Source organism: Triturus cristatus, chromosome 1_1 (assembly GCF_964204655.1).
Source record: "Triturus cristatus chromosome 1_1, aTriCri1.1, whole genome shotgun sequence".
NCBI classification, from domain to species: domain Eukaryota; kingdom Metazoa; phylum Chordata; class Amphibia; order Caudata; family Salamandridae; genus Triturus; species Triturus cristatus.
The window spans coordinates 314,763,201-315,051,558 of NC_140579.1; the positions used below are offsets into that span (position 1 = coordinate 314,763,201).

General features: G+C 45.8%; 1 protein-coding gene across 1 annotated transcript; it reads left to right on the forward strand.

Annotated features, from left to right (window-relative positions):
• Positions 1-18,395: 18,395 nt before the first annotated feature.
• LOC146870169 (uncharacterized) lies at positions 18,396-183,900 on the forward strand. The gene is made up of 12 exons (XM_085641584.1): positions 18,396-18,592; positions 21,566-21,768; positions 29,244-29,315; positions 51,199-51,829; positions 51,903-52,021; positions 52,993-53,118; positions 54,079-54,144; positions 72,239-72,327; positions 74,351-74,456; positions 76,390-76,495; positions 160,540-161,421; positions 183,773-183,900. Exons 1-12 carry the CDS (start codon positions 18,472-18,474, stop codon positions 183,898-183,900), a joined length of 2,649 nt encoding a protein of 882 aa, XP_085497710.1. The 5' UTR covers positions 18,396-18,471.
• The last annotated feature ends 104,458 nt before the right edge of the window (positions 183,901-288,358 follow it).

The following is a 288,358-nucleotide window of genomic DNA, read 5'->3' on the forward strand; positions in this document are numbered from 1 at the left end:
GGGCACGACCTCTATGAATGTGAAAGCGCTGCATGGGAGCTAGTAAACTAACTAAATAAATAAATAAACACGCCCACTAAATGCGGAACGCGCTGCTAAATTAAATAAATTTTAAAAACGCCGCCGCTATAGTTAGAGCGGACTGCCATTAGTAAAAATTTAAATAAAAGGTGGCGACGTGTTGTGAGGTAGTGGGTGGAATAGGAGAAGAGCATTCAATAAAATAGTGCTCACCAACTTATAAAACAGACCATGTAACAACACCAGTAAACCTGCAAGATGTGCATACGGCCAATGGCAGCCTTGCCATGCAGACTCAATGCAACCAATGTCACATCACTAGCCATGCAGACTCAATGTAGTCTATAATATATCCCCAGAACTGCAGGGTTAGAGAGACACCAACCTCCCCATACGGACTCAATGCAGTCTATAATATATCCCCAGAACTGCAGGGTTAGAGAGACACCAACCTCCCCATGCGGACTCAATGCTACCAATAACAAATTCCCAGAACTGAAGGGTTGTAAATAACTCATGCCAACCTCCCCATGCCAATTCAATGCAACCAATGCCACATGACTCCACCCATAGGTTGTATCAGCCACTTATGCCAACCTCATCATATTGACTCAATTCAACCAATCACACTTGACCCAACCTGTAGAGTGCATCGAAAACTTATGCCAACCTCAATATGTCGACTCAGTGCAACCAATGACACATGACCTAGCCAGTAGGTTGTATCGACAACTTATGCCAACCTCATCATGTTGACTCAATGCAATCAATGCCACATGACCAAGCTCATAGGGTGTATGGAGATCTTATGCCAACCACGCCATGTCGACTCAATGCAAGCTACGTCACATTACCATACCTGTTACCTGTAGGGTGTATCTATAACTGAAATCCACCTCGCCACGCTGACTCAATGCAACCTACGTCATATCACTATATCTGTAGGGAGTATTAATAACTGATGTCAGCTGCATTATGCAACCTCAATGCAATTTATGCCATAGGACGCAACACATAGGATGTATAGAGGACTTATACTAACCTCACTAAACCAACTCTATCCAACCTAGGTCACATCACAATACCTGTAAGGTGTATATATAACTGAAGCCAACCTAACCAGCAGACTCACTTTGGACACCTGTAAGACATATGTACGAAATGCCAGCCTAACCACGTCAGTAGATGACAGGCAGCAGCAGGTCACTTTGCCTAGTGCATCTACATGCTGTGCATCGGCGCTGTCTATCTTGTGGAACCAAAGGGGACCCTGAGCAGAGACTGCATCAGTCCGTGGCTTTAGCGCCTTGAGACCCTCGCGGGTGTGTAGCGCGCCCTATAAATACTGTGAATGATTGATCGTGGCTTGTGATTTTGTTCCGCATTTGTAAAGTGCTTTACACCACTGCATTGTCACCTACAACTTGCTAATTTCTTTAGTCTTTACACTACTACAGTGTGACCTACAACCTACTTATCTCTACAGTGCTTTACACCACTGTGGTGACACCTACAACTTGTTTATTTGTTTAGTCTTTACACTACTGCAGTGTGGCCTACAAACTACTTATTTGTACAGGGCTTTACACCACTGTAGTGCCACCTACAACTTGCATAATGTTATAGCCTTTACTCTACTGTAGTGTCACTTACATCTTGCTTACTTGTATAGTACTTTACACCACTGCAGTGTCACCTGCAACTTATTTGTATAGTCTTTACACCACTTTAGTGTCACTTACAACTTGCCTATTTGTATAGTGCTTTACATCGGCATAGTGTCACCTAAATGGTGTGATAACCACTGCATGTGTTTTCAAGTTAGACATACCATTAAATACTGCGGAATCCATTAAAACTTCTATTATCTTTTTAAAGAATGTAAATAATTCGTATTTGCACTAATATGTTTGTTTCACTGCGTGTTTTGTTTCACTCTGTGTGCAGTTAGAAGAAGGTGGTGGTGTTGAAGAGCAGGGTGTTGCCTGTGTAACCAACACCCCTGCTGGATAGAACGTGGTACAACCGAAATGATACCAAAGGAATTGGAAGCTGGGCAAGGTGGCAATATTAAAAATACACATAAACACCATGTATGTTTAGAAGCCAAAACAAGCACATTCCAGATTATTCACCGTTCATGAGTACGCAGCTTCACTTTACACTGCACTGTACTGTGAACTACACAACACCACAATAGTAGGTAACAAAATTAGCATTTTTCAAATGGCATTCCGACAGGTACAGTGCAGTCCTCACTCAGTGTAGAAACTAACCCAGACCAAAGACAGACAAAACACTTCGAGGCCCTTGGCGCTGTGATTGTAATATTTGATCTAAACATTTTAATCTAAAGCATTTCTGTTCCTCTCGCATCAGACGGTTCTTCTCAGCCACATGTCCTGTGGGCTGGGGATGGAACCAGCATAGACAAGAAATGCTAAACTCCTTTACAAAGGTTCTCTATTGCTGATACTCACAATTAAAAGGTGTTCGAGACATTTGGACAGATCTGCCTGAGCTTCCGATCTCTTTTTCAGACCGAAGGTCGGGACACTTATAACAAGTATTATTAACGAGGCATCGGCAATGCAAATAGGACTCGCCTTGATGACACACTGGCTTTGTAAATGCATTTTGCGGACGCTGCACAACAAAAGTTGTTCCCTTCTCAACGCGGACAGATTAAAAACAAGGGTGTGGCAGAAAGAAATGGAAGAGGTGGAGGGACGTTGTCAACATCAGAGCTCCGACTGGATTTAAAGTGACAAGTTGAAAAAATGGCAAAGCAGAGTTCCGAGCGGAGCACTGGAAAGGCAGACCATCTGTGTTGTGAAGAGCTCGTGGGAAAAATGCTACCGCCGGTGTTGTGTAATATCAGATATCCCCTTCCGATCGGGTATCCCCTGCTCTTCGGCTTCTTTCGGGACTCCTCCCACCTCGCACACAGTGGCTGCGTGCTCCTGTTACGTCATGCACGCTCTTCTAGTCCCTGCCCATCAGAGCCTCTCTTGCAGGTGCAGACAAAAGAGCAACACGCTGAGCTGGGGATTGATTTAACCCCTTCTGTGCCACGCCCTTTCCCCTTCCTGTGCCGGTCGTTACATTAGTGGGTGGGGTTCATGACGAGATAGTCTCGTCATGGGCACAGCGCGACCGTGCTCCATGACAAGACTATCTCGTCATGGGCACTGAAGAGGTTAAGGTGCGTATTTGTATTTTCATTCAAGCGCTTAGTTTCAAAGCATCTGGTGAAAATGATACAGACTAGCGAAATTTACAAATCTGCACTGTATCCATACCTAATCGATTAAGGCCATTAAACTGAGCTGGGTGTTGATGTAAAATGCGTCATTTATTATAGAAATGGTGGGCAAAAACAAAATCCGGTGATAATTTTACAGACTGCAGCGAATTTTACAAATCGTACTGTATCTATTAAGGCCTATAACGTTTGTGTTGTCCCAGTCTTGCTAACATAAGCTTATTCCAGAACGTCAGTAACAAAGTGAGAGGATGTGGTCCGTCGGCTGCGCTGCAGACTTTGGTGCTGGAAACCAGAGTTCGAGCCTCGGGGTCGCGTCCACATTCTGTGATTCTGGGCAAATCACTTAATCTCTTCGTGCCTGAATGTGTAATGTAAATGTGGTGCTCGTGTACAGCGCTCCAATACCTTCGGGTCGAGTTTGCGCTATAGAAATATGCAAAAAAAAAAAAAAAATTACGACCGCTCCAACTAGTGGCTTTGAGCATATGGTAACTCTCTGGATATAGCCTATTATGTGATATAATGCACGCCCGGCCAAATCAGCGAATCCTATCCAGTGCCCTCCTCGTTGCTCATTAATTAAGTTTACCGTAGATAGTCTCTGAGTACCTTAAGTTTGACATGCTTAGGAGAGGGTTTATGCTCCTACGCACAAGGGTGTAGATTCAAAAGGTGAGGGAGTGTCATTGTGATACTATGCCACCCAATATAAATGTATTTTTTTTGTAAGTAGTTCGGTTCAGGGGCCTATGGTGAGGTGTTTCCCAGAACTTTTCTGATACAAAGAGACTATTCACATTCATTCACTGCTCTCTCTGTTTTGAAAGTCTTCCAAAAAAATTTAATTTCTAAATTATTGTGTTTTTTCCTCACTTCGTACCCCTACCAATCTACATTCGTTTCCTATTCCACTGCCCATTCAGTCCCTCTAATGTTCCAGCGTGATTGTTGAACATCTGAAGATCATCCCCAACCCCACCTCCTATTTACCGATCATGCTACGCCCCTGCATACGGAGGGCAAAGTTAGTAGAGGCCCTGCTAGACAATTAGGGCACATTGATGCTTTATCTATACAGGTGTGTAAGGGGCACAGGTCCCAACGGGTTTCAGAACAGGTGTTGTGTAATATCTGGTATCCCCATCACATCCTGTATCAACATCCCCAATATGTGTTGTGTTATATTTGATATCCTTATCGTATTATATATCCCCTGCTCTTCAGCTCCTTTCAGCACTCCTCCCACCTTGCACACAGTGGCTGCGCGCTTCTATCAACCCTCTTAACGTCATGCACACTATTTTCTACTCTGTGCCCATCAGAGCCACTCTTGCAGGAGCACACAAAAGAGCAGCACGCCAAGTTGCTGATTTATTTATGGTTCATGTATCATCACTCCAGTGCTTATTTTATTTTTACAGTAATTTATTTTAGCAGTAGACAAAAAAAACTGGCATAATGTTACAGACTGCAGCAAATTTTACAAACCAGTACTGTCATGTAGGAAGCTGGTCTGTATATACTATACCAAGTAAGGAATGGGGTGTGCAGAGTCCAATGGATCCCAAGAGGTATGTCAGAGGATAAAGTAGATAATACTTTACTCTCTTTTGTGTTATTGTGTTTGAGCAGTCAGGCTTATCAGAGGATAATGTTAAGCATTTGTTGTACACTCTCATACCAGGAATTATGTCACACGCTCAACAGACTGAATCTCAAACAATTGTTTTTTAAAAAAGGGGTTACTTTATTTTTTTTATTAGAACCAAATTTTACTCAGTAGCAGGTAAGTGATACTTTTCATGCAATACTTTTCAAGGTACAGTGTGCACTGGTTTTGTAGAAACAAACAAATTATTTTTCAGTCGAGAAAATGGGTTGTAAGCCCTTAAGAGTACTTGTAATTAATTCTAGATTACTTTCTAGTTACTTTGTAATTACTTTTATGGTTTGGGGTTCGACAAACTAATACAGTTTAAACAACACAGGGCATCAGTAAGCAGGTTTTGAAAATACTAAGTAACTTTTGTTGCAGTACCAGACAGGGTCAATACTTGACAATATTTTTCAGAGAAAAAGCCACCATACAATCCTATGGAGAAAAACAAAGGGTTAAGTTTGCAGGTAATTAAACTGTTTTGTTAACTTTGCTTTGGATCGTATAACCAAGCTTCCCCAAGGTTCAGGTTTGCATTCCAGGTGAAACACCAACGGCACTAGGACGGCCGGGAGCAGAGTGCAGGTTGCAATGGTAGCCAATGTGGCACCTCGATTTGGGGCTGCTCACGGGCAGGCCACTGTGTCTTGGGAGGCAAGCTCTTGGGGTTAAGGTGAGGGCAAAGGGGGTCCCAGGTCAGCACCACAACTGCCTCACCAGCGGTGCATGGGCGGCCGGGTGCAGGGTGCTTAGGCGGTGTTGGGAGCCCAATGCATTCCTATGGGGATTGCCGGTCAAGGAAAAAAGACTGCAGACTGGAGCCAGTGAGCTAATGGTTGGAGGGCGAAGTTGGAGAGTTGCTGGACACCAGGACACCATAGGTCGGGCACTTCATGACTCAGGGGCTGCAGGTGCAGGGGTGTCTTTTCGTGTCGGGTTCTCCTCACCGGTTCTGGTTGCGCTTGGGGGGACCCATCAGGGTGAGGCTGCAGGCGTTGAAGAGAAGGTCCGATGAGGGTCGTCCAAAGCTGGATCCCAGGTCAGGATCACCGTGGGGACCTCACTGGGGTGTTGGGTCACTCGGGCCATGGGCTTCGGGTGCAGAGTGTTGAGGATTCACAGTGGCAGCTGTGGTCCTGGTTTGGGTTGCTTTTGGACAAATACGGTGACTACAGGAGATCTGAGTCTTTTTGGAGGGCAGGACAGGACAGGACCCTGGGGTTTTTGGAGGCTGCTGGCTGCAGGACCCATTGGTTTTATCTTGTAGGGGTTCCAAAGCAGGAGACAGGCAGGTAGGGCTGTGGCCAAGGCAGTTGTCGTCATCCTCTTTTCTGCATCAAGGCTCTTTGGTCCTTCTTCTTGCCGAGTTGAATCTGAAGAGGCAAGGTTCAAGAGTCCCCCTAAACACTAGATTTAGGGGCGTTACAGGGGTGTTCAGGTCGGGACCAATGGTTCCCTTCCCTGGGGTGTCTACATCCCCTAGTGTGCCACCATCTAGGGGGAGGGGGGCATAGGACTCTTCCTGATTGGAGAAGTCCCCTCATCTTCAAGATGGAGGGGACTGAGATGTGTACTTCACTTCGCCTCCCCCACCTGAGGTTGGCGAAGGTGGGCACAACATCCTTCCGGGCTAGGTTTTCCATCTGATTTTCCTACCCAAAGTAGGGGTCGGAACCGGTGGGCACCAGTTGCTTATAGCAGCTAAAGGCTAGGGGTAGCTAACAAAGGTGGCAGGCCTTTGAAGCCTCCCCTTTGTGGACCCTACTCATCCAGGGGGAGGAGGCATGACACCTCTGCCCAAGATAGTCTTTCTTGCAGAATCCAGAGAGCGGAGGCTCTCTACCCAGGGGTCCGAAAACAGTTCTGGTGGTGACAGATGGCTGACAGCCAGTCAGAAACCACACCTGGGCAGTCATTTTTAAGGGGTCATGTCTAAGATGCCCTCTGAGCGCATTTTACATTAAATCCCACCACACTGGCATCAGTGTCTGTTAAATGTGCCGAGAAGCTTTGTACCAAACTTCCAAGTTTTCAGTGGAGCCATTTTGGGGCTGTGGAGTTCATGACAAACTCCCAGCCCCTACACTCAAGATGGCTTCACTGCACTTACAATGCCTGTGGATATCACAGACACTGTAGGGGTAGGATGGTGCATCCTGCCTTCAAGGCTGTACAGCCTGCTAGAAGGGTGTCTTGCCCATGCCACAAGCAGTGTTGGGAGGCATAGCACCCAGGGATGGGTGCCATGTCGACTCTTCAGGTTAGGCTGCACCAGAACGCTCAGCCTGCAGTGGCAGTGTGTGGGTGTTCAGGTGAGGGGTCTCTAAGGGTGGCATATTACATGCGGCAGCCCTTAGAGGCCCTCTCTAGTCAAAAAGCCCTTGTTTACAGGGGTATCTTTTACAAGGGACTTACAGGTGGCCCAGAGATGTGCCAATTCTGGATATAAAGGTACAGTTTTGGGGAACAAACACAGGCACTGGGAACCTGATTGTCAGGGACCCAGGGCACACTCAGTCAAGTTGGCATCAGGTATCTGGCAAAAAGTTAGGGGTAACCATGCAAAAGGGGCACTTTCATGAATATCAATACTGTATCGATTAAGGCCATTAAAGTAAAAAACTGTTTGGGAAATTTAACAGAGATTTGATCAGCGTAACACTGTTAGTGACAGATTATTTTTCAGAAGCATATTTTTTGTGTGCAATTAATTGAAGGATTATGGCTAAAAAATGATACTTTTTGGAATGGCACTTACTGCAAAAGGGTGATGCATTTCCTGCTAAGATGTGCTCCCTTGCAAAAACGGTCCTTTATTTTACATCCCAAACGTGGACTTCTAAGACTGGGAGACACCCATGCAACTAAAACAATCAATCAATTAGGGGAAATACTAGCATGCTACTTACCTGTGAGGGTCTCAAGGTGCTGGGGGGAGGGGGCAGGTCCAGTCAGTCGAAGACCCAGGTTCTGTGGATCTTCCTGAAGATGTACAGGGTGGGGGCTTGCCTGGTGTTGATGGGTAGCTTGTTCCAGGTCTTGGCCACAATGTAGGAAAAGGTTATTCTGCCTGTTCTTGCTCTGCGGATACGTGGGGGTTCGGCGAGGTGAACGGATCAGAGTTTCCTCTTGGGTGTGTGGGAGGAGATTCGGTCATTGAGGTATTGGCGTCCGGTGTTGTAAGCATGGGTGAGTATCTTGAAGGTTACTCGTTTCTCAACGGGGAGTCAGCGAAGGTTGCTCAGGTGCTGGGTGATATGTTCGTGTCGAGGGATGCCAAGGATGAGTCTGGCTGCAGTGTTCTGTACGCTCTGGTGTTTGCGGAGTAGAGACTTATTGATCCTGGCATAGAGGGCGTTTCCATAGTCCAGTCTGCTGTTTGAGTGCGTGGTTGATGGTCTTCCTTGATTCGGGGGTGGGGGGGTATCCATTTGAAGGTCTATCGGAGGATGCGGAGGGTGTTGAAGCAGGTGGAGGCAACGGCATTGACCTCTTAGGTCATGGAGAGGGAGGAGTCGAGTATGATGCAGAGGTTTCTGGCGTGGTCCATGTAGGTGCAAGGGGTTGTCAAGTGCGGTGGACCACCAGGATTTGTCCCATGCATAGGGGGTGGGTTCAAGGAAGAGGACCTCCGTCTTGTCCGATTTGAGCTTCAGGCAGCTGTTACTCATCCCGGATGCAACATCTTTCATTCCTTCATGGAATTCGAGTCTGGTTGTGATGGGGTCCTTGGTGAGGGAGAGGATGAGTTGTGTGTCATTGGCGTAGGATACTATGCTGAGTCTGTGCTGTCTGACGATGGCAGCAAGGGTTTCCATGTAGATGTTGAAGAGCATGGGGCTGAGCGATGATCCTTGGGGTACTCCGCAGTTGATTTCCGTGGGTTCGTAGAGAAAAGGTGGAATTCTGATTCTTTGGGTTCTCCCGGCGAGGAAGGAGCAGAGCCATTCGAGGGCGTTTCCCAGAATTCTGGCTTCATGGAGTCTGGCGGTGAGTGTGCGGTGGGAGACGGTGTTGAAGGCTGCAGAGAGGTCTAGTAGGATTAGTGCACCAGTGTGTCCTTGGTCGAGGAGGGTGCGGATGTCGTCTGTGGTGGCGAGTGAGAGGAGTGAGATGGGTCGGTAGATTGAGGTCCGTGGGGCCTGCTCAAGGCTTCTTGAGTATGTGTCTGACTTCTGCGCTTTTCCAGTCGTCGGGAAAGATGCCGTTTTGAAGGTGGCTTTGATGGTGCATCGGAGTTCTGGAGCGATGGCGGCGGTTGCTCTGTGGAAGATGTGCGGGGGGCAGGGGTTTGTATGGGCTCCTGAGTGGATGCCTTTCATGGACTATGCGCTGTCTTTGGTGGTGACCAGGTGGTCGGTTGACTGGTGTTGCTGGAGGATGGAGTGGTTTCGGAGTCAGGTCTCTGTTTGTTGAAGTTGGGACTTTCTCTTCTGATGGAAGTAGGAGCCGAGCTTGTTGCAGAATTCCTGGGAGGGGGTGATGACAGTTGTTTCGCTGGGGGGGGGGGGGATTGGTGAATTCCTGGATAAACAGAGGCATACTCTGTTGTGTGCTCAGTAGGACTTTACAATTTTAAAACGCACTTTTATACGTGTCCATATCAGTATTGAAAATAATGTTTTAAACCATACTGGCAAAAATGCAGATCGATTTCTACACAATGACTATGAAAATTGATAAGTAATGCCATTGATGCGGTTTGCTGTTTATATTTCGGATTTTTCCTCACTTTTCTTTCTCCAAGAGTATTTCCTTTTTCCTGATTTTTTTTATTTGTATATTCAGGGTCCCTGGTACTATGCAGCCGGAGAGCGTTAAAATATTTTGCAGTGTTGGCTAAATTATCATGTGGCAAAAACCAAAATATGCAGAATAATGCAGCGATGTTTTTGATACTATCATTATTTTATTTTTACATGTAACACATGTTAATACTGTTTGGGGAACGATTTCACATCACTAGTACCAGTTTAACAAACACATACAGAAATAGGCAACTGAAAGATGACCAGTTAACCTGTGTGGAGGACAATTCAAAGGACCTGCATTCATGTTTTTAGTTACTTTTTGTCTGTTTGAGCTCCAATGTATTTATTAATATCTGTAGATTGTGCAGCTGATAATGTATTATGTGGCAAATCTTTTATTATGTCAAAAGAGCTGCAGCTGTCTAATCGCATAATTCCATGGTCATCTAATTTTTCCACAGTGACTTTCAGTGGTTCATAAATGTTCAGGCTCCATGTCCCTGACAGCTTTTGATTTTGAGCCTGTCGTGCCTCTCAATGCTCCAGTGCGGCCAGCAGAGCTGACCTTTAGCATGGGCGAGGTGTGCCCAGGCCCAGCGGACCAATATTCTGAGGGGTGCACATAGCTGTGTGTATTACAGTAATGCTAACAGTAGCAGCTGTGTCATCTTTCTCGAGCCTTGTCTGTGTCCCTGAGTACTCATTTCTGTTGGATGTGCCAGTAAGTGGTTTTAATCTTTTATTTTCATAACTTGTGCAATGTTTTAACACCCAACTGACCCTTTCTTGCTGTCCCTCACTGTCTCACCCCTTCTGACACACACCAACAAAACCATCATCAGCGTCACACATCTATGCTATCGTTTTTTAGATGAGCTGGGGGAGGTCTGGAGAGTCACTGCTCAGCCAGGGACGCAACAGTGAATGTATAAGGGGCCCCTGCTTTATCATTTAATTTCTTAGCATCAGCAAGGGTGCCAAATGTCTTTCCACTCAGGGCTCTATATAAACAAATTCCAGCTTTGTCTGCTGCACCCTTGCAGCTGTTGGCATGGTTTGGGCAGCACTACCACTGCAAGATGTTTCCAGAGGGTAAGGACTGCAACGATGGCAGAGCGTAGCGCCTCTAGACTATTTGAAGACAGCAGGCACCCGGCCGCTCTGCCATCTTAGGCCCCCACATTGAATGTTTCAAGAAGATCCATGATTCCACACAGTTATGAGATTTGACCTTTTAAATGGTGCTTATGGTGTCAGAAACAGCTAATGCTTGCTTTTGCCTGACCAGGGCATTCAGGAACAGAGGATGCTACGCTTCTTTTGTAAAGAAATTCTAGTTACGCTTCTTTGGCTCTGTCCTTATTAGAGGCCCACAGCCACACTTTTTTAGCCCACTTAAAGCATTGGTGCTTAGCCAATAAAGCACGCCTGGGCAAAGGCAATTAGTCTTGCCTTTGTGATCTATTGGCTTTGTGCAGTATGGCTAATGAGGAAACCAAAATAAAATTGCTTTCATGTGGCACTGTGGCTGTGTCATTTCATCAGTGCTTGCACCATGCATGCATGCATCAACAAAATGTGAAGGGTTTCTTTTTTGCCTTTTTATTATGGTTCTAAGTTGGATTGGTAAATGAAAGATAGCGTGAAAGCATTTTATTTAGGAAAGTGAGTGGAGGATATAACAAGGAGAGTGTGTATGAGCTTCTATATAAATTTGGAGCTATGATGAATGAAAGAGTGGTGGTGGTCGTAATGGCAGGGGTGGTCATGTTAGGATGTTGGTGGCGAGGTTGGTGGTCAGAGGGTGGTATTGTGGTAGGGGTGTGGGGATGATTAGTGTGGTGGTGGTTACCGTGGGGTTTTAGTGGTGTTTACCTTGGAGGTGCCATTAGCGTTATGATGGTTCGGTTATGCCACTGTGGTTAAGTTATAGTGGTTGCGGTTATCTTATGTTGGTGGTGGTAAAGCTGGTGGTGTTTTATTTTTCTAGGGTGGTGGTTTGTGTGGTAGTGGTAGTTATGGTGATGTTGGTGGTTGTGGCTGGTAGTAGTGTTAATAGAGGTGCTGGTGGTTAGGGTTATGGTGGCTGGGTGCAGTTAGGGTAGGGTGCTGGTGGTTAGGGTATGGTGGTGGTGGTTATGGTGATTATGGTCGTACTGCTGATTAGGATGGTGTTGGTCAGGGTGATGTTAGAGTGTTTCTTGGTTAGGGTGGTAGTTTTGTTGGTGGTAGGGTGTTTTTTTATAGAATAGTGGTGGTAGGGTGGTGGTGGCAGTGGCAGTGGCAGGGTTGTGTGGTGGTAGGGTGGTGGTGGTAGTAGGGTGATGGTAGAATGGTGGTTTTGATAGGGATAGGGTGCTTGTGGTATGGTGGTGGATGTAGGTGGGTTTTGCATTTTGTTTGCCTTCATGTGTCTGAGTGCTTCTGAGATAGTTCATTTAGATGCGCAAGGGGCAAGCAACAATGAACAGTGGAGAAGGTATGCAAACACTTTCACTCTTACAGAGTGCTGCAACTAGAATTTTAAACAGTTCTACGAAATCGTGTGAGCAGTGGAAGAACCAGTGAAGAACATTCGGTGCCTCAAGGAAGCTAAACTTTGCCCACACTCAGGGGAGTGACAAACACACTTGAAGTGAAGCAAGCACGTCTAACTCAAACTACTACTCAGCATGCACATATCTAAGCACCTTAATAGACTCTACTGTCTCCCTAAGCACAAACACACCTTTTTCAAGCTTCTCACACACACTTGCAAGTCACTACACAATCGAAGCCCAGAATACCACAGCTGCAACATCCATTTCCACACACCAGCCATACTCCTTCCCTCTGCTAGCCTTCTCGCCCATGTTGCCTAGCCAGAGGCCACAGCCTTTTCTGCTTGTGCCACAAAGTTTGCAATAACCTCCCCTACTACATCAGATATGTTATGTATACTATAACTCCAGAAATTGAAAACTTAGGGGCATATGTACAAGAAATTGGCAGAGTGCTGTGGTATGCCAAAATTGATAACGCCGTGCCCCTTTCAGTTTCAAAATGCAGGGATGTGCTGTATTTACCAAAAATAAGGCGCACCCCTGCGTTCCTAAAGAAGCTGCCTAGCACCAGTGTAGGCGCCCCAGCACCATTTTGCTAGTGTGCCTGCACTGCACGGGGTATTTATTATGGGCAGGAATGGACAACTTCCTGCACATAAACAATCTTAACAGGCAATTTGCTTTATTGAAAATAGCAATATACATGGAGAAATAAAACATTTCACCTCATTTCGCCTGCTTAAGACCATGTATTCCCTGGCGATATTTTTGGCGCTGCCCCATACTTTGCAAATATGGGGCAGCGTCAAATAGAATTGGTGTTATGGTGGAACACCCACTGCAACACCAACTGCCTGCCACTTTCATGCCAAGTGCTGCCTGAATAGGGGCATTATTTACAAGGCAGCGTTCAGCCATGATAAGTGGCTTAACTCCGCCTTGTAAATAAGGCGATGGACTTAATCCCACCAGCACATTGCAAAAAGTGATGTTCTGGTGGCGTTAACTCCTGGTAATTATGCCCCATAGTTTTTTCATAGGTTGCAGATAGGACAGCAACTCCCCTTTTTTGTGAAATGTGCATCATACAAACAAGTATGACATAACACAACATGTTGTAACGTGGTATTATTTAGTGCTTGTATCATATTTATCCTGAAGAGCAAAGAATAAACATTACTAGTTTTACAATAGGCATTATTGCAATCAAAACATATATCGAGCAATAACAACATAGATTAAAACTCAACATAATACCTACCAAACAACATTCCTTTTCTAAAATGTGGTGAGTTTGTGAAGAGGTTGCTCATCAACTTCTTTTTAAAAAAAAATAGTTCTCTCATGACTATCCAAAGTGTTTGTCCACACCTGCAATCCGGTGTTTATGTAAGTTCTTGTTTTCTTTAATGAGTACTATAGTTCTTTTATATATTATTTTTGTAAATATTTTACATGTAAAGCAAACCTTTGAGGGCTTATTGTTGAGCATAAAATGGATTATGATTAACAAGGGGCCCATGTTGCAAAATAAACAACTTTTATTCAATGCACACGTGATGTGTTGTGTTTTACAAAAATCTCAATTTGCCACTTACCTTTTATCTTTAAGTATCAATGTTAAGTCTTTTTTTTATTCTTGTTTTTTTTCTAGACTTACAGAAATCAATATCTCCAAACAAAGCAAGTATTAAATGTGTTTATGTAGCACCAAATGCAAGGGAGCCACACGTTTTTGCAATGCTCTAGATATTGCTACACTAGTTGTGTGAAGTCCTGGGTCGATGAGGGGTTACTGGGTTCAAATTACATGGTGAAACTCTTTTGCCACTGGTGCCCTGAGGCTTTACTTTTCTTTTGGACCAAAAACTAAGAACCAAGCAAACCCGATTCATATGTGACCCTCTGGGTAGAAAAATTAAGTAGTTCAAGGGTTAGCTGAGGAGTGGTTGTGGGTTTACAGACTCAACACAATAGACCATCCAACCTCCATAATTAAATCAGTGTTCAGTCAGTTCTTTCAATTAGACAAAGTATTTTAATTCAAAGCCACAACATAATACCATAAACAGTTACTAAAGGCCACTTTAATTGGAAAAACAAAATATTGTGTAATAATCAGGATAAGTTACTGGATAGTCATTATGATTCAGGCCTATAGCCTTTCTGGGATGATGGTGTGTCAAATGTTCACAGGTAGCGCCTGTGGGCATGTATTATCTCTGCCAAGAAACGTAAGCACTGATTATGACTTTGGAGGTCTGGAAGCAGGTTGCCACACCAGCGCCCGGTGCAAATCCGCAAATGTCGTCTGCCGCCCGCTCACCAGATTGCCAGGTTCCTTGTTGTCGGGGGGGTGGGGGGGTGGATGGGCGAAGCAGCAGTCCTATTGCTGTGCCTATTGAATAGACACCACAATGGGAGTGCCTAAGGCCGTTCCTGTCAGTCATGGATTGTGCAGTCCATTCCATGCAGGAAAGGGTTGCATGCATAAAGGGGGGCTCAACATGTGCTCCCCTGCATGCATCCCTGTGCACAGTAGCAACAGGAGCTATGCAGGGTTCCCTTTGTTTCCCCATGGCTTCCCTTTTCATGGTGGACTGTTGCAGCACCACCAAGCATAATACGAGTTTCCCTAACCCCAGCCTTTACATGGCAGTTCCCTTTGTTTCCCCATGGCTACCCTTTTCATGGTGGACTAACTGCCATGTAAAGGCTGGGGTTAGGGAAACTCGTATTATGCTTGGTGGTGCTGCAACAGCACAGCCAAGCATATAGCTTCCCCAGAATGCCTCAAGACTGCCAGGGATCGCGGATCCCTGGCGGTTGCGGTGGTTCCTTGGAGGTCCGACTGACATATTTGTAATACAGCAGTCGGAAGGCTGGTGCGGTCCGACGGACTGCTAAATTCATAATCAGGCCCTAAGTTCCCGAGCAATCTTTCCTCCTTCCTGCTGTTCCAGGTGCACAGTGCCTTTCTGTCCTTTTGGTGGCCGTGTGCCCAGCTAAGCCAGCTGGTTACATGGGCATCATTATTATGTGTAGTTTTCTTCCTTACATGGCCCATCAAGTTGAAATTATTATATTAATCCTACACCAGCCCAGCTGATGTTGGTTTTTAATTTCGAAGTTGTACACTACCGACTGTAATTCCCTGTAGTATCCAGCTCTTGGTCAGTTTTATGGCTCATCTTGTCTTTTGGTTATTCCTGACTGGTCTAGCCATAGTCTTTGTCTTTATGTGTAGGCAGTACAGTAAGGCAGAGTTGGGAGTCTCCTGTCAGGGGAAACCTAATACAAGGGATCAACAGAGTGAAGGCTACTCCACGTTACTACCTATTGACCTGCTGGTCTTAGCTCATCTTGGTTTAGTAAGGAAGGTCAGGGAATCGTTTTTAATCTAATAAATGTTGTGTCTTTTATCCTTCATACTTTGGAGTCTGGTCTACTACAAAGGACAGCAATGCTCTGGAGGAGTCTTTCATTTTACATTCTTGTTTGTGACCCTCCATTTTAGAAACCACTTGGGTTCAGTAAATTAAAATGGATTTATGTTTGGCCAAGATCCTCATGTAACATATACACTCTATGCACAATCTTTATACTTTGAAGTTACAAACTGAATCTACACATGCAAATGCTGCATTCCTGTCCTATGAGGATGGTGTGAGCAAACCACTTCCAGAGGGCTGGTAAAGTATTTCAAAAACCCATGAGTGGCTTTTAGGTCACTCCTTGGTAGCGGACGAACATAAATACATTTTCTATCACTGTAATCTGTTACTGCACTGCTGTTGATCCTCAGCAGCCTAGTGAGCTGACCGTACTCCTGCTCAGGTCAATGAGGGTGCACGTGATGTGCCCTTCCAAACCACAGAGCATAACTTGTGATCCCTTTCCTTGTCAATGGAAGGCCCCAGTGCAAACATGGTTATTGTGTGTACTTTTTAGAGCCACAGGGGGCCTTTTCTTTCACAACAGAAACGTATAGAGGTTTCAGGTAATACAGTATGCAAGTGCTGCACGTTTTTTTAGAGCTATTGTTAGGGTATAAGTGTGTTAAGCATTGTGGTTTAGAGTTTGGTACAAAAGTGTGGTGGTTAAGCGATTGAATAACATTAGACTAAGTGGTTGGATGTAGTAAGATATAGGCCTATAGCACCAAACAGCAAGGCTGAGTCCCTTTCATATATATAAAAAGTATAACTTGAGAGAGGGTAAAAAAAATGGCACAATTGGCTTTCAAATTAATTGCCACATGCATAGACCCCATTACATTTTTAAGTTTCATTTTCACAGTGTAAGATTTGAACCTTCAACGTTAATGAAACCTACCTTAGACACTCATCTGAGAACAGCATGGCTAGACTAGGCACTCACTCCCATTAAGAAACAGTGAAAACAGGGAGACGGGTAGAGGGAGGCCCATTGCATATCCTCCTAGTTTGATTTTGTAGGCTATCTATCTTTATATTGTTTTATAAGCGGCCTGCATTCATGAATTGGATTTTCTAAAAACTAGTCAAAGTTATAATTAAGGCTCCCTGTTTTCCGTTTGTCTGGAATTTTACAGATAAATACAGACAAAAAAAGCTTTTTTGTGTGTATTTATTTTCAACAGTGGATAAAAACGGAAAATGGGTTGCTATTTGAGTGATTCTAAATACCCTCTGCCATGAGTGCCAGGCCAATAGCTGAGTGGATTGATAGGTTAGGGGATTAAAAACAAAACACATTTCATTAAAGAGGTTTAAACAACAGTAGATATGCACAAGGTTGATAATGGCATTTGCATATATTTTCATATAAGTGCATTGATTTGTCTTCTGCAGGTGTTCATATCACTGAAACCCGTAAGGCATTCAAGCATGAGTGCATATTTATTTAGATACAAATTTTGTGAAATATGCCAGTTTCACCTTCATTTTCTTAAATAACATCTAAGATAAATATGGATAAATACAGATAAAATGGGCAAAAATAAATTTGGATAAATACAGGCAGAAATGTTAAAAAAATAAATACCATAAAACCGGGACCCCTAATTGTAATTGACATTTACAAATTGAAAACCCAGTAATTACGTTTCAATTAATATAAAACCACCACTGATTCTGAACTTGCTAATATATGTTAAGCAATCACGATTTGCATTGGGTGCTTCTGATCTTTGGAAATGCCCATAGCGTACCCCGGCTTCTTCATTATAGAAGGTCACAGAGGCTTTTTGGGCATATGAGAGGAGTAAAGTATCGACATCAACTAGTAGTGGTAGCTTATCGAAGATCTTGTTGTACCACAAATGTGAACCGAGGTTCGAAACCTGGATGTGATCAATCCACCATTCACCAGATTCTTTTAAATAAAATTCAGGCTGGGTACTTTGCAACTTGCATCTTTTACTTGTAAATGGAGATTATACCCAGAGAATACTGCAGCGTGTCCAGCCTGTGGAGCAGACCAGGAGACAGTTGCCCAGCTGCTTTTTTTCTGCCCACCATTCACCATACAATTAAGATGCTGGATTGTAGCCTTTTGTATATACATTGGAATACAGTTCCATAACCAAGACTTGCGTATTTGTAAGTTAGACACTGGGTCTTATGTGATCTTCTTTTTTATAGCTAAATTCCTAAAGCAATCTAGCCTATCTGTGCCAGCATACTCGCGCAAATGTCAAATGCTAAACATTGAGTAAAGGAATTGACTACAGTCACGATAGTTAAATGTTTATTTTTGTCCAGCTGACTACTAATTACAGTCTCCTAAGACATTTTGAACTTTTCAGCATAACAATTTTTTGACATTGCTTGTGTTTTAAAATTGTGTTTTATTCCAAAACTTTGTGCCTGCTCACAGATTTCATTTTACATTTACAATATTGTGGTTGTTTTACCTTAAAACATTAGCTTTATTTTACTTGATTAATATCACAATGTTTTTTATTCTGTGTTGCTTTTATGGTATGCAGGTATCATATTCACACCAAATAAGGAAATCAATTTAAATAATGTCAAGATAGGTCTAAAATCATTAAGGTGCAAGTCCATTAAAGAGTAGCCTGATAGTGTGCCTCACATTTCGACTTTATGTAATGGTAAATACAAGGACACCTGACCCTTTTTTCCACAACCAATAACATTAATTTCATTTTCTATATAATATCATTACTGTGTTGTCTTCCAACTGCTATATAAGGATGTGTGAATGTTTTCAAAACTTTTGTAGAAAATGGATCCAAGCAAAATTCAAGAAATTCTCGACTATAAGATAAAAAAGCTCTATCCTCCAGGCACTACAAAGCAGGAAAAGTCAGTAATTCGTAGAAGAGCCAGCAAATTCCAAGTGTCAGGTATGTTTTAATTTATGTTTTAGCGTATAAACGAAATTTGTTTATTAAAATAATGAACATGTGATGAACCTTTTAAAAAATATGGCACTGTAATGTTAGATATTTTGAGACAGTTTAATTACAGTAACCACAATCCATTTAACATGCATGCATGTATAATGTGATGTCCAGTATAAACTTTACCTAATCATGGGCTTCAGTGGATAGGAGAAATGTCACATTAATTTGTTTGAATTGTTCTTGTTTTTCATATTAATGTATAATTCAATAGTGGTGCTAATATTACATGCAATGTATATTATACTTCACTCATGTAAGCAGAGTGGTAAAATGTAAACTAACATTTTACAGCTTTAGTAAGGCAAAATGTGTTTGGGTGCAGGCACTTTAAACAAGAGAAAGGCTGCTTTTATGAAAATGGGGCATAGTTTTATGCTACATCTTTAACAATAAACTTTCAGTTTATGGAGGAAGAAGTAACATTCAGTATAGAGTGGCGGAGGATATTCAAACTATGTATTGTCCTATATGTATAGTATCTCATCCCAAGATTTATAATTTTTCATTCAGTCACAGAATTATTTGTTCATATGTCTGGTAGAGATGTCACTTTTTAGATGATGTCTAGTTAATACTGCCCTCTTCTCACTTAGGCACAAATGTTATCTTTCATAGCGGCCGATTCCGATCTCGGTCGGAAGGGCACCGAATTGGGTTCGGCAGTAGCGGATCAGATCCGGAGGCTTATTTTCCGACTGAGTCGTACACCGGTCCGGACGTCCAAATACGATGCGAACAAACACGAAATCTCCGTCTGAATCGTTTCTGGCTCCGAACCGCTCCGTACGACTCGGTCGCAAGCAAACTGTGCTGCGCAATGGAGACGTTTTACGACCGAGCTAGTACGATACTCGATTCGGACAGCCAGATCGAGTCGAAGCATCCGGCTCACAAAAGCTCCCGGAGACGGACCTCGGGGGTCTGCGTCGGACCCCCTCGTCACCCGCAGCCTTACGACTCGGACACAGGGGGAGATCCATGGGACTCCCCAACACAGGCATATACGGTGCGGATGCCACCAACGTGTACCCACTGTAGGGGTCACACTTGTGCGCGACGTACAAATTCAGTCAATGGGAGCCCACGTACGCGTCGTACGACCGACTCCCATTGACTTCTATGGGAGTCTGACCGAACCTAGTTCGACAGCATACGGCCGCATCGTACTCGCTCGGTCGGACGGCAGGAGTCCGGCTCGGTCAGAAAATACTCCAGGTCCGGCTCGGTTGGAGAGCTTTCCGAGCCAGATCGGAATCGGCCCCATAATGTTGATATGTTATATCTTTTATCAAGAGCTCTGTTACAATTGGGGCCAGGACTGTGTTGTATAAGAAATTTCAGTTTGATTGATAACACGAAGATACCGTACTTTTCAGTACTTATTCCTCAGTATAAAGTTGAGTCTTCGTATGTAGCACCTTACATTTTTTCCTATCTTCTGACGCTCTGTGTGCACTGATAGACAAATCAGTGGATTGGGGCCCTCATCCCTGGCAATCATCAAAAACTGTTACAGCCACATGATTTATTAGACATTCATAAATTGAACTGGAATTACCACGAATGGTTTTAGGCTGCCAAAGAAGTAATAGGAATTGAAAGTCCTGTTGACAATTAATGGGACCATAGAGGCACTAATGATTGGTACTGCACACCATCCAAAAGTCTATGTTTATGCAATTCCTAACGTTCTGCAGTTGCCACTTTGATCTGCTAGGTTCAGTGGATGTCACAGGGCTATAGGTTGCACTAGTTAACATAAATTGTTATCCCTGGCAAGTCCTTCTCTATTTATTGACCCTAAATAGTTGTTAGTCATCTGAGTGCATTGAATGTTTGGGAATTTAAAAAATCTAGATAAGACAGAGTTTCTGTGATGTGAAGATTTCCAAATATTACCTTAAACACCTGAGTGGTGAAAATTCCTTCCATGGCCGAGACAATCAATGTTCTACAGATGACCTCTAATAGAACATACAGTCAGAGACTTTCAGTCAGTTGGTAGATATTGTTTATCACCCCACACAGAAGAGTTCTGTTACTGAGATCACATATATAATATGAGGCAGTATGTCCATTGGCAGGAGACAGATGTTTAGTACGAAGAGCTACAAATTGTAATGCAGATAATGCCATCTCTGGGGAAGCCAGGGTTCTATGTCTGATGTCCTTTGGTGTGTTCCTTATTTCCCATGCCCAAAATCGCTTGCAACAAATGCTTGAGTTCGTACAGCATTGGCACGTGTAACAATAAAGACTATTACAATCAGGGTTGTGATTGCCTCTCTTTTGGACAAATATGGCACAATTATTGCTAGGTGACTTCCAGACCTCGTTTTCCATAAAAAAATCATGATTATGAATATATCCTCTGAGACTGGGGCGTTTCCATTCTGATTCTAGTCACTATGGGTTGCGTGTGTGTCCTTGGAACTTATTATGGAAGTTAATTGTCGGGGCATTTCTTTTTTGGGAATTTTTTATAGCACACACTTGACCCGAACGTATCAGAGTGTTTTACATGAGCATCAGTTGTATTACAGACGGACACAATCCTTTTGTGCGGCATGGGGAGATTAAGTGAGTTGCCCAGAATCACGGTACAATTGAGCGTCCCTTGCCGAGACTCAAACCTGGTTCCCCAGCATTGAGGAAGCAGGAAAAACAATTGTGATTTTTAAATACTTCCCCCCATATCAACAAAGATATAGACACAATGATTCTGTATCTTACGTCTGCTTTTCAAAATATTTTATATTATTTTCGATGTTTGTGAATGTTGGGGAGGATGCCAATAGAATTACTGCTATTTAAATATAACTTTTCCTTTTGTGTTAAATGTTCGCTTTCCTAAGTCAAAATTTCATCCAAAACAAGTTTACATAATAGTTTATATTTTTGATCTTGATACAGGAGCTGAAATGTATCGCCAAATCATTGAAAAAGATGGTCGAAAAAGAAAGGCAAAGGTTGTTTCTAGCACAGAAGAAGCAAATGAGATTTTTATAAAATTTCATGCCAGCGCTCTAGGTGCACACTGTGGTATTGTTAAAACCCGTGACTCTATTTCCCAACGTTACTACTGGCCAAGTATGAATGTGGATATTTACAAATGGGTAATCATTTATTTTATTATTTATGTGACATAGCAATAGTAATGTTACCTGTCAATCCAAATATTTTCAAGTACTGAAGAGTCACTTGTCCATCTGTTTTTTCACCAGTGGTCATACCCTGTCATACAAGAGTGGGTATCGGGTGAAGTGTTTCTTGTTTACATAATTATTTACCCAGATTCCATTAATCGAAATGCTGCATATCAATCCTGTATCAGTTAGTTCATAATTTATAACCTCTATATTTTGAAGGTCATTTTTAGGTCTCGCCTAGCTATTGCGTTTACGCAATCGCAATGCGAGACTCTAGTAAGAGGGGCATTTCAAAGTGCTCCCAAAAGTGGATTGCATGGTGAGCATGCGCACAATCACGTGCATTGTGCAGCCATGCAATCCGTTTGGGAAAGCGCTTCAGCCCACTGGCGCGTGCACGTGTAGCCACAGCCTCGGCATCATACTTCAAAGGGTCCGCTCCCCCGCCTGGAATGCGCTCCCCTGCCCCGACACAGCATGCCGAGAGATTGTTTCCTCATGGCGCCTCTCACAACTGTCCCTCCCCCACCACAGGGCTAGTCTCACGGACGCATTGCCATCCATCGATTTCACTTTCATGCCCGTGTTCTCTTTGCCTTTCAGCACACAGCCCGCCCTCCCCCCCCTCCGTGTTTTCTTGCAGCTTTGCCCAGATCTGAGTCTCAAACAACCAAAATAATAAGTTTGCCCTGCACGCTTTCTGCGCTTACAAAGTTAACATATGCCGCGCTCATTCCTTTTTCATCCTTCTAAGGTCGATAACATTAGCTCCATTAATTCTGCGTCTAAGGATTTAAATAACCATATGTTTTCTTGCAACTTTAGGCACTTCACACACACAGCCCCACTGCTCACACACACAGGCATCAAGGCAGCAACAGAATGCTCTGAGCCCCACCAGTGTTTGCCACACACACATGCCTCTCGCGTCTCGTGTTTTCTTCCAGCTTTGGCCCGTGTTCTCTTTGCCTTTCAGCACTCAGCTTCCCCGTAACACCATTTAACTAACATCCTGCCACACTCATTCCATTTTCATCCTCGCTTTCCCTTTCATGCCCGTGTTCTCTTTGCCTTTCAGCACACAGCTTCTCCGTAGCCACCATTTAACGACCATCCTGCCACACTCATTGCATTTTCATCCTCGCTTTCACTTTCATGCCTGTGTTCTCTTTGCCTTTCAGCACACAGCTTCTCCGTAGCCACCATTTAACGACCATCCTGCCGTAAACACCATTTAACTACCATCCTTTTAGTTAAAATAAAAGATTTGCCTCTAAGGTTTTAAGGAACCATATAAATACAAGGCAAGGCAACATGCACTCCGAATGCCACTCAGAGCCACATAACTACAATGCACTCAATGCACTCAATACAACAGACACTCCAAAAACCAATCAGTGCCACATAGTTACACACCACATAATTACACAGCGCTCAATGCCACATACACTTCAAATACCACTCAGCGCCACATAATTACACACCACATAATTACACTACACTCAATGCCACATGCACTCCAAATAACACTCAGTGCCAATTAATTACAATGCAAACAATGCAAGATACACTCAAAATAACACTCAATGCCACATAATTACACGCCACTAAAATCAACATACACTCCACACAAAACCACTCAGTGCCACATAATTATATTCTACATAATTGCACTCTATCTATCTATCGCCCTCACTCTCTATCTATCTTATCTATCTATCGGACTATTGCACTCTATCTATCTATCTATCTATCGCATCACCACAGTATCACTTAGCACCACCACAGCATCACTCAAGGGCACAACTACATCACTATGCGCTATCACAGCATCAATTAACGCCACAGCATCACTCGACACCACCACAACATCACTCACCGCCACCACAGTATCAATCTGTACAACCATTCAACAACAACTAGCTCTAATATGTTCTCTCAATATTTAGGCTTTATTACAAATGGCACAAAAAAAAAGATACTATTTAACTTCTGTTCTTGGATTTTAGGCGCAATTAAATACACTAAACATAATCTTCACAAGAGTTATTAACAAAAGTTTACACGATTGCCATTATAATTTACATTAACTTTTATTTAAGTATTAATCATTTGCAAAAATTAAAAGCCATTGTTATTTGTAATATCAATACATCTATGTCACGTAAATACCACACATATTGCATTACAAATGCTATAGGTGTCACATTTGCAACAGTTAAAACTATTGACATTGTACATGAGAAAGCTAGTAATTTCAATATTTTCAATACCAACACAAATAAAAAATTAGTCAATTTACAATACAAAAAGCTCAATCTTTCCTAATGCGAGACCTATTGCATTGCAAATGCTTGTTCTTTCTGTAATTAACAATACAGTGCTACAAAGATTACCATTGCCATCTGTGTTCTCTGTATTTGAGATAGTTGTAGTTTTGTGTAGTTGTGTTTCAAAAGTGAAACCATGTTCATTTCATGAAAATTGCACACTTTGTCTCAAAACATACTATTGTAAATCTTTAACTTTCTTGCCTTCTTCAGAAATTATATGATAGTTTTGCTGCTATTATTTTTTGCTTTTTGGTTCTGGTTTGTTAGTGTTACTATATGTTTTTCTACAGTTACTAATTTATACACTACAGTTGGACAGATTTTGAAGCGTTGAGAAGGGCTACAATGTCTGGTGTCAAACTAGGAGCGGAGTTATACATCAACAATGGAAAGTTGCTGGGCACTTACTGAATACTATGTGCAGACTCAAATACTGTCACTGTATGGATTGATCCAGAAATATATTTCTTTAAATGCAAGAGGTTACATATACCATTTGAGTTGATGGCCTTAGTTTCCATTGCCCAGTTCTCTATAACTTCCGTTGCACCCACAATTCCAAGTGCCAGTGTGTTTTGGAATTGTGGTCCATCCTGTCTACTCACTCGTGCCTTCTGTATCCTTCCTCTAAGGCATGTGCAATTCCACTCTGTGATTTAGTTTGACATATAGGGCCTGGTTATGATGGCGGTGGGACCGCCACCATCAGGATGTCAGTGGCTGTCTAACCGCCATCCAGCCCATTGATCCGTTCACCACATTAGGATGCAGACGGTCGGAGCTCGTCTGTCGGGGGAAAGACTGCCTGTCCGACAGAATCAAGGATCCCGTCAGGGTGGTGGTCGGACTCCTGCTCAGGCCCCGCTTCAGGGATTAGGATGTCCCTTTCATGGCTGTTCACCTGCCATGAAAAGGCAGGCGGAAAGTTACTATAGGGGGCCCTAGCATGGCCCTCTTCTCTCCTGGCACTCTCTATAGGCCCTGCACGGATGTTTTAAATGTGTTGCAGTGTGTGTTGCAGCACACGCCGCAATACAATATATACACTGTGACCGCCATGTAGGCGGTCACATTGTAATGCGGGCAGCGGGACGCCGACTTCTAGTTGGACAGTCCATCTTTCGCCACGGTGCTGATCAGACTTGTGATCAGGCCCATAGTTATTATTATAACCCTTCTATTTTTCCTGTTGCCTCTGGGGTGGGCATTCTTGGGTCATAACATTTATACTACATCATTTCAGGCTGTGAGACACTAGACCACAGTACTTTCTTGGAGCTACAAGGGCTGTTGGAAACTACTCCACCCAGCTTCCACTTAAACAGATTCTTTATTATAGGCAGAACAGAACTGTCAAGAATTCCTGTCATACGAGGGGAGGAAAACGGCAACCAGCGAAAACGGACTACATCTCCCAGGATGCTTAGCGGTTGAGAGGTTATGTAAACAGGAGAGCTGTTACATAACTCAAGGGAAACACGCCCTTATGTAAACAGGAGAGCTGTTACATAACTCAAGGGAAACACGCCCTTATGTAAACAGGAGAGCTGTTACATAACTCAAGGGAAACACGCCCTTATGTAAACAGGAGAGCTGTTACATAACTCAAGGGAAACACGCCCTTATGTAAACAGGAGAGCTGTTACATAACTCAAGGAAAACACGCCCTATAAAGGGAGGAACCGGGAGGTACAAGGCTGTCGGATATTGTGTTTACACCGACGTACCTGCTTCGTGAAGAGCAGTGTTCCGGAGTGGTGCTCCAGTAAGGCAAGAACGGAGGTAGGTCGAGTCGTTACTCCCTGGGCCGTGTCTTGCCCCATCGTCACCTGTGAAGGACCCGGAAGCTCTACCGGTCAACCATTGAGCTTCGCTTTTTGACTCGGCTGAGTCCAAGCGCAGTGGCGCTTTTGCTGGTTGGAGTCGTAACTCCCAGCCCGACCAGAGACACAGGGACTGCCAGCTGTAACGCACACCAGGAGGTGTTTGCCGCGTTAAAGACTCGGAAGTCCACAGGATCGATCGAGCGGCTGCTCTCGGTTCAGTCTTCTTGCTTGTGATTGGGGTATCGGTGACGCATCACCAGGAGGTGACTCCGCGTCCCGGTGCAGTCTGAGGAAGAGGTTGAGCGGCTGCTCCCTTCAGGTAGAGACCCCGGCTGGGTGTTTCCCTGACTCCTCGATTCTCCCCAACACTCTTCGTGCCCCTCACAGCCTACCGATTGGCATTGTCGGCCATTTCATTTCTGCCCTCTGTTGGCATACGCCGGGATCGGCGTATATGCAGAGGACGGTTAGGACCATCCGTGCTGTGGGCTGGTAACGTACTTAGCCTGGAGGATTCCAGTGACTATAACTTTTGTTTGTTCTTTGTATTTTATTTGCCTTCATTAAAAGAACTAACCCTTCACAAGTGGTTGCGTCCTCATTGTCGTGTCTGTTAAACGATCCTGAGACGTTCAGGGCGTTACAAGAACAAGCTCTACCACCACCATCCTCCAGATGAAGGGAAAAAATATCTGTTCTCCCTCTACCCTCGACTGTGCCTCCATGTTAAAGATATAAAAAGCTCTTCACACAATTACTTCCTCAAAGAATATGTTAAACTTTCATTTTTTAAGCCAGATTTTCCCTTCAAAGGGAAATAAAACATCCTGATATGGATTTACTTTTCATAGATCTGTGAGTTATTCCACATCGTGGCAGCAACAACGTACAATTCTTGTAAAATCATTAGGGTTGATGGTGACCAGAATCATTATCTCTGGGGCTGTCATCTCCCAGCGGAGTTAATGCAATATGTTAATAAAGCCTATTGTAGTCTTTTGCTCTGCTGAAGGGAGTAGTTGACTCACATCTTGCATTTGTCCATTTTGGTGTATCCTTCTGCTTCCCATCAAGTGTTTGCATTTCATATTGTTATGACTTGTTATACATCTTAAAATTACACTGAATCATAGGTGTTCAAGTTTTCTCAATGATGTATCATATAGAGAAAACAATCTGGTTTGTTTTTCATTACAGCGCATTTTTTTATACAGACGCAAAACAGAAACAATAAATAATTTCTTTGACATTGATTATTTAAGTGTGTTGTGGATAGAGATCTTAGGCATCTCATAGGTGTGACACTAGCAGTTTTATACTGGAACCGCAGCTTTGTAATTTAGCCCATAACGAAGGTGTTCCTTTAGGGGATTATGTCAGTTGACATTCTTGTTCACTCTCCTTTATGCTAATTCACACACCTTGTTGTTAGTGGTGCAGTTTTCTTTTTGAATCATAGATCGCATGTGTTTGTGTCCATTTCTTTCATGTGTTGTTGAGGTAGCTTGGTTGGTTGTGAGATTCTTCCGTATTCACTCTATCCCCTAATGTCCATTACGTCTTCAGTTTAGCATCGCGTTCATACTCTGACAGCACTGGTGTCCTTTACTTCCTGCAAATCTATTCAGTTAAGTATTTGGATATTAGTGATGCATGTTGGTTGGCCTGTGGGTTGCCACTGGAATGTGGTGTTTTTGTCTGCATTTTCAGTTTACTTCATGATATGCTATAATTGCAGCCTTCTGAGCAATGTATGTTCAGAGAGCATATTTAAGTGTAATAGATATTTGTGGAGGTTGAGTGTATTGGTGACTGAAACTATGCGATGGTGATTTATACTACAACTGATGGAAAGATTGCTATGCATACAACCAGATGTGAGATGTTGCAACTCCTCACATGATTATCAAAGTTGGTGCTGGTAGTAACATTATCTCTGCTAAATAGTAGCATGGTGTACATAGGCATTTTGGTGTACCAGTAACTTTCCTGATGTATGGCTGCACATTCATTGCCTTCAAATCATGTTGCCATTCTGAGTGAGAATGGTAGGGTGCTGTGGCATTGTCATTGCAGCAAATCTGTGGGACGCAATAATACCAACAAAGATGGTAGACAAAGTTAAAGTTCTAACTGTGGCTATGTTGCTTGTGATGCAAAAGTAGATTTGTCTTCAGACTGTGTCCACTGTTAAAAGAAAAGTAGATGAAAGTAATGCTAGAAACTGATATGCAGCCAAATAAAACATATTTAAAATACCAAATTGTAAATTTACAAGTATTGATAAAACTAGTCAAAACACAAAAGGAAGACAGTGGAGCCAGGGCCTTCAAGAATACAAGGAACTAAAAAGTTATGCAATCAAAAACTTAATATTTGAAGCCTTGAGTGCTGTTAGTTGTTTAGGCTGGAGTCTCGCACTATCAGCTCTAGCATTGAAAACACCAAGAACACAATACCAAGAAAACAAACCATAAACATTGATTGTGGGGTGGTGGCATGAGCTAACCTGAGGTGATCTGCACAGGTACATAGGGGAAAGGGGCAAAATTGATTTGGCCTGGAGGGGCCAGTGTTTCAATTAAAAAAAAAGAAAAACTGGGAAAAATATAAAGAAATCCATTGGTCATGGGCATTTAAAAAATCACTACTTAATTAATTTTCACTTTAATCCAATTATATAGCTTTCATATAGTGTCCTGCCTCAGATTCTTGTATGTTTACAATAGTGTTAGTAAGGCTAGGTCAGTCGATTTATGTTGCCTGAGGTAATTGTTCCAATGGTATTTAACTTTAAAGAAGCATCAAGAACTTTGAATATTTCATTCTCTATTTGGAGTGTTAACTGACTGGTTAATGACAGGATCGCTGGGGTAAAAGTGTGAGCTTACTTATTTATAAAATTACAGTTAAGCTTCACCCCATTATCAATCTACCTGTACTGCTTTAATTTTTGTTTAGTTAAGCAAGAGATGTGTAGTTCTAATACAGCATGTAGTATTACAGAACCAACATTTGTAAGAACCCTCCACATAGTAGTTTCGTGCCCCTGCTAACATACTATTACAGTCTGTAAAAACGTTTTTATTTTTATAGGTATATGATATTGCTTCTTTCACAAAACACTTGACCGTCAAAAAAATGTCATGGATGTCCAATATTTGGCTCCTGTAAGTAATTCTAAGATTACTAAAAAGATTAGAAATGCATGATATTGTGCTTTGTTATTTAATTTCTTCAAATTTAAAATTCCAACACATTTTTCTTGTGCTGTTTACCTTAGGAGTCACAATGCCCAGAATGCCAAACTGCAAAAATAGATTTAAAAGTACCTTCTATATACTGTCCTATAGTGGTAAGTTTTCTTTATCATTACACTGTTTTTTTGTAATCCCAGTTCTTCATTCATATCTTGGCTTTGTTGAAAATTTGAAAATCATTGACCTCAGTCCCGGCTCATTAAACTTTACAGAACATATTTAAACAAATAAAATGTTTCCACTATCTGCCTTGTTAACTAATTTCACACTAATTTAACATGTATTGTTATTGTAGGAATCATTTAACAGGAATTTTAGACATACACGGAATTTCAAATGGCACAGGATGTTTTTGATTAAAAAAAAAATACATGTGGAGTAGTAAAGAAAAGTAATCTAATCTAAATATTCTTATGAAATAGGAGCTTTGCCAGTTAATGACAAAGAAATTCATCAATTACAGCTTTATCTGGTTGTAGTTACAGTAGATATTTAGTTATGCTAGAGAAATGTGTGGCTTTTCTTTTTGTAAGGGTTCAGTACATTATTTCTACTGAGTGGATTATTACTTTTAATATTAAAAAGCACTGATATTTTTTTGTTTAGGAGATTTGTAACAGCTCTATCTATCAATCCAAGCTGTATAATGAATTTGTTTTGGACTAAGAAATGTCATAACTATCTTATCAGCAAAGCTTTAAACTATTTTTCTGCAAGGGATAGAAAGGTAAAATGCTGGAAAGTTGAAAGTGAATTTGGTAAGTGTCATACAAATTGTCCCGACCTTATAAATGAGTGATTGAATTAAACAAGGTATGACTAAGAATAGTGCTGCATGTGTTGTCCACAAGGCTTTCTAACATGCTACAAACAGAAAATACAGTGAAAATGCAGTTTTCCTAAGGTTTTTTTATTTTATTCATTGTAATATAATTAATGTTTGTTAGTGGTGTCTATTAGAAATCAATATAGGGTCAAAAGTCTCATAAAGGAATTATCTAAGTATATGTGTGTCCTACATCTGTAAAACGTTTTATTCCTTTGACCTTCAGGCTAACATTCACATTTTCAGATCTCTGTAACCCAGTTTCCAACATTCATCATCAGATGACTATGGCTTTACTGTTTGTCCCATGTGTAAAGAAAAAATGTGAATATTATTCTGCACTGGACAACCTGTAATCGACACTGAATGTGTTGCATGCTATTTGTCAATACTTGCTATAGAATGCATTCTATGCAAAGACTCTGATTACGGGTTTGCCGGATGGGATGCTCCATCGCAAACGTGAGAGATATCCTGTTGACCATATTACAAGTTCCGTTATATCCTATGAAGATTGTAATACGGCGAAGGGGATATCTGTCATGTTTGTGAAGTAGTATCTCACCCACCAAACTAGTAATCAGGCCCTTAAAGTGATGAATAACGGTGAGAGATGTTTCATTAAACCTAAGTTTGAGTTGGTGGTCACCATGTAGTAAATGACGATATATAAACCCATGTGCACTACTCACAAAATATTGGCTTCAAATGAAAATTAACTGCCAAGCACAGCAAAATCAAATTAATGTACTGTTAAGCTACAGTACATCTCATCAAATTTGCATGTGTTACAATGAGTGGTCTTTGAGTGACATCATATACAACCATAACCACCTTAATCTCAAAATCTCTCCTAATCACATCACCATGTAATTTTCTGACCTACCCCCCTTTTAGCTGTTTTGAAAACAAGAAAAGTAAAATATTCAAATATTGCAACTGTTTTAAAACACAAGGCCCAGCTTAAGAAGGTAATGTTTATGCTTTGTAATATAAATAATCCAGTACTATCGTAGGAATTCTGGATTTCTTTGTAAGTTACTGGTTATTACTATTATCATTTTTCATCCAGGTCAATGAACCATGGGAGCTTGTAGGTATGGACCTCATTGGGAAACTCACCAAAACGGCAAGAGGTAATGAATATATATGTACAATAATGGATTACTTCACAAAATGGACAGAAGCTTTTCCATTAAAAAACAAGTCCGCTGAAGAGGTAGCAGACTGTATAGTGAGGTTATATTACCATTTCGGAGCACCAAAACGGTTATTGACAGACCAAGGGAGAGAATTCTGCAATGAGGTAATACATGTCTTACTTATTGTTTTCTTCTTTCCCTTTGACTAATCATGTACTGACTTCCCACTACTTCTACCTTTTATCACCATATATAAATTTACAGTAGTATATCTAAATACATTTGTTTTATATTATTGGTGATTGTTGACTGGTGGTAAGAGACCTCAGCAAATAATGAATAGCGCCCGTATTCAAACTCTGTTTGAAAACCGTAATAAAGTTCAGGCCTTATGTAAAGGAGGTTGGCAGAAGAAGACCCAACTAGCATTTCTAGAAGTCCAGTTCTCCCTATGCTCAATTCTCCTAAATACATCAGAGGTGACACAAAATCTGTGTATCGAACAGCAGAGATTCAACCTGTGTCTCTATAAAAAAAAATACCTCCTTGCTTCCCTCCCCTGGGACAGCAAGAATAATGTCAGGCGGTTCTCCCTAATTCGGTTTTCCTTTTGTCAGCCATATAATTTTTTTAACATTGGTCCCTCATGCTCACCATGGTACCTATGGGCAGAAACATCCATGGGGTCCGTGATATTGCTCTGTTGCTTAAAAATTGCAGAGCTATCTGGCTACAATTTTGCTTTTTTCAGTGTTTTGCTATGCCTTCCAGGGAAATTGTATAAGGAAATTAGGGGCCAGATGTACGACGCTTTTTAGCATGCGACACACGGGTCTTCGACCCGTTTGCGCATGCTAAAAAGCATGGGCCCATGTACAAACAGTATTTTGCAAGTTGCAAATAAATTTTGACTCGCAAATTACTATTTTACGATTCACTATTAGGAAAGGGCGTTCTTTCTAATAGCGACCGCAAAGCTATATACCAATGTCTTGTGACCGCAATTGCGGTCGCAAAACTCTAGCAAATTACCACCTACTTCAAGTAGGTGGTAATGCATTCACAAATGGGAAGGGGTCCCAAGGAGACCCCTTCCCCTTTGCCAATGCATGCAATATTGTTTTTTAAGGGCAGGCAGTGGTCCCAGGGACGACTACCTGCCCTTAAAAAATGGAACAAAAAAGTTTCATTTATTTTTTAAAAGCATCCCGTTTTCCTTTAAGGAAAATGGGCTGCATTTAAAAAAAATAATTGCTTTATTTAAAAGCAGTCCCAGACATGGTGGTCTACTGAGCCCAGCAGGCCACCATCCCTTTGAGGGCCTGTCACTGCCAATGGGCTTGCAAATTGTGAGAGGCTCATTAATATTCATGAGCCTCGCAATTTGCGACCGCATTGGGAATTGCAAACAGTGTTAAACACACTGATGTACATGCCAAATAGCGCCTTGCAGATTGTGAGTCGCAATTGCAATGCAATTTGCAAGGCGCTATTTGGCAGGTCGTACATCGGGGTCGAGGTGCTTAAATATTGCCATTTGTCCTCTTGAATGCCTGCCACGAGTTTGCCATATACTTGGCGGCAGGAACTCTGTTTCTATAGAAAACGCTAATTTGAACCCAAAGTCGTCTCATCGCCATACACACGCCTCACCAATGTTTCTGTCCCCTTAATAAACCTCCAGCTTTTCCATTCATGTATAAATTAGAGAGCATTTGTTTGGCCTCCCTTTAAGAAAGACTTTCAAAACTTGTGTTTTTTGGATAGAAATGTGCACTACAGTCCCTATTCTGTCCTGTTATTTTGACACAAAGGGAAAGGGAAAAGATGATGAACTAATGACAATAATAAAACAGTTTGCAAGGAAACAGGATTTGGGGAGGGCTTGTGGTTCTGTTTTCAAACTGGAAGTACAGTACTTATTGAATGTTGTACAATAGATTCGTAATAGTGGTGAGGGACTCATTATTAACAATAAAACCCCAAGTAAGGTGACAGCATCTATCACCTTATGTGATTACAAAGATGATAATATTGAAGAGATGGTGATATGTTCTTTACATATTTGGCCATATTTGTATGCAATTTAACCTATTATCTTTACCTACATGTCATATTCTCCATGTTAGTCCCTAGCAATGTATTTCACACAGCAGAGTCCTATTTAAACTGAGATAACTGGACACTGTCATGCAAAAGATTAAGGACCTTATTGAGAGATCGGGGGAAGAGATACACCATAACATATAAGGCGGCTGTCCTGTCTGCTGTGTTACAAGTGCACTATAGTTTATGGATTTTGTAATATGGCGGAATTTATATCTGCCTTTATTTTAGGTAGTACTGTATCCCCTAACTCAAAATAAGGCATTCTTTCTTATTCATAGCCTAGCATAGGTGAAGGGACGATGTTCTTATGAAAGTATTGTTATGTAATACTTTATTCTTTTGTAGCACAACAAAGCTCTGTGCAGTTTGCTTTGCATTAAAATAAGTCTCTCATCACCGTACCAACCACAAACAAATGGACTAGTTGAAAAAATGAATGGTACTATTCAAAAGTAAGTTAAGCTATGACAGTTGTGTAAAGTAGAAGTCACGTTAATTGTACACTGAGAAACTCACACAGTATGTAGTGTATCTAAGATGTCTGTAAAACCCTGTAAATGTTTCCTTGAGAATATTTAGAAAAATAGATTAAGGGGATGTATGAGGTTGGGATGGTGATGTAAGGACACAGCGGTATAGGTAAAACTGAATCTTTGTACTAATGATGTAGGCAGACAGAATAGCAACGATGTCAGAAAAGTCAGATTGGCTTCCTCTTTTGCGCAAATCTCTATATCAAAAATTTTTTAAACACTTAGAACAAAGTCATCCCGAATAATGAAAACCTTTCAAATATCGCCTTTTTTCAATCTGTTTTTAGAAGTCCTTATTTACATCAAACTTCTGCCTCTCCCTCACATGGAGAATGTGATGTTCAGGTTGGTCACCATCTTGCTTACAAGAAACAGTGGACTATGCTCGGTGAGGTAGCTTGAATACCAGTCATTGGCTTATCATTTTTAACTATAATTTCTGAGCGTGCTTTGCTGGATTAATTCCAATATAGCTGCGACGCACCACAGCTTTTGTTACTGTCTCTGGCCTTCAGCCCGCTGCTCCTGTCAAAGCTTCATCGCCTCTCCGATCACTGACATCCTGTCCACCGAGCTGCGCTGCAAGTGGAGGAACCTGGTGTGATGATAATGCTGTCATCTATGCCCCAGGTGTCAATCAGTTAATAAAACATTAGGTCCTGTAGGCCATGACTTTTCAACCCAGGGTGGTCTACAGGCACTGGTGTTATGGGAGCCTCGGTCGGATGGCCGCAACAGTCAAAGAGCTAGGTCTTGAGCTTCTTCCAGAAAGTTTTCCAGTCAAGGTGAGGTCTGTAGGTGGAGGTCGTTCCTGGACTTGGTGGCGAGGTAGGAGAAGGATCGACCGGAGGTGGTAGATGTCTGAGGGTTGGGGGTTGAAGTTGCTGTAGATGTCAGTGATCTTGTATTGAAAGTAGCCTGCCAGAGTGTCGCTGAGGGCTTGGAAGGGGTGGATCGTGTTTTCGATAGCGATGGGGCAGGAGAATTCTCCGATGATGATGAAGAAGAGTTCCTTGATGTAATTGGCGGTCTTCTCAATGCGACTGGTGAGGGCTTCCTTCTTGGCCGTCATGACACGAAGGCGGTAGTTGTTCATGGCGGATCTCAAGAAGACCAGGTTTGCGGGGGTCTTGCTGGGGCAACTTCTAGCTTCTAACAGTGATGTTTGAGGGTCAGCATCTCTGGGGTAAATTAACTAGTGTGCTAAACGAGTCTGTTGCTGGTGGTGTTCTTTGCAGGGCGATGGTGTTGGCGGCGGAGGAGATCCAGTTGGGGAAGTTGTGAACGCTGATTTTGAGGGTATCAGAGGGGAGAGGTCTTGCGAGGGTGGAGCTCCAGAGGGCTTCTCCGATACTTCTCCAGTTTTGGCATGGGTGGGTGGGAAGTCTTGTCGGGGCCTCTCTCAGGGCGTCAAGGTAAAGTGGACGATGTTGTGTTCTGTCCAGGTCAGCACGTTAATGTGGGAGAACTTGACTGTCGCAGCTGGAGAATATGGGGTCTAGAGTGTGTCCTACGCTGTGCGTGGGGGTGGTAACCAGCTGAAAGAGGCAGATGTTGCTCATGTTCGTAAGGAGGCTGGTGGAGTTGGCGTTTTTGGGGTCTTCTAGGTGGAAGGCTAGGTCTCCCAGGAGGATGTAGTGGTTGGAGCAAAATTGCCAAGGGGCGATGAAGTCTCGGGTGGAGTTGCAAAAGCTGGGACTAGGGCAATGGGGTCTGTAGATTTGGGTACCTCTGATGGTGGTTTTGGCGTCTAGTTGGAACTGAAAGTTGAGGCATTCCATGATTGGTGTTGTGTGGTCGTTTGAGGATGCACATTTGTGGGAGTACTTGTGGATGATGGTGATGCCTTCGCTGTGTCTTCTGAGGTAGTCTCAGTAAATCATCTTGTATCTGGGGCGGAGTTGTGGTGGCGATGTCGGGTGTCAATGAGGGGGTGAACCAGGTTTCTATTAAGAACATCGCATTGAGGTGAGGGTGGTTTTGGTGTTCCAGTATTTTGTGTCATGCTTGTACAGGGATCGGGCATTGGGCAGCGTGCAGTGGAGCTGCAATCACAGGTCTGGTGTCAGCTGGGTATTGGTTGCAGGGGATACCTGTACTGCAGTTGAAGCGGCAATGGTGGCTAGTAAAGGGTAATTCTGAAGAGTGAGGTGAAGCAATGCCGCTGCTGATGTCCAGGCTCTTATGGCCGAGGAGTCATTTCTAGTCAAGTTGTAGTGGTGGCATGCAGGAGATCTAGGGTGCATGCTGCTTGGTTTGATCCGGGCGCAGATGGCTCGCAGAACGGCTTGCCTTTGGCACACCAATGGCACGCCCAGTGTGCATATCTGCAACAGTCTCCTTTAAGTAGCCCTGGCAGCTGGTAGGGGCAGTTTGGAAAGTGGGAAGGCAGGGGCTGGGAACTGCAGGAATAGCGCAACAAGGGAAAGAATAGTGCCTGAGGGTGTGGCAGAAAGAAGAGGGAGGGGAGCAAGGTGGGGGGAGGGAAAGATTCAACGGTGAGGGAATATAGGCCCAGGAGCGGTCCCGCTGTGCCACAGCAGCAGTGTGGGGAATGGTGACCTTGGGCAATGAGAGGTCTATGGCTGGAGGTGAGTGTTTGGTCTGGGCCTGAGCTGTAGCAGTATTTTGCAAGCCTTTCATCATCAAAAGTATCTTTATTCGGATATTAAAACATCCAGGAAAAGAACAACATATTTACACAAATCATATACAATAATATGAGCAATTCATCATAAATGCATTAAGATAAAACATGTCTAATGGGCCTTTCCATGATCACAATGGCAGTATTGGGCCTGAACTTCGGCCTAGGTTACAAATTCATCATTTTTTATAAAGTGCGGGGTGCTAACAACTATACAAATATGGGATACCAACACATTAACATTAATTAAAATGCGAGATCGTAGTTTACATAAAAACAGTCCATTTTAAAATAAGCCAAGGCCTAAATAAAAAAGAACTTCTTATAACATCCCAAGTACTCTAAGGGCCTCATGTAGGTAGCATACCAGTTACCACTTCTAAAATACCGAACGATACCGAATCGGTATTTTAGAAGTGGTAACTCGTATGTAGGTAATGAGTCGGTATTTTTTACCGATTCGTTACAAGTCGGTAATTACCGAATCGGTATTTACCGATTCGGTAATGAGGCATACCTTCCCATTGACGGGAAGGTATGCCTCATTACCGAATCGGTAAATACCGATTCGGTAATGGGGGGAACACATGAAAGGGTGGCAGGGTGTCACATTGACACCCTGGTGCACCCCTGATTCGGCCATGTGTGCACATGTGGCACACATACATGCCCTAAGGGCATGTATGTATGCCACATTGCACACTGCTACGCGCGTAAAAATGCTTAAACACACACATTAATTATTTACCACCAACTATAAGTTGGTGGTAAATACCGACTCTAAAACACACCCACACACTCCCCCTACATCTCGATTTTGGCTTCGGAATTTACCGAATTGGTAAAATTACCGATTCGGAATAGTTACCGATTCAGTAACATTACCGATTCGGTATTATTACCGAATCGGTAATTTTACCGATTCGGTAAATTCCGAAGCCAAAACTTGTCCCCCTACATACCAATAGCCAAAATACCGGTCGGTAACGGTATAATTACCGAAAATCGGCCGTTACCGACCGGTATTCGGCTACCTACATGAGGCCCTAAATGTTGCAGTACGACAATTACAAAAAATCCACGTATTATCTCCTATTCTGTATACAATGTATAACAATCTTGCGGAGTAGCTTTAATCCAGATGCCTCGTCTGTAGTATCCGGCAAACAGAGTAACTTACACCTCCCTTCTAGATTTCCTCAATTTAGCTGCTAATCTTAAAAAATTTACAGTGCAGAACAATGTAAGGGGTTCCGCGGAAAGTTTTAAGTATAAGAGTGCTACTCTGACTTGGGTGAATTTATTCGCTCTTAGGATGGTTTTTAAGAAAAGAGCCCGCGGGTATTCATATAATGGACAAAAGAATACAAAATGGAGGGTATCCTGTGGAGATCCCAGATCGCAGCCACAGGGACCCTTTGAGCCAATATCTTTCGTAAACCCTGCAGGAACAGCTAAAATGTGATGTAAAAGATCCAGTCTGAATCTGGTCATTAAAAATCTATCGTTTTTGTTATAAATCTGTGCCAAGTATGGTTCTAAACCTACAACAGATTTTGTTAATATATGTGATCGCACTGACCCTTTCAGTATTTCGCTATCTTCCCGGGCGCAGGCTAACCGCCTCGTATACTCTGCTTTTATCGTGACTTTTAGCTGCGGCGTTAGGGACGTAGGTTCCTTAAAGTATCTTGCAAAACCCAGCCACTCCAATTTATCCTTTACATATTTAAGCCATGGTATCTTGTGATCTTTGTCCCTGTTGATACAGTCTATTAATATTTCTCTGCTTAGACTAGCTTCAGGGTTGGTCCAGATTTTAATCCAACACAATAATGGCTTAAGGCTTAATCTGTCGGAGATATAGGGGAGCCCTAGCTCCTCGTGGATAATATAGGCCGGGGTACTTTGAGAAACTTGCAAAATCCTCCTAAGAAACTTATTTTCCTCCCGTTGTATAGTGGAAATGTTTATAAATCCCCAGACCTCACTCCCATACATGATTTTGGAACAACAGATTGAATTGTATAAGTTCAATATTTCCGTCAATGACCAACGACCTAATCTCGTGGCTCGGTACATAATTGAGCCCATTATGCTCACATGCTGCTTGCATTTTTCTGCAAGCCTTTCATGAGAGGGGAGGGATGCCCTATATGACACTGGGCATTGTGTTATGAGGACCCGTGAATATTTTGCAGGCATGGTAAAGATGTGTTTTGATTTTTGCAATATCATAACCAACAGTGATAGGTTAGCACCCACTAGCCTAATCTATCAATTGTGGAAATTGTGAGCAAGATATGCCCTGCTCTGATTATTTTTAATTGTGATATTTTAAAATTCAATATCCAATCAAAAGGCCCTCACTTCCTACTGTTCCACTCTTAGTAAAATAACTGATTATTGAGTCACTTCTTTATATGTCTCTTCACTTTGCAGCACCAGCATGGAGAAGTCAGACCAGAAAACTCAGGTTTGCTATTTAACTCAAAAGGCTGACATCAAGCCTAGGTCACTGACAAAGCCTTGATGCTACACTCTATATGCATGATTTAATACTGTGAAGAGACAAGCTGCCTTGACCAGACGGACAAGAGCAGGATCCATGTTTCTATGTGTTCATGAAGGACATGAAGGACGTCTGAATCAATGAGCCTGCCTTGAAGCTTACTGAGGCGGCATAGCTAGCCATGACCAAACCTCATGTTACGCGCTTTGAATTGATGGTCAATGTTGGACTTGGACTATGAAAGACTATCACTGGTGATGACTGTGTGACTCTACAACCCAAAGGACTATCCCTGTGATAACTCTATGACCCTATTACCACTCGATTTTTCCTTTAACCTGTCTTCCCAAACCAACCTACACATATATCCCCTATGCATCTGTTCTACTACCATTCTAGCTCACCCCTCCTCTTTAAAGCACCAGGACATCAAGATGAAAGAAACACAACAACATAATGCTTGTTCTTCAGTGGAAGATCAATGAGCAAAACAAATGTTTCAATATTTTGATCTACTCCCAGAAATAACTCTTGACCTGACTTTAACTACAGAAAGAGGACTGAAGGAAGACCTAAATATACATAGGACCTCAAATACGACCTTATACAAATGGGTCTCCTCTGCATTGGACGGACTGATACAAATAAAGTCCACATTCAGGATTAACCACATAAAGAACACCACATGTATTAAAGCAACATCAACAAAATCAAAGCACAATTCAACCTACGACAATGCAAGATGACAAAATCAAGAGACGAAAAATCACAGTAATACAGAGTCAAGAGTCATAAAAACCACAAATTGACAACACCACTTCAAGCACAACAGAAGCAGACTGCATTTTTAAGGAAATCCACAAAATAATAGCAGATTTCCTCAATCTAGGGTGCAAAACAACAAACAATGCTTTTCCAAGACTTCTGTCCAAAAATCTCTATAGAGCAGATCTAAAGAATTGAAAAGATAAATAAGTTACTGTGGAAAAGTGGATTCCTATGTGGTAAGGCCTCACCATGTAATACTAAGTTGATACCCCAAAGATGGTCCCAGGATTCACAATAATAAATATTTAGCTCAGTCCTGATAGTGTGGTTTAGAGCAGTTTTACAAGAGGAATATGTGTTAAGCATTTTACAGTAACAACTTGGACGGTAAGTAATTGGCACACCTCAAAGTAAATCAGGCACCAATGTATAAAACAAAGGCATATTTTTGAATAAATTTAAAAGACCAAAATGAACAAAATTATATTTTTTAACCGTAGTTATAGATTTTATTTTTTTTAAAAAGTACTAGTGGCAATCTGTCACTTGCAGTTCGAATTACGTGAAACTGAAGGATGGTTAAGGTGATGCGGGTCCGAAGACCAAGCCACAATACTCCGTTCAGTTTAATCTGGCCCGAGAGGCCTGGGGGCATAGTCGTCCTGGCCATCCTTGGTGCTAAATTGGGTGCCACAGCAGATCTAGGCGTACCGCTTAGACGGTGATGTGGAGTAAAACGATGCAAAAAGGTCAACAACAGGTCCGTTGTCGTTGTCGGTTGATGGTGCTGCATGGTTCTCTTTTATTGTTGCTTGAGTAAAGGGGAAGGTAACCAGATTGGTCACCAACAAGTCTTGGTAGCGGTAAGGTCAGCAAGATAATACTTTGACGTCCAGAGTTCCAGGGGTAAACAGTAGTCACCCGAAACTTGCTGGAGGTCAGAACCAGGTTTCCCACAATGCACTGGATCACCTAATTTTGGACGATTCATTGGATAGCTAAATGGGCAGCAATTTGTTGGTTCCAGTATGTTGTTTTTACCTGCAGTTGAAGAGATCTAGTGCCACTAGCCCAAAGGTGTCAGGAGTTGTCCTTTGCTCTGAAAGGGGGGCCTATGTCTAAGGGAGTCAGTCTTTGGTTCAGGATGAGTTGCAGTTGCAGGAGCGTTGTCATCAGTGCAGAGTATGTGACCTGTGGTATGTGCAGCTCCTGTTGTTGGAGACTTGGGTCTCTATTTTAGGTCTCGCCTGATCCAGCGCATGCGCTGGTCTGGCGAGACTTTTTGTGAGGGTTCAAAAAAGTGTAACGACTGTAGCCTAGAGCTACAGTGCATGTACGCGGGCGCGCGCGCCTCACTTTCGCGGTCGCATGGCCGCTTTGATGTTTGATCGCGATCACTTTTGCGGCTGCACGGCCGCTTTGATGTTCTCCGTGAGCCCGTTTTTTTTCTTCCTGTTTATTACTTCTATGTAGTAATGGTGGCAACCGTGCGCCGCCATTACTACAGAGCAGTAATAAACAGAAACAAGCATTGGCATAGCCAATAGGTTTAGCTATTGGGACCTTATAAGTATTTAGTTATGCAACAGTTGCATGGCTAAACACTTATAAGGTCCCATAAGCGAGACCTATTGGCTATGCAAGTGCTTGTTGTACTTCTAAGCAGTCTTCAAAGATCTCAGGTTCTGGTGTCAGGGGCATCCCTGAAGTCCTATATTTAGGGGTGTTAGTGGCATGTATGCAGTCGGGCAACGGGCTGCTTGCTCCAGCGGTGACCACCGGGATGTGTGCACCTTTGCTACCCAGAATCCTCTTCTGCCACTTCTAAAAATGGCAGAGACCTTCATTGGCTCTACAGGGCATTTGGCCTATCCTAGGGGTGTGGCTAGCCTTCTGGGGCTGTATGCCCTCTGACTAACTCATTTTTCTGCCTGCCCCAGTGCAGATTTGGCAGGGGCAGAGGGAGAATGGCTTCATCTTTTGAGTGTCAGCATGCAGGCATATCAAAGGCGCTGAATACTTGAAAGCTCACTGCCTTGATATGCCACTTCACTAGCCATGCTGTCAGGGAGAGGGGTGTCATCTCCTTTCCAGCTTGACCTTTGTTTCTGGCTCCTGTGACTGTTCACACTGCCTGGCAGGAGTTCAGATTCCTGTCTTGGCGGTGGCAGCTGCAGGCTGCTAGACAGACAAAAGGAAAGGCTGTGATAACCAGGTGGGCAGTCTCTAAGGAAGACACCTGGGTGCATGCCACATCAAATCCGACATTAGAATCATGTCAGGGGTTGAGGTGGCATGTCCATATTTGGAGGTACTGTAAGGAAGCTGGTGCCCTCGAGTGTGCCTGGGTGCCAGCCTATGTTATCCTAAGGATTGCTGACCACTTATAGTTGTCCTTAATGGAAAGGGCTGCTATATGCACATATGAACTTGCATTTCTATGTCCACACCTTTAGTATACTGCACCTTGCCTCCTAAACTCACCCCTAAAGTAGAATGCCTACCTTAAGGGTTAACTGACATATGTCAAAGATGGTGCTTTGACTTTGCCACTCATGGAGATGGCAATTTTGCGTTGGTGCAGTCAGTATTGTCACACCTGCTGTCATCAGTTTACTTGGGTCACTCAGCGTGGCACAAATTGTTCTTCAGGCCCTAGTGACCCCTTTAACTCCAATGCCCTGGGTACCCCCGATACCACTGTATTAGGAACTTATAAGTGTGTTAAAGTCCTTGCCAATTGTGAGTACAAATTTTCAGCATCTTTTCTAGGGAGAGGGCACTTTCGCCTGGGCAGCATGCGTCAGTGCACCTTTAGAGTCATAACATTGGGGCAAAGGGTATGGGGTGACCATACAAAAAAGGCACCTTCATGCAATTACCCTAAGGACAGCACCACCCAAATAAGTGACTCAAATACCATAGAGAGAGATAAAATCGGTTTTCCACCACTACATACTTTCAGGACTGTCGCAGAAAAGGATTTCCTTAACATTAATTGAGCCAACAACTTAGCATAGAGAGCTGAGCAAAGGGGTAGTTCTGGCTCTAACAGCTCATTTACAAGCCCGCCTTGAAGATCTTTGACATGCAAATCATGCAACAAAGATTAAGGGTCTTATTATGACTATGGCGATCCATTGCCATATTCTGACCGTGGTGATCGGACTGCCACTCGACCACTGCTTTAGCCGGGAATCCGCGATCCCTCAGTGGTGATGCGGCAGTCTGAAGCCACCATATGCTGGTGGTGCCGCTATGGCTTCACCATCCATATTGCAAGTTTCCTCACTGCCACAGATTTCATGGCGGTGAGCCTCCAGGGTCCCCTGTTGCCTCTGTGCCAGGGGATGCATTCACACTGATGTTCCAGAACAGCATGGACTTTACAGTTCATGCCGAGCAGGTACGTGCAATGGCGTTATAATTGCAGTGCCTTGCTAAGGCTCTCATATGAGCCTTAGCATGGCACCGTCGTGACACAGCCTCCGCAGGACTGCCTGACCTGGATTCCAGTTGGAATCCAATGGGGCCTTTCATTATGGCTTTGGCAGTTTTGGAGTAGGGCATTGGCGTAGTGTGGCGGTCCGCTCCAAGACTGCCAAACTCTCAATAAGGCCATAACTGAAATATGATAGTCTATTCAAAATTTAAAAAGTGTATGTATTTAAATGCGTAAGCAAGTCATTTTAGTACATTAGGTTCTATCTCTGCTTTAAGCAGCATTTATTTTACTGCAGAGTTTTTAAACATGCACTGTGAAACATTCCAGCCTGCGCCCTGACAACAATGCCATTAGTAAGCTATAAGGCAAGTCAGTTGTCATATGCAGACTGTATCTTGCCTAGATTTGTATTATATTGCGAACAGCGTTATAGGCTATTGAATCCAGCACCTAAGTGCTTTTGTATAGCTCACACATTTGAAGGTGCTTTCATTTGTTAAAATGAACAAAAAATGGTCTAGTTTGAGTCAAGAATTCGTCTAGGCTTAGACAGTTTGGTGAAGCTGTTACGCAGGGATGATCACAAATTTTCAAATTTCTTACTTTGCAGGACAGAAACTGAAGGAGTAACTTTTTATGATGTCAAAGGCTAGTACTTTGACCTTAATGCTTCGAGATGTGGGTAAAAGGAAGACTCCACGTTTAATTTTTAGCAGTTTTTCACAGCACAAACCTTGCCCATGGACAAAATAATGCTTCAGAATATACAGCCTGGCTTTCACTTTTTTTTGGTTTTGGGACGGCAGTTTACAAGATGCTGAATAGAGGCAAGGATTTGAACTTGGCTCACTTTTGTGCATGATCAGTAGCTGTAGGGACAGGGCTGTTTAGTCTTCTGTTTGACTCTCTTTGGGCTCAAGTTACCCAGCCAACCATAAGTATCACCTTCAAACCCGGTATTTCAAATTTTCTTTAAAAATATCCTTTGCACAACCTGTGCATTGGAGGTAGTTAAACTCCACATGTCTCTGAAACTAGGTTCCTTTCCAAAACGAGAGCAAAACCTCCTACTTTAGACAATTCTCCAACATGAAAACAAATTAACTCACCCGACCCAAACAACTACAGATTTTTATCAAATGAAACTTGCTAAGCAGAAATATTTGAAAGATTACTGTTTATTCAACTGGTAGAATTTACAGAACAAACTTATTTTACGTCAGAGCAACACTATGCCTTCACAACAGGCAGAGGCACAGAATCACTCATTATATCCATTTTGAATGACCTAAAACTCAAAGTGGGAACTGAGTGCCCGACATGTTTCTTCTGGACCAATTATCTGCATTTTAAACTGTACACCACCACACGCTACTAATAAGACTCCACCAACCCAGAATACTTGAAAATGTACTAAAACGGATTGCTTTTTACCATGGAGACAAAATATGTGGTATACCTAACACATTTCACATCAGCTCATCAAATCGGTGTTCCTCTTTAAGCATCTGCGAATCCCCTTGCCAGAAATGAAAAATGTATTCAACATCACTTGAGTAATTCCTTTATGCATGAATGCGTAACCACCTAAACCTGAAACACCACAAAGATAGTGATCTTGGCCTTTAGAGCAATTGAAAAAAGTTCCAGCGTACTCCCATATCGTCCAAGGAAAGCGAGACCCCGACAACAATATGAAGAGAAGTCAGAAGCCTAGTGGTAATGACGTATCAAAATCTATAATTTCTTCCACATGTCAACAAAATCACAAAGATCGTCTTGAAGCACAAAGAACTCGCTGTGGCACATCTGCCCAGACCTGGATACTAAGGAAAGTGCTAAGCTATCTTTCTACTTGCAATCTCTAAGTTTGACTTTCCCAACAGCCTAAACTGCTGCAAAAAAAGTTTTATCAACCACAATATACAACCAAACAAATGTGCTACAACAAGCCTCCTTCTTTACCATCATTGAAGAGAATCCATGTCTCCAGTCCTCCATTCACTCCACTGCATATCTGTAACTGGAAGAGCAAGGTTTAAGGAACTCTGCAGTGTTCACAGTGCCTCCAAAGGAAAGGACAATCATAACAACAAGTTAAAATTAACCAATATAAACAAAGCAGGACACTGCGCTCCAATCTTGCCCTACAGAGGAATATATTGTATTGCAATAAGAATCCATGGGAGTCACTTGTTTCTCAGTACAAGCTGCCACGCTCTGGAGCTCAGTACCAGCCAAAATTGTAAGTATTCAGTAGCATTTGCACGTAAAAAAACATTTGAAAACATTACTATTTCCAAGGTAAATACATCATCCGACAACCCTGGGACAAAAGTCAGAATGATTACAGCACCTCCAGTTATAATCTACAACTTAAAGCCTATTGACATGGAACAACCCAACCAACAGACTACATTATATACCCAGGTAAGTTAAGAAGAGCTAACCTATGGCTAGCCTGGTTTTTATAAAAACTTCATTAATTCATAAGACATCTGGTACACACCAACATTAATACCATAAAAGACGGCGCTGGGAGGGCAACTATAGCTCATACAGGCTGCCCTATAAGTCTATTATACAGCTTAGTCCTCCTACACTCACATAGGACATATCTACTACTGGTCTTGTCCATCACCTGGTACTCTACCAGCCAATTAACCAGACACCACCAAAACAGGATGCATGGAATAACTGAATAGATATGACACACACTCCTGGCTGTTTGAGGGACTATAATCTAATCCACCCTGCAGGTCTCAACTAGCTACATACTAAAACTTTACTTTTGCCAATGGCATTCATGTATGGGGTGACAATAGGTCCAGCTCAACATATCTCTCCACCACTTCACGGTCCAACCTGTACCGATCTATTAACTTTGAAAAAAATATCAGGATGAACAACCCAGGACAGTAACTATCCAAGCAGAATGTGATTCTAAGAAATACCATATAGGGACCCGAAGAACTGCTTGAAGCCACCAGATTACTGAAAACTATATACTGTGTCTCTTTCTTGTACTTATTCATTCACCATATTGTTAAATGATGCATTCCATAACCAGATAACCTCGCGTCGGTGGTCATCATGGCTGACATGGAGGCACTTTTCCTGTAAGATGAGAAACAGCATCCTTTCAACCACACAACTTACACAGTGTAGTTTGCCGCCCATGTAGGTAAGTGCTTCTGTGCCATGCATAGAGGTATTGCACACTGTATAGACACTACAATACAATTAAATACAATACAAAAGAACGCTTTGCCCCTATAGTCTTGCATGTAGTTTGGGGTTGCTCAATATCATTCTTGAACTATCTAAACACAAATATATGATGTACAATTCCAAACACATAGTATTTGTAAGGTGCAGAAAGACCAAAACGATAAGCACTACTGTCCTCTGTAGTCAGGGCAGTACAATTGCACTCCCCCCTAATTACAATATCCATAGGAAGAACAGGTCAGAAGGGAGAGGAGGGGGATTGGCCATTATCATCCGTGACTCCCTACCCTGCTCCACTATAAACATAGACTGCCTTAAAGGCGCTGAAAGCCTAGGCTTCCGTATTTCTCTGGATGCCTCACTGTCCTTTGCAGGGGTCCTCATTTACCGGCCACCTGGACATAGCATTACTTTTACTGACTCGCTAGGTGATGCCCTAAGCCAGCCGCTTCTCAAATACGCCAATTTTACTATGCTAGGGGATTTTAACCTCCATTTGGAATCCAAAGGATCTCCTGGGACGGACAACTTTCTCCAAATAACTGAGCTCCTTACTCTAAAACAACTCGTACAACACCCCACTCACCAGGCGGGCCACACTTTAGATGGGATCTGCTCCAATTTCTCCGCTCTTACGGTGACTCCTCCCATCCCACTTATATGGACAGATCATTACATGATCCCACTCATCTTAGATTACCCATCCACTGACAGCCCGGACCCCTCCCTCAATTCCAAACCCCGTCGTAATTGGTCCAAACTAATAAACAACCCCAAGCTTCAGTCCCATGCCCAAACGTACACTCCTACCCTCACAGGCAACCCGAACAAAGATTCGGGCTACTTTCATACCTGGATCTACAACATTTGTGATGATCTGGCGCCCCTGGAGTTTCAGAACAGGAAAGGAATAAGAAATCCTAAAACTCAGAGACCACCATGGTTTACCCCTGAGCTAGCCAAAGAACAACACCAGTGCTAACAGCTAGAACGTAAATGGAGAAAGTCCTACACTACTGAGGAGAGGCGTGCCTATAAAGCTGGTAGAAGACGCTACCATGCTCATATTAAAACCAACAAAAAATAATATTACTCAAAAGCTATACTAGAGTCTAAACTAGACCAAAAATCTATTTTTAAAATAGTCAACTCCTTTACGCATCCGAAGGGACTAAAGAAAGACCTTCCCCCTTCACAATCTCTGTGTGACAACATCTCTAATTATTTTGAAGAGAAGATCTCTAAAATACAAAAAAACTTCTCCCTTACCCCTCCTAGCATCAAGACGGAAGTTTCCACCCCAGCTCCAACTCTTGCAAATTTCTCTACCTTTTCACCAGTTTCACTGGATTCCACACTCAAGGCCATAATGACCTGCAACTCAGGATCCCCATTGGATGCCTGCCCCCCCAGGATTCTGCATAAACTCATTGACACCATCAACCCAGTCATCAACCAAATAGTTAATTCCTCGCTAAATACAGGCATTGTCCCAGAGGATTGGAAACTTGCCCTGGTTAAACCCCTTAAAAAAAAATAAAACGTAGACACATCAGTCCTCTCTAACTTACGACCTATCTCGTTGCTCCCCGTGCTGGGCAAAATAACGGAGAGGTTCGTGCTTAAAGAGCTTTCAAATTTTATCGAATCGAACAATATCCTCCACCCTCAGCAATCCGGTTTCCGTCCTAGTCACTCAACGGAGTCGGTCCTCCTGGAGATCACGGAGGTGTTAAAAACCCTTGCTGACTCGGGTAAGAAAGCCGTTCTGATCCTTCTGGACCTTTCCGCCGCGTTCGATACCATCTCCCATGACATCCTTCTGGCTAAACTCGAACGCGGCGGTATTACGGGTACCGCCTTGACATGGGTCAGATCGTTTCTTACCAATCGCAGACAAACCGTTGCGCTAGGTCCCTTCCTTTCTACAGAGAAGACCATAACCACAGGTGTCCCGCAGGGCTCTTCCTTAAGCCCCTTGTTATTTAACGTTTACATGGCACCCCTCATCTTCCTTATAAAATCCTTTGGAATTGAAGTCACCTCATACGCTGACGACACCCAAATGATCGTCTCCCTGGACAAAAACAATAATGAAGCTGAAAGCAATTTTCAAACTTGTCTCTCTCAAGTCATACAGTGGATGAAAAATAATCACTTACAATGTAGCACTGACAAAACGGAAAACCTACCCATTGGCACTCATTCCTGGTGGTTGGTGGCCGGAAGGTACCCCACCTCCACCGGAAACGGTCAAGGTGGCCAGAAACTTGGGGGTCAAGTTTGATTCTTCCTTATCTTTCCTCCCCCACGCTCTGGTAACGGCGGGCACCTGCTTTAGTATAATAAGATCTTTGAAGAAATTCTTTGATCTGATTCGTCTGGCTGCCAAGAAATCAGTAACAGTGGCTCTTGTCCTCTCACGCTTGGACTATTGCAACAGCCTGTTGGCAGGTGCTAATAAAGCCACAATAAAAAGACTGCAGATAGTACAGAACGCGGCAGCCCGTCTTGTCCTTAAGCTCCCACGTAGATCCTCGGCATCTTTGGCACTAGACACCCTACATTGGCTCCCCATCCACAAAAGAATCCTCTTTAAAATTCTTCTGATCACCCATAAAGCCACTCGCCGGGCAGGCCCTAGATACCTCACAGCTCGTTTCTCACCCTACACCACCACCAGAATGCTTAGATCCTCCTCGGCTAATTTGTTAAAGACACCCCACTTTAAACTCACCACCAAAGGAGGGAAAACGGTCGCCTACCTTGGTTCCAAAGCTTGGAATGTACTCCCGATCGGCCTACGTATGCAAGATTCGGAAGCGCTCTTCAGGAAAGCATTAAAAACCTGGATCTACAAGTGCCCAGATGACCGCTGCTTTGCACTAATCTAACTCTTCCTCCACCTTCTTTTTCTTCCCTGGTTTCTCCTACCTCGTTCTCTCAGCGCCAGGAGGCTCCTCGCGGAGTGACAGTTCGCGCTTTACAAATGCACTTTTACATTACATTACATTTACATTACATTACATTACAATGTGACCCATTGGGACACAACAGCTGAGATGTTCCTCAACCACCATGGACAGAGTTCAGCTACAAACAGCTCTCCATATGATATGATCCACTAAACTTTAGTGTCTCTGAAAAGCTTACCATGGCTATAGTGTCCATTCCCAGCACCAGTATCTCCCTTGTTAAAACATGATCTTTGATGACTATTTATAGCTGGTACTGGTCTCCACATTTCGTGAATTTAGGTTGACATATTTTATAGCTTTGATTTTTGAACATTAATTGGCAACAGTAAAACCACTACTTCGGTGTGGGTGTGTCAAATACTTTACATTAAGTGCGGTGTTTTTCTTGATATCTTTCTCATTCTCAGCCAACTGGGTTCCAGATTCCAAACTAGAACTACTGAGCAAGTAGGACAAAGGGCAACCTATGATTGCACATTTACTTTTACCCCAAGAGTCATTTATCATTATTGTCTGTAATAACAAGATTCATAATTTTACAGACATTGTGATCCATGTGGCAGTATTGACACATCCGCTAATGATTTCCTCAATATGACTATATTCTGGCAGGTCTGTGTAATAGGGGATGTATCCATGGCCACTGGAATAATGCGATTGTGTGGTTATGGGAAAAAATAATTATGGATTTGTTGCATCTGACCCAAAACCACAATTTGATGCATAATCTTTAGAGTTTTGTGAAACAAAATAATTTGTATCTTAAACAAATCATACATTGCTAAAAACACAGCAGTATGTATTGCTGCGAAAAGCCCATTGCACACTCTGACTGGTCACCTTTTTGTTCCTTATTTCTACATTTGGGTTCAAAGTGTTACTAACGAGGTGAAACCTTCATCCAAAATATGTTCCTCTGCGTAAGTTTTAAAAATGTAGAGGTAATACTAACACAATGTGTGAAGCATTACACCACCAAATGTGCCTGTTGTATACTATTATATTTAGCCAACCCTGACAACCAATTTGGTTTTCCCGTGCTGCATAATTCCAGTGGCCGTGCATACACCTCTGTCTGTGAATGTGCTCATTACATTCTGAGTTTTGTTGCTACTCTCAATAGCCATTTTAATAGGACAAATTAATGAGGGATGTTTTGCTGATGCATTTGTAAAATACTTTTGACTGCTCATACTTAATCTCAAGAGGAGTACCATATAAGAAAAACACCTTGTCACCAGAATCCAATATACAGAAAAATTCCAAAACGCCTTATCCAGTTAATATTTTCTCGTCCGATATTGTCAAACATTTTATAGCATCAGCACTTAGCTAAACATTTTTATAATTTGTGAAGCTAATATAAGTTATGTTTTATGCACAAATCAAACAATCATTTCTTTTACAGATCACTAAGCAAGCTGGTAGATGATAAACCAGAAACTTGGGATTTGTACTTAGATGCAGTTATGTTTGAGCTCAGGACCAAAAAACAAATGACAACAAAATACAGTCCCTATTTCCTTATGTTTGGACGAGAGGCAAGATACCCGTCAGAAGTTCCAGAAGCAATTGAGGTTATTTTATTTCATTTATTTGGTTTATTTTTTTATTTTATTAGATTACATGGGTTTTCAATTAAAATGTTGAAATTATTTTTGCTGCAAACATTTCAAGGTTTTCACTGAATACAATTAGACAAACTCTGCAATGTATATACAATCAGTTATTTCAAGGAACTTTCCTGGTGTATGGTTTAATATCTGCTATTAACTTTACACTTTCAGGTCAATCAACAAGACATTGAGAATGTGACAGCAAGTGAAACTATTGCGGAATGCATACAATCACACGATAAAATATTAAATGTTGTAAGAAAGAATATTAAAAAGGCCGCTGAGAAAGTTAAGGCACAAAAAGAAAAAAATCAACAAGATCTGCAGACTACTATAAAAATTGGAGATAAGGTCATGAGGAGAAATAAACGGGCTGAGCAGAGAAAGGGAGGGAAATTAGATCCTTCGCTTCTTGGACCTTTCATACTTGAAAACATTTCAGGGAAATTGGCTGATATTCAAGACAAATATGGAAACATTATTCCAAAAGTCAACATTGACCACCTACAGCCAATGAAAGATTTTGAAGAGTGTATTCCATCAAATGTATTAAAGTCTGAGATTGGAGGGATATCTAATCAACCTGATTCAAGTTCAGCTTTTAAGAAATACAATAGAACACTTCAGATCCATCTAAAAGAGATTTATGCCACTGAACATGCACCAGAAGGCAGCCAAAAAACACCTACCTCTTCAAATGTTACATTCAGTGACAGCAAGCGAGAGGACAGCCAAAAAGAGCGCAGAGTGTTTACTAGATTGTCAACATCAGTATCAAAGAAAGCAATTCAACGTTATGAGTGTAAGTTTATAACCATTTTGACTATTTTTTGTTATTTTATTTTCAATACTACTACTCTCCATCTATTTTTCAGGGATTAATGATGCATGGAATAATATCACAGGCCACATATTAATTTCAAAAATTGAAGATTACAACATCTTTGATTCCGACTTAGTTTGTCTTCAACCAGGCCAGGACCTGGAAAGCCAGGTACTTTCTTAATAGAAAAACCATTAAATAAGATTCTGGTTGTACATTGTTTAACATGGATTAGTATATAATATATGTTGAACTGGATGACATGTAAATTGTTTCTAAACATTGCTTTATGTCTGTAGGCGAATACGTTATGTATGCTGATGGAAAGGTTCGCAGGGTCTCTGTATAAAAGAGGATAGTTACACTGATGGGTAGAAAAGTAGTAGTCTTGATTGCAGCCATAATGCACTGTTCACAATACCCAAACAATCTTGTCCTTAAAAAGCATAATGAGTTTTTTTTGTGAGCTTTACCTGGCTTAACCTTGATTGCTTACCAGAAGAACCAAGGTTTTAATTTGACTGTTAGTATAAAGTTGCAAGTGTACGTAGGTTGACCTTACACATCTGGGTGAAAGAAACGGGGTAAACCCTTGTGTAAGGTGGTAAAGGTGGAAATGTGCAGGGCCATATGTACAAGGCAGTGTATTATAAGTTAAATCATTACTTTGCCAGACAGACAGAGGAGAAATCTTAACCCTGGGGCACTGTGATCAAAGCCCTTTAAATGAATGATGAAATGGTAGTAAAGCATTGCAAAATTTCCAATATATTTAAGGTTTAGGCCCACATAGAATCTGTTACAATAGTTAATGTGTGTGAAGACCACACTGTTTGGATAGAAATATGATCTCAAGTTTGTAGGAAGGGAAGCCGTCAGAGGTGAAAAAGTTATTGTTGGAAAATGGAGGGGTTGATCATTGACATAACACACTATGAGGTGGACATCGTATTTAAATGAAATGGGAGGGTGGGAGAGAGAATGTGCCCAGGTAAAGATCAGAAACTCTGTGTATTATAATCACAAGAGAACAATATATAGTTAAACCTTTTGAGATTGTGAACACATCCTCAGTGCACAGATTGTGGTGAGACTTATATAAGTATTACACAATGTTATATTAATAATATTGAATATTGCAGGTAATCAACGCATTCCTGAAAGCTCACATCAAAAAACACAATTGTGCTGCAGTTCAAAAGGCATTTCTTATCGACAGCTACGCTATGACCCAAATTTGGATGGGAAAACCACCTTTATTAAAAAAGGTTAAAACATCGAAGTGCTGTTACTAAGAGTGTAGCTAAATCGTGCACATTCCATTTGTGTATAATTAAAAGCTAGATTGATGGCTGTGTATCGGTCTGCAGACTAAAAATTGTATGGAACCTGGAGGATGCAGTGCGGAGAAGTGTGGGGCTGTTAAAATGTTCTTGCTTTGAATAACAGACATGACAAAGTGTCTATTGAGTTATTTTTTCCTAATGATTTTTTCTAGAGTGTGCCGTACTATGTGATTTCAAGAAAACATAACTGGTGGTGGATGTGAAATAACTTAAAATCTTTCTATTCATGGAAACATACCATACTTTCTGAATATCTGCTGACACAACTCTGTCCACTTATACAAGGTGAAAAACATTTATGTCGCACCTACAGATATTCTTTTTTTAAGCCTTAACCAATCAAAACTTTGGGTACTGAAATCACAATTATTATTTTTTTATGAATTCAGTATTATTTGTTGGTTTGACATTGAAAACTTTATCTCATGAACAGTTATAAATTATTAAATACAGATTCTTGCATCCCTTAACTCCTCGTGACACAATTCTAGCATTAAGTTGTCATGTTGTCGAAAAGTGATAAAGGGTTATTTTAGGCATCATCTTAGTCATCTCTGAAAAAGAATAGCTGTGGGGAAGGACAGTGAAACACGTCAATGGGTAAATCTTTAAATGTTTCTACAATTAGTATCAGATCAGCAATTCTATGATAAAGTATCTTATATCATTACTCATAATTGTCACCACCATCCAAAACACTCACTTACCGAGTTGTTGCTTCCAAACATGAATGCCTCTGTCAACTATTTTTATTATATCTTCAGGAATATTGCATTCAACACAAATACTGTACTTTGCTAATTAGTTTATTGTGTTTTCTGTATGTTAATGCCATTAAAGTTTTCTATTGCTTAAAGGCACCTCTCTACTTTCTTCTCATAGATTGATCCACTAGACTTCAAATTGCTTTTGGGAGCTGTAAATGAGGCTAATCATTGGACATTGGTGGTATGTTTTTATAACTACTGTTGTAAAATATCATTCTTTTATTCATAGATAGTTTACATTGTGCTATAGTACTACAGTTATAGTTCATTATAAATATGCATGCACATATCCAGACTGAAAAAATACCGTAAAAGAGTTAGTTGTGGTTACAGACTATAACTGGAAGAGCCATTAATTCGTCCATACCAAATCACCCACCACCCCCAAAGAAAATCAAAATTCGCTGCCCATAAGCATTGCTAATGACCTCATTCTGGATGTGAATAATACAATCAGAGATGACAAAAATAGTCACATAATTAAGATTACTTAACACATTACTATTAACATTATCAGCAATGCACCTATGGCTGTAGTAGGTTTTTCTTTGGATTTTGTGTTGTATATACTATTATGTCGTTATGGTAATTATTGGACTACATTATGATTGCATATATTCATGCATTTTGTCTGCAATTAATAGTTTGCATGGCCATAGTGCACTTTATTTTATGATGGCTCAACCATAAATGTTTTGGGGGACAGCATTGGTTTTGAGGTTTTTCTTTGAACCATATCTAAACCTTTTAACAATGAACCATTACCTAAATTTATTTTTGTTGGTCTCAGTAATAAAATATTTGTTTTTAAGTATAACTTTGTTGCACTTAATTTGCCAACCTCCATTACACATGTCCTTCATCCAAGCGTGGTAGACCCTTTGTTGTAGAACCTCTTCTGAGACCAGGCCCTGTACCAAACACACCTATTCCCTCCTGCACAAGGCATTCTGGTATGAGGAGTGTTAAGTGTGGAGCTTTTATTTCATTGTTTCTTTTTATTTTGGCTTTCACATTTCGTATGCCAAAGCACTGAAATCTGTCTTTTTAATATCAGTTACAGTGAGGTGGCGTACTGTGGGATGTCACTTCATGGTTCTAGCTGTCAAGGCATGTTGGCTTGCCTTCCCGACGCTTGTGGCACTGTCTGATATTGGCAGCCATGCCCCAAAAAAATTTGTGATGCACAGCTAATTGGGGCATTTACATTTGAACTCAGATATTCAAATAAACAATGGATCATAGACTTAAAGGTGTATTGCACATTCTCTGTGTATCAACAACTTAAAATCATAATACCTCTAAGTTTTACCATTCCAAGACAACCCTAAACATTTTTGTACAGTCAATATAATTTACAAACTAAACCAATTACATCCAACCAAGCAAACGCATGCTTTTTAGTACAGTTGTAGTTTCATAACAAGTTTGGGTAATTCTATTCACTTTTTTTTTGGCTGTAACAAACACAGCTATGGAAGTTAAAAGGTGAAACCCATCTTTTTTGACCTCCCACTTTTGTCCTCACCAAGATTGTTTTTCTCGTTATTGATTGGAACATTTACGTGCCGATCACGATCCGGTAAAAAAATAGCCCGTACGACTCGTATCCGGTCTTTTTACCGTACGAATCGTACAAGTGCCGTACAAACTGGCAATTACGATTCGCATGGGAAAAAGACCATACGAATCGCATTGGGAACAATTCCCCACACGTCCTCGGGTCGGAAATTGTGTCCGACATGTCCCGGACGATTTACCGGACAAATGTGAAAAGTCAAGTCCGACCGCGGAATCACGATCCATCCCATGCGTCCGATGTTACAACCGTATGCAAAAAACACCGTCCGCACCGAACACCCATAGCAACCATGGAGACATGTGCCCGCATACGTGCCGAACACCCCCCCAGCCCCCGTACGTTCGAGTCGTACCCCCCGTGTATGTACACCCGTGTACGTTCGAGTCGTACCCCCACCCGTGAATGTACACCCGTGTACGTGCGAGTCGTACCCCCACCCGTGTATGTACACCCGTGTACGAGTCGTACCCCCCGTGCATGTACACCCGTGTACGTTCGCGTCATACCCCCACCCGTGTATGTACACCCGTGTGCGTTCGAGTCGTACCCCCACCCGTGTATGTACACCCATGTACGTTCGAGTCGTACCCCCCCATGCATGTACACCCGTGTATGTTTGAGTCATACCCCCACCCGTGTATGTACACCCGTGTATGAGTCGCACCCCCGTGTATGTACACCCGTGTACGTTCGAGTCGTACCCCCACCCGTGTATGTACACCCGTGTACGTTCGAGTCGTACCCCCCGTGCATGTACACCCGTGTACGTTCGAGTCGTACCCCCACCCATGTATGTACACCCGTGTACGAGTCGCACCCCCGTGTATGTACACCCGTGTACGTTCGAGTCGTACCCCCACCCGTGTATGTACACCCGTGTACGTGGCGTACCCACCTGTGTATGTACACACGTGTACGTTCGAGTCGTACCCCCACCCGTGTATGTACACCCATGTACATGGCGTACCCCCCCTGTATGTACACCCGTGTACATGTCGCACCCCCGTGTATGTACACTCGTGTACGTGGCGTACCCCCGTGTATGTACACCCATGTACGTTCGAGTCGTACCCCCACCCGTGTATGTACACCCGTGTACGTGGCATACCCCCCGTGTATGTACACCCGTGTACGTTCGAGTCGTACCCCCACCCGTGTATGTACACCCGTGTACGTGGCGTACCCCCCCTGTATGTACACCCGTGTACGTGTCGCACCCCCGTGTATGTACACCCGTGTACGTGGCATACCCCCCGTGTATGTACACCCGTGTACGTTCGAGTCGTACCCCCACCCATGTATGTACGACCCGTACCCTCACCCGCGTACGTATGGAGCGTACCCCAGGCCCCAATATCACCACCTTCACACAACATCGCGCATGTACGAGTCGTACCAAGCCAGACACAAGGACAGCACTGTACAACAAAATGGCCCATGTACACACCGTACACACGCTAAAAACGCACGTACACAACCAGGACAAAGCAAAACAACACAAGAATACACCATTCGAATGGCACAAAGCCACAAAACATGTCCAACAACCACAAAAACAACACTTTCACTGACCTGCAACTGCCAAAATCCAAAACAGAGGCCCAAAACACAACCACTCCTTATAACACACCCACCCAAACTTCAAACACAGCCACACCCACCAATGGACGAATAAAAAGGGCCCACACACACAAACCATGAGCCTTTGCAACAGACTCACTGCTGCCAGACCCCACAGACAACCTACAGCACCATACTAGAACCTTTACCACACCTTATACTTGCACACCTTCACACACACACCTTCACAAAAACCCCCACATCACATTCACACCCACACCTGCACAACCACACCCACACACCATCAACCATCCACACCCCCCCCACCATCCACACCCACACCCCTCACCATGCCCACTAACAAGAATCCAAAGTTCACTAGCCGAGAGTTGGAGGTCCTTGTCGATGAAATCCTCAGAGTTGAGCCACACCTCTTTGGAACATTGGTCAGACAGACCAGCATTTCAGAAAAAACATCCATGTGGCAGACCATCGTCGATGCTGTGAATGCTGTTGCGGACACCAGAAGGACCAGGCATGAATGCCAAGCCAGGTGGTACGATCTGCAGAGGAGGGTCCGAGCCAAAATGACGGACGAACACAACCAGGCCAACGTCACTGGAGGAGGGCCGCCCCGCAGACGCGTAGAATACCATCCCTGGGAGGAGAGGGTGATGGCCATACTGCCGGTGGTGGCAGTGGACGGATTAGACGGCCTCCGAGACCCGGGTGAGTACACAAACAACTCACCTCACATGGGGGGAACGTCATCCACAACCAAACTCACAAACAGGCACGCAACCACCCCAAGCTATCGCATGACTCAACCACACTCCATGAACACGCACATGCCACTAGCGCCACCATGCCCCATGCACCCAGCTGGACAATGTCAAGTCACAGGCCACAGAAAACACCAACACATGACATGGTAAGCCAGATGGCGGGAGTGTGGGCCCCAAAAATCACATAGTGCAAATCAGAAGCAGACAACAATGCCCCCTGCCCATATGGCCTAGGTCACAGCCAGACAAACAGTGTGTCCCCACACAGGAAAGACTCGCAAGCAAATGGCGGACGCCTTGCAACAACACATGGGGGTGACGGCACGTTCTTGCACATGACAGCAGCTAATGAACAGCCAACACTGTGAAAGAGTGGCAGCACACACCACCACAGCAGCAGTGCAGACACACACACTACACCCAATGGGTGCCTGGAGATCAGAAACAAACTCACATCAACAATCCAAGGGCCATTCAAAGATCTGCTAACAGTGTGTGCCCAGGAAGCTGGGCTGAGGTGACAGAGGGTGACACACAGAGGGAGGGAGAGGGGGCCAGAGAGGGAGGGAGGGAGACACAGGGAGACGGACAGAGGGAGGAGGCTCACACATAGAGGGAGGGAGAGGGGGACAGAGAGGGAGGGAGACACAGGGAGACGGACAGAGGGAGGAGGCTCACACACAGAGGGAGGGAGAGGGGGACAGAGAGGGAGGGAGACACAGGGAGACGGACAGAGGGAGGAGGCTGACACACAGAGGGAGGGAGAGGGGGACAGAGAGGGAGCGAGAAAGGGACACACGGGGAGAGCAAATCAGCCTTGTGGGGTGTGGGAATGTCTGCTCGTCAGCAGGTGGACTGCGTGCATGTAGACAAGGGTGGCCAGTGCCAGAACCCCCCCTCTTCTCCATGGCAAAACACAGAGCCATGTCACAACCTGTGCACGAGCACAACGACAGCTACCTGCATTATATAAGTGTGTGGATCCACTCCATGTGCACACGTACAGTGCTACACGGAAGGCGCCAATGCATGGCTCGCCACACCTGCCCACTCCACTGCTGACTGCAGTCACAATTGACGCAGCAAGTAAGACTGTGCCACACATAGGTAAAGTCGCAAAAGCTGTGGCCAAGGGACATACCCATGCACAAGTGCACTGTGAGTGGAATGCAAGACATATCCTAATTCCCAGAGGAAATGTGCCAACTTTGAAAACAATGAAACATGGATGTTGCATGGAACAAAATTAACATTGTCTCTCTCACACACAGGTCAACATCGTGGATCACCCCCCAACACTCGGGGGGAAGACTCACAGGACCCGGCTCGGCAGGATGACGGAGCCACCGGCAGCGACGACTCTCACCACTCTGTGGACGAACCCGACCCCGACCAACCTGGCCCCTCTGGTGTCCAACAACCTGCAGCACCTGCGTCAGGTACAACTGGGCCAACCACCACCCCCACTCCTGCCACATCTCAGGAGACACCCAGGATCCCTGCCCCACCACCACAATGCAGCCAGGCTGGCCAGGAGGGACACGGTGTCCCGGGCACCCAGGAGGATGCAGGCGACAACGCAAATGCCACCCCTCAGGGGTCCCGGAGACCCGACGTGCCCACAAGGGCAGGCCAGGTGCAAGTGGGCAGGGGTGGTGGGAGTGGAAGACGGCGGAGGCGCCAGCCTGACCAGTTGGCTGGGGAACCGGTATATTCCCATGTCCGAAACATCCTGGACACATACCGGCAGGACACCACGGGCATGGCCCAGGTTGTGTCCATCCTCGAGGGGATCAAGACCCAGCAGGCCCAGCAACATGCGGAGCAACATGCCTGTCTACTGCAACACCAACGGCGGATGGAGGACAGACAGGCTGAGCTCGTGACGGTGTTCACGGGAATTCACAGTACACTCCGTCGGATGGCCAACAACGTGGGCAACCCTCCCTGTGCCACCAGGCGTAGAACATCACCACCCACAGGGAGGGATGAGGAGGAGGAGGAGGAGACATCCGACGGAGCATCCCAAACATCGTCACGGCCTGCTTTTGAGGGTCCCCGCAGGAGGGCGGGTCATCCACGGAAAAGACCGTGAGGGTCGGCGCAACAGCACCATCTCCCAGGACACCTGGCCTGGCACCTGGCCCACTGGAGCAACAGCAGCACAGCATCAAAAGACATTCCCTGCCACATGGACTTGCTGGTCACTGTCTGACCAATGTTGCCAAAGACTGTGGCATGGACTCTGAGGATTTCAAATGGCAAGGACACCAACTCCCCTAGTGAACTTTGGATTCCACACACCCAGAAAGCCCCTCAAGTCAACCCCCCCCCTACCCCAACCAAAATAAAAAGTCACACCATAAAGAGAAGATGCCTACTGATTGCATTATTAGCTTACATGTGTCTTGTAAAGTCTAACTATGCCTGAGTTCTCATTTGACTTCAACCATCCACACCCTGGGGCCTCTGGCACAGGACACACATGGGTCACATTGTAGTAGGCAAGACAGACATGGAGCACCATACACACCCGTGATGGGCCCAACCAGCTGAGGGGGTGGCCGCACAACCGTGCCGACAGACATATTGAGTACAGCGACAGCCATGTGCAGAGGTCAGGGATCATGTGGAGTGTCCTGGGGGGCACCCAGGTATGTGTGGACAGGTGGCAGAACCATGTCCTGCAAGCTTGAGTCAGGTGGATGCAGAGAATGGTGGCCTGGCCAACGTTGGATGCATGGGGATGGCATATGTCACAATACCCACACAGTCATGGACTACATGCACAATACACAGTCTAATCCCACACAAACAGCTTGCATCTTGCTACTCTACACATAGACACATAGCCACTATCACGGAAAACCATGCCAGACATGCCGGATGCACCGTGGCAACACACCAGCATTGACTGAGAAGAGGCACCTTGCAGGCATAGGGACACCTTTATTAGTCATGTATTCGGGATTGCAGAGGCAACTCGGAGTACACATGAACGGGTCATGTGGAGTAACATGTGGGTCCAACACTGGCACCCCCCTTCTGCAGCACATATGCGTGATAGCCATGGAACTGGCACACAAGTGTCGGATAACAGCTTAACACCCCCTGCTGCTCACGGAGAGACTGCTATACACCATTGATCCGCTGATGTGGAAGTCCCACACCATGTCAAGCCAATGCAAACCGTATGTGTCCGAGGGCAGTGTAACACACATTGATGCCATCATCACATTCCACAATCCCATCACTGATGACTGTCAACAAGTCTGACCATCTATTCAGGTGTACCCAGCTGCATGTAATGTGTACCATGGTGATGCGACATGTCTGCAGAGGAACCAAACAGCGACAGGGGCAGTGTGCATACATCGTAAACAACTGCCACACCCAATATACCCCTGATGCATCCCTTACCCGAAGGAGACTTCCAAACTTGTCCGTGCGGGTAACGCTGAGTCAGCACACGATGACGTGTCCATGAGGAATAGCAGTGCCACAACAATGCAACCAGCAGACGGCATGCACAAGTACCTGGGGATGAGAGACACACAAGAAGTCAGCCACAAAAAGCACAGCCACTTGCATGTGCATGTACTCGACACATGTAAGGATGACAACATGCCAGGTCGCAAGTATGACAGGGGAAATACACTCATCACTGGCACCATCACTCGAGTGACACATCCACACACACCTCTGACTCACGTGCCATACATGCAGATGGACACACACATCACAACACATACCACACGGGGACCAATGCGTGCACACACAGACACTGGTACTCACCACTAAGCAAAGAAGTCATGTATGAGCCGAGTCCGGATGTCCTCTTGCGGAACCACGTCCTCCACATCACTAGCCCCATTGCCAAGCCCTTCGTCCTCCACGGGTGGATGGTCCTGATCATCTTGATCCAGGATGAGTGGCACAGCTTTCTCAACTGCCATGTTGTGCAGCATGCAGCAGACCATGAAGATTTTGCAGACCTTCGCCGGGGCATATGGGAGGGCGCCGCCGGTCTTGTGGAGGCATCGGAATCGGCTCTTCAGGAGGCCAAATGTCCTCTCTATCACTCGCCTTGTCCGGCCATGGGCGGTGTTGTAGCGGAGCTGGGCCGGCGTGATGGGGTTGCGGAGAGGTGTGATCAGCCATGGCATGTTGGGATAGCCAGCGTCCCCTACATGGAAAGCACATGGACATAAGTAGGACAGGAGAAGCGGTCGTGCTGGAAGTCTACGCAAAATACAGGACAGACAGACTGTACCCACCAACAACACATGCTCGTTCGTTGCGCAGCTGCGTCATCATTTCAGGCACCCTGCTACGCCTCATGATGTAGGCATTGTGTGCTGATCCTGGAAAACGAGCACAGACATGTGAAATCACCATGTTGGACAGACACACCACAAGGGCATTGATGGAGTGATAGTGCTTGCGATTCCTGTACGCTACCTCCTGTGCCTGTGGTGGTACCAAAGCCACATGTGTCCCATCTATGGACCCAATTACATGGGGCATCCCTCCCAGGGCATAGAATCCACGCTTGACCCCAGTCAACATTTCAGGGGTTGGGAAGTTGATGAACTCATCCAGGTGAAGCAACATGGCCTCTAAGAAATCATGCAGCACACGGCAGAACATGCTCTGGGACATGCCACCAACATGAGCTATGGTATTTTGAAAGGTACCCGTGGCCAGAAAATGTAGGGCTGCCATTACCTTCAGCTTGGGTGTCAGTGCCGTAGGATACCTGTGCAGCGGTTGCAGGTGTGGTGCCAGTCTCGCCGTCAACTCCAGAACCAACGGTTGGGGGAAGCGGTAGCACCGGATACAGTCATTCTCCCGCATGGCAGCCAAGTCCGGAATTGGTCGGGGAAGAGGCGGCGCTCTGCAGTAATTTGGAAGTGACAAGGAAGAGTGAGTGCACTACAACAACAATTTATATGTACTGAGCACATGTCAATCTGTCAATACACATATGCGACATACGGAGTCAGGTATGTGCCACATGCCCTGGACACGTATGGCTGCCAGGTGACACTCCTACCAAGACCCAGCTACACACGGAGATTGTGAACCTCCACATGGCATGGGATTAGCTGTGTCCCAGTGTAAGTGAACAGCCAGACTCAAGACAGGAGTGACATACATCCACACATCAGCAGAAGTAGGATGTCGATTGCAGAGACTGGTAGTGGAACACTAGAGCCACAGGTCACATGACATTACACTAGGACAGCCCACACACCTTGCCATGAAGGTGTACATGTGATGACTCACCACACATTCATAGAGAGGATGCAGACAAGTCCTTGTTACGCTACTCTCTGTCCCATGCATACATACGCACCTCACATCCGATACCACATGTGGCCTGGTGTGCGGAACAGTGTGCCATGTCAATCTACACACAGACACATGTTGGTTGCTGCAACAGCTGATGCTTTTGAGGGAGCACCAACATCAACCCAATGTGAACCCCCCACACATACATGACATAGTCACATGGTGCACCGTGGGTAGTGACCTGTCTGGTGTGGTAACCCCTGTAGCGGGCATCAGGGGACACTTGCGTGTGTTGTTGATCGTGCCATGCCAGTGACGCTCATCCCAAGTGTGCAGTACAACATGCACACATGTAAAAGGAGTCAAGGGCATGCCTGGCACACATTGCACCGTCACACATAACATCTGTACACATCTCATCATACATCTGGTGCCTTCTCCACTCAGGAGTAATGTGCCACATCACAGCCTTTCACACCTGTGCCCCACACATGTAGTACTGCCCAGACAATGCCTTGATGTCCATCCATGGACAAGTATGTCAGCCCTATTCCTTCCTGTGTGCTGCCTGTCACCACTGTGATGTGTGAAAGGCACCGTACTTTCGCTAAGAGGGCCTGTGTACGTTCCCTATCACTATGGGAGTGCTGCCGTATGTGTACCCATAGTGATAGTGAGCGTACACACGCGTGTACGGTCCGTCTCACTATGGGTGTTCTCGCGTATGCGTACTCATAGTGATAGTGAGCGTACAGGCGTGTGTACGCTCCGTACCACTATGGGTGTTCTCGCGTATGCGTACTCATAGTGATAGTGAGCGTACAGGCGTGTGTACGCTCCGTACCACTATGGGTGTTCTCGCGTATGCATACTCATAGTGATAGTGAGCGTACAGGCGTGTGTATGCTCCGTACCACTATGGGTGTTCTCGTGTATGCGTACTCATAGTGATAGTGAGCGTACAGGCGTGTGTACGGTCCGTACCACTATGGGTGTTCTCGCGTATGCGTACTCATAGTGATAGTGAGCGTACAGGCGTGTGTACGGTCCGTACCACTATGGGTGTTCTCGCGTATGCGTACTCATAGTGATAGTGAGCCTACAGGCGTGTGTACGGTCCGTACCACTATGGGTGTTCTTGCGTATGCGTACTCATAGTGATAGTGAGCGTACAGGCATGTGTACGCTCCGTACCACTATGAGTATGCATACGCGAGAACACCCATAGTGGTACGGAGCGTACACACGCCTGTACGCTCACTATCACTGTGAGTACGCATACGCGAGAACACCCATAGTGGTATGGACCGTACACACGCCTGTACGCTCACTATCACTATGAGTACGTATACGCGAGAACACCCATAGTGGTACGGAGCGTACACACGCCTGTACGCTCACTATCACTATGAGTACGCATACGCGAGCACACCCATAGTGATACGGAGCGTACACACGCCTGTACGGGCCGTTGCTATGCATTTGGGGTGCCCTAGGGCCCCGGAACGCACCGTACCTGTGTGTGAAGCTCCAAATTACATAGGGGACACATGAGGGACAAGTATAAAGGCCTACATGCATGCTGGTTGTCATGGAGACCAAGTTTAAAGTTTGAATATTTTGAAGCAGGTGCACAGCAGTAGTCAGTTGAATCTACTTTGTTGCAATGTGCTTCAGGAGTTGACATCATGCTGAAGAAAAAAACCACAATGAGAACCCACTGACTGTGCTAGGTTTGAAGGGATTGGAGGAAACATAGGATGCAAATGTGAGTGACCAATCACTCTGTACTCCTGTGCATGAAACAGGCCAGCAAGGCAGATAGAAGGCAGCCAGGTCCCATGAGGGAGCACTTGCCTGCACATCTTTGTATTCCACGACCTAGCTGCTGCTACTGATTCCCTGGAACCATGTCAAGGTCTGTGGAGAGGTCACAGCCCTTCACCATGGAGGAGAACCTGGCTTTGCTGGATGTGATCCTCCCACAGTACCCCATGCTGTATGTGCGACCAGGGTATCAGGTGAGTGCAGAGTCCACCAGCACAGACTGTGTCCCTTTTTTGTGAGTGTGACTTCTGGCATTGTGTCCAGGTGTGGCACACATGCTATGTACTGTAGGGGGGCTCCCGGGGGGGAATGCCTGATGTCTCCCAGCCAGTGCATGCTGTGGTGCATGTCTGCTGTCCTCACTTGCATTGTGTTTACTGTGACAATCACTGCATGGTGCATGCCACATTCTGCCTGTCTTGTCCTCCTGGGAATGTAGCCTCTGCAGTCCTCATGTGATTATGTGGTCAGCCCAGCGTGACAGGTGACCGTACCCACAGATGTGTGTTAGTTCTGTGTACCTGTGCTGAGAGTGTCCACATGATGTGTTCATACCCTGGACATGGGTGTGTGTGTAAGTCCCCTGTCATGTGGGTGGGTGCATTTGTGGAGTGTAGCACCCCAGCTGCATGAGGGATGGATATACCCTGCCCATGTGATGTGAGCAGGGAGCAGTGCTGTGTGTCTGACGTGCAGAGCCAGCCCCACACCTGTGAGCCCCCCCCCCGGCTAGTGGCACATGTGCAGAGTGAGGTTTGTCGCAGCATTTGGCAATGGCAGGTGAATGTCCTGTGCCTGTGTGTGTCCGTGTACTCTGCTGCGGTAGCGTCAGTGGCCTGTGGCATGTGACTGCTTAGAGGTGCTGCACATTATCCTGGTGTAGCTTGTGATGCACAGTGTGAGCCTGGATCATTGATTGTGTCGTTGCCCTCATTCCACCTGTGTACTTTCAATGGCACGTACTGCTTTTGCCCTTCCTCAGAGGATCATGTCCCTATGACAAAGGTGCAATGCGTTGGATGCATACTATGCCTTGTTGTAAATAGCACATCTGTTCTAATATGTCTCTCTGTGACATGTGCCTGGTGTATTGATGTAGTGTCACTTGTTCATCCTCACAGGTAGGCGCCTCTGCCAAGAAGCAGATATGGCTGACCCCCGGCAGTGCCGTGAGGGGTGCGGATGGTCGCAAGCGGCGTCTGGCCCAGGTGAGGAAACGCTGGCAGGATATCCGGTGCTGGACGCGGAGGATCGCACGGGTCCTGCTGGGGGACTCACCTGAGACCCATAAGAACCGGGAGCGCCGCCGTCTGACCCACATCCACAAGCGTGTGCTGGCGGTGGTATTTCCAGACTTGGAGAGGCGCTTACAGGAGAAGCAGCAGCAGGAAGGGGGTAGGTACATGTGTGTTTGTTGTGTGTCAGCAGCATTTGTAAGTGCACAGTTGCATGGATACACTGCCAGGGTTTAAAGGTGCTGTGCAGATCCAGTTACCCACAGTATAGCTGTGCTCTCCTGCCTCCCTTCCCCTCCTTGCAATGTGTTCCCTGGTCTGTGTGTAGTCACTCCTTCACAAGGTAATGTAGGCTGGTGCTTTCTCCACGTGAACTATGCCTGTAGCATCATGTGTGGGGGTGGTGTCTAACAGGTTTGGGGACCTTGCCTGTGCCCTGTCCAGTTCAGTACATGTGGGTTCCATGTCAGTTGGCACTGATGCTGAGTCCAGACATGGGCGTTAGTCTCTCAAGTGTTAGGCCTTACAGCGCGCATGTCCTATGTTGTGACCTGTGACATGATGTGCATGAGTGTGCGATACGCATAGTGCATGGATGGTGGCGTGTGTTGCAGTCATTCCCATTCAGGACCATGGAGTTGTGTGGCCACTGCTGTCCCCTGGGGCATATGTTCATAGGTGTCATGTGTGTCATCACAAAACGTGGACACTCTCAGTGTCTACAGCATAGGTTGTGCTCTGTGCCATTGTCCCCTGGCACCATGTATATTGACGTGAAATGTAGTACAAGTGTCCACTGTACAGCCTGACCTGATTTTCCTTGTTCATAGTCACAGTGGCCAGTGCCTGTGTGTCTTGTTACAATCATCTGATGATGACCATTTGTACAGGATATTTGGACAGGCGCACCTTGGGAATTTGGCGTCCAATCTTGCATTTATGCAGCCCCTGTGTATTTCACCCAGACTAAGATATGTAAGTGCCACCTGTGTCGCAACAAATTGTCTCATGTAGGGGGTGGTTGGTGCAGGCCAAGCCTACATGTCAAAACCAGAATTCTCCTTGCTAGGTCTGGCCAGTGTGTGATGTTTGTCTGGACATACACTCAAGGGGCAGTGAGCCAGTCATGGTGGGCATGTTTTCAGTATTACCTATGCAGCATGTGCCTCAAGTTAATGGATATGGTCCCTCCTCATCCCTATTTTCGCCAACGCTGTGTGGTACAGATGCAGTGCTGGATTGTCCCCAGGGCCTGGCTCCTATGTCAAACTCCATTTCATGTCATTTGCTATTGAGTCATGCTCTCCATGGATTTTCATTGGCATGGTGGGTCAACCAACTGTGTTTTGCATGCCCTACATCTGTGCCTTGTTTTGTAGATGTTACTGATCTTTCTTTGCAGGCTATGCACTGTAACCTATGTAGATTGGACTCATGTGACATATGTATACAGGTGTGTGATTAATTGCTGTCTCTTCACCTTGCCCACAGCATCGTCGGGGGACACGGAGGGAGACATGAGCATAGACGGAGCGGAGGGACCGAGCACCAGTGCCAGAGTTGACATCGTGGCTGGCACATTGAGTGGTACTGAGGCGGAGGAGAGTGAGGCCGAGGACCTGTCCACTGGCACGACAGAATATGAAGCTGACGGGTCCGAGGATGATCTCTCCGAGTGGGCGGAGGCTGCACCACCAGCTGACAGCAGCACAACATCGCACCCCGCCCCCTCCATTGCCATCAGCCGCCTCCCACTTGCTCGTGTCCCTTCCCAGCGTGCCCGGTCACCACATGTCTCCTTCCTGCCAGGCACCGCACCCCTTGCCCCTGTCTCCACTGCTGCCGCCAATGCCGAGTCTGTGGACATCCAGCGGCAGTTGCAGGTTGGTCAGGCTGCGATCCTTAATGTCCTCCATGGCCACAGCCAAGTGCTGCACAACATGGAGGCATACTTGGAGGGCATTTTTTCATCGCAGGCTGACCAACACCAGTTGCTGAGGTCCATAGACTCGACACTGACTGCAGCAGTGGGTCTCCTGCAGCGCTACGTCCCACCCCCTACCCCTGCCCCATCCACACTTCCCACTCCCATGCCTGTCCCACGTACACCCAGACATCAGCATGCACCCACCACAACAGACACAGGCACCACACCAGCAGGGAAGGTCATACGCACTCCTCCTGGCATGCACACACAGGGTGAAGTAGGCACACCCACTGGGTCGGGGGGCAAACGTAAGTCATGCAGCCAGAGTGGGAGTCCGCATTCCACCCAATCCACTCCCTCCAAATCCCCTCCCCTCAGCTCTCCTGGCCACATATCTGGCAAGGACTCCTTCATGGCCGCTCTGTCCCTGAGCCCCACTGTGACACCACCCCGCAAGCGGTCAAGGGAGTCCCCGGTCAGGGTGGTTGAGTCCCCCCCCTGTCCGCACCCTCCCCCAGTGGCGCTGCAACCCATCCCTCCGCCCCCCCCGTCCTTGGGGCCTGTGGTTCCTTCGGGTGCAGGGGAGACACTGGAGGACCTTGCTAAGGTGTGCAGCGAGATCCTTGCCTCCGCCTTTGGCCCTGCCCCACCCCCTGTGGTGGAGTCCTCCATCCCTGCACCCACGACGCCTACCCTTCGCCCTCATGTCCCTGCAGTGCCTGGTCCTTCCCCCCCACATGATGCCCTCCCCGCTGTGGAAGGCGAAGGAGTCTGAATGTGCAGGCAAGCTAGGGGACCCGCGTCCCACTGTGTCCCCCATCCAGCTGTGACTCATGGACTGCCCTATGGGCTTTGTAAATATTGAACTTTCTCCGCGAAAACTTTTTTTGATCATGCTGATTAAAGCCATTTTTTGTTTCCTTACAACACTACTGCTTTTCTGATATTGCTGTTGGTGGGGCTGCTACATGATTTTGGGTGGTGATCATGTGTTGGGTGTGTGGGAAATGTAGTAGTGTGCTGGTCATAGGGGGGACCCTGGTATCTGTGTGCCATCACAAGGTGTTAGGTAGGTTTCTCTGTTCATGTAAGCAGTTACTGCATGGTGAAATTGTCCCAAGGTGTATTCCTTCCTCTGTGTACCCTGCCATCTTCCCTGCAGGGTGTTCCCAATATTTTGCGCTGAGCTGTGTGTACATTAGCTGGGTGTGTGACGGACTCCTTCAACTTTGCACATGCATGCTGAGCGATGTCTCCACCTGCATCATTCGTGGCATCCTTGGTAGTCACTGTACTTGTGTATGTAGACTACTGACATGACTTCATGTGGACATGTTTTCTTTTCGGCGCCATGCATGTGTATACTCCCAGCCTCGCACACATGTGGTACATGTACTGCAGGGTCTTTGTGCACCTGACTGACATTTGTGGGCATTGTATCTGTGGCTACTCCACCCTTTGCGTTCCATGGGCACTGCTGGGAGGACTCTGCACCCACCCCTCCTGTCTCTGGGCACTGCTGGGAGGACTCTGCACCCACCCCTCCTGTCTCTGGGCACTGCTGGGAGGACTCTGCACCCACCCCTCCTGTGTCTGGGCACTGCTGGGAGGACTCTGCACCCACCCCTCCTGTGTCTGGGCACTGCTGGGAGGACTCTGCACCCACCCCTCCTGTGTCTGGGCACTGCTGGGAGGACTCTGCACCCACCCCTCCTGTCTCTGGGCACTGCTGGGAGGACTCTGCACCCACCCCTCCTGTCTCTGGGCACTGCTGGGAGGACTCTGCACCCACCCCACCTGTGTCTGGGCACTGCTGGGAGTGTTAGGCACCCACCCCTCCTGTGTCTGGGTACTGCTGGGAGGACTCTGCACCCACCCCTCTTCTGACTGGGCACTGCTGGGAGGACTCTGCACCCACCCCTCCTGTCTCTGGGCACTGCTGGGAGGACTCTGCACCCAACCCTCTTCTGACTGGGCACCGCTGGGAGGACTCTGCACCCACCCCTCCTGTCTCTGGGCACTGCTGGGAGGACTCTGCACCCACCCCTCCTGTCTCTGGGCACTGCTGGGAGGACTCTGCACCCCCCCTCCTGTGTCTGGGCACTGCTGGGAGTGTTAGGCACCCACCCCTCCTGTGTCTGGGCACTGCTGGGAGGACTCTGCACCCACCCCTCTTCTGACTGGGCACTGCTGGGAGGACTCTGCACACACCCCTCCTGTGTCTGGGCACTGCTGGGAGGACTCTGCACCCACCCCTCCTGTCTCTGGGCACTGCTGGGAGGACTCTGTACCCACCCCTCCTGCGTCTGGGCACTGCTGGGAGGACTCTGCACCCACCCCTCCTGTCTCTGGGCGCTGCTCGGAGGACTCGGCACCCACCCCTCCTGTCTCTGGGCACTGCTGGGTGGACTCTGCACCCACCCCTCCTGTGTCTGGGCACTGCTGGGAGTGTTAGGCACCCACCCCTCCTGTGTCTGGGCACTGCTGGGAGGACTCTGCACCCACCCCTCTTCTGACTGGGCACTGCTGGGAGGACTCTGCACCCACCCCTCCTGTCAGGCTACGTGCGTCCCGACGTCACGTCGGCGCTTTCCCGGATCGCATTTGTATGTTTATGTTCGTCGGTCGGGGTTTTGTACGATTCGTACGGAAATGGAGTTTCCGTGCGAATCGTAATTCCATGTTTGTTTATTTTGACGACCGGGTACGCGTCGGACGGAGAATATGCTCCGTCCGACGGTTCGTACACGGTTTTTACCGGATCATAATCGGCACCTTTGTGTAGACTTGTCAAAATTCTACCTAACCTTCAAGCTAATACAAAATTAGCTTCTCAATCTAAAGTTAGCATTTAACATAACTGGAGTGTTCACATGATACTTTGCAACTAGGCAGAGTGTAATATAACATTTTTTGCCTTTATTTATGTGTGTAAGAGCCTTGTCTCCTGAGATGTAAAACTGCCCATAATCTCCCTCTGCAATGCTCTTGTTTAGCATATAGTACTCTGCATATCTACGTGTACGGTTTATGTTATACACACCTTTCATTTCCATTTGTTATAAACACAAGTAGAAAAGTATTAAAGTTTTTAACCACATTGCCTAGACCGTTTAGATATAAATGAAGAAGTGAATGTAAAGATTCAATAAGCTGTATGGTGGTAAAAACTGTGGGCCCAATTCACAAAGCTAAAGTTAGTCCAAAAGTCTGTCTTTAGACCTGTAGTCGAACTTAGACCTAAAGTCTAAGTTTACACCTGGACTCCGACTTTACACCTGAAGCCTACATTTAGACCTAAAGTCTAAGTTTACACCTAATGTCTAACTTAGTCCAAAAATCTAACATTACTACTTTTCAGTATTCCCAATGTAAAGTTACTACTAGTGAAGTTCGACTTTTGTTTTTAAGTTAGACTTTAAGTCTAAATTTAGACTTCAGGTCTAAACTTAGGTTTGTGGTCTAAACTTGGGTTTCTGGTGTAAAGTTGGACTTCAGGTCTAAACTTGGACTTTAAGTCCAAACTTAGACTTCAGGTCTAAACTTAGGTTTCTGGTGCAAAGTTACATTCCAGTTACAAAGTTAGACTTCAGGTCTAAACTTACATACTTTAAGTCTAAACTTAGACTTCAGGTCTAAACGTAGGATTGTGGTGTAAAGTTAACCTTCGGGTATAAATTTAGGCTTAAGGGATAAACTCAGACTTCAGGGTCTAAGCTTAGCTGTTTGGTCTAACTTTACCTTTATGAATTGGGCCCGGTGTGGGTGTGTGTGTGTGTGTGTGTGTGTGTGTGTGTGTGTGTGTTCTCAAGATAAGAAGGGCTAATCTAAAAACACTAGAATCTAATACTAATTCTCTTAAAAGTAATGCTTCGAGCACACATATGAAATTAAAAATGTGAGCTGCTAAGTTTTGGGTTCTAGACGGATTACTTTAATGAAACTCACCATTCATCCTTTTCACAGTAAGTTTGGAACTTTTAAAAGCCTTTTTCTAACAGTGATTTGTTGATGTCTATAATCATTTGGATTTACATTTTATTTTATTATACATTTATGTTTAGGCTATGTATCCCTCAGAGAAGAGGTGTGAATACTTCAATTCTTTAGGAGAAATCGATACACAGATCCAACACTGCAGAGATGTTACAAGGTAGTGTTTGATGAAAGTGCATTATAACTATTACAAAGCGATGCATACTTGTGGTTGAATAGTGTATTTATTTTTTAATGTTAATTTTTTTATTCTATTTGTAAATTAAATGTAGTCTATTACAAAATAAAGTAAATGATCAGATCACATACTACCTGTTCTGTGTGCTGAATAGCAATCCTCATATATATTGCATGTGCTTATTATTTAAAATGCTGACAAACATAACATTGTACTTTTTTTATTGAGTCAATAGAATTGTGCGAAGTTGAATAAGTAAGAAGTTCAACATTTAAAATGTACTTAATATATAACACTGGGCTGTGCACTCTAATTTCTTTTAGTATCAACAATATTTGTGTGATGCTTTCATGTTTTCTAGCAACATGCTAACAAAATATAAGTACATTTTATGCTGAACTTGGTTGTCTGCCAGTGAAAAAACATAGTGCCTGAATTTGTGTGTGGAGTCAGGTTGGTGGTGGAAATTAACTCCACCACCCGGGCCACACTATTGACTGCCATATTTATGGAATTTCTCTGCCCCTATTTAGATCTTAGCGCCTTCACAAGAGCCACTGTTATGACTGCTTCTTTAAAGGCACGTAGGTTTCTGCATGGCCACCATATATCTGATAGCCACTCAGCACACATTTTTGTTTTTTATAAAAACATCAAAAAGCAGTAGATTGTTTAAAAAAAAAAATCACCAGGTCTACCCTACATTTTTCTATTCGTATGTGTTGATTGTTATTTTTTTCTGTTTGGGAAGACTAGAGTTTCCACTTCCTGTAAATAGGGCAAACCATCTGATGCACTTACACTGACATCCCCAGAATCAGAAATAGACCCCAAATAGAGTAAGTGGACAGTCATTTTGGATTACAGGATACACTGCTACATTTGTGGTAGAGTACATTTTAGGTGAAACTCCTAATCTAAACCATAATCTGTCCTTCAAAATTAACCATACAAGAAATACAATACAAATATTTAAAGAAATATAAGTCACTGCATATGACATGTATGTGGCATACACATTTATATTCTAAATGTGGCAATCTTACACTTGCTTTAATGTTACTTTTTTGTGGAATTTACAGAAAGTTTATAACATAGTCTAAAATGTTCTGCTGTTTCCACATAGATGTTTTTTAATCAATGATTGAAATGATTACATCTTGAAATGGCAGGGCCCACTTTCATTTGTACGAAATATGCATGTCCTCACAAGTGATAACTTGATTGGTGCAACAGTTGCTGCCTGAATTTATTTTTTTACATTTGATTATTAGGTTTAGAAGAGTGCACATTTATGAATTCGGAAGTTTTATCAATTATTTTTATTTTTATTTGCTCTTTGTATATTGGAAACATATCTGTGAATAGTCTAGCTATCAAATTTGTTCCAAAATATGAACATTGTTTGAAGAAGGAGAGCAAAGAAAACTTTGCTGTGAAAGTGTCTTCTTCTTTATCAGCCCTTTGCTGCACAACTGCCTTATCTAGAAGTCGTCTGCTTATTGAAAAGCCATATCAGCGCCCAATTTTTTTATAAAACATTTTTAAAATTAGCTCCGCCAAAATGGTAGAAGATCAACTGACTAGTAGTGTGATTTTAGCCGATTAATACTGTCAATTAAAGTGTTTCTGCTTAACAACACATTGTGTATTTTTACACTGCATATTTGTGCATCAGTGTGTGTTTCCATGCATGTACCACCGTGAATATTCCTTGTATTGGTCTGTTTTACAACTGCCCCACATGTCTTATCAGGCAGGATGTGGAAATTAAAAGTGCTGGCATAACTTAAAATGCAGGGTTTAATCTCATTAAAAAAATTGTGATGGTGACCTTTGTGGAAGATTTAAACACATTATTATACCCTGGTACAAAAATGATTAAAAAATGAAACAAAAGGAAAGGTTTTTATAAAAGGCTTCTCACTGCATTGTGAATATAAAGAAAAGCATGGTAAGAAATATATTGTTTTTGCTTAAACTTTTGTTTATTGTTTGAAAGGGCATTCTTGAGAAGAAAAGGTTTAAATATCTCCAGGTGGACTTGTTCCACTATTGATCATCCAAAGCAGGCTGACAGCATTTCCTGTGGTGTTTTCGTGTGCAAGGTAATAAATGATTATCGACTCATTATAACTGCAATGACAAACATTAATTGTGAACCAGTCAGTAATTAGTTCACATATATAGTTGCGCCCGATTCTAATCCTTTAGATGCTTGAAACATTATGACGCATACATTTTAATGTGTTCTCATTAGCTGAGAGCTCCAATGAAACCTTTTTAAAATCATTGTGACATTTTATGTTATTTGTACAGATTAACATTGAAATAGATATTCTTTTTCTACTGCATAATGAACTTTCAAACGACAAGGAAGAGGATGCATAATGCATCACTGGCGAAAATAATGTATAATTTAGTTAATAGCTTTTTTAAAACGAATGATGAGTCACAAAGCGATCTAAAATCTGTCATTTTAAAGAAGAGTAAGACAAAAGTAAATAGGCGCATGCATTTGCAATGGTCCTCAGCAGTATATAAGATTCATGGATACAGTAGAAGATTACAGGGTTATAAATCACTGGCTTTCAGTTCCTTTATGTTGTTATGTTTGTGTAGTACTTCCCATTATGTAAGCAATCCGTGAATGTCTCTGTCCCTCCTGGCATTTAAGCAGAGCAATAAGGGAAGACAAGTTTTGTATGCAAAAAGTTACACTTACATTTGCTAGTGCTGCACCTGATTATTATCCCTCAAGTATACATTTATTTGCATTTATACCAATTTACATCTTACTGCCAAAAAAGCAAGGTACCTGGAAGAGTTGAACAGAAATGTAATCAAATAACTTCAACTTATTATAGCTTTTTAGCATGATTGTAAATTCTCAAACATTCTGTTGATACGAAAACAGACAACACACACCATTTAAATGTGATGAATATTGAGGGTTCTACAGTTGTCCCACTGTAGACCATCAATCACCTCATATTTCCAGCCGAGATTTTAAATGAGGACAAATACTGGGAAATGAAGATGGCCTGTTATTTAAAGTTCATAACTACTGTTTTCATAACCTTTGAGTCCACCGTATGACTGGGTATGACGTACACCCACTGAGTAGTCTGTTTAGCATTCATGCTTTTGAGAGATTCTGCAAGGTTTCGTAGGCAGACTGTTAAAATATATCCTAGTGTTAAATATATTTGCTCGAATAGTTAATTTTGGTAAAAACATAAGTACAAATTTGTTATTATGATCTATCCTGATTTGTGTCTTGTTTATTTCCACATTAAATTAATAGTGATATTTTTTCTAGCATGACATGGTCTTTCCCCTAACAATCTCATTATGTACAGGTTGTTGTGGCTGTGCAAGACACCATACCATTGATATCAATGCCCAATATCTGACATTACACCCCCATGATTGGTATTAGGAGAATAATGTAGTAGTAGCACAAACTAAGAAATGTATCTGCAATTAAGATTTGGTTTATATGGCTTCTTATAAAAACAGATAATCTCATTATGCGAAGTAAAATAATCTTGACATGGAATTTCTATGTTACTATGCGTCTCCGATTGCTACAGCTTCAGAAGTCCCCTGATAAATAGGTAATACCTCAAGTACAGTAACGAATACAGTGATACACACACCTAGCACTTTTGGTACCATTATTGTTAGTATTTTGTCTGTTTACAGTATTTCCTTCTTTGCTGAATCTGCATAAATCTGTTGTTTATTACAAATACATAGGAAGGCAAACAAATAACTTACATTTTCCCCATTCTTTCTGTCTGGAGAAGATGACGTAGAATGTAAGGACACTTATGAGAAATAGGAAGCAGTTCACTTCACTTGCTCTTTCACTTCATCCCTGTAACTTGTCTACAGCCATTTTATTATGTAGCTTTTATGTTCCGTTTCTGTGCTGCTTGTTATTTTGTTCAATATTTGTAAATTGAAATGCTAACATATTATTAAAGTAGTTCATATATGCAAAATGTCTTGAAAGTTATTTTATCATTATTTTAGTTCGCAGAATGCATTTTAAAAAAGGACCAACTTGTTTTCGAGACTAGCAGCAATGCAATCAATGTTTTTCGAAGGGAGATAGCAGAGACTTTAATTAATGAATCAGGTATTTGAGACCTTATTAAATTTTTAAATACAGGATTAATTTATGTAAATACAAACTGATAACTTAAGGGGGAGAAATATGAAATAGGCTAAGATTTGTATTTTGCACTTCAGCAATTTGGCATAGTGCATTTGGTGTACATTTCTATTTTGTATACACAGTCAAGTGAACTCTCGGCGCAACCATCTCATAAAACAGGTGCAGCATGCACTCATTGACTGGTATTTATTGATGCTTATCTGTTCTGATCATGAAGAGTTGGATTACAGAATATATCCATACTTTACTTGTCAGAGTAGAAAAATGTGTTTCTTTATCTGTGACTGCTTTTATTAAATGTGATTTAGAAGGGCAATTGAAATATCTTTTGATTAAAGCACTTAGAAATGGTTTATGTGTTGAATAACATGTTATATACTAGGTAATCATTATTATTGTGAATAAGACAGCTGTACAATACAAAAATGTTGAATTTTGATTTGCTTCTATATAGTTGACATATACCTATGAGATTTAAAGCTAGTATCTAACACAACACTCATTACAATATGGAGACACATTTAACTACACTATCTTCCTGTAAACGGCCCCTGTATTCATTTCAATTTTTATTGTTTGATTAATTATAATCTTACAATATATCGTGACAATAATTCCTATTTTAATGAATATATTATTGATAAAAGTCTGGTTTAAAAATTGATAAAAACAGACATTTAATAATTTAATCAAAATCTTCCTTGTAGTTAAATATAGCAACACTTAATAGTTCAGACTTCATAAAACAAATTTATATGTTATATACATCCTATATTACATCTCAAAATAATCGGAAATTAATCTTGCTTGTCTGATTCCCTTCTTACTGTTAATAAAACTTTACAAAAGCTGAGTTCAATGCTATGTCATCTGAATGTAGACATCCTATCAGTGCCTGTCTACAGGTCCATATTCATTGGGAATTAAAATGCAACTGATGTATAGATTTTCTTTCATCTTTAAGTTTGGGATAAATACACAGAAAATGAATAATGTTCTCTTCTCCCGTTTTGCATAAGTGACAGGGCATCAATTCCATTGATTGAAGCCAAGGTATTACGGGACATAAGCATGTGAAGATGCCAAAACAAGCTTTTATAAAAATATTTTTTTGCTTCAAAGACCAAGGAGTTTCTAAATATGTTTGGACTCTTGCTTTTGTATAACCATTCATTAATGACCATGCATGCATTTTTTTTGCAAGAGAATCTTTATCAATATACGGGAAACAACCTTAACAACATGGTCAAAACAGTGCAATACATTCACATCGCTGCTTTTACAAGGCAAGGAATAGTGTGATTTACTATTCCAACACCTTCCATACTGTACGTAGGCTGGAGTTGGAATAGTAAATCATACTATTTCTAAGTCCAGCACCATACAGCGCAAGTCGTTGTAACGACTTGCATTGTAAACACAGCGATGTAATGTACCGCGATCAAAATGATCGCGTGGTAACATCATACATCCTCAATATATAGTGATCGATGTTTTGCTATTTCATTATTCGATTTTTTTAATGAATCTGTAGTTATTGGCATATCCCAGATCATGTATGTTGAACATTCATCTAAAGCAGCTTTTAAATATTTCCAGAATTGAAAATTCTGATTTGTTTTTATTTCCTGTCATAACCGATTGGACATTTGATTTAAATTATCCATTTTAATTCTTTTCCATACTTTTATGAATTGGCCTTTTCGTGCAATTAGCTGTTTAATTAGCATGAATTCCAATCTAATCTGTGCACACAATTCATTATGTGAAAGACGAAAAAGTGATTTGCAGATTTTTGTCACAGCATTATTGATGATTATAGAGTCTTTTCCACACAGTGCTTCGCTTCTATACGTTAACGTTGACACTTGTTTTGCTGATATTACTTTTAATAGCGGTTGGTAAGTCAGCCCTCCTAGTGACTTCTCCAAGGTTCAAAATGCTGTCAGTAGGGTGTTAACTCTCCTTTGCATATCAACAATGTGGATAAAATGATCCTTTATCGTTGAATATTACTCCCAGATATTGGTATGAACTTCCTAATGGCAAGTTTTGAAGGAACCATTTATGCTTATACTTTGACCATAGGTTTTTGTTAACCTCCATAATTTTTGTCTTGGTGTGGTTTATAACCATATCATTCACTTGGGAGTACCTTGATATTCTATTTATCAGGTGCTGTAGCCCAACCTTTGTTTGGCTAAATAGGAAAGCATAATCTGCATATAACAGATTTGATATCTGAGTACTAGCTAATTTTGGTGTGTGGGCATTCACTTCATCCATTGCTTGTGTTAGGTCAGCTAGAAACAGATTAAAAAGCAATGGGGCCAAAACACACCCTTGGTTTAGGCCCATGGAAGTTGGAAATTTCTTCGATACATATGAGCCATCACCCATCCGAACTGTAGCCCAGGTCTTTGAATAGAGTAGTTGGATCGATATTAAGAGGGAAGATTGAATTCCTTGCTCTTTCATATTTTGCCAAAGTAGTTGCCTTTCTACACTATCGAAATCCGAATTTAAAGTCCACAAAACACAAATACAGTAGTTGTTTTTTTGCAATATTTTTATCAATTATTACTGATAGCACTAATATATTTGCTGTGGTTCATAATTCTTTGTATTAACCCTGTTTGCTTTTGGTGGAATTATCTGTTTCTCCTTTGACCATGCAGATAATTTTGAAAGTAGGACTCCTGCAAATAATTTAGCATGAGAGTCTTGTGCATTACATAAACAGACTGTGGACATGGTGTACAACATAATGACGACAACATAACCAAAAGAGGGGTAGGGTAGTCGCCTGAGACCTGTTGCCACGTGTGTTGGAAAGGGGCAGCCCTGTCAGAGCCTAAGGGCAGTAGCTCCATGAAGTAGGCTTATATGTTAATGTGAATGGGGCCTAATCTATGCATGTGTACTTACAAGCGCTAAGCGCTGGGTACTAATCTTGTTCGCCGTCTTGAGGTTCCCCAGTGGTAGTGGCCATGCCCTTCAGGTTCGACACCATAGCGTCGCAATGAGTCGCCAGAGGAAACGTACGCATGCCAAGTAGGTCCTTACGGTGCAGTGCCAACCCCTCTGCCCTACTACAAAAGACTGCTGTGTAGAAAGGTGAAAAGGTTTGGCCACCACAATAATTCTGATTAATTGGACCCCCTTAAAACAGAGGCCTAAAACAATTTTGGTTATTTCCTTTGCTTTTTCCAAAAATCATAATTATCGCATGCTTCCAGAAGCCCACAAATTGGGGATATTGCCATATACATGCAAAGTGGGGAACATTCCTCACCTTCTAGAAATCCAGTCCTGCAAGCCTTAATGGAAAGCCTTAAAAGGGTTATCCCACCCAGAGTTCTATTTTTTCACCTCCCATTCGAGCCACTACATTCCTGTGCTTTGAAGTTTCTCGCATGGAGAGTAGCTTCCCCACAGCTATAACCTCACTAAGGCATATAAGGGACCTCTAGGTTCTCACTACTAAGCATTACTGTGTGGGTACTCTCGCTGATCAACAGGCTAAAGTTGGTCAAAGAGTATTGAGAACATTGAGACATTATATCATACAGTAACTAGCCAGTGGTTTGGTCAGTACTGCTTTGTCTATAAAGAGCATATATATCTATAATATCACATGCTATAAATATAAAATGTTACTGGCCCTGACGCATCTGTTCATAGTTTGTATTGCTGTAGATGCACATGCACCCACCCTCCTCCTCAGTGTCAGTGTCTAGTACCACATCTCTGTAATACTCACATTTACTACTTTTATACACTATTTTCAGGGTCACCGAATTCTACAAAACCACCACTCTGTACTTACACTCACCAACCATGCCAAAAACAATCTAACATATCAGTGGTGCCCATGCACATTTCCAGCTAAAGGAGAAGTCAAAGGGTACCTTTTTACTCAAATCAACTTCTTATAATAAACAGTCGTGCTTTGTTAGAGGATAACATAATTGGGTGGAGTTTGCAGAGCATGTGAATCCACATCTCAAAATGTATTTGACAGCATGATTAAATTATTGATAGTGGAAGTAATGTATGCTCATTTTTGTGAAAACTAGACATTTATTAGAATGCATTTCAGTAGTGCAAAATGTCAAAGCCCTGTCAACCCCAGAAAACACACATATGCTTCAAAATTCATCTAACCTTCATCCAGGGAAGTGCCATGAACAATAAACCATCTATTTAGAAATGTTATCAATTTCACCCTTAATTTTAAGGATGTGATTTAGAACAGCAACATGTTATAATAAGCAGAGCACACCCAGGTAGCTTTGCCGTATGAACTCTGACTACACCCTGGGCAATAGCTATCTGAAGTTCCCTCCCCCATGGATAATATTGCATAACTAGAACTTCTAGAGAGTGCTCTAGTGGTGGAGTTAATCTTGCGGCAGAGAATATTAATCAACTTCATTTGGCAATATGTAATGAGCGGCAACTCCTTCTGTATATTACTAAACCTACTGTTGGAACTGGGGTTGCCAATTCACAAGGGTAGCCTGGCTCGTGGCAGGAAGGCTCCCAAAGGCATCCTGTGTAAAGTAGCTGTGCAGCACACACATTCACCTAGGCAGAGTAACGCACGCAATGATCTGACACCACACCACTTGTGTTTAAAACCAAGACTTTTTATGTCCTGTTTTGTAGCAAGGAGGAAATTAGCATAAATCCATTACTGACTGTGAATAACATATGCAATAGTTAAGCCTGGATTCGTTAATACCTGGGAATAACATTTGCAGTGCATCAGAATGTAGTCATTATAAACTGAACAACATAGGCAGTGTTTTAGCATGGATTCATCAACGACTGTATGACATGAGCAATTTCATAGCATGTACTCCTCAAACTGTATAACATAAGCAGTATTTTAGCCTGTACTCCTTGAACTGTATAACATAAGCATTATATTAGCATGTACTCCTTGAACTGTATAACATAAGCAGTATATTAGCATGTACTCCTTGAACTGTATAACATAAGCATTATATTAGCATGTACTCCTCAATCTACCAGTACTCCCACCCGCTCTAATGGTGTCTCGGGATCTAGGGATCTTTACCCCTGGTAGTGAGAGCAAGTTCGTATGGTTCCCAGCCCCTACGATCAAAGGGGATTCCTTACAGGGCTTTGACGCTAGTCTTAGGGTTCTCCCCCCCACCTCACACGCTCGATGTATAAGGCTCGGTCTGTTCCCCTCCTCCCGGCGTCTCTTCAGGCACATGCGGCCCAGTCCCAGTCTTAGACTTTCCCGGGGAGGGGCGGATGCGGGGGCTGCCTCCGGTGAGACTGGAGACTTCACGGCAGCCCTCCCGCGCTGTTGGGATCTCCGCCCCCCTCCCCGGGGATATTACCTGTTCTCTTCAGCCCTCCGGGGCCCTTGCGCCGGTCTCGGCGATATCTGGGAAGTTCCGAAGCCGCCTTACTCCCGCTGGAGCAGCACAGCTCGCGAGGAGCGGCGACGTGACGACGGGCTCAGGAGAATGGACGAGGGCGGGGGCGAGGCCTATGACACGGCCGGCGCCCCCGTCACGTGATGAGGGGGGTGTTTCCTGAAATCGGCTGTGACCGCCGGGGCCTCCGCGTAGAGGGCTCTCCTCAGCTGATGCGGGAGTCGCGTCAGAGACGGCTGGTTCCCCAGTCAGTTACAGCGTCTTTGGCCAGCGGCGGTGAGTTAGGGGCCAATCATTACTCTTCCGCTACTATGCTGACAGGAACTCGGGGTGGTGGCGATGAAGATAGACAGATTTGGCCTCCCCAATATCGCTCTGACCAGAACTCAGGCAGCGGTAGAGATTGGGGATAACTTGCTAGCGCTTCTAGCCCAGCGCTTCTGACTCAGCGCTGCAGGGCTCGGTGCTTCAGGGCTCAGCGCCAAAGTCAATGCGGGGGCTCTAGGGAGGCTACTCAATCAAGTCCCCAGAAGTCCTTCGTTCTTGTTGCGCTGAGGGGTCGTTGCCCTTTTGCCCAGTTGAGGGGGTTAGTTAGGCAGTGAGGGGGGGGGGGGGTTGAATTGGAGGTAACAGCCAGTCATGCCTTTCTGGATGGTCCCCTGGGGTTTCCCTCGCACTGGGCCAGGTCAGTGGGTTTGGTCAGGATTCCTCACACAGCTTAGTGGGCAAGGCCTAGACCTAGTCACCCCTAGTGGTATAGGTGCCCCCTCCCCCTTCCGCCTAAAACTCCGGCACAGGGTCCCCCCAGGTCAATGGTACCTCAACAACTGACTAGAAAGTTTCCCGCCCTTTCTATTTATACTCCCAGGTCAGGTGACCTCTCTCTATTCCGGAAGGTTCCAGGGCCTTCTACATTCTAGGGATGGTCAGGGGAACCAGGCTAGTGATGTCACAATACCTAAGGGTTCTAGACAGCTCCTGGCAACTAGGGCGCTACTTGAAAGACCGCTCTGCAGTAGCAGGGGTCTGTGGCAGCCATCTTAGTGGTAGAGAGCACCTGCACCTTAGCATTGACCAGCAATGGTAAGGTGCCCGAAGACCTAGGGCCAACCAAAAAGAGGGTGGAAAAAAAATGAGGCAAGGGTGAAAAAAAACAGGGAAGATCACCCTAGGGCGGACAGGTCTAACACCTACCATGCAATATTAGCATATCTCCAAATGCTTAATTAATTCAAGCAGTAAATTAGCTGACCTAGATAACTGTATTGCTTGGTGTTACTATCACAGACTGCTTTTTCCATTTGAAAGGGTGATTACAAATATGCCAGCCTCTGGGAATGCCTTATGTAGCGCTGGTGGTGCAAGTGAGGCTCTGGAGGTATAAGTTTGCAAGCAGCACTGGTTAAAAGAAAGTGGATTAAACGGGGCTGAAAACTAAAATGAACCTATAATTGTTGTGAAATCACTCTTTGAAAGTTATTCTGTGAATAGGAACCTATCTGAGATTTCACTCCTGAACAAGCCTTCCCACTGGATTTGTATAATAAAGTGTGCAGTAGAACGTAGAAACCTTACAGAATGGGGTTTGTCCAGGGTGTGCAATCTGTTAGCCACTGGAAAGTAGATAAAGCAGCAGGTTGTTTATTATATAAAAAAAAAGGTTGTTCATGTAGCCCGACAGGACATTCCTGAAAATCATTAATAGTACTGTTTAACAGACGTTCTTATAAATGCTAAATAACGTTTTAAAAAAATAGAATTATGTTGCATTTACTACAGAACATTATGTTACATAACTTCTAGATAAAACATTTAAATGTTGGGATATCTATTGTACGTACATCATGTATACTGTATGTTTGTTACGAAAGTGCACTGTTTAAGTGCTCAAAGTGAGTGATTTTTGCAATGTCCAGAATTTAAATATTTCATTGTTTCAATATTTTTCTTTTTACAGAAGACTTAAGTGCTCTGTGTCATGTTTGTGCGGAAAAGAGTTCGAAAAAGGAAAAAAAAGATGCTGTTGAAAAATGGGTAATAGATTTTGTAGTTCAACCCATTAATCCTTAATAGAATTTCTAACATAAGTTCTCTTTCGGTTTTAACAACTTGTTTAGTTTTACTTTATTAATATAGAAAGGGTACACAACATTATAAAACATTAAAAATATGACTGATGGATATATTAAGCTCTTTGACTTCATAAATACATGCAATATCCTCAAACGAATGTCCCTAAACTAATACAATTGATAGTGGACATTATATCAATGCATTCAATTAACCAGTTCATCACAAATCAGATCACTTGATATTATTGCAATAAAACTCACCCCAGATTGCTTAAAATGATCTTACTGCATAAATTATCCTTTACATACAAATTCTAAAATAGCAGTTTTCTTCATTTCATCAAGCATTTTGGGAATCGAGACTTCCGTTTGGCTATACTTGAAGAATGTGCTGTAATTCCTCTAAAAATATATTTCTCTAACTCTTCAGAAGCTCTACATGGCAAATCCAATGTCCCTACTAATTACATTTTGTAGTTTAATTTAAGGGGTAACACACTCTTTTGACTAATGAATGATTATACATTGCCACTAAAATTCGAAGAGGTGGAAGCTTGCCCTTCTTTGGTCTAGTCATTTGCTTGTGAGACAATTTCCCTTCATTTCTGAAGGTAATAATTGATCATCTGTGGTGCTAAAAATAAGAGATTAGGGTCTATACTTAGGTTTTTGTTGGTCAAACAGTCGTGAGACCTTGGCCAAATAGTCATACTTTGCTGGGTCAGTACATGGTTTATGTGCCATAGCAAATGAATGAGCTATACAAGAGGTTTCTTAGCAAAGAATAAAGATTTGCAAAAGTGGTTTTATGTTGTCGCTGGTCAAATTTTTAGTTTTCATCAATATTCATGGATTGTGTCATAGAGGTAAGTCCAAAGTAAATGCTGGGAGATCAACTACTTTAATCAATCACTATATTCAATTAGTACTCAAGGGCGCTGTGAGGTTCCTATGGTCTCACTTCAAATTCAGAAAATGACCAGTGAATGATTATGTTGAATCACTGGAGATGTTTCGTTTTCTAAATTGAAATGTATCTGTAGTGGCATATTAGTACATTTATCGAAAAGGCACTGTTGGCAACATCTCTTTCCAAATTTTACTTTGATGAAAGTTTTGGTGTGTGAGGCATACTTTAGGAGGAGAATCAACCAGGATGAGTCCATGCCACATGCCATCAAGTATTGTTCTTGTTGGAGAAAAATCCCTCACTTAATACAGGCCAACACAGCCACTACTCCCTTTGAAATACCTTGGGACTGGTATGAGTCTTTACCATATAGGTGTTCCAAGAAGAAAATAAGCCTTACTGAACAACAAAACGATGTAATTTTAGGAAAATTGTGAAAACTGTATAACATAAGGTACACCTAGCACCATCTATTATTTGCAAAAAAACACAGCAAATGGCACAGAATACATAGCGGGCCCCAGGGGGGACCAAACCATATACTAAGAAAGTGGTATAAGAACCACGACTCAAGTCAGGACCATGTCAAGAGGACATACAAGGGCTGGGGACTCAAGGGACCACCCAAGGTGAGAGATTAGGAGCCCCATGGAGGTCGTGTACAGTATGGAAACATGACTGTGTTCTCCGTACAAGTCTACGTGTAAGTCACAATTGGATTTTTAAAGATTAAGGACCCATCCCAGTGAACCCTGAAGAAACCCTGTGGAAGACAGAAGTTTGAAGAGCCACTGCACCGGTGGATACCCTAGTACCCACGTTACCTACACCAGGGAAGCCGGGTGCATACGTGTGAAGTGGTGTCAGAAACAGCAGTCGAAACCCAATGGAGGACTTCAGGAAAGTGCCACTGCTGAAGGAAGAGAAAGTGTCCGGTGGAATCCAAAATTGGATTCTAGTTGAGAGGTACCTGCAAGCAGAGGGGACAGAGTCTATGTCACTCAGGAGTGACCAGGAGACTTGGAAGACGAATGCCCTCCCATGTCGGATGTTACAGGAAAATTTCCGATGACCTTGGCTCTGCAGCTGTGAGGACCATGCGATACTGAGGAAGACCAGGAGCTGTGCATGAGCTGTCTCATAAAGGATGTCGAGTGCTGAGGGGTCGGTGTCCAGCAGGTAAGAGGGCAGTACAGGCCTCGGGAGCTTTGGAAAACCACCACCTGTGTTGCAGAACCTTTCAGAGTCCGGAGGAGCTCAGGTTCAGCAGACCGGTCAACTTAGTTGTGGGGCCTGTGATTGCAGGGATGTGACTCCTTCACTTCAAGGTAGATTCCCTCAGATGTCTTTGATTCCCACAGGCCTTGGAAGGTTCCTGTATGGTGCACAGGCACAGACAATGCGGCAGACTAGAAGGGCTTGGCTCAGCAGCAAGAGAGCAGAAATGTGTCTCTGGTTGGCAGCAACCATTGTGCTGCCTGGGTCTAGAAGGTTGGCACCTGGAGGGCTCTTCCAGTGCTTCGTAATGATACCTCCAGGTGTGGTGGTATGATTCAAACATGTTTGATACAAAACATGATCGTATTAGTTGCAGCCAGTTTTGAGATGGTCATTGCGTAATTACACAGTGCCTCTCTATATGGTATATGTCTGCATCCCTGACAACCTGGGAGATTGGACTCTGAAGGCTGTGACCCTATGTATTGGAAACCTATAGCTAAAGTAAGTGGTGCTAACACCAACTTACACAGGCTGCGATGGCAGGCCAATAGTTCCATTTTGAATGGTCTCCCATGGTTGGCTTGAGCTCATGGGGGTCCTCTGGGGTACCTTAGTACCATGTACTAGGGACTTATAAGGGTACCCCAGTATCCAATCTGGGATGTACCTAATAACTGAACATAACCATTTAGGGAAAAAGTTGATAGACTGGGGTCCTGAGTAGCCGGATTCCAGTCAGACTAGTCAATAATACAGGCATAACATGGGGGTAACCATAGAAGCAGATTCTACTTTTCTACGGAAAGTCTCCTACTGACTTCAGTGGGAGCCTATGTTCCGACCAACAACACTGACTCCCATTGAGAAAAGGGGTGTCTGTGGAAAAGCTTGCACCCTGTCGCAAGCAACCCATTCTGCCTGCCACACTGTGCATGGTTGTAAAGGAGGGTCCCTTGGGTACCCCCACGGGCCCCAACCAGAGGCCTCAGGATGAAGGGGGGCCTTCTACGGGCCCCCAAAGTCAGATTCCAACAGCCGTTTTGTGTCATACAACCCGATTCTGAAAGGCTGTCCGAATCCGACATGGTAATACGTCAGTCTGAAACGCAGTCCATGGAGCTGTACGATTCGGCTTCGACTGACTCGGAGTCTCCGAATGCCATCCAGAACCGAGTTGAACTAACCTAACTGTTACCTTTCCATCATAATCAGTCAGTCGGAGATGTTTCCGAGTCGGTCAGAAACATAGGTTCTGAAACGCTTTTGGAGATTTCAAATGCCGTTCGGATCCTTTCGGACCAACATCGTAATTAGGCTCTTAGTGTTGTGTGACAAATACGTTTGTATTAATCTGAAGGGCATGCAGTACCGTGAATCCAAGCTGTATGTCATGGAGCGACACCGCAATGCACGTAAGGCCGAATCCCCCTCAAAGAGGAGGATGTGAATGCATTGTCTTTCCCGAAGCCAATTCCATAAGCGCTTTTCAAGATGAAAGTCATCAGGCAAGTTTAAGAAAAAGCCATAAGAAATGGAGGAACGACTTCTTCTCCTTGCAATCACGAGGAGTCACTTGACCCCAAAGGTATTTAAAAGTTTCTGTCTAGGAACAATCCCAGCTTTATTCCCTATTTCTATACCCCATACGGCGCCACAGCCAACAGTGGGCCCGAGCGTCGACGCCACCAGCAACACCACTGATGCCGAAGGGTGAGCTGCTAGTATGTTTGGACTCAGAATAGATTCTTCCACAGGATCCACAGAAGTTGAACCAATATTGTTCCCTAACTTACTCAGATTCAGAAACACTTTCTAAAAACTCTGGACTACAAGAAACAATAATAATGATTCTCATGTCTATGACAACAAACCTGTTCTTAGGCCTACAAGAGGCCAGTAGTCTTCACACTTCTCCATATATTAACCTCCACTCTCCCACACCTGGCTTATCCACATAGAAATCTAACTCCTTTGCCATTGTTGTCCGTAAAGCAGCAGAAGTCCTCAACCTCCAACTACCTTCCACTAAGGTCACAACAGATGTCCTAACCGAGTTCCTGGAACCAGGCCAGACCTCGCAAGAAACTGTCCGCCATTTGAAGAGGCCCTAACTGAAACACTACTGCTTACCTGGGTGAAACCAGGATCTTGCCCATCAGCCACTAGACAGATAGCTTGTAGACACAGGACTGCTCCAGGAAACCCACTCTTCTCCTACAGCATCAGACACTGGAGAGCCTGGTTGTTCAGGCCTCCACTGGCGAATTTAATCGAAACCTGTTTCCCACTACAGAGTCGAAGGAGTCTAAATGTATGGAGGCGATTGCCAGGCACGATAAGTTCTGTCTGGACCGCCTGGGTACCCTAGGGTCAACTAACATTATTCGCCTTGGATGAGGGTAGGCAGAGACCACCCCTCTCTCAGAATTACATGGGGCCTGTACCACTAAATGCTGTTGCTGACCAACCCCCCAGTTGCACCACTTGAATGGGAATGCCGACCATGCCAGACACTGCTCACACCTCCTCTAACCAGACTTCCCTCAACATATCCATAGCGGGGTAAGGCCAGTCTCCTGTAGTGAAATGCTGCGGCAAAAAACACCCATCCCTGTGCACATTGTCACCCTGATGATTATACTAAATCATCCTCTCAGAAATCAAGGTTGACTACAGGGACTGTATGTGCTTTCCTGAGCTGAATATCACTACATACTTGCCCAAGGGAAAGTCACCCCCACAGTGCCACCATGGGCACCACTACCAGTCTTCCCCAGCGTGCGCATCTCAACAAGCCAATGTAGCTCAACTTAGTAAACTTCACCAATGGGACGTCACAGAACTCTCAGGCACAACATTGTGTCCTTACCCTCATGGCCTGTTGGCGCTTCTACAGATATACCCCCCACTCTAATGGTACATGTGGCAATATCTTTGGACTCACCAGACTCCACAGCAATATTACTAGACATCTTCCTGGCAGCCATTACGACCACCAGACAATACTTCGGGGCAAGGTGGATGAAGTGGCAGCTGAGCCGGGCCTGCTGTTGGACAACCAAAGCAAACTCTCGGATAGAGTTGTACTGACCAAATTGGTCATACAAGTTCTCAAGACTCAAACTAGACTCCTCATCAGCTAGGTCGCAGAGCTAACTCATAAGATCTTCTTCCTGGAAAGCAGAATCAAAGAAGCTGAAGGTCTGTCCCTCCGCAACAACCTATGAATGAATGCCATTCACAAAGTGCACAGAATGTACAGTCCTTAACCACGTTTGAGGCTTGGCTGTCTATTCACATAGCACCCGCAGGTCTATCACGTTCACAGTGGAACAGGGCCATGGGGGGCCTGCACAGCGGCCTCCACTCAGAGCACAGTAGTGGCCAAACTCCTGAACTTCAGGGAAATGAACCAATCCTCAACGCCACACCTGGACAACATACAGTGGTCCACCGCAAAAGGCCCCTCACTCACCCCCATTGACCACTAATGCAACCTTGGAATCATCATGGACAGCCAACTGACCATAAAACAACTGATCAACGCGGTCTCCTCTGTCTGCTTCCACACCCTACGCATGCACCACAAGATCTTCCAATGGATCACTGTCACACCCAGGAAGACAGTTATCCAGGTCCTCATTTCCAACAGAAGCAACACACTCTGCATCAGACCCACCAAACAGCTCCTGAATCACCTCCAGACCATTTAGCACTCACCAGCAAGACTCATCCTCGACCTCCCCAGAAGAAACAGCATCTCCCCTCACCTCAGGGCTCTCCACTGGCTCCCTGTCCAGGGAAGATGCCTCCTCCATCCTCGCCCTAACCCACATCCCCCGCATCCGTCAAAGCCGCTGCGAAGGACGCTCCTCGTACCTTGCAGCCACTTCCTGGAACGACCTCCCCCTCCATCTACGCACCTCCCCCTCATTAGAGGACTTCAGAAAGAAGCTCAAGACTTGGTTCTTCAACTGGCATGGCCATCCAACCGAGGCTAACAGATCCCCAGCACCTGGAGACCCCTAGGTGAGAAGTCGCACTTTAGAAAACTTAAAATCACTCCGACCTACTTCTTGACAAAATCAACAAAACTTCTACGATCAATTGGAATTATAATCAACTACCCCACACTGAGTCTTAGGAACCCCCAAATCAGATGCACGAAATGCTGTTCCTAGAGAGGGACGAGATCTACTGCCACTGCACTGATGCTGGCACAAATGAGACCGAATTGGATCCTGGGCTTGGCTGCCACATCAATTATTTAAGAACAATGTGAGGCACAAGCAACGGACAACCCAGAGGAGGGCCCTTCTGAACAGAGTTCAGAAACTTCTCCTTGCAGCTTGGCATCAATATTACTTATCATCATTACATGGCAGACAGCTGGATGACATTGTTTAACTGTGTAGAAACCATCAAGCTCTTTACAAAACTACAATAGATAGCCTGCAAAGACCACCAGCAAGGCCCTGTCATCGAATGCCTCTTTGGCTGGGGACATGTGCCTGGGCCATGCTGCGGATGCCCGCTGTACTTGGGAGGACCTGTCCCGAACCGGGCCACAATGCTGAACTGCATATAAAGATTCCTCTGGGACATGAGCCTCTGAAGGGTGAGCCTGTCAACTGGTATATATTTTGAGCTATGGTTTCCCACAGGGAACCCCTTTCAGTAAATTCAAAGCAAGATCAAGCCCCTCCGCTGTCCCGTCTCTCCTTCACACTGAGGTTCACGCTGAGGTTCGTGAAGCCACCGGCGCTCCAAGCTGGGACACCTGTACCGACTCGTAAACATGCTAACTGTTTGGACAGCCAGATGCTGCTCTGCAGGCATGTGACTGGGATTTGGGTTATTTGTAGTGTTTTCTTTATTGAGCCTAAATCCCAATACATAATGTGGCATGCCTGTAGATCACCCACACATCTGCCTCCTCATTTGACTACACCTGTACCCCTGCGGATACTCCATTGCCCAGATTACTCACTTCAATATATTGACACTTATAACTTGGAACATCTGCGGTATGAGCACTGCAAAAAATCACCACTTAATATGCCAGTACATCAAATGCTAGGGTACCTATGTGACTTTTTTGCAAGAAACTCATCTTGCCATGGGGAAAAATCTAGGACTCTGAAACGATGGAGGGACAAATGCTTCAGTACCAATTACTCGGGCTACACAGGGGGGGCACTCATTTGGATCTGCCTACAGCTCACCTCTGTAGTACTACTGTTCAAATTGACCCAAAGGTGCATTATGTATTTGTATTAGGAAAGTTGGATGTGATGGCCATGCTGTTGGGGAGTGTATATGTAACCAAATATGGCACAAACACAATTCCTGCTGAACATATCAGCGCTCCTGACTAGGTGGTGCCATCGCCCTTTACTGGACAGATCGCATTACCCTCTCCCATACTTCCCCAGAGAGTGCCTCAAAACATATCTATCACACTGGCTTACCTAGTGATCCTTCACTGACAGCTGGTGAGCTATACATTCAGCCACATGCGAAAACTTCTTTTACTTGTCCCTCACCAACAAATGACCGGCATCCAAGACTAGACTGCATCCTCTGCACACCACTACACTACACATAATAAAGGACACCAAGTACCTAATAAAGACTTTGTCAAATCATAACCCACTTATTATACGACTTAAATGAGATTGGCACGCCCCACCTGTGCCCACCTGGCCTGTGCAGCCTACAGCAGTCAAGGACCCCATGTTCTGCAAAATAACCTGTGAAACCATCATTAATTACCTTGCTGAAAATAGTAACACTGTCACTCTCTGTCTAGTGGAATGGGATGCTTTAAAAACAATGGAACACGGTCATTGCAAACAAACTACCTTAGGGGGTCGGGTGGACCCCACTGTGAATTAAACCAAGTAGAGGCCTCCTTCTGAGGCTTGAAACAGGCTGCACTGAAGAATGACTATACGGGCGTAGGAAAGTAGGATCTGCTTTCATGGTCGCCCACACTTTTTGCTGGTGTAATTTTGTTTTCTGACTAGTCTGTGATCCTGCTAATCAGTCACGAGTCACTGTGCTCTCTCTTTAAATTGGACTATGGTAAGTACTGTGGTACCTTCCTAATTGGCTATTGGTGTACCCTTGTAAGTCCCAAGTGCATGGTACTAAGGTACCCAGGGTATTCGTACACCAGGGGTCTCCCATGGGCTGCAGCATGTTTTATCTCACCCATGAGAGACTACTTAAGCTGTGACAACAGGCCTACCATTGCAGCCTCTATGAGCTGGTGCTAGCACCACTCACAACAGATATACGTTTCCTTATATCTGAGTTCCCTGCTCTTAAAAAGTATGTCATCCCTAAGCTAAGCCTTTAAATCCTGAAAGCAGGGTGCTTGGTTATAAGTGTGAGAGTGCCCTGCATGAGCAGGACACCCCCTACAAACCTAGAAGTCGATTCTCCCAGCTTTGTAAGTGCTGTCAGCCATTTAAAATATATAGTGGACATCAAGTCAATTACAAGATGTCTAACTATCTAGTGGATGCACCAAAACCGGTCATGTTTGGTATCAAATATGTTGGAATCCTACCCCAACACTGATTCCAGTGTTGGATGTAGGATCCCATATATAGGGGTGCTCACCTAGGGACCCCCCCCTGTGTTCCTGGTACCAGCCTTTCAGGGTCTAACAGCAAGCTAGTGCTGCTGCCGAACAAAGACACAATTCTTCCCTCCTGCTGCTGAGCCTGACTCGAGCAGGGGAAGGCAGAACAATAGGTTTTCAGTAACAGGGAGGTGTGACCACCTCCCAGACAGGACTTAGTGTATTGAATTGGGTTAGGGGCACTTGCCAGTGCCACAAAACTATTTTGAAGGGCACATTTGGTGCCCTTCTTGCATACTCCAGTTAGAACCAGTTTAGGGAGCAGTTGGATCCCACTCTGGCTGGAAACTGAGCAAAGGACATGGGAGTATCCTCTCCTCTGTCCAGCCCCTCCTTGGGGAGGGACCCCTGAATCGTCCCATCCCTTTCCTTTGAGTACTTAAGGGCTTACCTGTGTGTGTACTCTTCAGATTCGTTGTGGGACAAGATTCAGATCCGAAACCACTTCACCTTCAACCCTCTGGGCCCTCTGGACTTCGCATTGGTAACCGAGACTGCATCTGGAAGACTCCTGCTGCTCCTGGTCTCATTCTCCTGCCAGTCTTTGCATCATCTGTGCCTGTGCTTCAACCAGGTTCTTCTCCAGGCCTGTGGCCATTAAAAACACCCAAAGGAATCTTCCTGTGAATGAAGTAGTCACTCCCCTGCATCTGCAGGCATCGCAACTTAGCTGACCGGTCTGCTTCTCCCTACGTCCAACGGCCTGAGAAAGGCTCAGCAATACAGGTGGTGGTTCTGTAACTCCCTCGAGGCTTGCACTGTCTTCTCACTGAGTATGAGGACAGTATCCCTCATCAGAACTGATGGAACACCACCCCTGTTAACTTGCTGTTGCCAATTATTGTTGAGTCTCTTGTCCAGAGTTGTTTGGACTCCAAGAAGCTCTAGCCTCCAGCATCTCCTGCTACCAAGATGTTCGTCCTCACGACCTCCTCTGCACCATGGGCCTGCATCCTTTGTGAGTTTCTTGAGGTCCTCCTGCAACTCCTGTGTCTTTGCCCTGTGGGTCCTCTTGAGTGTGTTCTTTGGCTCCAGTGAGCTCCCCTAATAGCTGTGGCCTGCTCTGACTCGCCTGCACCTTCGTCACTTTCCTAGTCTGTTACTGCTGCAAAAGCTTGTTGGTGCTCCCGACGATCACCGACCTCCTGGTTCTCGACTACAGACGTGGGACAGCTCATCAAGGATCCTGGTCTTCCATAGTGTCACCTGGTCCTCACAGCTGCAGCAACAAGGTCACCATCAACTCTCCTGTATCTTCATTCATTGATGGTTATTGATCTCCCGTGCCTCCTGGCCACTCCTATGTGGCATAGACTCTGTCCCCTCTGCTCGCAGGTACTCCTCTTCTAGAATCCACCCTTTAATTCCACCAGACTCCTTTGCCTTCTTTGCCAGAGGCATAATAATTGAAGTCCTCCATTGTGGTTTATGGTGGTTTCTGATGTCAGGACACACGTATGCACCCGGCTTCCCTGGTTCCTGGGGTGTCCACGGGTGGGGTGACTTTCCAACTTTCCATATTCCACAGGGTTTCTTCAGGTTCTTCTGGGAGGGCTCATTCTTCTTGAACAGTGCAACAGCGACCTCTCAATTGACTTGTATTGAGAAGAAGGTCGTGTTTCAACTCTGCACTAGGCCTCCGTGGAGTTCTGTAATACTTACTTTGGGTGGGTGCTTGGGTGCCCGGCTCTTCTAAGTCTTCTGGGTCCAGTCTCGCCTTCGGCACCATGTTCGCATTCCACTTTAGAAGTATATGGTTTGGACTCCCCCCTGGAGACCACTGTGCATTTCTGTTACTTACCTGTTCTATTATTGAGGTATTATGAGTATTGTGATTGTATCTCCGGGCAGGAGATATTTCAAAGTGTTTATAATCAATAGATATTTTTATAACTACCCTATGTGGTTCTTTTTCACTTAACCTACACTACATGAGTAGTACTGTTTACAAAAGCTGCTTTATACTCCTACTGGAATAAGCATGAAGGCTGATCTCAACAGATACCACTTAGAGAGCTTTCCATGGTTGTCTAAGACAACTAAAATCACCATAAGGGTCGTCTGCATTAAATCAGGGTGCTTCACTTGAATATGTGCGCACCATATACTAAACCAGCCTCCTACATAAGGGTGTGCAGAATCAACTGCGGTGAGAGATTTTCATACTATGTAGCTTGAATCAAAACTATATTCACTTTAGGGCTTATCAAGTTAAGATGCATATATAGAGCCACTATCCAGATAGCCTCCTGGCTTGGCTTCTCTGCTAAGACACAGATAGTGAACCGATAATTTCCATAAAATAAAAGACGACATCAAGTAGTCACTGGTTAAAGGGTAACCCATGAAATGTAGGGGATGCGAGATATTGCAGCAATAGGTGAGCCATAACATTTGGTATCCCTATAGTAACCGATGTTGAAAAGCAAAAGGAAGGTTGCTATGTGCCATAGAAATACTTTGCTTACCCATCCAACAGAAGACCATGTCAAATTAAATCCTGCTACGTTTTAACCCGAGAAACACAGGGGATACCAAATATTATAGAGGGCATAGCCCTTTATATATGGTATCCCCCAAAGGAAGCAGATGTAAAATGTTGTGGAATGATGTATAAAATGTGAAAAGCTACTGTAGTCTGCTATCAAAAAAATGTCAACTTCAACTGTTGAATGGCAGAATGGTATCCCATGAAATGTAGGGGATACGCGATAATACAGCAATGCATGAGCCGTAATATTTAGTTTCCCCATATTAACCAATGTTGGAAAGAAAAAGGAAGGGTGCTATTTGGCATAGAAATGCTGTGCTCTCCCATCCAACATAACACCATGTCAAATTGAATCCTGGTACGTTTGAACCCGTGTAACACAGGGGATACCAAATATTATAGAGGGCATAGCCCATTATATATGGTATCCCCTAAAGGAAGCGGATGTAAAATGTTGTGAAATGATGTATAAACTGTGAAAAGCTACTGTAGTCTGCTATCAAATGAATCTCCACCTAAACTGGTCAATGGCTGAATGGTAGCCCATGAAATCTAGGTGATACGAGATATTACAGCAATGCGTGAATCATAATATTTAGTATCCCCATATTCACGGATGTTGGAAAGCAAACGGAAGGGTGCTATTTGGCATAGAAATACTGTGCTCACCCATCCAATAAAAACCATGTCAAATTAAATCCTGGTACGTTTTAACCCGAGAAACACAGGGGATACCAAATATTATAGAGGGCATAGCCTATTATATATGATATCCTCTAAAGGAAGCGGATGTAAAATGTTGTGGAATGATGTATAAAATGTGAAAAGCTACTGTAGTCTGCTATCAAATAAATGTCAACTTCAACTGTTTAATGGCAGAATGGTATCCCATGAAATGTGGGGGATACACGATATTACAGCAATGCATGAGCCATAATATTTAGTATCCCCATATTAACCGATGTTGGAAAGAAAAAGGAAGGGTGCTCTTTGGCATAGAAATATTGTGATCTCCCATCCAACATAAGACCATGTCAAATTGAATCCTGGTACGTTTTAACCCAAGAAACACTGGGGATACCAAATATTATAGAGGGCATAGGCCATTATATATGGTATCCCCTAAAGGAGGTGGATGTAAAATGTTGTTGAATGATGTATAAACTGTGAAAAGCTACTGTAGTCTGCTATCAAATGAATCTCCACCTAAACTGGTCAATGGCTGAATGGTAGCCCATGAAATCTAGGGGATACGAGATATTACAGCAATGCGTGAATCATACTATTTAGTATCCCCATATTCACGGATGTTGGAAAGCAAACGGAAGGGTGCTATTTTGCATAGAAATACTGTGCTCACCCATCCAACAAAAGACCATGTCAAATTAAATCCTGGTACGTTTGAACCCGAGAAACACAGGGGATACCAAATATTATAGAGGGCATAGCCCATTATATATGGTATCCCCTAAAGGAAGCTGATTTAAAATGTTGTGGAATGATGTATAAAATGTGAAAAGCTACTGTAGTCTGCTATCAAATAAATGTCAACTTCAACTGTTTAATGGCAGAATGGTATCCCATGAAATGTGGGGGATACGCGATATTCCAGCAATGCGTGAGCCATATTTAGTATCCCCATATTAACCGATGGTCAAAAGAAAAAGGAAAGGTTCTATTTGGCATAGAAATGCTGTGCTCTCCCATCCAACATCAGACCATGTCAAATTGAATCCTGTTACGTTTTAACCCGAGAAACACAGGGGATACCAAATATTATAGTGGGCATAGCCCTTTACCTATGGTATCCCCTAAAGGAAGCGGATGTAAAATGTTGTGGAATGATGTATAAACTGTGAAAAGCTACTGTAGTCTGCTATCAAATAAATGTCAACTTCAACTGTTTAATGGCAGAATGGTATCCCATGAAATGTGGGGGATACGCGATTTTCCAGCAATGCGTGAGCCATAATATTTAGTATCCCCATATTAACCAATGGTCAAAAGAAAAAGGAAAGGTTCTATTTGGCATAGAAATGCTGTGCTCTCCCATCCAACATCAGACCATGTCAAATTGAATCCTGGTACGATTTAACCCGAGAAACACAGGGGATAGCAAATATTATAGTGGGCATAGCCCTTTACCTATGGTATCCCCTAAAGGAAGCGGATGTAAAATGTTGTGGAATGATGTATAAAATGTGAAAAGCTACTCTAGTCTGCTATCAAATGAATCTCCACCTAAACTGGTCAATGGCTGAATGGTAGCCCATGAAATCGAGGGGATACGAAATATTACAGCAATGCGTGAATCATGATATTTGGTATCCCCATAGTAACCGATGTTGAAAAGCAAAAGGAAGGGTGATATTTGCCATAGAAATACTGTGCTCACCCATCCAACAAAAGACCATGTCAAATTGAATCCTGGTAAGTTCTAACCCAAGAAACCCAGGGGATACCAAATATTATAGGTGGTATATCCCATTATATATGGTATCCCCAAAATAACCAGTTGTAAAATGTTGTGGAATGATGTATAAAATATGAAAAGCTACTGTAGTCTGCTATCAAATAAATGTCAACTTCAACTGTTTAATCGCAGAATGGTAGCCCTTGAAATGTAAGGGATACGAGTTGTTACAGCAATGCGTGAGCCATAATGTTTTGTATCCCCCATAGCAACCGATGATGGAAAGCAAAAGGAAGGGTGCTATTTAGCGTAGAAATACTTTGCTCACCCATCCAACATAAGACCATGTCAAATTGAATCCTGTTACATTTTAACCCGAGAAACACAGGGGATACCAAATATTATAGTGGGCATAGCCCTTTACCTATGGTATCCCCTAAAGGAAGCGGATGTAAAATGTTGTGGAATGATGTATAAAATGTGAAAAGCTACTGTAGTCTGCTATCAAAAAAATGTCAACTTCAACTGTTTAATGGCTGAATGGTATTCCATAAAATGTGGGGGATACGCGATATTCCAGCAATGCGTGAGCCATAATATTTAGTATCCCCATATTAACCGATGGTCAAAAGAAAAAGGAAAGGTTCTATTTGGCATAAAAATGCTGTGCTCTCCCATCCAACATCAGACCATGTCAAATTGAATCCTGGTACGATTTAACCCGAGAAACACAGGGGATAGCAAATATTATAGTGGGCATAGCCCTTTACCTATGGTATCCCCTAAAGGAAGCGGATGTAAAATGTTGTGGAATGATGTATAAACTGTGAAAAGCTACTGTAGTCTGCTATCAAATAAATGTCAACTTCAACTGTTTAATGGCAGAATGGTATCCCATGAAATGTGGGGGATACGCGATATTCCAGCAATGCGTGAGCCATAATATTTAGTATCCCCATATTAACCAATGGTCAAAAGAAAAAGGAAAGGTTCTATTTGGCATAGAAATGCTGTGCTCTCCCATCCAACATCAGACCATGTCAAATTGAATCCTGGTACGATTTAACCCGAGAAACACAGGGGATAGCAAATATTATAGTGGGCATAGCCCTTTACCTATGGTATCCCCTAAAGGAAGCGGATGTAAAATGTTGTGGAATGATGTATAAAATGTGAAAAGCTACTCTAGTCTGCTATCAAATGAATCTCCACCTAAACTGGTCAATGGCTGAATGGTAGCCCATGAAATCGAGGGGATACGAAATATTACAGCAATGCGTGAATCATAATATTTGGTATCCCCATAGTAACCGATGTTGAAAAGCAAAAGGAAGGGTGATATTTGCCATAGAAATACTGTGCTCACCCATCCAACAAAAGACCATGTCAAATTGAATCCTGGTAAGTTCTAACCCAAGAAACCCAGGGGATACCAAATATTATAGGTGGTATATCCCATTATATATGGTATCCCCAAAATAACCAGTTGTAAAATGTTGTGGAATGATGTATAAAATATGAAAAGCTACTGTAGTCTGCTATCAAATAAATGTCAACTTCAACTGTTTAATCGCAGAATGGTAGCCCTTGAAATGTAAGGGATACGAGTTGTTACAGCAATGCGTGAGCCATAATGTTTTGTATCCCCCATAGCAACCGATGATGGAAAGCAAAAGGAAGGGTGCTATTTAGCATAGAAATACTTTGCTCACCCATCCAACATAAGACCATGTCAAATTGAATCCTGGTAAGTTTTAACCCGAGAAACACAGGGGATACCAAATATTATAGATGGCATAGCCCATGATATATGGTATCCCCTAAAGAAAACAGATGTAAAATGTTGTGGAATGATGTATAAACTGTGAAAAGCTACTGTAGTCTGCTATCAAGTGAATCTCCACCTAAACTGGCCAATGGCTGGATGGTAGCACCTGAAATCTAGGGGATACAAGATATTTCAGCAATGAGTGAGCCATAATATTTGGTATCCCCATAGTAACCGACGTTGAAAAGCAAAAGGAAGGGTGCTATTTGGCATAGAAATACTGTGCTCACCCATCCAACATACAACCATGTCAAATTTCATCGTGGTAAGTACTAACCCAGGAAACACAGGGGATACGAAATATTAAGGATGGCATAGCCCATTATATTGTATCCTCTAAAGTAACCGGATGTAAAATGTTGTGGAATGCTGTGTGAAATGTGAAAAGCTACTGTAGTCTGCTATCAAATAAATGACCACCTCAACTGGTCAATGGCTGACAGGTAGCCCATGAAATGTAGGGGATACAAGATATTTCAGCAATGAGTGAGCCGTAATATTTGGTATCCCCATAGTAACCGATGTTGAAAAGCAAAAAGAAGGGTGCTATTTGGCATAGAAATACTGTGCTCACCCATCCAACATACAACCATGTCAAATTTATTCGTGGTAAGTTCTAACCCAGGAAACACAGGGGATACGAAATATTAAGGATGGCATAGCCCATTATATATGGTATCCCCTAAAGTAACCGGATGTAAAATGTTGTGGAATGATGTGTGAAATGTGAACAGTAGTCTTATCAAATAAACGGCCACCTCAACTGGTCAATGGCTGACAGGTAGCCCATGAAATGTAGGGGATACAAGATATTACAGCAATGCGTGAGCCATAATATTTGGTATCCCCATAGTAACCGATGTTGGAAAGCAAAAGAAAGGGTGCTATGTGCCATAGAAATACTGTGCTCACCCATCCAACATAAGACCATGTCAAATTAAATCATGTTAAGTTCTAACCCAAGAAACACAGGGGATACCAAATATTATAGGTGGTATATCCCATTATATATAGTATCCTCTGAAGGAACCGGTTGTAAAAACTTTTGGAATGATGTATAAAATGTGAAATGCTACTGTAGTCTGCTATCAAATAAATGACCACCTCAACTGGTCAATGGCTGACATGTAGCCCATGAAATGTGAACAGTAGTCTTATCAAATAAATGGCCACCTCAACTGGTCAATGGCTGACAGGTAGCCCATGAAGTGTAGGGGATACAAGATATTACAGCAATGCGTGAGCCATAATATTTGGTATACCCATAGTATCCAATCCTACCATTGTATTTGGTAATCCCCTAAGGGAACCTTTTGTAAAATTTTGTGGAAGGTTGTAAAAAATGTGAAAAGCTAATGCAGTGTGCTAACAAATAAACTGCAACTTCAACTGGTATATGTCTTAAGGGTAGCCTATGAAACGCAGGGGATACAATATATTACAGCAACAGGTGAGCCTTAATATTTGGTATTCTCTTGGTAAACAATGTTGGAAAACAATAGGAAGGGTGCTATTTGGCATAGAAATACTGTGCTCACCCATCCAACATAAAACAATATTGAATTTAACCCTGGTAAGTTCTAACCCGAGATACACAGGGGATACCAAATATTATAGCCGGTGTAGGCCATCACATGTGGTATCCTCTAAGGAAACCTGATGTAAAATGTTGTAGTTATGTAAAAAAAATCTGAAAAGATACTGTAGTAAAGTGTCAAGTAAATGCCTACTTTAACTGGTCAATGGCTGAAGGATAGCCCAAATGTAGTGGCACAAGTTATTACAGCAATGTGTGAGCCATAATATGTGGTATCCCCATAGTAACCGATGTTGGAAAGCAAAAGGAAAGGTGCGTTTTGGCATAGAAATTCTGTGTTTATTCATCCAACATAAGACCATGTCAAATTGAATCCTGGTACGTTCTAACCAGAGAAACACAGGAGATATCAAATATTATAGCTGGCATAGCCCAATATATATTGTATCCCCTAAGGGAACCGGTTGTAAAATCTTGTTGAATGATGTATAAAGTGTGAAAAGCTAATGTAGTCTGCTATCAAATAAAATGCAACTTCAACTGGTCAATGGCTAAAAGATGACCCATGAAACATAGGGGATACGAGATATTACAACAATGCATGAACCATAATATTTTGTAAATTCCCATAGTAAGAGATGTTAGAAATCTCAGGTAAGGGTGCCAGTTGGCAGAAAAATACAGTGGTTACCAATCCAACATAAGACCATGTCCAATGTAATTCAGGTATGTTTTAACCCTAAAATCCTAGGTGATACTAAATATTATAGTCTGTATGAAATATATATTTGGTATCCCCAAAATTAACTTGTTATGAAAGCTTGTGAAATACATTCGAAAGTACTAAAAGATACTGTAATTTGGTGTCAAATAAATGACAATTTCAACGTGTCAATTGTTAAAAGATAAACCATGAAAAGTAAGAGATACATCATATTATAGCAAAAAATGAGCTGCATGGTATCCACATCGAAAGAGACTCTGGAATACACATGAAAATGCTGCGATGTGGCAGAAAAACACTCAGTTCACCAAGGACATGTCAAATTGTGTCCTGGTAAGCTTTAACTCTAATAGCATATGGAATAGCAAGTATTTTTAGTCCGTGTTGGCCATTATATGTGTTATGCCCAAAGGAACCAGATTTTACAGCTTGTGGAATGCAATTAAAAGTGCTTAAAGGTACTGTAATCTGCTGTCAAATAAAAGGCAATTTTAACTTGTCAATGGTCAAAACGTCAGCTTTAAAAACTAGAGGATAGCAGATATTACATAACTGCATGTTCCATAATATATAGTTCACCATTTAAAGAGAGAGTGGAAAACATAAACAAGTGTGTGATGTGTCAGAAAAGCATTGTGTTTCCCACACCATTATAAGACCATGTAAAATTGTATCCTGGTACGTTTTAACCCAAGGAACATTGGTTACCAAATATTATAACCCTTATGGGTCATTACTCTTGGTATCCCCTAATGGAACCAGAAGTGAAAGCTTGTGGAATAGTATAAAAAGTGCTATAAAATACTGTAATCTCCTATTGAATAAAAAGCCATTTTAGCTGGTAAATAACTAAAAAGTAAGCCTTGTAATGTATGGGATACAAGATATAGCAATAAATGAGCCATAATATTTGGCGTCCCAGTAGAAGAAGATGTTGGAAAACACAAAGAAGGATCTGACTTGGGGGGAAAATACTGTAGTCAGCAGGCCAACATAAAACTGTTTCAAATTTTATCAAGGTAAGTGTTAACTCTTGAAACGTAGGTGATACAAATTATTATAGCAGAATACAGGTACATATATCCTCCACATGAACTAAATGTGAGGGTGCATTAAAAATGTCAAATGTAGATAGGCCTGCTGTAATCCCCTGCCAAATAAAATGAATTTTCAAATAGTCAATGGCTAAAAGGTAACCCTTGAATAGAAGGCAATACGAGATACTATAGCAATGTAAAATCCTTAATATTTGGTAGTCCGATAAAAGAGATTGGAAATTACTAGGAAGGGTGTGATGGGACAGAGAAATACTGCGCTCAATTAGCCAACAAGTGAAGATCATGTAATATTCTATGCCGGAAAGTGTTAACACTTGGTACATAGGGCTACCATATTTAGCCAGTATGGCACATTATTTTTGGGTACACTGTTTACTTAGCTAATATGACCATGTTGTGCTATCTACCAAATTGTAATTTTTGCAAAATGTCAAATACACAATGCTATAGTGCAAAGCAAGTGTGTGCTCTAACCAGTGGCAAACCAGACTTTGCTGCCATTAACTAACACAACACCATAAGCAAACTAATTAGACAGTGCATCCAACTCCAAAGTCCAACAAAAGAACTAGACTAAGATTTTTTTCAAATTGAATTTGATTTTATTTGAAAATATTTTCCTCAATTTTGTATGCACTTCTATTGGCTCTTTAAGAAGTCATCTAGTACATTGGTGCATGTAACAATCCGGAGGTATACTAGTGTACCTGACTGTAGCAATTCTCTGTTTGACTGAGGCTTGCGCTGCAAGTGGCGGGAAGTACTGATTCTCTTCAAATTGTTGACTAGTGCACCGTTGATGCCCACACAGCATATTTAGTGTCCTTCTCATTTAGCCATTTCAGTACTTTACATGCTATCATTTTTCAGCTGTACTATTGTAAAGAGAAACTTTTCCCATCCCAGAATACAACATGATGTAAATTAAGAAGTGAAAGATGCTATCTCACATGACATACAGCTACTTGATAATCGTGTTACACTAGAAAAAAAATATTGTTTGCTTATGTTTGATATTTTGTAACAGGCAAGACCTGGTAGCTGAAAACAAATGTGTGCAAAATGCTTAACCCTCATTGGTAACAATAAGGCCTCTGTTTCCTTTAATAAGTATTGAAAAATTAGGTGCTTTTTAATGATTTATTCGCATACTTGCTGTTTTAGGTTTATAGTCCAAAAGTCAACATACAGAATTGTATGCATTTACTTTGTTGGTCTTGCCTACACAGAAAAGCGCTGTGACTTTGAATCTTTTGTTTTCTAAGAGTGAGCTTAGAGCCCGCTCATTGCTTACCATTTTTTGGATTCATTGTCATTCTCATTTGTTTGCTTTTTACTGGTAAAATGTGGTAGGCCTCCTTATTTTTTGAGTGTGTGTCCCTCCACTTGAGCATAGGTACATTACTTGTATCCTTCCACTGCTAATGTTTAGTAAGCATTACTTTTTTTGCCTTTAAGCACTATTCCAGAGTGCATATTGTTCAGCTGGCTCCCTCATGTACTTCTCCCCCTCAGGGTTCCTTCCTCATCCATGTTGTGAAGCCACAGTCCCTCCATCCGTTGTTGCCCATGTTGTTGCTTCCTCCACCCATTCTCCTTTCTTCCTTCTAATGTTGCCAGTGTTTTTGCTTGCTTGCCCCCACACTCCCTCATTTCATTGTTGTACGCGTTAATGCTTGTTTCTACCTGTCCACCATGCTTCCATTGTTGCACTTGTTGTTTGCAACATCCAAACTCCATCCTCATTCTATTGTTGCCTACGATGTTGCTTGCTTCCATCCACACTCCCTACTTCCATTGTTGCACCACTTAATGTTGATTTCCCCCACCGACTCTCATTTCTTCTGTTTTGTTCTGTGTAGTTGCTTTCAACGCCTAGCATCATCTATTTGCTGCCTGTGTTGTTGCTTGCCTCCATCCAAAACTAACTTCTTCCGTTGTTGCTTGTGTTGTTGCTTGTAACCCCACCACCCCTCACTCCTTCCATTTTTCTTGTGTTGTTGCTTTCCCCACTTACCCATCTCAGTTGTTGCCTGTATTGTTCTATACCTTACCCACCCTCCGTCCTGTTGTTGTCCATGCTGTTGCCACTGTTTGCATGCACCAACCATGCTTTATCCATGTGCTTGAGGAGAGAACCTCCCTTCCATCATCCATTGTACACGATGCCCACCTAATTCAGTCACTCACCCATGATGCCTCCATAGCAGCTTATGTGCGGCTCGTGTGTGACATTTCCATGGTTTGAGTGTACTTATGAGTGACATTCAACAACCAAATATGAGATTTTGGGCAGTGAAGAGCTCTACAACAATCTTGAAACAGCTGCTAAGTACCTCAAATGGAAGGTCACTATCACAACCACTCTCCACTATAAAAACATGAGACAATCCTGGACCGGCCACTCCTTAGCAGGGGTGCCTTGACTCTTGCAGCACCATGGACAAATTATGGCATTACTGTCTCTGAAAAGGGTAGAATTGCCTGGCCATTATGTAACTTGGCTGCATAAACACATCTTTTATCATAACATCAAAATTAGATTTGAAATCTGCATTAATCATTGATTTAGAGAACCACAACATGACATACAAGCATGATCACTCCAAACATCACAGTGACAGGCAGGTCACTTTGTATTTCTCTTAATAGTTACCCTGCCTGCAACTTACCCACTTTCTCTTCTGGCCCTCTGTGGACTGATGCTCATGCTATACCTGTGTGTGGACTCATACTGGCTGTCTTTTGACATTCAACTAGTGCAGAGATGCTGCTCTCTTGTCTGCGGTCATGCTCTACTGCTCAGTGCTGCTGGTGCCAATTAGGAGTAAGAGTAGATGCAGACCTTGCGCTCTCTTTCATGGGCGTACATGGGGACAAACTCCCTGCTCATTGAAAGCCCGCCACACTATGCAGCCGCAACAGATTTTTAAAACATGGCAGCGTGGCACGTCATTACCATGACCGGTCACAAACAGACAGCCATCCTGTCCCCTCCCTTGTTTTTTTTCTCCTGCGGGCAGGTGGGCCTTGTAGGCCCTATCCACTGGCAGCGATGCCTTCCTCGGGGCCGGCAGTGTGATTTTGAAAAAGCATTCTGGTGCCAATCTGTCAGAGTGCCAACACACTAGCGCATAAGGTAGTCCAAGTACAGCACTGCTAAATTAGTCTGAGGGTCTGTAGCGCTGCATGGTCTGAGAGGTGCAGGCACCCCTACTCACTCGATACTAGCGGGGGAGCATATGGCATGCTGTAACACAAAAACATAGTTTTGCCCACCAGTTGCCGGGTCACTTGCCAATCATCATCCAATCACTGACTTGTTTGTGGACTTGAGTTAAATGGCACTAACGGTGATGTGCAGGTGGCGCCGGATTTTCGAAATACCAGGAAAGTCGCCGCCCCCTGGATGGATCAGCACTCTCAGTTTCAGCCTGGGCATGGGGCGGTGCACTGCTGGGTGGTCTCAGGGTGATTACCACTAACCAGAGAGGATGTAATTGTCAGAGTCTGTTTGAGAGCCTGAGCCATGGCATGTCTCGTGGATGAGTTCCTGAGGACAAGCTTTATGGTGCACTGTTGGCTGAGTGTGAAGCTGGCACTGCGCCGTGTGATGACAAATTGTGTTCTTTATTGTGAGTGAAGAAACTCCACCTTGAGGGCAGCACTGTATAATGCAGGATCACTGGCTGTACAGTATGCACACTACTGCCAGCAGGCAGTCTGCTGCTCGCGCTTTTGCAATGGTTTGTTCCTATTTGCAGTTTCTTGTACCTCATAGTGCCATTGTGTTCAGAGGTGCTAAAAATGCATGACTACGCATTTTAGTGCGTGATGAGGACTACCACACTAAACTGCATTGGTCTTACCACTGATGCTTAATACTAGGCAAAGCTGTGCCTCCAAATTGTTTGTATTCCCCACAACTTCCATTGTCCATCTTACACCCATACCCATCCCTTCACTCCCTCCTTGTGCCCCCTGCCTTTCCTTTTACCCGGCCAGCAATAAAAATAATAGTTAAGACCATATCATATCTCCTTTTTAAGTCGAGCCTAGAGTCCACGAGCAAGCGCTGCTCTGTAAGGCACGAGGTATCTACAATATGAGCTTTAATCAAGCCCATCAATTGCCTTTCATTCTTTTTGTGCCTTTCAGTAATGCTGCCTTTTTATTGGTGCATTGCTTTTAATTGTCACTCCTATGCGTGCTTGGTTCACGCTTAGGCGATTTCACTCATTATTCCTTTGGATAGGCCAATACGTGTTCCTGGTCCCTCCTGGTCGCCCATCGCAATGTGCGCTTCCTCTGCTCTTTCCCCGTTGATCAGTGTGGCACGCAAAACTTTAAGCATTCTTCTGCACGGCACGTTGAGCTTTCACTTTAAGCATGGATGCATTTGCACTATAAACTGCATGCTTCAAACAGACGGACATCTTGACCGCTGCGTGTTTCTCTGTGTATTAGGCATGTTTCTGCTCAAGCGAGCGATATTGCAGGTTAGACTTACTTACTTTTTTCACAGACGGCGATTGAGTCACGTGGGGGGAAATTTGACAATATGGTTGTTAGACTTGGTATCCTTGACGTAGTATTACCTGAGATTTTGCCTCCATCTCCTGTATTTTTTTATGCTGTGCTGGACTTAGTTATTCTGGCTTAGATGCTTTGGGAACTTTGCCGCTGATCAGTGTCAAAGTGCATGTGCTCCCTATATAAACTGTTATTGCAATTAGTTATCCCTGATTGGTATATTTGATTTACTGGTAAGTCTCTAGTATAGTGCACTGTGTAAGCCCAGAGTCTGTAAATCAAAAGCTACTAGTGGGCCTGCAGCACTGATTGTGCCACCCACATGAGTAACCCTGTAAAAGTATCTCAGACCTCCAGTACAGTGCCTGTGCGCAGTTTGAACCTGCCATGTCGACCTGGCAGGTAAAACCACTTGCCAGGCCCTAACCCTCCCTTTTCTTACATGTAGAATCACCCCTCTGGTAGGCCCAGGGTACCCTCATGGGCAGGGTGCAGTGTATGTGAAAGGTAGGACATGTACTGCTGTGTTTTATATGTCCTGATAGTGAAATACTGCAAATTTAGTTTTTCACTATTGAAAGGCTTGCTGTCACATAGGCTAACATAGGAATTGATTTATAACATCTCAAGCATAACTTTCCATTGGGACAAGATAGAGAGATGGAGTTTAGGTTTTTGAAACTCAGAATTTAATAACACATCTTTTAGTAAATGTGGTTTTTAAATTGGGTGTTTGAAAATGCCACTTTGAGAAAGTGGCGCAAACACAAAAAGATGGACGGAGAGCTGAAACTTTTTAGACACTCACACCAGTCTTAGATCGTAGTTGAATCCATCATCGTTCTTTAGTTCACTTCGCCACCCCAGTTCAGACCCAGCCATATGCAAATCAGTCTTGACCCTGTCTTTCATGGGATCAGTCCAGCCGAACTGCCAAGCCAGGTCTTCCCTGGATGGGAAACAAGCATCCTTGGACCAGTTTTGGGGTAACACCCCTCATCAGCCAGGCTAGTTTGAATCCAGTGGCAAAGTGGTCAAGGGACCCACGTCTGGGCCTACCCAGCCAAATTAGTGCGAACAAAACAAGCACAAAAAGATGATGGACAGAGCACTGAAACTTTTCAGAAACTCACCCCAGTCTTAGATCTGGGTTGAATTCATCATCGTTCTTTAGCTCACTTCGCCACCCCAGTTCAGACCCAGCCATATGCAAATCAGTCTTTACCCTATTCCTCATGGAAACAGTCCTGACTGAACTGCCAAACCAGGTCTTCCTTGGACCGGAAACAAGCATCCTGGGACTGGTTTCAGGGTAACACCCCTCATCAGCCAGGCTAGCTTGAATCCGGTGGCAAGGTGAGCAAGCAACCAACGTCTAGGCATACCCTGCCAACATAGGGCGAACAACAAAGCAAGCACAAAAAGATGATGGATGGAGCGCTGGAACTTTTTAGACACTCACCCCCAGTCACAGAGCTTGGTTGAATCAATTATCATTCTTTAGCTCACTTCGCCACCCCAGTTTTTGCACTTTTAGAAAGTAGGCATTTTCTTGTTTAACCATTCTGTGTGCCTCTACTGGTTTGTGTATTGACTGTCTGGTTTTGGAGTGACAGGGGATAGGGATCTGCATTCACTGTAGACAGCCACCAGGAGGGGTAGAAGTGTGTCCTGCCTTTTCCTGGGAGACTCATTGCTGGGCTGAATAAACCTGGGCTGCCTTTAGAGTGGTGGGAAGAGTTTCCCTTGCACCTAAATAGGCAGTGTCTCCTTTGAAAAATGCTGTCTCCACTTCCTGTGGTCCAGCTGCACCAGAGAGGACATAACTGGTTTAGTCTGGGCTCAGAGACCCTTGTCACAAAGACAAAATGGGGTATAAGTAGTGGACCTTGCACCCCAGAGAATTAGATCACTCTTGGACTCAAGAGGAATCTTTGCCACAAAGAAGATCTGGAGAGCTGTGAGGAGGAATACTGCCCCTTTGCTGTTTGCTTTGCTGGGTTGGCCTGCTGGGTTGGCTGCTTCTGCCAAGGAAAAAAAAACTTGAACTTTGCTTAGAAACCTGCTTGAAGAAGAATCTCCGAGGGCTTGTGTGTGCTAGCCTCCCATTCTGAAATCTCAGGGACACAAAGATTTCCCCTGCAACCCAATGACCAAGACTTGGAATCCTGTGTAGACTCATGCATTAGAAAGAGCACCAATTCCAGTTCTTGGGCCCTGAGAATTGTGTGGTTGGTCACGCAACACAAAGAAAACCAACTCCAGCACTGTCAGAGCTGCCGTGACTTGCAGCGAGGACCAGGGCACCGCCCATGAAGTGCACGATGCACTGCCCCGCCTACAACAAGGTGGAGCCATTTGTTTTCTACAAGTTATATTTTTGCGATAACTGTTTTATTTTAAAGTCATATTTTAATAGGTGTAGGTTGAATGTTTGTAGTTTTAGTCTTGTTTGGTTTAGATGAAGATACTTTATTTTTCTAAACAGGTGTGGTGTCCATTTCTGGTGTTTTCAATGTGTTACTGTGAGTTTGGGTATAAATACTTTAAACATTGCCTTTGGGTTAAGCCAGTCTGCTCGTGCCAAGCTACCAAGGGGGTGAGCAGGAGTTATCTATAGTGTGTATCCCCTTAGCCTTACTAGAAACAAGGGTCCGCACTTGAACAAATGTGCATACCTCTGCCAACTATAGACCCCCAGTTCTAACAGTGCTCTTATATTGAGACCTGAGAGACAAGTTACCTGAAGCATAAAAGACAAATAAAAATGTTAATCAAGATATTTAGACTGAGGGCGCTCTGTGCCTCGCTTGCTTGAGAGTACAGACTACTGCTGGAGAACTGGAGTAAGATACATTGTGTAGTTCACCTTAAAGGGCTTTGCAGTCCTCTCTTCCCTACAAACATTCTACAAGGCAAACAGTGGCTCATCCTTTACAAGAGTCGTGTTGGACTGCCCATTAGCACTCCTGAGCCGCAACTGTCCGGCAACGAGCCACAGGGAACCCATGAGAATGTAAGGGAGGAGGGAGCACCACCACACCGCCCAATATCACTCTCGCTTTGTGACCGCCCCCCCCCCCATGAGCCACGCCAGAAAACCGTGCCCGCACCAGGCTGCAGGCCCTGGCCCATGCTGACCCGCAACACCACACCTCACCAGGCCAAAATGGCTCGCCCAGCACGACCCGTGCAACTAGGTTCCGACAGCCATAGCCCGAAGGGGAAAGACCTAAGGGGGGGTGACCATGCCCTCACACTCACCGAAACAAAACCGATGCCGGACCAAGGATAAGACTACATCACCAGGATGAACCAAACGGCGTCAGGGTTGTGGGCAAAGAGGACGACAGGTGGGCGGGAGAGGTATTTGTAACTCGCCCCCAGCCCACTCCTGCCCGGATGGGACGCTGGCACGCGGACCCCTAGGGGTCCCCAACACTGGGCGGCTGCCTTGTATGCCCTCATGTGGTACTAAGGCGGCTGCCCTCTTAGGAGGGTCCCCTTCGTGGACCCCAGGCAGCCTGCAGTGTTCTAACTACGCATAGGACCTTTTTACAGGCGGTTTCAGAATTGCCCTTTCAATTCGAAGACATTCTGTTTGTGTTGAGAAAGGGCAGTACTTTATTTCAGCTTTGAGACATGATTCAAATACATGCAAGTACCATTGGTGCTCAAGAGGGCTAAGATTTCAGCTTATTTCTCAAAATTAGTGTGCATAATGAGTCCATTGCATGTGTCTTCAGAGTTCAAGCGCGAGACATGCCTCAGATGCAGCCCTCTCACTGCAAGTTATGTTATGTTATATTTAATTTATACAGCGCACAGCTACTCGAAGCTGTCCCTGCGCTAGCTTCAAAAAAGGAAAATAAGAGAAGTGCACACCAAAACCAGACTAAAAAAGCAGAGTCTTTAGTTTTTTCTTAAACTGAAGAGGGTCCTGAGTAGCCCGAAGTGCCAAAGGCAATAAATTCCAGGCAAGGCCAGCTTTGCGTACGAAGGAATTTCCCCCAAGTCTTTGACGATTAAACCTGGGGGGTCTGAACCAGCAGCTGAGCAGACGAGCGCAGCTGTCTTCCTGGTGTGTAAAAGGCAAACCTCTTCCGCAGATAGATGGGTCCCAGGCCATAAAGGGCCCGATGAGCAATGGATAACATTTTGTATTTTAGACGGGCTTCGACTGGGAGCCAGTGCAGGGAGCACAGGTGAGTGCGAACACTAAGCCTTGATCGCAAGCCGAGAAGAAGCCTAACCGCCGAGTTTTGAACAACCTGTAGTTTCTTAACTAAACAACCAGGGCTGCCCAACACCAGAAGGGCGTTCGCATTGTCCAAACGTGATAAAATGAGAGCGCGGACCATAGTTTCCCTGGCACTACCTGGCAACAGAGGAAGAAACTTCCTCAGGGATCTAATAGTGCCAAAGCAGGTACCGGCCAACTTCTTCACCTGTGTCGAAAAATTGAGGTTTTCCTCGAACCAGACGCAGAGGTTTTTTACAGTGCTTTTACTTGTAGTTGGTCGAGGAAAATACGATGGCCAAAGCCTATCTCTAAGCTCCGATGAAGAAGAGCCATAAAAAACTATTTCGGATTTACCTTCATTGCATTTCAGCTGAGCATTCGCCAGCCAATGAAATACTGAGGATAAGCAAAGCTGCACAACTGCAGCCGAGTCATCATCCCTGGTCCAAGAAAATAGGAGCTGAGTGTCATCAGCATACGCCATCACTTTAGCCCCCAATGACTCCACAAGATAAACCAGTGGCGTCATATAGATGTTAAAAAGCAAGGGGCTAAGTGATGACCCCTGAGGCACACCTGTAGTCACCAGCAAAGGCGCGGAGGTACATGGAGGAAGCCAGACCTGCTGCGACCGGCCCTCCAAGAACGACTTGACCCACTGCAAAGCTGAGCCAGAGATGCCTATTTCTGAGAGACGGTCAAGGAGAAAGGAATGGGGCACGGTGTCGAAAGCAGCCGAGAGATCTAACATCACCAAGGCTGCCTTCCCACCGGCATCCAAACACTCGCGGATCGCCTCCGTCACCTCAAGAAATGCTGCCTCCATGCTATATGAGGCACGGAAGCCTGATTGAGCAGGGTGAAGCAAGCCTGATGCCTCGACAAAGTTAGTAAGTTGCGACGTAACCACCCTCTCACAGACTTTAGACAGACTTGGCAAAAGCGAGATAGGGCGGTAGTTATCAGGTAGCAGAGGGTCAAGAGATGGATTCTTTAGGAGGGGAAGAATCAGCGCCTGCTTCCATGAGAGAGGAACATGCGCCTCATGAAGCGATTTGTTGATCATATAGTTCACTTCTAAGTTGATAGTATCTGCCACGTCAGACAGAAGTTTAGCCACACAAGGGTCTTTAGGTGATCCCGACTTTAGTGCCTTGAGAATCTTAAGAGAGCTAGAAAGATCAATTGGTCTAAACGCAGAGAAAGAAGGGGCGGATTTTTCCCTCGAACACGCCAGCACGGCACCACTAAGCTTCCTAGGGGATGTCGAAAACGACTCTTGAATGGTGATTATTTTATCCCTAAAAAAATGAGACAGGGTATTGCACCAGGTCTCCGATATAGGCATTGATACCGCTTGGGCGCTAGGGTTCAAGAAATTCTGCACAATGGCAAAAATGTCTTTTGGATTATTGTTAGCCCTCTCTTTGTAGGCGGAATAGTATTGGCCCTTGGCCTCTCCAATGGCCATATAGGATAGTTTTTGTTGAGCTCTAAGGGCGCGTTTAGCAATGGCACAATAACCACTAGCTCGCCAAGCTCTCTCCAATAGTTTACACGCGTGTTTAAGAATCTTCAACTCTGGGGTAAACCATGGCTTGGAGGGAGACTCTCTCCTCATCCTTAGTTGACATGGTGCAGACAGAGTCTCAACCGAACTTGAAATCCAGTCAGCAAACTGGGACACATTTTCCTCAAGGTCACCCCGAAGGGCAGGCCAGGAGGCTGCCAAAGAGCTGCTAAGCCGTCCCGGGTGCATTTTCCTAGTGGCTGGAGGACGGTGGTAGTTGACTGGTCGTAAAGGATGTTTACAATCCCAAGAGAAAAATATGGGAAGATGATCTGACCAAACAACTGGCTTAGGCCTCACCACTAAAACAGGAAAATTGGAACAAATGATATCCAAAGTGTGCCCACCCAATTGTAACTCACTGGAGCAATCTACGAACATCCTTCTCTCCAGTCACCATAAATCAGTTTCTTACATTTAATAGACGTTTTTTCTTTTACTGTGAAACATAATGATAGAGATTTTTTTGTTGTTGTTATTAATATTTTTATTTGCATTTACAAGGACAGGGCTTCCCAACGTATAATTACATAGGCACATATACTGGAAGATCTCTCAATAACTGGCAACATATCTGTCTACAATGCGGGTAGTAGAACAGTCAAGGCGCAATTCCTGGTTCCCCACCCGACAATGATAGAGAAAATTAATTGTTTTTCCAGAATTCAGTATTTGATTTTAAATCTGCTTTTGGGGATGGTACAAGTATTTGTTATGCTAAAAGTGTAAAATGACTGAACTGTCTGAACAGACACTCTTCCTAGTGCGATCTCACTCCTTGCCCAGGCCTGGAGGACAGGCCCTCTCCCCAGCTAGCATCTTCCTAGCTCTACTTTGCAAATACCATCATCGACTCCCTCTCCCAGCAGATAATTTGCCCCAATGACTCCACTGTAAGGGGGGGGGGGGGAGGCACAGAGTGCCCTTTTACGAAAGACTGCACGAACGCCCAACTACAGGGTGTGCTTAACATGATTTTTTAAAAGGTAAAGATGAACTGGCGCTGAATGATGTAACTAGTAAGTGGCTCCGAGCCATTTAGGTCAATATTAGACAATCTGAGCTTTCTAACCAACAGCACTCTGGATGCTGGGACTTATAGTTTGCCTTTGCCATTATAAACGCAGGCCTACAAATACTACCATGCTAGGTGCTTTAGGCCAGGATACTAAGTGGCTGAAGGCCAGCTGGCACCTGAGCGCTGGAAGAAGCATACTTCCTAACAAGTGCAGTGAAGGGTAAGGTCTCTTTGCCATGTACTGGTATTTGGAGACCATTTATAATCAAATAACACAAGCCAAGAGGGTCCACAAGGTGCAGCATGTGTATTTTAAAATCAACTATACTTTCTTTTTATGATATCAATCATGAGCGTTTGGCAAATTGCTACTTTGTGCAAATACATTGCTTTGTGGATAAAGAGTCCATATCCTGGCACCACATGCAATCTGTTTAAAAAACAAACTATAGAGCTGTGACATTACACAGCAAATAATTCGCGTGGGAGGGGTTGTTTAGCGCAGAGATCACGCGCCTGTTTTTGTCAGTTACATTAAGCAAAATTGAATATTTCTCTGGATGTTTTTCATATGCCAGCCTCGCGTGCGTCTTGTTAAACAGTGTCCAAGTCAAGACGCCTTGTGCATTGCTCAACTTGTGCATCCGAAAGCTTATGTTACTGTGGCTGGCGGAGCATTAGGAACTATTTCAATCACATCCACTGTCACTCCTCTGCAGCCACTGGGGTTCCCATAGCTGTGTTTTTACTTTCGAACAGCACAAAATAATTAAATGTAAATGAACTCAAGACGGTTTGTTTAATTATACTGTGCTGGGGCCATTTTTCACTGACCTTTGCATCACTTGGCAAGTGCAGACAAAAGATTTTGCACAAACTGACCATGTAGTCAGTTTCAAACTGCGACGTCATCAATGTAATAATGTTACTGAGAACGAAATCGACCCAGGCACCAGTGTAACCCATCTAGGGTACATCATAATCAATCAAGCATTGCACATTTTAGTTCTCTCATTGAACTCAATCACCTTATAAATGCTGCACTGAATTGGGCCTTTACTATGACCAGAGGCCCTGGAATTATGGGATTTTGCGTCTGCGGCGATTTTGGCCTAAGTATAGATTTGCCACATGTGCCACATAACTCATTATCTGCCGCATAATCTACAGATAGTTTAAAAAAAACATTGTTTCTAGCTTAGACAGTTCAAAAGTTAGTAAAACAAGCATTTGCAATGCAATAGGTCTCGCAATTACGCAAGTTTGAGCTATTGGCCTTGTAAACGACAATGCCTTTTTTTGTTTTGCTTTTTAAAACAGAAATTAAAGGCATTGTCATTTACAATGCCAATAGCTTAAACTCGCTTACATACGAGACCTATTGCATTGCAAATGCTTGTTTCTTTGTGCTACTCACGTTTCCTTCCTGTCTCTTTTTGAGCAGCATTAACTCCAATTTTAATGAAACGTTGGGTAATTTAATTAAGAGCCTGAGCTCCGTTCCAGCATGCCTTTAATTTTTTATTTATTTCACGTTAACTCGCGTTTCCTTCCTGTCACTTCTTCAGCAGTATCGACTCCAATATTAATGAAACATCGGGTAATTAAGAGCCTGAGCTCCGTTCATGCCAGCATTGACTCCAATATTATTGAAACATCGGGTAATTAAGAGCCTGAGCTCCGTTCTTGCATGCCTTTAGTTTTTCATTTATTTCACGATTACTCGCTCTCCCTTCCTGTCTCTTGTGTAATTAATAGCCCGAGCTCCGTTAGGTTTTCCGTGAAACAGTGTATCACTGCACTGAGCACGAGCAGAGATCGACTGCTTCGGTCTGATCCTGCCCGGGGCTGAGTGTATTCTCCGAAGATAGCCGAAGAGCAGGGGATACCCGATCGGCCTCACCACTAAAACAGGAAAATTGGAACAAATGATATCCAAAGTGTGCCCACCCAATTGTAACTCACTGGAGCAATCTACGAACATCCTTCTCTCCAGTCACCATAAATCAGTTTCTTACAGTTAATAGACGTTTTTTCTTTTACTGTGAAACATAATGATAGAGATTTTTTTGTTGTTGTTATTAATATTTTTATTTGCATTTACAAGGACAGGGCTTCCCAACGTATAATTACATAGGCACATATACTGGAAGATCTCTCAATAACTGGCAACATATCTGTCTACAATGCGGGTAGTAGAACAGTCAAGGCGCAATTCCTGGTTCCCCACCCGACAATGATAGAGAAAATTAATTGTTTTTCCAGAATTCAGTATTTGATTTTAAATCTGCTTTTGGGGATGGTACAAGTATTTATTATGCTAAAAGTGTAAAATGACTGAACTGTCTGAACAGACACTCTTCCTAGTGCGATCTCACTCCTTGCCCAGGCCTGGAGGACAGGCCCTCTCCCCAGCTAGCATCTTCCTAGCTCAACTTTGCAAATACCATCATCGACTCCCTCTCCCAGCAGATAATTTGCCCCAATGACTCCACTGTAAGGGGGGGGGGGGGCAGCACAGAGTGCCCTTTTACGAAAGACTGCACGAACGCCCAACTACAGGGTGTGCTTAACATGATTTTTTAAAAGGTAAAGATGAACTGGCGCTGAATGATGTAACTAGTAAGTGGCTCCGAGCCATTTAGGTCAATATTAGACAATCTGAGCTTTCTAACCAACAGCACTCTGGATGCTGGGACTTATAGTTTGCCTTTGCCATTATAAACGCAGGCCTACAAATACTACCATGCTAGGTGCTTTAGGCCAGGATACTAAGTGGCTGAAGGCCAGCTGGCACCTGAGCGCTGGAAGAAGCATACTTCCTAACAAGTGCAGTGAAGGGTAAGGTCTCTTTGCCATGTACTGGTATTTGGAGACCATTTATAATCAAATAACACAAGCCAAGAGGGTCCACAAGGTGCAGCATGTGTATTTTAAAATCAACTATGCTTTCTTTTTATGATATCAATCATGAGCGTTTGGCAAATTGCTACTTTGTGCAAATACATTGCTTTGTGGATAAAGAGTCTATATCCTGGCACCACATGCAATCTGTTTAAAAAACAAACTATAGAGCTGTGACATTACACAGCAAATAATTCGCGTGGGAGGGGTTGTTTAGCGCAGAGATCACGCGCCTGTTTTTGTCAGTTACATTAAGCAAAATTGAATATTTCTCTGGATGTTTTTCATATGCCAGCCTCGCGTGCGTCTTGTTAAACAGTGTCCAAGTCAAGACGCCTTGTGCATTGCTCAACTTGTGCATCCGAAAGCTTATGTTACTGTGGCTGGCGGAGCATTAGGAACTATTTCAATCACATCCACTGTCACTCCTCTGCAGCCACTGGGGTTCCCATAGCTGTGTTTTTACTTTCGAACAGCACAAAATAATTAAATGTAAATGAACTCAAGTCGGTTTGTTTAATTATACTGTGCTGGGGCCATTTTTCAATGACCTTTGCATCACTTGGCAAGTGCAGACAAAAGATTTTGCACAAACTGACCATGTAGTCAGTTTCAAACTGCGACGTCATCAATGTAATAATGTTACTGAGAACGAAATCGACCCAGGCACCAGTGTAACCCATCTAGGGTACATCATAATCAATCAAGCATTACACATTTTAGTTCTCTCATTGAACTCAATCACCTTATAAATGCTGCACTGAATTGGGCCTTTACTATGACCAGAGGCCCTGGAATTATGGGATTTTGCGTCTGCGGCGATTTTGGCCTAAGTATAGATTTGCCACATGTGCCACATATTTCATTATCTGCCGCATAATCTACAGATAGTTTAAAAAAAACATTGTTTCTAGCTTAGACAGTTCAAAAGTTAGTAAAACAAGCATTTGCAATGCAATAGGTCTCGCAATTACGCAAGTTTGAGCTATTGGCCTTGTAAACGACAATGCCTTTTTTTGTTTTGCTTTTTAAAACAGAAATTAAAGGCATTGTCATTTACAATGCCAATAGCTTAAACTCGCTTACATACGAGACCTATTGCATTGCAAATGCTTGTTTCTTTGTGCTACTCACGTTTCCTTCCTGTCTCTTTTTGAGCAACATTAACTCCAATTTTAATGAAACGTTGGGTAATTTAATTAAGAGCCTGAGCTCCGTTCCAGCATGCCTTTAATTTTTTATTTATTTCACGTTAACTCGCGTTTCCTTCCTGTCACTTCTTCAGGTAATTAAGAGCCTGAGCTCCGTTCATGCCAGCATTGACTCCAATATTATTGAAACATCGGGTAATTAAGAGCCTGAGCTCCGTTCTTGCATGCCTTTAGTTTTTCATTTATTTCACGATTACTCGCTCTCCCTTCCTGTCTCTTGTGTAATTAATAGCCCGAGCTCCGTTAGGTTTTCCGTGAAACAGTGTATCCCTGCACTGAGCCCGAGCAGAGATCGACTGCTTCGGTCTGATCCTGCCCGGGGCTGAGTGTATTCTCCGAAGAGAGCCGAAGAGCAGGGGATACCCGATCGGAAGGGGATACCTGATATTACACAACACCGGCCACAGGTTGCAGTGCATGTGCACGAGTGGTGCGCGCGCAGCAGTAATCACACCATATGGCGCCTCTGCTCAAGCGCGCGCCCGCGCACATGCACTGCAAGCTGTGGCCGGCGGTAGCATTTTTTGAAGCCCTTACTTAAAGTCTCGCCAGCTCAGCTCAAGTGCTGGGTCAGGCGAGACCTAAAAAGGCAGCAAGCAGCCTCTATCTGAAGTGCGATCAGCATAGGCTAAGTGCATTGTCTAATCGTGAAGAAGCCGCACAAGGCAACGCCAGTTGAGTGACGATGAGCACAGAAAGGGCAAGTTAATGCCTTGATGTTCTTTTGTCAGTTTGCTGCTGTGGGCCCTTCATGTGGAGACAGCGGCTGCGTGCGCTCGCCTCCTCCTCAGGCCTCGACTTTGAAAGGATAGGCACGCGCACCTTCGTAGACACACGGCATAGCTGCCAAGGTTTCAGATTGCTATGTGTGACATTTTCATTATTTCAGTGCAAATATGAGTGACATTTCAACGACCATGAGTGGCACTCTCATGAACAAAATAAAGCAACGCAGAAGAGGGAAACATGATATAAATATCAGAATTTACATCCATTTAAGCAACTAGCAAAAGAAGATTTTAAAACTGCTGCAAAGCACCGTAATATGAAGGGCACTTTCCTTGTCACCTTATCGTACTGTTAAGGTGGGCGGGACGGCCCGGTTCTGCTAGAAATATCGCTGTATTGACCGGCACAGGGCACTATAATTGCATGCAGCGTTACCCAACTAGCACGGCTCCTTATTACACCTCCCTCTCAGTTAAACTACAGTAATGTCCGCTACCGAGTCATTCCTCAAGCAGAGACAGACTGATTGACTGCACAATTACTTGAGTATAGGGGCAAGGAAGGCAGCTCAGAATAAAGCCATTTTTATACCAGTTGAGTGCAACTAGATACCAGGCAGGCACAGGACGTGAGAAAGCTGTCCGTCCTGAATTAACTATAAAGGTGTGCACTGAGCAAACAGCAAGTGATTTTAAGTGCTTGTCTGTGCTGCAACACCTGCTCATTTTCGTTGGAGTGGCAATTCGGTTTTCGGGCGTGGAAGTCTCCAGTCCTAGCCACAACAACTCTTCAGGCGGAGGCAAACCGGCAATTATTCACAGTCAGTGAGTGAGTGGTGTACTGGCCTGCTCTAGGCTCCATCGCGGCAGCTGAGGTCCCAGGAGTTCAGGCCCCAGTCATCGCGGGGTCATGATGTAAAATGTATTTTACATTTGTTGCAGCTCCCTGATTGCACGCTGTCATTCATTATGTAAACTTAAGCTTACAGAGGCTGGTACTTACTTGGGCTGGCCGCAGAGTCCCAAGGAGTGTGGCGATGATGGCTCCAATAATTACTAAGGCAGCGTCTCTCTGCAAGGCAGTGGATGCAGGCTCAAATAGGCCGCGAGCCACCGCAGGCCACCGTAATTCGGGTTTGCCAGCCGCTTCAGTGATAGTAGCCCTCTAGGCTGGCTCCAGTCCAGTGAGTACCAGGCGCGGCCGTCCAGTGATACACAGACCCAGGGCTAATGAACGCGTGGATGGGTCTGTATCAGTCTCAACGGACGCCGCGGTTATTCACGGACTAGCTCAGTGCACTGTTTGTGTGTGAGACTCTCTGACAGAGAACAACATAAACAACAACACTACTAAAGTCAGTGGCAGCAGGCAGACAGACTGCCTGGCCAATGTACTTATTCGTTCTGTGTAGGCTCACAGTCCTCTGGCAGCTGGCTCACACTCTCTCTGAGCGCGAGTTGAATGGCCGCCGAGGTGAGCCGCACGTGTCGCAGCCGCACAGCACTGCAGGCAGCTCTCCCAGAGGCCTCTCTCATATGCGTGGCCATGATTGACTGAGAGAGCTGCCGTCCGGGATCCAACGCCGCGTAATATGCCCCAGCAGGAATGCACTCACAGTTTATGCCGCGGATGCTGGGAGGGATGCAGACAGCACAATGTAAAGTCGCTCAGTAATCACTCGAGGCACGTTGTAGATTTACCGCTATATTTATTTAGCATACAATTGTAATTGTACCGAGGAGCGCCGGCCGGCACTCTGCTCTCTGGGATGCTCGGCGCGCTAATGCCCGCGCGCGCACCCCGGCGCCAACATGGCCGCCTGCGTCACGTCAACGTGACGTGACAACAACTAGACCGCTACATATCTCCCCCTTTTACCAAACCAAAGATCAGTCACTTACAGTTCGCAGTTTAGTTCAAAGTCTTGGAACCTGGAAGGCCTTACAACTTGTCTTCCGCTCCTGGTCACCTTACCAATGTTCCCTCGAGCCCCTTGGCTCTGCGTTTCCTCGATTTCTGTTCCTCCACTCATTGCTCCTTCGCTGTTCATATTGCCTCTCGGCCTGTCCATCTCTACCACTGGAGTCTCACCCCCTAACTCGCCTTCTTGCTCCTCTCCTGCACCTGCTTCTTCCATTTTTCCACTTCCGCCCATCTTGTTCTCTTCGTCCTCGTCTTCCATGCCTTCACCTTCCGGACACCACTGTTCCCATCTCAATATCTTGTTGCACCGGGCCATGCGGTCCTGCGACCACACGTTCCCATCACTGAGCAGGGCCGCTCGATCATAAACTTCCTTAACCTGCATCGGCTTGCTGTACTTGCTGTCTCCCTTTCTTTGTAGAGTAGCCAGCTTTACTCTCACCCATTCTCCTATCTCTAAATGAGTGTCCTTCACATTCCTCCTCTTATTGTAGTTGTTGGTGTAGATGGCTTGTGCTCTCTCCAGGTTTGCTCTTACTACCGCCGGAGACCATTCGCTGGTCACCACCTTCTCCTTCCAGATTCTGTTGTCATGCGTGAAGGGTTCACGTCCTCTCAATATTTGAAACGGGCTGTACCCCGTGCTTGTGGGCGTTATTCTGTAGGCCCATACCATGTTCTCCAACGCTTTCTTCCAGTCTTTATTACAGGTGATGGCCGCTTGTATGGCCCCCATCACCACTCTGTTAAATCGCTCCACCAGACCGTTGCCTGCCGGATGGTATATGGCCGTGTGCTTTACAGAGATGCCATTTCTCCCCATGAATTGTTTCCATCTTTCCGACGTGAACTGTGGTCCATTGTCACTTAAGATGGACTTGGGAATTCCTTCTCGGGTGAATGTTTCCGATAGAAACTCCAGGATGTTCTCCGTGTCCATGGATTCGCTCACTTTTATTTCTGGCCATTTGGAATAACGGTCAATGAGGACACACACGTATTTCTGTATGCTCTGGTCATCCAGCACCGGTCCTAGAATGTCTATTGACAACTCTTCCCACGGGTTTGAGGGATTGTCGAATTTTCCAAGGGCTGGACGTAGTGGTCTCAATGTTTTGTCGGCCCCTTGACATTGGGGACACTCTCTGACATGCCTCTCTGCTCTTACGTCCATACCTGGCCACCAGTAGTTCTGTTTCGATCTGGCCTTGAGTTTCCCTATGCCAAGGTGGCCTTCGTGTAATAAGTCCAGCAGCTTGTTGATGAGATTCGTGGGGGGAATTACTCTGTCTCCCCGGTAGATGAATATGCCCTTGTCTCCTACTGTCAGTTCTTCTTTCACGTCATAAAATGGTTTGAGGTTAGTTCTCACCTTTTTCTTATCAGGCCACCCTTGTGTGATGTGCGCTCTTACTTCCTTAAGGTCAGCATCTTCTTCATAGGCTTCAGTCCACTCTTGTATGCTGATTATCTTCTCTTGGTCCTCTATGAGAGCTACCATCTCTCCTCTGTCCGCTGGGTCTTCTTCTCCCGGCTCCATGGCCGCCGCTCGACTCAAGTAGTCCGCCACTCGATTCTTGTTTCCAGGGATGTACTCCACATCGTATCTGAATTCCAACAGTTTTAAGGACATCTTCGATATCCGGGGTGTGGCGCTGGCGTGCCCGCTCGATGTTAATACCTTCACTAACGGCTTGTGGTCCGTCTTGAGCAGAAATCGGGTACCCCATAGGAACTGCCGGAACCTCGTCATGGCCCACACTACCGCTAACATCTCCTTCTCGATGACGCTGTACTTGCCTTCTGTCTCCGTCAGTGCTCTGGAGGCGAAGCTGATTGTCTCCATGTCCCCTCTTCCTCGGTCTTGCATGAGTACAGCGCCTAACCCCTTGTCGCTGGCGTCGGTGATGAGTATGGTGGCGCCTTGTGGGTCGTACCCCTTGAGTGGTATGGCTTCCAGGATTCCCTTTTTGATGACTTCAAATTCCGCTTGGGCTTCCGGTGTCCACTGAAACACCGTGCTCTCTCTGGTCAGCATCCTCATGTTGTAGGTCTTGGATGCGAAATGTACCACGAACTTGCTATAGTACTCCGCCATCCCCAGGAACGACCTGACTTCCTCCTTGTTCTTGGGGGGCGGTGCTTCAGCGATGGCTTTCACGTTCTCCGTCTTGGGTGTGATCCCCTGTCGCCCTATTTCATGGCCTAAGTAGGTTACCGATTGCATTTCGACCATTCTGCCGTGAGACCTTTGGCTTCCAGTGTTTGTAGTACTTTTTCTAGTTTCCGGTCATGATCTCTCCTATCTCTCCCCATCACTAGGATATCGTCCTGGAAGTACTGTACGTCTTTGCAGTCTCTGAGCAATTGGTGCATCATCTTCTGAAAGACGGCTGCCGCCGAGGCTAGTCCGAACGGCATGCGACAAAATCTGTAGCACCCAAACGGGGTGATGAACGATGTCAGGCTTTTGCTGTCCGGGTGTAGAGCTACCTGGTGGTAAGCTGATGTAAGGTCAATGGTGGAGTACCACTGAACTCCTCTGGTTTTTGCCAACATCTCCTCTATCTTGGGAAGGGGAAATTTCTCCACCACTATGTTTTTATTGAGTTCTCTCAAGTCCACACAGAGCCTGACCTTCCCGTTGGGTTTCATCACGACCACCAAGGGCGCCAGCCATTCGGCGCAGGTAATGGGTTCTATGATGCCCTTCTTCTCCAGATCTTGGAGTTCTGTCTGGACGGCATCCCTTACTGCAATGGGCACATTCCTCACTTTATGTGCTACTGGTGTGGCTCCTTCCTTAAGCACTATTTTATGTTGAAATTTCTCCATTTTCCCTACAGTGCCCCCAAACACTTTTGGGTAGTTCTTCTTCCATCTGTTCATGTCCGGCCATTCCTCCTGTTCTGTGAGCAGAATTTGTTCCTTCCCTCCTGGGTCGAGTTTTATGCCTAGGTCGCCCTGGTCTAACCATTCTAGGACGGAGGGTCCTTTCTCGGCCACATATAGTTTGCACCACGCTGATCGGCCTCTGAACTCGAACAGTAGACGTCGGAAGCCTAGCATGGGAATGCGATCCCCATTATAGGTAACTGGTCGTATGTCTAGTTTCTCCAGATCAGGGCCCAACTTGGTTTGGAACTTTTCTTCCCACACTGCTCTCTGTATAATGGTGAATGGGGATCCGGTGTCTGCCACTACTGAAATGGTGATGCCGCCCATGGACATCTCTAGGACTGGTTTGGTTGATCTCTTGTCGTCTACGCTCAATACCTGATCGTATATACATAAGACGGTGACCACTTCTTCCTCTGTGGCTTCCTCCAGGTCTTCTTCGCTTTGGTCAACATATTTCACCACTCCTTTCTGTTGTTTCTTCCGACACACCTTCTCGTAGTGACCTATGATACCGCAGTGCAGGCATTTGGCTCGGAATGCCGGGCAACGTCTGTCGTGGGCTTCGTGGGACCAACTTCCACACCTGTAGCACGGTTTCTTGTTCTCACTGTTCGCTTGTTTCCCTTGCCATCTGCTAGTCCCTTTGGCTATGGGTTGTTTGTTTTTCTGGTCCTTGCGGTGATCTTCCTCCTGTATCCTGTTCACCATGGTTGGGGTGACCGCCTCTTTTTTGGTAGCATTAGCGCACCTCTTCACGAGTTCTGCCCTCTTCACTATGACCAGTACTTCTTTGAGTGTGGTGTCCCCACTCGCCCACAGCTTGTCTTGTACGTTTGCACTAGTGGTGTGCATGACCACCTGGTCTTTTATGAATTCGTCTTCCCACAGTGCGTACTTACACTGGGCTGCTAGCTTTCTCAACGCTGCTACATACTCTTCGATGGTTTCCCCCACCTTTTGTTTCCTTTGCTGGAAGTTATATCTATCCACTGAAACACAAATGGTGGGGCGGTATCGCTCATCTAGGTCCTCCACTGCATGCGCATACACATCGTCGTCTGTGTCTTCTCTCTTCTTTGGTACTAGACTCTTGTATATTCTCAGTCCTTCTGGGCCCAGATTTAGTAGCAGTATGCGTTTTTTTCTCTGAGGAGTGAATTTCTCTTCATTTTCGTCCTCCAGGACCCCTATGAAATTGTCTATATATTCCTTCCAGTCCTCCCATTTCATCAGTGGGTCTCCGGGTTTCGGTAGGAATTGCACGGGTGCAATCGCATACCCTGCCGGGGTACTCATCTTCACTTCCTTGGCGTTCGTTCCGTCGGTGGCTTTGCTCGGGGGGCTGCCTGGGGTGTTGTTGTTGTTCCCTGTGTGCTTGATTCTCTGGGGGCTCTTGTTACTAGACCCCACTTCCTCCTCTTTGGTAGCCAGCGCAGCGCTCCCTGTACGTGGTTATGTGTGAAGGTGGCACGTGTGCTCTTGGCCGTTTGTGGATAGCGTCGTCCCTGTGGCCTATATGCAGCTCGTGTGCTGTACTGTGGCACTGCCACGCTCCTCGGTTGCTCCGTACCTCGGATCGTCCAACGTGGTTGACTAGGACGTTTTCCATGACTCCACCGCTCCAGGCAGGCCTGTCTGGTGTTCCGTTTTGGGCCTGGTGACCTGCTTGCGTGTCTTCCTTCGCCTCGTGGGGGCCACGTGGGGTGTTGCCCTCTCCTGTGCTCCCGCGTCGGTCTGGTCTCTGTCCCGACCTCGTCGCCACTGTAAAGTCGCTCAGTAATCACTCGAGGCACGTTGTAGATTTACCGCTATATTTATTTAGCATACAATTGTAATTGTACCGAGGAGCGCCGGCCGGCACTCTGCTCTCTGGGATGCTCGGCGCGCTAATGCCCGCGCGCGCACCCCGGCACCAACATGGCCGCCTGCGTCACGTCAACGTGACGTGACAACAACTAGACCGCTACACACAACTCCATTCAAATCCCCTGCCGCTTCTGACTGACCTCACTTCCTTCCTGCTCCAGGACATGAGGTCACAACATCCCCCGCGCAGCCACAGCCAGTACACGGCAACCACTTCTGAGGGCAGGCCCCGCCCTGGGTAGGTATTGGGCAGTGAAGTGAAGAGTCACTAGGGTGACATCTGCGTGGCGTCGCGGGTGCGAATTTTAGTGCAGCCAAGCATAGCAGGGCTAAAATTGTAACATTGTAGCAAGCGCTGCACTCAGCCAATAGCTACATTAACTGTTTACTGAGCAAGCCTGAGTGCTGGTAAGTCACAGGCGCTGGTGCGCGCACTAGCAGCCTGGAGTAGCCAGTTTCAGCGCTGGTACAGCTGTCAGAGTGAGACAGTGGCATTAAAATGCGTGACAATGCATTTCAGTGCGGTGATGCGGAACACCACACTGAAATGCGGTAGTGTCACACTTGATGTGTGATACTTGGCAGGCCTGGCACTGCCGCTTAACTGATAGATTTCACAGAGAGGTACGGTTCAGATTTCAATGCTCCTCATGATTACTCATTGCAATTTTTTACATTTGACCAGTGCCCAATCCTACAGAGACCTCTATTTTACAAGGTGATAACAGTCAGGAGCTGCTTGAAAAGAGGTGGGGCTGGGGAGTGGATCGGGGAGGTGGGGGAATGGGGTACGACGGAGACAAACAGTAAAAAAATTAAAAGAGGATTTACCTGCCACCCTCACCCTCCAGCATCGCGTCGCGCTGTCTGCTCCTCTCCTATCCGCTGCAGGTAGACACATTTCAGGGGCGCAAATAGACCAAAACTTCTGGGGGGTCTAACACTCCCAGCCAGGGTTGGCTGTAGCACTGGTTGCACACGGTGCAACAGTCCTCTTTGATGCCCCTCCCCCATTTCCTCCTTCTCCATGAATTCCCTCAATACCACTCACCAACAATGCACCTCACCTCTTTATAGCACCTTTCAAACAAACATTTCATTTTTAATAGCGCTACTCATAGTTTACTCACACCCAGTTCTGTGATCTGCATAGTACATGTTCTTTGTAGCAGGCACATTAACCCTCTGTGCTGTGGGTGGTAGGAGTGCCCATGTGAGTGCACGGTGAGCGATGCAACAGTGTGAGAGTAGGGTAAGAGGAGTGACTGCAGGGTGAGTGAGGTGACCATATGAATTTTGGTGTTGATTTAAGTGCAGAGTGGGACGAATGAATGCATGGTTAGTGATGGGCTTGTTTGACTGAGATTGCAGATTGAGCAGTGAGGGGACAGGTGAGTGAAGTATCACATGAGTGCAGGGTGAGTAGTGTGCTAGTTAGAGTGCAGGGTGAGGTACAGGGTGAACAGCGCAAGTGCATTGTGAGTGCAGCGTGATCACCGTGAGTACAGTGTGAGCGGGTGAAGTGTGTGAATGCATGGTGATCAGCGTGAATACATTGTGATCGCTGTGATTGCAGAGTGAACGTGAAAGTGAAGGGCGAGAATGAGGAGTGAGTTGTCTGAATGCAGGGTGTATTCCTAGACACTTGAAGTAACCCAGCTTGTTATTGACGGCAGAGTAGGGTGTTAGATATAAGTTAAACTATTGCTATTATGGCATTAATCAGGGATCGAGGGTGGAGGAAATAAATAATGTGCTGATCTTGCAACAAACTTTCAGTCTTATGATTAGGGTTGCCAGCTCCTTATTTTGATGTCCCAGACGGTACAAACATAAGTGGACACCTAAAGCTGTATTTTCAGCACTTATCTGTGCATACTTCCAAATGCAAATGTAAATAGAAAGCATTTCTAATTGTGTTGTAAAGCTGCCTGAATGATCCATGACTGACAATTAAAGGGAACAAAGACAGAAAAGTCGCATTTCAAAAGAATGCATACTTTTTTATTTATAACCCTATTTAGTGCCATGATGAGGTCTTTGCAGGCTCTTTAAACAACACATGGTTGGCATTTTTCTTTTGACAACCCTACTTTACATTTGTTTTTAAGAAAAGCATTCTCACACTACAGCAGTAAATGTAAAATACAAATGTAAGAAATAGGCAGAGTGGGGGTCCAGGGGGTACTGGAACCAGAAAAAAACTAAGCCTCGGTAACCAGTTTACAAATTTATGCAATTATGCAAATGGTATTTAAAGACCTGTGAAAAACTCGGGCGTGCCGGAGATAAGACTCCAGACCCTGCCGAGCCGAGCCCACAGCAGCTCGGGCTGAGACACACGATGGGGGGAGGGGGGGATGAAGCCCTTTTAGCCCCATGGATGTTATGTGCCTGGCACAGGTACCCAGCCTGCTCTGTTAGCAATCCTGGAGCTGCTATCATGAATGAGAGCTGCTTGAGAGCAGCTTCAGGATTGGCCTCACTGCTAATGATTTGCGCTCCAGGACAGACTGGGAGCTTGTGCCTGCTCTCTCCAACCCCAGCAATGCAGCTCAGACGGTAGGTCAAACCCACATGCTCAGTGAAGGCAGTGTCTACCACTCCCCCTCCAGCCTGTCACCACCCTGGCCCAACCCCCAAGACACGGCACAAGAAAAATAAAATGATAATGAAAAGGTTTTTAAACTGGTCTTATTATTGTTTTATTTTTAACATCTTTGAAAGTGCTGGCAGGTGGGATGACACTCCTCCGCCATAGCGAAGGAGCTGCCGCTTATAACAGTCAAATTCTTTCTGAGGTGTCATTAGCAACTGTTCTGCCTTGAGGCCGGCACAGCAGCATGTTGAAATAACAAAAATATCTTCTAGCTGAAATATTATGTTCTAAATTTTGCTTACAAAAGTATTGTCCCATTGGGTGTAGATTGTTTAATCGTAATGCCCAAGGGGTGAAATTTATAAATGATATTTATTGCATGATATTTTAGTCCGGCCATATATTTTGTACATACCGTAGAGCAGCGTGGATTCATATCTGAAATTGCTCTCTAAAGTCTAAGGTGAGGAAGTTGGGAGATCTCCTTAAAAACTCCTCGTTACCCATCCATATACTCCCCACTACAATATCTATTGAACATGTGATATATGGGAGCTGTTGGGTGCCTAATGAGAAACAAGTTTGCGGCCGCAGGAACATTTTTAATGTACTGTCAAAGATCTGCATCCTTTCACAGTAGAACTGGTCCAGGATGGTTGAATCTAGTGGTGAAACTTTGCATTACAAACACCATGGCTAGTGAACGATTTCAGTTTTTGGTAACCGAAATCTATTAATTTTCACAGTGCACATCAGAATCTCTAGAGGTGATTTCTGAACTATGTGAATACTCATTCTTTATTCACTAATGTTACACGTGTTGCTCTTTTGTCAGTTCTTGTCCTTTCTTTGGCAAGTGGACAGGGTGAAATTCTCCACTGTCTTGCTCTACTAAGAGTTTAAGCAGTACATCAGCCTTTTCACTGTATGGCTTACAGAAACATGGTTTAGGCCAAGAAATGATCTAAACTGTGGACAAGTCAGTGTTTGTGTCCTCCATAAGTCTGGATATTTGCATCTTGGAAGCCTTATTCTGTGTTTCAACCTAGCTAGCACTTAGGTTACTGAAAGAGGATAAGGCCTTAGGTGATGATTTTCATTGCTGTCTGAAAGCAGAAGACCTGTTTTACCACCAGTAACGTTTAGTTCCAAATCCTCTGATCTCACCTTGTCCTACTGGAAAGAGCAGACTGACTCAGCCCAGATTTCATCCTAAGCTTTGCCATGGTAGCAAGCTTAGTTTTAGCCTCAGGTGTGACACTATAGAGAAGCCAATTTGTTTTTCAAAGAGCACATGCAGCCCAGTTACCTGGTAAGAAAGAGACAACATTGCACTTATATCAGAGACAGACAAATCATTGCAAGAGCTTGTGTTAGCATCCAGCTACATTCTGTAGATTCATGTCTTATGAATGTTAACATATCTTTAATTGTCCCAGCTTTTCTAGGGCTGCTCAAACTTGAGCATTCACTCAGGACTCTTCTTAAAATCCTGGGGCCATGTCTAAACCTGTCGGTTTCCCTACCTAACTTAGAAGTGGAAGCGGAAAACTTTAATTTGCTTCATCATATCAACGCTTGGCAACCAGCTTAGCAATCATGTGAAAGTCTTTTGCAAACAATTTATATAAAACGAGCGTTGGCATAGCTGATAGTTCTTGCCTATGCCAGAGCTATTTGCATAGAGTGAAGTCATACAAAGTGGAGTACAGTGAAGTGGCATAGAGTATAGTGCCCTGGTGTAAAGTGCATTGGTGTAGAGTGTTGCAGAGTATAGTGGCACAGAGTACAGTAGCGTAGAGTTCAGTGGCATATAATTCAGCTGCGTACACAGCGTTTTAGAACGCAGTGCCATTTATTAGAGTGTTATATAGTAGAGCAAAGAGACATAGAGTTCAGTGGTGCACAGTCAGGACTGGACTAGCCATAGAGGGCATCAGGAGTTTCCCCGGGAGGCTGGAAGGGTGGGGGCCGGGTTTTGGAAGGGTGGGGGACTAGTTTTGTTAATAGAGGCCCGTTTTGCAATACCAGTCCCCAGTTTCAAAAGGAGCAGTGCTTCACCCCCACACCCCCTCCAGGGAGCTGGTCTGACAAAATTACCAAGGCTGCTTTGGGTTTCTAGTCTGGCTCTGTGTAGAGTGGAGTGGTGCAGAGTAGAGTAGAGTGGCACAGAGAGCAGTGGTGTAAAGTGGTGCATAATAGAGCGCAGTGGTGCAGAGAGGAGTGGTGCAGAGTAGAGTGGCATAGAGTGAAGTGGCATAGAGTGCAGTGGTGTAAAGTAGAGTGATACAGAGTAGAGTGGCAGAGAGTGCTATGGTGTACAGTGGAGTGATGCAGAGTGTAGTGGCGTAGAGTGCAGTGATGCAGAGTACAGTGGCATAGAGTGCATTTGCATAGAGTACAGAAGTGCACAGTAGATGATCAGAGAGTGCAGTGGTGTTTAGTGGCATAGAAAGCAGTGGTGTGGAGTACAGTGGTGTGGAGTAGAGTGCAGTGGCATAGAATGAAGCGACATAGAGTACAGCTGTGTAGAGTGCATTGGCGTAGAGTGCAGTGTTTTAGAGCAGACTGGTGTAGAGTGCAGTGGCATAGAGTGGAGTGATCCAGAGTGGAGTGGGGTGGCATAGAGTAGATTGTTTCAGAGTAGAGTGAAGGGGTGGTAAGTGGAGTGGTGCAGGGAAGAGTGCCATGATGTAAAGTAGAGTGTTATAGAGTGTAATTACGTAGAGTAAAGGGGTTCAGAGGGCAGTGACATAAAGTGTAGTGGTGCACAGTAGATTAGTGGGGCAAAGAGTGGATTGAAGTAGAGTGGAGCGGTGTTCAGTTGAGTGTTACAGAGTAAAGTTCATTGGCATAGAGTGTAGTGGCATAGAGTGCAGTGGCATAGAGTGCAGTGTTGTAGAGTGGCATAGAGTGGAGTGGTGTATCATGGAGATGTGCAGAGCAGATTGGAGTGGCCTAGACTGGAGTGGTATAGTGTGCTGTAGTGATGAGTGCAGAGGTGTAGAGTAGAGTGGTGTAGAGTGCATTGGCATAGAGTAGAGTGTTACACAGTAGTATATAGAGGCTTAGAGTGAAGTGGTGTAGAGTGGAGTGGTGAAGACTGGCGTAGAGTGCAATGGCACAGACAGTGGAGTAGAGTACAGTGGCACAGACTGCTGTGGCATGGAGTGGTGCAAAGTGGAGTGGTGCAGAGTAGAGTGCAGTGGCGTACAATGGTGCAGGTTAGAGTGAAGTGGCATAGACGGAAGTATGCATGGTGTGGTAGCACATTGCTATGACAGACAGCCGATTTTCAATTGAAATGACCATTACATTCACACAGATATACATTTTGCTAATAAAACTATACAGTGCACAAACTATAATATGTGGAAATAGCATCACCTAGTGTAATGATTTGTTTTGATCATATTAAAGTATTTGTCTCCAACACACCTCAGAAAATAACCAAAAATGTACTTCATTTGTGTTGCTAATTTTGATGAATTCTGACCTACTTACACGGTTCATTTAAATGTTGTGTGCTGGAAAAAAACTCTTTCCTAACCCCAGTATCCAGAAAGATTGTTACATAAATGCTCTCACTTTGAAGTCAGAGAAAGAAACCAAGCTCTCTCAAAAGACAGAGCCTGACATTTTACCACAGTCTTTGTAAGCACAACAAATGTGACAAGATAAGAACAAAATTTACAGGTCTTTTTACAGAAAGGAGCACTCGTGGAAGAATACAAGGGGAGTTGGTGTGAAAAAGCTTTGCTTCAACGGAGCGACAAGCTCACCCCGGACAGCCTAAAATAAATAAATCCAGCAAATAGAAAGCCAGAAAATGTGAGTTACAAACCACAAAGCCAAAGATTAGCTGCGGGCAGAATGCATTCCCAGGGAAGCTTTCTCAATGTCCCCAAGATGTCTTTAAAAAACCAGACTGCTGTGCTGTCATGTAGGCTTTGACCTAAACAGCGGGAAATCAAGCACTCATAGGCACATGAGGAGTTAAAAAATGAGAAATCAGAACTCCATCTAGCCCTAAGGCAAAATGAAGCCTCAAATGTAAAAAATGTAAGAACTAGGTATAAAAGAACTAAGAAAAATGAATTTGAAAGGCAGCAGTGGCACCTTCTCATCAAGGCAGCAGAGGCCAAGAACGATAAGTCCGTTTTGGGTCCTAGTCGTAAATGAAACGTACAACTTCCAAAATACCAGCAGTCACAAAATATCAAAGACCAGCAGGGTTAAGAGAGTGCATTTCCAAAGAATCGTTTATAATGACAGTTATGGCTATAGTCTAGAAATCTACATACAAGGCCTTTGAACCGAATATTGACAGCCTAATTGATTTGTTTACACGTTAAAAAAATAACTGGAGAGATAACGAGGGCTAAAAGCCCCTAACAAACATGATTCCACCTGTCTGTTTTATAAACTTTGGCGAGTGGTGATCGTCTCTCTTATCCAAGGCTTCTACGTACTTTGCCAATAAGGTTTGTTTTTTGGATTTGCGGAAAACAAACCTGATTTTATCATGCTATAAAAAGATAAAACATCTGAACCAATTTCTCACGTGCCAGTCAGCCTGATATAGAAAAGAAAATATTTTCAAAAACAATCCTGGAACATATTAATTATTTGGTTGAAAAAAAATCACCTCAAACCACACACAGGGTGTTCTTTCAGCCACAGACAAGTTCTTTAAACTCTAACATATCATTCATGAGTGTTTTCCATCAAAATACAGATGCCGCTGTTTGCCACTATCCAAATTTCTCCCAAACATTTGGTCAGGTAAGCAGTGATCTTCTATTGTGCTTCTTATGAAAATTTGTGAACATTTGTGGCCCAAATCAGCACACTGCGGGAGAAGTAAGATGGGGATGAAGCTTGGCGGAGCAAAGCACTTTAAAAATCGGACCTAAGTTTGAACACTTTTTGAAAAAAGCATCACCTTGAACAGAAACAAGAGCGCTCTCAATTGAAAATATTGTCCCGCTTTCTTTGGTACATGGCACAATTATCAGCTTAATTGAAAGGGGCATGACCTCTGTGGTGCAAATCAGCCCACATAAACTGGTCTGGTTCCAGGTCCTGAGGAGAACCCTGTTCAAAGTTTTTTATGGGGTTCGAAACGCGTTGACCTGCATAATCTGTCCAAACTAGTCAAGTGAGAATATAGTATCAGGCTAAAACCCCCCTTTTACCTTTTATCTAGTCACGAAAAAGTTTGTAAATTGATTACCCTTTGTACTAGGAAAGCCTGAATACACTCCAGTTTGGCTAGTATCTGGTATGATGTTGTGGTATTCTTGAAATTTCAAGACTCATTGGTCCTTAAAACATTTTTCCAACCCCCTCTCCTGGGTTTCTTTCTTCCTTTTCCTTCCTTTAATTCTACAAACTTTTCTGTAGTTGTTTTCCACTAAATAGGGAACCCGAGCTTGTACTTGTATCAACTAATTATTGTTTGTTGTGCAATGTGATATTTATTGTACTATCATACATGATTAATTGTTTATGTGGCATGTGGACTTCTTTGATATTGTTCTATTTTTGATCATTAGATTACAGAAAAGGAATTTTTAAAAGCTTTGACAAAATTGAATTTTTCAAAAAAACAAAAAATTAAAAACGTGTTTTTTTCAGTCACTATGAGGGTCATGTCTGATTGCTAAAAAGAATTAATATAGTGGATATCAGTACTGGCAATTGTGTTGTTGTTATAGTTCTTATGAACATTAGCAGGTCTGTAAGGACATCCAAAAGCGCAAGCCAGGATGGACCTAAATGCTGCAAGAATTAGAGGTTCACCACAAGTAGAGGATTCAAGCTAGGTTACATTTTGGTTCCTACCATGTTTAATCCTTACACAAATTGCATGTACAATTAACAATTTGCAGCCGCCTCAGTTGTTCAGAGAATAAACAACGCAAGTATCCCAGTGCTCTTGTACACAAATGATTCCACCATGTTAGCATGAACACAGATTGACCCGCTGAGACCTTCAAAATACCAAACTAGCAATGATCTAGCTCATGTCTGAGAAATCAGGGGAAGTTATCTTATGCAAGGCTGCTTCTTGAACAAAGTATGTTGAATCAGTGGGAGAAAAAACTTTGGAAAAAAATCAAAAGTCCTACCGTGAATGCAAACTTTATCCACTTATTCTCTATCTAATGCCCTTTATTTGGCTGGAACAAATTGAGATTTTTACAGCCAATTTGTATGATATTTGAAGCAGTGAACGATTATTTGGCCTGCTCTAGCAGGCTTTAACTATTACACACTGACTACTTTTCTTTTTTATCCTGAAAACATGATACTTTGACAGACACTTGAAACCTCAGCACTGCATGACTCCTTTAGCTATATAAACCCAATTATTTCAAGCTGTTTGGTCTAACTAGCCTGTAAAACACTAATAGCAAGGTTTGTTTATCCAGCTCAGTCACTCTACTCTAGCTTTTTATGCTGTCCTCACCTTTTATAGTATGCCAGCTGCTAGTTATTCTCTAAATTCACCATGACATTCCACTATTCTTTAACCAAACCTATGTGTGCCTGATTTCCGCTAGGTAGCTTTTTACAGTTAACTAACAGTTTGTTACCATTTACACCACCATGAATTGCAATGAGACTGTAAATGCATTTATATTTCTATACTTTCGAAAAAAAATTATTCTAAGTTTTATCTCAAATTCTGGTTCACGAAAGGCCAAAGGAGAAAGTGTCCATTAAATTTGAACTTGATAAGGTCCTGTGTGGAACCAGAACATTGTTTTCAGAATATAGTTTGCCAAAAGTATCACGTAGTAAATATCACCTACAAAATATCAACCTAGCGGAGTTAGAACATCTACAGACAGTGTCTGTTAACGACATTTAGGACACAATAACTATGTCGAACAATATTTTTGTATATAATAGTGTGACATATACCAGCCACTCCACCAGGGCCTTTAAGGTTCTCTGGATCCTGATTTCTATTTCCGTAATGTCAAGAACTGTAAACTACAGCTACTCTTGGTGCAGCAACATACAAAGTGCCTTGTGATACCTGGGGGATGCTGTTCTGTGCAACTACAAGTAGTCTGGTGTTTTTACACCTGATAATCCTACTCTTGAAAACATCTGACATAATGAATTCTGGGAGAGGCTGTAGCAGGGGCTCAAAGAGCCCTGCCTGTACCCTACTCCTCCACTACAGTGGAAGAAGGTAGTTCCTCTGGCCAGTGCCCTGTCCGGCTCTGCATGCTACCGTTACCCTGCCAACCCCCTCCCCCCCCCCCCCCGTAGCATTCCACTCCCTACCATTTACCACCTAGTCAAAGAAGGTGGTTAATGGTCGTAATTAAGGCCCAGTTATTGGGCCTGGAATAGGGAAAGACATGAGGAAAAAGACTCAGTATTCATGAGTCTCAATTTTATTCCCCAATCCAGGGCCAATAACTTGAATAGCCCGTTGTTTGGTGATCCTGGTCTCTGCACCAACTAAAAGACTACTCGTAACAAGGCTCAGTAAGTGAATAATATTACAGCATGGAGCTTTCATGAACAACACAATGAAAGATAACATTTTACCATTTAATTCTGTATGACTAAAAGTGCATTTTGGGGTACCCTGCCCTATACTCGTGAGGTACCTCTGACATAATCCCATGTGTTTGGGCCTCCAAGGCATTGTTCTTTAGATATGTTTCTCTCTAGAATGTTGTACATATTTATTTATTTTTTGTTTGGTAGCCACCATAGACTGGTCTCAAACCCCAGACCTTCAGAATGCACTTCATGCATATTTTCATTTATTTATATACTTGTTTTCCGTAGTTGCTCCACAAACGTGAACCAGCACTGCTTAACAGAGAGTATCGCTGATGGAGGTGAATTTTCTGTCTTTACCAATTAATACAAAATAACAGTCACATGCAGGAGGGATAGAGGGTGATGAGTGGGTGGAGAGGGAATGTATATGAACAGAAGGTGTGACAACAGAGAAGAGGAAATTGGGAGGGCCGAAAAAGAACATATGCGCTGCCCATTATAGAGCACAGCAAACCAGTTTATCCTCAGATGAGGAGACATAGATGGAGGGTCTTAGGGTTCTTCAAGAGGAATGACAGAGTAAGTTGAATATGTGAGTTAGAAGGGAGGACATTCTATACTGATACTGTGGAATCAGATAAGGAACGGCCGAGAGTCTATTGTGTTAAAAGTTACAATGTTTCTAATCTAATGGGACTGTGGATCCTGCATCCGCTCAAGCCTCTGAACATATTTAGAAGTTTATATAAGCCACTAGTGGTCCAGCACACACAAAATTGTAAACAGTATCTCTAAATTACTGGGAGTCTGACATAGATTCAACAAAGAATTTCACTATAAGCATATCAAACGGGAATAATGCCCGACAATAAATCATTACATCCGGCAGCAATATTTTAATTCAAATGTTCTTTATTCATTTTCTTCATCTTTAAAAGAAACGCCATTGAGTAAGCAATGTCATAGCCAACACGTTTTGTCCTTTCTCGGATTTCTTCAGGGCTCCAGTTTTTATATCGAGGCTATTTTGTTCTCAACTCATTCAAGCGATGTAAGTATTATATCTTGTTGATTCCTTCTGTATAGTAACAGAAAATTGGGTCCATGTGCCCCAAAATCGTACATCATTCCCCTCATCGTCATGTGGCAAGTTTGGCAAGGTTCAGTTTCACTAGATTATCACAGATCCTAGTATATAACACTGTCTCTAATGTCTATTTCTGTCTTGGTGGTTTAGGGTGTTAAAGACCAGCTTCTGTGTAGTGGTCAGCCTGTCAGAGACGTAGATAATGGTGATCTTCATACAGAAGGAGAGAATAGACAACCAACCAGTGTTCAGGACCCACAGTTATATTTACGGATGGGTTAATGGTTGGCATCCATGGGCAGCAATTGAATGGAATGTGGGCCTGGTACCTCATTCTTTTCCCATTCATATCACATAAGCGGAGCCTCAAACTTACAGGAAGGAGGATGAAATATCTTGCTGTTCCTCGTAGGCAGACAGAGCCACTCCTGAGGCGGAAGCCGGGAGCAACAGAAACTGATTTGATACCTGTGTGTCTCTTTTAATATTGTATACTGTGCTTTTAAAACGGATTCACTTATTTAGCTAAAACCTGATACCCACCTTAACCACGCCGATCAGCTGATAACTTGCTGAAATCGGTAAACGCTCGCTTTCCCTGCCGCCATTGCTAGGAGCGAGGAGCCTACAGACACGCCCATATCTGGTGGCCACGCCCCCTTTTCTATTATAAACAGCGCGCGCTGACCATTAGCGCTGCCCTGCAGACAGAGCCACTCCTGAGGCGGAAGCCGGGAGCAACAGAAACTGATTTGATACCTGTGTGTCTCTTTTAATATTGTATACTGTGCTTTTAAAACGGATTCACTTATTTAGCTAAAACCTGACACCCACCTTAACCACGCCGATCAGCTGATAACTTGCTGAAATCGGTAAACGCTTGCTTTCCCTGCCGCCATTGCTAGGAGCGAGGAGCCTACAGACACGCCCATATCTGGTGGCCACGCCCCTCCTACGCCTAAGCTCCTACAATAAAATCATGAACGCATGCCGGAAGCGCAGCGGACGTGCGCAGCGGGCGCGACGATGGCGCGCCGAAGCCGCGCCAAAGGGGTGCCAGTCTGCGCCAGTCCGCGCCGGACCCGCGCCCAGAGCCCTAAATCCTACCCAGCCTCCACACTTTTCTAGTAAGGTGCCGATCACGATCCGGTAAAAAATTCCCCCGTGCGACTCGTCTCGGGTCTTTTTACCGTACGAATCGTACAAGTGCCGTACGAACTGGCAATCACGATTCGCATGGTAAAAAGTCCATACGAACCGCACTGGGAATCATTCCCCACACGTCCCCGGGTCGGAAAATGTGTCCGACACGTCCTCGGACGATTTACCTTACAAACGTGAAAAACCAAGTCCGACCTAGGAATCACGATCCATCCCGTGCGTCCGAGGTTACAACCGTATGGAAAAAACACCGTCCGCACCGAACTCCTACAGCAACCATGGAGACATGTGCCCGCATACGCGCCCAACACTCCCCCCAGCCCCCGTACGTCCGACACGTACCCCCCGTATATGTATACCCCCACCCGTCTAGGTACACCCCAGTACGTTCCAGTCGAACCCCCACCCCAGGACGTGTCATAGCCCCGTCTACCCACACCCCAGTACGTACCAGTCGTACCCCCACCCCAGTACGTGTCGTACCACCGTCAATGTACACCCCCCCACCCCAGTACGTGTCGTACCACCGTCCATGTACACCCCCCCACCCCTGTACGTGTCGTACCCCCCGTGTACCTACACCCCAGTACGTGCGAGCCACACCCCCACCCCAGGACGTGTCATAGCCCCGTCTACCCACACCCCAGTACGTTCCAGTCGTACCCCCACCCCAGTACGTGTCGTACCACCGTCAATGTACACCCCCCCACCCCAGTACGTGCCGTACCACCGTCAATGTACACCCCCCCACCCCAGTACGTGTCGTACCACCGTCCATGTACACCCCCCCACCCCTGTACGTGTCGTACCCCCCGTGTACCTACACCCCAGTACGTGCGAGCCACACCCCCACCCCAGGACGTGTCATAGCCCCGTCTACCCACACCCCAGTACGTTCCAGTCGTACCCCCACCCCGTACGTGTCGTACCCCCGTGTACCTACACCCCAGTACGTGCGAGCCACACCCCCACCCCAGGACGTGTCATAGCCCCGTCTACCCACACCCCAGTACGTTCCAGTCGTACCCCCACCCCAGTACGTGTCGTACCACCGTCAATGTACACCCCCCCACCCCAGTACGTGCCGTACCACCGTCAATGTACACCCCCCCACCCCAGTACGTGTCGTACCACCGTCCATGTACACCCCCCCACCCCTGTACGTGTCGTACCCCCCGTGTACCTACACCCCAGTACGTGCGAGCCACACCCCCACCCCAGGACGTGTCATAGCCCCGTCTACCCACACCCCAGTACGTTCCAGTCGTACCCCCACCCCAGTACGTGTCGTACCACCGTCAATGTACAACCCCCACCCCAGTACGTGCCGTACCACCGTCAATGTACACCCCCCCACCCCAGTACGTGTCGTACCACCGTCCATGTACACCCCCCCACCCCTGTACGTGTCGTACCCCCCGTGTACCTACACCCCAGTACGTGCGAGCCACACCCCCACCCCAGGACGTGTCATAGCCCCGTCTACCCACACCCCAGTACGTTCCAGTCGTACCCCCACCCCAGTACGTGTCGTACCACCGTCAATGTACACCCCCCCACCCCAGTACGTGTCGTACCACCGTCCATGTACACCCCCCCACCCCTGTACGTGTCGTACCCCCCGTGTACCTACACCCCAGTACGTGCGAGCCACACCCCCACCCCAGGACGTGTCATAGCCCCGTCTACCCACACCCCAGTACGTTCCAGTCGTACCCCCACCCCAGTACGTGTCGTACCACCGTCAATGTACACCCCCCCACCCCAGTACGTGTCGTACCACCGTCCATGTACACCCCCCCACCCCTGTACATGTCGTACCCCCGTGTACCTACACCCCAGTACGTGCGAGCCACACCCCCACCCCAGGACGTGTCATAGCCCCGTCTACCCACACCCCAGTACGTTCCAGTCGTACCCCCACCCCAGTACGTGTCGTACCACCGTCAATGTACACCCCCCCACCCCAGTACGTGTCGTACCACCGTCAATGTACACCCCCCCACCCCAGTACGTGTCGTACCACCGTCCATGTACACCCCCCCACCCCTGTACGTGTCGTACCCCTCGTGTACCTACACCCCAGTACGTGCGAGCCACACCCCCACCCCAGGACGTGTCATAGCCCCGTCTACCCACACCCCAGTACGTTCCAGTCGTACCCCCACCCCAGTACGTGTCGTACCCCCCGTGTACCTACACCCCAGTACGTGCGAGCCACACCCCCACCCCAGGACGTGTCATAGCCCCGTCTACCCACACCCCAGTACGTTCCAGTCGTACCCCCACCCCAGTACGTGTCGTACCCCCCGTGTACCTACACCCCAGTACGTGCGAGCCACACCCCCACCCCAGGACGTGTCATAGCCCCGTCTACCCACACCCCAGTACGTTCCAGTCGTACCCCCACCCCAGTACGTGTCGTACCACCGTCAATGTACACCCCCCCACCCCAGTACGTGCCGTACCACCGTCAATGTACACCCCCCCACCCCAGTACGTGTCGTACCACCATCCATGTACACCCCCCCACCCCAGTACGTGTCGTACCCCCGTGTACCTACACCCCAGTACGTGCGAGCCACACCTCCACCCCAGGACGTGTCATAGCCCTGTCTACCCACACCCCAGTACGTTCCAGTCGTACCCCCACCCCAGTACGTTCCTGGCGCACCCCCAACACAACCTCCTAAGTACGGAGCGCACCCCATGCCCCAACATCACAACCGCATGTACGAGTCTTACAAAGCCACACACAAGGACAAAATCGTACAACCAAATGGCCCATGTACACACCGTACACACGCTCAAAACGCACGTACACAACAAGGACAAAACAAAACAACTCAACAATACACCATTCGAAAGGCACACAGCCACTAAACATGGCCAACAACCACTAAAATAACACAATCACTGACCTGCAACTGTCAAAAACAAACAGAGGCCCAATACACCACCACTCCTTATAACACACCCACCCAAAATTCAAACACTGCCACACCCACCCATGGACCAATGAAAAGGGCCCACACACACAAACCATGAGCCTTTGCAACAGACCCACTGCTGCCAGACACCACAGAACCAGACTACAAGCGACACCACATCTTACACTTGCACACCTTCACACGACCACCCTCACAAACACCCTCTCATCACATTCACACACACACACAACCATCCACACCCCCCCCAACATCCACACCCCCCCCACACCCACACCATCCCCACCCATACCCCTCACCATGCCCACTACCAAGAATCCAAAGTTCAGTCACCGAGAGTTGGAGGTCCTTGTTGATCAAATCCTCAGAGTCGAGCCACAGATCTTTGGAACATTGGTCAGAAGCACCAGCCAGGCAGCCAAAACAGCCATGTGGCAGACCATCGTCGATGCTGTGAATGCTGTTGCGGACACCAGGAGGACCAAGCAGGATTGCCAGAACAGGTGGTACGATCTGCGGAGGAGGGTCAGAGCCAAGAGACAGGAGGAACACGACCAGGCCAACGCCACCGGAGGAGGGCCCTCCCGCAGAGCCGTACAGTACCATCCCTGGGAGGAGAGGGTGATGGCCATACTGCCGGTGGAGGCAGTTGAAGGAGTAGAAGGACTCCGAGACCCGGGTGAGTACACAAACAACGCACCTCACATGGGGGGAACTGCAACCACAACCAAAATTAATAACAGGCACGCAACCACCACAAGCCATCGCATTACTCAACCACACTCCATGAGCAGGCACATGCCACTGCTGCCACCATGCCCCATGCACCCAGCTGGACAATGTCAAGTCACAGGCCACAGAAGACAACAACACATGACACGGTAACCCGGATGGCGGGAGGCTGGGCACCAAGAATCACATAGTGCGACTCCAAAGCAGACAACAATGCCCTCTGCCCATATGGCCTAGGTCACAGCCAGACAAACACTGTGTCCCAACACAGGAATGACTTGCCAGCAAATGGCGGACGCCTTGCATCAACACATGGGGGTGAAGGCACTGTTTTGCACATGCCAGCAGCTAATGAACAGCCAACAGTGTGAAAGAGTGGCAGCACACACCACCACAGCAGCAGCGCACAGACACACAGCAGACAAAATGGGTGCCTGGAGATCAGAAACAAACTCACATCAACAGGCCAAGGGCCACTCAAAGATCTGCTAACAGTGTGTGCCCAGGAAGCTGGGCCAAGGTGACAGAGGGTGACACACGGAGGGAGGGAGAGGGGGACAGAGAGGGAGGGAGAGGGGGACTGAGAGGGAGGGAGACGGACAGAGGGAGGAGGCTGACACACAGAGGGAGGGAGAGGGGGACACAGAGGGAGGGAGAGTGGGACTGAGAGGGAGGGAGACGGACAGAGGGAGGAGGCTGACACACGGAGGGAGGGAGAGGGGGACACAGAGGGTGGGAGAGGGGGACAGAGAGGGAGGGAGAGGGGGACTGAGAGGGAGGGAGACGGACAGAGGGAGGAGGCTGACACACAGAGGGAGGGAGAGGGGGACACAGAGGGTGGGAGAGGGGGACAGAGAGGGAGGGAGAGGGGGACTGAGAGGGAGGGAGACGGACAGAGGGAGGAGGCTGACACACAGAGGGAGGGAGAGGGGGACACAGAGGGAGGGAGAGTGGGACTGAGAGGGAGGGAGGCGGACAGAGGGAGGAGGCTGACACACGGAGGGAGGGAGAGGGGGACACAGAGGGTGGGAGAGGGGGACAGAGAGGGAGGGAGAGGGGGACTGAGAGGGAGGGAGACGGACAGAGGGAGGAGGCTGACACACGGAGGGAGGGAGAGGGGGACACAGAGGGTGGGAGAGGGGGACAGAGAGGGAGGGAGAGGGGGACTGAGATGGAGGGAGACGGACAGAGGGAGGAGGCTGACACACAGAGGGAGGGAGAGGGGGACAGAGAGGGAGGGAGAGGGGGACAGAGAGGGAGGGAGACACAGGAAGATGGACAGAGGGAGGAGGCTGACACACAGAGGGAGGGAGAGGGGGACAGAGAGGGAGGGAGAGGGGGACAGAGAAGGAGGGAGACACAGGGAGAGCAAATCAGTCCTTTGGTGTGTGGGAATGTCTGCTCGTCAGCAGGTGGACTGCGTGCATGTAGACAAGGGTGGCCAGTGCCAGAACCCCCCCTCTTCATCATGGCAAAACGCAGGGCCATGTTACAACCTGTACACGAGCACAAGGACAGCCACCTGCATCATATAAGTGTGTGGATCCACTCCATGTGCACATGTACAGTGCTACAAGGAAGGCGCAAATGCATAGCTCGGCACACATGCACACTCCACTGCTGACTGCAGTCACACTTGACGCAGCAAGTAAGACTGTGCCACACATAGTTAAAGGGGCCAAATTGGTGCCCAAGGGACACACACATGCACAAGTGCACTGTGAGTGGAATGCAAGACAGATCCTAATTCCAAGAGGAAATGTGCCAACTTTGTAACGGATGAAACATGGATGTTGCATGGATCCAAATTAACATTGTCTCTCTCACACACAGGTCAACGTCGTGCTGCACCCCCCAACACTGGGGGGGAACACTCACAGGACCCGGATCTGCAGGAGACCGATCCCACCGGCAGCGACCACTCTCACCACTCTGCGGACGACCCCGACCGACCTGGTCCCTCTGGTGTCCAACCACCTGCAGCACCTGCGTCAGGAGGGACACGGTGTCCCGGGCACCCAGGAGGAGGCAGGCGACAACGCCAATGCCACCCCTCAGGGGTCCCGGAGACCCGATGTGCCCACAAGTGCAGGCCAGACGCAAGTGGGCAGGGGTGGTGGGAGTGGAGGACGGCGGAGGCGCGAGCCTGACCAGTTGGCTGGGGATCCGGTATTTTCCCATGTCCGTAACATCCTGGACTCATACCGGCAGGACACCACGGGCATGGCCCAGGTTGTGTCCGTCCTCGAGGGGATCAAGGTCCAGCAGGCCCAGCAACATGCGGAGCTAATAGCCTGTCTACAGCTACACCAACGGAGGATGGAGGACAGACAGGCTGAGCAAGTGACGGCGTCCCAGGGGATTCACGCTGAACTCCGTCGGATGGCCGACACCATGGCCGACCCTCCCTGTGCCAGAAGGCGGAGAACATCACCACCCACAGGGAGGGATCATGAGGAGGAGGAGGAAACATCCGACGGAGCATCCCAGACGTCGTCACGGCCTGCTGCTGAGGTTCCCCGCAGGAAGCCGGGTCGTCCACGGAAAGGACCGTGAGGGTGGCTGCTACATCACCATCTCCCAGGACACCTGGCCTGGCACCTGGCCCACTGGAGCAACAGCATCACAGCATCAAGAGACATTCTCTGCCACATGGCCCTGCTGGTCACTGGCTGACCAATGTTGACAAAGACTGTGGCATGGACTCTGAGGATTTCCAATGGCAAGGACACCAACTCCCCTACTGAACTTTGGATTCCCTAATCCCGGAAAGCCCCTCACTTTGCCCCCCCCCCCCCAATAATAAATCACACTATTAAGAGTAGATGCCTGCTGGTAGCATTATTACCTAACATGTGTCTTGTACAGTCTAAACATGCCTGAGTCATCTGTTCACTTCAACCATCCACACCCTGGGGCCTGAGTCTGGCACAGGACACATGGGTCACAGTTTTTTAGGCAAGACAGACATGGAGCACCATACACACCCGTGATGGTCAGAACCAGCTGAGGGGGTGGCCGAACAACCGTGCTGACAGACACATTGAGTACAGCAACAGTCATGCGCAGAGGTCAGGGATCCTGGCCCGTGTCCTGGGGGGCACCCAGGTACGTGTAGACAGGTGGCAGAACCATGTCCTGCAAGCTTGAGTCCGGTGGATGCAGAGAATGGGGTCATGGACAACGTTGGATGCATGGGGATGGCACATGTCACAATACCCACACAGTCATGGACATCATGCCCAATACACAGTCTCAGCACACACACACAGCTTGCATCTTGCCACTCGACACATTGACACATAGCCACAATCAGGGAATACCATGCCAGACATGCAGGATGCACCGTGCCAACACACCAGCATTGACTGAGAAGAGGCACCTTGGAGGCATAGGGACACCTTTAATAGTCATGTTTTTGGGATTGCAGAGGCAACTTGAAGTACACATGAACACATCATGTGGAGTAACATGTGGCTCCAACACTGGCACCCCCCTTCTGCAGCACAAATGCGTGATAGCCATGGAACTGGCACACAAGTGTCGGCTAACAGCTAAATACCCACAGCTGCTCACGGAGAGACTGCCATACACCATACATCCGCTGATGTGGAAGTCCCACGCCATGTCAAGACAATGTTAACCGTATGTGTCCGAGGGCAGTGTCACACACATTGATGCCTTCATCACAATCCACTATCCCATCACTGATGACTGACAACCAGGCAGCCCATCTATTCAGGTGTACCCAGCTGCATGTCGTGTCCCATGGGGATGCCACATGTCTGCAGAGGAACCAAACCCCGACCGGGGCAGTGTGCACACATCGTGAACAACTGCCACACCCAATACACCCCAGATGCATCCCTTACCCCATGGAGACTTCCAAACGTGTCCGTGCCTGTAACGCTGAGTCAGCCCACGATGCCATGTCCATGAGGAATAGCAGTGCCACAACAATGCAACCAGAAGACGGCATGCGCAGGTACCTGGGGAAGAGAGACACACAAGAAGTCAGCCACAAAAAGCACAGCCACTTGCATGTGCATTGACTCGACACATGTATGGATGACAACATGCTAGGTCACAATTATGAGTGGGGAAATACTACCATCACTGCCACCATCACTCCAGTGACACACCCACACACACCTCTGACTCACGTGCCATACATGCAGGTGGAGACACGCATCACAACACATGCCACACGGGGACCAAGGCGTGCACACTCAGACACTGGTACTCACCACTAAGCAAAGAAGTCGCGTATGAGCCGAGTCCGGATGTCCTCTTGCGGCTCCACATCCTCCACATCACTAGCCCCATTGCCAAGCCCTTCGTCCTCCACGGGTGGATGGTCCTCGTCATGTTGATTCAGGATGAGTGGCACAGCTCTTTCAACTGCCATGTTGTGCAGCATGCAGCAGACCATGAAGATCTTGCAGACCTTTGCCGGGGCATATGGGAGTGCGCCGCCGGTCTTGTGGAGGCACCTGAATCGGCTCTTCAGCATGCCAAACGTCCTCTCTATCACTCGCCTTGTCCGGCCATGGGCGGTGTTGTAGCGGAGCTGGGCCGGCGTGATGGGGTTGCGGAGAGGTGTCAGCAGCCAAGGCATGTTGGGATAGCCAGCGTCCCCTAAATGGAAAGCACATGGATATCGTTAGAACTGGCGAAGCGGTAGTGCTGCTCGGCCAAACAGAATACAGGACAGACAGACTGTACCCACCAACAACACATGCCCGTTCGTTGCGCAGCTGCATCATCATATCAGGCATCCCGCTACGCCTCATGATGTAGGCATCGTGTGCTGATCCTGGGAAACGAGCACAGACATGTGAAATCACCATGTTGGACAGACACACCACAAGGGCATTGATGGAGTGGTAGTGCTTCCGATTGCGGTACGCCACCTCCCGTGCGTGTGGTGGTACCAAACCTACATGTGTCCCATCTATGGACCCAATGACATGGGGCATCCCTCCCAGGGCATAGAAACCACGCTTGACCTCAGTCATCTGTTCAGGGGTTGGGAACTTGATGAAGTCATCCAGGTGAATCAACATGGCCTCCAAGAAATCATGCAGCACACCGCTGAACATGCTCTGGGACATGCCACCAACATGAGCTATGGTATTTTGGAAGGTACCCGTGGCAAGGAAATGTAGGGCAGCCATTACCTTCAGCTGGGGTGTCAGTGCCGTAGGATACCTGTGCTGCGGTTGCAGGTGTGGTGCCAGTCTCGCCGTCAGCTCCAGAATCAACGGTTGGGTGAAGCGGTAGAGCCGGATCCTGTCATTCTCCTGCATGGTGGCCAAGTCTGGAATTCTTCGGGCAACAGGAGGCGCTCTGCAGTAATTTGGAAGTGACAAGGAAGAGTGAGTGCACTACGAGAACAACTCATGTCTACTGAGCACATGTAAATCTGGCAATACACACATGCCACATAGGGAGTCAGGCATGTGCTACATGCCCAGGACACGTATGGATGCAAGGTGACACTCCTTCCAAGACCCAGCTACACACGGTGATTGAGAACCTCCCCATGCCACGCCATGGAAATAACTGTGTCCCAGTGCAAGTGCACTGCCCGACGCAAGACAGGAGTGACATACACCCACACATCAGCAGAAGTGTGATGCCGATTGCAGAGACTGGCAGCGGAACACCTGAGCCACAGGTCACATGACATTACACTAGTCCAGCCCACACACCTTGCCATGAAGGTGCACATGTCATGACTCACCACACATTCCTTGTGAGTTTGCTGACATGGCCTTGTCACGCTACTCCGTGTCCCTTGCATACATGTGCACCTCACATCCGATAACACATGTGGCATGGTGTTGGGAACAGTGTGCAATGACAATCTACACACAGCCACATGTTGGTTGCTGCAACGGCTGCAGCTTTTGAGGGTGCTACAACATCAACCTGATGTAAATCCCGGACACATATATGGCATAGTCACATTGTGCACTGTGGGTAGTGACAAGTCATGTGTCATGACCCCTGTACCGGGCATCATGGGACACTTCCGTGTGTTGGTGTCCGTGCCATGCCAGTGACGCTCACCCCAAGTGCGCAGTCCCACATGCACACATGTCAAAGGAGTCAAGGGCATGCCTGGCACACATTGCACCCTCACACAGTACACATGTACACATCTCATCATACATCTGGTGCCTTCTCCACTCAGGAGGCATGTTCCACATCACAGCCTGTGACACCTGTGCCCCACACATGTGGTAATGCACAGACGATGCCTTGATGTCCATTCCTGGACAAGTATGTCCATCCATGGACAAGTATGTCCGCCCTATTCCTACATGTGTGTCGCCTATCACCACAGTGATGTGTAAAATCCGCCGTACTGCTGCTGAGAGGGCCTGTGCATGTTCCCAAATCACTGTGGGAGTGCTGCCGTATGTGTACCCATCGTGATGGCGAGCGTAGATGCGAGTGTACGGTCCGTACCACTACGAGTACGCATACGCGTGCAGACCCATAGTGATAGAGAGCGTAGATGCGAGTGTACGGCCCTATCACTATGGGTCTGCACGCGTATGCGTACCCGTAGTGGTACGGACCGAACACTCGCATCTACGCTCACTATCACTATGGGTCTGCACGCGTATGCGTACCCGTAGTGGTACGGACCGTACACTCGCATCTACGCTCTCTATCACTATGGGTCTGCACGCGTATGCGTACCCGTAGTGGTACGGACCGTACACTCGCATCTACGCTCTCCATCACTATGGGTCTGCACGCGTATGCGTACTCGTAGGGATAGTGAGCGTAGATGTGAGTGTACGGTCCGTACCACTACGGGCACGCATACGCGTGCAGACCCATAGTGATAGAGAGCGTAGATGTGAGTGTACGGTCCGTACCACTACGGGTACGCATACGCGTGCAGACCCATAGTGATAGTGAGCGTAGATGTGAGTGTATGGTCCGTACCACTACGGGTACGCATACGCGTGCAGACCCATAGTGATAGTGAGCGTAGATGCGAGTGTACGGTCCGTACCACTACGGGTACGCATACGCGTGCAGACCCATAGTGATGGTGAGCGTAGATGCGAGTGTACGGTCCGTACCACTACGAGTACGCATACGCGTGCAGACCCATAGTGATGGTGAGCGTAGATGCGAGTGTACGGCCCTATCACTATGGGTCTGCACGCGTATGCGTACCCGTAGTGGTACGGACCGAACACTCGCATCTACGCTCACTATCACTATGGGTCTGCACGCGTATGCGTACCCGTAGTGGTACGGACCGTACACTCGCATCTACGCTCTCTATCACTATGGGTCTGCACGCGTATGCGTACCCGTAGTGGTACGGACCGTACACTCGCATCTACGCTCTCCATCACTATGGGTCTGCACGCGTATGCGTACTCGTAGTGATAGTGAGCGTAGATGCGAGTGTACGGTCCGTACCACTACGGGTACGCATACGCGTGCAGACCCATAGTGATGGTGAGCGTAGATGCGAGTGTACGGTCCGTACCACTACGAGTACGCATACGCGTGCAGACCCATAGTGATGGTGAGCGTAGATGCGAGTGTTCGGTCCGTACCACTACGGGTACGCATACGCGTGCAGACCCATAGTGATGGTGAGCGTAGATGCGAGTGTTCGGTCCGTACCACTACGGGTACGCATACGCGTGCAGACCCATAGTGATAGGGCCGTACACTCGCATCTACGCTCTCTATCACTATGGGTCTGCACGCGTATGCGTACCCGTAGTGGTACGGACCGTACACTCGCATCTACGCTCACTATCACTATGGGTCTGCACGCGTATGCGTACCCGTAGTGGTACGGACCGTACACTCACATCTACGCTCACTATCACTACGAGTACGCATACGCGTGCAGACCCATAGTGATGGAGAGCGTAGATGCGAGTGTACGGTCCGTACCACTACGGGTACGCATACGCGTGCAGACCAAAAGTGATGGAGAGCGTAGGCATGCATGTACGGGCCGTTGCCATGCATTTGGGGTGCCCTAGGGCCCCCACACGCACCGTACCTGTGTGTGATGCTCCAAATTACATAGGGGACAAGTATTAAGGCCTACATGCATGCTGGTTGTCATGGAGACCAAGTTCAAAATTCGAAATTGTTCTGGAAGGTGCACAGCAGAAGTCAGTTGGGATTTGTCTACTTTGTTGCAATGTGTTTGTGGGGCTGACATCATGCAGGAGAATGAAACCGATAGAGAACCCACAGACTGCTAGGTTTGAAGGGATTGGTGGAAACATAGGATGCAAATGTGAGTGACCAATCTCTCTGTGCTCCTGTGCATGAGACTGGGCAGAAGGGCACATATAAGGCAGCCAGGTCCCATGAGGGAGCACTTGCCTGCACATCTTTGCATTCGTCGACCCAGCTGCTGCTACTGATTCCCTGGAACCATGTCAAGGGCTGTGGAGAGGACACAGCCATTCACCCTGGAGGAGAACATGGCTCTGCTGGATGTGATCCTCCCACAGTACTCCATGCTGTATGGGCGACCAGGTTATCAGGTGAGTGCATAGGCCACTGCCACAGACTGTCCCTATGTGGTGACTGTGAATTCTGCCATTGCGTCCAGGTGTAACACACATGCCATGTACTGTCGGGGGGGTCCCAGGGGGGGGGTGCCTGATGTCTCCCAGCAGTGCCCTGAGACAGGAGGGGTGGGGGCCTATCACTCACAGCAGTGCCCTGACACAGGAGGGGTGGGTGCCTATCACTCCCAGCAGTGCCCTGAGACAGGAGGGGTGGGTGTGGAGTCCTCCCAGCAGTGCCCTGAGACAGGAGGGGTGGGTGCCCATCACTCCCAGCAGTGCCCTGAGACAGGAGGGGTGGGTGTGGAGTCCTCCCAGCAGTGCCCTGAGACAGGAGGGGTGGGTGTGGAGTCCTCCCAGCAGTGCCCTGACACAGGAGGGGTGGGTGCAGAGTCCTCCCAGCAGTGCCCTGAGACAGGAGGGGTGGGTGTGATGCACAGTGTGAGCCTTGATCATTGATTGTGACATTGCCATCATTCCACCTGTGTACCCACTGTGGCACGTAGTGCTTTTTCCCTCACCAGGGGATGATGTCCCTATGACAAAGGTGCAATGCGTTGGCTGCATGACATGCCTTGTTGTAACCAGCTAATTTGTACCCATATGTCTCTCTGTGACATGTGGCTGGTGTATTGATGTGGTGTCACTTGTTCCTCCTCACAGGTAGGCGCCACTGCCAAGGAGCAGATCTGGCTGACCGCCGTCAGTGCCGTGAGGGGTGTGGATGGTCGGAGGCGGAGCCTGCCCCAGGTGAGGAAACGCTGGCAGGATATCCGGTGCTGGACGCGGAGGATTGCACGGCTCCTGCTGGGGGACTCACCTGAGAGCCACAAGAACCGCGGCCGCCGCCGTCTGAGCCACCTCCACAGGCGTGTGCTGCCGGTGGTCTTTCCAGACCTGGAGAGGCGCTTACAGGCGATGCAGCAGCCGGAAGGGGGTAGGTACATGTGTGTTTGTTGTGTGTCACCGGCATTTGTAAGGGCACAGTAGCATGAATCCACTGGCAGGGTTTAAAGGTGCTGTGCAGATCCTGTTTGCCCCAGTATAGCGCTGTGCCCCTGCCACCCTTCCCCTCCTTGCAAAGTGTTCCCTGGTCTGTGTGTAGTCACTCCTTCACAGGGTAATGTAGGCTGGCGCTTTGTCCACGGGAACAATGTCTGTAGCATCATGTGTGGGGGTGGTGTGTAACAGGTTGTGGGACCTTGCCTGTGCACTGTCAAGTTCACTGCATGTGGGTTCCATGTCAGTTGGCACTGATGCTGACTCCAGACATGGGAGTTGGTCTCTCATGTGTCATGCCTTACAGCGCGCATGTCCTATGTAGTGGCCTGTGACATGATGTGCATGAGTGTGCGATACACATAGTGCAGGGATGGTGACGTGTGTTGCAGTCATTACCATTCAGTAGCATGTAGTTGCGTGCCCACTACTGTCCCCTGGGGCACCTTTTCCTCAGTGGTGTATGTGTCATCATAAACGTGGCCACTGTCAGTGTCTACAGCGTAAGTTGTGCTCTGTGCCATTGTCCCCTGTCACCATGTATATAGACGTGCTAATTTGTACAGGTGTCCACTGTGCAGCCTGACCTGATTGTCCTTCTTCATACTCACAGTTGCCAGTGCCTGTGTGTCTTGTTATACTCATCTGAGGATGGGCACTGGTACCTCATTATTTGTACAGGCGCACCTTGGCTGTTTGGCGTCCAATCTTGCTTTTTGCCTGCCCCTGTGTGTATCACCCAGACTATGAGATGTTGGTGCCACCTGTGTCTCAACAATTTGCCTCGTGTAGGGTCTTGTTGGGGCGGGCAATGCCTATGTGTTAAATCCTGATTACCACTTGCTGGGTCTGGGCAGTGTGTGATGTGCCTGGACACACACGCAATGTGCAGTGACCGAGTCATGTTGTGCATGTTTTCAGCATTACCTATGCAGCATGTGTCTCAAGTTCATGGATATGGTCCCTGGTCATCGGTATTTTCGCCAACGCTGTGTGGTGCAGATGCAGTGCTGGATTGTCCCCAGGGCCTGGGTGCTATGTCAGACTCCTTTTCCTGTGTTTAGCTATTGTCTCATGCTCTCCATGGTATTTCAGTGGCATGGTGGCTCAACCAACTGTGTGTTTCATGCCCTACATCGGTACCCTGTTCAGTAGATGTTAGGGATCTTCCTTTTCAGGCCATGCAATGTTACCTATGTAGATTGGACTCATGTGACAGATGTGTACAGGTGTCTGAATAATTTCTGTCTCTCCACCCTGCCCACAGCATCGTCGGGGGACACAGAGGGAGACATGGACACAGACCAGGCGGAGGGACCGAGCACCAGTGCCAGCCGTGACATCGGGTCTGGCACATCGAGTGGGACAGAGGCGGAGGAGAGTGTGGCCGAGGACCTGTCGACTGGCACATCAGACTACGAAGCTGACAGGTCCGGGGACGATGTCTCCGAGTGGGCGGAGGCTGCACCAGCAGCTGACAGCGGAACAACACCTCGCACCGCCCCCTCAGTTTCCACCAGCCGCCTCCCACTTGCTCGTGTCCCTTCCCAGCGTGCCCGGTCACAGCATGTCTCCTTCCTGCCAGGCACCGCACCCCCTGCCCCTGTCTCCACTGCTGCCGCCAATGCAGAGTCTGTGGACATCCAGCGGCAACTGCAGGTTGGTCAGGCTGCGATCCTTAATGTCCTCCATGCCCACGGCAAAACCCTCACCAACATCGAGGCTTTCTTGGAGGGCATTCATTCATCGCAGGCTGACCAACGCAACTTGCTGAGGTCCATCGACTCCACACTGACTGCAGCAGTGGGTCTCCTGCAGCGCGACCTCCCCCCACCTACCCCTGCCCCATCCACACTTCCCACTCCCATGCCTGTCACACGTACACCCAGACGTCGGCATGCACCCACATCAACGGACACGGGCACCACACCAGCAGGGAAGGTCCACCGCACTCCTCCTGACACGCACACACAGGGTGAGGTAGGCACACCCACTGGGTCGGGGGGCAAACGTGTGACACGCAGCCATAGTGGGAGTCCGCATTCCACCCAGTCCACTCCCTCCAAATCCCCTCCCCTCAGCTCTCCTGGCCACATCTCCCCCAAGGACTCCTTCATGGCCGCTCTGTCCCTGAGCCCCACAGTTACACCACCACGCAAGCGGTCAAGGAGGTCCCCGGTCAGGGTGGTTGAGTCTCCCCCCCTGTCTCCACCCTCCCCCGGTGGCGCTGCGACCCATCCCTCTGACCCCCCCCCCTCCTTGGGGCCTGAGGTCCCTTCGGGTGCAGGGGACTCCCTGGAGGACCTTGCAAAGGTGTGTAGTGCCATCCTGGCCTCCGCCTTTGGCACTGACCCACCCCCTGTGGTGGAGTCCTCCATCCCTGCACCCACAACGCCGCCCCTTTGCCCTGATGTCCCTGCGGTGCCTGTTGCTTCCCCCCTCCCTGATGCCCTCACCAGTGTGGAAGACGATGCCATTTGACTGTGCAGGCAAGGTAGGGGACACGCATCCCACTGTGTCCCCCATCCAGCTGAGAATCATTGACTGCCCTATGGGCTTTGTGAAGATTGAACTGCCTGCGATCCACGGACATTGTGCTCATGCTGAATAAAGCTTAATTTTGTTTTCATTATCACACTACTGCTATGCTGGTATTGGTGTTGGTGGGGCTGCTACATGGTTTTGGGTGGTGTGTAAGGGTTTGGGTGTGTGGGATATGTAGTAGTGTACTGCTCATTGGTGGGACCCTGTGATCTGTGTGCCATCACAAGGTGTTGGCTAACTTTCTTTGTTCATGTAAGCAGTTACTGCATGGTGCACTTGTCCCAGGGTGTATTCCTTCCTCTGTGTACCCAGCTTTCTTCCCTGCAGGGTGTTCCCAATGTTTAGCGCAGAGCTGTGTCTACATGAGCTGTGTGTGTGACGGAGCCCTTCTACTTTGGCCATGCATGCAGGGCCATGTCTCCACCTGCGACAATCGTGGCATCCTTGGTGATCACTGTACTTGTGTGTGGAGTCTGTTGACATGAGTTCTTGGGGACATGTTCCCTTGTAGCCAGTATGCATGTGGATAATTCTGGCCTCACACACATGTGTTACACCCCTCCAGTCTCAGGGCACTGCTGGGAGTGATGGGCACCCACCCCTCCTGTCTCAGGGCACTGCTGGGAGGACTCTGCACACACCCCTCCTGTCTCTGGGCACTGCTGGGAGTGATAGGCACACACCCCTCCTGTCTCAGGGCACTGCTGGGAGGACTCTGCACCCACCCCTCCTGTGTCAGGGCACTGCTGGGAGGACTCCACACCCACCCCTCCTGTGTCAGGGCACTGCTGGGAGGACTCCACACCCACCCCTCCTGTCTCAGGGCACTGCTGGGAGGACTCTGCACCCACCCCTCCTGTGTCAGGGCACTGCTGGGAGGACTCCACACCCACCCCTCCTGTCTCAGGGCACTGCTGGGAGTGATAGGCACCCACCCCTCCTGTCTCAGGGCACTGCTGGGAGGACTCTGCACACACCCCTCCTGTCTCTGGGCACTGCTGGGAGTGATAGGCACACACCCCTCCTGTCTCTGGGCACTGCTGGGAGGACTCCACACCCACCCCTCCTGTCTCAGGGCACTGCTGGGAGGACTCTGCACCCACCCCTCCTGTGTCAGGGCACTGCTGGGAGGACTCCACACCCACCCCTCCTGTCTCAGGGCACTGCTGGGAGGACTCCACACCCACCCCTCCTGTCTCAGGGCACTGCTGGGAGGACTCTGCACCCACCCCTCCTGTGTCAGGGCACTGCTGGGAGGACTCCACACCCACCCCTCCTGTCTCTGGGCACTGCTGGGAGTGATAGGCACCCACCCCTCCTGTCTCAGGGCACTGCTGGGAGGACTCTGCACCCACCCCTCCTGTCTCAGGGCACTGCTGGGAGGACTCCACACCCACCCCTCCTGTGTCAGGGCACTGCTGGGAGGACTCCACACCCACCCCTCCTGTCTCAGGGCACTGCTGGGAGTGATGGGCACCCACCCCTCCTGTCTCAGGGCACTGCTGGGAGGACTCCACACCCACCACTCCTGTCTCAGGGCACTGCTGGGAGTGATAGGCACCCACCCCTCCTGTCTCAGGGCACTGCTGGGAGGACTCTGCACCCACCCCTCCTGTGTCAGGGCACTGCTGGGAGGACTCCACACCCACCCCTCCTGTGTCAGGGCACTGCTGGGAGGACTCCACACCCACCCCTCCTGTCTCAGGGCACTGCTGGGAGGACTCTGCACCCACCCCTCCTGTGTCAGGGCACTGCTGGGAGGACTCCACACCCACCCCTCCTGTCTCAGGGCACTGCTGGGAGTGATAGGCACCCACCCCTCCTGTCTCAGGGCACTGCTGGGAGGACTCTGCACCCACCCCTCCTGTCTCAGGGCACTGCTGGGAGGACTCCACACCCACCCCTCCTGTGTCAGGGCACTGCTGGGAGGACTCCACACCCACCCCTCCTGTCTCAGGGCACTGCTGGGAGGACTCTGCACCCACCCCTCCTGTGTCAGGGCACTGCTGGGAGGACTCCACACCCACCCCTCCTGTCTCTGGGCACTGCTGGGAGTGATAGGCACCCACCCCTCCTGTCTCAGGGCACTGCTGGGAGGACTCTGCACCCACCCCTCCTGTCTCAGGGCACTGCTGGGAGGACTCCACACCCACCACTCCTGTCTCAGGGCACTGCTGGGAGGACTCCACACCCACCCCTCCTGTCTCAGGGCACTGCTGGGAGTGATGGGCACCCACCCCTCCTGTCTCAGGGCACTGCTGGGAGGACTCCACACCCACCACTCCTGTCTCAGGGCACTGCTGGGAGTGATAGGCACCCACCCCTCCTGTCTCAGGGCACTGCTGGGAGGACTCTGCACCCACCCCTCCTGTGTCAGGGCACTGCTGGGAGGACTCCACACCCACCCCTCCTGTCTCAGGGCACTGCTGGGAGGACTCCACACCCACCCCTCCTGTCTCAGGGCACTGCTGGGAGGACTCTGCACCCACCCCTCCTGTGTCAGGGCACTGCTGGGAGGACTCCACACCCACCCCTCCTGTCTCAGGGCACTGCTGGGAGTGATAGGCACCCACCCCTCCTGTCTCAGGGCACTGCTGGGAGGACTCTGCACCCACCCCTCCTGTCTCAGGGCACTGCTGGGAGGACTCCACACCCACCACTCCTGTCTCAGGGCACTGCTGGGAGGACTCCACACCCACCCCTCCTGTCTCAGGGCACTGCTGGGAGGACTCTGCACCCACCCCTCCTGTGTCAGGGCACTGCTGGGAGGACTCCACACCCACCCCTCCTGTCTCAGGGCACTGCTGGGAGTGATAGGCACCCACCCCTCCTGTCTCAGGGCACTGCTGGGAGGACTCTGCACCCACCCCTCCTGTCTCAGGGCACTGCTGGGAGGACTCCACACCCACCACTCCTGTCTCAGGGCACTGCTGGGTGGACTCTGCACACACACCTCCGATTTCTGGATATGTGCGCTTGGCACATACACGGTGGGGGTACGCACAATGCATTTGAGGTGAGGGTACGAGTCTACTGACACTGGTGTGGTGGGGGTACGCTCCGTACGTCCGCGGGTGTGGGTACGGGTCGTACTTACACTGTTGGCATGGGGGGTACGCTCCTTGCATTAGCGGGTGGGGGTACGGGTCGTACTTACACTGTTGGGCTGGGGGGTACGCTCCTTGCATTCGTGGGTGGGGGTTCGAGTCGTACTTACACTGTTGGCATGGGGGGTACGCTCCATGCATACGCGGGTGAGGGTACGGGTCGAACTTACACTGTTGGGGTGGGGGTACGCTCCGTACGTCCGCGGGTGGGGGTACGGGTCGTACTGACACTGTTGGCATGGGGGGTACGCTCCTTGCATACGCGGGTGAGGGTACGGGTCGTACTGACACTGTTGGGGTGGGGGTACGCTCCGTACGTCCGCGGGTGGGGGTACGGGTCGTTCTTACACTGTTGGCATGGGGGGTACGCTCCTTGCATTTGCGGGTGGGGGTACGGGTCGTACTTGCACTGTTGGGCTGGGGGGTACGCTCCTTGCATTCGCGGGTGGGGGTACGGGTCGTACTTACACTGTTGGGCTGGGGGGTACGCTCCATGCATACGCGGGTGAGGGTACGGGTCGTACTGACACTGTTGGGGTGGGGGTACGCTCCGTACGTCCGCGGGTGGGGGTACGGGTCGTTCTTACACTGTTGGCATGGGGGGTACGCTCCTTGCATACGCGGGTGGGGGTACGGGTCGTACTTGCACTGTTGGGCTGGGGGGTACGCTCCTTGCATTCGCGGGTGGGGGTACGGGTCGTACTTACACTGTTGGGCTGGGGGGTACGCTCCTTGCATTCGCGGGTGGGGGTACGGGTCGTACTTACACTGTTGGGCTGGGGGGTACGCTCCTTGCATTTGCGGGTGGGGGTACGGGTCGTACTTACACTGTTGGGCTGGGGGGTACGCTCCTTGCATTTGCGGGTGGGGGTACGGGTCGTACTTACACTGTTGGGCTGGGGGGTACGCTCCTTGCATTCGCGGGTGGGGGTACGGGTCGTACTTACACTGTTGGGCTGGGGGGTACGCTCCTTGCATTTGCGGGTGGGGGTACGGGTCGTACTTACACTGTTGGGCTGGGGGGTACGCTCCTTGCATTTGCGGGTGGGGGTACGGGTCGTACTTACACTGTTGGGCTGGGGGGTACGCTCCTTGCATTCGCGGGTGGGGGTACGGATCGTACTTACACTGTTGGGCTGGGGGGTACGCTCCTTGCATTTGCGGGTGGGGGTACGGGTCGTACTTACACTGTTGGGCTGGGGGGTACGCTCCTTGCATTCGTGGGTGGGGGTTCGAGTCGTACTTACACTGTTGGCATGGGGGGTACGCTCCATGCATACGCGGGTGAGGGTACGGGTCGGACTTACACTGTTGGGGTGGGGGTACGCTCCGTACGTCCGCGGGTGGGGGTACGGGTCGTACTGACACTGTTGGCATGGGGGGTACGCTCCTTGCATACGCGGGTGGGGGTACGGGTCGTACTTACACTGTTGGGCTGGGGGGTACGCTCCTTGCATTCGTGGGTGGGGGTTCGAGTCGTACTTACACTGTTGGCATGGGGGGTACGCTGCATGCATACGCGGGTGAGGGTACGGGTCGAACTTACACTGTTGGGGTGGGGGTACGCTCCATGCATACGCGGGTGGGGGTACGGGTCGTACTTTCACTGTTGGGGTGGGGGGTACGCTCCTTGCATACGGGGTGGGGGTAGGGTCCGTACATATCCGTCCCCACGCTATGTGATGTTTGTGCGGCCCGTACCCAGGCCTTTGCCACGTGGGTGCGATCCGTCCCGCCATTGTTGGGGTGACGTGTGTGGGCGTGGTCCGACTCGTACCCACGCTCTTCAGGCGTGGGTACGGGACGTACCTGTCTGGTTGTGTTGCCGGTTCGCGTGGTGACGGACTTCCGTTGTGGCGGTCGCTGGCTTATCAGGACACGCCCCCACCCCCTCGTGGTGACCAGGGCAGGGGAGTCAGGTATGTCCAGGCCATGTGTGGTGTGTGACTTATGTGGTTGTTTTGTGGCCTGCCCTGGTCGTGCCATCCCCACCCCACCCCACTTTCCCCCCTCCCTTAGTTATTCTGACCTTCTGCGGCGTCTGCGTCGTAACCTGTAGAGGAGGTGTACTGCTATGAGGGCAGGGATGACTCGTAGGTTCGGGTCCATGTCTGTCCGTCGCGTACTGGTCCTCCTTGTTCGCGGCGTCGTCTGTCCGTCGCGTACTGGTGGTCCTTGTTCGCGTCGTCCTGATTTCCCGGCAGTTTTTGGCTGCCGCAAAATATTCACCGTGCGGGGTGACGTCGGTGCGAATCGTGATTCCTGGGTCGTGAATGGCTGGCTGCGTGCGTCCCGACGTCAGGTCGGCGCTTTCCCGGATCGCATTGGTAGGTGTTTTTTGTTCGGTCGGGCTTTTTTACGAATCGTACGGTAATGGTGTACCCGTGCGAATCGTAATTCCTTGTTTGTAAAAATTGACGACCGGGTACGCGTCGGGCGGAGATTATGCTCCGTCCGACGGTTCGTACCCGGTTTTTGCCGGATCGTGATCGGCACCTAAGTCTCTGAAATACTCTTCCTCCTACCTGACAGAGATTCGAAGCACCATGCTCCGCCAGGATTGCCCACTTCTTAACTTAGACGCGCATTCCGACGTAATTTACAAAGCTTGCCCTAAATGCAATCTCAATTGCACCCACTCCTGTACTCAGACACCCCCAATTCCTGAAGCACCACATAAAGATACCATAAGCATTAAATGCGCACTAGTGAATGCGAGATCTATGTGCAAACACAAAGAAGAGGTGGCCGAACTAATATCGGCACACAAATTAGACATTCTGTTCATAACAGAAACATGGGCCGACCTGGCTTCTGACCCCGATCTCGTGACAGCCGTCCCTGAGGGCTACTACATTGTCAGACAAGACAGACCGGCCGGAAAAAAAGGAGGCGGCCTCGCCATAATCCTACTGCAAAATCTAGCAGTAAAAACTGGAACTTCAGCCACTATCCCGGCTGAAACACTATCTTTCTCCATCACGCTTTCCCCCACTCAAGTGTTCAATGGAGTCCTGCTCTATCGCCCCCCTGCGGCCCGAACACCATTTCTCCAATCCATCAGCACTTTATTAGAAACTGTGCCAGAAGTCTCTGACTTCACAATACTCGGAGATTTTAACTTTCATCTAGAAAACACCCTAGACAAAGATACTCTGAGTTTGATTGAGGACCTTAAGGCAGCCGGCCTAAACCAGCTGGTCACCTTACCTACACACAAAGCAGGCCACATTCTTGATGGATTGTTCACGAATAACCCGGCCATTGCCCCCCCTACTGTAACTCCAATTGTATGGTCAGATCACGCAGTGGTGGTTTTCTGCGTTAGTGTTAAAAAACACAAAAATCAACCCTCGGCAAAAAAACAACAGAGGCTCTGCAGGGATTGGAAAAATATAGAAACGATCACCTTAGCCGAAACTCTCGGAAACACTAAACCACCCCCAGTATCTGACCCTCAACTAGCAGCAAATAATTATAACCAATGGCTTACAGATACCTTAAATCAAGTAGCGCCTCTAAAAAGAGTGCGGTCTAATCGTGCAACACCATCAGCCCCATGGTTCTCCGAACTGATAAGAATAGAGAGACAGAAATGCCGCAATCTAGAAAGGCGTTGGCGAGTCAACTATGACAACAACGACAAAGAAAGATACAAACAAGCGCTATCAGACTACAGGAAAACGCTAAGACAGGAAAAAAGCAAATATTTCTGTGAACAGATAGAAAGAGCACAGAATTCCAGTAAGCAACTATACCAGACCGTGGCTACATTAACAACGATACCAACAGCCAATATTACTGAAACCTCCCAAGACCTTTGCAATAAAATGGCCGACTTCTTCAGGACCAAGGTAACTGAAATTTTCGATAAATTTAACAACATCACGAATGAGGAATTGTCAAACGACACCAAGAACATAGAACTTACGTCCTCATCTCTGAACGAATTTATCCCCCCATCACTAACAGAAATAAAAGACCTCATTAAAACCACTATGTCAGGATCCCCTCTTGATCCATGCCCACCAACCATTATCAAACTAACATCTGATGTAGTAGCACCAATCCTGGAGAACATCTGCAGCACCATTTGTGAGACAGGAACATATCCCCAAAATTGGAAAACTGCAATAATAAAGCCTCTATTAAAGAAACCAACTCTTAACACCTTGGAATTAAAAAATTACCGCCCTATAGCAGCTCTCCCTTACCCATCAACAATTCTTGAAAAAGCCATAAACAAACAGCTGGCCAACTACATTGATCAAAATAACCTGTTGGATAACACCCAGTTCGGGTTCAGAAGAGGACATGGAACGGAGACAGCGCTCATCAAGGCCTCTGAAGAGATCAGACAGATCATGGACCAGGGCGGTTCGGCTGTTCTGATCCTGCTAGATCTATCAGCGGCCTTTGACACGGTCGATCATAACATCCTGATCGACCGTGTCAAAGCTATGGGCATAAAGGGCAGGGCTGTGGAACTTCTGACCTCTTTCCTAGCCAATAGAGAACAGTCAGTGAAGATGGGGAACTTCTATTCACCAACGTTCGTGCTGCCATGCGGAGTCCCCCAGGGATCCTCGCTGAGTCCGACACTTTTCAACATCTATGTGTCGGACATGGCGAGGATCATTAAAACCCATGGAATGGGAGTGACTTCGTACGCCGACGACACCCAGTTGGTGTTGGCAGTACATAAGAACGGGATTGAAGTAGCAGCCAACTTTCAGACCGGTATGAGAGCCATTAGTCACTGGATGGACAATAATTGTCTAAAACTAAACACCGATAAGACCGAGGTAATGGTGTTTGGAGACCTAAAACCATCTTGGTCTCCGATCTGGTGGCCATCGGAAATGGGCAATCCACCTATCCCAGTTTCTAAGGTCAGAAACCTAGGAGTGTTGTTCGACAACAAACTAGGTTTCACCAATCACGCCAACGCAGTGGTCTCCTCTTCCTTCTTCACGCTACGGAAGGTGAAAAAGCTACTACCCTACCTACCACTGTCTGCAGGGAAAACCCTGATGTCCTCCTTGGTGTTATCCAAGGTGGACTACTGCAACGGGCTTCTGCTGAACGCCCAGGAGCAGGTCCTCAAAAAGCTACAAATGGTGCAGAACGCCGCGGCGCGAATCCTGACCAGAACACCCAAGTTTGCACCGATTTCATCAGTCATTTACCAACTTCACTGGCTCCCAATAAAAAAGAGAACCAAATTCAAGGCTCTGTGCATTATATACAGAGCACTGAACAGCCAAGGACCCGACTTCTTTAGGGAATCACTGCAGCTGTACGTTCCCAAAAGAGCGCTAAGATCAGCCTCATCCGCTTCACTATGCATTCAACGAGTGAGAACAGTCACCTGGGGAGACAGACGCTTCATGGTGGCCGCCTCGAGGCTCTGGAACTCCTTGCCCCATCACATAAAAACCAGCCCCTCACTATTGCTCTTCAGAAGGCAAGTGAAGACATGGCTATTCACTCAATAATGCACAGGACGTGCCTCCTTGTCTGCCCAGCGCCGAGACACCATTTATGGTATTTGTTCGCGCTTTAGAAATTTAGAAATAATAATAATAGTAGGTCACTCTGAGTATTGAGTCAATAATTTTCCTTAGGAATATAAGGCATTAACACTTTTGAAGTGAAGCAATCATTTTTGTATACATGTTAAAATGTGCAGATGTTGGCAATAACTTTTTATGGGGATAAAAACCAAGTGGTTTTTACATTCAGACAGATAATCCCCTAAAAGACAGAAATGCAGGTGGAATGGCTTCTGCTCCGAGTAAAAAAGACATGACCTAGGAATTCAAGTTGGACTGTTCGGTTTGCCCTAGATTCATAGTGGCTTACTGGTGGTTACTCTGACCCCCGCCTTTTTCTTTCTCTCGTAAGGGTAAAAAGGTGCATCAAAGAATTAATGAATTGGAGGTAGAAGAAAAATCCCTCGGAGCAAGACATATCTTAATAAACCCCCAGACACCTTCCTGCCCTAAAATTCCATCACCGTCCACCTATTTGAACACTTCTGCATATTTTCTTTACTACTTATTGATTATTCAGCAATCTACTTGCAATCAGAAGAGTTTCTCTAATTAGTACCCACCCAGTAGTGTATACCTATCAAAATCTTTGGATTTTATTGTGTATAACAGTGACCATTTAAATTTCCCAATGAGCTTATATATTGAGTCTTTTAGCTAACTACACTACGGAAGCAAAAGTGAAGTATAAAAACATTTAAGTGATTCTAGTGGGCCGTCACAGTCAAGCCTATCAGAGTCACATAATTAACTAGGTAATAAACCTTCCATTGCATGGACTACATCCCCTAATACATAAAAAAAAGATATTGAAGGAAGTTTCAATCGTTGAACTACGGATTTTAACACATTCTGTATATGTGCAAAAGAACAGGAGATACAACAAAACGTCTTTGCTCACAAAATGGTCAAGCTCAAAGAAAGTTCTACATACACCACTGACCGCAGCATGCCTAAAACAAATTTGAGCATGGATGAAGGAAAATAGTTTTATATTTAACATGACAAAGACCACGTTGATGGTAAACAAGGTCAACGTCAACAATCCTACTTGCTGAAATCCCTCTGATCTCCACCCCTGACAGTTCACAAAAGCAAGAATTTAATAGACATATTTTATAGCAGTCTTTCCTTTGCCACTCAAGTAGCCAACATCATAACACAAGGAATTGTTCAACACCAGGGAAAATACATCCCTGCTCATCTCAGACTCTCCCAAAGCATTCTAATAGTGCAATCACTGCCGCTGTAATGTTCGATTGTAATGCGCTCTACTCAGAAACGCACAAAAGTACATTGACGTTACTGAAAAAAACTTGCTGCAGTAATCATCTTTGGTGCAAGAAAATGAAAACAGTTCACCCCAGTGTGCACCTTTCTCGGGGCCCAATGACTTCAAGGTTGTATGGTTAATGCATTACAGTATCTTGAAACATGACCCTTTGTATTTCCATCACACAGTCAACCACTTCCAACTCAGCAGCTAACATTGCTCAAATTAACACTTCAGACCCCAAACCCCGTAGACAGGGAGGAAGTCCTTCATTTCTCTGGATGCAAGTTGTTGCAGCACGCGTTTCCCAGACATCCCCAACTCTCTGCAACTGAAAAGAAACCTGGCAAAGCCCTGAGCAAGAAATACTTGCCTGTTAACAATTAACAGGACTACATTGTTCTCCCACCTCTGTGACCTAGTGCCCATCTTTCCCTGCCTCTTCCTAGCTAAACTCCAACACCCTAATCCACTTTCCGTCTCCAAGACTGGTATTTTGCAAGTACTGTAAAGAGGCTAGTTTAGCTTATAGAACTACATACATTCAATTAGTGGCTGCCTGGATCAGAAGCATAAGGCAGTGCCGGCACGTAAGCATTGGAAATATAAGGACACACTCTACATACCATACGACTGTACAACACAGTACAGAGCGATTTGTACTTATTTCATTTTAAAATGTAATCGTTTTAGAAATAGAATATTTTCTTTAGTGCCACAATGAGCTGCCATGCCCCTGAACCTTAAACAGACTGATGCAAAGGTCCTAGTTACAATGACAGTAACAGTACAAAATGGCCCCAGCCTGAAATGACAGGGGCATCATCAAACTGTGAAGACTGCAGTATGATTATTCGCGTTAACAATGTTGAGAAGACCAGAGTCTGTAAGAAGAGAGTGCAATAAATGCAAATTGATAATGGCGCTTCCCAGCCCTTTATATTCTAGGAGCTACATGTAGAACTACATGTAGAGCAGAGTAGAAGTAATGTGGCCTGCTGAAGGCATAAGTGCTTCACCCCACACTGAGCAGATTAAGACCTGAAAACAGTTTTGACAAGCTCTTCTTTTATTAATTCATTTATTTGGCCTCTGGGTTCTTCATTGTGCCTCAAGAACACCTCATTACTGGGAATACATCAAAAAGTCATATATAAGAAAATACGTACAGCTTAGAATCAGAGATGGTTAGGGCGGAGTGGGTGGGAGAAGATGATTAGGTCAGCAAGAGATTCCTGGGCCCTCCCACTTCTCAGAGCGGCTGGGGAAGTGCTTATTTTACTTTGAATTTGTGTTTTAGTTTTCTCCTAAGCATTTCAACTTCCTGTTGCATATTTAGGGCGTGGCAGAGCAGGAGCAACATTGTAAATTATCAGGACTGCCACCCACCCAGCCCCAGTTCTGCGTCCTCATGTACAAGTGTGGGAAGCACCAGGCTACGAACAGCCCAGTGGCACTAGCAAAGCATGGCAGTCCCAGTAGGTTAACTGCGGAAGGTATTTTGACATGCACAGAGGAAACTCCCTGGGTATAAGGGACCATATTTTTTTAGGTGTTTGGAAGAGAATGATGCATTGGCTGCAACAACATGGCTGACCTCCCGGCTTTCCGCTTTGCTGAAAGTGCATCTATCGCACAAGCAGATGGACTTTTGCTAAAGTCATCCTAGCCTGGTGGGGGTGGGTCAATCGCTTAATGTGACAGGCAGGCTGATGCCAGCGCTGGAGACTAGGTCCTCTACCTGCCTGCCAAGCGGCTGCGCTGTCTGATCATCTCTGGATGAGGCCACTACTATGCCCTTTTATGAAGAAAAAAACTAAACTAAAAGATGGAGCTGAGCTTCTGTTGGTCTCCTCTTCTGTGAGAGGTGAAGGTGGAGGTGTGCAGCCTCTCAGATTGGACCTCGCGTGCTACAAATCATTCATTCATACCAACCAGGAGAGGCCGCATAGGCTACAAATGAGTTAGAATGTATCACTGCATATGGTGGCTGTTCCTCCCTGAATACAACACCGAATCTTTTTACGCCCGGTTGCGATAATGCCCAGTTCAGGGGCTGGTTGGCATGGTCGGTCAATGCATCTATTGCTGAGATCTGCGCGTGGTGAGAGGGTGATGGGTGCAATAGTGGTGTGTCGTTGGGCCTCCCATTCTCGCGAGGTTAATTATATGACCACTATTGAGACGGATAAAAGTAGTTGCAGGTGACAGCTCCTGGAGAAAGTTCAGTTTTGAGAGTGTGCTTTGTAGCGATACAATAACCACTTAAGTCGGTGTATTTGACACTCTAGACCAGAGCTTTTCAAACTGCGTGTCCCGACACAGTACTGTGTCGCCTGCAAATGGTGGGTGTGTCGCGGGATGACACTGGTATTAACGGGCACTTAGCACATAACTGCTGCTAATTAAGAGGCATTCCTTTGAAAGCTTTGTTCTCACTATGCCTCATCTATTGCATAACGTCTCCCAGTAAATGGTCTTTTAAAGACCTGTGAATTACTTGGGTGCAGCTGTGTGCGTGCCCGGGAAGCTGGGGTGAGGTGACAGAGGGTGACAGACAGAGGGAGATAGAGGGAGGAAGACAGAGGGAGGGAGACAGAGAGAGAGGAAGGGAGACAGAGGGAGGGAGACAGCGACATACAGGGACAGAGACAGGGACAGGCAGACAGATAGAGGCAGAGACAGGGACAGGGACAGACAGATAGAGGCTGAGACTGAGACAGACAGAGACAGAGAGGCAGAGAGACAGAGAGGGAGACAGAGAGGAAGAGGGAGACGGAGGGAGACAGAGGGAGAGAGGGAGACAGAGGGTGACAGAGGGAGGGAGAGGGAGGGATACAGAGAGAGAGAGGGAGACAGAGGGAGACAGAGAAAGAGGGAGACAGAGGGAGGGAGACAGAGAGGGAGAGAGGGAGGGAGACAGAGGGAGGGAGACAGGGAGACAGATAGAGGGAGACAGAGGGAGGGAGATAGACAGAGGGAGACAGACATAGACAGACAGAGGGAGGGAGACAGAGAGAGAGGGAAACTGTGGGAGACAGAGAGAGAGGGAGACAGAGGGAGGGAGTCTGGGGTAGACAGAGGGAGGGAGACAGAGAGAGGGAGACAGAGAGAGGGAGACAGAGGAAGACAGACAGAGGGAGACAGACAGAGGGGGAGACAGAGAGAAAGGGAGACAGCGAGAGAGGGAGACAGAGTGAGGGAGACAGACAGAAGGAGACAGAGAGAGGGAGACAGAGAGACAGACAGAGGGAGGGAGACAGAGGGAAGAAAACAGAGGGAGGGAAACAGAGGGAGGGAGACAGAGGGAAGGAGGCAGAGGGAAGGAGACAGAGGGAAGGAGACAGAGAGGGAGACAGAGAGAGGGAGAGAGAGAGGGAGAAAGAGGGAGCGAGGCAGAGAGAGGGAGACAGAGAGAGGGAGAGAGAGAGGGAGACAGAGGGAGGGAGACAGAGAGAGAGAGGGAGACAGAGAGAGAGACAGAGGGAGGGAGACAGAGGGAGAGAGACAGAGGGAAGGAGACAGAGGGTGACAGACAGAGGGAGGGAGACAGACAGAGGGAGACAGACAGAGGGAGACAGAGGGATGGAGACAGAGGGAAGGAGACAGAGGGAAGGAGACAGAGGGAGGGAGACAGAGGGAGGGAGACAGATAGAGGGAGACAGATGGAGGAAGAGAGAGGGAGGGAGACATAGGGAGGGAGAGAGAGTGAGGGAGACAGAGGGAGAGAGAGAGAGAGAGAGAGAGAGAGAGAGAGAGGGAGATAGAGAGAGGGAGACAGAGAGAGAGGGAGACAGACAGAATGAGAGAGACAGAGGGAGAGAGAGGGAGGGAGAGAGAGAGAGAGAGAGAGGGAGGGAGACAGAGAGAGAGGGGGAGGGAGACAGAGAGACAGAGAGAGGAAGGGAGACAGAGACACAGACAGACAGAGATAGAGGCAGAGACAGACAGAGACAGGGACAGACAGATAGAGGCAGAGACAGGGGCAGACAGATAGAGGCAGAGAAAGACAGAGACGGAGAGGGAGACAGAGGGAGGGAGACAGTGACATACAGGGACAGACAGAGACAGGGACAGACAGACAGATAGAGGCAGAGACAGGGACAGGGACAGACAGATAGAGGCAGAGACTGAGACAGACAGAAACAGAGAGGCAGAGAGGGAAAGAGGGAGAGGGAGACAGCGGGTGACAGAGGGAGGGAGAAGGAGGGAGACAGAGAGAGAGGGAGACAGAGGGAGACAGAGAGAGAGGGAGACAGTGGGAGGGAGACAGAGAGGGAGAGAGGGAGGGAGGGAGACAGAGGGACAGAGACATAGGGAGACAGAGAGGGAGACAGAGGGTGACAGACAGAGGGAGGAGGGTGACAGAGGGAGGGAGGGAGACAGATAGAGGGAGACAGATGGAGACAGGCAGAGGGAGGGAGATAGAGAGAGAGGGAAACCGTGGGAGACAGAGAGAGAGGGAGACAGAGGGAGGGAGACAGAGGCAGGGAGTCCGGGATAGTTAGAGGGAGGGAGAGGGAGATAGAGAGAGGGAGACAGAGAGAGGGAGACAGACAGAGGGAGACAGACAGAGGGAGACAGACAGAGGGAGGGAGACAGAGGGAGGGAGACAGAGTGAGGGAGACAGAGGGACGAAGACAGAGGGACAGAGAGAGGGAGACAGAGAGAGGGAGACATAGATAGGGAGGGAGACAGACAGAGGGAGACAGACAGAGGGAGGAGGGCGACAGAGGGAGGGAGACAGATAGAGGGAGACAGATGGAGGGAGACAGAGGGAGGGAGACAGAGGGAGGGAGACAGGGAGGTAGACAGAAGGACGGAGACAGAGGGATGGAGACAGAGGGAGACAGTGAGAGAGGGAGACAGGGGGAGACAGAGAGAGAGGGAGACAGAGAGAGAGACAGAGACAGAGGGAGACAGAGGGAGACAGACAGAGGGAGACAGAGGGAGAGAGAGAGAGTGGGAGACAGAGGGAGGGACACAGAGGGAGGGAGACAGAGTGAGGGAGACATAGGGACGGAGACAGAGGGACGGAAACAGAGAGAGGAAGACAGAAGGCGACAGACAGAGGGAGACAGAGGGAGACAGACAAGAGGGAGGCAGACAGAGGGAGGGAGACAGAGGGAAAGAGAGGGAGGGAGACAGAGAGAGGGAGACAGAGAGAGAGGGAGTCATACAGAGTACGGGAGACAGAGGGAGACAGAGAGAGATAGAGAGCAGGAGAGAGAGGGAGACAGAGGGAGGGAGGGACACAGAGGGAGAGACACAGAGAGAGAGAGACAGAGGGAGGAAGAGGGAGAGCGAGAGGGAGCGAGAGGGAGAGAGAGGGAGAGGGAGGGAGACAGATGGACGGAGACAGAGGGAGGGAGACAGAGGGATGGAAACAGAGGGAGACAGAGAGAGGGAGACAGAGAGAGAGGGAGTCATACAGAGTACGGGAGACAGAGGGAGACAGAGAGAGAGAGAGAGCAGGAGAGAGAGGGAGAGAGAGAGAAATAGAGAGAGGGTGGGAGACAGAGAGAGGGGGAGGGAGACGAAGAGAGAGACAGAGAGAGGTAGGGAGACAGACAGCGATAGAGACAGAGACAGACTGAGACAGGGACAGACAGAGACAGATTGAGGCAGAGACAGGGGCAGACAGATAGAGGCAGAGACATGGACAGGGACAGACAGATAGAGGCAGAGACTGAGACAGAGAGAGGCAGAGAGACAGAGAGGGAGACGGAGAGGGAGAGGGAGATGGAGGGAGACAGAGGGAGAGAGAGAGAAGGAGACAGAGGGTTACAGAGGGAGGGAGGGAGAGGGAGGGAGACAGAGAGAGGGAGACAGAGGGAGACAGAGAGAGAGGGAGGCAGTGGGAGGGAGGCAGAGGGAGGCAGAGGGAGGCAGAGGGAGGGAGTCAGGTGGAGACAGAGGGAAGGAGAGGGAGGGAGAGAGACAGAGGGAGGGAGGCAAAGGGAGGGAGACAGAGGGGAGAGACAGAGGGAGAGAGACAGAGGGAGAGAGACAGAGGGAGGCAGACAGAGGGAGAAAGAGGGAGAGCGAGAGGGAGACAGAGGGAGAGAGAGAGGGAAAGGGAGGGAGACAGAGGGAGGGAGACAGAAGGACAGAGACAGAGGGAGGAAGACAGAAGGACGGAAACAGAGGGAGACAGAGAGCGGGAGACAGATGGTGACAGACGGAGGGAGACAGACAGAGGGAGGGAGACAGACAGAGGGAGGGAGACAGTGGGAGGGGGAGACAGAGAGAGAGGGAGACAGAGAGGGAGACAGGGAGGGAGAGACACAGAGGGAGAGACACAGAGGGAGAGAGACAGAGGGAGGAAGAGGGAGAGCGAGAGGGAGCGAGAGGGAGAGAGAGAGGGAGAGGGAGGGAGACAGATGGACGGAGACAGAGGGAGGGAGACAGAGGGATGGAAACAGAGGGAGACAGAGAGAGGGAGACAGAGGGCGACAGACAGAGGGAGACAGACAGATGGAGGGAGACAGAGGGAGGGAGACAGATAGAGTGAGGAGGGCGACAGAGGGAGCGAGACAGATAGAGGGAGACAGAGGGAGGGAGACAGACAGAGTGAGACAGAGGGAGACAGAGGGAGGGAGACAGAGGGAGAGAGAGGGAGGGAGACAGAGGGAGAGGGAGGGAGACAGTGGGAGAGAGAGGGAGACAGAGGGAGGGAGACAGTTAGAGAGAGAGAGAGAGAGAGAGACACAGACAGAGTGAGTGAGACAGAGGGAGACAGAGAGAGGGAGAGAGGGAGGGGAGGGAGAGAGAGTGCGAGAGAGAGAGAGAGAGATAGAGAGACGGAGGGAAAGAGAAAGAGAGGGAGGGAGTGAGGGAGAGAGAGGGAGGGAGAGATAGAGAGAGGGAGGGAGACAGAGAGAGAAAGAGAGAGAAAGAGAGAGAGAGAGCGATGTGTGTATGCCGGGTCTGGTGGCTCAGTGGACAAAGGCATCCACTGCAGGGGCCTGTGTTCAACCTCATGGTCTCATATTTGCTTGAAAATGCACCATTTGCCCACTTATATTTCAAAATCTTTTTCAGGGGGTAAACCCCCCCCCCCCGAATCCCCTTTAAGTGGTTCGGCCTCGCTTGCTACGCTCGCTCGCTACACTGCCTTACTGTGTCCCAAAATGATGCATCTCCAAAAAGTGTGTCTCCAACATGAAAAGTTTGGAAAGCTGTGCTCTAGACACACCTGCACAAGCAGCCTTATGACAAGCCTCCTCTCTGGCGCTTTTATTAAGTTGGTATCTCTTATGCGAATCAGATAAAGTCTGTGTGAATGACATTATTGTTTTTAAATTAGCAGCAAGCAGAAGTAAAGCACCCTTTCTTAGCAGCATTGTCACCACTCTTTTGGTGTAAGGCTCTAAAAGTCGTCATGTTCAACAGTCTAGCTTTCAGGCCGATTCCAAACCTGGGATAATGCAATCCTGAATGCATGTCAGACCTCTGGCTTGCAGAATAATTATTGTACTAAATATGAATTTTGGGACTCCAGCCTAGAAGTGTAATAGAAGTCTAATTTTTACAACTGGTAGAAGTGCAGCTGCTCTACGTTAATTATGTACTCAACAAACATATGGTTGTGTACCCCCCGACCAACGGGAACAGGTAAGTCTTGGATGTGATTCACCTTGGGGCTTGCATAGCAACTATTCACAATTGAAAGCCAATACAATGTCAGGCATGTTGCAATTTCTCTGGCAAAAGTAAACTAGTTGTTTAAGAGAGAGCGCTGTACTGTAACAGCTGCCAGAGGTGCTCCATGATAAGATGGAGAAATTAGGATAATCATATGTAATACCAGAAGCCGATTTTCTACGGCCAATTAGATTCCATTTAATACATTAGTAGCAGCTAATCCACTGCTAAAGAGTTTGTCGCTAGAAATAATTGGTAGGTAATAAAATTTCTCCCAATAGAAAGTGAGGTCACAGAGATTCACCAATTAGCCAATGGGGAGCTGCCGGAGATGGGAACTGTCTCGTCTGCTGATGCTACTCTTAATGTACCTAGGTCGAACCTTTATGGTTTTGGGATGCCGCTGTTCACGTCCTTCCCATTCCTCAATTAGACCCTGTTTGCCACCTGAAATATCATGTGACTTCACACAGTAAGAGGTGTTGCCCTCTTCTTAGCTAGATTTATTGGACAGTAGCTTATAATAAAGGCATCCTTTTGTATAGTACTCAGATGCCCCTGTCTGCAGGTGGTTATAAGGTTCCAGAATATCAGACTATGGACTAAAGACAGTGTCCAGGGGATTAATTTGTGGGAAGAATACGTAGAAGTTGAATTTATAAATTGTTAGTTGAACTTACACGTTGTCAGAACCGTGTAGGAAATAAGTCATGACAATTCATTGTTATTCCATAAATTTGAGAAATATAGTGGACCAAAAATCAGTGACGTGTTTCCATACAAATAAATTGGATTTGAAAATCGTACATATATATATATATATGAACACGGAAAAAATCACAGGGCATATAAACTAGTGCTGCAGCATGTTAAAAAAACAGAGGTGGATGGTGGGAGCACACTGCCTCACATCCCAGTACACAGTTTGCCCCAATGCATCATGGTGAATGCAGTGCATGATTACATTTACTTCAGCAGTAGTCAGTGTTTAGTTTGAGATGGTGGTTTGCGGAGCTCCACACCAGCAGGTAATTGTCAACACTGGTGCTTGTGACAGTCTGCCAGAAGATGGCGCTGCCTGGCTAATTTTGAGATTACCGCAACAACATAATTATTAATTCAATATACATTAAAAATCACTATTACCTGCCACCCAAGCTATTCTCATAGCTTTGGGGGCCTGAAATAGTCAAAATTGTCACACTTGTAGCTGTATGATGCTTAGAAGTTGTGCTGTCACTATCATTGGCAGCGTGGCAGGGGCAATTCTTGGTGCAAGCTGAGTGACCTCCTGACTAGAGCCCTGGCACTTATGTTTTTCACAAATTTAGCACTGGAGTAGTCTTTTCATTTTTCACCCTTCTTGGTGGCCTGTACTGTGTAACTCTAGACACGTTTTCAGGATTCATTCCTTCATCAGTAGAGAGCTACAAGTCATTTGGGGGTGCTGGAAATGCTGCCCAAATTCTTCTGAGGTCTCTGTGCCACTCACTAGGTGCAGGTCCATTAACACAAGCTCATCAGCTCAGGAGCTCCAGGGAGCCTTTTAAACAGGAGGGTGGGAGCACAATGACCCGGATGTATGACATTACAACGCGTGTCATTTCAACACAGTTACATCGCATGCGTTACAACGCATGCGATGTTACAATGCTATGCAATTACAACGCAAGTCTTTAAATCGACTTGCACTAGATGGCGTGCTAACATTAGAAAAGTGTAATTTACTATTCCAACTCCAGTCCACGTAACAGTAGGGAAGGTGTTGGGATAGTAAACTACACTATTTGTAATGTTAGCACGCCATCTAGCGCAAGTCGATGTAAAGACTTGCGTTGTAATGGCATTGCGTTGTAACATCGCATGCGTTGTAACGCATGCGATGTAAAAGCTGCGCATGGTAAAAACCACGTTGTAATGGCTGTTCCCCCAATGACCCACATCCATGCACTCAGTTTTCCCCAATGCATCACGGTAAATGCAGTGCATGATACACACAAGTTTTATAGTAATCATTTGGGTGGAGACTTATCAAGCATTTACGCCCACAGACTACAGAATGTTAACCATCCCATGATCTAGAATTTTGGAAAGGCATTTAGGCAGTGCTGTTTCTTTTTACAGTTTTATATAGCACAAACTCAACCCAAAGGCAGTAGAGCACCTTACATGAGCACCAGTTACATTACTACACAAGATCATATTTGAGGAGATTAAGTGATTTACCCAGATTCACAGGATGTTAAGCCAGCGCCGAGACTTGAACCTGGTGCCATAGTTCAGAAGTCGTAAGCTCTGTCTGGACACCACATCCTCTCCTAAATTTGTACTTAATTTGTATGATTATACCACCTACTGCACCTGCCAGCACTGACAATGACAATCCCAACACAACTACTAACCATCTCACTCCTACAAGTGTATCAATTCAGACTATTCCAGACTTCTCAAAGTTCTAGGAATGGTGTGGGCGGCAAGTGCTATTTATTTTGAATGTATATTGAATTATTAATATTGTTGTTGTGCTTATCTCAAACGTAGACAGACTGCCCCACCATGTGGTGGACTGTCATTAGTTAGTGTTGATAATTAAATGCTGGTGCCGAGCACCGGAAACCACAGGCTCACATTAAGCACTGCTTTTAGTTGCTTTTTTTCTTTTGTCCTAAAGATGCAACGGTGCAATGGATTTATCTGAGAATTAAGGCCTATTACACTTTTCAGAACAGTTAAAACTGGTTCATTTTTTTAATAATGTATATTGTCTTTATTGGCAAGCAGGCTATTTTTTTGTGTATATTGTCTTTATTGACTTTTTGCCGTAATACACATTGTCTTTCTCTATTGGTGGTAGTTTATTCAATCTATGTCTTTGTTGATACCAGCTGAATGAGATTCTGTCAATGAATGTGGCTCTGTTCTAACTAATGCTGCTTCGACTTTGTCTCCATATCCTTTATTCCACTATTTATAATTCTATACAGTTTTTGCTAATGTGTTTTTTAATATTGGTTTTGTCTAATGTTTTCCATTTGTTTTCCATTTGTGTGATCACGTCAGATTTTGGTGCATGAATGCAATCTGATTTGTGATGTGTGCATAAGGGAACAATAGGCATAAACAGCTATAAGAACAAACTTTGGGGCGATTCACAAACGTAACTTACACATGCGTAATTTACATGCTCAATTTACTCTCACACTTTTGATTTGTTCGGCATCTTCAGTGGTTGGTTATTCTTAATATTGAGAATATCCGCATGAATTTGCAGGTTTATTCCAAAATGTCAGGGAAATCGAGGTGAAATTCTTAGAATTCAATGATTGGTGTACATTGCTCTGTAGCATTCAGAATAAAAAAGATATATTTTAGATTGTTTCGTTTTTATAAGAACTAAGCAGTAGAGACTCAAGAGGCAAGCATAATAAGGGCACATATTTCACAGAAAATGCTTATAGAAATAACTACTGTAGCATTAGCTCCAATGGAGAAAGCTATCACCTATTAAAGAGGGCTGTTAGCTAGATCTCACTTATTGCTGCACTGACTTAGCAGCCCATAATTACTTTCAGAGCCTCAGGTGTGTTTTGCAATGCTGCATGCTTTTCCCCTTTACAGTTTAACAAACTGTGGTTGGCAGTTCAACTCTGCAAAGCATCAGCACCAGAGGCTGTGCTTCCACTGAGATGTCTATTTGGAGGCATGCAGCACAAACACATTTTTTTCATTTTTAATGTGCATATTACTTGTGAGTGTTTTGTGTGTGTGTATATATATATATTCACTACAAGTAAAGAGTCAATCACACTGCTACTAAATCCTCCATCCAGCTTTTTATATATCCACTCATTCTTCAATGCAGATTGCTATATATGTAATACATATTTAAATAACGAACCAAACCACATTCACTGGATGATGTCATCAGTGATGTCATTTGAGATGTCATCAGTGATGTCATCAGTGATGTGACTGACCATGTCATGAATGATGTAATATGTGGCATCATGAGCAGTGGATTGCGGGCGCGCGAGTTATAGTTAGCAGAACTAACTATAACGGAGGAATTTCCATGGTTTTGTACGATTGAAATGTCCAGCTAACTATAACACCCCTGAAACCTATGGTTTTTTCAGTGAATTTCTAAGGTTTTTTAAATGCTAATTCCTAACTATAACGTGCCTGAAACCGATGTTTTTTTCAGTGAATTTCAATGGTTTTTTAAATGCTAATTTGTAACTATAACGTGCCTGAAATCTATGTTTTTTCAGTTAATTTCTAAGGTGCTTTAAATGCTAGTTTCTAACTACGCCTACAGAGGTAGGACATGTGAAGAAAGAAGAAAAAACACACAGAAAGAAGAAAAAGAAATGCAGAAAGAAGCAAAAGAAGTCCACAAAGACGAAGAAAAGTGCAGGAAGAAGGAAGACATGCAGAAAGAACAAACAGAGGAGCAGAAAGAGACCTTGTTGTACAATCATCCAGTACCCTCAACTTTTTCAGATGGGTACTGGTGGTAACTGACTCTGACTAACCAGTCCTAGAGCCAGTGCTATGCTAAAAGTCACTTAGAATACAGTTAAAACACCTACATACACTAGGCAACACTATGCGTAGGGGTACCCCTGTGATAAGAATGACCTCCTCTATAAGCCCCTAGTACAAAATAGGGCATGGGGATTAAAACTACCTCTTAAAACGCTCCACAGGGTGCGTTTGCACACTGGTGAAGGGAGGGGGGGCTGAGCTGACGTGTGCAAACACGCCCTGTGGCCGTTGTAATTTGGGGGATTAAGTCCCCTTGAATCCTGAGTGTCCCTTGGGTCCAACTAGCTCACCAGGTATCTCCAGTTAGCGCAACAGAGCTGCGTTGCAGAGAGGTGTAAAATGTGGCATTGCCTGGACCACCTCTCTGCAACGCAGCGCAGTGGCGCTTAATGGAAGCACCTGGTGGGCTAGTTGGCCCCCATGGGCCCTCAGGATTGAAGAGGAATTAATTCCCCAACTTAAAACACGCCACAGGGCGTGTTTGCACACGTCACCTCAGGCCCCGTTCCCTCCCTTCACCACTGTGTAAACGCACCCTGTGTCCGTTCTAAGTTGGGAAATTAAGTCCCCTTGAATCCTAAGGGTCCCTAGGGTCAAACTAGCCCACTGGGTACCTCCAGTAAGCGCCACAGAGCTGCGTTGCAGAGAGGTGTAAAAAGGGGCGTGGTCTCTGAACACCTGTCTGCAACGCAGCTCCCTGGCGCCTACTGGAGATACCAGGTGGGCTAGTTGGCCCTCTGGGACCCTCAATATTGAAGGGGAATTAATTCCCCAACTTACAACTCGCCAGGGGGCGTGTTTGCACAATGGTGAAGGAAGGGGTTGGGGACTGAGGTGATATGTGTGCAAACATGCCCTGTGGCGCATTATAAGTTGGGGAATTAATTCCTCTTCAATCCTGAGGGTCCCTGGGGACCAACTAGCCCACCAGGTACCTCCAGTATGCGCCAGGGAGCTGCGTTGCAAAGAGGTGTTCAGAGGCCACGCCCCTTTTTACAACACTCAGCAATGCAGCTCTTTTTTTTTAATGGGGAGGGGGTCTGCATGGCCCCCCTCCCGGGTCACTTATGGCCCCGGGACCCCATCCCCCGGGGTCTGGCCACCTCCGTTGGGGACCGTGGGGGGTCCCCAATCCCCCCAAAGTCTCAGCCGGCTCCCCACCTCCTGCGGGAGCCAGCATTGGTTTTCCACATGGGGAGCAGCTAACATGGTGCTCCCCATGTGGAAAAGCAATCTGCTTTGCTTCATTGAAGCGAAAGCAGGTTTCCCTGCTCGCGCTTCAATGAAGCAAAGCAGTTTGCAATGACAGGGTGGGTGCAAACAGCAGTATCCTGGGGGTGAGCGACCGCCAGTAGGTTATATATATATATATATATATATTACCTACTGCCGGTCGCCAGTAGGTAGATATAGTTAGGACCTATTTTCCATAGGAAATCCGCAACATTCTATTCCCAATAAGTCTGGCGCCGGTTGACGAATCCTCGCGAAATTTTCCAAACTTTTGGCCTGCTCCGCTCCGCTCCTACCTTGAAAGTTTTGTGGTGATTCGTCAAGCGGGGGGCCGAGAAAAAAGGAGGTTCCCAAAACGCGTTTTCCCCATGCAATTTCCCATAGGATCTGTTGTCGCAGCTACAGCCCGAACCGCTGAACGGAATGACACCAAATTTGGCAAAGAGGTAGTCCTTAGTTCAGACTCGTGCCTTTTGCATAAATGGTGTGAATCCATTCAGTAGTTCCTGAGAAAATTAGAGTTAAAAGTACATAAATATCTATGGCCGCGGAGGATCCGTGGACCGTACACGCACCGTATGCGCACCCTCCCCGAACCGAGCGCGCACCCTCCCGATCACGTGCTGAATGCTAATTGGCTGTCGACTGTCTCTCTACACTCGAAACCAGGAACTGTTGGCGGCCATTTTCTGCCTCGGTAGAAGCGAGGCTGAAGAAGCAAGGAGAATAAGTGTGTAAAACATATAAAGGGGGCAGAGTGGAAATACTCTGACCCTCTAGAGGTGCTTAGGGGGTCCCAGAAGGAGCCCCTGGGGCCCCCCTTTTTTTTAAAAATGGCGAAATGTGCGCACAGTACGCGCATCCTATCGCGTTGGGTACGCGGATCCAATGATTTTTTTTAAAAAAAAGACAAGAAATCATTGGTTGTATGACTACTTTGTACATTGAAAGGTAGGGTGTATATTTCTGTTATTTAAAGGTATGATTCTTATTGGTTAACAAAAACAGATTGTAAGGAACATTATATATGATTAGCTGATATGTTGAAAAGGGAAGCACACTTCCTCTCTTGTGCAGGAACAGTGTGTGCTGAACTTCTGACCTGTGTGCTTAGTGCAGTGTTCCATGACCTGTTTCTATGGTAACAGGCAGAAGGCAGATTGGGGGAAGGGTTGAAATGTCTTTCAGTTGGAAAGGGTTGAAATGTTTAACCAATAGAAATGTGTGTTTGCTTTTGAGTTTATGTGTGAAGGATTGTGATTTGATGTTTACATGTATATGTGTGGAAAATGAAAGGGAAACTTTTCCATTCTTTATTTTTGCTGAGAGGTGCACAGTGCAGAGATTCTGTAAAAGAAAATATGGTGAGTGACTGATATACTTCTTAATCTACAAAAGAACTTGAAAGATGAGTTATTTCATTGTGAGGGGATGTATGTAGACTATTTTGATTTTGATCAGACTAATGTATTTCTCCTGCTAAAGTGTAGGGAGTACTTCTTTTCTCTACAATCTTATTGACAGTGTGTGTGCATGTAGAAACCATTCTGTGATAAGCATTTGTGTTTTTCGTGTGTTTGCAGACTGATAAACTTCTAGGATAGTGTTGCTTGTCCAAAATCACACTGTGGGTCTGTGTGCATTTGGGTAAGGATTGTGAGAGAAGCATTTGGTAACATTGTGTATTTTTTAGCAGATAACTCTTTTAAAACCTGTCATGTTGTCAAGTTTTAGTAGCATTAGAAGCTAGTCTTTGCTTATGCATTGATAAAATGAGTCAGGGTTTGACACTAAGGTGCAGTACCATGTACTATTCTGTTCACAGTGGCAGAACTGAAAATTTAAAAGTTTTACCTAAGCACTGTCCTAGAAGTAGTCTGATTATTTAGTCAGTTTCTAAGTACCAAATAGATTGCTTCATATGTCTATGCAGTATGCATGTAGTGTTCTAACATACTTGTCTAACACACTTGTCTTTTACACCTTCAAGTCCCTAGTCAGTATCCATACACTTCCAGGAAACACCCTGTCACTTCCTTTGCAGTCCTCTAGAGACCCATTCAACAGCATGTACTAATCCATTCACTGTGCCAAAACCCAAACACTTATAAATTCACCAAGACACTCTCTTTCCAGTACTCTAATGATTCAGTCACTGCCTAAGTATTCATGCACTGAGCCAGGTCTTAGCACATGGACTTCTTCAAACCCTTATTCACTATGCATGCAGTCCTCTAACCACCTAAACACTTGTCTTTCACACCTTCAATTCCCCAGTCAGTATCCATTCACTTCCAGCAAACACCCTGTCACTCCCGTTGCACTCCTCTAGTGTAGTGACCCATTCAGCATCATGTACTAATCCATTCACTGCGCCAAACCCTAATAAATTCACCCAGGCGCTCTCCTTGCAGTACTCTACATTCAGGCAGTACCCAAGTACTCATCCAGTGACCCAGGCCTTAGTATATGGACTGCTTCAAACCCCTATCCACTATGCATGCAGTCCTCTAACCACCTACACAATTGTCTTTCACACCTTCAATTCCCTAGTCAGTATCCATACACTTCCAGGAAACACCCTGTCACTCCCTTTGCAGTCTTCTAGTGACCCATTCAGCATCATGTACTAATCCATTCACTGTGTGAAAACTCAAACACTTATAAATTCACCAAGATACTATCTCTGCAGTACTCTAATCATTCAGTCAGTGCCTAAGTATTCATGCACTGAGCCAGGCCTTAGCACATGGACTGCTTCAAACCCGTATCCACTATGCATGCAGTCTTCTAACCACCTAGACACTTGTCTTTCACACTTTCAATTTCCTAGTCAGTATCCATACAGTCCAGCAAACATCTTGTCACTGCCTTTGCACTCCTCTAGTGACCCATTCAGTACCAAGTACTAATCCATTCCCTGTGCGAAAAGCCTAGCACTTATAAATTCACCTAGGCACTCTCCTTGCTGTACTCTAATCATTCAGTCAGTACCCAAGTAGTCATGCAGTGGCCAGGCCTTAGCACATGGACTGCTTTAAATGCCTATGCAGTATGGATGCAGTCCTCTAATCACCTACACAGTTGTGTTTCACACCTTCAATTCCCTAGTTAGTATTCATACTCTTCTAGCAAACACCCTATCACTCACCCAGTGTGTCTCCTTATAGTACTGTAATCATTTAGTCAGTTAGCATGTAGAGTTTTAGTGGGGTAGGCTTTAGGGCATGAACTGCTTCAAAGTAGTATGCACTATGCATGTAGTGTTTTAACGATCATCACACTTGTGGTTCAGGGACATAGTTTCTTAGTCAGTATTTATATAAAATGTGTTTGTACAGTAATGGAATAGTATAATTTTGAAAGTTATTAATATACATTTATTTGTGATTCTTTTTTACAGATACAGAATAGGAGTGTTTCTCATCTGTTTGCACTCTTCTCGTGCAAGATTGTTCGGATGAAGGGTCCTTAGGTGTTTCATCATACTTGCCGTGCCGTACGAGTATTTCTTGTTAGGATCCCCTCGTGACAGAACTCTTTTGCAAATCTTGCACGTGACCAAGGTGGCATTGGTCTTTGTTTGCCCCTTGGGAAAAGTACAACATTTCCTCCCACTGAAGAAAAACGTTGTGGGCGTGGTGCCTTCTGCAAAAAATTTTCCTCAGATTTGGTAAATATTTTAAAGCGGCAACATTTACAGTTTTTGTAAGTTAAACTTATAAAATTTTGTTAGCTGTATGCATTTTATATATCTGTGATTTGTTTCTTGTTGTATTTTGTTGAGAATAGCATGTTGTTTTTTTTTAAATATCTTTCTGATTTTCCAGGTCTGTCGTCGACATCCATGGTCCCCACAGGAGTGTTCCGCCTTGTTGTTTTGTATTATTTTTGATACATTATGGTTATTAGTTTATCGTTCATATATATGTTAATACAAAAATAAAGTTTGAAAATAGTTTATCGTTTACATATTTATGATTATAAAAAATAATGTTTGAAAAAAAAATTAATAACGTTTTTGGTTGTTCTCTTAACTGCTGTGTGACTCTTTCCTGTTCTTATTTGATGGAGTCCACCATGGTGTTACATTTTGGGGCACTTATCGCTGGAATACTGGTGATATCTGCAGTTTGCACCAACTTCTGAATAGTGTGTTAGATTTATCTCAACTTTACTTCCGTTAAAGTGCTGATAATGAAATGGAGACTAGCCGTTCCCGTGCAAAAAGACACGAGGTGCACCTTTCCAATTTATTCTAAATACTAAAATCCTGTATTGAATTGCACTGAGGTATTGGCTGCACTTACAGTGTACACACAAAATCTATTAAGAAATCTCATTGTATTTATATTGATTGGGAATAGTGCGTCAGGTGCTGGATCTTGACGAGATACACTGCTCAGTTCGTATATTGTTCTGCACACGAAAAAAATCACATCACAACTTTCACACCAATTGCAATGCGAAACAAATTCCGGCGATAAGACACGTTAGCACCAGGGATTTTACACCTGCTTTCTGCTGGTGTTAAGCAGGACAACTACCTGCACCATGAAAGGGAACACAGCCAAGAGCCACACCAGAACACCCACAGGTGCCATAGAGTCAATTAGCATGATACAGGGATACCCATGAGGGCCAGAAGACTCATCTCAACAACTCCAGGACCGCCAATGACCCCCAAACCCACATATTAGCAAGTGTGTCCCTGTGGTCATTGTCTTAGCATGATAGGCACGAGCCCTGCAACATCACAGTGTGCTGTCACCTCAGCGTTGGCAGTGAGCCTGGACGTTTAGCTATGCACGCATCCTCCTGCATGCACAACTGGCGTGTGCTGGTCTGGGGTTCACAGGTCAGTGCAGGGGTGTGCCTATCCGGCAAGGGGAACGGAGTGTCTCGGACATGTCCATGTACAGGAAGTGCGGTAAGTGTGTCTCTGTGTTCTGGTGTGGCCTGCTACAAGAGCCGCAGCACTCGATGTTGTAAAGTGGCATGCACCACCTCCAAACGGCACAGACATCCCACAACACCAACGACTGGCCCTTGTACACATCCTGTATGAATGCAGCGTGGTTTTCACTTCTATGCTCGTTCTGTGGTGTGATGTTGGCGGTTTGTGTGACTTGTGCTCCTTGTTGGTGTGTTTCATTTTGGCCATTGTTAGTCTATATGTGTGTTGTACTTAATTGTGCATGTGTGCCATTCTGCCCATCTCCCCCCCTCCCCCCACTCCCTGCTTCTTCCTCTTCCTGGTGCTGTTGTGTCTATAATTTTGTTGCTCCACACATAAATACATGTAAAGAATAAATTAGAATAGTTCCTTGATTCTTTTAGGTTTCAAAACTTCTCTATTGGTTTCTTTTAAATTTTCCATATGAACCGTTTTTTAAATATTCAACAACACATAGAAGTCAGAAGTGCAACGTATTCTATCAACACACTTTCTAGAACATTCTACAACACGTGCAGGTTAAAAGTTCATCAATTTTTTAAAACTTAACGATATTTTTCTGCAACATTTTCTTGAACATTTAACGACACGTGCAGGCTATAAGTTCACGATTGTTTTAAGTTCGAACAGTGCCTTCCAAATGCAAGTAGCAGGTGTGGTTGAGCTGAGCAAATTTTATCCTATGATATGTACTCCACGTTGAAACTGCTTTTTCTTAACCAATCACAAAGATGCTTTTCCACAAAACTAATGTGCACCCTACTTTTAAAAAAGAATGCTTTTCATGATACCTTTAGAGATAAGTTAAAGATAGGAATTAGCATTTAAAAAACCTTTGAAATTCACTGAAAAAAACATAGGTTTCATGCACGTTATAGTTAGGAATTGGCATTTAAAAAACCTTTGAAATTCACTGAAAAAACCATAGGTTTCAGGGGCGTTATAGTTAGCTGGACATTTCCCTCGTACAAAACCCTAGAAATTCCCCTGTTATAGTTGGTTCAGCTAACTATAACTCGCGCCCCCGCAATGCACTACTGATGACGTCACATATCACATCACTCATGACATGGTCAGTGACATCACTGATGACATCACTGATGACATCTCAAATTACATCACTGATGACATCACTGATGACGTTATCCATGTGACAAATTAGTGCACCTTCTCACACCCTAATATAACCTTTGATACACCGACTCAAAATTTCAAACGGCCATTTTGACAACCATAGATACTCCAATACCAATAACTACACACCCAATCATTGACTTTTACATCTACATACATGTCCACTCACTCACCTGTACAGTCACTCATACTTACAGTCACTCTGTGCATTTATACACCTATATAGACACTCACACACCGCCAATCATCCATTGAGGTACTGACACATCTAGTCAGTCATGCAAATAATTAATCACAGTCCAATTTACTCACCTATACAGTTAAACACACTCAAGTTCACTTACTCATAAAAATACTAACAAATTCTGTGTCTTCCTGCAGAAAAACAATCAGGTTCAAACTTGGCTTGCTCCACTGTGGGCGCCGGAGAGGAGCTGAACCTTGGAGCCCCAAGTTCAATTGTATTTGTTCTTTTACTGCGAACATCACTACTCCACCAGGTGGAGTAGCGGTATACGCAATAAGAGAAGATTTACGAATGATTAACTGAGTGCGGCGTCTCTTTGCATTATTACCTACTGGCAGTCGCCAGTAGGTAGTTATAGTTCCTATCCTGAAAATTTCACGGTGATTCGTCAAACGGGGGCCGAGAAAAAAGGGGGGTCCCAAAACGCGTTTTCCCCATGCATTTTCCCATAGGACCTGTTGACGCAGCTACAGCCCGAAGTGCTGAACGGAATTACACCAAATTTGGCAAAGAGGTAGTCCTCAGTTCAGACTCGAGCCTTTTGCTTAAATGGTGTAAATCCGTTCAGTAGTTCCTGAGAAAATCAAAAGTAAAATCACATATATATCTGGGCGGAGCCTAACCACACATCTCATCGTGAGATCTGATTGGCTGTCAGCACTTCATCCAAGAAGTGTTGGCAGCCATCTTGGGACCAATATACATGATAGCACCTCATTAAAAAGCATTGCAGTTAATAGAAGGTTTTAAGACTTTAGTTACATTATAAATCATTTGTTGATGGTACCATACTCATTTTAGGAATTGTGGCGTGTTCTAAGATGATTTTACCATGTGAAAAAGCCTTCTGCTGTGATATCATAAATCATGTTTGAGAGAAAACTATTTTCTCATGCTTTTCCCACAGAGGTTTGGAAGGTGATCTATAAGCTAACTGAGAGCATATTTTCTGTAAATTCACATTATCTTTCTCAGTCATGTGAGAATGAAGTCTGACATTTTCAGTAAAACATGTACATCCAACAAGGGCAGAGACTGTCAGTCGATTCCTTTGTGTTCTACTGCAGCTTCCCAGAGTGTGCTAAAGAACAACTAGAGCGCTAACAATCCTACTTATGACAAACGTATGGCACACCTGAAGCCATCTTGGTTTGAATAAAGTGGTAACTCTTAAAACATTTAATTTAAAAAGGAACAAAATGAGGGGGTTCATTGCCATAGAAAGTATGATTAGTGCTGCAGAAAAAAAAATTAGGGCACATTTTGAGTGACTTCTCAAATCCTCTTCTATTTCATTAAAAAATTCTGACATGCAGACTGAAACATGCACTTTCAATACCAGCAGCAGACTTCCCTGGTGAGCAGTAGCTTTACTACAGTGATCTAATAAGCAACTAGACTGCTAACATTCTGAATTTATGGCAAATGTGTGACACATCTGAATGCCTTCTTGATGGAATCAAAGTAAAAAACTGAAAGTATTTCCTACTGAAGAGACTGTAATAAATGAGAAAATTAGGAAACATCATAACAAATAAGTCTCCCAAAATGGCCACCAGAGACAAAAGAGCCCAAATGTAGCCCAAATATCACCCAGATATAGCCCAAGTATAGTCCAATGACAGAATGTCCAGAGTGTTCTAACGAACAACTAGAGCGCTAACAGTCTTACTTATGACAAAAGTATGGCACACCTGAAGCCATCTTGATTGGAATAAAGTGGTAAAAAGAAAAAGCCATCTTGATTGGAATAAACTGGTAACACTTAAAACATTTAATTTAAAAAAGAACACAATGAGGGGGTTCATTTTGCCATAGAAATTATGATTAGTGCTGAAGAAAGAAAAATTAGGGCACATTTTGAGTGACTTCTCAAATCCTCTTCTATCTCATTAAAAAATTCAGATATGCAGACTGAAACATGCACATTTAATACCGTGGTGAGCAGTAGCTTTACTACAGTGATCTAATGAGCAACTAGAGTGCTAACATTTAGAATTTATGGCAAATGTGTGACATATCTGAATACCTTCTTGATGGAATAAAAGTAAAAAACTGAAAGCATTTCCTACTGAGGAGACTGCAGTAAATGAGGAAATTAGGAAACTTCATAACAAATAAATCTCCCAAGATGGCCACCAGAGACAAAAGAGCCCAAATGCAGCACAAATATCACCCAGATGTAGCCCACATGTAGCCCAATGACAGAAGTGTGCAAAACACTTATTTGTTATGTATTTGCAGTTTTATATAGTGCAGACTTGTCAGGTATTGGAGTGCTTTACACGAGCATTGGTTACATCACACAAGATCAAATTAATTTTGGGTGTAGACATGGGGAGATTAAGTGATTTGACCAGAATCACAGAATGTTGAGCTGAAGCAGAAACTCCAACCTGGTTCCCCAGTTGTAAAGTCTGCAGCTCTGGAAGTAACACCACATCCTCTCCCCTAGGTGCAACATTTAATCAAGTGGTCAACTGGATAAAAAAACAAAAAGATTACAAATAATTTAAAAGTTCTTTGTCGCTATTTGAAAACTCAGAAAATATGTCCTCATTTTAGCTTTTTAGAGCACTAACCATAATTTTGATGCAAATAAGACCCTCTCATATATGTAATTTCTAAAGGAAATACTCTAGGTATTACAGTTTTGATTACATCAAGATGACGTCAGGCGTTCCACAATTTTGCAATAAATATAGAATGTGAGCAATCTAGATGTTAATTGGGATACTATTGAGAGGCAGAGGCCAGGGGCACAGACTCTGAAAGTTGAAGGCAGGTAGGAGAGTGCAGATGCAACAATTTGATCACACTGGGCAGGCAGGAAGGGCAGTGGCAGCACAACAGACTATGGAGGGCAGTGGAAAGGGGGGCAGGGGCAACAAACCAACAATACAGGACTGGCAAGAGAGGCTGTGGCAATATAATAGAGCATTGTGGGCAGAAGGAAGAGGCAGTGGTAGTACAACCATACATGCCAACAGACCCGTTTCAGCCAGGAAACGTCCAATGTTTTTAAGCTCAAATGGGCTTTATTTGATCTGTCTCCTCTCTACAATCTCCTCTTTTTCAATGTAACTCAAAGGGGAAAATCAATACCCCAGTTTTTTTACAAAATCTCCCTCTTACCAAGTTCAAAATGTTCGCAAGTATGGTACATTGGGTCATGGTAGGCAGGAGGAATTGGGGTAGGGACATGGACTCGGATAACAGAGGACAGGAGGGACATGGAGATGTGCACCAAACTGACCCTGCAGGGCAGGCATCAGGGTTTGCAGCAGCACAATACACCACACAGCACATGCGGGATGGGAGTGCAGCACAACAATCCATAGAAAGCAATAGGGAGGGGACAGGACCATGCACATGGACAACAGAGAACAGAGGGGAAAGAGGCAATGGCAACTAGCTGACCATAATGGACAGACAGGAGAGAAAGCTGCAGCATAACAGACCATAAAGGGCAGGAGGGACGGATCAGGGGCATTACAATGGAACAGACAAGCCAGGAGGGAGGGAATAGGGGTCTGCACATGGAAACAGAGGGCTGGGGGCAAGGGGGCAGGGCAGGAGCAGCAAGATGACCATGGAGGTCAGGCAGGATGGGCACTAGAAACAAGACACACCATGGAGAGCAACAATGAGACTATGATGGCATACACACAGACCATGGAGGGAAGGTGGGAGGGGTCAGGGGCAGCTAGCTGACCACACAGGGAAGGTGGGAGGGGCCATGGCAGCACAGAAGACCATGCATTGCAAGCGGGAGGGTTAGTGGCAGCACAATGGCTATGATGGGCAAGAAGGAGGGTGCAGGAGAATGCACAAAGGACCATGGAGGATAGAAGGGAGGGTCAGGACCTGGGCACAGACAAGAGAGTTCAGGGGAAGGGGCCTCACAACAGACCGCGCGGGGCAGGCAGGAGGGGCAGTGTCAGCACAACAGACCAGGGAGGGCAGAAGGGTGTGGCAGTAAAATGGACCATGGAGGACAGGACGAAGGGGATAGAGGCATGGCATGTGGACAGGCAGGGTGGAGGTGGCAGGGACAGGTTACAGTCATCTGACAATGCTAGGCAGGAGGGAGGGGAGTGGCAGCTCAACAGAACACTCAGAGTAGATAGGAGTGGCAGGTCCATGGAACATGGTGGGCAAAAAGGATGGAGCAGGGGCATGCACAAAGACATCGGAGGGCAGGAGGAAGGAGAATAGGGGCAGCAAGCTAAGCACAGAGGCTAAGCAGGAGGTCAATGATGGGCCATAGAATTGGGCAATGGAGGGCAGGAGGAGTGGACTGGTACATCATGCTAAATGGAGGGCAGTGGCAGCACATCAGACCATGCATGGCAGGAGGGAGGAGGCTAGTCCATGGATTCAGACAACAAAGGATAGGGAGGAGGTGGATGGGGCAGCAAGCTAACTGTTCAGAGAAGGTGGGTATTAGGAACTTTATTGTTTTTAAAATGTGTGTCTGTGCGAACTACTTAAAATATGAACAAGTATGCAGCATAATCTCACTTTCATTCAGGAAGAAGAGGATGTTTGTGACTGTGACTCCGGGCTCACTTGGCAGAAACACCTCCTGACCCTCCACCCCCATTGCAAAATGTAATGCCCGTGAAAAGGGTAGGTGGACGCAGTGTTATATAGAACATAGTCCTGAGAGCACGATTGAAAATGAAAACTAGATATAGTATATGGTATAAACTATGCACCAAAAAGTGTGATATAAGATGAACCGGGGCGTGAAATATAATATGCAATACATTGTGCGCAATGCCAGATTCATTGGAGAGCGCAAGATAGCACAGGCACTAGCGCGTGCTATGCAATATGCGCCTTGGAGTGTAATATGCACAGGGCAGTGTTGTGTAACCTAACTAGTCTCTAAAGTTGTAATATGAAATATGTGCTGGGGAGTGTAACGTTGCATATGCACTGTGACAAAGATATGGATCCCAGATTGTAATATGCATGGCATAGCGCTGTGCGTTATAACATAGGCATCGAGGAAGGCACGTTAGATGGGGCAATATAACCCGTGCGAAGGCAAGTGTGGCATGACATATTCACGGGGTGGTGTTACAGTGCACATGGGCTAGAGAGTGTCATAGCATACGCACTAGCTGGTGGAATACAACACAGAGGTGTGAGGCACTCGGCGGGCACTGGTGGGTGTAGCACAGCATTGGGCTCAGCCAGGAGCACGCTGTGACTCTCAAGTGAGGTTTGTCTCCTTTCCAGAGAGTAAAATAAAAGGTATTACACATCCGGCGGTGGATGTGTGTTTTATTAACCGTGAGGGGGGTTTCTTGCATAGTTTAGTCGAATTTTTGTCGAATCCCATTTGAATGGCTTGGTGTGCGTGTATATTAAATGGGCCCGTCAATAGCTACCCATGTTTGTATAAATAAACGGCAAGGGTGTCTACTTGGAGAGTACCCACCGGCGGGGGTGCCAGGATTAGGCACGGTAGGGCGTCAGACACGTCAGAGCTTCACTAGCGGTGTAAATACATTCCATGTGGATTCATTCTATGCATAGTCGCCTTTTAATGAATATCGCGCAAATCGTCGTGGTGATAGGTACATACGGTTTGTCCAGCATGTCCTAGGTTTTTCTATAAATATATATTTTTAAAAAATAATAAAAAACAAAGGCCGGCCCCGGGGGATAGGTTCCCCGGGGCCATAAGTGGCCTGAGGAGGGGGGCAACGCAGCCCCCTCCTAAAGAATAAAAAAAAAAAAAAAGCCCATGACGCGGGGGTTGGGGTCCCCTGGGCCGATTAAGGCCTTGGGAGGGCAAAATTAATTTTTTTCAACAAAAAAAATTAGGGTGCAGGCCCTGGGGGATGGGGTCCCCAGGGCCAGTAAATTAGAAAAAGAAGGGGGGCCACACAGCCCTCCTTCTTAAAAAAATAAAATAAATAAAAGACCGGCATCGCACCGGAGGCCACGCCCCCTCCTTGCAGCACTCTGCAAACGCACCCCTTGGCCAGTTGTAAGTTGGGAATTAATTCCCCTTCAATACTGAGGGTCCCTGAGGGCCAACTAGCCCAACAGGTATCTCCAGTATGCGCCAGGGAGCTGCGTTGCAGACAGGTGCTCTGAGGCCATGCCCCTTTTTACACCTCTATGCAACGCAGCTCTGTGGCGCCTACTGGAGGTACCTAGTGTGCTAGTTTGACCCTAGGGACCCTTAGGATTCAAGGGGACTTAATCTCTCAACTTAGAACGGCCACAGGGCGCGTTTACACAGTGGTGAAGGGAGGGGACGGGGCCTGAGGTGACGTGTGCAAACACACCCTGTGGCGCGTTTTAAGTTGGGGAAATAATACTCTTTCAATCCTGAGGGACCGTGGGGGCCAACTAGCCCACCAGGTTCTTCCAGTAAGCACCACTGCTCTGCGTTGCAGAGAGGTGATGCAGGCCGTGCCCCTTTTTACACCTCTCTGCAATGGCGCTTAATGGACGTACCTAGTGGGCTATTTTGCCCCTAGGGATTCTCAGGATTCAAGTGGACTTAATCTCCCAACTTAAAAAACGGCCACAGGGCGTGTTTACACAGTGGGGAAGGGAGGGGACGGGGCCTGAGGTGACCTGTGCCAACACGCCCTATGGCGCTTTTAAGTTGGGGAAAAAATTCCCCTTCAATCCTGAGGGCCCCTGGGGGCTAACTAGCGCACCAGGTGCTTCCAGTAAGCACCACTGAGCTGCGTTGCAGAGAGGTGGTCCAGGCCGTGCCACTTTATACACCTCTCTGCAACGCAGCTCTGTGGCGCTTATTGGAGGTACCTAGTGGGCTAGTTGGACCCTAGGGACCCTCAGGATTCAAATGAACTTAATCTCCCAACTAAAAACGGCCACAGGGCGCGTTTACACAGTGGTGAAGAGAGGGGACGGGGCCTGAGTTAACGTGTGCAAACAAGCCCTGTGGCGCGTTTTAAGTTGGGGAAATAATTCCCCTTCAATCCTGAGGGGCCCTGGGGGCCAACTAGCCCACCAGGTGCTTCCAGTAAGCGCCACTGCGCTGCGTTGCAGAGAGGTGGTCTAGGCCGTGCCCCTTTTTACATCTCTCTGCAAAGCAGCTCTGTGGCGCCAACTGGAGGTACCTAGGGACCCTCAGGATTCAAGGGAACTTAATCTCCCAACTTAAAATGGCCACAGGGCGTGTTTACACAGTGGGGAAGTGAGGGGACGGGGCCTGAGGTGACGTGTGCAAACACGCCCTGTGGCTCGTTTTAAGAGGTAGTTTTAATCCCCTGCCCTATTACATACTAGGGGTTTACAGAGGAGTTCATGCTGATCACAGGTGGACCCCAACGCATAGTGTTCCCTAGTGTATGTAGGTGTTTTCACTGTATTCTGAGTGTCTTTTAACATAGCACTGGCTCTAGGACTGGTTAGTCAGACTTAGTTACCACCAGTATCCGTCTGAAAAAGTTGAGGGTACAGGAGGATTTTGCAACAATGCTTCTTTCTGCTCTTCTGATTGTTTTTTCTGCACGTTATCCTTCTTCCTGCACTTTTCTTCGTCTTTGAGGACTTCTGTTGCTTCTTTCTGCATTTCTTTTTTTTCTTTCTGTGCGTTTTTTCTTCTTTCTTCACACGTCATATCTCTGTAGGCATAGTTAGAAATTAGCATTTAAAAAACCTCAGAAATTCACTGAAAAAACCATAGGTTTCAGGGGTGTTATAGTTAGCTGGACTTTTCACTTGTACAAAACCATTGAAATTCCCCCGTTATAGTTAGTTCAGCTAACTATAACTCGCGCGCCCGCAATGCAGTGCTGATGACGTCACATATTACATCACTCATGACATGGTCAGTGACATCACTCATGACATCACTGATGACATCTCAAATGACATCACAGGAGTAACTGGGTGATCGTTCTTAAGAAATTTGAGTTCATCCTGACTCAATAGACCTGTGCTTCTCCAGGCGACCAATTGGGAGTAGAATTCGTTTCGTGCTTTTTTCATTGCAGCTGCTTCACACCGTTTATAGCACAAAGAATCATTGAGCTGATTGTGGGCTTCCTCTAGATAGAGTTCCCGAGGCCAAAGCACCACATTCCCGCCTTTATCTGATTGGCGGATTATGATGTTATCATTTGCCTGCAGTTTTTTAACCAGCTGGATGTAGCAACTGTTCTGCGCGGTGTGTTGAAATTTTTCACGTAAAGTAGATGAATATAGTTTCTTAATACCTGCTATAGACAGTTCGTGAAAAATATCTATATTGTCATGCAGCATCAAAGGGGTGTAGGTTATATATATCCTGTAGTTCCAAGCGTGTGACTGGCCCACACGCATAAACAAACAAAAATAAAAAATTAATGGCAGACTATCAATCAATGCTTTCTTTATTCGGGTGCAAAAGTGTCATTAAAAGTCCATTTAAAAAAGCGCACAATAAAACCACATTCTATATATAATTAAACATTTTAAAATTAGCAATCCATAAAAATAATGGCAGACTATGTTTGTCTTAGGAACATGGTGCACATCAACATCTCAAGATATATGCAAAAATAAACACATTTGTGATGGTAAAACACCATTCTGTTTCACAGAATCACTATTTCTCTGATTGTAAATTCACAAATGATATTTGAAAATACAGAATTTCTTCAAGGCTTTTCAAATGCCTGTATCCAAAGATTTAAGATGGCGGGCGAGTTTGTGAGTTCAATGCCATGAAATCCCACAAACCCATCGTTTTGTGGTCACTCACACACTACTTGCTTGTAGTACTCTTCCACCCCATGCACATTTGCTCCTGTGAAAGCCAAGCAAATGTCTTCCCCAGGATACTAGTGAAGAGGTATCAACTACCATATTTAATAAATGTGTATGGAGCTGGTTTCTCAATTGGACCAAACGTTTTCCTCATAAAGAAACTAAAAAAGGTTTCGTTTCCAAATGGCGTGTAATTTCCATATGTGAATTTTTCCAGCTGGTAGCTTCAAAGAAGTCTCCAAGTGGCAGCAAGTAAAAGCTAGACTTTATTTAAGGACCTTCTTAGGTATGGACTGGCAGAGAAGAAGGCTCACAACAACTGCCTCTTCCTGTTTGAATACAAACATTCATACTGTGCTCTAAAGGAATGAAGAGCATTCTACATTCTGCTCACAAAGCGGAAAAAAGAATCCAACACATCTTCCCTCCTTTATCAAAGATCATAATGAAAATAACAAATAATACATTACACAAAAGGAATTACAAATGATACATAGCTTACACTATAACATTTATTAAAAACAATTATTCACTTTATAGCAAAGTCTTGAAACCTGGCAGGTACTTTAGGGCTCCTTTTCAATTTCCTCAACACAACACTCTGGGTTATTCCTTGTCTATCCTTACACAGATCATTGGTTTCTGACCTGTGTTCAACCATGAACCGACAGGTCAACGCCGTCACCTCCAGCTGCTTCAACACCGTCCGCATTCTCCGTAAGACCTTCAAATGCATCCCCCTGAGGCAAAGAAGATAGTCACCCACGCACTCATCACCAGCAGGCTAGACTACGGAAACGCCCTCTACGCCGGCATCAACAAGTCCCTACTCCGCAAGCTCCAGTCTATACAGAATGCCGCCGCCAGACTCGTTCTCGGGGTCCCTCGATGCGCACACATCAGCCAACACCTACGCAAGCTCCACTGGCTCCCAGTCGAGAAAAGAGTCACTTTCAAGAGACTCACCTACGCCTACAAATGCCTACACAAGACCGGACCCCAATACCTCAATGACAGAATCACCCTCCACGTGCCCAAATGCAAACTTCGCTCCACCAACCTCCTCCTCGATGAAACCCCACACATCCACAGAGCCAGAGCAGGGGGAAGATCCTTCTCCTACATCATGGCAAAAGACCTGTAGCGAGCTCCCCATCGACATCAGACGTGCCCCCTCCCTGAACACCTTCAGGAAGGCGCTGAATACCTGACTCTTCGACTGATACGGAACGGCTGACCCCCTCAGGGCCTTGAGACCCTCACGGGTGGGTAGTGCACTTATAATTACCCTGATTGATTTATTGGTTGTTCATTGTGAATTTTTAGATAACCTATCTTTGTTCCAACGTTCACCATCATATAATGTTACTGCAAAATCACTAACATTAATCACTTTTTTAGGAGATGAAAACCGGGACACCCTCTTCCCTCCTCTGAAAAGAAGTTTCACACGCACCAGTTCTCCAACATTCACCTTCAGAAAGTTTTGTGCCACTGTGGATTATTTATCTTGAGCCATCAATTGTTTCTTATTCACATCATACATTACACATTCAGGCACCATCTTCTTCTTCATCCACAAACTGTTTATTTTCGATCCAGGTAATCTTCCTTTAAGTAACACAAATGGAAAAACCTTCGTATCTGAATTGGGTGTAGTGCGGCATGCCTAAACCAAATGTTTTACCTCTTGAACCCAATTTAAACTACAAGCCACAGACAATTGTATATTCTCCTTAATCATTCTGTTGCAGCGCTCAACCAAACCATTACTCCTTGGGTGGTTTAATGAAGTGGTAATATGCACAACACCAAAATCTGAAAGGAAAGTCTCAAACACACATGACACTAATTGGGGACCATTATCTGTAATCAATTCATCCGAAAAACCTTCTCGAAGAAATAATTTCTTCAAGACATCTTTCACCACAACAGAAGAATTGCTTTTCATGAATACAACCTCAATCTATCTAGAAAAACAATCTACTGTTACAAGGCCATGTTTCACATGACCATGGTCCACACCAACTGGACCTATAATATCCATAGCCAGCTTCGACCATGCAACCTCAGGCACTGGCACAGCAACAATAGGAGATGGTGCAGTCACTTGTGTCTTATCACTGGCAAACCAGGGCTTGCAAGCTCTCTCACACATGTTGCTCAATCTGTCTATCCATACCAGGTCACCAATATGAATCTCTCACTCTCCTCCTCATAGCCCTCAAACCTATGTGCACTTTGTGGGCCAAATCCAAAATCCTAGATCTAAGAGCATCCGGCACAACTAGTACATCCGTTTTTCTCAACACACTACCCATCACGGACAATTCGGATTCAATCTTCTTAAATGCATCCACTCGTTCATCTTGTATTTTACCATTAGGCCAGTCTTCATTGATATATCTCATGACTGTGGTTAAATTGCTATCATGACTTAATGCTTCCAACCAATCAGCTTCAGATATGGCACTTTGAGTGGCACTGGACACCTTACTTATTACAACATCGTGCCTCATCCAAAATTCTCTGATTTCCTTTATGTGAGTTCACAGGTAACCTAGATAAGCAGACCGCCATCACATTTCTGATGCCCGGAATATACTCTATCGTGTAACAGCATTCTAGCATTCTGTATTGCAACTTAGCAATTCTGGGCGCAGATTTACCAGCACCTTTCATGGTGAACATGTTGATTAAAGGTTTGTGATCAACTCTGATTAAGAAATCTGTACCCCACATGTATTGGTGAAAATGATTGACTCCCCACCAACATGCCAATGCTTCAAGCTCCACCACAGAGTATGATGACTCAGCACCTTTGAGAGCACGACTAGCAAATGCTACTACCTCCCTCTTCCAGTTCTTTTCTGCAGTAACATGGCACCTAATCCATATTGACTAGCATCAGTAATTATTATGCTTGTGTCCCTGGTGTTAAATGGTTTGAGGGGAATAGCATTGAAAATGTCTTGTTTTATATCAGCAAATTCCCGATCACACAAATCACCCGATACAAACTTCTCATTCCTCCTTAACATTTGGCGCATGGCATGTGTCCTTTGAGCACAACTGGGAATAAATCTAGAATAAAACTCCATCAAACCCATGAAAGATCTCAATTGATCCTTCCCTTGAGGCACAGGCACTTCCACAATGGCTTTTACTAAACTTTCCTTAGGCTCAACACCCACTGCAGATAGTTTATGACCTAAATAAGTTACTTCAGGAATACCAAACTTGCATTTGTCTGCTCTGAGTGTGTTTTTTTCCAGTACATTCAGAACATGAACTAGACGCCTATCGTGGTTATTCTCAGTGTCCCCCAAAACTAATACATCATCTTGGAATCAAAGAATCCCTTCAACATCCTTGAATAAAAATTCCATGAGACGCTGAAAAACAGCAGAAGCTGAAGCCAACCCGAATGTCATTCTTTTGAAGCGGAAGGCACCTTCTGGGGTGATAAATGATGTTAAATGTTGTGAATCCTAATGCAAAAGTATCTGGTGATAAGCAGAAGTCATGTCAAGAGTAGAGAACCATTTTGCACCTTTGGCCAATGATAACATCTCCGTAATGTTGAGTAAAGAATGACGATCTACCCATATTTTGGAGTTGAGATCCCTAAGGTCGAGACACATTCTCAAACTTGCATTAGGTTTACTTGCAAGGACAACCAGAGATAACCATTTAGAACTCTCAATGGGTTCTATGATGTCGTTTTGTTGTAACTTATCTAACTCTTTTCGAAGATCTGTTCTGATAGCCAAAGAGACTTTTCTCACCTTATGAACTACTGGAACGACTCCCTCTTTAAGCAGAATTTTTTTTTTTTTTTTTCTCATATGGAAGATTTTATTTCATGAACACATGTATTCCTTTTTCAGCATTACTTGTTCCGAGCTATTAGGGTCAATATTATACCTATGTTCCGTTGTTCTAACCATCCGAACAATGCTGACCCATGCTTGGCTACATATACAACAACCAAGGATGCATTACCTTTGATAGAAGGTTTTGTATTAAACTCACCTAAAACCTCAATAGGTTTACCACCATAGCTTTAGGTTTTATAAAAGACTCTGCTAAAGTCACATTGTTACATTTTTTCCAATCTTCAGTACCAATTAGTGTAAATGCGGACCCTGAATCAGTCATCCTATTGATGTGAGTGTTACCAACAGTTATGAGACAATATGGCCTTTGAGTGGTACCCATTTCCATGTGCATAACATCGACATCGAGGTCCACATGTGATTGCATTTGAGCATCATTTATGCACAGTAACACACTTTCATCACTCGAATCAGATGAATAGCAATTTGAATTTTGTTTACATACAGCGCTAACAGCTTTAGGATTTTGAGACCTTTGCTTTGGATTTGGATCTGCATACTTGCACAAAATGTCCTTTTTTTTACAACCAGAACAAGCCTTGTCCCGAGCAGGACATGACACAGAGTTTACTAAATGGTTGCCGTTTCTGCACCATTAACAACATAGTTTGCTTTATTTTTAATCATCTTTTTCTCACAAAAACACCCAACAGATGGTATACATTTAGACGTTTCGCCTGTTAAAGACATTTGAGACATAAATGAAGCAGTGCTTTCTATTCCAGCTGCCAATTCAACTGCTTTGTGTAATGTGAGATTAGGTGTGGTAAGCAGAACCTTTTTAACTTTTTTATTGTTGGTGTGTTCAATATTTGATCACAAATCAATTCTTCTTTGAATTCTTTATATTCGCAAGAAGAAGCTGAGGACCTCAACACCCTTACATAAGTTTCAATTGGTTCACCAGGCAATTGATGGTGCTTGTGAAACGTGTCGTTCTAAGACAACATTCTTGTGAGGTTTGAACCTCATGTCCAGCATTCTTAAAGCAGACCACACCACATCATCTTCCCCTAATATGGATTGCTGTGGCAAGTGCTTTAATATTTTTCTGCCCTCCACGCCTAAACAAAGGCGTAATGATGCATTTTTTTTTGATAGGTTAAATCTTCACCTTCAATAGCCTCTTCAGGGTGAAAGCGCTGAGGAACAGGGTGGGAGCCCTGCCAGTCGGTCGTCGCCAATGCAAAGAAGTCTCCAAGTCACAGTGAGTAAAAGCTAGACTTTATTGAATGAGCTTCTTAGGTATCGACTGGCAGGGAAGAAAGCTCACAACAACTTCCTCTCCCTGTTTGAATACAAATATTCTTACTGTGCTCTAAAGGAATGAAGAGCATTCTACATTCTTCTCACAAAGCGGAAACAAGAACCCAACAGTAGCCAAATAACAGAATGTGGTCCAGTGTCAAAGTTGTATACTGCTGTACTACAATACCTTAGAACTCCTTCTCACAACCACAATTGACTAATATTAAATTCACATGCAAATCATCTTTTCTTGCTATGCTCTGGTTCCGTTTTCTGCAAACATTAGCAGTGCCCAGATGCCCAAGCATTTAACGTTGTGTAAAACTGGTTTTAAGGTTTATGTTTTAACCATACTATGGTTTCTTGAAAAATATAATACATTACTAATGAAGAAGAAATATTGAATTAAGTTACATGCTTTCACTAATATTGAACTTGCGCTAGTTACATATGGTCTCAAGTACTGCAATGGTGTTTTTGTTGGGTCAGTAGCAATTTCTTCAGCTATATTTTAAATACTACGCTGATAGTCCTTGTGATTCAAGATGGTCGTTTCTAGCTGAGCGTCCCTCTGCTTGAACTGCATGCTTTGCTAGAGGACTAATGGCAGAAGGGTAGGACACACTTAAAGACACCCTCTGGCAGGAGAAAGTCAGGGGATCTCAGAGGTGCAATCTGAAGAATTGGCGATTGGCATATGAAAGCAGAGGCTTTACAGTGGCAGCAGGTGACAAACACTTAGAAAACATCTGGGGGATAATTCAAAAAGTCTTATCTGAGTTAATGAAGCAGTCTTCCAACTAATAAATTCTTTTGTGATTAGACCCTATGGATTAGATTCTGGATTCATGTCCCAAATACAACGTGCACCTCTGTCCCAACTACACAGTGAACTGCTCAGATGTCCACTGTTTTGCCTCAATATTACATTTGCACATTTATAATGGTAATTGCACCCCAAACTGCATGCCTGAAAAATTAGTGGTTTATCCCTAAATTGTTAGAAGTAAACTATATATTAGGAAATCAAAAGTTACATGATTTAAAGAAAACATTGATTATTTGTTTATGGATTAGGAGAGTGCAAAGTAGCTAAGAAGTTTGTTCCACAATTGTGCATTTTTTTTAAAACGTTGACAACTTTCTATTGTGGAAAGCTGGTAGATGGCCATAGCTTCAAATCATGTCTACAGCCAGTCACCAAATAGAGCTGGGGTAGGAAGGTGGAGACTAACTTTTGCTTTTAGAAAAATTTGACATTTTGGCTGCTTTTCTGTTGTTTGAACTACAGATAATGTGGTTGTCTTGATGGGAAAAGTATAAATGATGCATAACCCCTCCCAAATAAATAGTTATGTGACATAACTTTAAGACTAGCCAGTACTGATTCAGAATTAAAGAAGACATGAAATAAAGAAAGTTAGGAATGCTCTGCAGCCTAATGAGCAGTTACTATATGGCCAACTATGTCTTTCCTTATATAGCTATATCGTTTTCCTCTTTGGCAATGTAGCCTTCAGGTTTTCTAAAAATCTTTCAAGGTCCATCTGTGTACTCCATCCAAAGAATGATACATGCTGCTACCCTTATTTGCCTTCCATTTATTCACCTACCTCCATCCTCTCACAGCATTGTGAGTAACCTCAAATTAAACTGTAGATTGCTATTTGGTTGTCAAAGTGCTCAAAAGAACCAGTTGAAAATGAATATGCGGCAGAAGATGGACAGAACCCAGATTCTGCATGAGGCACCACTATTTCCCTTGACTTTCTGGCATGTTCCCCGAACAAGTTCTGGCATTCCCCTAGAAGACACCTAGGGGCCGATTCCGATCCTGGGGAAACCGGGTACGAACCGTCGGACGGAGCATTTTCTCTGTCCGACTCGAACCCGGTGAAAAAACATTACAAAAATGCAAGTACGATTCGTATGGAAACACCATTTCCGTACAAATCGTACACAACACCGACCGACGAAAATATACATACAAATGTGATCCGGGAATGCACCGACGTGACGTCGGGACGCCTTCAGGCTGCGTTTCACGAACCAGGAAGTACGATCAGCACCGACGTCACCCCGCACGAATTAAATTCTCCGGCTGCCAAAAACTGCCGGGAAATCAGGACGACGCGCACAAGGAGCACCTGTACGCGACGGACAGCCATGGACCCCAACCTACATGTCATCCCAGCACTCATAGCAGTCCACCTGTTCTACAGGAACCGCCGCACACGCCGCAGAAGGTCAGAACAACACCCAGGGGCAAAGGGGGAGGCAGGGGCAGGACATATAACCCCCACCCAAGTCACAAATCACACATGCCCTGGACATACCTGACCTGCAGGACCTGGTCACCTCGAGGGGGTGGGGGCGTGTCCAGCAACGCAAGCGTCCACCACAACAGAAGTGGACGTTGACGCGAACCGGCAACACAACAATACCGGTACGTACCGTACCCACGCCTTAAGAGCGTGGGTACGGGTCGTACCACGCCCACCCCTGTGTCACCCCAACAATGGCGGTACGGCCCGTACCCACGTTCTAAAGGCCTGGGTACGGGCCGCACCTGCATTGTTGGGGTGATGTAGGGGTACGCGTGGTACGACCCGTACCCACGCTCTGAAGGCCTGGGTACAGTGCAGACCCCCAATGGGGTGCCGTAGGGGTACCCAGCTACATTGCCAAAGAGGAAAACGATATAGCTATATAAGGAAAAACATAGTTGGCCATATAGTAACTGCTCATTAGGCTGCAGAGCATTCCTAACTTTCTTTATTTCATGTCTTCTTTAATTCTGAATCAGTACTGGCTAGTCTTAAAGTTATGTCACATAACTATTTAGTTGGGAGGGGTATGCATCATTTATACTTTTCCCATCAAGGCAACCACATTATCTGTAGTTCAAACAACAGAAAAGCAGCCAAAATGTCAAATTTTTCTAAAAGCAAAAGTTAGTCTCCACCTTCCTACCCCAGCTCTATTTGGTGACTGGCTGTAGACATGATTTGAAGCTATGGCCATCTACCAGCTTTCCACAATACAAAGTTGTCAACGTTTTAAAAAAAATGGGCACTGCTGGGAGGACTCTGCACCCACCCCTCCTGTGTCTGGGCACTGCTGGGAGGACTCTGCACCCACCCGTCCTATGTCTGGGCACTGCTGGGAGGACTCTGCACCCACCCCTCCTATGTCTGGGCACTGCTGGGAGGACTCTGCACCCACCCCTCCTATGTCTGGGCACTGCTGGGAGTGATAGGGACCCACCCCTCCTGTGTCTGGGCATGTATGCTCGGGACATACACGGGTGTGGGTACGCTCCATTCATACACGGGTGGGGGTATGCTCCGTACATACACTGGTGGGGTGTGGGTACGCTCCATTCATACACGGGTGGGGGTACGGTCCGTACATACACTGGTGGGGTGTGGGTACGCTCAATTCATACACGGGTGTGGGTACGCTCCATTCATACACGGGTGGGGGTACGCTCCGTACATACACTGGTGGGGTGTGGGTACGCTCCATTCATACACGGGTGGGGGTACGCTCCGTACATTCCCGTACCCGCGATCTGCAGGCCTGGGTACGTACCGTACCCACGCCTTAAGAGTGTGGGTACGGGTCGTACCACGCCCACCCCTACGTCACCCCAACAATGGCAGTACGGCCCGTACCCACGTTCTAAAGGCCTGGGTACGGGCCGTACCAGCATTGTTGGGGTGATGTAGGGGTACGCGTGGTATGACCCGTACCCACGCTCTGAAGGCCTGGGTACGGTGCAGACCCCCAAGGGGTACTCACCGTACCCAGCCCTTCAGAGCATGGGTATGGGTCGTACCACGTGTACCCCTACATCTCCCCAACAATGCTGGTACGGCCCGTACCCAGGACTTTAGAATGTGGGTACGGGCCGTACCGCCATTGTTGGGGTGACGTAGGGGTGGGCGTGGTACGACCCGTACCCACGCTCCGAAGGCGTGGGTACGGTACGTACCCAGGCCTGCAGATCGTGGGTACGGGAATGTACGGAGCGTACCCCCACCCGTGTATGAATGGAGCGTACCCACACCCCACCAGTGTATGTACGGAGCGTACCCCCACCCGTGTATGAATGGAGCGTACCCACACCCGTGTATGAATGGAGCGTACCCACACCCCACCAGTGTATGTACGGAGCGTACCCCCACCCGTGTATGAATGGAGCGTACCCACACCCCACCAGTGTATGTACGGAGCGTACCCCCACCCGTGTATGAATGGAGCGTACCCACACCCGTGTATGTCCCGAGTGTAAATGCCCAGACACAGGAGGGGTGGGTGCCTATCACTCCCAGCAGTGCCCAGACATAGGAGGGGTGGGTGCAGAGTCCTCCCAGCAGTGCCCAGACACAGGAGGGGTGGGTGCAGAGTCCTCCCAGCAGTGCCCAGACACAGGAGGGGTGGGTGCAGCGTCCTCCCAGCAGTGCCCAGACACAGGAGGGGTGGGTGCAGAGTCCTCCCAGCAGTGCCCAGACATAGGAGGGGTGGGTGCCTATCACTCCCAGCAGTGCCCAGACATAGGAGGGGTGGGTGCCTATCACTCCCAGCAGTGCCCAGACACAGGAGGGGTGGGTGCAGAGTCCTCCCAGCAGTGCCCAGACATAGGAGGGGTGGGTGCATATCACTTCCAGCAGTGCCCAGACATTGGAGGGGTGGGTGCCTATCACTCCCAGCAGTGCCCAGACACAGGAGGGGTGGGTGCAGAGTCCTCCCAGCAGTGCCCAGACATAGGAGGGGTGGGTGCCTATCACTCCCAGCAGTGCCCAGACATAGGAGGGGTGGGTGCCTATCACTCCCAGCAGTGCCCAGACACAGGAGGGGTGGGTGCAGAGTCCTCCCAGCAGTGCCCAGACACAGGAGGGGTGGGTGCAGAGTCCTCCCAGCAGTGCCCAGACATAGGAGGGGTGGGTGCAGAGTCCTCCCAGCAGTGCCCAGACATAGGAGGGGTGGGTGCAGAGTCCTCCCAGCAGTGCCCAGACATAGGAGGGATGGGTGCCTATCACTCCCAGCAGTATCCAGACATAGGAGGGGTTGGTGCCTATCACTCCCAGTAGTGCCCAGACACAGGAGGGGTGGGTGCAGAGTCCTCCCAGCAGTGCCCAGACATAGGAGGGGTGGGTGCAGAGTCCTACCAGCAGTGCCCAGACATAGGAGGGGTGGGTGCCAATCACTCCCAGCAGTGCCCAGACATAGGAGGGGTGGGTGCCTATCACTCCCAGCAGTGCTCAGACATAGGAGGGGTGGGTGCCTATCACTCCCAGCAGTTTCCAGACACAGAAGGGGTGGGTGCAGAGTCCTCCCAGCAGTGCCCAGACATAGGAGGGGTGGGTGCCTATCACTCCCAGCAGTGCCCAGACACAGGAGGGGTGGGTGCAGAGTCCTCCCAGCAGTGCCCAGACATAGGAGGGGTAGGTGCCTATCACTCCCAGCAGTGCCCAGCCACAGGAGGGGTGGGTGCAGAGTCCTCCCAGCAGTGCCCAGACATAGGAGGGGTGGGTGCAGAGTCCTCCCAGCAGTGCCCAGACATAGGAGGGGTGGGTGCCTATCACTCCCAGCAGTGCCCAGACATAGGAGGGGTGGGTGCCTATCACTCCCAGCAGTGCCCAGACACAGGAGGGGTGGGTGCAGAGTCCTCCCAGCAGTGCCCAGACATAGGAGGGGTGGATGCCTATCACTCCCAGCAGTGCCCAGACATATGAGGGGTGGGTGCAGTGTCCTCCCAGCAGTGCCCAGACACAGGAGGGGTGGGTGCAGAGTCCTCCCAGCAGTGCCCAGACATAGGAGGGGTGGGTGCCTATCACTCCCAGCAGTGCCCAGACACAGGAGGGGTGGGTGCAGAGTCCTCCCAGCAGTGCCCAGACATAGGAGGGGTGGGTGCCTATCATTCCCAGCAGTGCCCAGACATAGGAGGGGTGGGTGCCTATCACTCCCAGCAGTGCCCAGACACAGGAGGGGTGGGTGCAGAGTCCTCCCAGCAGTGCCCAGACATAGGAGGGGTGGGTGCCTATCACTCCCAGCAGTGCCCAGACACAGGAGGGGTGGGTCCAGAGTCCTCCCAGCAGTGCCCAGACATAGGAGGGGTGGGTGCCTATCACTCCCAGCAGTATCTAGACATAGGAGGGGTTGGTGCCTATCACTCCCAGTAGTGCCCAGACACAGGAGGGGTGGGTGCAGAGTCCTCCCAGCAGTGCCCAGACATAGGAGGGGTGGGTGCAGAGTCCTCCCAGCAGTGCCCAGACATAGGAGGGGTGAGTGCCTATCACTCCCAGCAGTGCCCAGACATAGGAGGGGTGGGTGCCTATCACTCCCAGCAGTGCTCAGACATAGGAGGGGTGGGTGCCTATCACTCCCAGCAGTTTCCAGACACAGAAGGGGTGGGTGCAGAGTCCTCCCAGCAGTGCCCAGACATAGGAGGGGTGGGTGCCTATCACTCCCAGCAGTGCCCAGACATAGGAGGGGTGGGTGCCTATCACTCCCAGCAGTGCCCAGACACAGGATGGGTGGGTGCAGAGTCCTCCCAGCAGTGCCCATGGAAAGAAAAGGGTGCAGTTCCCACAGATACAATGCCCACAATTGTCAGTCAGGTGCTCAAAGACCCTGCAGAACACGTAACATGTGTGCGAGGCTGGGAGTACACACATGCATAGTGTGTAAAAGGGAACATGTCCACATGAAGTAACTTCAATATACTCCACACACATGTACAGTGACCACCAAGGATGCCACAAATGATGCAGGTGGAGACATTGCCCAGCATGAATGGCCAAAGTGGAACGGATCCATCACACACCAAGGATATGTAGACACAGCTCAGCACAACATTTAGGAAACACCCTGCAGGGAAGATGTCAGGGTCCACAGAGGAAGGAACACACCTTGGGATAATGTCACCATGCAGTAAGAGCATACATGAACAAAGTTATTTCGCAAATACCTTGTGATGGCACACAGATACCAGGGTCCACCCCATGAGCAGCACACTACTACATTTCCCAGACACCTAACACATTATCCCCACACCAAATCATGGAGCAGCACCACCAACAGCAATACCAGAAAAGCAGTAGTGTGCAAAGGGAAAAAAACATAGCTTTATTCAGCATTAAAAAAAGAATTGTTATTAAAAGTTGAATATGTACAAGGCCCATAGGGCAGTCCATAGTCCAATTCCTGGTGGGGGACACATAGGGACGCGTGTCCCCTAGCTTGCCTGCACAGTTCATACCTCCTTTGCTTCCACAGGGAGGGGGCATCATGTGGGGGGAAAGGACCAGGCACCGCAGGGACAGGAGGGGCAAGGGTAGGTGTTGTGGGTGCAGGGACGGAGGACTCCACCACAGGGGGTGGGGCTGCGCCAAAGGTAGAGGTGAGAATGGCGCTGCACACGGTTGCAAGGTCCTCCAGCGTCTCCCCTGCACCCGAAGGAACCACAGGCCCCAAGGAGGGGGGGTGTCGGAGGGATGGGTCGCAGCGCTACTGGGGGAGGGTGTGGACAGGGGGGGACTCAACTACCCTGACCGGGGACTCCTTCGACCGCTTGCGGGGTGGTGTCACACTGGGGCTCAGGGACAGAGTGGCCATGAAGGATTCTTTGGTGGAATCCTGGCCAGGAGAGCTAAGGGGAGTGGATTTGGAGGTAGTGGGTTGTGATGAATGTGGACTCCCACTGTGGCTGCGTGTCTTCCGTTTGCCCCCCGACCCAGTGGGTGTGCCTACTTCACCCTGTGTGTGCGTGACAGGAGGTGTGCGCTTGGCCTTCCCTGGTGGTATGGTGCCTGTGTCTGGTGGGGTGCGTGCATGGGTACGTCTGGGTGTGCTTTGGACAGGCATGGGAGTGGGAAGTGTCGATGGTGCAGGGGTAGGGGGGGACGTAGCGCTGCAGGAGACCCACTGCTGCAGTCAGTGTCGAGTCAATGGACCTCAGCAACTGGCGTTGGTCAGACTGCGCAGCTGAGATGCCCTCCATGTATGCCTCCATCTGGGTGAGCACTCGTGTGTGGCCATGGAGGACATTAAGCATCGCAGTCTGACCAACCTGCAACTGGCGCAGGATGTCCACAGACTCGGCATTCGTGGCAGCAGTGGAGACAGGGGCAGGGGGTGCGGTGCCTGGCAAGAAGGAGACACGTGGCGACCTAGCATGGCGGGAAGGGACCAGAGCAAGTGGGAGGCCGGTGATGGGAATCGAGGGGGCGGGTAGAGATCGATTGCTGCTGTCAGCTGTGGGAGCAGCCTCCGCCCCCTCTGGGAGATCAGCCTCGGACCCGTCAGCGTCATAGTCGGTGGTGGTACTGGACAGGTCCTCCGCCTCACTCCCCTCGGCCTCCGTGCCACTCGATGCGCCAGACAAGACAGCACTGCTGCCACTGGTGCCTGCTCCCTCCTCACGGTCCGTGCCAGTGTCTCCCTCGGAGTCCCCCGACGATGCTGTGGGCAAGGTGAAGAGACAGGAAATAATCAGACACCTGTATACATATGTCACATGAGTCAAATCTACATAGGTCACAGTGCATAGCCTGAAAAGCAACATGAGTAACATCTACAACACAAGGTACATATGTAGGCCCTGCAACACACAGCTGGTTGACCCACCATGCCACTGAGAAACAATGGAGAGCATGACCCAACAGCAAATTACTTGATATCAAATAGGACAGAGGAGCCAGGCTCTGGGGACAATCGTGCACAGCATCTGTACCACACAGCGTTGACAAAAAAGGGATGAGCAGGAACCATGTCTATTAACGTTTTGCACATGCTGCAAAGCTAATACATTAAAACATGCCCAACATGACTGGGTCACTGCACCTTGAGTGTATGTCCAGACAAACATCACACACAGGCCAGACCTAGCAGGGAGACTTCAGATTTGGACATGTAGGCCTTGCCCGCACAAACCACCCCCTACCTGAGACAATGTGATTGAGACAGAGGAAGTACTTACACCTCTTACTCTGGGATAAAAACACATGGCCTGCACTAAATCCTGATAGTACACAAACTACCCCTGGTGCGCCTGTCCACATATATCATTGACAATCAACCATCATCAGATTGTCGTTCCAAGACACACAAGCACTGCCCACTGTGAGTATGCACAAGCAAAATTGGGTCACACTGTACAGTGGACACATGTAGCACAGTTTACATCAATACAGATGAGGCCAGGGTACAATGCCACAGAGCCCGACCTATGCCGAAGACACAGAGAATGTCCACATTGTTGGATGACACACATGATACCTAGGAAAAGGTGCCCCAGGGCACGGTAGTGGCCACACACCTCCATGGTTCTGGATGGATATGACTGCAACTGAAGCAACCGTCCCTGCACTATGCATTACTCCCACTCATGCACATCATGTCAGAGGGCACAACATTGGACATGCATGCTGGAAGGCAGTACACTTTAAAGACACACTCCTATGTTGGGACTCAGCATCAGTGCCAACTGACATGGACCCCACAATGACTGAACTGGCCAGGGCACAGCCAAGGTCCCAAAACCTGTTACACTCCCCCCCCACACATAATGCTGCAAGCATTGGGCACTTGGATTAACTGCCAGCCTAGATTACCTTGTGCAAGAGTGACTACACACAGACCAGGGAACACATGGCAAGGAGGGGAAGGGAGGAAGAACAGCACCAGTTTACTTTGGGGAACTGGTTATGCACTGCACATGTAAACCCTGGCAGTGTATCCATGCAACTGCGCACTTCCAAAAGCTGGTGACACACAACAAACACACATGTACCTACCCCCTTCCTGCTGCTGCTTCTCCTGTAAGCGCCTATCCAAGTCGGGGAAGACCACCGCCAGCACACGCTTATGGATGTGGGTCAGACGCCGGCGCCCACGGTTCTTCCGGCTCTCAGGTGAGTCCCCCAGCAGGACCCGTGCAATCCTCTTCGTCCAGCACCGGATATCCTGCCAGCGTTTCCTCACCTGGGCTAGGCGCCGCTTCCGACCCTCCGTCATCCTCACGGCACTGACGGCTTGCTTCCATATCTCCCCCTTGGCATGGACGCCTACCTGTGCGGATGCAAAAGTGAGAATACTTTAATTCCCCTGAGCAATGACACAGAGACACACATATTAACAATTTGTCTTGTTGGAACAGGCCATGGTATGCAGGCAACTCATTGCACATTTGTCATAGGGACATAATCCACTGTGGAAGGCAAAATGCACTACGTGGCATTGAAAGTACACAGGTGGCATGAGGGGTGCCACACAATCAATGATCCTGGATCACACTGTGCATCACAAGCTACACAAGGATTATGTACAGCACCTCAAAGCAGTCACATGCCCCAGCCCACTGACGCTACCTCAGCAGAGTACACAGACACACACAGGCACAGGACAATCACCTGCCATTGCCAACTGCGGGTACAAACCTCACTCTGCCTATGTGCCACTAGACTGGGGGGTGTCACAGGTGTGGGGCTGGCTCAGCACGGCAGTCACACAGCACTGCTCCCTGCTCACATCACATGGGCAGGGTATATCCATCCCTCATGCAGCTGGTGTGCAACACTCCCCATATGCACTAACCCACATGACAGGGGACTTACACACACACACCAATGTCCAGGGGACGAACACATCATTTGGACACTCACAGCACAGGTACACTAAACAAACACACATCTATGGGTACTGTCACCACACTGGGGGACCACAGAATCACATCAGGACTGTAGCAACAACATTCCCAGGCAGAATGTGGCATGCACCATGCACTGATTGTCACAGTAAGCACAATGCAAGTGAGGAGTGCACACAGGAACTACAGCATGCTCTGCATGGGAGACATGAGGCCTTCCCCACCCTGGGACCCACTCTAAACAACATTGCATGTCTGTCACACAGGGACACAATGCCAGAAGTCACAGTCACAAAAAAGGGGCACAGTCTAAGCTAGTGGAGTCTGCACTCACCTGCTCCCCTGGTCGACCATACAGCATGGTGTACTGTGGGAGGATCACATCCACCAACGCCATATTCTCCTCCATGGTGAATGGCTGGGCCCTCTCCACAGACCTGGACATGGTGCCAGAGGAATCACGAGCAGCAGCAGTGTTGTGGAATGAAAGGATGTGCAGGCAAGTGCTCTCTCATGGGACCTGGCTGCCTTATATCTGCCTTGCTGGCCTGTTTCATTTACAGGAGTACAGAGTGATTGGTCAGTCACATTAGCATCCTACGTTTCCTCCAATCCCTTTAAACCTACCCCAGTGAGTGGCTTTGCATGGTTTAAAAATTGAGCATGATGTCAAGTCAACAACCACTTTGCAACAAAGTATATTGTTTCCAACCGACTTCTGCTGTCCACCTGATGCAATAATTCAAACTTTAAACTCGGTCTCCATGACAACCAGCATGCATTTAGGCCCTTATACTTGTCCCTCATGTGTCCCCTATGTTATTTCAATATGTACACACAGGTACGGTCCGTTCCATGGCCCTAGGGCACCCCAAATGCAGTGATACGGACCGTACACGCGTGTGTAGGGTCCCTATCACTATGGGAGTGCTCGCGCATGCCTACGCCACAGTGATACGGACCGTACAAGCGTGTGTAGGGTCCCTATCACTATGGGAGTGCTGGCGTATGCGTACGCCATAGTACTACGGACCGTACACGCGTGTGTAGGGTCGGTCCATATCACTATGACGTACGCATACGCCAGCACTCCCATAGTGATAGGGACCCTACACACGTGTGTACGGTCCGTATCACTGTGGCGTACGCATACGCCAGCACTCCCATAGTGATAGGGACCCTACACACGCGTGTACGGTCCATATCACTATGGCATACACATATGCCAGCACTCCCATAGTGATAGGGACCCTACACACGTGTGTACGGTCCGTATCACTATGGCGTACGCATACGCCAGCACTCCCACAGTGATAGGGACCCTACACACGCCCTCAGAGCGTATGTACGGTGCATTTCACACCTGACAGTGATGACAGGCGGCACACAGACAGGAATAGAGCTGTCATACTTGGCCAAGGCTGGACATCAAGGCATTGTCTGTGCAGTACTACATGTGTCGGGCACAGGTGGGTCAGGCTGTGATGTGGCACTATACTCCTGAGGTGTGAAGCTAATAAAAGTATGATGAGCTGTGTACACATGTCATGTGTGATGGTGCCCTATGTGCCACACATCCCCTTCACTCCTTTGACATGTGTGCATGTAGTACAGACTTGTTGAGCCATGCGTCACTGGCATAGCACAGTCACCGACACCCGCAACTGTCCCCTGATGCCAGGTGCACGGAATATTACCCCTGACATGTGAATGCCCGCGTTGCACGCTGTAACTATGTCATGTGTGTGTCATGTTTCCCATAGGTTTGCTGTAGGTGTTTGGTCAAATGCATCTGCAGTTGCTGCAACCAACATGTGTCTGTGTGTAGATGGCCATGGCACACTGTTACGCACACCAGCCCATATGTGTAATCCGACGTAAGGTGTGTGTGTATGCATCGACACAGAGTTTCAAAACAAGGACATATCTGCATACTCTCAATGTACATGTACTCCTTCATGGCAAGGTGTGTGGTCTGTCCTTTTTCTATGACATGTGACCTGTGCCTCTAGTGTTCCGCAACCTGTCTGTATAATAAACATCCTTCTTCTGCACATATGTAGATGTCTGTAACTCCTGTAATGTGTCTGCCTGTTCACTTACACTGGCCCACAGCTAGTTTCATGGCATGGCATATTGAGGTTGAGAATCAACGTTTGTAGCTGGCTCTTGGTAGGAGTGTCACCTGCCTGGCATACGTGTCCAGGGCATAATGCACAGACCTGACTCTGTATGTAGCATATGTGTATTGCCTGTTGAACATGTGCTCAGTACATTGACATTGGTGGTGTACTGTACTCACTCTTCGTTGTCCCTTCAAATTCACTGCAGGGCTCCGCCTCTCCCTCGACCAATTACGGACTTGGCTGACCTGAGGGAACATGACTGTATACGCCGCTACCGCTTCCCCCAACATTTGATTGAGGACTTGACGACACGGCTGGCACCACACCTCCAACCGCTACACAGGTATCCTACTGTACTGACACCCAAGATGAAGGTGATGGCAGCCCTACATTTCTTTGCCACGGGTACCTTTCAACATACCATTGCTCATGTTGGTGGCATGTCCCAAACCATGTTCAGCCGTGTTCTGCATGATTTTTTAGAGGCCATGTTGGATCACCTGGATGAGTTCATAAAATTCCCAACTCCTGAGCAGTTGACAGGTGTCAAGCGTGAGTTCTATGCCCTGGGAGGGATGTCCCATGTCATTGGGTCCATAGATGGAACACATGTGTCTTTGGTACCACCACAGGCACAGGAGGTAGAGTATAGGAACCGCAAGCATTACCACTCCATTAATGCCCTTGTGGTGTGTCTTGCCAACATGGTGATTTCACATGTCTGTGCTCGTTTTCCAGGATCAACACACGATGACTACATCATGAGGCGTAGCAGGGTGCCTGAAATGATGCTGCAGCTGCGCAACGAACGAGCATGTATTGTTGGTGGGTATACTCTGGCAGTCCTGTATTTAACGTCATCTTCCTGTCTTACTGCTTCTCCTGACCCACTTTTGTCCATGATGTTTCCATGTAGGGGACGCTGGCTATCCCAACATGCCATGGCTGATCACGCCTCTCCGCAACCCCAGCACGGCTGCCGAGCACCGCTACAACAACGCCCATTGGCGGACCAGGCGAGTGATAGAGAGGACGTTTGGCCTCCTGAAGAGGCGAGTCCGTTGCCTCCACAAGACCGGTGGCGCACTCCCATATGCACCGGTGAAGGTCTGCAAGATCTTCCTCGTGTGCTGCATGCTGCACAACATGGCAGTGGAGAATCTGTGCCACTCATCCTGGATCCGGATGAGCAGGACCATCTACCCGTGGAGGATGAAGGGCTTGGTCACGAGGCAAGTGATGTGGAGGAGGAGGAGGTGGTAGAGGACATCCGGAGTCGGCTCATACGCAACTTCTTTGCTTAGTGGTGAGTTCCAGTTTCTGAGTGTGCACGCATTGGGCCGTGTGTGGCATGTGTTGCAATGTGTGTGTCCATCTGCATGTCTGCCAAGTGAGTCAGAGGTGTGTTTGGATGTGTCACTCGAGTGATGGTGCAATGGAAGAATGTTTTTCCAGAGTCATCATTGTCACCTAGCATGTTGACAACCTTATACGTGTCGAGTACATGCACATGCATGCGGATGTGCTTCTTTTGGCTGACTTCTGGTGTGTCTCTCATCCACAGGTACTTGCGCATGCTGTCTGCTGGTGGCATTGTTGTGCTCCTGCTATTGGACCCAACAGCATTCACAGATTTGACTATCCTCTCCCACATGGCTGTTTTTCCGGCTATGCTGGTCCGTCTGGCCAATGTTCCAAAGAGCTGTGGCTCGACTCTGACGATTTCGTCGACAAGGACCTCCAGCTCCTCCTTTGTGAACTTTGGATTCTTGTTAGTGGGCATGGTGTGGGGTGTGGGTGTGGATGGTTGTGGGGGTGTGGGTGTGGATGGTTGTGGGGGGGTGAGTGTGGTTGTGCAGGTGTGTGTGTGTGAATGTGATGAGGGTGTGTTTGTGATGGTGGTTGTGTGAAGGAGTGCAAGTGTAAGGTGTATTGATGTATGTAGTATGGTGCAGTGCGTTGTCTCTGTGGTCTGGCAGTAGTGGATCTGTTGCAAAGGATCATGGTTCGTGTGTGCTGGGCCTTTTTATTGGTCCATTCGTGGGTGTGGCTGTGTTTGAACTTTGGGTGGGTGTGTTATAAGGAGTGGTTGTGTTTTGGGCGTCTGTTTAGCTGTTTGTCAGTTGCAGGTCAGTGTATAGGATGTATTTGGACTTGTTGGACATGTTTTGTGGTGTTGTGTGCATCGAATTGACTCTCCTTGTGTTTTTTTGGTTTGTCCTGGTTCAGTACGAGTGTTTTTTGCGTCTGTACGGTGCGTACATGGGCCATGTTGTTGTACAGTGCTGTCCTTTGCTATGGCTTAGTACGACTCGTACATGCGCGATGTTGGGTGAGGGTGCTGGTGTAGGGGCCTGGGGTAGGGTGCGTACAGACATGGGCAGGGTGTTGGTCCGCACCGTCCATCGGTGGTGGTGTTTCGCACCGTACATACAGGGGGGGCTGGGTGTACGCTTCGTACATACACTGGTGGGGTGTTGGTATGCTCCATTCATACACGGGTGGGGGTACGGTCCGTACATACACTGGTGGGAAGTTGGTACGCTCCATTCATACACGGGTGGGGGTACGGTCCGTACATACACTGGTGGGGGTACGCTTCGTACATACACGGGTGGGGGTACGCTCCGTACATACACTGGTGGGGTGTGGGTACGCTCCATTCATAGACGGGTGGGGGTACGGTCCGTACATACACGGGTGGGGGTACGCTCCGTACATACACTGGTGGGGTGTGGGTACGCTCCATGCATACACGGGTGGGGGTACGGTCCGTACATACACGGGTGGGGGTACGCTCCGAACATACACGGGTGGCGGTACGCTCCGTACATACACTGGTGGGGTGTTGGTACGCTCCATTCATACACGGGTGGGGGTACGCTCCGTACATACACTGGTGGGGTGTGGGTACGCTCCATTCATACACGGGTGGGGGTACGGTCCGTACATACACGGGTGGGGGTATGCTCCGTACATACACTGGTGGGGTGTGGGTATGCTCCATACATACACGGGTGGGGGTACGCTCCATACATACACTGGTGGGGGTTCGGCGCGTACATCCGCGGCCAGGGGGCGTTTGGCGCGTACATGCGGGGGCTGGGGGGGTTGGGCACGTACATACGAGGGCTGGGGGGGTGTTCTGCACGTACATGCGGGGTCTGGGGTGGGGTATTCGGCGCGTATGCGGGCACATGTCTCCATGGTTGCTATAGGAGTTCGGTCCGTACGGTGTTTTTTCCATACGGTTGTAAAATCGAAAGGACGGGAGTGATCGTACTTGCGTGGTCGGACTTCATTTTTCTGATTCATACGGTAAATCGTCCGGGGATGTGTCGGACACATTTTCCGACCCGACGACGTGTGGGGAAATGTTCCCGATGTGATTCGTATGGAGTTTTTCCCATGCGAATCGTACTTGGCAGTTTGTACGCTACTTGTACGATTCGTACGGAAAAAAATCCGGATACGATTCGTATGGGGGAAATTTTTCCAGGATCGGAATCGGCACCATAATTTGGATTCAAAACATGCATAATTAAAAGGGAGTGGGTATGTTACCAGTTAGCAGGACCATATCTCATAAAGTCTCCAAACCTACCTAGAGTCACTCCTACTTGCTACCTACAATCAGTCAGTGTTAGAAGTGGGGGGGAACGGAAGGGCACGGCGTGCCCCTACTTTTAAAAATTATGCTAGTCCGTTCCCCTACTTCTTGATTTAAAAAAAGCGCCCCGGGACTGCCCTAATTCAGGCCCGGTTCTAGTAAAGGCTTGAAGGAAGGCGCGAAACGCCATGGGGCTCAAAGTGCTTCAAAGCCCCACACCTCCCCCTCCCCCCCCCACCCCACATCCCCCGTCGTGTGTGTGCGCCCGGGCGCGCACACAGTTTTTGAGATTATCGCAGCCGTACCTGAGTACTTCACAGGTCTTTAAAAGACCATTTACATGTTAACGAGGCTTTGTTTATTTTCTCACCCCTTCATCTCCACATGGCGAAAGGCGACAAATCCTTTCTTTGGCCGCGGTAACCTTTGCCTACTGTCCTCTGTGCTGCGTGGATATTTCTTTTTCTATGCAGCGCAGGAGAAAAGAAGTTTGTTTATTTTGATTCACCTTTCCCAACCCCTGCAGCTGCTTATCACTTCAGGCTGCGACACTAAGATTGACTAATGGAGCAGGTAGGAGAATGTGTCACTATTTGTTTTTCTTTTTAAATTCTGCACAGGCGCAGCAGGACATGTACTTCGTGTGTGCTTCATTTAATCCGTTTTTATCATTATCATGGCTGATGCAGGACAACAATAAGACAATAAAAAAATGCCCAGATAACGCTGGTGATGAATGATCCTGCTGGAGAGCAATCATTTCTCTGTTAGTAGTTTTTAAGTGCAGATGAACTGTATTTTATGTGGAAGCTCAGTGGGTTACTGTCATTGTGACAGAGATCCTTGTGTTACTTGCAGTTCAGAAGTTACAATCCTAACATAGGACAGCGACCAATGACCTGTCATCAAAGAGCTGCAAACAAACATGAATGATATAGTTAGAACTTTGCGTTTTTTGTTTTGTGATATAGTTAGAACTTCCCCAGTCTTTCATTATTCTAATGTTGCTAAAATGAGTATCTTTGGGCAGATATACATTTTTATCAGTAAAGCTGACCCCCATGGAATACTCTTTAAATCCTAAGGTTGTGTTTCCCCAGACCAAACCCTCTTAAAATATCCGGCCCACCAGTATGGATGACATGTGATTCATACACCTTGTAATCCTCATTGGCTTATGTGACATTCCCTGTAGGCTGATTTACATACTTGTATGATTCGTTGTCTCTGTATAATGTGTGCGTGGTGTAAAGTACTGACACACACTACACTGATATGAGTAGCGCTGTACAACAAATGAAATGCATATGAGAGAGGGGCTACGTAAAGCTGAGGGGCACTGTTGGAGGGTGGTAGTGAGGGAATCCGAGGAGGAGGTAGTGGGAGTGGCTATGGAGCGATGAGGGGCACTGTTGGAGGGTGGCAGTGAGGGAATCCGAGGAAGAGGTCATAGGGGGGAGGGGGGAGCTAGGGAGAGATGAGGGGCACTGCTGGAGGATGGTAGTGAGGGATTCTGAGGAGAAGGTCATGAGGGGGAGGGGCTACAGCGAAATGAGGGGCACTGGTGGAGGGTGGCAGTGAGGGAATCCGAGGAGGAGGTCATGAGGGGGAGGGGCTATGGGGAGATGAGGAGCACTTGTGGCGTATGGCAGTGATTATTGGTGTGGCGCCAAAAAAGACTTTCGCATCAGCGCTGAAGCCGGCCTTGTCATGGCCTTTCTCTTTTTGTTTATTTAATTAGCAGTCGGGTCATAAGGGCTACAGTGGAACATACTTTAAAGTGCGTGCTAATTATATTTACTGCTATATTCAATGTTTTAAATTTGAAGGTGATTTTACTAATGTTTTTACCGGGAAAAATGAAAGTGGAGCCCGATGGTGCCTGATATGGGGCTGGGGCCCAAGGTCAGCTGTGAGATAAGGTGCACTGGAGAGGAGTAGTGGATAATCAAGCCTGTAAGGAAGTGCGTTGCGGAGTCTGGGGTCAGGTGGAGGTAGCAATGAAGAGGGATCCTCCATGAAGGCTCAAACAGAGGGAGCCCAAGTAGTGTCACTTGCCTGATACTACCACCTCAGAAACCTCCTCTTCCCATCAAAGGAAAATTACATAGAAAAAACAGTTTTTGAGAGTGATAATATTTAGAAAGAGATTTGGAAAAGACTGCGATTTACTGGGCCTTGTAAGACTAAGAAGAGATAAAGGAGGGCCCGGAGGATTTGCAGTCTGGGTGTTGCTACTCCCAAGATAATTTTGAAAAAAAAACTATAGGGTCAAATACTGCATTTTATTTTCAACACCCCATTTTTACACAAATTCTCTCAAAAGCCATTACTGTGCCAAGACAACATCCCCAGGAGTTGACCACATTTTTTTTTCAAGATGCACAATATGTTCCTCCCATAAGTAAATATTTACCACCACTTTGCCAAGGCCTGTGTTTTGTCCTGCTTGCTCACATGTTATCTCACTCAGGCTCACTACTCCCATTATTCATTCTCATTCACTTTCCCTTTTACTCAAAATTGCTCACTTGCACTCACTCTTCAAAATTCGGTATCACATTCTCACTCACTCAGTCTCACCACTTTTTCCTACTCTGATTACCTCATTCTAACTTACAGTTTCACTTACTCTACGTCACTCCTTCTCACTCACTTTCTCTCACTTTCATCGACATACACTCTTTCACTCATGCTCAGTTACATTCAAGCAACCAAACATTCACACCCACATTTACTTACTCGCACTCATTCTTCTTTGCAGGACACTTGAATACATATGTGCTATACTATGTTTGAGCAGCTAGCTGGCTGACATGAATACAAATTATTTTTTATTTATCTCACTTGTAAAGCGCACTCTCACCTAACAGGCATCCTGGCGCTGACAATCAAGAGTGCACAATTTGAGGATAAGAAGGTGCCCTTGTGGGTTTCCGTGAGTCAGATCAGATTCTCTTGAGGAGTTCCTTTGTCTCTGAGCCCTGCTTAACACATGTGTACAGGAGGAGCCCTATATTCATGTCCTCAATGTTTGAGACAAAAAATACTCATTGATTTCTGAACGAGAGTAAAAGCGTTAAGGTAACATGTCGTTCCTGCTTATATTTTGCATGCTTTACATAATCCTGCATTCCCTATGAGTATTTGCTTTTCCCAGAATGTTGTTACTTTTTTTCAGGCACTGCATAATTTGAAATGAGTCACATCCAGGTGCTTATAATGGGGCAGAATTGGGTTGTAGCTGAAGACAGTGCGAGTTTCACTTAGTGGGGCAGAAGGGTGTTCGGTGGGGATAGGATGTGGCATTATGGCCAGAGCTACCAAATTTGGAACTGGGGAACCTGGTTCAGCCTTCATGCCTTGTCCATCAGACCACTCCTGAGGGAGCACCCATGATAGACCTTAGAAGGCCCCACTAGACCTTAGAAGCCCTGGTCTCTTAGCACCAGCAGGTGAACCCTACCGGTGGCCAGTTGGGTAAACTTGAAGCCCTGTCCACCACAATTCATACCCAGGTTCACCACCAGTCTTGCAGGCAGGTCTACAAAGCAGCACACCCTAGAGCAGCAGTGGCTTTGGCACACAGTAGTTTTCCTGCAATAATAAAAGTCTCCCACACAACCCCCACGGTTTTTGACGCATTCATAGATTTACAAGGACTTGTAATCCTGGGAATGCGGCAAAATCTTGCGCTGCCCCAGAGGAGGCATAACTAGGAGAAATATCTTTATTACTCCTTGCTTTTTCCTCTTTCAAACTGTGCTTTATTCTGCAGCCCACATAGAAAGATGAAAAAGCCTCTCAAGATTGTTTTTGTACAGGAAGGTGCCCCTTCCTGCACAAAAACAATCCTGCATGCAAAGGAGGCACCCTGGCACCATGGGGCAAGTGTGCCTGCGTTAAAGCTAGGCTGTCGAAATGGCGCCAGTGCAGGGGGAAAAGACCGGAATGCACCATATTGGATAAATACGGCACATTCTCGCCCTTTCCCTGTGACGCAGGGCAGCGTAGCAAAGTAACTTGCTGTGCTGCCCTGCGCCACCATTCCCATAAATATGTCCCTAAGCTCACAAATAGTAAATTTACCATACTAATTATCTGTGTAAGAGCATGTATTGATAAACACAATGAGCCACTGACCTTTTTCTTGGACCTTGTTGAGTTGCCAAGCACAGCAGCAGATCTAATCTTAGATACCTTACTTGCATGCTTAGAGAGACACGGTTTTACTGATAAGTATTTAAAAAGTCATTTGGTTCAGCTTGTAACAGATGGTGCTTCCAATATGATAGGTAGGAAATCCGGTGTGGCAACTCTTCTGAAACTGAAATATCCACAGTTGAGTGTATGGCACTGTGCTAACAAGCTGGAGCTTGCTGTGGGTGATGTTTGTAAAGAAGTCGCAGGCATTAATCAGCTCAATTTTTTTTTGGATAAACTATATACCACCTACCATGCCTCTCCGAAAAATCAGAGAGAGCTTGGGGAATGTGCTCTGGAGGTAGAAGTAAGACTTCTGGCAATTGGAAAGGTGCTAGATGTACGTTGGGTGTCCTCAAGTGAAAGATATGTGAGAGCTGTTTGGAATAACTACAAAGGGCTTATTAAACATTTCATGGAATCTTCCAAAGACTCAACGAGGAGTGACATTGAGCAGACGAAATATGCTGGTTTAAACCGTTTATTAACCTCCCTGGTGTTTGTTGAAAATATGGGCATTTTATATGATGCTCTCACAGAATTGGGTGACCTATCCAGAAGGCTGCAGCGGCGTGATATGACCATATATGAGGCTGATCGTTCAATACAGATGCAGATTTTAGTGTTTGAATCAATGGCTGATGCACCTGGGCCCTTTGTTTGCTACAACTGCATTAGATGCTGCTGAACGGATGCAGTTTGCTGGTGTAGGACTGCAACAGAACAAAGGCTGTGTTAGCATCAATAGGGCACAGTTCTTTAGGAGCTTAGCAAATAACCTGCGAAAAAGGATGACAATGTCTAATGCATCAAATGTTTCTAGATGCACAAGCACAAACAATGACGAAATAGAATACAAAGAGTTAGTACATAGAATGAAACTCCTACAACCAGTTTATTGGCCAGATCCAGTAGACATCTTATACGGTGAGGGAGAATTACAAAACCTTTGTGGCAGGTTGCATGTATTTGATACCAGGCAGTACATCCTTGGTTTCAGAGAGTACAAACAAAATAAAAATTGCATCTCTGAAAGCCTGAAACCATTAATGCACATTATAAACACCTTTTGTACCTCAACTGCTGAATGTGAACGGGGCTTTAGTGTAATGAATGATGTGCTCACACCACTGCGGAACAGAATATCAATCAATCGTCTGTCTTCTACAATGTTCATAAATATCGTGAGGCCACCTGTCTTAGAATTTAAACCTGAATTTTATGTTCAGAAATGGTTAGAAAAAGGGAGGAGAAGTGCCGATGAAAGAAACTGCATGGCTCGGACAGAAATGTCTTATGATTCCACTTATAAGCGTATTTGGAACATTCTGTGATTGGAAACATGTCCCACATTGTAAATGAATTAAATATAAACAACTTGTATATTAAACCTCAAATAAACATGTTTATTGATTCTTTGAATTAAATAACGTTATAAGCTGTAACTGGTCAGTGAAATGCCAAACGTTCAAAAATTGGTATGTTTTGCTATTTCTAGCCACACCTCCGACTCCGCCCACTAATCCAATCCTTGGGTTATTCCCGCCCCCTGAGTCTCCGCCCACAGTTCCCCTACTTTTTTTTCCCCACTTCGACCACTGCAATCAGTACATTCAACTTTCACAACAGAGGGTATGAGGAGGGTGAAGGACTAAATTGTGACTCAGCTCTGTGGCTAAATAAACATTCCCGCGTTTACATTCTCTTTTGTTGTAGTAGATTGTCTCTCACAAACTTACAACCCTTGTTGACACATGTCATTAAGTTTTTGTCACAGCCAGGTTCGTAATGGCCTATAGGAAAATCAGATATTGATCGATGGGCTGATCTGACAGATCAGTATGCAGGCAGTTTTTGGCTATTTATGGGCCTGTTTTATGGTCTGTTGGGCCGGTTTTTACAGTTGAGTTCCCTGATATTGAAACAAAGCATTACCTGCGGCAAGCACAAATACATGCAGTCTCCCATACCTCACAAAACATGTATATAATGTATCTTTACAAGTTGAAAACTGCCCCAATCTCAAAATTGGACAATTTTTAAGCTATCTAATTCACTAATTGGGTATAATTTTATTTTGGTGCCGGGACTATTTTCTGTCCCCTTCTAACTCAGTTTTGAAAGAGATGGATTAGGAGATGCAACAAAACAATCCGAAGAGATAGTGGCATTATTCAAAGAATATGTAGGAAAAATGCCAACATTTGTAAAAATAAAAGCTGAGATATTTGCATAGCCAGTTTGTAACCAATTTGATGTTTTCAATAGGATCTCTTTTGGTCCGGATTGCTTTTCGTAATCATGCAGATAATTTGAATTCAAGGTGCAGATCACATTAAAAAGCTGTAGGATGTTGTCTTGAAAGCACAAAGTGATTAGGATGTATCCCTTCATGCTCAAATCCAATCCCATGCAGCACGTTCTTGACCCAGCGAACTTTGCAAAAGCAGGCAATTAAGGCGTGCACTACTCTAAAGATGGCAATCATCTTTCGATGCAAATATTACCATAAGCCGTCTGCATGCTCTACTGAAGACTGCTTTGTTTGGAAACAAAGATCTCTGCGTCTATCTTGATATTTGATTTCTTTTTTCTGCAATTAAATTGTTTGCAATTGAATTGCTTGCCAGAAGCATTTTAATTCCAGTTCAATACTGTACTTATTTTGATATTTTAAGGCTCTGCCAGCATTAGCTAAATGTAGATCAAATGCATGATAAAATAGTCACTTACAGAACACTCACATAATTCATTTTAATGCACCAGAAAATGGGCATGCAGTAATTTTCATTTCGAGTAGCAACTGATCAAATTGCAAACATTTTATGAAAAATGAAACTCATAACATGGAACATTTACTTTATGCATTTCGGCAGGGTCTGTGTAAGGGTGCTATCTAGCTTACAGAAACCTCCCAACATTTTACTTTCCAGTATCCTTTGTCCAATTAATACTGAGGACTAAAGCCTCTGTTTTATGTCTCAATCTTGATATATCTGTAAAAAGAATTTACAAAACCAGGAACCGCCATACTGGGATCAATACCCTACAGTAGTCATTCATGTGAGTCTCTATATGTGGATAATGTAGCAGTCTTTTTTTATTTTTAAGAATAAGGTTAATTTCTCTTTGTTATATCATTTGTTGGCTCCTACCAGAATGAGTACTGACAGATGCCTTCAGGGTAAAGTATCTTACAACCTCTGAAATGGAAGAACATTGTGGGATTTACAGAACTGTATGGTGAACTGCATACAGCTTTAGATATATTATAGAACTGTTCAAGGGGAGTTTCGGGTGCTGTTCTTATTTTAGCATTGGCTATACTTCTTGATCTATTGGCATGGGAGGATATTTATTTAAAAGGTCTTGCACAGCATTGCTTCAATATTCAGGACTTAAAGAAGGGAAGAAAAAGAGGAAATATTCCTGAAACACCTTTAAAGGAAACAGTTACCGTGCGGCATAGAAGTCATTTGTTAGTTCAATTACTTGAAATCTCCTGCTGGAAATGATGTTGGTACAGGCTGTTTCTAAATTTAGACTCAAGGGTTATTGAAACAAATTCTGTCTTTAGAAAGTTTGCCTTGTTTCTACTTCTTTCTGGAAATTTATACAGAAAAGCGAATATGAGTTTCTGCAAAGAGAGGTTGCAAAGATTTAAGAGAAGAATGAATTTAGACTTTTAAAAAGCAGACTAAATCAGAAGATAACATTTTGAACTGGATGACCCATTTGGTGTATTTGACCTCTGCTCCATCACAGTCAACCTGAAATCATGACTAGGGCCTGGACAACCACAAACCTTTCCTAGTCACGTCTTGCCTTAAAACTATAAAAAATCATATCCGTGGTTTCCTTTAGCTGGTTTTGTTTTGGTTTCTTTTTCCTCATGCAATGTTTCTCTATTTTTCTAAATTGGATTAGGAAGTGTGATGCGCTGTTTTTTTTTCCGTCTGTTTCATTGTTTGATACTGCTTGAACTTAATGTGCATTTCTCTGGGAAATTGCCTGTGATGTGTTCTATAGCTACCAGGTGTTAAGCAGAGTTGCACTGTGATGTGCTAAGATTAAGCTGGTAAGGATTCCTACTTAGGTCGCTAGGATGAAAGTAACTGTCCTTCAGATTACATTGGATAATTGGATGGCAGACAGACAGGTGTATTAATGAGTGTATGGTTGGAGAGATATAGGAACGGATAGGTGCATGGCCAAATGAAATCAAGATATGCAGATAGACAAAGAGATTGCTGGATCAATATATTCATGTTAGATGGACGTGAAGATAAATAAGCAGCAAAATGGATGAAGAGTATGATACACTGGCTTGTTGGTGAATGGACCACCTATCCAAACATACATCTTCTCATCCATACATTCATTAATACATCTGTCTGTCTTTCATCCAACCATCCATCCAACCTGTAATTTGTAGGACACTTAATTTAATCCTAGCGACCTAGTACTTCTTCTACTACATCTTAAGGAAAATTACCCTAAATTCTGGGGGGCAGTTCATTGCTTCCTGAGGCCCCATTCCCAGTATTCTAAGGAATAGTTATCTGCATACTGAGAATCAATAACCTCTTTACCGAAGAGAAGAAACTACACATATAACTAATGAAGCAGCGACTCACGCCTTGATATCTGTATCTGTGTCTTCAGCATCACTTACCTGCATTGCTAGGTCGTGGTACTGGTATTCCAATGAACTGTTTCTTAAATCGTGAGACCAAGTGTACTGCATTCTAAGGACTGGCTAGGTGCATCCTAAGGACCCCCTAACTGCATCCAAAAGAGCAGTTAGGGGGTTAATCACATTCGGAGGTACAGTTACCATCATCCTAAGTACCAGTTGCCTGCATCTTTTCATTACTGGAGTGCAGGCAGGGGACTAGATCTTCCCGTCATTTTGTAATCGAGCATGTGGCATTTAATTACACATCTACAGTGTTTCTAAACCTTTATACATATCAGTTGGAGTTACTTGAACTGAGCTGCCAGCTGAAACCAGTCACTTTTTGTTCTTGGCTCTGCTTGAAGTTTTAAAAAGAGCTGGTATTTGATCGACGTTGTTGTGAAAGTAACACACCGGGGGTACCTAAAATGCATTTCACATGATTTCTCAGGAAGGGCTCTACCTTGCCTTTTGTAAGCCAGCTGTCATCCGTCCGCTGTGCAGAATTCGTGGCCTCAGACTGTGTCATCACATAGTGACCACACCGTCATCCGCTTCAGTCAACACGCATACACAGACGTCACCCAATGATTACACTGACACTTTATTTGTGGGTGAAGAACTGCTGCAGGTTTATTATTTCATACAACATAGTATGATAATAAAATTGGGTTATCTTACGGGCGATCCAGGGCAGGCAGCCCCTTGCTGCTCCGCCCGCCTGGTGAGCCAGCACACACGGTGGGTCGATGCCCGGCAGTGTGGCACATAATTATTTACAGATCATCCACTGGGTCACGTGATCTGTCTCCTACTCCCGCCCCTTCCGACAGGGGCGGAGCGTGTTGTGGCACACCCCCGGTTGGTCAGGCCCCCCAACCGCCCGAAGGACTAACGGGGCGCCGTCGCAGTCTTCCCAGAACCCCCTTCGGCTCCTGGACCTTGGCTCGGGCACCCTTACTGTGCCGGACAGGGGTACCCTTACTGTACCGCCTGTCGCAGAGGTACCCTTACTGTACCCGTCTGCATCCAGATCGCCCTGTAACTCCGCCTGCAACGCAAAAGAAAACATTAAAACATTCCAATAACGCGCTGTGCCTGACACGTGGGGTAAGTGGAAAGGGTGGGATAACGCGTGTCCAGGCTGGAGCGGCGCGCAGGGAACAGAGGAGGAACTGGGCGAGAGGGCCTCCTAAGTAGAGGGGGCAAGCCTCGCCCCCCGCCCCCAACGGCCCGCCTCCAGCTCCACACTATTGGGGGGTCATAACCCATGTGGGCGTAGCCTCGCGCGCGAGGCAGCAGGGGGGAAGGCTCCGACGGGCGGCCACTAGAGTGCTGCCCTGCTGATGTCCCACTGCTTGGGACGCGGGCAGCGGCATAGTGACCACACCGTCATCCGCTTCAGTCAACACGCATACACAGACGTCACCCAATGATTACACTGACACTTTATTTGTGGGTGAAGAACTGCTGCAGGTTTATTATTTCATACAACATAGTATGATAATAAAATTGGGTTATCTTACGGGCGATCCAGGGCAGGCAGCCCCTTGCTGCTCCGCCCGCCTGGTGAGCCAGCACACACGGTGGGTCGATGCCCGGCAGTGTGGCACATAATTATTTACAGATCATCCACTGGGTCACGTGATCTGTCTCCTACTCCCACCCCTTCCGACAGGGGCGGAGCATGTTGTGGCACACCCCCGGTTGGTCAGGCCCCCCAACCGCCCGAAGGACTAACGGGGCGCCGTCGCGGTCTTCCCAGAACCCCCTTCGGCTCCTGGACCTTGGCTCGGGCACCCTTACTGTGCCGGACAGGGGTACCCTTACTGTACCGCCTGTCGCAGAGGTACCCTTACTGTACCCGTCTGCATCCAGATCGCCCTGTAACTCCGCCACAGCTCTGGGGAGGCTACCGTCGCTGCCAGAGCCCCCCTCTCCTAATAGGTGTTACTGATGTCCCTTGCTAGCCAGTGCCTCTTGTACGTCAAGCAGGAACATGTCCATCCCTACCCTGGACAGGTGCACCCCGTCCACCTCATAATACCCCTCAACCTTCTCCTGGATCAAAGCATGTCTGATGAAGCCCATGCCCCTGCGCTCCATGAATTTCTGCATGGACCTATTAAGCCTCCTACGGGACCGCTCTACTGCCGCCGGGGACCTGGCCCCTCTCCAAACCCTACGGGGGACGATTTCAGACCACCAGACCTCGCATGACCCCCCGGCTTGGCTAATGGCCTGCAAGTCAGTTTGCATTGACAGGAGCAGAGCCCTCCTCCCCCTGGCAACCAGGTCATTACCCCCTAAGTGCAAGATGATAACAGAGGGCAGGACCCCTACAACTGCCAGGCGCTGTTCAATTGTGCCGCGGGCTTCACTCCATTTCATGCCCGGGGAACCCAACCACACAAGCTGTGTATTAGCAAAGTTCTGCGACCAGTTCCTGTGTGCTGCCCAGCGTTCCAGCCTCGTGATGTAGGAATGGCCTACCAACCAGACCTGGGGACCTGTCAATAAAGCGATGAAACGGCTTTTAGGTAATCGTATCTTTATTACAAACACAAAACGATACGTTCATCATAATGGACAAAAACCCAGAGCGGGAACAAAGGTCAGGGCTGCACCACAGCATTAAGGACGGACATACTTCTTAAAACAGTCCGATTCCCATCGGCCCACCCCTTTTACACCTTCCGGGCCCAAGCCGGCTTTGGCCGCTGAAGTAGCGGCACCAATTCTAAAGGAGTGCGATGAGAACCTGCGCCCACACCCCGCTAGACCGGCTCTAGCCAGCGAAGCTCCTAGTAGACGCTCGAACTGAAATTTGGTAAGGGGGGATCCGTCCGCATGAACCAGGAAGGGACCAGGAGATACTGGACGCAGAGCCAGGTATTCCCTGACCAAATGAACCGGGCAGTACCTGTTGTCCCCTAGGGTCTGTAACACCACCGTCTTCCCCCTCCCCGCCTGGTCTGTTTTTGATCTGCGAATCCGTAGCACCAGTGCTGTATTGAGGGTCACATCCGCAATCCCCAGCGCGAAATCAGACAGGTCAACTTTAGATTTTGCCACTAGCTCGCTGACCCTGAAAGCGCCAAAGAATGCCAGGCAGAAGGCCGTTGAAAACAGCCTGGCTTCGAACGGTGAGAAAGTCACCAGGGGTACCACGTCTAGGAGGAGCTGGAGGTCTCTGAATTCAATGGGTGCCCTGGTGTCTGGTTGTCTAACCTCCTCCCTGGCCCAACCCTTCAGGGCCGCCCTAATCTTGGATGATCCCGCGGGGTCGCCACTACCATCTAGCCTGGCGTCGTGGCGCACTGCTGCCAAGTGACCACTAATCCAGGAGTGCGATCTGCCATTCTCCTTGGCCCACACCACAAAGGCCTCCACTTGTTCTTCCGCCCCCAAGGCTGAGGCACCCAGCGCCTCCCCTACAGCTCTGAAAGTCGCTAGCTGCGAGTCGTATTTCCGCCACGTCGCTGGCGCCAGGGACCTCTCCCCCATCTTCCTCAGTCTCTCTCCCACTGAAGCAAGCGCCAGAGGTGGTCCGGGAATGGTGTCATCTCCGCCCTTGCCCGCGACCAGGCCTCCCGGAACCGGAGCCACTGAAAGCGAGAAAGAGCGTCAGCTGCCACATTCCGTACACCCGCGATGTGCCGCGCCCTACACTCGACGTTGCTGCGCAGACCCTCCCTGACTAACTCCCTCAGCAGGCTCAGGACTAGCGGGCACGAGGCAGTCAGGCCGTTAATGGCGTGCACCACCGCCATGTTGTCTGACCAGAAGACAACCTTCCTGTTGCTCAGTGCCGCCCGCCAGAGATGCAGTGCTACTACAATTGGGAAGAGCTCCAACACTGCCACGTTCTGCGTCACCTTCTTCTTACGCCATGCATTGGGCCATCGCATCGCGCACCACTCTTCCCCCAGAATCACACCAAAACCTTCCCTTCCAGACGCATCTGAAAACAAGCAGAGCTCCTGACTGGCTATCCATGGGGCCCTCCAAATCACCGTCCCGTTAAAGTCCATGAGGAATTCCGCCCACATGGCAAGGTCAGCCTTCAAGCCCGCGGTCAGTCTTACAAAATGGTGCTTCTGAGTCACCTTTGCCGTGGCCCCCGCCAGTCTCCTTGAAAACACTCTGCCTGCTGGGATCACTCTTGCTGCAAAATTCAATTTGCCAATCAAGCTCTGGACAGCCCCGAGGGTCGCTTTGTCCTTGCCCAGCAGCGCCTGGATATCCTGCAACAAGCCCAGTACCTTCTCAGCGGGGAGCCTCGACTCGCCCTTTACCGTGTCTAACTCCACGCCAAGAAAGGTCAGTACCTGCGCAGGCCCCTCGGTCTTACCTGGGGCAAGGGGAACACCCAGAAACTCTGCCAGCTCTTCAAACCGACTCAAGCCTACTGCACACTCGTCTGACCCACTCGCACCGAAAAATAGGAAGTCATCTAGATAGTGGGTCACCTGTGTGATCCCGTGGAGTTCCCCCAAGGCCCACTGAAGGAACGAACTGAAGGCTTCGAAGTAGGCGCAGGAGACAGCACAGCCCATCGGCATGCAGCGATCATAAAAGAACTGCCCCGCCCACTTGAAGCCTAGCAGATGTTGACTGGCTGGATGAACCGGCAGCAGGCGGAATGCGGATTCAATGTCCGCCTTCGCAAGCCACGCCCCCTGCCCCACTCTCCTGACCATGTCAATGGCCATGTCTAGGGAGCAGTATACCACAGAACAAATACCCTCGTCCAGCCAGTGGTTCACCGAATTTCCTTCAGGGTATGACAGGTGGTGGATTAAACGGTAGGTGCCTAGTTGTTTTTTCGGCACCACCCCCAGTGGTGACACCAAAAAATTGTCCAAGGGCGGGCTGCTAAAAGGTCCCGCTACCCTACCTGCTGACAACTCTTTCCTCACCTTTTGGTCCACCACCCCGGGCATATCCCTAGCGGATTTCAGGTTCTTCGCATCTCTGGACTCCAGCGGCCCATTGTAGGGAATCCTAAACCCATCGATGAACCCCCCCGCCAGGAGCGGTCTGTCCCGGAGCAGTGGATACCGCCTAATGAGTGGAAGGATATTTCCCAGGATGATGGGTGAAGGACCTTTGACAGGGGCCGTGGCGCTCTGTGGTGCACCCAGAAATGCGGGGGGCGTGACTGGTGTGGGAGGGGGGGGTGCTGACGAGGGAGGGGGCCCATGTGTGGTCTCAGAGTCGGGCATCAGTCCTGGTCGGTGCTGTGGGCTGCGGTGCGCTCTGGCTGGAGGAGCAAGAAGTGGCAGGGTGCTGCGCGCCGCACTTGCTGCAGCTATGTGAGAACTTACATGACCTCCCCCAGGTGCAGTTTCCCCCATTGTAAAGGCGGCACGTCCCAGAATTGAATCGCTTGCCCTGCCGCTGCCCCCGCCCCCTGCCACCCCGAAAAGGCTGCTTAAATGGGCGCTTGGGAAATTGGTCCTTCCTTTTATCAGATGCCTCGCCCTGCCCTTTATATGCCTGGTCCTTCTTCTCCCTGGTGGGGCGGCACATGTGTTCCACCCAAAGCTGAATTTCCTTCTGGTCCCACCCCAGGTCCGGGCATATGGCCATTCTTTTTCTGAAATCCTGGTCATAGTAGAACCAACCTAGCCCCTCATAAAGCCTAGCCTCCTCTTGTATCGTGCTGGCATACTGCATTAAAGCCTCACTCTGTTCCGGAGATTTCTGCACTATGACAGCTGCCAATATATTAAATGCAGATGTCCAATTTTCGATCGTCTTGTCCGGCCACCGCTGATACCTGACCCTCTCCTCTTCCTTGCGCCCCATCTTTCTCGTGTCCACCCCCGCAGACCCGTGCATAAGTAATGTCAGGATGTCAATGTACTCTCTCCTCCAAATCCCCTCTTTCGCGGCCTGCGGCACCAGCCATGCCAGGGAACAGCGGCCCGATGCCAGCGGTGCCTGGGTGACAAGGGGCTTTGGGACCTGAGTTACACCCTCCCCTCCAGACGCCGCAACACCCGCTACTATGGCGGCCGTAGACTCAGCAGCAGCCGGGATGGGGGGTGTGGCAATCGCCTGTGTGGGTGGCGGGGACGCCAGTGCGCCGGCCGGGGGGGTGCTGGCTGCAATACTTGTGGAGGGGCCAGCATCCCCCGGTGTTGACAACCCCAAGGCTCCCCCCAGCTCACCATTGCGCCGTTCTACGGTTGTACTCTGGCCAGCCCAGACTTGGAGCACGGGCGCCTGAGCGGGTGCGGGGGGCGCCACCGGGGGCAATTGTGGCGGTGCGGCCAGCGCGTCGAGGCGGCTCTGGAACACAGACATGAGGCCAAGCATCTGGTCCATGGCTTTGCCCATCTGGGCCAAGTCAGTGAGTCCTGTGGCTGATTCGAGTACCGGAGTTGTTGCGACTGCTGGGGGGCCGGAACGTGCTGCAGTCGCCTGCCGTTTCCTGGCGGGCTGGGCCTCTGGCATGTCTTTTGACGTGGGCTTCCGCACCCTGGTGGACCTCCAGGGCTCTGACCCCGAAAGGCCTGAGGCGCCCTCGGAGGGGGGGGGTTACGACCACGCCCGAGTCCTCCCCCCTGCGGCCCTCCAGAAAACCTTGGGCCCACGCCGTGCCCTTCTCTCGGGCGAACGCCATAAAGTCCGCCCAAACCCCTTCCTGCGATGCGCTCGACTGCGTCTCCTCGACCGAACTTTCTTGGGAGAAAAGTGGAACCGGTGTCCCGATATTCTCCATGGCAGATGGGCTACTCTGAAAGTACAGCTATGCGCGTCCCTTTGCGCCTTTGCCTCGGATCCTATCCTACGCTCGCGGGCGGTCCCTCACCGGATCTGAAATTGGGGAAAAGAGCGGGGTTAGTACAGTCGAAAACTTTTTTTTTTAAGAAAAACAGATGCGGCCCTTATTATAGAACACAGTGGCGTATAGCATCGGTTTGAGCTAAGCTGACGGTCGATTTTACCATGGTGCATTTGACGGTGAAAGTTGGGCCTGTGTGTGATCAACGCTGGTAGTGGCGTCATGCAAAGAAAGCATTCAGTGACAGACAGCTGGGTGGACCCTGCCAAAGGGAGGCAGTGGTTGTGGATAAATAAACTGTACCCTGACATGCTTGGCGACATGTGTGCCTCCTGGTTGTTTACCTTTTTTTTTTTTTTTGCGTAATCTGTAACCAAATAAAACCAGGTTTTGCTCGGAGCTGCAGGAGAAGCGAATTCCCCCGACAAACAGCTGATTCAACAACAGGACGCGCGCCGTCATGGGACAACCAAAAATTACCATGGTTGCCTCGACATTCACGAGGGGCCTGACAACTGCCGCGCACGGCACTGCAGCATCAGGGCTGTAAGAAGAACACTCGCCTTTCCCTACAATGTCGGCGCTGATAATCACATAAGTTGAAATGATTTGCCCAGAATCACAGGATGGACGCAACATCGAGACTCGCGCCCCGGTTTCCTGCACCAGAGTCAGCATCGCAGCCTGCGGACCACCTCTCCTCCCCTTCTTAACATTTGCGTGCGGCCTGGGATCGCCTCGTAAACAACTCTCACCCGCAGCGCCAGCCGCCTCACGCCATTTCCTGAAATCTGACTCAACGCGACAAACAATAGAAGGAGAGGCTCGGCGTCCCGCCATACGGCCGTGCTAGTGCAGCGCGTGTTAACTAACGAAAAAACACGTTGGACACAAACCGCCATGGCGCGCTGCACCAGTTCACCATCGCCTGATGTACCCTGATTACTGGGAGCGCGCGCGTCGCAGCCCTTAACATCGGCAATGGCCACACCGTCGCTGACCACACGCATCCACGCCCCGTGCCCAGCGTTGTTCGACCCCGTAACCCGGTGTTGAGTACCTGAATAAAGAACTGCTAATATCCATGCAAAATGCTTTGTTCTACACACCCGTTCATCCCACTTGTTGAGTCTAGGCAGTACCACGTGTTGCACGCTTGTGTCGCGTGTTAACCATAAAACGCGTGGGGCCCAAGACCGCCGGCCATGGCGCGCTGCGCCAGGTCACCGTTGCCAGCCACACCTCAATTGCTGAGAGCGCGTGCAGCGTGGCCCGCACATCGGGAATGGCCGCGCCCTCACAGACCACCACGCCGCCTCCGCCCGATCCCCAACGACAAACCTCATAACTCACGCCGCCACGGCTACGACCTCCCGATACTTAAATCTAATGCAGTCAGGGAGCACAATCCGCCGGATGGGAACGCGGCGGCAAAACAAACCCCAACGGTTCCCTCATGTCCATTACGACCCGGCACGCCCCCGACCTGTCGTGGGAGACCGAGTACTCCTGTTCCCGCCGCGCGGCTGGCGATATCGTGTGGGCCAAAGAAAACCACGCGCTTACCGGGGATGGAACACACGACTTCGACATTACGTCCCTCCCGCTGTAACACCCGAGCTGGCTGGAGAACGGCACCAAACCCAACGCACCCCATGCCCGGTCGAACACAGCCCATGCTTGGTGGCCCCCGACCTATCGTGGGAGAACCGGTACTCCTACTCCCTCCCCGCGGCTCCTATACCGTGTGAGAGATCCTCGCGCTTACTGTGGGGGTGGATGAACCAGCTCTACGTGGGGACGGGCTCAGACTCTTTTAGCGGTATAATAATTATCGCCGACTGCGTATGTGCAGCCAAACCGGGCTCCGGCGAGCTCCTGCCTGCGGGCCTCCGATCAGCCTGACACGCGCCGCGACCAGCCCACACTCGAAGGCCTACCAACTTGGGACCCCGCACAATGGCCGGGCGAGCTGCACGCATATAAACAGACGGGAGCATGCTAGACCGTCGGTCTTCCGCCCAACCCTCCCGCAATCGCCCCTACGGCCCATGACCCCCACCTCCACAACCCGCATTGCCCCGCAGGGGCGCGGGCCACTGCTTGCGCCCCCCACACCCATGGCCTCCCGGGCCACAGGGCCCTGTACACCTGGTCATGCCCAGGGACAGGGCCGGGGTGGGAAAGGTCAGCAAGACTCACCGGACGAGGAATTCACGAAGCACGAAGTCGCTGGAGGGGGGGGGGGCCTCGATCAGGTACCGTGGAACGGCCGGATAACGCGTGTCCAGGCTGGAGCGGCGCGCAGGGAACAGAGGAGGAACTGGGCGAGAGGGCCTCCTAAGTAGAGGGGGCAAGCCTCGCCCCCCGCCCCCAACGGCCCGCCTCCAGCTCCACACTATTGGGGGGTCATAACCTATGTGGGCGTAGCCTCGCGCGCGAGGCAGCAGGGGGGAAGGCTCCGACGGGCGGCCACTAGAGTGCTGCCCTGCTGATGTCCCACTGCTTGGGACGCGGGCAGCGGCATTCTTCCTGTGAAATGGGAAAGACACTGTGAAATGACCATAGCCTCACAATATGGGCCTGAAGATGCCAGGAGATGCACGTGTGAGTTTCTGGTGTGTCAAAACATGCCGCCACATTGTGTCACTCCAAGTGTTGGGGATGCCTTGAAACATAAGGGAGACAAAACGGATCCACGGGGAATGCCATAACTGGCAACGACATAGTGTGCAGCGCGGGAGTCGGCTTCCACCACTGCACACCGTGTGCAGACCTTTCTGAGGGAGTGCAAGTCCTTTTCCTGTTATAATGTCTGCCTCTTAATAGGTTGGACGCCTGATGGACGGACGCCTAGCTATTATCCTAGTTACATGTAAAGAGACAGCACGGGGTGTAACACCATCCTCGGATTCCTGTCAAATTAATCAAATGAGCCCTGAAGACAGCGGGTGCTTGTTAGCATGCTACAGCATGGCATACTGTTGTTTAGCATAACACATCATTGCAAAAATAAATCAACCTGCATGTGCAATGGTAGTCGCCACCCCCCCGCCCCGCTGCTTATTACTGTCACACTACTCCAATACTTAGATTCTTACATCGGCTTCCTTTTTGGATTTGCTCAATCTTCAAGACTCTCTGGGGCTTATTTACAAGCCCCTTGCGCCACTTTTGCGTCACTTTTAACATGGGAAAAGTGACGCACAAGTGGCGCAAGGGGCTTGTAACTCTGCCCCTCTGTCTCGTTCATTATTCCTACGGCTCAGCTCCCAGATGTATTGCTACCCAGTTAGTCACACGCGCCTTCAAAAGCTCTTCATTTTTCCTCACCTATTTTTAATGAGTCCGGAGATTCAGTAAGGTCTGGGATGGTGGTCGAGGTTTCTCGGTCTTAGCTCGGACATTTTGGAACTCGCTGCCCTCGAAAATCAGAAAAGTCTCCTCGTATATGGGTTTCGGAAAAGAACGGAAGCATCGGCCATACCTTCAACAAATCAATTCACGGCTGCGCAATAATTATGTTTTTAGTAACTGTAGCGCCAAGACACCCTCAGCTGGAAGCAGCTTTCAGAACCAGCATTCATAAACATAATATATTATGTCTCACTCACAGATAACCTAATGTTGATCATGAATATCCGTGAGGAGGCTGCCCACCGGATCCGAGTGGAAGGATGCACACAGACTCGGGGCATCATTCGGAGTGGGCTGGCAACGGAAACCTTTCAAACCCGCGCGTTTCCTAAAGCACATTTAAAGGAGGAGGGGGACTTCTCTTAATTTGTGCCCGCTCCACACCTCCACCTGGTCAGCCCCCATTTTGTATTAATTAATTAATTTATTTATTTATTTTATGCGTTTTTAAATAGCGCGGACTTTACCCGAAGGTGTCAGAGCGCTTCACAATAGGAGCAGTAATGATACATGAGGAGAAAATTACATGTGAGCATGTTACAAAAGCAAACGTTACGTTACATGAGGCAATAGTGACAATTGTGCAAGTATCAAGCGCAAACAAAATACAAGTGGTCGCAAACGATATGTTACAAGAGGAAAAAGTGTCATGTGTGCATGTTACAAAAGCATACAAGTAGAGGTATAATACTGCAATAAATGGCAGACACTCAAAACACAAGAACAAACGTTACGTTACGTGAGGCAATGGTGGCAATTGTGCATGTATCAAAAGCAAACAAAATACAAGAGGTAGCAAACGATACATTACAAGAGGAAAAGTGACGTGTGCATGTTACAAAAGAGTACAAAATACAAGTAGAAGTATAATACTGCAAGACACTCAAACCACAAGAACACACTCGGAAGGCACTTCTATAGTCACGGAGAACAGAATTTCCTATAATGGAAGGACTTCCTTCAGATAATAGAGAGGGCGTGAAAATAAATTTGGAAGTGTCTTTGAAGGAGGAGAACTTTGAGGGCAGTTTTGAAGGCCATTCTGCTGTGGGCACAGCTGTGAGAGAACTGCAGGAGCGACGGCCTTGGAAGGCCTGCTCTTTCTAGAGTGTACCTGCCACGTCAATCATTTGTTCTGCTATTGACCAACACGGAAGGCTCTTTAGGTGAACAGTACCCTCCCTTTCTACAGTAACCTATAGATTGTGACGATGTAAGTGATGCTACACTACAAGGACAGTGCAATAGTTTGGTCCCATTCCAGGTCGCGGTCTCCTCGTGGCGTACCATCACTAGTATTAGTCATGCCACAGTACAGAGACACTCAACTTGGATTGGAGACGATGATGTGGAAGCCTGTCAGCATGCACGTCATTCTCTTTCACTGCAGCGCATCAGAGTCCTGCCTGCGCTGGAGGGTTAGCTAAGGACACGATGGAAATCAGAGAGATGTAGAAAGGTTTAGGGTCAGCTAGAAGCAGATATATTAATTACGTGACATGAGCACCATTGAAGTCCTCATTCCCTTGTGTCACCCTGGCAACGCTGCACACACCTTTCACCCATCTAACAGATAGCAATAAGAGGGCCCCACTCCCATATACTCTTAGGTAAAAGGGATTGTGGCCCTTAAATGACGTCTCACAGCAGTATATGTCCGTGGAAGATTGTCACACTCACAGCTGCCTTTGACTGACCCCTTGTCAAGTCATCCCTCAAGCCGCTTGCGAGAACAATTATTTCAAGTGACTGCGTGTTCCTCTTAATACATTAGTACCTGCAAGACCCATGAGGATGGTGTTGTCACCAGACCCTGTGCAATGGGCATAATATTCTGCACTTTATTAAGGGGGTGAATGCTCAGCTCATGCAGTTATCAAAGCCCTGTCTAAGCCCCCCCCCATGTTTATTGAACTCTATTCCTTTGAACAAGGTTCTCCAAAGTCGGTCCTATAGGGCCGGATCCATGCCAGATTTTAAGATATCTCCCTTTATCTAACTGGGTATATGGAAAAAATCTGACATGGATCCGGCCCTCCAGCACCGACTTTGGAGAACCCTGCCCTTGAAGATTGAAGTATCAGAATGATGGTGGTGCATTTATGGATTCTTTTGTTTTTGCAACTTTTATTTATTGAAAGTTTAGCAACGTACAACATACAGGTACCAGTATACAACCAGGTATACATAGGAAGATCATACTTGGCGAGCAGTGCTCCATGTAATGGTACAGAAATAGAGATGAGGAAATGGAGGAGGGGATCAGTGGAACCCCAACAGTTATCAAGAGGAGGACAGCAGGAAAATGATGATAAACTTGCACAAGTGCATAGACCCTCAACAACCAGCAAGCGTGAGACAGGACTATTCACGGATTCTGAAAAACAGGTGACATTCTTGTCAAACACAAGCATACTCAATTAGTTTACCTCGGATTCCGACTTATGATAAGGACTTTGCACATAAATTTGTGCCTTTTTGTGCATTAAACCATTGAACTAGCTTCCACAAGCGCATGGTAAAATACAGATAGAGCACTCGAGTGGCGGAAATATGAGTGGCACACATTTGATATTAATAGAGATGTATTATTCATTTAGAGGATAGGGCAAGTTTACAGGCTAGTGCCAAGATGAACAATAACTTGACCCAAAGGTAGTAAGAATCTAGAGAACAAGCAGGGAAAGTCCTCTAAAAGTTCCTATAGACACAATGGCTGCTTAAATATTTTTGCTGCCGTCACAAGAACAATATATCCTAGCAACCTCTCTGGGCTCCAATTATTGTAGATTTCTGCACCTGTGCCCAGAGCGCTTTTTCACTGCAAATAATTGGCCAATGTCTGTGTTATGGTACCAAAAGCACTAGGTGCTGAAGTGCCTAAGCGGTGCAAAGCAGGCCTTCTGCGCCGCTAATGATGAGATAGCTTCACGCATGAGCCATTATCACACCTCACAGAAGCTTAGGATGCCACTGGAGCTCCATTTAATAATGCAAGCCCTCTAATCTCTGTTCAGCTACAAACAAAGCCTCTAGCAGGAAAAAAGTCTTTCAGAATGTAAAGTCAGGAGGCCGAAACAGTGCGTAGAAGGTATCTTTGGCGCCTTGAGATTCATTACAAAAGGGATTCTATCTATTGTCATAGTTGGGTAAGCTGTTAAAATAGTGTCAGAGAGCGGAACGCAGTTCGTCCACATTTCTTCCACCGCTGTTCGGTGCCAGGTTTAGAGTCGTTAATGTGAGTTTGCCTGCAGCTGATTGCAGAATGCCCAGGTCCTATTTCTCATGCCTTCAAACATGAATACGTGAGCTGCCGTCGGATTGAGACTTATTACCATACCATACGAATGCACTGCTCACTGCTGGAATGTGAGTGTCAATGAAGTGCAGGACACAACACAGTTCACAGCTGTGGCATGGGTACAGGTGCTAGAAGACTAATTAACAGCAGGTGATGTTATGTAGACCCCCTCATATTATTATTAATATTGTTGTTTACTTTGGTGATTCCTTCTTCACTCAAGGTAACATCCCAGAAACTCTCAAGACAAACCAGATCCTCAAACTCCTAAAGAAACTTACAGGACCCTGATGACCTCACCAACTACCAGCTCATCACTCACATACCGGTCACTGGCAAGAGCATAGAAAAAGCAGTCTATCTTCAACGCCAAGGTCACATTGGTGGTAACCATCTACTGCACGACTACCAGTCTGCTTTCCGTTCAGGCTGCACTATAGAGGTCTCTACCTTACACATCATAGAAAATGCCCTCTTGACCACTTATGAAGATGACTCCTGCCTCCTGATGTTGTTGGAAATCCCAGCTGACTTTGACACAGTCGACCATCCTTTCCTTGAGTAACGAATGGAATTCACTGGCAATGTCCTTCTACCTTTCCAACTGACACCAGTTAGTTCAGACAGGCACCTCAAGGTCACAAAAGATCCCTCTCACGTGTCCCCCAGTGTTCCATACTGTTTACTGCCATCATCAACATTTTAGTGGAGCGGCTAGGTGCTCTACTCACATATGATAGCATCAGAGTTCATCAATATGCCAATGATACACAACTCTGCTTGAAAGTCTTCTCTGCTTCAGACATCCAATGCCTCAAACATTGCTTGCACATTATCTAGGCTTGGATGTTCAGTGCTTACCTGAAGCTCAACTTAATTAAGAGAGAATGCCTGTTATTTGCTAAGAACACAAAATAAGGTACAACATCTGGTTCAATGATATGAGCCTTAATTGCTTCAAATTCTAGTTCTCACCAAATGCCATGTGATCTGTTTAAAGAACGCTAAATCACATGCATTACTTGTCCACAGCCCAGCTTCCTCTTCTATGACTGATTGACTTTTGACTTGTCTTTGAAAATGTACAGCGCTCCCTTCCTTTTGGCTTGGTTCATGCTTTAAAAATACCATATACCTACATACATGCATACATACCATTATCATTATTATTATTAATTTTACACGGGGAAAACGCACAGATATCCTACTGGTCAAGATTGATCTCTTCTTTGCTTATTCAATACACTTCAAAGAGTGATAACAGTTTTCCAAACTCGCTAATGCCATATGTATGTTGATTTTCAAATATTCATTTTTTTTTTAGCATGTTAGATTCCATTTTTGGACATAAATTCACCCAAATAATAGATGGTTATCTTGAACACTGGTTTCAAAGTCCAGTTCTTCAGTACCCTGATGTCAAAGCAGTGAAAAAATTAGTGTTTTATTTTTTACTTCTCTGACATTAGACCAGTGTAATATAGGGCTCCAATCTGGTGCACTGGTAGGCAGTGATTTGCCACCCGCCATGGTTCTTCCCAAACCCAATGGATGCTGAGACTAGAAGGCTGCACTCTAGTGTCATCAACAACCAGCTGTCAGCAGGGGTCTGCACAGACCAGCGCTAATAGTTAAAAACAGATGCACTGGCTAAGCTCTCAAAGAGCAGCCATCAGCGTGATAACATCTCTCTCTCACTCTTAGATTGAAGTGTGGCTTGGACAGGAGGGTAAAGGGGGTGGTGTGGTTAGTGTGCCATGATGCCTGATACATTCTTTTTTATTGCAAAGGAGGATTTTGGGAGAGTATTGCTGAGGGCAGATTGGGGTTGGGGGGTGTTCAGGACAAAGTTTTTCCTTGTCTTTGGGGAGGAATAGGCAGTGGCGGCTGGTAGGGGATGAGGCGGGGGAAGGTGGGGTCATTAGGAAATAAATAAAAAAGAAAACTTACTAGACACGGTATCCTCAGCTTGTGTCTATGCCATTACACATCGCGCTGTATTATTTAATGATCTGCGCCTGAATTGAATATACTCACTGCTCGCTTCTTAAGCGATTTTTAACGTTTCCTGTTTTGTGGTTTGCTTATTTTAGATTTTGTTGTTTTTCCCCTGATTTTACCTTCGCACACTTGCACATTAAAAAACGCTACTCACCGCGATTTTCGCGGGTCCTCTGCCCTTAGATTGGACTTCCAGGGCCATCTTGGGGGTAGATAGTGCCGGTAAACGGGCACCATATTGGGTTGCGCTCTAGTTGCTAGGACGGCACGTTCGACCTCTATTTAAGGCAATGACGTTAGCGCGCAGTGTTTACACGCAGCGGGCGCGCTCCTCGCGCGCCGGAGTCGCGCCAGAGTCTAGCCCGTCTGCGCTCGTCCGCGCCAAGGACGTGCCGGAGGATGTCCGGCAAGAATCTTGCTCACTTCTCGTAATATCAGATATACATATCATTACTATACGTACAAAGATTTAGTTGCTCTCAGACCCCCTCGCTCACATTGTCATCACTCTTTTGCCCCGGAAGCGTTTTTGAACTCCCCGGGCTGTGATTGTTATTTGCCATTGCGCTCGCTGCCACCTGCGGCAGGCCCCCTTACTAGTTCCATTACCACGCTCAAAACACCCTCTACGGCTAATATTGAGCGGGGTCTTCTGATCAATGTTAGATCACTAGTGAAAAATAATATAGCTTTTAATGAGTTTGTGTCAAGTTTAAATCCCTCTTGGGTATTTTTAACAGAAACTTGAGCTTCGGACTCTTCTGGCCCGGACCTTATAGACGCCATCCCCGAAGGCTATGCTCTTGGAAGGCTAGATCGTGTGGGGCGCAAAGGGGGTGGGCTGGGGATTTTACATCAAGTCTCCCATTCCTGCCGTACCACTCCTCTTTCTGCTCCTTCAGATCCTTTTCAGGCCTTACATTTTGTGATTACTTCTGCTCTTTCTCTTCCCTTCGCAGGTATTTTGATTTATAGACCCCCTGGACCTTGAACTGCCTTTAGTCAGAAACTGCTTAATATCTTAGAACCTTATTTTGGTTGTGAACACATGACGATCCTTGGGGACTTCAATTTTAATTTGGAAAATTTTGATTCCAAGGATTCCCTCTCCCTTCTGTATTCTATGTCCGCGTGTGGCTTTAAGCAACTGATCTAATGGCCCACTCATCGGGCGGGTCACATTCTGGATGGGGTCTTTTCGAACGACCCTAGGGTTTCGACGGGTCAACCCATTCCTTTGGTCTGGTCCGACCATCTGGCAGTCCCTTTGGAGTTTCAGGGTCCCCCTGCCATCTCTAGGTCCTTCAGCCATAGCAGAAGAGAACCTAAACGAAATCTTAGGGCGATTTCAAATAAGACCCTGGCGCCGCTGATTCCCAATAGTAAGCTTGCTAATCTTGGAGATGTCAACTTGGCGGCCTCTGAATTTGACTCCTTTTTGAGTGGGGCAGTTGATACTTTGGCCCCCGTCACATTACGCTACTCGGCCAGAAAGAGTCCATCGGCCCCCTGGTTTACTGAACCCCTGAGACGTTTGAGGCAGGACTGTAGGAAACAGGAGAGGCTGTGGAGGGCGAGCTGGGACTTTACAGAAAGGGAAAAACATAAACTTTCTCTTAAAAGGCATAAGGCGGAGGTAATCAAACAAAAGCAGGATTACTTCGCTAAACTAACTACCTCTCTTACGTCCCCCAGAGACCTATTTCGAATTGTTGACTCCCTGTGTTCCTTGCAAACTCCCAATCCTACTGTCAGTTCTCAAGATCTCTGCGATAGGATTGCCCAGTTCTTTCACACCAAAATTACTGATATTTATTCCGCTCTGGAACTGCAAAGGGCCTCTTTGCCCCCCCCCCTTCACTCCTGCTATCTCGGGGGCTGAAAGTGAGAATTGGACTGTTAAGGCTAGTCTGTCTAGCTTTCCTCCGCTTGACATAACCCAACTGGATATGTTGCTCAGTAATACCAGATCGGGCTCACCTTTGGACCCATGCCCTCTCAAGGTATTTAAGGATTGTAGGGATGCTTTACTGCCCCCTCTTCTTGATATTATGAACAGGGCAATATATGAGGGTGTTTACCCGGCCGTGTGGAAGAGGGCGGTGGTCAAGCCTCTTTTAAAAAAGCCCTCCCTTGATCCTGAAACTCTGAAGAACTTTCGTCCCATCTCGCTGCTTCCGGCACCTGCCAAAATGCTCGAAACCCATCGTAATGAACATCTGATGGCTTTTGTAGATGCGCATGAGCTACTCGATCCGGCTCAACATGGCTTTCGGAGGTCCCATAGTACAGAGTCAGCTCTCACAGTTGTGTTAAATAATATTCGCATGGAGGTGGACCAGGGCCATACTACTTTTCTGGTCCTATTAGACCTTACAGCAGCCTTCGACACCCTATCCCCTGTGACTTTGACAGCCCGTCTGAGGGAGATTGGGGTGGAAGGATCGGCCTTGAGCCTTTTGGCTTCTTTTCTGGATCAGAGAGAACAGAGGGTCAAATTGGGCGAATTTCTATCTCCATCCCTGCCCGTCCAATGTAGGGTCCCACAGGGCTCGGCTCTTAGTCCTACCCTCTTTAATATCTATGTGGCCCCACTTGCCAAACTAATAAGATCTTATGGGATGGAGGTAGTCTCCTATGCAGATGATAACCAGATCCTGGTGTCCCTCACACCCGGACAATTCCTCTGCTCTCAGCTTTAGAAACTGCATGGAGGCAGTCTCTAAATGGATGATTTGTAATTCCTTAAAGCTGAATGGTGAAAAAACTGAGGTTCTTGTCTTTGGTGGTGGGAGTGACCTTTGGTCGGATGAGTGGTGGCCTCCCTCTTTGGGATTGTGTCCTACCCCTACTCACTCAGCTCGTAATCTGAGTGTCCTGATTGATCCTTCGCTCTCCATGAACCTACAGGTAAATAGAACGGTGTCGACCTGTTGGGGCATCATTAAAATCTCAAGAAAAATAAAACATTATCTTGCTCCTGCTGCACGCAAACAAGTTGTGATAGCCTTGGTGTCCTCACGTCTTGACTATTGCAATGCTCTTTACTCTGGTCTAGACAAGGGTCTGGTGCAGCGACTACAAACTGTTCAGAATGCGGCTGCCAAATTTGTGATGGACGCCTCGAGGCTCTCTTCGGCTACTGCTGCTAGAAAGAGCCTACATTGGCTCTCTATTTCGGCTAGGATCACTTTTAAGATCCTTAGTCTAACATATGGGGCCATATTGGGCCAAGGAGCGAGAGGGATCAGGGATCTCTTAGTTCCCTATGTCCCCTCTAGAAATCTTCGCTCCTCTGAAAAGAAATTGCTACTGGTGCCTCGTTTCAGGAGAACTAGGTGGGGAGGAAGGTCTTTTTCCTATTTAGCACCCAAGCTTTGGAATGCTCTCCCCATGGAAATTAGAGCTCAACCATCAGTCCCCCTGTTCAGGAAAGCTTTAAAGACCTGGCTATTTGTTATGGCATATCCGTGAGCTGGCCTCTTGTGTTTCTGATTATATTGGTAGGCGCCTTGATGCCTTCGGGCTTAGTTTGCGCGATATAAATTGCTTTTCATTCATTCATTCATTCATTCATTCAGCTAGTCGCCGTCGTCAGCTGCTGCCTCTCATCGCAGGAACCAGGAACAGGAAGCACCCAGGCTTCCAGACTTCCCCAGCCAATTACAACGCTGCCGATAACAGCGTCGTGATTGGTCTGAGTGCTGTGGTTCAACGCTCAGAGAGGGAGTGGGAGCCTGGGCATGTTATTCAACCAGGCTGTAATACAGCCTGGATAGAGAACATGAAAAGAGCGCATGACTGTTTGGCCGGCCCGAGAAGGCTGGCCAAAAAGTAATGTGCAAATTAGGTGCCGCATCAGCTACTGCTCCTTCTCCTTCCTGTGATGCGGCAAGCCCAGCCCCACCCCGCCCGCCCTAACCTGGCAGCAATTGGAATACTAAAAATAAAATGATAATAACTTGTGTTATTATCGTTTTCTTTTTTCTGTTGCACTGCTTTAAAGCAGTGGGGTGATGCTCCTCCGCCTTAGCGGAGGAGCTGCCACTGGAAAAAGGTATTGTCATGGGAAGGCTGGCAGGGTGCCAGGTATTTTATTTTAGGATTGGCCAAGTAGGAGAGAGTTGTGTTGAGGGTGGCGAAAGTCTGTGTTAGAATACTGGGTGTGTATTAATGGTTTTTTCTCTTGCACAGTATCCAGGTTTTTGCGTCTACGACAAATCCAAGAAGCACTCCTCTCCACCTGGTTTACGGGCTTTCGATCAACCTCTTCTAAAAGGGAGGAATGCCTTTTCATGCTAGGGTTCCACCTTCTGGAAATTACTCTGTCCATCTGTCTCGACCCATCTCCTTGATTGCCTTCAGGTAAAGCTTTTAAAGTCTCACCTGTGCTAAGGATGAATGAGGCTGGTACTAGTATATTACCTGTGCCAAGCGATCAGCTGTTAATGTGCACGTCAGATATGTTCTGAGGGAAGCAGTTACTCTCCTATCAGTGCAAATCTATTGTCATCCTAACCCTGCTCCTCCAATAAGGTCATTATTCTTTGTAGTGGCCACAATACTTCCAATAAGACGTCATCCCCATCTCCTAGACAGGGCTGAACTGGTCTTTTGTTCAATCAGTCATTTCCCTGGAGGGCTGGGGCCATTGGGGGCCCTTTTTGAAAGCCCAGGGCTCTTCCTGTTGCTTTGTCTCTTTCTTCAGCTCCCAGGATTAACTGCAGCAGGTCCATGGAGCTTCAGGACAGAGAGAGGGATGGAGAGTAAGCCAGTGATCTCAGAGGTGAACGATAGAGAAGGATGAACATAGATCATAGAATGTGTGGATGGATGGATGGAGAGAGAGAGAGAAATAGAGCGAGAAGAGTGAAGGTGAGGGGCCGGTCTTGAGCTCTTTTGCCAGGGCTAGTTTTGGTTTCCAGTCCGGCAGTGCTCCCAGAGCACGCGCCTGTGAATGCAACATTCCATCTCCTGAAGCCTGCTTTGCTGAACTCTGAAAGAGAACTGCATTTGCAAATAGAAACTTCTTTTCAACTATTACCTTTAGAAAGAATCAATGAACACATGGAATTCAATTTCCGTAAATGTATACTTACACTGATGAGGTTTGCCACTTCTGACAAGCTTTTTAATTCATGAAAACTTAAAGAAAAGAGGCTTATGTAATCCTACAGGGAAAACATGTCCCTGTCATTGCGCATTCCCTGTGTAATTTCACCCACAGAGGCTCTCGTTGTGCTGTGTAAGGATTCAACTCGACATTGAAGAATCTCTCCTTCCAATGCGGCAAAAGGGAGTCCGATTATGAGACGTGCTGCACTGCACAGACGCAGAAAATTAGACACGGAGCCCACTGCGGGGGGATAAGCACGAGGTCCAGCATCGATTAGACAAATTGTGACATGGAAAATGGAAACCGTGCAGCAATCTAAATTTAAATTTAGTAGCGCGCATCTTTACACTTGAGCATTTCAACGCACCTAAAGCATATATCTCCATGTATAATGTGACACTATACACTTATATGCATTAGCACTCAACTTTACATTTTGTGAGATGTCCATGTACTTAAAATACCTGTATGGATGCAGAATATTGATGTTAAAAAGTAAACATGGCAACGCAGGCGTTTTATGAGATGGAAATGAAAATAGCGTAATGGAGCACAAGTCGAAGCAAGGCCCTGCAAGTAAAAGGATTTTATCTTTGCATAATCCAATCCGTCTGTCAACCTTCTACGGTCGATATAAAATCAAGAGCCTTTAAACTATGTAATTTTGTTACTTATCATTTCAATACCAAGAGACAATTCATTTCTAGTGTTAGCTGTATAAACTGTGCTTTTTTAAAGGTGCAATTCTATCATTTATTTCTAGGCTGACAGTCTAGTTGAAAATATGAAAATTCAACGGATTCTGAAGAATGTATCTCATTTTGAAAGTGGGTTTAAAAATGTCTTGTTTTTCATGAATCAACGTGTATCTGTTATACATCGATTGAAAGTTTATTATGACTCAATGCCCTTATTTGATTTATTTTTTAACCAATTATTTACGTTGGGACAAATATATGAAGGCAAATTACTAAGAATAATATTGCGTGCTGTTATCTGTCCAATTCGGTTTTGGGGTTGAATGGGGTAAGATGTTTAAAGATGACTAACGCATGTCCATATTATCATTATACATGTGAAGGCAGACACTTTGGAAAGGAGAAGCAATAGAAATGGAAATTGTGAATGGTGAAATGATTGTGTTTTAATCAAAAATCCACTGTGAGAAAATGGTTACTGAGTTGGGGTGGATTGGCACCCACCACAATTAATAACGTCTCTATCTTGGTAGATCCAGTCAAAAACATTTCATTAATTTAAACCTAAGCTTAAATTTTGGCACAGAGCAGACAGGCTCAACTTAAAAAAAAACGTGCAAAGCATTAAGAAAAACAAAACAGTTAAAACCTTGAAAACACAACACAATAAAAATCCAATACAAGTTTATAAAAATAGAGGTACATTTAATTAACAAAACGACAAAACGACAAGGATCCAAGTAGGGGAACTGCAAATAATTTTTGAAGCTACAGTATAAAAAAATATCGATCCAAAAAGTGCAAAGTGCCACTACGAGTCAATCGCAGTGCTGGGTGGTGCAGTACAGAAGTGGTAGGGCAGTGGGGGCAAGGAGGGCAGATGGAAAAAAAAAGAAAATATGACTTACGTGCCGGCTGCCGCCTCTTCTTTTGACTCCCCGCAGCACACAGGCTCCCAGACTCCCCTAAATCAATCACAACACTGCTGTCATGCTGGTCATAGTATAACCAGCATGACAGCAGTGACGTAATTGGTCTGAGCGGCCTGTTTTGCTGCTCAGACAGCACCTGGGACTGTTCTTCCACTCAGCTGTTCAACACAGCCGGGTGGAGAAATGCTTAGTGCCCATGACGGTTTGGCCATCATAAGACGGCTGGCCAAACCGTCATGCACACTTATGGTGCCCACAACTCCTCCTCCCTGCTCCTCACAACAGCCAAGTCCTACCCCGCCCTACACTGGCTCAGACTCAGGACTGAAAAATAAAATGATAATAACATTATGTTATTATAATTTTATTTTTCCCTTTTGCACTGTTCAGAGAGCAGCGAGGCGACAATTCTCCGCCTTAATGGAGGAGCCACAGCTGGTGAATCGTCACAGTAGACTGGAGCCTACGCGTGGTTTACACACAACCACGATGGAGCCCTTGGCAGATACACCAAATTGATTTGTCCTGCTGAGCCTGAAAGTAGAAAAAGATTCAAAGTCCTAATCCACAACAGGAGTTTGTAATTTTTTGCAGAAAAAGTTGTCTCCTGTGGGACAGACCTGAAATTGTAGCTGCAACTATGGAACTGCTGGTCCGATACCAGCCTCAGGTTGGTCTTGTTAAGGTTCTGGAGATTTTGATGCTTTTCCTTGAAAAAGTTTCCAAGTCCAAAACCGAAAATTAATTTTTAGTTTGTTTCTGAGGTATTGGAGCCTGCTGGGCAAATCCATTTAGCTCTAGAGAAAATGTTTTCAAAAGTTTCCAAACTCTTTCTTGATGACCAAGCAACTGCACAAGTGCCCTTCAGAGTCTCGCAGGACCTCAGGAAGGCATGCAGAGACTCTCAGGACGCCAGGCATAGGGCACCAGCTAATTCCAGTCCACATTCCAGTTGACACTGGTAAGCTCGGAATTGTAGGGAAAAAGCCTCTTGCAGCTTTTTGTGTCCTTATAGCCACAGAGAAGGTCAGCCAACCGACCCTTGGAGTCCACTTTGTTTCCCTGGGTCCAAGGGAAGCAGGTCCAGTCTTTCAGAGCTCCTTATATTCCACAAACAGCAGGTGATGTCCTCTTCTGTTCTTCAACAGGCCAGAAAGCATTCTGATGATAATTAGCCCCCTAAATGCTCAGGCAGAGGAAATGTAGCTTTCTAAAAGTTACTTTTCTTTAATAATTAGTATATGACTTAACAGCCCATCCATAAAAGGGTGCCAGGTCATCTCTTGAAGGCAGAGTGAGTGTCACTGATTCTCTCTGCCTGTGTCTGCCATGCGATGGATGGGCACAGAAATGTATGAATGACCCCCACACATAGGGAGAAACTCCCTGTGTATTGCTGCCATTTGTTCTTTGTTTATGGTAAACAAGCTCCTACGTTTGGAGTTTGTTTACTGAGCATTCGCTCTAAAGATGGTACTGGCTCAGCCACCCTTTAGTGCTGTAAACTTAGCTGCTGTGGCAGTGGCTCCCCTCTCAGCACAGATATCCTGGCAAGAGAGGTGGAGATCTGTAAATAGGGTGGAAAATCCTCTGCCAGTGCAGCAAAATTCATGATGTCCTCCCACCAGGATCTAAATGATGCTTTTAGAGTTGACAGATTTTTGGCAACAACAAAAATTAGATTACTATGTTTATGATTATTTGCCAAAAGAGGGCTGCGAGTAAGGGAGAACTTAGTCTCCAAGAGCCATTTCTAGGTTGAACATATACGGAGAACATATGTTCTGTAAGGTAAGAGCCCACAAAGCCCATTTAAATTCAACAAGTACATGTGAGTGAGCAAGTGAGTGAGTGTGTGTCAGAATTAATGCACTAAAAACGTAACCACATTTTGGCACTTAACTGGCCTGAATCAGGGTTTGATTCATTTGTTTGTGCACATAGGTGTTACTGAAGTACACGCAAAAAGCAACTTGCATTCATAAAGTTTGCATCCTGACCCACTGAATTAGCGTTTGTGGAATTTTGTAATAAAAAATTGTCCTTACAATAGAAAAAAACACTGGAATTACACATTTCCTACAAATGTAAATTTAGGATTAATTATTGGAAAAAGGACATTTGGAAGTGTGACCTTGAAAGATGCAATAAACACCTAGAAACACAAAGGTCTGTGTGCATTCACAAACATACTGCAGGATGTTTCCTAATTTGAAAACACAAACGGATTTACTGGGGCTAAAGAAAAAAAAATACATGGTTTCCACTTGTGGGAAATGGAATGGAACAGGCCCATGTTTCATGGAGTCTATTTCCTTATAATGTACTGCTGCACATTTTTCCACCAAGTTTAACTTTGGTATGAATACATTGTGTGAGTCTGGGCTAGACCTCGAAATTTACTATTGTAGTAAATTGCTAGCAGTAGTCCCGGAATTCTGGACTCCCAATTAATTAAGAAATCTAGATACAAGCCTGTGGGAATAGATTTCTGTTTTTGCGACTCGTCACTTCTTTTGTGACTCAGTCCCAGAATGTGTAATGCCATATTGTTGGCAGTGGCCACAGGAATCCTATCCGGAGAATGATTTTTGGGGAGAAAAGGTCAATGTCTTGGATAACGATCTCAGAATCATCCCGATAATTGGATCAGAATCATCTCCAATCTCACATTAAAAGGATCACAAAAGTATGGCTGGATACTTGTGAACAATGCCCATGCTAGAGGACATCTAAACATTGAATTTTAATTTAGTGCACCACGCTTGACTAACCAACTACTCCATTTGTAGAATGCTACCCAGGGTCACTCGGCAGGGGGCTAAGTAGACATCGGTTTTTAAAACTGGTGGGTGCCTGTAAGTGTTTTGGGATTGCATAGAAATTAACTAACTGAAATATGTTTAAAGACAGACAGTAAAAGTAATGTCAGCAAGCAATGATTAAAGTATGAGGAGTGATTTGGCTATTTAACTCATACTTCTTATAGAAATGAACTGATTGAAGACCATATTTAAATGAAGAAAATAATGTTATCAGGATCTGACGGTAAAACTCTACAGTATCAAAAAAAATCAAAGAGCCCGAGTGATCATTTTAAGGTCGTAAGCAAGCGCAATGAGCCACTGTCATATGAGCATTTTCTTTCCAGTATGAGCAGTTGCCCTTTCCACTGGGCTACATGTGGGTGTCCTCCTCTAGCAAGAATAAATGATCTGTAGGAAGTGCCTCGGTCAGAATTAGAAACAGTTAATATTGTGGATGGGTTTTTTCCTAATGTCTGGGTTGTTGAAAATAAGTGAAATTCGTTTCATAATGTAATGAAAACTGGTTAAGATTTTACAAATATTTTAATTTCCATTTGTTGTAGATACCAGCTAAAAAAAGCGGTCAAGGTTACAGCATCATTTCAGTTAAATTAAATAGACGTTTGTCCTTCTTCAAATTTATTGTGTAAATTAACAAAAACTAAAATATATTAGGTGACACATCGTTTATGCAAATCTGTGCAGTAAGTGCTCCAAATTTAACATACTATGTCGCTGTATTTTGCTTTTATATCTAATTTCTATTTTTCTTAGCAGCATTTGTTAGAGCTGATAGCTTAGGGTGGTCTTCCCTCCTAACCTTTTGCCTCACTACTCCACTTTTCTGACCTCGCCTTTGCTGGCTTTAGGACTCTGTGCAATTTACCACTATGAACCAGTGCCAAAGAGCGTGTGCTTTCTCCTCTAAATATGGTAGTATTGGTTCATCCCCAAATGGCATATTAGTTTACTTATAAGTCCCCAGTAAAGTGGTACCCCTTATATCGAGGGCCTGCATATTAAATCCTACTAGGTGGCTTGCAGCACTGATTGCAACAGCCACTTTAATAGCCCTTTAACTCAGGTCAGCCATTACAGAGCCTCTGTGTGCAGTTTAAACTGCCATGTCAACTTGTCAAACAACTCTTTTGCCTGCTCAAACCTTCCCTTTTTGTACATATGTCCCCCCAAGGTAGATCCTGTATATCCCACAGGGCAGGGTGCAATGTATTTAAAAGACTGGACATGTGCACGGAATGCAGGACATTTTCAAGAAATCACCCCCATAAACGGATCTGGGTTAAATCCATTGTTTTTTGCTCGCCATGCCAACCCAGTTTGGACCCAGCCATATGCAAATCATTCTTGACCCTGGGAACAGTCCAGCCAAATTTGTGACTAGGGGTGAATATTTGAGAATGTTAAGCATTCCATCCACCATCTTTTTGAGTTCTAATATCACCCTAAGTGGGAAGGGTATGCCCAGACGTGTGCCCTGTGCTCGCTATGTCACTGGATTCAAGCTAGCCTGAATGAGGGGTGCTAACCCATAACCAGTTCCAGTATGCTTGTTTTCCGTTCCATGGAGGACCTGGCCTGGCAGTTTGGGCTGGTCTGTTCCCATGGGGAGCGGGGTCAAAACTGATTTGCATATGGCTGGGTCCAAACTGGGGTGGCATGGTGAACAAAAAACAATGGATTTAACATAGATCTCTGACTGGGGGTGAATGTTTGACAATGCTCAGCATTCTGTCCATCATCTTTTTGTGTTGATGTAGTCAGTTTTACAAAGCTGGCATTTTTTTAGTTTAGCCATTTGGTGGCTGCTGCCTGTCTGTTAGGTCTGGGTTGGGTTACAGCTGGGATTTTTGTATTCCCTCTAGACAGCCACACACAAACAGAGCTTAGATGTGACTTGATTGACCATCCTGGAAGATGGGAGGGAGGCGCTGAGCACAACCTCATGCTTACAACTGAATAGGCTGTGTCCTTCCCACACACAAAAGGCTGCATACCCCCCTGTAGCGAGCTTAAAGCCAGAGCAGGAAGGTAAGACCTTTGGGGAGTTCAATGCCTTCCTTTAAGTCACCCTCACTTCAAAGGCCCATCTGGGTATAAGTACTGGACCTCTGACACCATGACTTCAGTACACTTATGGACCTGTGAAGACTCTGCCAGAAGAAGGACTGCAGTGCTGCTGAAGAACTGCCACTCTGCTGGACTGCTGCTTTTATGGACCCCTGCCTGAGTGAGAATGACTGGGTCTGCATCACTTGAATTTAGAGTGACTCCTAGTGCTTGCTGACTTGCCTCCTGACTTGAAGGCTCAGTGACATAAAAGACTTCCATCCATCCTGCTCCTACACCTGAACCGTGCAATCTGTGAGTCTGTCCTGTCAAGTGGTGCCACCCCAGTCTTGGACGCTTGTATGTGGGCCTAAGGTGTTTACTCAATCGAACTGACGTCTGCTGCCTGAGCAGAATCAATGCATCACTTCTGTTGTGGGAATAGGACCTGCGCATTACACTCGAAACCAGTGCATCGCCTTCAGAAGCAGCACATCGCAGACTCTGCATGGAGAGGATCGACGCATGATCTCTACTGCCCGGAGAAACCTGACTCATTGCCATCAGAACTGTCGCATCTCAGAACCAGTGTATCACCTTCCGAACCAATGCACCACAGCTGCTGCATGGAGGAAATCGACGCATCACCCCTACTACTTAGGGAATACTGACGCATTGCTGGGCTCGGTCCCTGTATTCATATCTAAAGTTCTACTTAGTTTGGTTTTGGTCTTATTTGAGTTATAAAATGTATAAAATGTAGTTCTAGTCTTCTAACCTGGTGTGGAGTCTATTTGCGAGTTTCTTACTGTGTTACTGTTTGAAGTGCTGCATAAGTACTTCAAACATTGCCTCTTAAGTTAAGCCTGACTGCTCTATGCCAAGCTACTAGAGAGTGTGCACAGGACAATTAGGGTGTTTTGTGTCTTACTCTGACCAAGATTTTGGTTCCTGCTTGAAAAGGGAGCATACCTCTGCCAACCAGAAACCCAATTTCTATCAGCATGTTTTTATTTTTGAAAGCAGATGATGTGTGCATGTTTTTGCATATTGGTAATGGCCATAGAAGACAAGAAATACAGTTTGCACATTTGCACATGGGCCTTTTTATTTTGGAAAATAATCTATAATAATGTATACCAAATGTATACAATCTTTTGAAACCTCCGTGAAAGGAGAATACACATTTTATTATAGGGATACTTGTGGTGAAAAAGCTAGGGGCAAGATTTGGGTTCCACATTAGACAGTCATTGGCAATGCCAAAAAATGTGAAGCATTACAAGTAAATAGGTTGGGAATAGATATGTATTTGTGTGTAAGCAAAGAACTGTAGAGTAGAAGGTTAAAAAGTCTGGTGAAAGTTGCACTGTCAAGCCAGACCTAACACTCCATGTAGGTTAATGACTACTTTCCTCCCACCTGTGCTGCTGCCAGAGAAACCAACATAATGTATCTTGTTATCTAAGATGCTTCAATATCATTCCAGTGTTGTGTGTGCCCCTGACAGTTCTAGCTCAAGCAGCTGGACAAATAATCAAAATGATCACAGCTATGTGGAGAGTGGGCTTTTTATTTGCGGTAACACAGAACTTCTGCACCATCAAAACGGTCTCCCAACATGTGGGTCGAGCCACAACCTCTCTCTAGTGATGCTCAAATAATTGTCTGGTGATAGTTGCTTAGCTGAGCCAGACTATAAAACGTATCTATGGAATTTGGTATGTGGGAATTGTGGCAGCTTGTCATTGTTCTCACTTGTAAGAATAGTTGGTGAGTCTGTCAGTCTGCATTCTGGCCAGGCAGAAGGATGGCTAACCTGGATTATTGACACCCAAAGATGTGGCCTATCTCTGCAGAATAGACTACCCATCTCAGTTGGTGCCCAGTTCTCATCATTATTCTGCACTACAAGAAAAGAGCAGCAGGTATACAGCTTGTTGGGGGCATGTCATCAAATGAAAATGGAATGCCAGCAACTGTCTGTTTGCAAAGATGGCTTCGAGAAGACATAAAACCGGCTATTTGCAACATGTGAGTTTGAAGTCATACATTAAAAGAAAACATTGGTATATTTAAAAATCCATTCTTAAAGTTAATGTATTTCTCTTCGCCTACTGAGAATGTGCATGTATGTTTCTGAGACATTTATGGCAAAGCAGGAGAAAACATGGTAATCCTAGTGTCACTGTCAGATTTAATTCTTTATATGGTATCAACACTGTTCAAAGGTTCTCATTGAAATATGTGGTAGGTGAGTTTCACATCCAAGATTTCACCATGCATATTAAGTGAATGGCAGGGCAATACATATTTCATTAGCCGAAAATAGACCCACATTTTCAAATTTTTAAGTGGTCCGCCCCTGCAATTTAGTGATTTGTTTGTAAAATTACTAATGTGCCTACTCTCAAGATGATAGAAATATATGTGCCAATGTCCTCCAAAAATGCACTTAAGTATGCTAATATCCATCACAATCAGTGGAAATCTTCTCATCCACACCTTAAGTTTGTTCTTTTGATTTGGCAATGCTTTGTTTTGATAAGCGAGTTGGGTGTTCTTTTGTAAATATATGGCAGTCAAGTGTTTAGAGTTTGCAGAGGTGAGTCAAAAGATAATTTGAAGTTGATCAGTTTGTTTAAGATTAATGATGGAGGATAAATGAGTGAAGAGTTTGTTTTAAACAACAAGTGAGTTAAGAGTTTTTCTAGAGGGATTTTCATTTGAAATATATATGTGTTAAGAGTTCACTTATAACAAAAGGTAATACAAACTTTGCATTAGTAGATGAAATAACAGTATACTTTGATGGATAGCTGAGATGAAATTTCACCCTCAAGGAATACTGACTCATATGGTCAACTTGAAGGACAGGTAAACTTTGAATTTACAGAGAATTCCCTTTGATTATTTGCTAAGTCATGAGGTATCCTTGAATAAAAGTTTAATTTAGAGGTCATCTTGAAATTCTTATGTAAATTTATTGTACACCTTAGAGGGGTAACTTGAAGGGTAGCTATCAGTTGATAAGTGAGCTGAAAATTATGCAAGTACAAGTAGTTCAAGTGTTCATTTTCAAGAATAAGAGATTCACCCTAGTTGACATTGGACTACAGATCACAAATTCACCTGAAAGGGTACATTAATGAAAGCTTCACCTTAAAGGATAGATAAGCCAATACATTACTTTAAAGGAGCGGTGGAGCAATCCTACACCACGTGATTGCGTAGCTAGGATTTCCCCTTCATGAATACTGTAGATGTTTTTTTTTGTTTGTTTTTTGTTTTATATAGCTCAAACTTGACCCGAAGGTATCAGAGCGAATTACATGAGCACCAGTTATGGTCCAGATAGACACATTCATATTTGTTAGGCACTGGAGATTAAGTGATTGGTCCAGAATCACAGGCTGTTGAGCATCCCTGACAAAGACTCGACCCGGGTTCCACAGCTTAGAGGTCGACTGCTCTCGCAGTTAGAGTCAACATTAATTATAAATGACTCAAGCAGCAACCATTAATGCAAGTAAGATTTCCCTTTGAACAGTTGGTTCCAGTTCACCTTGATGGATAGTTTGGTCAAGATTTCTCCTTGAATGCCAAAAGAGTCAACAGAATGGCTTGAATGGTAGTTGTTTCAATTGTTCGCCCTGAAGAAATTGCAGTAAAAAATCAACATAAGTTTGGGTGACGTGAAGAATCGCTGAAAGGCATGTGAATTCAAGTGTTTGTCTTAAAGGATAGATGAATGAAGTGTTCATTTGGAAGGATATTTGATCCAAGAGTACAAATTAAAATTATAATCTTTATTTATTTAAAAGTCCATCAAGCAGACACAGGAAAGCACAAATCGATCCTGTATTTAAAATGTTTGTGAGACTTCCATTCACCTTGAAAGTTAGATAAGTCATGATGTTGCCTTGAATGGTAAGTGGGAGAAAAATATCGCTTGAATTCTGAAGAATTCAAGAGATTACCATGAAGGATATGTTAGCCAAGATTTACTCTTTGAATATGCCAGAGTCAAGTGTTCACCTAGGTAGGTAAGAAAGTTAAGAAGTTCCCTTCAGTCAAGCTGATCATAGGTTTTCTATAAAAGATATGGCAGATTAATTACAATTTCAAAATGAAGCCAACAAAGTCAATGGTTGATCTTGACAACACCTAAGTCAGTGATGTATTCTGAAGAATATATCTTTATATAGCTCATCTTAAATGGAAGATGAGGAAAGAGTATTCATTTAAGAATTTTCAAGGAAGTATATAGAGAAATAAAATATTGAAATAAAGTTGAGCCAAGAGCTCAAACAGAAGGTTTGACGTGACAAGAGTTCAAGCATATGTAAAACTTTACCTCCCAGAGTAAGTAAGTGCACCTTGGACCATTTGGGTTTCACCTTGAAACATATATGAATAAAGAACTCACAATGAATCACATGTAAATCAAGAGGTCAGTTCAAAGCATTTGTGAACCAAGAGCTCACCTTGAAGATCTTGAAACATATGTGAATTTAAGGTTTGCCTTCAGGTATTCAATTTAAAGCTCACAGTGAAACATATATGGACAATCAGTGCATTATGAATCATATGTGAATCAAGAGTTGACGCTGAAAGAAATGAAAGCAAGAATGTATCTTCAATGAGATGCAGCTTAATATTTCACCCCGAAGAGTGCACCAGAGTTTACACCGAAGCTAAATAAGCCAAAGTATCAGCTTGAATAATTAGTAAGTTAATGTTGAAGACAGATAAATTAAATGTTCACATTAAAGGAAAGGATAGTGTTAGATATTGAGTTGTAGGTTGACTGGGGTATGATCTGAAGTCAAGCAGCAAAATAATCCTAGTCAGGGCAATAAACAGGCAACCCCTAAATTAATTTGTGCGCACCCTCTGTTAGCTTGGCACAGAGCAGTCAGGCTTAACTTGGAGGCAAAGTGTAAAGTATTTGTCAAAAACTTCAAACAGTAAAACAGTGACAGCACCACACAAAAAGAACCTGGGTAGAAGAATAAAGCTAAATGTTATTAAAAAAAACAAGGCTAAAACAAAAATATTCTAATGAGTACAACTTGACATATTGAATTTCAAAGTGTTTAGGTAAAAACTACAATAAGAAGCAAAAAGTGCTATTTGAGATATCTGATCATGCCAGACCTGGACAAAGTCAAAAGTTCAGGCCGGCTACAGGGACCCAGTTAGGCCTGTTAAACCAAAATACCTTAACCCTGGTTGCAGAGCTCTTGTGTGGATCCGCGTTGAAGATACATTGTGTAGCCAAAGCGATCTGTCGGCTCAATAGAGCGGCGATGCTGCGGTGTGAGATCCTGATGCTGAGGTGCGGCGATGCTACCATATGAGGTCCTGATGCTTAGTAAACAACAAGGGAGACAATGAGGGCTTGATAAATGTCCACCGTACTTGCCCTGGGTAGAACTAGAAGACAAAAGAGGTACGGTGTTCCTGGGTGGCAAGTTGTCCACCTGGTGAGTACTCAGAGTGGTGGGGAGGTGGGAAATACCTCCTTTCGGAACTAGGACCCTCACACACCCAGCAAGCTAGGTGTCATGCTTCATCATATGGGTCTGCTCCTCGTCGAGCCGGCGCTGCAATGCTCGACGGGCACCCATAAAGGGGCTCTTTATCGGAGATCTTTTGTTCCTTGCCGTATAGGTGCCGTGGGTGTGAGGTAAGATGTAGATGTGGTGTGTGGGTTAAAACATGTAAGGGAATCTTTATTCTGGAGAGGTCACAACCTGATTAAAAAGTAAAAAGAAGAAGGAGGGCGACTATTTTGTTTTAATCTGACAAAAATTACGCTCTACCCCTTAGTGTTCAACATGTTTCTCGCCTATAAAATGTCTCTAATAGATCATTTGGCGATTCCTCAGGACCTAGTGACTAAATGAAAACTATCTATAGTTTGTGGTGTGGTTCTACATACCACTTCTTCTCTCGGTAGGATGTTCCCCCGGAGAAAAGCAGCCAACCTAGAGTACAAACATAAAGGATCAAAAAACCAAATGGAGATATCGGTACATTGTCCTATTAATTTCAGTGGGTGTATTTCACCGTACACAACCTCTTTGAATCTATACAAGTGATAAAAACAATGTGATTTCATGCATATCACATTCTAAGTGTGACTTCATTTGTATTTAGAATATAAAAAAACCTCTGTGTAACCAGTTAGAGTCATTGAACATCATGGTGAGTGTGTATCAGCTCACCTCTTAAGGATTCAAGTGCGGCTTCATCAGACCGCAGCGGAGTATACAGACACTCAATGTAGTGTCGCTGTTTATTAAAAGGAAAAAACAAACAACAAGTATGTTGGGTGTGGGCTTGTAGGCACAACGTTTAGTTTCTAAGGCCATGACTCTAGAGCATTAAAAGTGAAAGTGGGCATGGTTCAGGTTAAAGTAAGCCCATAGTAGTGAAATTGGTATCATTGACAAGGTTATTCAACAGACTCAAAAGTGCCCCAGACCTGCCTGCGTAGCTGCTGGCACCTTCACCATGCGCTCTGAAATTATGCGAATCGTGCGGTGTGTTAAGAACACCCACAGCGCCCAAGCTCTGTCTTAGTGCAGAGCTCTAAAGAACATCAGAGTCAGCGTACCCTTCCCAAAGACCAGCGGTAACTTGTCGGCAATTCCCAGCACCTCTTACCTCACTTAAAATCTTGTGACCAGGCATAGTCTCAACGCGTAATCCATACTCACCTGCTCCCGCTCAGAGCAGTCCGGCTCACCTACCCGCTCCGCTGCATCAGGAAGGAAAAGACAGGTTGCCGGTTCCTGTCTTAAATACCCTCTCATGGTGCCGTTAAGCATGGTAAATCAGCCGCACCTGCTGTGTGGTGTGATGGTGTTGGCATGACATCATCTACAGTGTAACAATGGAGGCCATATTTGAATGTGGTGAAAGTCTATAGTTCTGGCTATTACCTTGCTGTGGATGTGCATCACGGGCTTCAAATTTGACATTGAGTGGCGTGGTTTTGTCAACAATGTTAACAAGAATATATACAGTGCAAAAGCGCTCGCGTCACTGCGCTAAATTCGTGCATAAGTTGCTGGCGACTGCTGATTGGGTGATTCGTATGTCGGCCATCTTAGAGTGTAGTATTGTACCCTATTGTTAGTTATTAGATATGTCATCCTAACATAGCCTAATCTCCATATCTGACTAGCCTGATGCCGATATAATGTGGCAGAGATGTATTAAGAGGTGAGAGACTATCGTGGAGTCCTAAGCTGATATACTCATTCGTTAAAGTTGCGGACAATGGTTGTATATATCAGATTAATTAATGGGGCTCCAGGGTATGGCGTCATTCAGGCCGTCATTTGCTAAGTCAAAACGGAATCTCACTCTTGCTGGTCCCTGTCTGTTGCCTAAAAAACTGCTATTTCTCGTAGGGCCTTCAAAGTTAGCCCTTCTGTATCCATAGCTCCCACAGGATTTCGAACTACCTTCATTGTCAGATCCAGATGTATCTGAAAATATAAGGACTTTTTTATTCGACCTATATTATCGTTCACCTTGTTGTGGGTTCCCATATTTGGTGTTGTAATATCCAGCTCCCAGGTAGGGATATACCCTCTCTTCAGAGAAGTACCTAATGTCTTTTTTTAGTTTTTCAGTTTTCTTCTTTATAAGATAATCGCAAAAGGAATTCATTTCGGTATTGATCTCTTCAAGTTTCTTTTTGGCGTCTTCAACTGGGTTATTTTTCTTTAATGTGTCCTCAATTTCAGCGATTTCTTTTAGAAGAGTCTCTACCACCTCTCTAGCTGTTTCAATAATCAGCATCATTAGGTCCCGAGAGCACCTATTAGCTATGAGTGACCATCTCTCTAGGAACTTTCTTACTTCGACAAACAGGCCTGGAATGTTTCTCACACGGAGTCCATTCGGAATAACTCCAGCTCTTAGATACTCCAACATGAACTCCGCGTGAGATTCTTCATTGTATTGCGTTATTCATTGTCTCATTGAGTCTTTTTTTGTTATTTATTTTTGTGGTTCTTTTTCATATATGAATTGATTTGGATGAGTAATTAATTTGTTTGATTGGTTCATTTATGTTCTTGTCGGGCTTATGACATGTGTTCCCTTTTAGTGCTTGTGTTATATTATGTGCTATGAATGAAATTGTACAAAAAATGGATATATGAATATATTTTTGATAAATAAACGAAGCAAAAAAACATTTTATAAACTTACTCTTGGTCTGTGGGTATATTTAATTTAATGGACTAATAGCATATTAATGATGCATTAGTGTGAGGGAAGTGTTTTTCTTGTCTCTTTTGCTTGTATTTTCCCTAACCACTTCCCCACCTATTTAATTTTTCAGGGTCCCTCATGCGTTTTTTGATTAGTATCCTACACCGCCCAGAGCCCATCACTTTACAGCAATCAGCTCGGTTTCATCCCCAAGTCTTCACACCGGTAGGCGTAACTACTTCGTTTCCCGCTTCCGGTATACTATCAACACACAGTGGCGGTCAGTAGTTCGCTTCCCACTCCCTGTATGGTATCAATGCCTACTAACTCACCTTGGGCGTAGTTCACGAAGAAGCGCTACGCGTAGCTACGCAAAGTGCACTTCGCACTACGCGAGCTACGCGTAGCACTTCGCGAACTGCGTAGTACCCTGTTCGCACTGTGCCAGATGACGTTTTCAATGATTGCACAGTGCAATCATTGAAAACGGCATCTTGCACAGTGTGAGCTGTAGTTTACTGCCACTCGAGTAGATTTTTACTTGAGCGGCAGCTTTCTCAACGCGGACTGGTAGTTTCTCATCGCGAGCGGTCGTGAGCATATGCGACCACTTGCAATGAGAAACCTGACCTCCCAGTGTTGAGAATCTCGCCGGGATGTCATTTTGCTTGCTCGCGGTCACCAACTTGACATTGAGGACCGCGAGCAAGTAAAAAATGACCGCTGCACTACTCTACGCTACGCTATGCGTGTTTGCACTGTGCTACGTGCAATTTGCGTAGTGCGAAGTAGCACAAACTTCGCAAACTATGCGAGCGTAGCGTAGTGCTTTGCCCAGGGTTACTACTAACACTACTTGCACACGTATGCTACAAACACCAGACCACATAACTTTACAGCAATGACCTCATGGTTTAGACTCTCAGTTTCATACCCAAGTGTAGCACCATATCATATCACCACCATGCCACTCTGAGCAACACCGTACTTTCAGACCGTTAACAGTGATAACTACCTACTGGCGACTGCCAGTAGGTAATCAAGAACAAATTACAATAGTTCCTTGATTCTTTTAGCTTTCAAAATTCTCTCTATTACTGTCTTTCTACTTTTCCATATAAATAGTTTTTTTAATATTCAAGTACACACCGAAGTCAGAAATGCAACGTATTCTATCAACACACTTTCTATAACATTCTACAACACGTGGAGGTTAAAAGTTCATCAATTTTTTTAAACCTAATGATATTTTTTTGCAACATTTTCTCGAACATTTAACGGCACGTGCAGGTTCAAAGTTCACGATTGTTTTAAGTTCGAACAGTGCCTTCCAAATGTAAGTAGCAGGTGTGGTTGAGTTAAGCAAATTTTATCTTATAATATGCTTTTTCTTAACCAATCACAAACATACTTTTCCACAAAACAAATGTGCACCCTACTTTTAAAAAACTATGCTTTTCATCTCCCAATCAGGTACCGTTTTGTATGCGAAAAGAAACTAGTTCCCCATCTTTAAACATATCTCTTATTCTACGAAGGACTGCATGAGCTACAGACATCTTTCCATACTTTCCAGCCATACCTTCAAAATGCTAGTGTGGATCTTAGGACATAGCTATGTTTTCTGGTGCAAGAGGTATGCAGAACAGAGACGTATTGACTTAGACCTAGGTTTACAAAATGTGGACATTAAATGGTTTGGACAGAAAGGATTGAAGTGGCACCAATTGTTGCCTTTGGTTAAAACCTGTTTGCATCTCCAACACCCTGACCTCATGATTGTGCACTGTGGTGGAAACGACCTAGGCACATTGACTGGAGTAGATTTGGAAATGCTTATGAAGGACACCTTTGGACAATTAATGTTACTTTTGCCTCAAACTGTCTTTGTATATTCCAATATATGCCAAAGACAGAAGTGGAAATGGTCCAAACAATTTTGTCCTCAGATTGAAAAATCTCGGAAAAAAGTCAACAAAGCTGTCTCTGCATACCTCAGAGACCGCAAAATGGGGTCCATATACAACAACAACATACATTTTGATATGGCGGATATATACAGAAGTGATAGAGTACACTTCACAGATCAGGGAAACTGAGTTTTCCTGAATAACTTGAAGCTGTGCATCCGCACTTATATGTAGCACCAACTAATGAACACAAAGGCTCTTTTTAGAGCCATCCTATAACTTACAACTTAGGCCCCCTATTTTAGGGCCATATAACGCCAACTCCCGCACCCTCGCCAAAATGTATTCTCCACACAGCTGTGGGGCAGCGGTCAGACCATCTCACTTTGCAGCACAGACCTCTCGCTTTGATCCCCAGCTCTACTCACCCATAGGGGTGAGTAGTTTGCGCTCTACAAATACCATATTGATTTACCTTCGCACTCCCTACACAACACCACCTAAGCACTATACACAAGCTACAATGTTCTAAACAAAAGTTCATCCAAGTACCTATAACTACATGCTGACACTACTAGCACAGATGTAGCACAGCGGCCAGAGCACATGGCTTCACAGCATATGACACACGGTTTGGGCTCACGCTTTAATCCCGGACTCCAGCAGCAGCTCAGCTTAGCAACATGAGACTCTAGACAATACCTCACATATATTCCGTACCCCAGGACTTTCATACCAGTACGGGTCAGTAGTTCGTCCCAGTAGTTATAAACACCTCCGGACACTACTTCCCCAACTGTAGTGCAGCGGCCACAGCACATGACTTCACAGCATAAGACACACAATTTGGGCTCACACTTTAATCCCCGAGTCCCGCACCAGCTCACCTTGACCGCATCAGACTCACTTAATTTCTGTAGCCCACCACTTACACGCCGGTAGGGGTAAATAATTCACTTCGCACCCCCTCTATAGCACACCCTAAACACCCCACAGAGGTTACAGTGCTACTACCCACCTATTTCCCCCTTTTTTCCCCCTTTTTTCACCTTACTTGCTTCAACAGAATCACAAAATGGCGGACAACACTTCCTAGTTGCAACCGCTCGCATCGCTCGCAGCCAATCAGCAACAAGCTTGTGCTCGTAACGCCTCAGCCAATCAGATGGCAGAATTCCTAAATATCGATATCTGTACATTTCGATATTTCTCAAAACCTACTGAACCAATTTACACCAAATAAACAAAAACGTGCTTTCTAGACCAAGACCCTTCTCCCTGCCAAATTTGGGGTAATTCCGTTCACCCGTTCGACCTGTAGCCTTGTCTAAAGTTTCCTAGGGAAATTAACATGGAGAAAACACGTTTTGGGACCCCCCTTTTTTCTCAGCCCCCCCTTGACGAGTCACCCCCAAATTTTCAACATAGGAGCTGATCTCAACAAAGAATTCATTTTCAAAATTTCACGAAGATTCATCAATCGGCGCCAAAGTTTTTGCGAATAGAATGTTGCCATTTTCCTATAGTAACTAGGTCCTAACTATAACGACCGCCAGTAGGTAGTTATAGTTAGGACCACGTTTCCATAGGAAATCCGCAACATTCTATTTGGAATAACTTTTGCGCCGGTCGACGAATCCTCGCGAATTTTTCAAAATAGGTGGGGCGCTACGCTCCGCTCCTACCCTGAAAGTCTCGGGGGGATTCGTCAAGCGGGGGCTGAGATAAAAGGGGGGTCCCAAAACGCGTTTTTCCCATGCATTTTTCCATAGGACCTTTAGACACAGCTACAGCCCGAACGGCTGAACAGAATTACTTGAAATTTGGCAGAGAGGTAGTCCTCAGGTCAAGGAAGTGCCTTTTGTAGGTCTGGTGTAAATCTGTTCAGTAGTTCCTGAGAAAATAGCATTTAAATCAATATATATATCTGAGCCAGCTTACTGTGCGCTTACGGTGCGCTTACCGTACGCGTACGCGTACGCGTACGGTGGCGTGCGCGAGCGCGATTCTGATTGGCTGTTAGATCTTAGTAAACATTCGAATCGGTCGAAACCAGGAAGCGGCGGCCGCCATTTCGTGTGTTTCACTCAGAAAAAAAAGGGTGATATCTTGAAAAGGGGGGAAGGGAGAGAGTTACAGACCCCCTAACATTTGTAAAGGGGTCAAAGAAGGACAGAAAAGTACAAAGAAAACATTTATTGATTTTAAAAAAAATCGTGGGGTATGCGTACGGTAAGCTCAACGTACGCGTACGGTAGAAAAAAAAAGAAAAAAAAAGAAATGAAATTCAGATTTAAGAGTTTAGATATTAGGGGGCTCTAAAAAGAGCCGTTGTGTTTATGAAGTGATTTGATTTTTTAGTGGTACCTACAAGTAAGTACCGATGCAGAGTCTAAGGTTCAAGAGGAAGACTCTGTTCCCTTCATCATTGAAGTGCACACCATCTCCTCTATAAATGTCTTGCATGTCGTAACGCAAGTTGTTGTGGTAAATGGAACCCATACCATAGTCTCTGAGGAAAGCAGAAACAGATTTGTTGACGTGCTTTCTTGCTTTGTCAATCTGCGGACAAAAATGATTGGACCAGTTCCATTTTTGCCTTTGGCATATGTTAGAAAAGATAAAGGCAGTTTTAGGGAAAAGTGAAAACAGTTGTGCAAAGGTGTCCTTCATAAGCATTTCCAGACCTACCCCAGTCAAAGTGCCTAGGTCATTGCCACCACAGTGCACTATTATGAGGTCAGGGTGTTGGATTTGCATGAAGGATTTCACCAATGGCATCAATTGGTGCCACTTTAACCCTCTCTGACCAATCCATTTAATGTCTACATTTGGCAAAGCAAGGTCTCTCACCATATCTGTTTTCTCTGCATACTTTTCACTCCAGAAGACATAGCTGTGCCTTACAATCCACACTGTGAACATCTTCAAAGGAGAAATGGATGCACTCAGGAGGTGAAATTCAGTAGAATGGTAAAAAGAAATGAAAGACAGTTTGGAAATGGAGGCATACATATTTTTTTTATAAAAAAAAGAACTGATTGGCTGTTTCATACCATTCTAGAATAAAAACTAGGCTGTATGTGTAAATTAATAGAAGCATATTTTGTATTGGTACAGAAAAATGTGTTACCAAAGAACAGTACTATGGATTTGCTGTTAGGTTTGAAAAGTCAAGCACTCTTGCTCTGTGGAATTGAAACATTGTTTGGTGAACTGACCTAACTCCACACAGCAGTGTTCCATGAGCTGTTGCTATGGTAGCAGGCAGAAGTCAAGTTGGGGGAAGGGTACTAGGCAGAAGTCAAGTGGGGGAAGGGTACTTTTGGAAAAGGGTTGGGTTTTCAACCAATAGAAATGTGTGATTACATTTGAAAAAAAGGGGGAAGCACTGAGATTTGAAATTAACATGTATATGTGTGGAAAAAGAAAGGGAAAGTTTGCCATTATCTGGTTCTGCTGAGAGGAGAGAGGTGTAAAGAACGGAGATCATGGCTCTGATAATCTGCTGTTTGAGTGCCACATTTCTTTCACAACTAACTAATTTTAAAGGTGAGTTTAGAGTTTGAGAGGGGATGTATATGGTAAATTAAGAAATGAATAATAGAAATGGAATTCCTTTTGTTGAAGTTGTGTTTATCATTTTCTGTTTTGGGAGAAATTTAAATGTGAGGAACATGTAAAATAATATGGACTATGTTTTCACGATAAATTAAGGTGTACTGGTAAAAATAAGGAATACTTTAAGGGTATCAGGTTGCACTCAGTAATGCAAATACATACAGCATCAGTAAGGCTGGTTGCCCTTGCTGGAGTGTAGGCAGTCACCCAGGTTACAAATGGTGCTGGTTTGAAAAAGCAGTTTGGACATGTGCTGTTTTCAGAATCTGAAAAGTGGATTCAAGATGTGTCAGTCTGTAAAAGTGTTTATCACTTGCCAAAAAAAAGAAAAGTAAGTGTGCTTTCAAATTGGCAAAGAAATTTCGTTTTGTGACTAATGTGAAAACATGACTCTGTGTGCAAAGAGGAATTACAGGCAGAGATTTATTGCGTATTGCTCTGGTGATTTCACAGTTGCATTAGATGGAAAGGGGGAGCCATTTTTTTGTGTAGAAGCAGACTCTTAGCACACACCCAGCTGCTTATCCTCTGGAATCATGCACAGTATTCACAACCGAGTGGGGTTTGAGGTTTCAGTCAGTAATGCAAATACATACAGCATCAGTAAGGCTGGTTGCCCTTGCTGGAGTGTAGTCAGTCACCCAGGTTACACATGGTGCTGGTCTGAAAAAGCAGTTTGGACATGTGCTTTTTTATGAATCTGAAAAGTGGATTCAAAATGTGTCAGTCTCTAAAAGTGTTTATCACTTGCCAAAAAAAAGAGTAGTAAGTGTGCTTTCAAATTGGCAAAGAAATTTCGTTTTGTGACTAATATGAAAACATGACTCTGTGTGCAAAGAGGAATTACAGGCAGAGATTTATTGCGTATTGCTCTGGTGATTTCACAGTTGCATTAGATGGAAAGGGTGAGCCATTTTTTTTGTGTAGAAGCAGACTCTTAGCACACACCCAGCTGCTTATCCTCTGGTATCATGCACAGTATTCACAACCGAGTGGGGTTTGAGGTTTCAGTCAGTAATGCAAATACATTCAGCATCACTAAGGCTGGTTGCCCTTGCTGGAGTGTAGTGAGTCACCCAGGTTACATATGGTGCTGGTCTGAAAAAGCAGTTTGGACATGTGCTGTTTTCAGAATCTGAAAAGTGGATTCAAGATGTGTCAGTCTGTAAAAGTGTTTATCACTTGCCAAAAAAAAGAAAAGTAAGTGTGCTTTCAAATTGGCAAAGAAATTTCGTTTTGTGACTAATGTGAAAACATGACTCTGTGTGCAAAGAGGAATTACAGGCAGAGATTTATTGCGTATTGCTCTGGTGATTTCACAGTTGCATTAGATGGAAAGGGGGAGCCATTTTTTTGTGTAGAAGCAGACTCTTAGCACACACCCAGCTGCTTATCCTCTGGAATCATGCACAGTATTCACAACCGAGTGGGGTTTGAGGTTTCAGTCAGTAATGCAAATACATACAGCATCAGTAAGGCTGGTTGCCCTTGCTGGAGTGTAGTCAGTCACCCAGGTTACACATGGTGCTGGTCTGAAAAAGCAGTTTGGACATGTGCTTTTTTATGAATCTGAAAAGTGGATTCAAAATGTGTCAGTCTCTAAAAGTGTTTATCACTTGCCAAAAAAAAGAGTAGTAAGTGTGCTTTCAAATTGGCAAAGAAATTTCGTTTTGTGACTAATATGAAAACATGACTCTGTGTGCAAAGAGGAATTACAGGCAGAGATTTATTGCGTATTGCTCTGGTGATTTCACAGTTGCATTAGATGGAAAGGGTGAGCCATTTTTTTTGTGTAGAAGCAGACTCTTAGCACACACCCAGCTGCTTATCCTCTGGTATCATGCACAGTATTCACAACCGAGTGGGGTTTGAGGTTTCAGTCAGTAATGCAAATACATTCAGCATCACTAAGGCTGGTTGCCCTTGCTGGAGTGTAGTGAGTCACCCAGGTTACATATGGTGCTGGTCTGAAAAAGCAGTTTGGACATGTGCTTTTTTAAGAATCTGAAAAGTGGATTCAAAATGTGTCAGTCTGTAAAAGTACTTATCACTTGCCAAAAACAAGACTAGTAAGTGTGCTTTCAAATTGGCAAAGAAATTTCGTTTTGTGACTAATGTGAAAACATGACTCTGTGTGCAAAGAGGAATTACAGGCAGAGATTTATTGCGTATTGCTCTGGTGATTTCACAGTTGCATTAGATGGAAAGGGGGAGCCATTTTTTTGTGCAGAAGCAGACTCTTAGCACACACCCAGCTGCTTATCCTGTGGAATCATGCACAGTATTCACAACCGATTGGGGTTTGAGGTTTCAGTCAGTAATGCAAATACATTCAGCATCACTAAGGCTGGTTGCCCTTGCTGGAGTGCAGTCAGTCACCCAGGTTACACATGGTGCTGGTCTGAAAAAGCAGTTAGGACATGTGCTTTTTTAAGAATTTGAAAAGTGGATTCAAAATGTGTCAGTCTGTAAAAGTGTTTATCACTTGCCAAAAAAAAGAAAAGTAAGTGTGCTTTCAAAATTGCAAAGAAATTTCGTTTTGTGACTAATGTGAAAACATGACTCTGTGTGCAAATAGGAATTACAGGCAGAGATTTATTGCGTATTGCTCTGGAGATTTCACATTTGCATTAGATGGAAAGGGTGAGCCATTTTTTTTGTGTAGAAGCAGACTCTTAGCACACACCCAGCTGCTTATCCTGTGGAATCATGCACAGTATTCACAACCGAGTGGGGTTTGAGGTTTCAGTCAGTAATGCAAATACATTCAGCATCACTAAGGCTGGTTGCCCTTGCTGGAGTGTACTCAGTCACCCAGGTTACACATGGTGCTGGTCTGAAAAAAGCAGTTTGGACATGTGCTTTTATCAGAATCTGAAAAGTGGATTCATAATGTGTCAGTCTGTAAAAGTGTTTATCACTTGCCAAAAAAAAGAGTAGTAAGTGTGCTTTCAAATTGGCAAAGAAATTTCGTTTTCTGACTAATATGAAAACATGACTCTGTGTGCAAAGAGGAATTACAGGCAGAGATTTATTGCGTATTGCTCTGGTGATTTCACAGTTGCATTAGATGTAAAGGGGGAGCTATTTTTTTATGCAGAAGCAGACTCTTAGCACACAGCCAGCTGCATATCATGTGGAATCATGCATAGTATTCACAACCGAGTGGGGTTTGAGGTTGCAGTCAGTAATGCAAATACATTCAGCATCACTAAGGCTGGTTGCCCTTGCTGGAGTGTAGTCAGTCACCCAGGTTACACATGTTGCTGGTCACAGAAATGGAACCAGATGTATTGTGGAGTTATTTGAGATATATTTTTGTGATTATACTTCTGAAACAAAAATGTCAGACGGTATTTTAAAGAAATAATTATTGATATTAGATGATATTTTTTAAGAATATTATGCATTTCTATAAAGTTATGTTTATGCAAAAAGAGATTGTGGGCTTTTTTAAAACAATCTTTGAGATTGTTAATTTTTTTTTTGCCCGCTGTTAAATGATGAATGCAATTGCTTTCACAATTTATAGTGAAATGCAATATATTCTGAAAACAGCAAAAAAAAGGCAACATTTTTTTTTGAAAAATATGTAAATATGTGTACTGTATTATAAAATGTTTTATTAAATATTAATACTTTTTTCTTTTTTTTCAGATTGAGATAGAACATTTTCGAAAACTAGAACCATTTTTAAAGCAATTAAAATTAAATTTAAATTAATAAATATTTTTTTGAGTGGGTATGGTAAGTCAAAAATTTCATGGTCCCTTTTTTCCACTTCTCCACAATCACATTTTCAGTTTTTCATTGTAGTCTCTCAAGGACCTTGTACTGTGATAATTGATTTTTAGTGTTTTTAAAAAAAAAAAAAAAAAAAAATTACGCGTACCGTACGCGTACGGTAAAAAAAAAATCAAAAAAAAGTTTTAAAAACATATATAAAAAATAGTTGAAAGGTAAGGTTGGCTCTTACAAGAGCCGTTGTGTTCATGCAGGGACAGAGGAAAGAAAGAATGGGAATATTAGTCGGTACGACAAATGTGCTGATCTATTTTATTGTTCACTAAGGAAACACTGGTCTCCCTATGACAAATTAGATCATGACAAGTGGCGCACCGTATTTCAACCCTCACAAACCGATGGTTTGTTTCCAGAGGAGTAGAAAAAGGAGATGCTCCCACCACAGATGAAGGGCTCACCTGACCTGCCGAAGATGGACTCGGCCCTGCAGATGATGGACCAGGCTGAGCTGCTGTGGATGTGCTTGGTTGACTTACTGAAGGGTTACCTTCAGTATGTCGAGCATGTGTCCTTCTGTGTACATCTTTAAGGTGTCTCAACATGGTGTGATTCCCGAAGGAATACTTCTTGTTGGGATTCCCTCTTGAAAGTACACGGCCACACAGCTTACAAGTCACTAAGGGTGCATTTACCTTTTTCTTGCCCTCTGGAAAAGTAAAATATTCCCATATGAAAGAGGTCTTTTCTTTCCTCCTTCTCTGCCTCAAGGTAGTGCTGCTAGCCTCACTCTCAGAAGAGCTCTGCTGTTCTGCCATCGTATCACAAAGACAACCCAGCTCCTTCTCCTAAGGGATCACAAGCAGAAATGAGGGGAATGGTTGTGGTGTAGGAGAGTTCTAGAACTGAAAGTAGTTTCAACCAATCAAAAGTTGTGTTTCATGATCACATGACCCACCGTGCACGTACGTTACGCTTACGGTGCGCTTACGGTGCGCTTACGGCAAAAGTACGCATGCGCGTAAAAAAGACACGCGCTCGCGCGCATGCGCATAACAGTCACTCCCCAACACTTCTGCGTAACGTGCGCGTGTAGCGTACACGCCTACGCGCCCCACGCGCAGTACGCGCGGCTACGCAAATTGCGTAACTATACGCAAACAGAGTAGATAAATTACGGACATTGCGTAAACCGTACGCTTACCGTACGCTTACCGTACGCGCACTAAAAAAAAAAAAATATATATATATATATTTTCAAAGTTATACTAATATATCTTACCTGTTTGGTAAAATAAAAAAAGAGAAAACTTGAAATATTGCAGATTTTTTAGAAAAAAAACATAGTGTTTTAAGAGAATAAAAAGTTTTTAAAAAACTTGTTTTTTTTTTAAAAAAAACACATTTAATATAAGAATTTATAATAAAAAAATCATAAAAAATCAATAAAAAAAATATGGGAATCACATATGTTATAGCTAAGAATTAGCATTTAAAAAACCATACAAATTCACTGAAAAAACCATGGGTTTCACACAAGTTATAGTTAGAAATTAGCATTTAAAAAACCTTGCAAATTCACTGAAAAAAGCACAGGTTTCACACATGTTATAGTTAGGAATTAGCATTTAAAAAACCTTGCAAATTCAGTGAAAAAACCATAGGTTTCACACACGTTATAGTTAGGAATTAGCATTTAAAAAACCTTGCAAATTCAGTGAAAAAACCATAGGTTTCACACACGTTATAGTTAGCTGGACATTTCACTCGTAAAAAACCAATGAAATTTCCCCGTTATAGTTAGTTAAGCTAACTATAACTCGCGCGCCCGCAATGCACTGCTGATGACGTCACATATTACATCACTCATGACATGGTCAGTGACATCACTCATGACATCACTGATGACATCTCAAATGACATCACTGATGACATCACTGATGACATCATCCAGTGAATGTGTGTTTTTCTGAAAATTAAATATGTTTTATATATGTATATCTCAAGGTCGATGGAAGAATAAATGGGTATATAAGTGTCTAAATGGATGATTTGTTTTTGAAAAATTGATTGTGTAACTGACTGATTAAGTGTATCATAGTGAATACATGGCTTAGTGAGTAATGTTTAAATATGTAAATATCTGTATCAGTCTCTCACTTTGTGTATAAGTGGCTGCATGGGTTGGTGAGTAGCTACATGGGTGTCTATATAGGTTATTAGTTGGTTTTTTGAGTATCAGTCTGAGTGTCTGCATGGTTCGGTGGGGGGTATTACGTAGTGCATAGTTGCATGAATGAGTGACTCACTGTTTGTATGTGTTGAAGACAGCATGTGTGCAGGACTATGGGTGGATGAGTGTGTGTATGGGTGTGTTAGTGAGTGAATGACTGTCTCAATAGTGTCTTTATGAGTAACTACATATGTTTTAAACTAGTATATGTGACTATTGGTGTATATAAGTGAGTATATGTGAGAGTGAGAGATTGAAAGAGTTCCTGTATGAATAAGTATGTGTTTCTCTAAGTGATTGTTTAAAAGACTAAGTATGTGTACGTTTCCGTAGAAGTAAGTGTGGTGGTGTGTGTATAACTGTATATGCAAGTAAATGTATGTTTGATTCTTTATTAGCATGAGTGACTATGTGTGTGAGTAACTCTAGGGATGAGTGGCATTGTGTAACAGGATGTATAGGTGTATGAGTACATATGATGAGTGAGTACATGTATGAGTGACTGTATGGGACTGTTGGTGAATGAGTGGATGTGTATGTGGATCTTAGAATTAATGAAGAGGTTGTTGTAACTGGTATTGGTATGTCCATTGTTTTGAAAATTGTAGTCTCTATTTTTGAATGTGTGTATCAAAGGTTATATTAGGGTGAGAGGAGGTCTGCCACTCTATCACAAGGATGATGTCATCAGTGATGTCATCAGTGATGTCATTTGAGATGTCATCAGTGATGTCATGAGTGATGTCACTGACCATGTCATGAGTGATGTAATATGTGACGTCATCAGCAGTGCATTGCGGGCGCACGAGTTATAGTTAGCTGAACTAACTATAACGGGGGAATTTCAGTGGTTTTGTACAAGTGAAAAGTCCAGCTAACTATAACACCCCTGAAACCTATGGTTTTTTCAGTGAATTTCTGAGGTTTTTTAAATGCTAATTCCTAACTATAACGTGCCTGAAACCTATGGTTTTTTCTGTGAATTGCAAAGGTTTTTTAAATGCTAATTTCTAACTATGCCTACAGAGATAGGACATGTGAAGAAAGAAGAAAAAATGCACAGAAACAAAAAAAAGAAGTGCAGAAAGAAGCAACAGAAGTCCTCAAAGACGAAGATAAGTGCAGGAAGAAGGATAACGTGCAGAAAGAACAAAAAGAAGAGCAGAAAGAAGCCTTGTTGCAAAATCATCCTGCGCCCTCAACTTTTTCAGACGGATACTGGTGGTAACTGAGTCTGACTAACCAGTCCTAGAGCCAGTGCTATGTTAAAAGACACTTAGAATACAGTTAAAACACCTACATACACTAGGGAACATTATGCATTGGGGTGCCCCTGTGATTAGCATGACCTCCTCTGTAAGCCCCTAGTATATAATCGGGCAGGGGGATTAAAACTACCTCTTAAAACAGGCCACACGTTGTTTTTGCACACGTTAACTCAGGCCCCGTCCCCTCCCTTCACCACTGTGTAAACACGCCCTGTGTCCGTTTTTAGTTGGGAGATTAAGTTAATTTGAATCCTGAGGGTCCCTAGGGTCCAACTAGCCCACTAGGTACCTCCAGTAAGTGCCACAGAGCTGCGTTGCAGAGAGGTGTAAAAAGTGGCACGGCCTGGACCACCTCTCTGCAATGCAGCTCAGTGGCGCTTACTGGAAGCACTTGGTGGGCTAGTTAGCCCCCAGGGGCCCTCAGTATTGAAGGGAAATTATATCCCCAATTTAAAACGTGCCATAGTGCGTGTTTGCACACTTCACCTCAGGCCCCGTCCCCTCCCTTCACCACTGTGTAAACGCGCCCTGTGGCTGTTCTAAGTTGAGAGATTAAGTCCCCTTGAATCCTAAGGGTCCCTAGGGTCAAACTAGACCACTAGGTACCTCCAGTAAGCGCCACAGAGCTGCGTTGCAGAGAGGTGTAAAAAGGGGCTTGGCCACAGAACACCTGTCTGCAGCGTAGCTCCCTGGCACTTACTGGAGATGCCTGTTGGGCTAGTTGGCCCTCAGGGACCCTCAGTATTGAAGAGGAATTAATTCCTCAACTTACAACTCGCCAGGGGGCGTGTTTGCAGAGTGCTGCAAGGAGGGGGCGTCGCCTCCGGCACGATGCCAGTCTTTTATTTATTTTAATTTTTTAAGAAGGGGGGCTGTGTTGTTCCCCTTCTTATTCTAATTTATTGGCCCTGATGACCCCATCCCCCAGGGCCTGTCTCCTAATTATATTTTTTTTACCCCAATCCCCAGGGCCGGCCACTGTTTTTTATTATTTTAAAAAAATATATATTTATAGACACACCTAGGACATGCTGGACAAACCGTACGTACCTATCACCATGACGATTTGCGTGATATTCATTAAAATGCGACTATGCATACAATGAATCCACGTGGAATGTATTTACACCACTAGTGAAGCTCTGACATGTCTGATGCCCTACCGTGCCTAATCCCGGTAGACACCCTTGTCATTTATTTATACAAACATGGGTAGCTATTGACGGGCACATTTAATACACATGCACACCAAGCCATTCAAAGGGGATTCGACAAAAATTCGACCAAAACTATGCAAGAAACCCCCTTCACGATTAATAAAACACACATCCACTGCCGGATGTGTAATACTTTTTATTTTACTCTCTGGAAAGGGGACGAACATCACTTGAGAGTCACAGCGCGCTCCTGGCAGAGCCCAATGCTGTGTTACACCCACCATTGCCTGCTGAGTGCCACACACCTCTGTGTTGTATTACACTAGCTAGTGCATATGCTATGACACTCTCTAGCCCATGTGCACTGTAACACCACCCCATGAATATGTCATGCCACACTTGTCTTCGCACGGTTTATATTGCCCCATCTAACGTGCCTTCCTCGATGCCTATGTTATAACGCACAGTGCTATGCCATACATATTACAATCTGTGATCCATATCTTTGTCACAGTGCATATGCAACGTTACACTCCCCAGCACATATTTTATATTACAACTTTAGAGACTAGTTAGGTTACACAACACTGCCCTGTGCATATTACACTCCAAGGCGCATATCGCATAGCACGCGCTAGTGCCTGTGCTATCTCGCGCTCTCCAATAAATCTGTCATTGCGCACAATGTATTGCATATTATATTTCACGGCCGGTTCATCTTATATCACACTTTTTGGTGCATAGTTTATACCATACACTATATATCTAGTTTTCATTTTCAATCGTGCTCTCAGGACTATGTTCTATATAACACTGTGTTCACCTACCCTTTTCACGGGCATTACATTTTGCGATAGGTGGTGGAGGGTCAGGGGGTGTTTCTGCCAAGTGAGCCCGGAGTCATAGTCACAAATGTCCTCTTCTTCCTGAAAAAAGTGAGATTATGCTGCATACTTTTTCATATTTTAAGTAGTTCGCACAGACACACGTTTTAAAAACAATAAAGTTCCTAATACCCGCCTTCTCTGAACAGTTAGCTTGCTGCCCCATCCCCCTCCTCTCTATCCTCTGTTGTGTGAATCCATGGACTAGCCTCCTCCCTCCTGCCATGCATGGTCTGATGTGCTGCCACTGCCCTCAATTTAGTATGATGTACCAGTCCACTCCTCCTGCCCTCCATTGCCCAATTCTATGTCCCATCATTGACCTCCTGCTTAAACTCTGTGCTTAGCTTACTGCCCCTATTCTCCTTCCCCCTGCCCTCCGATGTCTTTGTGCATGCCCCTGCTCCATCCTTTTTGCCCACCATGTTCCATGGAACTGCCACTCCTATCTACTCTGAGTGTTCTGTTGAGCTGCCACTCCCCTCCCACCTGCCTAGCATTGTCAGATGACTGTAACCTGTCCCTGCCACCTCCACCCTGCCTGTCCACATGCCATGCCCCTATCCTCTTCCTCCTGTCCACATGGTCCATTGTACTGCCACACCTTTCTGCCCTCCCTGGTCTGTTGTGCTGCAACTGCTCCTCCTGCCTGCCCCGTGCGGTCTGTTGTGAGGCCCCTTCCCCTGAACTTTCTTGTCTGTGCACAGGTCCTGACCCTCCCTTCTATCCTCCATCGTCCTTTGTGCATGCCCCTGCACCCTCCTTCTTGCCCATCATAGCCATTGTGCTGCCACTAACCCTCCCACTTGCCATGCATGGTCTTCTGTGCTGCCATGGCCCCTCCCACCTTCCCTGTGTGGTCAGTTAGCAGCCCCTGACCCCCTCCCACCTTCCCTCCATGGTCTGTGTGTATGCCATCACAGTCTCACTGTTGCTCTTCATGGTGTGTCTTTCTTCTAGTGCCCATCCTGCCTGACCTCCATGGCTATCTTGCTGCTCCTGCCCTGCCCCCTTGCCCCCAGCCCTCTGTTTACATGTGCAGACCCCTACTCCCTCCCTCCTGGCTTGTCTGTTCCATTGTAATGCCCCTGATCCGTCCCTCCTGCCCTTTATGGTCTGTTATGCTGCAGCTTTTTCTCCTGTCTGTCCATTATGGTCAGCTAGCTACCAATGCCTCTTGCCCCTCTGTTCTCTGTTGTCCATGTGCATGGTCCTGTCCTCTCCCTCTTGCTTTCTATGGATTGTTGTGCTGCACTCCCGTCCCGCATGCCCTGTGTGGTGTATTGTGCTGCTGCAAACCCTGATGCCTGCCCTGCAGGGTCAGTTTGGTGCACCTCTCCATGTCCCTCCTGTCCTCTGTTATCCAAGTCCATGTCCCTAACCCATTTCCTTCCATGATCCAATGTACCATACTTGCGAACATTTTGAACTTGGTAAGAGGGAGATTTTGAAAAAAAACTGGGGTATTGATTTTCCCCTTTGAGTTACATTGAAAAAGAGGAGATTGTAGACAGGAGACAGATCAAATAAAGTCCATTTGAGCTTAAAAACATTGGACATTTCCTGGCTGAATCGGGTCTGTTGGCATGTATGGTTGTACTACCATTGCCTCTTCCTTCTACCCACAATGGTCTATTACATTGCCACAGCCTCTCTTGCAAGTCCTGTATTGTTGGTTTGTTGCCCCTGCCCCCCTTTCCACTGCCCTCCATAGTCTGATGTGCTGCCACGGCCCTTCCTGCCTGCTCAGTGTGGTTAAATTGTTGCCTTTGCACCCTCCTACCTGCCTTCAATTTTCAGAGTCCGTGCCCCTGGCCTCTGCCTCTCAACAGTATCCTAATGAACAACTAGATTGCTAACATTCTATATTTATTACAAAAGTGTGGAACTCCTGACGTCATCTTGATGTAATCAAAACTGTAATACCTAGAGCATTTCCTTTAGAAATTACATACATGAGAGGGTCTTATTGGCATCAAAATTATGGTTAGTGCTCTAAAAGACTAAAATAAGGACATATTTTCTGAGTTTTCAAATAGCGACAAAGCACTTTTAAATTATTTGTTATCTTTATGTTTTTTTATCCAGTTGACCACTTGATTAAATGTTGCACTTTGGGGAGAGGATGTGGTGTTACTTCCAGAACTGCAGACTTTGCAATTGGGTTACAGGTTGGAGTTTCTGCTTCAGCTCGACATTCTGTGATTCTGGTCAAATCACTTAGTCTCCCCATGTCTACAACCAAAATGAATTTTTTTCTTGTGTGATGTAACCAATGCTCATGTAAAGCACTCCAATACCTGACAAGTCTGCACTATATAACACTGCAAAAACACAAAATAATAAGTGTTTTGCACACTTCTGTCACTGGGCTATATTTAGGCTACATCTGGGTGATGTTGGGCTACATTTGGGCTCTTTTGTCTCCGGTGGCCATTTTGGGAGATTTATTTGTTATGAAGTTTCCTAATTTCCTCATGTACTGCAGTCTCCTCAGTAGGAAATGCTTTCAGTTTTTTACTTTGATTCCATCATGAAGGTATTCAGATATGTCACAAATTTGCCATAAATTCTGAATGTTAGCACTCTAGTTGCTCATTAGATCACTGTAGTAAAACTACTGTTCACCATGGAAGTCTGCTCCTGGTATTAAAAGTGCATGTTTCAGTCTGCATGTCAGAATCTTTTAATGAAATAGAAGAGGATTTGAGAAGTCACTCAAAATGTGCCCTCATTTTCTTTCTTCAGCATTAATCATAATTTCTATGGCAAAATGATATATATATTATCTACTGGCGGTCGCCAGTAGATAGTTATAGTTAGGACCGTGTTTCCATAGGAAATCCGCAACATTCTATTTGGAATAACTTTGGCGCCGGTTGACGAATCCTCGCAAAATTTTCAAAATAGGTGGCGCGCTCCGCTCCGCTCCTACCCTAAAAGTCTCTGGGTGATTCGTCAAGCGGTGGCCGAGAAATAAGGGGGGTCCCAAAACGCGTTTTCCCCATGCATTTTTCCATAGGGACCTTTAGTCCAAGGTACAGCCCGAACGGCTGAACAGAATTACTTGAAATTTGGCAGAGAGGTAGTCCTCAGGTCAGGGAAGTGCCTTTTGCAGGTCTGGTGTCAATCTGTTCAGTAGTTCCTGAGAAAATCAAAAGTAAAATCATATATGTGGGCGGAGCCTAACCACACATCTCATCCTGAGATCTGATTGGCTGTCAGCACTTCATCCAAGAAGTGTTGGCAGCCATCTTGGAACAAATATACATGATAGCACCTCATTAAAAAGCATTGCAGTTAATAGGTTTTAAGACTTTAGTTACATTATAAATCATTTGTTGATGGTACCATACTCATTTTCGGAATTGTGGTATGTTCTAAGGTGATTTCACCATGTGAAAAAGCCTTCTGCTGGGATATCATGATTGAGAGAAAAATATTTTCTCATGCTTTTCCCACAGAGGTTTGGAAGGTGATCTATAAGCTAAACTGAGAGCATATTTTCTGTAAATTCACATTATCTTTCTCAGTCATGTGAGAATGAAGTCTGACATTCTCAGTAAAACATGTACATCCAACAAGGGCAGAGGCTGTCAGTTGATTGCTTTGTGTTCTACTGCAGCTTCCCAGAGTGTTCCAAAGAACAACTAGAGCGCTAACAGTCCTACTTATGATAAACGTATGGCACACCTGAAGCCATCTTGCTTGGATTAAAGTGGTATCTCTCAAAACATTTAATTTAAAAAGGAACAAAATGAGGGGGTTCATTTTTCTATAAAAAGTATGATTAGTGCTGCAGAAAGAAAAATTAGGGCACATTTTGAGTGACTTCTCAAATCCTCTTCTATTTCATTAAAAAATTCTGACATGCAGACTGAAACATGCACTTTCAATACCAGCAGCAGTTTTCCCTGGTGAGCAGTAGCTTTACTACAGTGATCTAATGAGCAAAAAGAGTGCTAACATTCAGAATTTATGGCAAATGTGTGACACATCTGAATCCCTTCTTGATGGAATCAAAGTAAAAAACTGAAAGTATTTCCTACTGAGAAGACTGCAGTAACTGAGGAAATTAGGAAACTTCATAACAAATAAGTCTCCCAAGATGGCCACCAGAGACAAAAGAGCCCAAATGTAGCCCAAATATCACCCAGATGTAGCCCAAGTATAGCCCAATGACAGAATGTCCCAGAGTGTTCTTAAAAACAACTAGAGCGCTTACTGTCTTCATTATGACAAAAGTATGGCACACCTGAAGCCATCTTGATTGGAATAAACTGGTAACACTTAAAACATTTAATTTAAAAAGGAACACAATGAGGGGGTTCATTTTGCCATAGAAATTATGATTAATGCTGAAGAAAGAAAATGAGGGCACATTTTGAGTGACTTCTCAAATCCTCTTCTATTTCATTAAAGGATTCTGACATGCAGACTGAAACATGCACTTTTAATACCAGGAGCAGACTTCCATGGTGAACAGTAGTTTTACTACAGTGATCTAATGAGCAACTAGAGTGCTAACATTCAGAATTTATGGCAAATGTGTGACATATCTGAATACCTTCATGATGGAATCAAAGTAAAAAACTGAAAGCATTTCCTACTGAGGAGACTGCAGTACATGAGGAAATTAGGAAACTTCATAACAAATAAATCTCCCTAAAAGTCTCGGGGTGATTTGTCAAGATGGGGCCGAGAAAAACGGGGGGTCCCAAAACACGTTTTCCCCATGCATTTTTCCATAGGGACCTTTAGTCCAAGGTACAGCCCGAACGGCTGAACAGAATTACTTGAAATTTGGCAGAGAGGTAGTCCTCAGGTCAGGGAAGTGCCTTTTGCAGGTCTGGTGTCAATCTGTTTTGTAGTTCCTGAGAAAATCAAAAGTAAAATCATATATATATGTGGGCGGAGCCTAACCACACATCTCATCCTGAGATCTGATTGGCTGTCAGCACTTCATCCAAGAAGTGTTGGCAGCCATCTTGGGACCAATATACATGATAGCACCTCATTAAAAAGCATTGCAGTTAATAGAAGGTTTTAAGACTTTAGTTACATTATAAATCATTTGTTGATGGTACCATACTCATTTTAGGAATTGTGGTATGTTCTAAGGTGATTTCACCATGTGAAAAAGCCTTCTGCCGGGATATCATGATTGAGAGAAAAATATTTTCTCATGCTTTTCCCACAGAGGTTTGGAAGGTGATCTATAAGCTAAACTGAGAGCATATTTTCTGTAAATTCACATTATCTTTCTCAGTCATGTGAGAATGAAGTCTGACATCCTCAGTAAAATATGTACATCCAACAAGGGCAGAGACTGTCAGTTGATTGCTTTGTGTTCTACTGCAGCTTCCCAGAGTGTTCCAAAGAACAACTAGAGCGCTAACAGTCCTACTTATGATAAACGTATGGCACACCAGAAGCCATCTTGCTTGGATTAAAGTGGTAACTCTTAAAACATTTAATTTAAAAAGGAACAAAATGAGGGGGTTCATTTTTCCATAAAAAGTATGATTAGTGCTGCAGAAAGAAAAATTAGGGCACATTTTAAGTGACTTCTCAAATCCTCTTCTATTTCATTAAAAAATTCTGACATGCAGACTGAAACATGCACTTTCAATACCAGCAGCAGTTTTCCCTGGTGAGCAGTAGCTTTACTACAGTGATCTAATGAGCAAAAAGAGTGCTAACATTCTGAATTCATGGCAAATGTGTGACACATCTGAATCCCTTCTTGATGGAATCAAAGTAAAAAACTGAAAGTATTTCCTACTGAGGAGACTGCAGTAAATGAGGAAATTAGGAAACTTCATAACAAATAAGTCTCCCAAGATGGCCACCAGAGACAAAAGAGCCCAAATGTAGCCCAAATATCACCCAGATGTAGCCCAAGTATAGCCCAATGACAGAATGTCCCAGAGTGTTCTTAAAAACAACTAGAGCGCTTACTGTCTTCATTATGACAAAAGTATGGCACACCTGAAGCCATCTTGATTGGAATAAACTGGTAACACTTAAAACATTTAATTTAAAAAGGAACACAATGAGGGGGTTCATTTTGCCATAGAAATTATGATTAATGCTGAAGAAAGAAAATGAGGGCACATTTTGAGTGACTTCTCAAATCCTCTTCTATTTCATTAAAGGATTCTGACATGCAGACTGAAACATGCACTTTTAATACCAGGAGCAGACTTCCATGGTGAACAGTAGTTTTACTACAGTGATCTAATGAGCAACTAGAGTGCTAACATTCAGAATTTATGGCAAATGTGTGACATATCTGAATACCTTCATGATGGAATCAAAGTAAAAAACTGAAAGCATTTCCTACTGAGGAGACTGCAGTACATGAGGAAATTAGGAAACTTCATAACAAATAAATCTCCCTAAAAGTCTCGGGGTGATTTGTCAAGCGGGGGCCGAGAAAAAAGGGGGGCCCCAAAACACGTTTTCCCCATGCATTTTTCCATAGGGACCTTTAGTCCAAGGTACAGCCCGAACGGCTGAACAGAATTACTTGAAATTTGGCAGAGAGGTAGTCCTCAGGTCAGGGAAGTGCCTTTTGCAGGTCTGGTGTCAATCTGTTTTGTAGTTCCTGAGAAAATCAAAAGTAAAATCATATATATATGTGGGCGGAGCCTAACCACACATCTCATCCTGAGATCTGATTGGCTGTCAGCACTTCATCCAAGAAGTGTTGGCAGCCATCTTGGGACCAATATACATGATAGCACCTCATTAAAAAGCATTGCAGTTAATAGAAGGTTTTAAGACTTTAGTTACATTATAAATCATTTGTTGATGGTACCATACTCATTTTAGGAATTGTGGTATGTTCTAAGGTGATTTCACCATGTGAAAAAGCCTTCTGCCGGGATATCATGATTGAGAGAAAAATATTTTCTCATGCTTTTCCCACAGAGGTTTGGAAGGTGATCTATAAGCTAAACTGAGAGCATATTTTCTGTAAATTCACATTATCTTTCTCAGTCATGTGAGAATGAAGTCTGACATCCTCAGTAAAACATGTACATCCAACAAGGGCAGAGACTGTCAGTTGATTGCTTTGTGTTCTACTGCAGCTTCCCAGAGTGTTCCAAAGAACAACTAGAGCGCTAACAGTCCTACTTATGATAAACGTATGGCACACCTGAAGCCATCTTGCTTGGATTAAAGTGGTAACTCTTAAAACATTTAATTTAAAAAGGAACAAAATGAGGGGGTTCATTTTTCCATAAAAAGTATGATTAGTGCTGCAGAAAGAAAAATTAGGGCACATTTTGAGTGACTTCTCAAATCCTCTTCTATTTCATTAAAAAATTCTGACATGCAGACTGAAACATGCACTTTCAATACCAGCAGCAGTTTTCCCTGGTGAGCAGTAGCTTTACTACAGTGATCTAATGAGCAAAAAGAGTGCTAACATTCTGAATTCATGGCAAATGTGTGACACATCTGAATCCCTTCTTGATGGAATCAAAGTAAAAAACTGAAAGTATTTCCTACTGAGGAGACTGCAGTAAATGAGGAAATTAGGAAACTTCATAACAAATAAGTCTCCCAAGATGGCCACCAGAGACAAAAGAGCCCAAATGTAGCCCAAATATCACCCAGATGTAGCCCAAGTATAGCCCAATGACAGAATGTCCCAGAGTGTTCTTAAAAACAACTAGAGCGCTTACTGTCTTCATTATGACAAAAGTATGGCACACCTGAAGCCGTCTTGATTGGAATAAACTGGTAACACTTAAAACATTTAATTTAAAAAGGAACACAATGAGGGGGTTCATTTTGCCATAGAAATTATGATTAATGCTGAAGAAAGAAAATGAGGGCACATTTTGAGGGACATCTCAAATCCTCTTCTATTTCATTAAAAGATTCGGACATGCAGACTGAAACATGCGCTTTTAATACCAGGAGCAGACTTCCATGGTGAACAGTAGTTTTACTACAGTGATCTAATGAGCAACTAGAGTGCTAACATTCAGAATTTATGGCAAATGTGTGACATATCTGAATACCTTCATGATGGAATCAAAGTAAAAAACTGAAAGCATTTCCTACTGAGGAGACTGCAGTACATGAGGAAATTAGGAAACTTCATAACAAATAAATCTCCCAAATTGGCCACCGGAGACAAAAGAGCCCAAATGTATCCCAAAATCACCCAGATGTAGACCAAATATAGCCCAATGACAGAAGTGTGCAAAACACTTATTATTTTGTGTTTTTGCAGTGTTATATAGTGCAGACTTGTCAGGTATTGGAGTGCTTGACATGAGCAATGGTTACATCACACAAGAACAATTTCATTTTGGTTGTAGACATGGGGAGACTAAGGGCCATATGTAGGTAGCCTAACATTTACCACTTCATAAATACCGAATTTTACCGATTCGGAATTTATGAAGTGGTAAATGCTATGTAGGTAATCCATCGGTAATATTTACCGATTCGGAATGGGTCAGTAATTTAGAATCGGTATTTACCCATTCGGTAATGGTAACTGGCTTCCCATTGATTCCTATGGGCCAGGAGGCCCATAGGAATCAATGGGAAGCCAGTTACCATTACCGAATCGGTAAATACCGATTCGGTAATGGGGGAGCACAATCAAGGGTGGCAGGGTGTCACAGTGACACCCTGTTGCACCCCTGATTCCTGCATGTGTGCACATGTGGCACACATACATGCCCTAAGGGCATGTATGTCTACCACATTGCACACTTCAAAGTGCAAAGAAATGCTTTTTTACAGCTATTCGTCATTTACCACCAACTTTTAGTTGGTGGTAAATAACGAATCCCCACAACAACCACACACTCCCCCTACATATCATTTCAGGATTCGGTATTTACCAAATCGGTAAAATTACCGAATCGGTAATTTTACCGAATCGGTAAATACCGAATCCTGAAATGTGCCCCCTACATACCAAAAGCCTGAATACCGGTCGGTAACGGGATAATTACCGAAAATCGGCCGTTACCGACCGGTATTGGGCTTCCTACATATGGCCCTAAGTGATTTGACCAGAATCACAGAATGTCGAGCTGAAGCAGAAACTCCAACCTGGTCCCCAGTTGCAAAGTCTGCAGTTCTGGAAGTAACACCACATCCTCTCCCCAAAGTGCAACATTTAATCAAGTGGTCAACTGGATAAAAAAACATAAACATAACAAATAATTTAAAAGTGCTTTGTCGCTATTTGAAAACTCAGAAAATATGTCCTTATTTTAGTCTTTTAGAGCACTAACCATAATTTTGATGCCAATAAGACCCTCTCATATATGAAATTTCTAAAGGAAATGCTCTAGGTATTACAGTTTTGATTACATCAAGATGACGTCAGGCGTTCCACACTTTTGTAATAAATATAGAATGTTAGCAATCTAGTTGTTCATTAGGATACTGTTGAGAGGCAGAGGCCAGGGGCACGGACTCTGAAAATTGAAGGCAGGTAGGAGGGTGCAAAGGCTACAATTTAACCACACTGAGCAGGCAGGAAGGGCCGTGGCAGCAAAACAGACTATGGAGGGCAGTGGAAAGGGGGGCAGGGGCAACAAACCAACAATACAGGACCTGCAAGAGAGGCTGTGGCAATGTAATAGACCATTGTGGGCAGAAGGAAGAGGCAATGGTAGTACAACCATACATGCCAACAGACCCGATTCAGCCAGGAAACGTCCAATGTTTTTAAGCTCAAATGGGCTTTATTTGATCTGTCTCCTGTCTACAATCTCCTCTTTTTCAATGTAACTCAAAGGGGAAAATCAATACCCCAGTTTTTTTTCAAAATCTCCCTCTTACCAAGTTCAAAATGTTCGCAAGTATGGTACATTGGATCATGGAAGGAAATGGGGTAGGGACATGGACTTGGATGACAGAGGACAGGAGGGACATGGAGAGGTGCACCAAACTGACCCTGCAGGGCAGGCATCAGGGTTTGCAGCAGCACAATACACCACACAGGGCATGCGGGACGGGAGTGCAGCACAACAATCCATAGAAAGCAAGAGGGAGGGGACAGGACCATGCACATGGACAACAGAAAACAGAGGGGCAAGAGGCAATGGTAGCTAGCTGACCATAATGGACAGACAGGAGAAAAAGCTGCAGCATAACAGACCATAAAGGGCAGGAGGGACGGATCAGGGGCATTACAATGGAACAGACTAGTCAGGAGGGAGGGAGTAGGGGTCTGCACATGTAAACAGAGGGCTGGGGGCAAGGGGGCAGGGCAGGAGCAGCAAGATAGCCATGGAGGTCAGGCAGGATGGGCACTAGAAGCAAGACACACCATGAAGAGCAACAGTGAGACTGTGATGGCATACACACAGACCATGGAGGGAAGGTGGGAGGGGGTCAGGGGCAGCTAACTGACCACACAGGGAAGGTGGGAGGGGCCATGGCAGCACAGAAGACCATGCATGGCAAGTGGGAGGGTTAGTGGCAGCACAATGGCTATGATGGGCAAGAAGGAGGGTGCAGGGGCATGCACAAAGGACGATGGAGGATAGAAGGGAGGGTCAGGACCTGTGCACAGACAAGAAAGTTCAGGGGAAGGGGCCTCACAACAGACCGCACGGGGCAGGCAGGAGGAGCAGTTGCAGCACAACAGACCAGGGAGGGCAGAAGGGTGTGGCAGTACAATGGACCATGTAGGACAGGAGGAAGAGGATAGGGGCATGGCATGTGGACATGCAGGGTGAAGGTGGCAGGGACAGGTTACAGTCATCTGACAATGCTAGGCAGGTGGGAGGGGAGTGGCAGCTCAACAGAACACTCAGAGTAGATAGGAGTGGCAGTTCCATGGAACATGGTGGGCAAAAAGGATGGAGCAGGGGCATGCACAAAGACATCGGAGGGCAGGGGGAAGGAGAATAGGGGCAGCAAGCTAAGCACAGAGTTTAAGCAGGAGGTCAATGATGGGACACAGAATTGGGCAATGGAGGGCAGGAGGAGTGGACTGGTACATCATACTAAATTGAGGGCATTGGCAGCACATCAGACCATGCATGGCAGGAGGGAGGAGGCTAGTCCATGGATTCACACAACAGAGGATAGGGAGGAGGGGGATGGGGCAGCAAGCTAACTGTTCAGAGAAGGCGGGTATTAGGAACTTTATTGTTTTTAAAACGTGTGTCTGTGCGAACTACTTAAAATATGAACAAGTATGCAGCATAATCTCACTTTTATTCAGGAAGAAGAGGACGTTTGTGACTATGACTCCGGGCTCACTTGGCAGAAACACCGCCTGACCCTCCACCCCCTATCGCAAAATGTAATGCCCGTGAAAAGGGTAGGTGAACACAGTGTTATATAGAACATAGTCCTGAGAGCACGATTGAAAATGAAAACTAGATATAGTGTATGGTATAAACTATGCACCAAAAAGTGTGATATAAGATGAACCGGGCGTGAAATATAATATGCAATACATTGTGCGCAATGACAGATTCATTGGAGAGAGCGAGATAGCACAGGCACTAGCGCGTGCTATGCGATATGCGCCTTGGAGTGTAATATGCACAGGGCAGTGTTGTGTAACCTAATTAGTCTCTAAAGTTGTAATATAAAATATGTGCTGGGGAGTGTAACGTTGCATATGCACTTTGACAAAGATATGGATCCCAGATTGTAATATGTATGGCATAGCACTGTGCGTTATAACATAGGCATCGAGGAAGGCACGTTAGATGGGGCAATATAACCTGTGCAAAGACAAGTGTGGCATGACATATTCACGGGGTGGTGTTACAGTGCACATGGGCTAGAGAGTGTCATAGCATATGCACTAGCTAGTGGAATACAACACAGAGGTGTGTGGCACTCAGCAGGCAATGGTGGGTGTAACACAGCATTGGGCTCTACCAGGAGCGCGCTGTGACTCTCAAGTGATGTTCGTCCCCTTTCCAGAGAGTAAAATAAAAAGTATTACACATCCGGCAGTGGATGTGTGTTTTATTAATCGTGAGGGGGGTTTCTTGCATAGTTTTGGTCGAATTTTTGTCGAATCCCCTTTGAATGGCTTGGTGTGCATGTGTATTAAATGTGCCCGTCAATAGCTACCCATGTTTGTATAAATAAACGACAAGGGTGTCTACCGGGATTAGGCACGGTAGGGCATCAGACATATCAGAGCTTCACTAGTGGTGTAAATATATTCCACGTGGATTCATTGTATGCATAGTCGCATTTTAATGAATATCACGCAAATCGTCATGGTGATAGGTACGTACGGTTTGTCCAGCATGTCCTAGGTGTGTCTATAAATATATATTTTTTTAAAATAATAAAAAACAGTGGCCGGCCCTGGGGATTGGGGTCAAAAAAATATAATTAGGAGACAGGCCCTGGGGGATGGGGTCATCAGGGCCAATAAATTAGAATAAGAAGGGGAACCACACAGCCCCCCTTCTTAAAAAATTAAAATAAATAAAAGACTGGCATCGCGCCGGAGGCGACGCCCCCTCCTTGCAGCACTCTGCAAACGCGCCCCCTGGCGAGTTGTAAGTTGAGGAATTAATTCCTCTTCAATACTGAGGGTCCCTGAGGGCCAACTAGCCCAACAGGCATCTCCAGTAAGCGCCAGGGAGCTATGCTGCAGACAGGTGTTCTGAGGCCAAGCCCCTTTTTACACCTCTCTGCAACGCAGCTCTGTGGCGCTTACTGGAGGTACCTAGTGGTCTAGTTTCACCCTAGGGACCCTTAGGATTCAAGGGGACTTAATCTCTCAACTTAGAACAGCCACAGGGCGCGTTTACACAGTGGTGAAGGGAGGGGACGGGGCCTGAGGTGAAGTGTGCAAACACGCACTATGGCATGTTTTAAATTGGGGATATAATTTCCCTTCAATACTGAGGGCCCCTGGGGGCTAACTAGCCCACCAAGTGCTTCCAGTAAGCGCCACTGAGCTGCATTGCAGAGAGGTGGTCCAGGCCGTGCCACTTTTTACACCTCTCTGCAATGCAGCTCTGTGGCACTTACTGGAGGTACCTAGTGGGCTAGTTGGACCCTAGGGACCCTCAGGATTCAAAATAACTTAATCTCCCAACTAAAAACGGACACAGGGCGTGTTTACACAGTGGTGAAGGGAGGGGACGGGGCCTGAGTTAACGTGTGCAAAATCGCCCTGTGGCCTGTTTTAAGAGGTAGTTTTAATCCCCCTGCCCTATTATATACTAGGGGCTTACAGAGGAGGTCATGCTAATCACAGGGGGACCCCAACGCATAATGTTCCCTAGTGTATGTAGGTGTTTTCACTGTATTCTAAGTGTCTTTTATCATAGCACTGGTTCTAGGACTGGTTAGTCAGACTCAGTTACCACCAGTATCCATCTGAAAAAGTTGAGGGTACAGGATGATTTTGCAACAAGGCTTCTTTCTGCTCTTCTTTTTGTTCTTTCTGCACGTTATCCTTCTTCCTGCACTTTTCTTCGTCTTTGAGGACTTCTGTTGCTTCTTTCTGCACGTCTTTTTTTTCTTTCTGTGCATTTTTTCTTCTTTCCTCACATGTCCTATCTCTGTAGGCATAGTTAGAAATTAGCATTTAAAAAACCTTTGAAATTCACAGAAAAAAACCATAGGTTTCAGGCACGTTATAGTTAGGAATTAGCATTTAAAAAACCTCAGAAATTCACTGAAAAAACCATAGGTTTCAGGGGTGTTATAGTTAGCTGGACTTTTCACGTGTACAAAACCATTGAAATTCCCCCGTTATAGTTAGTTCAGCTAACTATGACTCGCGCGCCCGCAATGCACTGCTGATGACGTCACATATTACATCACTCATGACATGGTCAGTGACATCACTCATGACATCACTGATGACATCTCAAATGACATCACTGATGACATCACTGATGACATCATCCTTGTGATAGAGTGTCAGACCTCCTCTCACCCTAATATAACCTTTGATACACACATTCAAAAATAGAGACTACAATTTTCAAAACAATGGACATACCAATACCAGTTACAACAACCTCTTCAGTAATTCTAAGATCCACATACACATCCACTCATTCACCAACAGTCCTATACAGTCACTCATACATGTACTCACTCATCATATGTACTCATACACCTATACATCATGTTACACAATGCCACTCATCCATAGAGTTACTCACACACATAGTCACTCATGCTAATAAATATTCAAACATACATTTACTTGCATATACAGTTATACACACACCACCACACTTACTTCTACGGAAACTTACACATACTTAGTCTTTTAAACAATCACTTATAGAAACACATACTTATTCATACAGGAACTCTTTCAATCTCTCACTCTCACATATACTCACTTATATACACCAATAGTCACATATACTAGTTTAAAACATATGTAGTTACTCATAAAGACACTATTGAGACAGTCATTCACTCACTAACACACCCATACACACACTCATCCACCCATACAGTCCTGCACACATGCTGTCTTCAACACATACAAACAGTGAGTCATTCATTCATGCAACTATGCACTACGTAATACCCCCCACCAAACCATGCAGACACTCAGACTGATACTCAAAAAACCAACTAATAACCTATATAGACACCCATGTAGCTACTCACCAACTCATGCAGCCACTTATACACAAAGTGAGAGATTGATACAGATATTTACATATTTAAACATTACTCACTAAGCCATGTATTCACTATGATACACTTAATCAGTCAGTTACACAATCAATTTTTCAAAAACAAATCATCCATTTAGACACTTATATACCCATTTATTCTTCCATCGACCTTGAGATATACATATATAAAACATATTTAATTTTCAGACAAACACACATTCACTGGATGATGTCATCAGTGATGTCATCAGTGATGTCATTTGAGATGTCATCAGTGATGTCATGAGTGATGTCACTGACCATGTCATGAGTGATGTAATATGTGACGTCATCAGCAGTGCATTGCGGGCGCGCGAGTTATAGTTAGCTGAACTAACTATAACGGGGGAATTTCAATGGTTTTGTACAAGTGAAAAGTCCAGCTAACTATAACACCCCTGAAACCTATGGTTTTTACAGTGAATATATATATATATATATATAAATTTATTATCTACTGGCGGTCGCCAGTAGATAGTTATAGTTAGGACCGTGTTTCCATAGGAAATCCGCACCATTCTATTTGGAATAACTTTGGCGCCGGTTGACGAATCCTCGCAAAAGTTTCAAAATAGGTGGGGCGCTCCGCTCCGCTCCTACCCTGAAAGTCTCGGGGGGATTCGTCAAGCGGGGGCTGAGAAAAAGGGGGGTCCCAAAACACATTTTCCCCATGTAATTTTCCATAGGGACCTTTA

Coding starts and splice junctions, on each gene's coding strand:
- LOC146870169 (XM_085641584.1), top strand. CDS start 18,472: ATGGATCCAAGCAAAATTCAAGAAATTCTCGACTATAAGATAAAAAAG. Junction 18,593..21,565: donor CAGCAAATTCCAAGTGTCAG/GTATGTTTTAAT, acceptor ATCTTGATACAG/GAGCTGAAATGTATCGCCAA. Junction 21,769..29,243: donor ATGTGGATATTTACAAATGG/GTAATCATTTAT, acceptor TGTTTACCTTAG/GAGTCACAATGCCCAGAATG.